The sequence below is a fragment of the Puma concolor genome, chromosome A2 (genome assembly GCF_028749965.1).
Source record: "Puma concolor isolate L17-30 chromosome A2, mPumCon1.1.hap2, whole genome shotgun sequence".
Lineage (NCBI taxonomy): Eukaryota > Metazoa > Chordata > Mammalia > Carnivora > Felidae > Puma > Puma concolor.
Genome location: NC_141668.1, coordinates 89774605 through 90012843, shown reverse-complemented (window position 1 = coordinate 90012843; position 238239 = coordinate 89774605). Strand labels below are relative to the sequence as shown.

The 238239-nt window shown below is 38.3% G+C and overlaps 1 protein-coding gene across 4 annotated transcripts; it reads left to right on the top strand.

Moving 5' to 3' along the window:
* The first annotated feature begins 41416 nt into the window (after positions 1 to 41416).
* Positions 41417 to 188805, top strand: ORC5 (origin recognition complex subunit 5). 4 transcript variants are annotated; one of them, XM_086696881.1, is made up of 14 exons: positions 41418 to 41603; positions 45260 to 45352; positions 46469 to 46669; positions 56378 to 56452; positions 60311 to 60422; positions 66109 to 66239; positions 74602 to 74650; positions 74982 to 75072; positions 78978 to 79030; positions 80387 to 80499; positions 81623 to 81670; positions 88667 to 88777; positions 113190 to 113302; positions 188693 to 188805. In XM_086696881.1, exons 1-14 carry the CDS (start codon positions 41532 to 41534, stop codon positions 188703 to 188705), a joined length of 1275 nt encoding a protein of 424 aa, XP_086553007.1. In that variant the 5' UTR covers positions 41418 to 41531; the 3' UTR covers positions 188706 to 188805. The 4 variants fall into 4 exon arrangements, with proteins under 4 accessions (XP_086553008.1, XP_086553009.1, XP_086553007.1 ...); XM_025929583.2 differs by lacking the exon at positions 188693 to 188805 and adding an exon at positions 122652 to 123446; XM_086696882.1 differs by lacking the exons at positions 113190 to 113302; positions 188693 to 188805 and adding an exon at positions 122652 to 123446 and having other exon boundaries at positions 41417 to 41603.
* Positions 188806 to 238239: the final 49434 nt, after the last annotated feature.

Here is a 238239-nt window from a genome sequence, read left to right as displayed (position 1 = left end):
TAGCACAGAACATCACCTGGTATCAAAATTTACATCATTTCCCAGCCAGACTAAGATGCTGCTATTCTATTGTATTGAGATACTTCCAATAAAACAATTATACACTGTGATAATTGTCTTCCAGTTACATTTTCACTACCTGAAGAGAAAAATTTAGACCCTTTCCTCTTATCTTCCATACCACAGGCCAGGAAAGTTTTTGAAGCTCAAGACATACTTGTTGGATAAGTGAATGAATGAATGAATGAATGAATGAATGAATAAAGAAAATTGGTTAAGCATTCCAAATGATACACAGTAAATACAGTAAGTATGTTCCTTTTGCCAATTCTCCTGCATCAGCAAGACAACAGGATTATTGTTCCACGTGGTCTTCCTTCTAGCTTTTGGTCCTTCCACTTGAAGTCGTTTTTCCTGTGGACATTTCCCCTTTTGCACACTGCATTTTACCCAATGTAGAGTGACTACTTCTTTGTCCCTTGTAAAGCCATGGCAGGACCCTCTCTTTTATCTCAAGTCTGATGCACAGGCCAGTATTTCAGAAGGGTGAATTTGAAGGCTATTTTCACAGGGTAGAAATTTAATGGCTCTTTGTGATTGGGCACAGCTTACCAGGTGACACGGGTCCGTGAGAAATATGGCTCAGGTTTGGCCATATGAAGATGAACAACTTCATGCTCCCAGTCTTCTCGGCTCTCTGAGCACAGACTTTTGAAATTTGGTTGGATGGTGGGGACTGAGAGGAGAGGTAGCATGTCCCAGAGGCCTGAATTCTAACTGAAGACTCTTCAGTTAGTTTAAATTCTCAGGTAGAACATTTTTGTGACCTTTGTCAGAGGCAGAATTCTGGACATGTTTATGATCGAGAGTCCAAGAAAACACCTAATTTCAGTTCACTGTTATATAGTTTCTTTTACCTTCCAGTATAAAAGAAGCTTAAATGTCGAAAGTGAGATAGGGAGGTTATATTTTTTATCTGAAAGGGAAAGTGACAATCCAGAGTTTTGAAGTGCAGTCAGTACGCTTTGCTACAGACCCTTATAGTAACCTAGAACTTCATATTTTGTGTTATCTGCCTAACACTGCAGACATTTGAGATCTCTGCAAATAAAAATTTATTTTCAGAATGCTTTGTATTTTAAACTCTACCAGGGGTTCCCTGATTTTTAAGCACCCATTTAAAAATGATCCATCCAATTGGGAAAAGAAAGAATTATTTAATAAATGGTGTTGAGACTGTTGGTTAAGAATTTAAACCACAATTTAGACTCTTAATTTTTAGCTATCCATCAAAATAATTTGAAAGTAGATGTAGAGTTACATACACAAAGTTCAAACCACTAAAAAAGTCTTAAAGAACTTGGAATGGGATATTCCTGGAAAGAGGAGGAGGAATAATAAATTAAAAAATGGATGACAATAAATCGATTATTTGATTACATGAAAAAAGATTATTGTGACCAGGAAAAAATCTACTCCACTAGACTTAAAAGGCAAGTAAGAAGTAGGGGCAAAATATTAACCAAACCAAAAAGAGGTTTAATTCTTATAATGTAAATATGGTAAACAAAACTATGACTGAGTATAACTATTAGCCAATGCAGTTTTGCATCTAATGAGTTGCACATCTAATGAGTTGTGATTATATTGTTATTTTCTTTGGTTAATTTTTCAAAATGATGAATCCCCCCAAAAATGGAAATTCATGTAGAAGCTGATAAGGAAAACATTTTACAAAAGAGCAATTTACAAAAGAATAACTATAGGTGATCAACAAATACATAGGAAAAAAATTCTCTCTTACCAATAATATTAAGTGGCAGTTATAAATTAAAATAATCACAAGATATCATTTCTTCCTATCAAATTAACAGAAATCTCTTCCTTCTTTCCTTCCATCCGTCCTCCCTCCCTCCCTTCCTTTCTGAGAGGGAGAGAGAGAGCAGGATCTGTCAGCACAGAGCCTGACATGGGGCTAGATCTCATGACTGGGAGATCACGACTTGAGCTGAAATCAAGATTTGGACGCTTAACTGACTGAGGCACTCTCAGAAATCACTTTTAATGGCAGTATTCCCTGCTGATGAGATACTGTGAAGTAGGACCTTTTACACATTGTAGGCAGTGGCAAATTGGTATAACAGTTTTAAAAACTAACTTGGTGATACATATAAAATTATTAAAATATGAATATACTTTGACATAAAAATATGTTGTAAAATACTTTAAAAAGTGGAGTTCTTTGACCAGTACTTTTCACTTCTGGGATAACACATTAAAAATATACACCTAAATACCAAACTATATATAGCTGTTCCCCCAGCCCCCCAAAAAAGGACAAAAGGGTGTTTCCAAACCTACTTGCCCACTATGGGGAAATATGTAAGTGTCTTCACTCAATGGGGTACTACACTGCTATTAAAGTTATATTTATGAAGAGTTATAATAACCTATTATAATGATCCTAATAACCACAATAATAATACCTATATGTCAGGCATTTACAGGTATATCTCTAACCCCCACAACCCCACAATAGCTGGAATGTAGTTACCATTATTCCAATTTTATAGACCAAGAAACTGAGGCATAAGAATAAAAGAATAGCTAACATTTATTGAGTGCCAACCATATGCCAGAAACTATATTGAATCTGAAAACAATCACCATACAATGTAGGTACTGTGTAAGGTGACAGATGTGGTAATTAGCTTGATTGTGGTAATCACTTCATGAGGCACACGTATACAAAATAATGTTGTACACCTTATATATACACAATTTTCATTTGTCAATTATACCTCAATAAACCTGGAAAAAATACACTTTAATTCTGATTAGGATATCAAATCTCCATTACTCCATGTTTTACTAATCTGCTGTTTTTATGAGTTCAATAAATAAAGGTTTTATGAGTTCTGGAAAGAAATTAAATAAAAGTTAAAAAATAATTCAAGGGCGCCTGGGTGGCTCAGTCGGTTAAGTGTCCACCTTCAGTTCAGGTCATTATGTCACGGCTCGTGAGTTCGAGCCCTACATCAGGCTCTGTGCTGACAGCTCAAAGCTTGGACCCTGCTTTGGATTCTGCAGTTTCCCTCTCTCTCTGCCCCTTTACTCCCTCTTGTGCTTTGTCTCTCTCTCTTTCTCTCTCTCTCTCTCTTAAAAATAAATAAAAACATTTTTAAAAATTAAAAAAAATAATTCAAAAAGTGAAGAGACTAAGGAACAACAATCATGCAGCCACTAACTTGGCATCATGCTTAGAACATAAGTCCCTCTTTCTATTTTTCTTTAATTTCTAAATTGCCTTCAGTGAGAATTCACTTTAATAAGGAAAAATTATGTTTTAAAAAATTCCTATGGAGAAAACAGCCAGTGCTATTCATACCCTGTCTGCCTTCCCCATCCTCTCAGCTACTAGAGTACTCAGGTGCCTGTAGAAACACAATCAGAACTTAAGTGTTCAGAGTACCTATGGGTAGCTCTAGTTTTTAGGAGTTCAGATCAAGGGCGCCTGCGTGGCTCAATTGGTTAAGTGTCTAACTTCGGCTAAGGTCATGCTCTCACAGTTTGTGAGTTTGAGCCACGCGCATCGGGCTCTGCTATCAGCACAGCGAAGAATGCTTCGGAATCTTTGTCACCCTCTTTCTCTGCCCCTTCCCCTCTCATGCTTTTTCTATCAAAAATAAATAAACGTTAAGAAAAAAAAGGCATGGAAGAGAAAGAAGCTGTGAAATCAGGTACAGCTTAGAGCAGAGATTCTTAACCACTCTGGAGTCTTGGGGTACCAATTGTAGAATCTGATGAAAGCTGAAGGCCTTCTCCCCAGAAAAATGCACCTGTTAACTCATGTACAACTTCAGGGCATTTCCAGGCCTCTTCATCCACAGAAACCCAGTCTTAGAAATACCAACTCCAGCAAGGGCCTCCCAGACAGGACCACCTCACTCCAAGGGTGAAGAGAGGAGAGATCTTTTCAAGAGGGGAAATGGGATGGCACTTCCTCTGCCTGCATTTCAGTTGGAGTGCTAGCAATGCATTTGGGTGATTTTGTAGTTCTTTTTGAAAATATCAACAATGTTTAGTGAGCCATTAACACTGTAGTGTAAGCTAATTCAATCACACTGCCTGGGCATTAGAAAACACCTGGGCAAAATCAGCTGAATGAGACGAACAAGATTTTTAGTTATTCTGAGGCTCAGAATATTCTCGGAAATGAGATGGATCTGGAAAAAGATGTAGATCACCGATTTCCACAGAGCGAAGGTGCCAGAGGTTCAGAAAGGAAGGAGAGGCTTCAAGTATAAGCTTCACCACTTCCTAGGAAAGGGGAAGCTACATTTTAAGAATATCTAATATGTGCCACGAATTATGAAAGTCAACTCATGTATCTGATCACACTTAAATCTCCCAACAAATCTTGTGTTACTGCCCATCACTTCGCAGATTAAAAACAAAATAAAACCTCAAAACAAAAACAAACCCCAGATACTCGGCAAGGAAGAATAATTTGCCCAAGTCAGCTGATTAATGACATAGCCAGGATTGAATGAACCCAAATTTGTTTTCCTCTAAACAGAGCTCTCCTTGCCACAGTGGTGTTTTTGGACTAGAACCTAGCCATTCCCTGTAAGATTGTTTCTGTGCGGAAATGCATGTCAAAGTCTTGGCTTATAAACGAAATTCTGAAATGCAACCTGTGTTTTAGCATATGTGCTGCCAAAGCGAGCATGCAACCTGTGTTTTAAATGGAGGCTGCCTATGTTCATTTTGAGCGTAATGCTATTATTTGCTTTGGGGTGGAAAGGGGTTCTTCATAATATGCAGAATTGGCCTAATGGGCTCCGTATAACAGTACTTGTTTTTTAGATTTCCCTGAAAACATGTTGGCATTTTCCAAACAAACATATGCCAAACATTAATTAACCGTGGAGTTATGAACATTGTGAAATTTAAGTTTACATATGTTTTCAAACAACATTTTTTTGAGAGAGACAGAGAGAGAGTGCATGTGCATACATGCAAGTGGGGGAGGGGAAGAGGGAGAGGGAGGGAGAGAATCTTAAACAGGCTCCATGCTTGCCCAGAGCTCTATTCAGGGCTTGATCCCACCACCCTGGGATCATGACCTGAGCCAAAATCAAGAGTTGGACCCTCAACCAACTAAGCCACCCAGGCTCCCTTCAAACACCATATTTTAAATAAAATAATTTGCAACCAGATGAGGAGGCTCATTAATTTATTATTCATTCAACTAATATCTATAGAGCATCTCCTCTGTGCCAAGCACTGAAGTAGTAGGAAGCCACAGCAGTGAACCAGAGGATCTCTTTCCTCAAAGAGGCTGTGTCTTCTGGAAACCTCTTCAACAAAGTTTGAGATGTTTTTATTATGGTGCCCCCGTGGAGTAAAACTTTAAAAATTCAATGTATTGAGAAGAAAAGGCATGGAAATAGCCTTGCTACCACATAAAATATAAATCACTTCTAAATTTTCCTGCTCATCTGGTCCACTTAAAAATGTTCCTTGGATGAATGCCTGTCATTCAATCAGAAATTCTACTTTTCCATTGTATGGAGTATATGACAAGTCACAACAAGGGGAATATGGCATGTGCTTAAGCAGACTGCAGTCTAAAGGAGGAGACCAGACAGGCTAAAATAAGAAAAGTTTAGGTCAGGTGTTGGCAAACATTCTGTAGACGGCTAGATACTGAATTTCAATTTTCGGTTTTGTGGGCCATATGGTCTCTATCGCAGCTACTCAACTCAGCCATTGGAGCATGAAAGCAAGCATAAACAATATGTAAATGCAGGAGTGTGGCTGTGCTCAGTAAAGCCTCATTTACAAAAACAGGTGGCAGGCTGGATTTGACCAGCAGGCCCTACTTTGCTGACCCCCTGCTTCAGGTGAAGGCAATTCTGCTGTATCTGCCCTCCTATGGATGGTCAATACCTCCTATGGTGGTATACATGGGAATCCTCTTATTTCACATACACCATAGGGTGCGTGCCCTTCCCAAAGTGACAAGGCCATCTACCCAGAGAGATTTAAGCCATGTTTAGGACCGTGACTTTCTGAGTCGACGCATTCCTATGCTAGCACAACCAAAAAACACACATATGCCCATATTTCAAAATTAAAGTTACAAATGGCTGGTGAAGAAATGAGGGGAGACCACTGTAAATGGGGACTAGACTAGGCCCAGACTTGGGAGAGGGAGACCATGAGGGCAAGAGGAATGACCTGCTGGGGCAAAGGGCGTGCCTTGGCCTGAATGAACACAGCAAGAGGTTTCCGTGGGAAGATAAGGATGAGTCCTTGGAGCTGGAATTTTACTTTGATTTGGAAAATAAGTGGGGGCCATGTAAGGCAGAGAGACAAACCCAATGTAATAAGAGTGGAGGCAGAAAGAAGTTGGAATCTGGAAGCCAAAAGATGTCTAGACCAATAGTCCAGGCTGTGGTGTGGAATGCTTGAGGTTTACTCTCTGGTCCAGGCTGTGGCTTACTACTGAGGGAGAGCAAAGGCTTTGGGGGATCTGCAGGTGTGAAATTAGAGAAAGGAGAAAGATAGAAGGCTAATAAACCATGACCTGGCCATCTGTACATACAGGACTGGGTGATGTACTCTTGATTCGGGCACTTTGCATACAGAAGACGTGAGCTGAGCACCATAATCTTTAGACAGGCATCTTATTTAAGCACCAGAGGCAGCTGATGTCATAATCCTAAATCAGGCATCTGCACATATGCAGCAGACCACCTCCAGCCAGCCCCAGCCGTGTCTGTCCAACAAGCCCAGATATTGCCTGCCAATCCGCAGCATTCAGAAGTGTTGCTTTCCTAATATAGGACAGACACGGTTCTCACTGTTTTGCCTTTCAGAGACCTACCATTTCTCCTTCCCCGAGCCTCATCCCCTGGAGTCAAAACTGTCCTGAATGCGTCCCCATGTCCACCTGGTGCTCAATATTTGTTGTTTTAGTATTTTTCTTTTCTCTACAGATATTTCCACATTTTTCATACTTCTGTAATTTCTTTTTTGCATTTCCACATCTTGCTTCACCTTAACATCTACCCTATTATAATGACCCACTTTCCTCACCATCTGGTTCAGTTAGGCCCCAAAAGTATTTTTTTAATTGTTATGTATTTTTGAGAGAGAATGCCTGCAGGAGAGGGGCAGAAAGAGAGAGAGGGTGAGAGAGGATCCAAAGCGGGCTGTGCTGACAGCAGCTAGCCTGATGAAGGGCTTGATCTCACGATCCATGAGATTGTGACCTGAGCCGAAGTCAGACGCTTAACCTACTGAGCCACCAAGTGTCCCTTCAAAAAGTATTTATTGAGCATTTGTAAAGCCCCGACACCATCTTAGACTTTGGAGATATAATAATGAATAAGATATTGTATTTCTCCTCAGTGAGTTCACAGTCAAATGGGATGCATTTATAGTTGATATAGAAAGAGATTTATTGGGGCACCTGGGTGGCTCAGTAGGTTAAGCATCTGGCTCTTGATTTCAGCTCAGGTCATCTCACGGTTTGTGAGATGGAGCCCTACATTGGGCTCTGTGCTGACAGCTCAGAGCCTGCTTGGGAGTCTCTGTCTCCCTCTTTCTGTACCACCCCCCTCCCCAGCTCACATTCTCTCTCTCTCTCTTTCTCACTCTCTCTCTCTCCCCCAAAATACATAACCATTAAAAAAGAGAAAGAGATTTATCTGTAATTTATTAGACATTGTCAAGGATGCACACACCATTATAATAGTAATCGTTTCTTTTAAATCATTGATAATAATAAGATCTTAGATTTGCATGAGCAGAATTACAAGCTCAAAAGGCTTCAGGGCCAGGCAGTTTATAATAAATTATAGAAACAAAGCCTACCAGGTATTAAATCTGTTGGGGACTGTCATTCATTTGAAGGCATCCAAATTTACAAGCATTAAAATATTGTTCTGTCACAACCAAATATATCTATGGGCTATGTGATTGAGATCATTGGTTTAGTGCTTCAGTTTTTATGAAATGAACTCATGTTTTCATTTGACTAGCACAATAAACTGTGAGGCAGAATGGAGAGGCATTATTGTGCTTATTTTACAAACAAGGAAACTGATGTTATAGCTCCCTCTTACCTGCCTGGGTGAAGTTATACCTATTATTCTAATAAAATAAGATGTTTATCAGGATAGCAACTAGCCTCCCTGTGGAGCCTTTCAGAATAGTATGTGTGCAACAGTGTGCAATGCTGAATGTGACTTTGCTTGTCTAAAGCCGGGATTCTGAGCCCTGACCTCTTTAATTGCTGTGCTTAAATATAGGTCAATGGAAATAGACTCTTAGGGCCACTCAGCTATAAGAATTACTTGGCATACAGGATAGGATTCAGTGATTGGTACTTGTCTATGAACACCCTGGATGAAATAATCGTTCTCATCTACCATGCAATGAAGATAAGGCAGGAGGCCATCAACTGTGGTGTTTAGTCTGTTAATGGACTCAGGCTTGAAACACTTCTGTGAAAGAAACTGCTGGATGTCTGATCCTGTGGTTAGGGAGGACAGAAAGGCATGCAAGCTGGGATGAGTTCAGTCACTGTTTCTGAATGTTGCTTTTGAAGCTCACAGCAATAGCTGCACTCCAAAGGAAAGGAAGCATGTAGTGTGTAAAAACCCAAAATGTTCTGCTGCTCCTGGGTTAGTCTTCAAAGGAGAAAAGTGCTAGTCCAGCACATTTTTGTAAGCTCTTTGGGAAAAGACTTAATTCATGTCTGTAAACTCCCAGATGGTAGTTTGGTACTTCTGCTGCAGTAGCTGTTCAATAAACACTAGTTAAATTGGATTTCCTTTTCTGGGTGATCTTCTGAATGAGATGTAGCCCCTAGTCAAAATAGTAGGGTATCCCAAGGCTCCACATCCTAATAGCAGTCATGCCAGAGAAAATGTGGATGACTGAAATTGGCTGAGAGAAGATGCCAGGCCAGGTGGGCTTCCACCCAGAAGAGGACCCCATGAGCAAAAGACACTATCAGCTGAAACCAAGGACTTTCAATTCTTTTTTTTTTTTTAATTTTTTTTTATTTTTGAGACAGAGAGAGACAGGGCATGAGCAGGGGAGGGGAAGAGAGAGAGGGAGACACAGAATCCGAAGCAGGCTCCAGGCTCTGAGCTGTCAGCACAGAGCCCAACGCGGGGCTCGAACTCACAGACCATGAGATCATGACCTGAGCCGAAGTCGGATGCTCAACCGACTGAGCCACCCAGGCGCCCCAAGGACTTTCAATTCTGAGGAGGAATGAATCCAGGTCTGAAGAAATTATGAACAGTGGTGTGAAGAGAAGCCTCATCCAGGACTAATGATGTGATTAGTCAGTAGGGAAGTGTCACAGATTGGGTTCCCTGGGGAGCAGAATCTAAATTCAGAATCCCAGCAGAAGCATGCAGATGTTTGCCAAACAGAGTCCTTGAGATCAATACCTATAGAAGGTAGAGGAAGGTAGAAGAATGGGAAGGAGGGAGAAGTAAGCAGCAACGTAGCCCAGTGAAAGCCTTGGCTGACTGCAAGAACTCAAGCTGGAATGGACCTTCAAAGTTAGCCCAAGTTGTGCCAGGATAGCCAGGCTTTTATATTTCCACGCTAATCAATGATCATATGTGGGCTGCCCTAGGAAGGGGCATGACCTTGAGCAAAGCCACTCTCTGCAGCTGAGGCAATCCCTGAAAGGGCTGACAGCTGAAGGCTGTCTGCAGCTAGCACTCCCAGCAACTAGGGCAACCAATTCTTCATTGAAGAGGGATCTGGGCAGTGCATCACAGCCTCTACCACAGTGCCACTCAGATCCATCACTTTATGTATGTTCTGGAAGCAGCTCTTCCTGGAGGAACTTTGCAGAGAAGGGTAGTGGCATGAGTTATGCCCCTGCCATTCCAGCAGGGCTCAAATCTACAATTGATACTCATCCCCCCAACAAGTGTCCATTCTAGATTCTCTTCACCCTGAGCTAGTACCTCTGCTGGTCTCAATGTCACATCACAAGGTCAGACCCTGGTCACCATGATTTTCTCAGGATGACATTGCTGCACTTTCCCATCCACCATAAAAAGTGGGCATGGAAATACCAAGTGATGCCCCAGTGGGTCATCTAAGTGTCACACATATTCCTCCCTGTTCTTATTATGTAGCACTGCCTCTTCTTGATGCGTAGGGTCAATTGCCATTGCCAGGATGGCAACTCTCCTTCTTATCTGATGGTCCCTTGGCTCAAGGATCTATGGCAGTCATAGTTTATGATTCAATGGGATTTTTACTTTATTCCCTGTTGGAACTATTTCCCCATTAGAAATTAGAACTTCTAAACCTGCAGAGGTCAGAGTTGCATAAGCAGGAAACATCAATGCTTCACATGGAAAGCAATGGAAGTTACTTGGGAGTAATGGCAAGCAGAGCTACTCTTGCTCTCACCTCTTTGTTCCTGGACCCATCTAGTCTTCCTACTGTAGACACAACACTTCATGAAGTTCTTTGATTCAGAGAGTATATTGCATCCTTCCATTCTTGTAAAGTATTATCTCCCAGATTCCATGTCAGCTATGCCTTTAACAGGATGTTCCAATGCTCTGTCAGGCCCTTAGCTTCTGGGTGATGTAGGATGGTAGGAACAGTGGATCCCATATTTTTCTATATTCCACTCCTCCTCATCTATAAAGTGAGTCCCCTCATCTGAAATGATATTATGTGGGATCCTACATCTATGGATCAAACATTCTTTAAGTCCTTGAGTAGCAGTGCCAGCTGAGACCTCGCAGGAAGGAAAAGCAAACCCATGCCTGAATATGTGTCCATTCCTGTCAACATGAATTGCTGGCTTTTCCTGAGTGGAGGAGGTCCAGTGTAGTCAGTTTGCCACCAAGTGGCAGGTGGACTCTTCAAGAGATAATAACATAATGGGAGCTTAGCATTGGTTTCTATTGATAGCAGGCTGGATATTTGGCAGTGGCAATAACTAGAATAGTCTTAGAAACTGAAAACCCATGCTGCTGTACCCATTCATATCGTCCATCTCTGCCACCATGGCCATTTCACTCATGGCCCTCCTCCCCAAAACATCTCCTTATTTAACTTCTAAGATACAAGGATCCCCTGGTTTTTCTTCCACCTCCCTTTAAGTTTCTTCTTCTCAGTAACTTTCTCTGATTCATTTTCCTCTGCTTAACTCTTAAATATTGTTCTGTCCTCTATTATCTTTTCTTCTCTAATCACATGTAATCCCTGAGTGAACTCATCCATTGTCAAGGCTTCATTAATTGATCCTGCGCTAATGGGTCTCAGCTTCAGAGTGACCATGATTCTTAACTCCAGACTTGTATTTACATTTTAGAAAGAGAACTGTTGGGGCATTATGGAAGATGGGTTCAGTCAACCATACATTCATTTACTTGATGAATATTCATTGAGTTCCTATTATCCAATTACAAAGGGGAGAGATTGGAAGCAGAGAGAACAGCATTTAGGCAGGTGGTGGTTGAAGCCATGAGAATGAATGGGATCGTGCAGAATGTGTGCAAGGGTAAGGCAAGTTAAGCAAAAATCAAATCGTAGGATTCATTAACATTTAACGGACAAGCAGAACATACTCTACGGAACGTGGATGAATTGAAGAACGCTCAAAATCAGCAGGTCCGACCCCACCCAGACCCCCATATGTCTTTGTTTCTTCCTCTTTTTTTTTAAGATTTTATTTTTAAGTAATTTCTACACCCAACTCACAAACCCAAGATCGAGAGTCACATACTCCACTGACTGAGCCAGCCAGGCACCCCTCAACTTCCCCTTATATCCTCTTGTTAAGCATCCTATTCTCTGAGCTGGAAACATGAAAGGCATCCATGTCACACCCTCATTCTCATCCTCTGCATCCATCCAACTTGTGGTGAGCGCCCCCCCCCCTTTTTTAAGTAGGCTCTATATCCAATGTGGGGCTTGAACTCACAACCTTGAGATCAAGAGTCACATGCTCTGCTGACTCAGCCAGTCAGTTGCCCCTGGTGGCGAAGGCCCTTTAATCCTTCTTGTGACAATCTGTATTCCTCAAACCCCTATCTCTGTTTAGTCTTGTGTCACCTCTCACCTAGAGGTGACATTGGCCTCCTTACTGTCTGGGGCCAGCTCATGGAACTAGAGAAAATCTGGTTTGAACAGCCTCTGAGAAACACACATTGATGTGGGAGGTCTTGAGGCTGTGCCTTTATAAATTTCCTTATAAAAGGGGATTTATAATCAATTACTACTCTGTGAGATGTCCTACAAAATGAGAGATCTTAACCAGAGTCCACTCAAAGGGCATGAGCCAAGAAGAAAGTCAATTCGTATGGCAGTTGAGAGAAGCTAGGCTGAAAACCAGAGATACACACATACCACTTGCATCCTGATGTTCTGCTTAAGTGTGTTTTAATTACCTCTGGGAGTCGGAGCCAGATTTTATAGAAACCGAGCTGAGAGAGATGTTAATGGATCTCTTTGCCTCCAGTCTGTCCTTCAAACCTGGCACATGAGAGGTGATCAAGTAACACTCTGCACACTGCTGCAAGAGTAGTTTTTCTTTTTTCTATTTTATTTATTTTTAGAGAGGGGGGGGGAGAGAGAGAGAACACGGGAGGGGCAGAGAGAGAGAGGGAGAGAGAGAGAATCCCAAGAAGGCTCCATGCTGTCGGCATAGAGCTTGACGCAGGGATTGATCTCATGAACCATGAGATCATGATCTGAGCCAAAACTGAGTTGGACGTTTACCTGACTGAGCCCCGAGGCACCCTAGTAAGAGTAGTGTTTCTAAACCAAGAATTTTATTGTATTATCCTCTGGCTTAAAATATTTGAGTGTTCCCCACTACCTTCAGTAGGGGTTCTTAACCTGAAGACTTTGGTAGAGGATGGGAAATGGGGAAAGAAAATCAATGAATCAAGCTGGAACTTTTTTTCAGGTTGGCTATGTGTCCACTTCCTCAGGGTAAGAATCACTGACCATTTGGATAAAATGCAAACTCCATATGACCTCTATCTATCTTTCTTGTCTCCCCATCTTCAGTTACCTTCAAGTTTTCAATCTCTGTTCCAGCCAAACTAAACAAATTGCTCCTCTCCAACATTTATATATCACTCCATACTTTTGCACAGGTGCTTCTGGAACTCTCTTGTTGGCCTGTGAGGCTTCTAATTATTCCTCATGATTCAACTAAAACATCAAATACTCTCTGAAACTTTCTCTTGACTTTCCCTGGCAGAGTTAGACTCTCCTAAGCATTTAGACTTGTTTCCATGTCTGAACCTAACACATACGTATTTGTAAATGTCTTTCTTCTTGGCTAAACTTAGGGCTTCTTGATGGTAGAAATCAAGTCTCTTTGTTTTTCTTTTTCCTTTCCTTTCCTTTCCTTTCCTTTCCTTTCCTTTCCTTTCCTTTCCTTTCCTTTCCTTTCCTTTCCTTTCTTTCCTTTCCTTTCTTTCCTTTCCTTTCTTTTCTGTTTGAAATCATGTCTCTTTCATCTTCATTTTCTCAGAATCTCTACCCTGATGTCTTAATGAATATTTGAAAAATCAAAGAGTAATTCCAACATGTTTGTGGGTGGAGGAATCTTGCAATTATATTGAGCTATCGATAAAGATAATACCCAGGGACATAAACTCAGAAGAGCATGTGACTCTTGATCTTGGGGTCTATACAACGGGTATAGAGATTACTAAAAATAAATAAATAAGCTTAAAAAAAGATAATGCTCAGCTTCTGGATGTCAATTCAACAGAAATGGAACTACTCAGGGGTACTTTTTCCATAAGCCTCTCAGACATAAGATTGGAATTACAAAATTCCAATTTCCATATTTCATTCATGTTCTTTAGGAGTAATTAATATTTGTATTTGAGCCAGAAATGTTAATTTTTTTTTTAATTTTTTTTTTCAACGTTTATTTATTTTTTGGGACAGAGAGAGACAGAGCATGAACGGGGGAGGGGCAGAGAGAGAGGGAGACACAGAATCGGAAGCAGGCTCCAGGCTCCGAGCCATCAGCCCAGAGCCTGACGCGGGGCTCGAACTCACGGACCGCGAGATCGTGACCTGGCTGAAGTCGGACGCTTAACCGACTGCGCCACCCAGGCGCCCCTAGAAATGTTAATTTTTTAATCGACTTGTTAGTCCATAACAGTTCAAACTCTAGCTGCTTTTTTTAAATTTATTTTTATTTTTTTAAGTTAATTTATTTTTTTTTAGTAATCTCTACACCCAGAGTGGGGCTTGAACTCATGACCCTGAGATCAAGAGTCACATGTTCTTCTCACTGAGCCAGGCAGGCACCCCAAAAGCTTCTTCTTAAAAACCATAACCCTAACTATCGTTTTACCATCAATAATGTTCAATTCCTTCCTCCGAACGTACTGACAGGTAACACTATTCCTGTGTAGAATTGAGTACTGGTTATGATGTGACTGGATCAAGTGCGGGATGAAAACTGGACTCTGTTAAACAGAATGTGAAATGAGAAGGAAAAAAGTTCCATATGTGGGCAAATACCTTCACTCTAGTATAATCATTTCAAATCTTCATACTTTGCATTTCCTTTTTAAACTCGACTTTTACAATTATTCTTCCATCTAGACTAAGATATGGTGTTAGTATTTAAAGATCACATCTATTTGTGGCTGATGAATAAAGTGTTCTGAAACAAAATAAATAAAGCTTTCCATTTTAGCCTAATTTTCACATAGTTCTCACATTTTGCTTAGAGAGATTTCATATCCTAAATATAAATTGCAAAGGAAAGGAGACAGGAGAAAATAAGGGGAGAAGGAGGAAGGAATACTCTATCACCTGGCCTTATAGGAAACAAACGTCCTTGAACACTCTGAAAATCATTTTAGGCACGTGATTACATGAAAAGCTAACGATACATTTTTTTCTTAAGCTCCTTTTACTGGTGTGGTAAGAATAAGAGAGACATTCTGAATTTAAAAAACCAAACAAAAACCACACATAAGAAGATTATGTGTACAATCAGTTATTCTAACCATGTGCCTTTATTAGAATTCAGGATGTCTATTTGGGCACCCATAAATCTGGAGCAGATGCCCAAAGGTGGCTGCACCTAGCAGCTTCTCTTGTTTATGAAACACATGGCGAAAATGATTTCTCCTCAACCTTAATTCATACATATTTTCTTCTTACATGTTTTCATGGTAAAAGTGCCTTGTTTTTTTCCCCCAAATTGTAAGACAATTAACATTTCGACTTAGTGTTTATTAAAACACTGATTGCTTAGGCAGTGAGCTACCTCTCTTAAACCACTTCATTAGATTTGCACATGAGCAGAAATGTATTGAAATGGTATCATGAGTCTAAGAAAAGAATCTTGCTCCTCCTCCCAAGGTTTTTTTTTTTTTTATTATTCCATTAATTTAAGAAAGGAAATAGAATTAAAAAAAAATCTAACTGGTTGGAGCGCTTGGGTGGCGCAGTCAATTAAGTGTCTGACTTGGTTTTGGCTCAGGTCAGTCATGATCTCATGGTTCATGAGTTCGAGCTCTGCACTGGCAGTGTGAAACCTGCTTGGGATTCTCTCTCCCCCCTCCCCCCCCGACCCTCCTGGGCTTGCTCTCACTCTCTCTCTCTCTCAAAATAAATAAAATAAACTTAATAAAAAAGAGAAAAAAATCTGACAGGTTGATGCACAGACATTTAGTAGGATTTGCCTCTGTGCCCTTCCTTCAATTTTACTGCAGATTCCAGGAGCCATCTCTTCTTCCAGACTGCTCTGTCCAGATTTGCTATAAAGCAAAGTCCGTGCTTTAAGATGACGGAACGTCCACCCCTGTCATGGACATTGCTGTAGTCTTCAGCTTTTGGCACCATCGTCTGACCGTTCTGACTTTATTAACCTTTTCTAACTGATGGCTGTCCCCATGGCTCTATTTGAGGTACCTCTAAATGAGACATATTTTGTGTTTCTCTAATTACAGAACTATCTTGACAATGACAGTCACTGCCTATAATTACTCACCCCGGTTTCCTCTGAATCTTAAAAAAAAATTGTCAAGGCTGACAGGCTACTCTAACATTTCAAAAATAGTTATTTCCTTAGGTGCAAAATTGTCTCCTATCTTGCCTCCTCCATCTGCCTGTTTGGTGTCTCCATGCCTCCTCCTCTTCCCTCTGGAAGGTCTCATCAAGAAGAGAGTGCACATATTTCTCCCCTCTGTGGCCACTAGCCCAGAGCCCCCAGAACGCTGAACTGAACCTGTGTATTTGAGTGCCTTGAGCACATCTCTGCAGCCATCCCATAACTCACTACCTTTTCCACCAAAGACTGGGAGTGAGAGGAACATAATGAAAATTTACCAAGACATCAGTCTCCCAGACAAAGAATTTCAAGTCTGCTCATCTTGTTAGTGTTCCTGTGAAAAACAATGAACAGACTAATGAATTATCTTGAAGCATACTAAAGAGAAAAACAGACACAAATATGTAAGGGTAATGAGACTTATCTCTGTAAGTTTTTTTTTAATTAATGAGAGAAATATGTATTTTCTATACAGAATGAAGTTTTTAGGCAAGAAACAACTCAGGAAAGATCACTGATAATAATCACATGTATTATTACATGGCTAACAACTGTAATTTACATGTGTGCTCTGACACAGGAAAGAACTGAAATGTGACACTTCTGGTCCTAGAAATATTTGTAATGACACAAAGCAAATTTAATATCTGACTTGCACTTACTATGATTATACTTTTTATTTCCACACTCCTCCCCTTAAGCCTCTACTTCTCAGGGGGAAAATGAGAGAGAGAGAGAGAGCTTATTATGATAGCAGACCGTGGGTGTCTGTGCTAAGAAAATGTGATTGATGGATTGGTGGGTGTTACTTCTCTGTAAGGCTAATTAGGAATAGCGATAGCACATCTCTATTAGTCATTATTACCATTCACATGACATCATTTATTTCAGGCTAGTCAACAAAAATAGCATGAATCCAGAGTCTGCATTCGTCACTACGTCAACTGCAGAAAATTTGATCAGACTGTGTCATCTCTGAAGAATCACAGGGCACTGAGTATTAGGGTAGAAAATACCTTAGAGATGATGTGACTTACCCATGATGGCTGCTCATCAGAATCATGGGAAGTCATTTTAAAGTGACAAATGCCTGCCTCTGCCACACTCCTATGGATTTTGATTCTGAAAGCCTAAACCTGGCATGGAGCTCAGGCATCTGTATTTTTTTAAGCCTCCACAGGGAAAGCTGTGATGACCAGTAAGGATTGTGAGTTACCACCTGAATTCACTTCTATTTTTTCAGAGGAAGAGAGAACTGAGACCTATCTTTTGAGACTCTCCAAGAGTCATACATCTAGTGTGTGATACTATTAGGCCTAAATCCAGCTTTCCCCACTCCTCCATCCCTGCTCTTTCATACTAGCTGAGGTCAATGTATTATCATGTGGCTAAAATTAGCTGGGATTCTTCTGGCTGCAAAAGGCAAAAATCCAATTTAAGCTAAGGAAATGCACCGGCTCATGTTATGGGAAAGTCCAGGAGTAACACTAAGACCAGGGGCAGTGTTTCCCTCTCCAAGTCTCTCCACTACATCCATGGGTGGCCTTAAAATCATAGTGTACCAATTTAAAAACCCCAGGGGAAAGAGTTTCTGATAGGTCTAGGGAAACAAAAAACCTCAAAGAGAACTCTGATTAGACTAGCTTGTGCCACTTGCTTCTTCCTCAGCCAGTCACTATGACGAGGGGATGGAGTTCTCTAATGACAAGGCTGGATGGGTGGGGTAAACACTGACCTGGAAGCAAGGCCTGGAAGTGGTTCTGTTGCCAGAAACATGGCCAGACATGTTAGAGCAACATAAATAGCAAATATCTGGTTCATCTAACCCACTCTGCATTTTTTAACTATGACCTACAGTGATGAAAAAATAATTTAATCCTAAAATATCTAACCTTTGTGAAACACAAGTGTTACAAAACAATACTCTGTTTAGTTATGTACTTTGATATTTTTCATGCTATCACGTTCTACTTCATTAAGAAAAAAAACAAAAACAAAAAACCTACTCCTGACTCACCAAAGTGTTTTCGTGCCCACAATTGATTGTGAGTAGTTTGAAAACTAGTTTGATTGATGTTCAATTCAACAAATATTCAATGAGTGTCCAGTAATATAGATAGGTGTTATGCCAAATTTAGAGGACATATAAGGCCATCTCCAGTCTCTGAATGAGTAAATAATCAAGGAGAAGCTTGTTAAGAGTGTGACATAGAAGAAGGAGGCTAATCAGAGGGAAAAGTAATGCAGCATCTTTCAGGAAGAGCCTGAGTGAATGGAGTATACTGAATCTAGCCAGAGATAATGCTGGATGAGAGTCAGGCAAGTAAGCAACACGAATGACAGTCTAAAGCCAGGAAGCAAAACACAAACCAAGGGTGAACAAAAGGTAATCTCAGGAGGTAGCTCCCCAAAAGTGAGAAACAGAAGCTGAAAGATAATTAGCAAGAATGCTGGAGGTAGTGTCAGATGAGGACCAGCACCTCCTGAAAATAGGTCAATGGCCCTTTCTGTGGCTTATGCTAGTGGACCCCAGTGACACAGAGGGGTAGACCACCCTGCCACATCACAACCTAGGCAAGAGAATTGGACCTTTGCTTAAATCTTACTTGACCTCCTGAGGAAATCAGACTATGAGTATTACACCCCCTTCTCAGCCTCTTCATGAGAATGTTCTTTATGGAGCAAACATTAGAATGTGTGGTTAACAAGGATGCCTACAGGAAAGCCCGATTGCCAAGTCTCAGATGCCAATGAAAGATTTTTTTTTGAGGAGTCTTCGTGCCCAGTGTGGAGCCCAATGTGGGGCTTAAACTCATGACCCTGAGATCAAGACCTGATCAAGACCTGAGATCAAGAGTCAGATGCTTAACCAACTGAGCTACCCAGGTGCCCCTAAGCCAGTCAAATCCTGTGGTGAGTTTATTTTCTTTTTTGTTTATTTTTTTTTAACTTTATTTATTTAAGAGGAGAGAATGCATGTGTGGGGGAGGGGCCGAGAGAGGGAGAGAGAGAATCCCAAGCAGGCTCTGCACTGTCAGTGGAGAGCCTGATGTAGGGCTCGAACTCACAAGCCATGAGATCATGATCTGATCTGAAATCAAGAGTTGGATGCTTAACCAACTGAGCCACCCAGGCTCCTCCTTTGGTGAGTTTCTTAAAGCTCACAGTAATGGTGTGATATAAGAAACACAGTGAATATCTCTAAGATAAGCATGTTTCATATATGTTGTGCTAGATGACTTTAAATGATACTTGTTTATTTATTTACACCTCTTTCATTCATCAAAGCATTTGAACCCACCCATATTTATTACGGTTTCTTACACCATGAAGTCTTCACATTATGAATGCTTCCTCAAACTGTGAAAATAATCCCCAGTCTTTTCACACTGTGAAATAGCTGCTAGGTGATTCATGTGTTAGTACCTTTCCTTTTGATTTTTTTGGGGCTCTTGTCTGCATCTTTACCTCTAAAAGACTTTCCTCTTTGTGTATTAGCTCTCGTCTTCTCATGTAAAGAAACAAACCATTTCCTATTGAAGTGCCTGCCATTTCATTTACTTTACTGCTTTCTTCTGCCCACTTACATCTTTTCATAGAAAGCTGAGATCTAATAAGCTTGTGGTCTACCCAGCAAAACCTCTTGGTAAGGTTGCAGGACCTGGATTTATGTTCCCCAATAGATCTCTTTCTGCTAATAAGCTTCATGATTGTAATAGTGACTACCCATTCCCCTCTCCTCCTACCCTTCACCTCCATCTCAAAGCCATAAAACATAGCCCCAGCCTCCTCTTTCATTCCTAATGTTTGAATAAAGTCCAGCCAGCAGGGAGGGAGTTACTACTATCCTGGGTGTATTGCTTCTTTGGCCAGTGGACTTACCACAAAGAGAGCCAGGGAGCCCTGGCCATGTGCTACCTCTCCTCATTCATTGTTCTCTGTCTGCCCTCAGGAGAGACCAGACCTTCAAGTTCATCAACCCTGAAAGTGATTACCCTGCACATCTGTTCTGGCGTTGTATTTCCCCGTGGTTGGAAATGAGTGATTTGAAGAGTCTATCTTGGAATGTTGTGGGCATGAGTCAGTAAGATCAAAGTATACAAGTTCCATAATCATTTTTTCTGCAACACTTATGGTTTAATCTTTTGGAATTCAGATCTTTTTTCCAATTTTATGAAGAAACTATGGTGCATGGACCATATATTACTTAATATCCCCAACAAATTTGAAACCGCATCCTTTTATCAAACACAGTAATATCTCTTTAGCAAAATACGTGACTACGCACATGAAACAAGGAAACTAAAGGCTATAAACTGTTTCAAGACAGACCAGGCCAGGTGTTGCCTCCAACTGGTTACCAAAAGGCTTTTATTTTCCTGAGCTTTCTAGATTTCAGACATGTTTTATAGACACTAGCTAATAATGGATTGGGTGCCAATTGCAGTGTGTGGTTATTTATCCAGAATTGGCCAATCACCTGCTGAGGCTGTTGCACTGTGAGCTAACACTGTGAATCTGAGATCTTCAATCAGACATGTCACTCATAACTGCTCTATTCTTGAGTCTCAGAAGTGCAAGCACTTATTCTTGTGTAACATATTTACTGCCTAATCAAGGTGCTGAGCCTGGCTGAGATTATACAAGATTTCTTTGACTTTACTTTTTTTGGGCAGGGGGCAGAAGGAGGGAATCTTTTTTTTTTTAATTTTTGTAAATGTTTATTTATTTTTGAGAGACAGAAACAGGGCACAAGTGGGGGAGGAACAGAGAGAGAGGGAGACACAGAATCCAAAGCAGGCTGCTGGCTCTGAGCTGTCAGCACAGAGCCTGACGTGGGGCTTGAACTCATGAGCTGTGAGATCATGACCTGAGCTGAAGTCAGATGCTCGGCCGACTGAACCGCCCAGGCGCCCCAGGGAGGGAGAGAATCTTAAGCAGGCTCCATGCTCAGGACAGAGTTCAATGCAGGGCTCGATTTCACAACCATGAGATCATGACTTGAACTGAAATGAAGAGTTGGATGCATAACCAACTGAGCCACGAAAGTGTACCAAGATTTCTTCAACTTTAATGGGAAAGGATAATTTGTTGAGATATTAATTTTGGGTCTTTTTTTTCTCAGCTTTTCCCACAATCCCCCATTTCTAAAAGGTAGCCAGGTCCTCTATGTTCCTTTGCCTTTGGGTAGGCAACCTCCCTCTCTATCATTTGCTTCTCAAAAAACTGAAATCTTTGAGGGAATTACATTAGGAAGAAATAGAAGTCAATGATTTTGAGGAGTGACAGAAGAGAAAGTGGATTTTTCTAGAACTAGGATGGGGTTGGCGGTCAACAGCTTCCACAGGAGTGAGGACTTGAGGCTGCATTGGAAACAGTGGCAGGACTTCACTGGGAGATTGGCTGCATGGTCACTGTTATGGACTGAACATTTGTGTCCCCACTTCAAATCTGTATGTTGAAACCTAACCCCCAATGTGATGGTATTTGGAAGTAGAGACTTTGGGATAAAATTAGGTTTAGATGAGGTCATGAGGGTAAAGCCCCATTATGAGATTAGTGTGCTTAGAAGAAGAGAAACCAGAGTTCTCTCTTTCTCTTCCCTCCTTCCTCCTTCTCTCTCTCTCTCTCTCTGCAGTCTCTCTGAGGACTCTGCAAGCAAGGAGGAGGGTACTTATCAGGAATCAAATTTTCCAAGCCTGATCTTGGTCTTTCCAGCCTCCAGAACTGTGAGGAAAAAGAAATTTATTCTTAAAGCCACCTGGCCTATGCTATTTTGTTATAGTAGCCTGAGCTTAGACAGTAACTAGCACTGACAAAATTTCACATGCCCAAAGAATTAAAAGAGCCCCACAAAGGTCTAGCAAGGAATAATGGGAATGTTAGTGGTAATCAGGGGGGACTGAGGATAGGAGGTGCAGCCCACAATATTTTGTAAATTCCCTAGAGCAATTCATAGGATTGGGTGAGAGCAGAAGTTTCCAACATGTTTGAGATTAAACTTTCTGTCAGTCTGGTCATGGAAACTGGGACCAAGGTCCTATTAAATCAGATTTAAAAAAATAATGTGAGGTAATGATTTTGCACACCCTGAGTGTGTAGATTCATATTTGCCACCATTAATTTTCCAATATCTTTCTCTCTCTCTCTCACCTTTCTTATCTCTTGGCTGCTTTTTTAGATATATTGCCATCCCACTCCTGATATCTACGGTTTGATTTATATTTTTTATTCTTTATATGTTACGCTTTTTCACATCTTCACATTTCTTTCTTAGCCTTCTATTTTACTTTCTTTTCTTAATGAGGAAGAATCTCTTCTCAGAACATTTTGGGATGACCTGGTAGGACAAGAATAGAGGTAGGGCATTCAAGAGCCTGAGTGTGACTTCGTATAAAACAAAACAAACAAATAGTTAAATTATATTTGTTTATACCTGAGGCTCTTGATCTATCTGTGACCTCTGGCTTGGGCTAAGATGTGGGGGCAGGGACTAAGTGTGGGAATGGGAAGGCTTTGAGAACTGAGTAGATCTGTGCTCCTTGCTGCTGGGCTGACTGCAAACAGCAGCAGAGGCATGTGTCAAGTGCCCTGAACAATCTTCCTTAAGTGCAGCAATACTCCACAACTGACACCACTCAGGTAGAGTTATATCTTTGAGAACAACAACAAAAAAATGTGAAGGATTAACCTCAGTAATTGTGCTCACCTCTATACCACCAATGCACACTAACCTCAGTAATTGTGTATCAGTATCTAGGAAGGGCTTCCTAGGCACTAGAAAGGGTTTCCCAAGACGTCTTAGTATGTTCCTTAGAAGCCACCAGTAGACTCCAGATATCATTCCACATCTTGCATGGGCCATAGGTATCTGGTTGGGAAGTACTGTGGAAGAGGAGCAATATATATAGAGGGCTTCCTGACTGGACGAACATCCAGCTTCATATTAGGCCTTCTCAGCATCTTGCCTTTCCACAGGGTCTTCCTGAAAGTTTTCCCATGTTGCCCTGGCGTGAGTGCAGGTGGGACCAGATAGCTTAAAGTTGTCATACAGGTATATATTTTTAGAGTGAAAAGCTCATGGTTTCTTAAGAGTCTTGATTTTTTTTTTCTAGATTTACTGCTAAAAGCTTATTTTATTCCTATTGTTGTCTTGGCAGATAATTTTAAATTACATTTTTGTACTGTTTATTACTGGTGTGCAAAATGTTTTTGACTTTCATTCTTTGTGCTTTCAATGTTGTGAAATAAACATACAGATAGATATAGATATATATAGAGAGAGACAAGCACAGGCAGGGGAGGGGCAGAGGGAGAAGGAGGGGTGTGAGAGAGAGAGAATGAGAGAGAGAGAGAGAGAGAGAGAGAGAGAGAGAGAGAGAGAGAGAGAGAGAATCTCAAGCAGGCTTCATGCCCAGTGCTGGGTGGTGGGTGACTGCTTGAGATCATGACCTGAGGAGAAATCAAGAGTCAGATGCTCAACCAACTGAACCACCCAGGCACCCCATTGTTGTGAAATATTTCTGAGTGTTCCTTTAAGGTAAAGATTTTTGTTGGTGTCACTTCCTTTTCATTCTTTTCATTATAACTACTATTCTTGTTTATGTCAATAAGTTCACCTTCACAAAGTTGCTCTGGCTGTATGTCTAGGGTTTCTTGAATGGTGGTACTAACAACATACCCACAGTCAGCTATAACTTCTATAATTCCATTCAGGAGTGATTCAAATTTCTCTTCCAGTGCTATCACTTTCCATTTCTTTGCTGCACTTTTATCTTTGGTGGCCAATTCCCTATTTTGAGCATTCATTTTTGTAAAATGTCATATGAGTTTATCACCAGGAGGCAAGGAGGCAGCAAAAGTACCTGCTTTGCATTCTGTGTTTGAAATTAACAACAAATCCATGGTAACCAGTCACGGACAGACTTTGAAACAAGTGATGTGATTGGTCACTGATCGTGATGCTCATCTGTTCTTTCAGCACTGATTTGTGGACTGGGTTCTTTATGCAATTACTCATAGCCAATATACCCTGGTAACTGAGATTTGAATCATGTCGTTGGGGGACTGGTGTTATATAACCAAATCATGGTAACTACAATTTGTGCATATCAGAACTGTGCAAAGTGAGGACTATATTGAATTGACAGAAAATACTTAAACCTATAAGATCCAGAGAAACAACCAGAATATATGTTTTAATCTGATTAGAAATTGGTAAGAGAAATATGAGGAAAAATATTATTCACAATAACTAATCTCAAATAGTAATTCTTATGAGTAAGGTCAGAAGGAATGAACAAGCTTATATTTAAAAACTATAAAGCTCTTATAAAGCCTTATAAAGCTCTTATAAAGCTCTTATAAAGGCTCTTATAAAGGCTTACTAAAAGACATAAGGGAAGATATGGGGAAATAGAGAAATAGATGTTCCCGGATCATAAGGTATCAATTAAAGTTATCAATTCTCTCCCAAGTTGATCTATAAATTTAATGTAGTTCCAAAAAAGAAGTACTAGGAGATTCTTAAGTGTTTTTATAATTGTGGAATTGGGGAGGCCTTTTAATTGTGAATTCAAACCTAAGAATCAGATTATAAAGCAAAACAATCTACAAAAAAATATGGACAGAACTCTAAGAACTTCTTTTTATTATATGTAACAAAGGACTCATGTTTAGAATACACAAAGAGCTCTTATGAGCACCACCATGAGTGAATCTCAGAATAACTATGCTAAATGAAAAAAGCCAGACAAAAAATAGACAGTACATACTGCCTGATCCCACTTGGATAAAATTCTACAGACTGCAAACTAATCGATAGTGATAGAAAGCAGATCTATGATTGCCTGGGGCTGGTGTGGGGTGCAAGTGCAGGAGGATGGAATTATAAAGAAATATGAAGAAACTTTTTGGGGTGATGGAAATATTCATTGCTTGGTTGTGTTGATGTTTTCACAAGTACATACTATGTCAAAATTTCTCAAATTATACATTTAAATCACTTTAAATATGTAGTTTATGCTATATTTATTATACCCCCCCATAAAAACTTAAAAAATCAACTTGAATAAGGCTAAAAGCCAATAAAAACAAGGAAATGCATAGCCAATTCACAAAAGTAAACAGCCAATAAAAGAAGATACCTTAATTATTTATTTTCTTAAGTAGGCTCCATGCCCAGCGTGGAGCCCAACATGGAGCTTAAACTCAGGACGCTGAGATGAAGACCTAAGCTGAGATCAAGAGTTGGATGCTTGACTGACTGAGCCATTCATGCACCCCAAGAAGATACCTTTATTAACAATCGAGGTAATGCAATTTATTTATTTTTAAAATATAATTTATTGTCAAATTGGCTAACATACAGTGTGACAGTGTGCTCTTGGCTTTGGGGGTAGATTCCTGTGATTCATCACTTAAGGTAATACAATTTAAAACAATAAATTAAAACAAGTTTTTTTAATGTTTATTTTTGAGAGAGAGAGAGAGAGAGACCCAGTAAAATTGGGGGAGGGGCAGAGAGAGAGGGAGACACAGAATCCAAAGCAGGCTCCAGTCTCTGAGCTGTCAGCACAGAGCCTGATGCAGGGCTCGAACTCAAGAACCATTAGAACATTACCTGAGCAGAAATCAGATGCTTAGACAACAGCCACCCAGGTGCCCCTAAAACAATACATTTTAAAACTCATTTTTGTTTACCAAAAATTTATAATTTCCGGTGTTGAGGAAGATGCAGGGAAACAGACATTCTCATACATTGTTGGGCTGTGGATTGGAGAGTAATTTGATTTTGTTTGTCACAATTAAAGTTACATGTAGCCTTTGATCTGTTTCTAGGAATCTACCCTATAGAAATAATCACATAAATTGTCAGAAATATGTGTAAGAATATCTATTGAGACACTGAAATAATAGTGGTAACAACAAAGTCACCAAACTATAAGTCAACGGAATTTGAAAAATTATAGTACCTACAGGTGGGTGGCTATGTGACCTACAGCCGGGGTGGTTCAGTCAGCTAAGCATCTGACTTCGGTTCAGGTCATGATTTCACAGTTCGTGAGTTTGAGCCCCCGCATTGGGCTCTGTGCTGACGGCTCAGAGCCTGGAGCCTGCTCTGGATTCTGTGTCTCCCTCTCTCTCTGCCCCTCCCCAGCTCACACTTGGTCTCTCAAAAATCAGTAAATGTTAAAAAAAAATGTTTAAAAATCGTAGTACTTACAAATAATAAAATATTATGCGTCAATTAAACAGAATGAGGTATATGTGTATGTGATAACACTGAATTGCAACGCTATCCATGCTTATTTCTAAGTGAAGAAGCAAGTTGAAGAGTAAACTTTTTGTTTAAAACATTGATTATACTTGTGTACATGCGTGTGCATGTGAGTGTGCAAAAAGTCCATCTGGGGAGTATAAATGACAGAATTAAGGGAAGATTTTTACTTTATACACTCCAAAGTTTTCGGATGTACATTTTGTTTTTCCCTTTTGAAAGAAGTTAAGACATGATTTATACAATTTATCTATGTAAAGGAAAATGTATGTCAAAGTCTAAAGATAGTGTCTTAAAGACCTCTGAAAAAGGTCTTTGGAATATTTAGACTCCAATCAACTCCCTACCACCTTGCATGCCATTCTTACCCCATGTTTTTAGTTCTGTCCTTTTTCAATACCTCAAATTAGACATTATCACTTTCATCATCATCATTATTTATTTGCAATGTTTTAGATTCATCTACATTTACCACTTTCTTTTCTTAATATTGACTCTTGCATCTTCTGACCTTCCTTTTGATATAATTTTCTGTCTTTTTGAAGTACAACTTTTACATGTAACTTAACTATGGACAAACTAAGTTTCTATTTATCACAATAGATTAATTTATTTGGCTGCCATTCTTGATAGGAGGTTATCTGGGCACCCAATTTGAGATAGATATTTTCTCTCAGCTCTTTATATATGTTCTTCCTCTTCTGGTCTTTGTTACTGAGTAGGAATCTACAATCAGTAGATTCCAATAGGTGGTTTCTTGCTACGTATCTGACTTTCCTCTTGGGCTGTTTTTATGCTGTTTGTTTTCACTTTTCTGCAGTGTGGTGAGGTAGATAAAGGTGAAATCTGCAATATCACATAGCATGGTAAGGAATATGCCTTATTGGGGGACACTCACAAGCCAAGGGCACCAAGCAAGGACCTGAGTGTCCTAATTCTTCCTCCACCCCATAGAAATCTATGCCACTGTGGGCCACACAACCAAATTGCAGCAAAGAGACATCTGCCTCCTGCCTACACCCTTTTTAATAGGCAAGCATGAGAATTAATCTCCCAATGGGGCAACTGCAGATTCCTTGGTTTCCAGGAAATGCTGATTCAGATGTCGGCTGTTTACAAGGAGCTTTCTGAGAACCCAGCTGCCCAGCACCTGGGACATCTTTGGGCCAAGAAGACAATACAGATGTTGGGAGGGGGTGAAGTAGCTACCAGCCCAAACTAGTTCATTGCCCAGGCAACAGAGAGTAGGTGTCTTTTTCAGGTAATTCAATTGTTGTGCCATAATTCAAGCCCCTAATCTCCCTGTCTCCCCACATATCTGACATAGGAAAAGAGAAAGCAATGATTTGCCCCTACTTCCACCTCCACAATCCTTCAGTTTTGGGGTCGGATGTGTCTAAGTTCTACCAACTAGGGTTTGTCATCCAGCCTGAGGCACTAGGTAGATTCGGAGTTCTTTTCTCTGAGCGGTGTGCTCTCAGGGAGCCACGATCTGTCATTTTGACTCTAAGGGCGACATCTAGAGGTAGAGAAGAGTAGCTGCAGAGGAGCGGGAACCCATCTGTAACTGAATCGTCCTTCAGCGGTGTGCTGAGTCCTCTTTCCCCTGTGACAAGGGCTTCTACCAGAGTAGAGTGGCCGAAGACCTAGACTGCTCCCTTAATGTCTGACCCCCTCTCGCTTATTTTGGACCGCATTCCAGTTAGACTTGGTCTATTCTAAAAGCTATCAGCAGGGAGATGAGCTTTCATGGTTTAGCCAAAAGACCCAAAACTAAGCCTGGTAAATGGGATTCTCCCTTCTGTGAACATCAACAACTCAGGGGTCCACGTGGGAGGGTATGGATGTCCAAGCTCTGCACTGTCCTCCTCCAGTTCCAACAGACCCAACCAGAGCAGCAATCCTCTGGTTCCCCAAAGGCCACGTTTTCAGGACTACACCAGACCTGGATGGGTGGGGAGAAGCGTGGGTGGGTCACCCTCACCTTCAGGGACTTTGAGGCCGTGGGTTTGGAAAGCAAGGGCAAAGACCCTGATCTCTAAAGGGAGTCGAATTTTCCCATCCCCAGGGCCTCCTCGCCCATTATCTCCCTCATGGCTTTCTTCCCTCCTCCTTGACCTTCCAAGAAGTTTTCTTTCTCTAAAAACTGCTGTAGCTTTTCTCTTTCCCATTTACCCAGCCCCTGGGGAAGTTTTGTGGATCTGGCCAGGGTTTTTCTATCAGTCCTCTGGCTTCTCTTTCTCTACCCTACAGCTGCAACTGCCTACAAAACCCAGAGAATTCGGCCCAGAGCCAGAAACACATCACTCTGCTTGACAATCCTTCTCAATTGAGGGATTTTCCTAATTTGGCATGCTCTCTCCAGATGGTGCAGCCTCAGGCTCAGAGAATGCTCCTCTGTTTCTGCCCATACTGTAAAGAATGTAGAGGGTATGACTGCCTCCTTCTCTTTGGTCAGCCCAGCAACTTATCCTGCAATAGCAGTAGGATTGGTAGATCTCATTCTATGGAGACCCTGCTAATAGATGCTTTTCTCTTAGAAAGCATCTATTTCCTTTTGCCCAGAATCAAAAGGAAAGTCCATTTCCTTTCACCCAGAATCAGGTGGCATTACTGGCTTTTGACCACCTCTGCTTTCTTTCCATCCCCCTGGTTTAATACAGAAGTCAAGATTTAGCTAAATGGAGCAAAGTAGTAGAAGGAAGTTTGGTAAATTATATCAAAAATTTTCAAAATCTAGACATTTTGACCCAGTAATTCCAATTTTAGGATATCAACCTAAGGAAATATTTGAACCCATGTCATAGACTATATACAAAGATATTCATAGGAATTTTTATAAAAGCAAAAATTAGAAATAATTTTGAGGTTATTTCTTAAATAAATGTAATGCACCCATATAATTGAATTGTATGTAGCAACTACATTGTAGCTATTTAAAATTATAATGCAGATCTTTAGTTACTGATGTGAAAAAATATTTGCAATATCCTATGAGGAAAAAGACAATCTATAGAACAGCATATTTGATATGATCCCAATATATATTTCATTTGTCCTCTGCAGTATTTGACACTGCTGATCATTTCCTTTCTTGAAACTTTCTTAAGTTTCATGACACCTCTTTCCTCACTCCTAATTTTCTTGCACTCTCTCTGGCTGTCTTCTCAATCTGTTAATCTACGTATTTTGTCATTTCTGAAAGTTGGCTTTTTTCAGATTTCCATATTCCTCTTCTTTTACCTTTTCATTCTGTCCACTCTCCTTGAGAGATTTCACTTTTTATATGAATTTAACAACCATTTAAATGTTAGGAAATTTCAGATCTGAATGTTTAGCTTCAATGGTTTCCCCAAAGTCTAGAACCATTTAGCCAATTGGGCATCACTATTTGATTGTCTTCCAGGATCCTCAAAGTCTGCCTGCCCAAAACAGAACTCATCTTCCCTCCTCCTAAAATTGCTCTGCCCAGTATTCTTAATCTTAGTCATGGCCACCACCTCCATTCAACATCCTAGCAGGCATCCTTGTTTTCTCTCTCTCTTTAACCAAACAAGTCTGTCAATTCTACCATCTGAATAGCTCTCAAACCTGTTTATTTATCTTCACTCCTCTTCCTGATGTTGGATTATCTAATGGCTTCATTGCATGATTAGGGCACTAGCAAAATATGGGGTCCCAGGAAACCCTCAGAAACTCCCACCTTGCTGGCCACAACTGTTGGCTATTTGTCATGTAAGAATTCTACACTCATCTGAGAAAAAGATGAACTTGATAAATGGGCACTGGAAGACTAAGATCTGCCCTGTCCTGTTCCCAAAAAATAATTGATATGTTATAAAAGAGGAAGACACGAAAGCATTAGATGTTCTTCAGAATCTTATTTTGCTTGGTCACGAAAATTTTTACATACATGTGACTTTGTAATATTTTTAATAGACAATAGAGGAAGCCCACCTCTGAGTGTAAGAAAGAAAAAATTGTACTTACACATTTTAACTGTCAATCATCTCAGATATAAAAAAAAGAGAGGCACTTAATTTGCATTCCACCCTCCCCCCCCAGGGGAGGCAGTGATAAGATCATGTCCACCATGTTTAACTGTAAATAGACATCTTTGTATCAGCTATCCCTGTGATAGGTGAGGCATTCATTATTAGAATGGGACAGTTCCAAGAAAGAAATGTCACCAACAGACAACTGAGAAACTAGTATCTAGATAATATCTGATTATGTAATAAAAATGTCAAAGAGAAATGAAAAAACACTTAAAAAAAACCCTTTGACTGATTTTTGCTATTTAATGTTCTGAGTCTTTCAAACCATGTAATTAATTCATACCATAACAAGCAGGAGGCAGTCTCCCCTGATATTTGTTAAATGATTTCTGTAAAACCCCGGGAATCAAAAACAAACAAAAAACCAAGACAAAAACTGGAAGGAATTTAATGTTTGATGTATCAAAAAAAAAGATTATATTCAACTTGATTCAGAACTGAATTTCCTTACAAATATTTTTATGGTTTAATACCATTTTTATTTGAAATATGCGTGGGGGAGGCTTGAAAATGTCATAATCTTTGCAAGATTTGAGTCCTTAATTTGACCCTGTTTTTGACATTTCTTGTTTGAATTCCTTAAAAACTCTAAGCCAGTTTACTATATCAGAGATTTAAAAGGTGTCCATGTTTTATGGTTCATGAGTTCGAGCCCTGCATCTGGCTCTGTGCTGACGGCTCAGAACCTGGAGCCTGCTTCAGATTCTGTCTCCATTTCTCTCTGCCCCTCCCCTGCTCACACTCTCTCTCTCTATCTCTCTCAAAAATAAATAAACATTAAACAAATTTTAAAAAATGGGGATCTCTGTTTTCTCATTCCTGCCTGTTTCAATGTTCTCAATACTGCTGCCACTGTCATCTTTCTAAGGTGCAAATGTCCATGCTTAAAATCCTTCAGTGGCTCCCCATAATTTTCAAGATCATGTCTAAGTCTCGTGTTATGGCATACATGACCTTTAGTGCCCAGGATGCTCTAACTTCTCTAAAGTTTTTTTTACTTTCTCCTCTAGTCTTCTTCCATTTCCTTCCCTCCACCTTGTACCCAACACTCTGGCTCTGGCTGAAGCATCTGCAACTTTTCTAATGTTTTCATCTCTTTTGAACATTGAACTTTTAAAAAAAAAATTGTTAATGTTTATTTATTTTTGAGAGAGAGCAAGACAAAGAGAGAGACAGAGTGTGAGCAGGGGAGGGGCAGAGAGAGAAGGAAACACAGAATCCTAAGCAGGCTCTAGGCTCTGAGCTGTGAGCACAGAGCCTGACACAGGACTCAAACTCACAGACCACAAGATCATGACCTGAGCTGAAATCGGACACTTAACTGACCGAGCTACCCAGGTGCCCCTAATTTGCACATTGAACTTTTACATTGTTCTTATTCATTGTTCTCATTCATTGTTCTTATTCACCTGGCTAACTCCGACTTATATTTCAGTATTCACATCAGATATCATTTTCTCTTGAAAGACTTCTATGACATGCACTTTTTATTTATTTATTTATTTTTTTTTTAATTTTTTTTTTTTTTAACGTTTATTTATTTTTTTGGGACAGAGAGAGACAGAGCATGAACGGGGGAGGGGCAGAGAGAGAGGGAGACACAGAATCAGAAACAGGCTCCAGGCTCTGAGCCATCAGCCCAGAGCCCGACGCGGGGCTCGAACTCACGGACGGCGAGATCGTGACCTGGCTGAAGTCGGACGCTTAACCGACTGCGCCACCCAGGCGCCCCTATGACATGCACTTTTAATTCTATGCCCCAGTATCAGCATTTTTGTGTGAATTGCTCAAGCTCCAATTCCCAAAAGGCAACACAGCAAAGACCAGACAACTATGCATGCAGTGGGTTTTGTTACATAGGAGGGAACCCTGAGCTTGGGGAACCTGAGTCTTTTATAATGGGCAGTAAACATGCCTGCTCTTTGCTCCTGAGGGAGATATTATCTTTATTATACTGGGCAGAAAGCTTGCCTGTCCTTTTGCTCCAGAGAAAGACACAATCTTTCTTTTCCAAAGCTGTTTGTTAGACATACTTCTTAGAAGAGATAGTCTTTAGAAAAGAACAGGCAGTGTCTTGCTCACAAGATAAGCAGAAATGTGAAAGACCCATGGAGTTTCACAACAATATTTTGAAGACAGAGCCAAGATTTATGATGGATTTATGAGGTATTAAGAAAAAGGGAAATAAATATGATTTTCAAATGGTTGGCCTAGGCAACTGGAAAAATGTAGTGCCAACATACTGAGTTAGAATGACTATGGGAGCAGCAGGGCAAGAATTAGAAGTTTGGAGGTGGGGGAAGGTAGCAATCCTATGTCCATCCTCAAAAAAAAAAAAAAAAAGAAGTTTGGTTTTGATCAGGCTAATTAATCAATGAAAAAATTATAATCACAATAATATTTATTGGGTAGTTGTCAAGTTCTGGGCACTGTAATAAACACATCATATATATTTACTTGACCCATATGTTTTTTAAATGTTTTTAATGTTTATTTTTGAGAGAGAGAAACACAGAGTGTGAGCAGGGGAGGGGCAGAGAGAGAAGGAGACTCAGAATCTGAAGGAGGCTCCAGCCTACGAGCTGTCAGCACAGAGACTGATGTGGGGCTCCAACTCACAAACTGTGAGATCATGACCTGAGCCGAAGTCAGGCACTTAACTGAGACACTCCAGTGACCCCTTTTACTTGACCCATTTTAACAGAGCACCCTAAAGGTGCTAGTCACTGTCCCAGGATCTGTAGATACAGTATTGAACAAAACCAGAAAAATTCTTGCCTTCCATTGTGGTGCCTGCATTCTAATGTAGGGCAGTCAGGCTGCTGAGGAGGTTCAACGTGGATGGGAATCATCTCTTTCTGGAGATAGAGATGTCAATCTTGTGAGACAGGATTTTTTATTTGTCCCCACTTTACGGAGGAGGAAACAAGGATAAGAAAACTAATATGCCTAAGGTCACATTTAGTAAGTGTTGGAACAAAGATTCTAACTCATCTGTTTAAAACTAGAGCCTATTTATCTTTTGAATAAGAATGTATCATGAATATTCACTAGTTAAAGTGAATATAATGTCATTTAAGAAGTGTTAAATTAGCCTGTCCAATAAACTGTCCTTAGAATTGCAACATTGAAAATTTAAAAAGAAGTAATGTAAAAATAATGGATCTGGCTATTGCAGTGGAAAAGTTAACTGAATTGCTTTTTCTACTTAATATTGATTTAATTTCACTCTGATATTGGATTTTCTTATATGTCACTACATAAATTACTTTAAATATAATTTCATTATATATTTTTATTACTTTCTTTTGTGGTATAACTTTAAACATTATCCCTTTGAAATAAATTTGAGTTGAGGTGAATTAATAAAAATTAATAAAATATTTAAAAAATTAATAAAAATATTTGTCCAATTCAATGGAATATTAAAAAAGACTTCTAATATATATTAGTAGCTCTTACAGAGTAAGAAGCACTTAAAACTGTGGTCTTGTAATGAGTAATCAACACTTAGGAAGAGCTACTTTTTAATCACTTTTTAATCACAAGAAGTTTCGTGAAAAATATTTCCTGGGGCTATATTCAATGAAATTCTCAAATAATGTGATTGGGACCATAAGAAGCTTTACATTTTAGGCTAAATGTAATATAAAAAAGAGATGGGGCACCTGGGTGGCTTACTTGGTTAAGTGTTCAATTCTTGATCCCAGCCCAGGTCTTTGATCTCAGAGTTTTCACTTCAAGTCCTGTGTCGGGCTCTGTGCTGAGTGTGATGCCTACTTAAAAGAAAAAAAAATTAAAGTTGTTTGTTTTTTTTTTTAAAGAAGAAAGAGAAAAACTGTGCAGATTATTAGTCACACATTTATTCAAACACTCACTCATTCTATAAGGATTATATTATTTACTGAGACTTGGCATTTGTAGGATGTAAGCTTCTAATTACATCTTCATCATCTTTCCCACTAGATTGTAAATTTCACAAGTGTGACAATGTCTCTCTTGGTCACACTGCATCCCTAGCACTCCAGCATGGCACTCCACTCAAATGCTAGATTAATGAAGGAAGGAATAAATGAATTGGTATTTCAATCCATTTGGTGCCCCCAAAACCATAAGAACAAACATCCATAATACAAGTTGAAAGTTTCAGAGGCTATACAAGTATAAAGTAATAAATCCTATGAGACTTGAGAGGTTGGAAAGTTTTTGTTGAGAAAATTGGGCAAGTTTCATAGCACTGGAGCTTGGACTTAAAATAGGCAGATGTCTTAGGTTTGGTTTCCTAGAAAATACAGCCTGAGCCAATGATGAAAATGTTTTCAGATGGAAGGTTCAAATCAAAGGCAGAAAAAGTAAAAAGGGAAATGAGAACATATAGGAACTTGGATTTAAAAAATAACTAGTTGAATTCCACTATAATCTCGATTGTAAAAATCTGGAAAGAGTATTACTCCAGAAAAGCTGGATAAACTAAATAATAATTTTTCTTTAATCCATTTGAGTCACAGGGAAGTCAAGTAGCCTGAAATCTAAGGAAACATGGGCTCCTCCAACGAGAGATGGATGTAAGCATTGACTCACCTGTAGCAAAATAGGGGGTAGGGGAGAAGGTAGGTGCCATACAAGCAGGTAAAAATATTCAGCTAAAAGTTTTAATGATTTGGTGAAGGTCAACTGTGGCTAAGATAGAGCCACAGACACACAGACAGCTTAACACTCACAGGCTCATCTCCATGGCCCTCCACTGGATGCTCACAAAAAAAGATGGATGACAGAGCTGGAGAAAGCTTCCCTTGGAGGTACAAGCATAGAGGAAAAGGAGTGGTCACTTGTCCTCTGGGAAATGAACTCTGAGAAATTTTGGAAATTGGGAAATGAACAAAGCCCTGCTTGGACTCGTTCTGTAGAAAACAGAAGCCTTAAGCCTAACAGGCAACTAACCCTGTTAACTACAGAGTACATGTGAAAAGGTAAAACCACAGGTGGGAGAAGAGTAAATGGAAAACACCCTGTGCTCCTAGAAGTGGAGCAGCAAATGCCCTCCCAAATAAGATCCCCCAGAGACACACTGCAGAGTTTAGCCGCAGAGAGAAGGACAGGTTTGCTGAGGAAAAACCCACTCCTAAGTTCCAGGGCCAGCCTAAGACTGAAACAGGACAGGACAACAGAGAATACTCCTACTCTCTGATCAGACAGGCAAGCAGCAAGTAACAAAAAAGCTGCATTCTGTATCTGGAGGAGAGGCTAGAATGTGGAGGGAGACCACCTCTGAATTGTAAGTCCACAGGAAAGACCAAGATTTGAGGGTGGAATAAAAATATTGAAAAAAACAAAAACCAAAACAGCAGTCTTAGTCAATTCAGACTGCTATAATCAGATATCACTGACTGGGGGACATATTAACCACAGAGATTTATTTTTAAAGGCTGGGAAATCCAAGAGCAAAGTGCCAGCCAGCATGGTCATATCAGGTGAGAGCTCTCTTCCTGGTTCGACCTTTTTGTACTATATCCTCACAGGGTGGAAGAGGTTAGGATTTCTTTGGGATCTCTTTTAATAAAAGCACTAATCCCATCTGGAGAGGTCCACCCTCATGACCTAATCACCCCCAGAAGGCCCCACTTTCTAGTACTGTCACATTAAGTATTAGGATTTCAGCATAAGAACTGTGTGTGTGTGTTGGGGGGTGGGGTACACAAACATTCAGACCATCGGACTAAGGTTTCAAATTTAGTAGCATCAAGTTTTCCAACAGCATTCTCCTTCGGTAGTATTTTCTATAGTTTTCTCTGTAATTTTAGCTGTATATTTATGTAGAATTTTCCACTCACACTATTATTAATTTTTGTCTTTGGGGACTATTTTGTTACTTTTTTTTCAAAACCAAACTTTTGGCTTTACTGTTTCTTCCTAACTGATATTTATTGTGTATATCATAAGTTTTCATTTTTATCTTTATCTCTCTTCCCTTCTACATTTTTGGGTTTCTTCTTTTTTTAAAAAAAACATTCTTTATTTAAAAAATTTTTTTTTACATTTATTTATTTTTGAGAGACAGAGACAGAGCACAAGTGGGAGATGGGCAGAGAAACAAGGAGACACAGAATCCAAAGCAGGCTCCAGGCTCCGAGCTGTCAACACAGAGCCCGACGTGGGTCTTGAACTCACCAACCGTGAGATCATGACCTAAGCCAAAGTCAGCCGCTTAACTGAATGAGCCACCAAAGCGCCCCAATTTTCTTTATTTTTTATTTTATTTTTTTAAATTGTATTTATTTGTTTTGAGAGAGAGAGAGAGCATGAGCAGGGGAGGAGCAGAGAGAGGGAGAGAGAGAATCCCAAGCAGGCTCCATGTTGTCAGCGCAGAGCCTGACACAGAGCCCATGAACCATGAAATCATGACCTGAGCTCCAATCAAGAGTTGGATGCTTAACCAGCTGAGCCACCAGGAACCCCTTTTGAGTTTATTCTTAAGTCTTACTACTTAAAATGGACTGCTAGCATTAATTTCCAGTTTTTAAGTTTCCATTTCCCTCTTAGTATTGCTTTCACTGCATTCCTCAAGTTTTGCTATGAATTATTTTTGTTATCACTCAGTATGCAAAAATTTTTAACTCTGGTATTTCTTTGAGTGAAAGGTATGTTTTTATATTCTCAAACTTATGGATATTTTTTATCTTTTAATTATTAACATCTATTTTTATTGAATCGCAATGAGATCTTTATAATTCCAATGCTTTAAAATTTGTTTAGATTTGCCATGCCCTGGAACATGGCGGTCAACTTAAGTAAATGTGCTGTGTGTGCTTAGAAAGGTGAATTCTTTATTTTGTTGCATAGTTTTACGTATGTCTGGTAAATCAAGGTTGTTAATTATGTTTTTCAAACCTCCTATGTCCTTATTATTTTTGTCTTCTTAATCTAACAGTAGTTTAGAGAGGTTCAGTTGGAATCTCCTGCGATAGATTTGTTAACTATTCCTTGAATTTCTACCATTTTTGCATTTGACGTTTGATGTCATTTTAAGAGTTGTTTCATAATTTTGATGCATTAAAAAAGTTATAATACTTCAGGGTATCTCATTATCCTCACTCTTAAAGTCTGTGAGTAGAGACAAGGTTCCTTTCTAACCACTTTAACACCCCTGAATTATTTCCAAACATGATTACTATGAAGACTAACCAAGATGAGTACTAATGAGTAGAGTGTTTATAAATTTTAATGCAGCAGAAGACCAGAATGAACTCTAATGTAATGTAACAGGTGGTACATTAGTTTTCTACTGCTGCTGTAACAAATTACCACCCAAATTACTTTTCTGATAGTTCTGGAAGTGAGAAGTCTGAAATGGGTCTCACTGGGCTAACATCAAGGTTTCAGCAAGGCTGCATTCCTTTCTGGAGGCTCTCAGGAAGAATTCATTTTCTTTCCCTTTGCTGTTTCTATTTTTTTTATAAGTTATTTTTAGTTTTTATTTTTGAGGGAGAGAGAGAGCAGGGGAAGGGCAGAGAGAGAGGGGGACAGAGGATCTCTGTGAGGACAGCAGAGGGCCCTATGTGGGGCTTGAACTCCCAAACCCTGAGATCATGACCTGAGCCAAAGTTGGATGCTTAACTGACTGAGCCACCCAGGCGCCCAGCCCTTTGCTGTTTCTAAAGGCTGCTGCATTCTTTGACTCATGCCCCCATCCCTCTCATTTCCAAGCCAGCAACATCAGTCCAAGTGTTTCTCACATTGCCACATCTCTCATTCTCCTTCTGTTTACCTCTTCTCCTGACTCTTGTAATTAGATTGGGCCCATCTGCATAATGCAGTCTAATTGCCCCATGTCAAGGTCAGCTGATAACCTTCATTCCTCCTGCAAACTTAATTCTCCTTTGCCATGTAATCAATGTAACATACTCACAGGTTCTGGAGTTAGGTCAAGGCTATCTTCGGGAGACCATTACTCTGCCTATCACAGCTGGTAAATGGAAGGTGCAGAAGAGGTGGACATCATGCTTAGACTGAACTAGAGAGATTTATAATAAGTTAAGGTTGGAGAAGGTACATAAAATACAGCAATCTGCCTTAGTATGACATTGCTTTAAAATCTCCTTCATATTATGTTTTCTCCTAATATAAATGTGAACATACATAATTATTAATCAGTATTTATGTTACTAAAATATATTTATTTTGGGAAAAAATTCAATATTTGGTTTACTTTCAGATAATACCCTAAGCAATGTCCTTACCCATCTGGAGGGATTTTACAAAAGTGTAATGTGGTACTGAGGATGTAATACCTAATTTCTTTCTTTTAATTATCTCTATACCCAACATGGAGCTCAAACTCACAACTCTGAGATCAAGAGTCACACACTCTTCCAACTGAGCCAGTCAAGCACTCATAATCATCCAGTCTCTAAAGACCATGCTGGTCCTTCACATTCAAACTTCCTTACCAGTAAATGGCCAAAGGACCTAACAGTAGCTTAATGTCAGAGTAAACTGCCTAGATTTTAACCCAATTTTATTTATTTATATGCTTATTTTTTGGACAACCATTTATACTTTGAGTCTTCAAAGTAGCAAAAACTATTATACTAGACTGCTGAGTAAAGATGGGATGCCATATTTTAAGGCACAGAAAGCATTTTTGGAACAAAGACATTTGGGGCTTTTTATGATGTTTTACTTTAGCAAGAATTTTTCAATAGTTAATTTCATTAAGCAAATGTGGCTAAACATCGACTCTATACTAGAACTCATGCTAGCTATTTGGAATAAGTCATTAATTAATTTAATACTTATTTATTGAGTTTCTACTCTGTACAAGGAACTTTTTTAGGTTCAGTTCCTCAGTGACCTTACATTTTAGTGAGAGATGGACAATAAACAAGTAAAATACATATTTAATGAGTACTGTGAATAAAAAAAAAAAAGGGAAAAAAAGGGGGGGGGAGTGGGCACAGCAGAGACTTAAGTGGTCAAGGAAAGCCCCTTAAGGTAACATGTGAGCAGAGACCCAAGTTGAGAAGTGAGCCACAGGAATAAGGTTGAGCAAATTGTCTAGGCACAAGAACTTGGAGCATGCCCAGAGAAAGCATGGGTGCATATGGTTGAAGGGAAGCAAGCTTCAAGAAGAAAAGCAGATAGGGGTACCTGGGTGGCTCAGTCGTTTAAGCATCTGACTTTGGCTCAGGTCATGACCTCATGGCTCAGGAGTTCAATCCCCATGTCTGGCTCTGTGCTGACAGCTCAGAGCCTGCAGCCTGCTTCAGATTCTGTGTCTCCCTCTCTGGACCTGCCCTTCCTATGCTCATCCTTTCTCTCTCTCTCTCTTTTTTTCAAAAATAAACATCAAAGGAGAGAAGCAGATGAGGTGAGCAAAGCAGTAGTAGGAAGGAGAGCAGGTTCTACGGGGGCTTGCACAGGGTGAAGATCTGGTGAAAGGGAAAATGACAAGGATCAGAAAAGGAGGATGACATTTCTCACAAAATTAGATTATCGCTCTAACAAAATATTGCGGTTTTCCATCTACATTAGGGCTTACTTCTAGTTTATCTGATGCCATGGCTAAATTCCACAACCATTATATGAGATTTTCTTTCTGCCTGATTACTTTTTAAACAATTAATATATATTTTACTAGCCTGGGATGCCAGTATATCACAATGCATATTAGACTTCAGAATGGGATTGAAAAATAACCTGAAAGCACATTTTATCAGCCAATATTTTGGGACTAAAGCATCTATATTTGTTTGGTAAACAAATCATTTAGTTAAAAACTAGAGAATAACTAAAGATCCTTTTTGCCACCACAAGATTCTGACCATGATGTCCACAATTAATTCTATATACCAGACACGAAGTATATAACCTTTAAAAAAAAAAAAAAACACTAGTATTTTTGAGAGAGAGCGCGTAGGAACAGCGGAGGGGCGGGCAGAGAATCTGAAGCGGTTTCCGCCTTGACAGCAGAGAGCCCTATGCCAGCCCCAACTCATGAACCACCCCCCTCCCCATCATGACCTAAGCCTAAACCAAGAGTCAGAGGCTTAACCAACTGAGCCACCCAGGTACCCCTAAGTATATAATCTTTTACTCCTAGCAATACCCCAGCTATTAGTATCCCCATTTTATGAAAAGAAAGTTGAAGTTCAAAATCAATGGTTCAACTTTTCCAAGGTCTCTCTCTGTTCTTAAGAAGAGTCAATGGCCCCAACCTAGGGGTTTTAGGACCCTAAGTTCTCTTCTTCCACATTTGTTTACTTCTGTCTTTCATTTCCAGAATCATCCTGTATCTGGTTTCCAGTAGGTGTTCCTGGAATAAATACAGGTGAAAGCCTTATGCTAAAGGTAGCATTACTGTTGTTCCTGGCGTCCTCACCAACACACCTTGGAACTTCCTCCCTTCAGGAGGGAAAGGCATTGCCAGGTATGGTTTCAGGCTTGCACGAAGACTAGTAATTCCAAGTTGTATGTTCAACCCCATTTCACCCTTTCTTTGCACTGGAGACCTCTAATTTTGACACCCTCATAGGGGAAAAAAGGCCATCTTTAGACTAGCGATTATCTCAGTCCGCCTTCCTCATACCCCTATAAGGAGAGGGGCCTCAGCTCCATGCCTGCCTTCTTTCCCTCGATGGCGCCTAAGGAACGAGAGCTCCTGGGACTCAAGGTTTTTGCAGGCAAAAAAATCAAAGCTACGGGGTCGCGGGTCCTTAGGAACCCGCAGTGCCCGTAGCTCCTTCCAGGAGTTTTTCGGTTCATCCATCCCCATGTGCTCTCCTGGCCTTTGGATGGCGAACACCTGCATACGAGATGCCCAAACACCAACAGTGCGCAAGCAAAACCTCACAACGAAGAGGAAAAAGAAAGCCCCGCCGCTCGGACCTTGGAAGATGAGGGCGGGGTGACGTTTCGCGTGCGCGCTGCCGCCATGTCGACGCACGGGCACGCCGGCCCCGCCCACAACCTCGCAAGTCTGGTTTCCGGCGGGAGCCGGGGCTGTGGGCGGAGGTGAGGCTGCGGCTTGGGTGCTGGAGCTGGACCTGGAGCTGGCTGGGTGCTGCGCTGCACTGTGGTACTCGCCGGAATGCCTCATTTGGAAAACACGGTGCTTTGTCGCGAGTCCCAAGTGTCCACCTTGCAGTCCCTGTTTGGAGAGGTATTGTGTGAAACTATCTTTTCTCTTCCAAATCCCGGAGGCAAACGTTTCCGTGGCCTTGCGACATGTTCTAATTGTTTTTTAGTTTCGTGTTTGGATTGTGGGGCAATACTCCATATTTTTGCATTGAGAACAGGGGTTGTTGTAGGTCTACCCCACTCCTACACCCAAAGTAACTTATTAGTACCTTTACAAGAAAACGGCACAGGCAGCACCACAGGACGTTGGCCCAGGACGTGTTCGTTTACACACGCCACGCTTTTGAGATGGTTACCTCAAAGTAGCTACTGGAAGTTGCTTAGTATCTTACCCCAGCTGAACAAGACTTTATACAACAGGTGTGTTTGCAGTGTTTTTTTGTTTTGTTTTGTTTTTTTTCCAAATGTAAGTTGGCCCGTTTCATTGAGGTAAATGAAGCCTGGATATAGGTGGTGGTTTGCAAGACTCGTGAGGGCCAAGGCAGTCTTCAGGTTTAAGACTTTAGTAACTTTTCCAGAATTGCAAAGCCTTGAGATCTCTGTCTAGAATTTTTGACCAGCAGTTCAGGTGATGCTTGTGAGAGGAGGGTAAGTAAGTGCCATCTTTAGGAGGTAATGTTCACCAGTTCACAATTTCATCTATTTGTTTTCTGGTGGCTTTTGGTGAGCCTTTTGCTTCAGCTTCATTAATTAGGCATGGAGTTAAGTTAATCAGACTTGGGTCTTATCTGCGAGGGGAGGAAATGAGAGTTTAGGCTTAGACTCATCCCTCCCTCTCAGCCATCTTCTGGTTTGCTTTCTTAAGTCCTTGTATCCAACTAAGAATGTTGGGTGACAGTCTGAGTCTGTGAAGTATGGAAAAGTTCTTCTAAAGGTGCACAGTAGTTAGGGAAGTAAGAGGTCAATGACTGCATCCTCAGTTAGTATTCTGGTTATCATGCTTTCAGTTAGAGTTATCCATATCGTCACTGAAATACTTTCTTGGTTATGCTTTATGCATTCTTTCCTTGGAAGTGGTAAGCCCAGATCACCACAACTAGAAGCAGTCCTCTACAAAGAGAATATTGGCCAACAGAGATGACTGGTATGGGTTTGGTGTTGGTCACAGAAAGGGTTTTGACCTTTGCGCTTACTACAAATCATATTTAACAATATTAATAATGGCTTTTTTTCAAGGTGCCGTGCATGTGCGAGATGCAAAAAACTGGAAAAAAACAAAACTAAACTAAAAAACCCTGGTTCATATTTCTAAGCAGATTTTTTTTTATTTGCTCAGCAAATAAGTATTTACTGAGCCTCTTCTCTATATGAGGCACTGTGCAAGATCCTGGCCTATTACAGTTGGTTAAGAAGATTTAAGCATGACCATGAAAGGTTAAGTAACAGTGCAAGAGTTCAGTATAATTCTAGGTAACAATTGAAAGATGTTTAAAGGTGGAATATTACTAAGCCTCAAATAGTGGCTGCAGACCAATGTGGTAGGATTCTAGAAAAGGAGTGTTTTAGTGTAGTTTGGAAAAATTTTCCTGAACGATGTCTTGACGTTCTCTTTATAGGTATTTGGATAGTAGAGATGTTCAGCAAGCATGCATTTAATTCTTGGGATAGCATTTTTGAGCCAGTTAATTCACAAGATTGTTAGGTATAAACTTAAAGGGTTTGTATACTAAAACATCCATCTTAATTCTATTTTGGGGCTGCTTTTACCATGGAGATATGCAGTTAGAAAGTTTTTTCTGGGAAGGGTGCCTGGGTGGCTCAGTCGGTTAAGCTTCTGACTTGAGTTCGGCTCAGGTCATGATCTCACAGTTCGTGAGATCAAGCCCTGCGTCCGGCTCTGTGCTGACAGTGTGGAGCCTGCTTGGGGGGGTTCTCTCTCTCTCTCTCTTTCTCTCTCTGTCCCTTCCCTGCTTGTTCTCTCTTTCTCTCTCAAAATAAATACTAAAACTTTTTTAAAAAGTTTAAAAAAAAAAGGGGTGCCTGGGTAACTCAGTCCCTTAAGCTTCTGACTTCGGCTCAGGTCATGATCTCACGGTCTGTAAGTTCATGCCCCGCATTGGGCTCTGTGTTAACAGCTCAGAGCCTGGAGCCTGCTTCGGATATTGTGCCTCTCTCTCCCTCTCTGCCCTCCCCTGCTCACGTTCTGCCTCTCTCTCTCTCAAAAATAAATAAACATTAAAATAAAAAATAAAAAGAATAAAAACAAAAAAAAAAGTTTTTTCCTGTGTAAATCTGAGTCCCTGATTTGTCTTGCAAAAGGAAATGTGTAACTTAGTGGCTAGTATGTAATAAATGTGACTGTTAATGCAGTGATGATGATGATCATAGAGACTCTACTTTCTTGTGGAAATTGCATCATCCAATTTTTTTGTGATTATTTTTTAAAATGATTGTGTCCCACTGGACTATGAACTCTTCCAAAGCAGATTGTCTTTTAACAGGTATTTGTACTCTTCAATGCATTATTATACTTTTCAGCATTTGGTAGGTGTCTAATAAATGAATGAAACATATTTGTAGTATTAATGAGACCAATAGAAGGACGTTTGACAATCTTTACTTTTCACTAGGCACCTGACTCGTAACAAATTGCAGGAAGATCTTGGGACTATGTATTTTGAAATAATATGCTATGTAGATTTCATCATTGTTTTATTTGATTAAATGTAGTATGTATAATTTAAAAGTATCCTGTAAATTTTCCTAGGAACAGGAGACTCTTGAAATTGCTTCCAACTTTATGGGGCGCCTGGGTGGCGCAGTCGGTTAAGCGTCCGACTTCAGCCCGGTCACGATCTCGCGGTCCGTGAGTTCGAGCCCCGCGTCGGGCTCTGGGCTGATGGCTCGGAGCCTGGAGCCTGTTTCCGGTTCTGTGTCTCTCTCTCTCTCTCTGCCCCTCCCCCGTTCATGCTCTGTCTCTCTCTGTCCCCAAAATAAATAAACGTTTGAAAAAAAAAAATTGAAAAAAAAAATTAAAAAAAAAAATTCCTTCCAACTTTGTGATCATATATACTTATCTTCGAAGCTATAAAATGTGCAGTGAAGTTGCAGACTGCAGGAGTATATTCTTTAAAGAGTTAAGATAAAAATGGAGTATGGTAAAGTTATCCTGGAAATATCTCTGAAATCTCCTGTAAATTTGAAAATATAAGAGTTCTTATATATGAACCTGCACAGTAATAAAAAGTATAAATACATATATACTGCATGTATAGCATATAGATATGTAGTATATACTAAATATGCCAAGTATAGTTTTTCAGAAATTTTAATTTTTTTTTTTTTTTTTTTTTTTCCCTGAGAGAGCACATGAGCAGGGGAGGAACAGAGGGGGAGAGAGATTCCCAAGCAGGCTCCATGCCCAGCATGGAGCTTGATGCAGGGCTTGATCTCATGACCATGATATCATGAACACAGCTGAAATCAAGAGTCAGACACTTAACCGACTGAGGCACCCCAGAAATTTTAATCTTAATAGATAAAGTGCTTAATAGAGAATGTGCTTAGGATTGAACTCAAGTTAGTTCACAGTGTGAACATAGATCCAGTGTATGGTCATTGTTGAAATAATTTGGATCGAATATTTTACTTTACCATGAAAACCTTTCTCATGAGTAGATAATTGTTTATTTTCTGTTTTTTTAATGTATGGACTGATACTTGTCTTTTCTCTCTTAGAGACATCATTTCAGCTTTCCATCAATTTTTATTTATGGGCATACTGCCAGTGGAAAGACCTATGTAACACAAACTTTGTTGAAAACTTTAGAGGTAAGAATAACCCTGGGATCATGACCTGAGCCAAAATCAAGAGTTGGGTGCTCAACTGACTGAGCCACCCGAGCATTTCAGACTAAATTTTGTTTGGGATATTTTGGACTCTGGTTTGCAAGGGAATAGGGTAAAAGAGGCCTTATAAGAAGTATAAAGTAGCCTTAGTTACATTGTTACCCTGAAAGAGAAAGAAAGGCTTCCTTCTTGGTTGAAATTTGTGGAATGTCACTAAAAATAGTTATAGGTCCCATTATTTGTGCCAGATGCCAAAAGTTATCTTCCTCAGAATGATCAGTACTGCTTTTGTGATTTCATTTTGAGAACAGACTATATTTGTAAGCAAGTCTTTGTTTCCTTGTTACTTCTCGAATTACCTCCATTTTGATCTTTAAATGAAGAGCTAGCTTAATCCTTATGGGGGATTACTGTGGTTTCAAACTCTTAAAATTCTTTTTGATCCAGGTTTGTTCATCATTAGAATATTACCTTAAAATTAGTGTGAAATTCCTACTAAGAGTTTTAACACGTACTTCGGGTTTTTTTGGTAAGAATTCTTTAGAGGGAAGTACAAGTTTGCTCTGAATCCTCGTAGGAAACAAATGGCAAACTCAAATAATTGAAGTGAGTTTAATGAAGATACTATTGTACAAAGGCTGAAGAAATGTTAAGGGAATCAATAAGGGGTGGTAAAGCACGGAGAGCTTTAGCCTTCCCTGGACCTGAACGGACCATAGGAGGGTGCTGTTACCAGCTCACAGTAAGAGCTGTAGCTTTAGATGAGGGGCTGCCAGGCTGAAGCTGTGGCCTTTGGTAGAAGAATGTAGCCATGGTGGAACTGTGGGCCACTGAGAGACAGGGTGTGAGGTAAGGGAATATTCATTTTCTATTACCGCTTCCTTCAGGCCCCTGGTTCTTCTCGTTGGCTGAATCCAACTGGAGCCAGAAAATATGAGAGTGTGAATGATATCGTCTGTAGTGGCTAGCCTCCTGGGACACAGAGCAGGTTGGGGAATGGTGGCGGGCGGGGAGATGTAGATCAGAAGGACAAGTGGAGAACATTGTTACTGGATATGTGTGTTTTCTGTTCTGTTTACATTTTGTTGTTGTTTTCAGCTCCCACATGTCTTTGTGAATTGTGTTGAATGCTTTACCTTGAGGCTGCTCTTAGAACAAATTTTAAACAAATTGAATCATCTTAGTTCTTCAGAGAATCGATGTTCTACCCACATAACCTGTGAAACATTTAATGATTTTGTTCGCTTATTTAAACAAGTAACCAAAGCTGAAAGTCTCAAGGATCAGACTGTATATATCGTAAGTAATTTAATTTCATTATATCATCTATTTGAAAACTGGTTTGTTTATTGGGTCAATTTCTGTATATTTGTTTTGAGTCTCATTATGTATAGCACACTGTGCAAGGGGCTTTTGGGATACAGAAATGTTTTAGATGTATTTTTTATCCAAAGGGAACTTCAGTGTAATGGAGGAGTTGTGACATATACTACATCTGATCATGTGTGAGTGTGGTAAGTGATAACCATGAGACACAGAGTACTGATGAAGGCATATGTGGTCCAGCCTCATGAGGTGATAGCATTTGAGATAGACCTGAAAGGATAATTAGAGGATTATAGGAAGAAACTAAAGAAGGAATTGCAGATGTTAGGAATTATGTAAGGAAAGGCATGCAAATGCAGTGGAAGCCAGGGAATGCAAGTAGTCTGGTTTTGGTGGGTGATAATGTATGAAGGGAGAAAAAAGCTAGGAAGGTAAGGGAGGCAGAAAATAGAGTGTCTTGAAAACTACTAAAGTGCTCTATTTCATGTACTAGTCAGTGAGGAGGTAGTGGAGATTTTAGAGCAGCAAATATGTTTAAAATGCAAGTCATATTAAATAGATGGGAGGCGGTGAGCGATGACAGACTCAAGTCCAAAGGAATGATTTTTAGGCTTTTATAGCTGTTTAAATTAGAGGAAATTTGGGCCCGGACTAGACTTGGGGCAGAAGATGCAGAAAGGAATAAATGGAAGACACAGCAACGGTCAAATTCTTCCACTGTGTACGGAGTAGGTTTGTGGGGAAAGATGAATCAATTGATTTTTGGTTGGCTAAGTTTGAATCGTAGTTGTTATATCAATGTGAAAATGATTAGCAGACAACTGAAAATGTGTACTGTTTCAGTGGATTTTTATTTTTTATTTATTTTTTTATTTATTTTTTTTTTTTTTAAAGAATTTTTTTTTCAACGTTTATTTATTTTTGGGACAGAGAGAGACAGAGCATGAACGGGGGAGGGGCAGAGAGAGAGGGAGACACAGAATCGGAAACAGGTTCCAGGCTCTGAGCCATCAGCCCAGAGCCCGACGCGGGGCTCGAACTCACGGACCGCGAGATCGTGACCTGGCTGAAGTCGGACGCTTAACCGACTGCGCCACCCAGGCGCCCCTCAGTGGATTTTTATAATACTTTAATCCTTTTTAAAAAAATGATTACCTCTGGAATTGGAATTAACTTTTAATATAATGCCTTATCAAAACCGCCAAGTTGTAAACTCCCTGAAGGGACCAAATCTTACAGATTCTTGCATCTCGCATCTCCCGAAATGTATAAAATAGTTCCTTCCACATTTTCATTTCGCTCATTTATTTATTCAGCAAATAATTACTGAGCACTTCCTATGTGCCAGGCACTGTTTTAGATACTGGAGATAGAACACAGAACAAATTAGAGTCCCTTGCCTTCCTGCAGTTTATAGTATAGTTGAGGAAGATACATGAAAAGCAGGTTAATAGTAGTGTGTCAGATATAAAAAGTTAATAGAGTAAAGGAGAATCAATTGGGTGAGGGAGAGTAGTTATTTTTCTAAACAGAGAAGACAGAGAAGATCTCACTGAGATGATGGTAACTGAGCTGAAACCTGAAGGAAGTGAGGAGTAAGCCATGAAGATACGTGAAAAAAGAGTATTCTAGGCAAAGAGATGAACGTATGAGTACAAAGCCTGGAACATGCTTTGTGTATTCAGAGACTATCGAGGAGGCCATTGTGGTTAGGCTAGTTTAAGTAAGGGGGAGAGTGGTAATGTTGAGATCAAATGAAGAGTACAAGGATAGAAGCATGCAGACCAGCATTATGGGTTGAATTCTTTCCCCCCAAAATTCATATGGTGAAGTTCTCACCCCTGGTGCCTCAGAATACGACCTTTTGGAAATAGGGTCATTGCAGTTCTAATTAAGATGAAGTTAAGTAGTTTGGGCCCCTAATTTAGTATGACTGGTGTCTTTATAAAACGAGGAAATTTGGAGATAAGACATGCACATAGGGAGGATGCCGCATAAAGATAGGAGCTATGCTGCCTGCCGCAAGCCAAGGGACTACCAGAAACCAGGAGAGAGATCAGGAACAGTTCCTCCAGTACTACCTTTGGAGGAAGCATGGTCATGCTAACACCTTGATCTTGGACTTCTAGCTTCTGTAACCATGAGATAATAAATTTCTGTTGTTAAAGTCACCCTGCTGGTGGTGCTTTCTTATGGCAGCCGTAGGAAACTAATAACAGCTGGTTCTGAGGCATTTATGATAATCTAGGCCAAACATCATGTTGGGTTAGACCAGACTGGTAGCAGTAGATGTGGTAAGAAGTGGTCTGGAATATTTTGACAGAATTTTCTGATAGATTGAATACAGAGGAGGAGAGAAAGAACAAAGTTAATGATGACTCAGAAGTTTTTGTGTACTTGAAAGGATGGAGTTGTCATTATCTTAGTGGGATCTTGTTGGGCAGGGAAGGAGTGATCAGGAGTTTGGTTTTGGGCATGTTAAATCAAGTACAGATGTTCAGTTGGCACTTGGACACTGGAGTCTTGGGTCAAGAGAGGTCCATTTTGGAACTACAATTTTGGAGTTATGAGAATAGAGGTAGTAGTCCTTTTTTTTTTTTTTAATAAAAAATTTTTTTTTAATTTTTTTGAGAGAAAGAGAGAGCAGGGGAGGGTCAGAGAGAGAGACGGAAAATCCCAAGCAGGCTCTGCAGTTTCAGCATATAGCCCAATGTGGGGCTGAAACCCATGAACCATGAGAACATGACCTGAGCCAAATTAAGAGTTGGATGCTAGGGGCGCCTGGGTGGCGCAGTCGGTTAAGCGTCCGACTTCAGCCAGGTCACGATCTCGCGGTCCGTGAGTTCGAGCCCCGCGTCGGGCTCTGGGCTGATGGCTCAGAGCCTGGAGCCTGTTTCCGATTCTGTGTCTCCCTCTCTCTCTGCCCCTCCCCCGTTCATGCTCTGTCTCTCTCTGTCCCAAAAATAAAATAAACGTTAAAAAAAAAAAAAAATTTAAAAAAAAAAAAAGAGTTGGATGCTTAACTGACTGAGATCACTGAGACGCCCTTAGAGGTAGTAGTGTTTAAAGCTGAGGGGCTATTAGCTCACCAAGAGGGTGAGTGAGTAGAAAAGAGGCGAGTCAAGTGCCTGAGTCTTGGGGCAACCCATTGGTTATGTGATGAGGAGATAAGGAAAAACAAATGAGGACAGAGAAGAAATCAGTGATGTATAAAGAAAACTTGAGGAAGTTGCAGTGTTCTGGAAGTCTTGCTAGCCTCTGTCTTTCCTGGTCCTTTGACTAGGGAAACCAGGGTTTTGGTGGGGCTTTTTTGGCATATTTTCATTAGCCTTTCTGTGTTGCTGGCTTCTTCAGCTCTACATATGGGCTATGTGTGGCAAAAAGACAGCTCAGGCAATATACTCTCTAAGATGAGTTGTCATTCCTCCATCCTAGCTGGCCTGCCTTCTCTCTGCCTTTCATAACACTGTTCGTTTTATGTACAGTATTCAAGATTCTTAGTTTTACTTAGCAGGAGAAATAGGGAAAAGTATATACTTCATCTTCTCAGAGGCGGAAATATAATTTCTTTTAAAATGCAAGTGAATAAGTGAAGAATACAGCTACTGCTAGTATAGTTTCACACCATTAAGTTGATTGATGCTAAAGCAACTCTAGTTTAACCCACCATTACTTGCACCATCAGTGCAAATATCAACATGGTGAAAAAGGCAAATAATATTTCAGTACTATTATGAAAATAGTTTTGACGTTGCCAACCTTTTGAAAGGGTATCAGGGACCACCCTTCCCACACCCAGGGGGCCACAGGTCATACATACCTCAGAAACCAATGTTCTAAGAAATAAGTTCGTCTTTCAGTAAGATAAGGTAGGAGACAAGATCACTGGTGGAGAGGAATTTAAGGAATTAAGAGTCCATATCAGAAGGGGGTCATTAATGTGGGTTTTGAAATATCCAAAAAGTATAGGAGTTATATTAGAGAAGTGTTAGTAAGAAACTGTAATATTTAAAGAATGAAAGGGAATGACCTCAGTATATGTGGATGACAACAAAGAGAGTTGCAAAGCTGAATGTCTTTAGGTAGGAGGTTAGGATAGGAGGAAAAACATCAATACTGTAGAAACAGGGGCAGTTGGCTGGCTCAGTTGGAAGAGCATGCACACTGTTAATCTCAGGATTGTGAGTTTGAGTCCCATGTTGGGTGTAGGGATTACTTAAATAAAACAACAACAACAAAAAATTCTAGGAACAGCCTTGATGAATAAGTAGGGCCCCACTCATTTTTTCAGATGCAGTGGATAAAAGTAGGTATTCAGTAAGTACTTGTTAATTGACTAAACATGAAGTGTGAAAAAGTTTCCAGGTGTTTAGCGTGGAACTTTTTTTTTTAATGTTTATTTATTTTTGAGAGAGACAGAGACAGAATGTGAGTGGGTTAGGGGCAGAGAGAGAGGGAGACACAGAATCCGAAGCAGGCTCCAGGCTCTGAGCTGTCAGCACAGAACCCGACACGGGGCTTGAACTCACAAGCTGTGAGACCATGACTTGAGCCAAAGTCGGATGCTCAACCCACTGAGCCACCCAGGCGTCCCTAGTGTGGAAAATTTTTAGGAGTACATCTGTAGACTGTTCAACCTTCTAATATATGAATTGGTACGTTTCAATACTTAGAATAAAGAAAGGTGGGAGAGTATTTTCTAGTCAGTAAACCAACTTGCAAATCAAGCGTCTTTTAGAATGCTTTTGTGTAAATTATTAAGATAAATGTTTGGATCTGAATTAAAATTTTTTATCTCTCTGAATATTAGTTATCTGTTAACTGCTTTTGAAGAAGGATCGTTTATTAGAATATCATAAAATCATTATAGTGGGTTAACTAAATTAAATTAGAAGAATGAACTATTAATTTACTTCTTCAGCTTTGTGTTTTGCATTAAAATGGGCATAAAAACAGACCAGTTATTTGTATTAATCTGTGTCCTGGATTAGAGAGTTATTTAAATGGAGATTGATGGGGAAATTACATAATTGCATAGTAGAGAAACTAATTTATAGCTTTTTAGCAGTAAATAATTTTAGCTTTATTTTGTCTAATTAGAAATGAAATATCTTAAGTTGATTACTCACATAGATTGTTTCAAGGTGTCTGTTAATTAATAAAACAGTTACAAAACAATTTGGACTACTTAGGAAAATAATATTATATTCTTTGCATTTTAATTTTATTCCTATTTTAAATTATCATAATTTCTAGTAGGATTTGTTAATAAAGTGTAAATGTTTTTTAAAAAAAGACGCCAGCTTTCTTTACTTCAGTTCTGAGAAGAAAACGCATGAGATAAACCTACAACATTTTGCCATAATAGAAAGCTAGGTAACTGTCATTATAACTAGGGTCATTTCAAAAAGACACAGAAGGTCACATATTGAAAGAGTTAATATTGTTAAAATGTTCATAGTACCCAAAGCCATCTATAGATTCAGTGCAATCCTTGTCAAAATTCAAATGACATTTTTCTCAGAGATAGAAAAAACAATCTTAATATTCGTGTGGAATCACAAAAGATGGAATAGCCAAAGCTGTGCGGAGAAAGAAGAAAAAACTTGAGGCATTATACTTCTTAATTTCAAACTATACCATAAAGCTATAGTAAAACAGTATGGTACTAGCATAAAAACAGACCAACAGAACAGAATTGAGAGCACAGAAATAAGCCTTCCCATATACATACGGTCAACTAATATTTGGCAAGAGAGCCAAGAATGCTCAGTGAGGAAAGGCTAGTGTCTTCAATAAATGGCAATGGGAAAACTGGGTAGCCACATGCAGAAGAGTGAAGTTAGACCCCTGTCTTACACCATTCACAAAAGTTAACTTGAAATGAATTAGAGACTTAAGTGTAAAAACTGAAACCATAAAACTCCTAGGGGAAAAAAAACACAACAAACCTAGAGGAAATGTTCATTGGCAGTGGTCTTGGCAACAGCTTTTAAAATATGATACCAAGAGAGCAAGCAACAAAGTGAGAATAAGTAGGACTACACTGAACTAAAAAAGCTTATGCATAGCAAAAGAAATAATCACTAAAATGAAAAGGCATTCTACAGAATAGGAGAAAATGCTTGCAGTCATCTACTAAACAAGGGATTAATATCCAAAATATATAAAGAACTCGTACACTCCATAGCAAAAACAAACAAAACAAATCTGGTTAGAAAATGGGCAGAGGACCTGAATAGACATTTTTCCAGAGAAGACATACAGATGGTCAACAAGTACATGAAAAGGTGCTCAACATCACTAATCATCAGGGAAGTGCAAATCAAAACCATGAGATATCACCTCACACCTATTGGATGCCTATTATCCAAAAGACAAGAGATAAGTATTGGTGAGGATGTGGAGAAAAGGGAATCCTTGTGCACTGTTCTTAGGGGAAGGTTAATTGGTACAGCCACTATGGAAAAAACAGTGTGGAGGTTCCTTAAAACATTAAGAATAGAACTGCCATATGATTCCACAACCTAACTTCTGAGTGTATATATGAAGGAGATGAAATCAGGGTGTCAAAGAGATATCTGCACTCCCATGTTGATTGCAGTTTTATTCACAATAGCCAAATCATAGAAACAACCTAAGTGTCCATCAGTGGATGAATGAATAAAGAAGATTGTGTGTGTGTGTGTGTGTGTGTGTGTGTGTGTGTATACATGCATATATATATGTATATGCATACATACACATACATATATATACACACACACACATATACATATACATACATACAATGGAATATTGTTCAGCCATGAGAAAGAAGGAAATCCTGCCTTTTGTGACAACATGGATGGACCTTGAGGGCATTATGCTAAGTGAACTAAGTCTGGCAGAGACAATTCTATGTGGAATCTAAAAAGCCAAACTCAGGAACAAAGTAAAATGGTTGGTTACTAGGGACTGTGGGATAAGGGAAATGGAGAGATGTTGGTCAAAGAGTACATGCTTCTAGTTATAAGGTGAGTAAGTTCTAGGGAATCTAATGTATAACATGGTGATTATAGTTAATGCTATACTGTGTTATATATACTTGAATGTTGCTAAGAGAGTGGACCTTAAATGTTCTTGCCATGAAAAAGAAATGATAATTATGTGAGGTGATGGAGGTGTCAGCCAAAGTTATGGTGGGAATCATTTTGCAGTATTAAGTGTATCATATCAACACGTTGTGTACCTTAAACTTATGCAGTGTTATATGTCAGTTATATTTCAAAGCTGGGGAGACAAAAAGGATCTAGAAACTAGTTTGAAGAGGCTTCCACTGGCCAAACATGGTATGGTTTGGCCATCAAAAAGAACAGTCAGTTCAGTAGATGGAAGCACAATAGATGTTTTAAAATCCATGAATTCATAATGATACTAAACAAGTATATAAAAATCACAAAACCTCAGCTCATTGGTTACCATGAGAATTTCATTTACTAGGGCACTGCAGTAGGCTAAATAATGGCCCCTGAGGATATCAGGTCCTAGTCCCGGGAACCTGTAAATGGCCCCTTGGAAAAAAGGCCTTTGGAAATGTGATTAACTTAAGGATCTAGAGATGGGGAGATTTACCAGGTTTATCTGGGCGAGCCCAAAATGCAATCACAAATGTTTGTGTAGGAGAGAGGCAAAGAGAGGTTTGACTAAACCACACATAAAAGAGGCGGCCAGGTAATGGAAGCAGAGGCAAACAGAATAAGTGAGAAACTGGAAGGTGCTGGCCTTGGATTATGTAGTGATGCAGCCACAAGCCAAAGAATACTGGCAGCCACCAGAAGCTGAGGGGGCAAAGAATGTATTCTACCTTAGAGCTGTTGGAGGGAGTGTAGCCCTGCAGACACCTTGATTTTGGCCCCACGAAACTGATTTCAGACATGGCTTCCAGAACTGTGAGAGAATAAATATTTAGTCTGTTTCAAGCCACCACATTTGTGTGATGATGTGTTACAGCAACCACAGAGGCACAAACTTATTTTGAAAGTTGGTAGATTAAAGGAAAGAAGCATTTATCCCTTATGTCCTGTGTGAACTTTATTTCTGAGTAACTAACAGATGAGAAGTTCTTTCTAGAAAAATGTCCTCCAATAAATGAAGAAAGAATCCTAGAAAATTAGAGTGTTGCAGTCCCTAACAAAGTTCTAGATATAGGCAGTGATCATCAGTTGAAATCATTTGGTGAAAGGCTGCTAGGGAACTTTATAATGGATGGATCAGGCTGACAATACCTGAAACTGTCAATCAATCTTAACATCACAAGAGAGATAGTCACGTGTTGTGTACCTGCTGATGTGATTCAATAAGAAATATAGAGCACTATTTGTGAAGTATTCTTGCCCGAAAGTTGAACCTGAATCTTATCAGACCCCTAGATTTATTGACTATTGTACAGGAAATATAGGAGATATAGGAACATGTTAAATGACACTACAGAGATGCAGTCAGCCAATTCAGAATATGGAAAATTCTACCCAACAGATGACCTGTTTACTTCAATGAATATATAACAGCAAAAAAAGGAAGGGTCAGGGGAAATGTTATAATTTAAAATTGACCAGAAGACAAACCAAATATGAGAATATTCAATATATGAACCTTTTTGGATCCTGAATCAAATACGTGAACTCTAAGGAGGCATTTGTGGGACAAATCGGGAAATTTGAATACTGGTTATTACATGATGTTACAGAATATTGTTAATTTTTTAGGCATGATAATGATACTGAGGTTATGTTTTTTTTAAAAAAGTCTTCACCTCTTAGATCTACATATGATATATTTACGGATGGAATAGTATGTCTGAGGTTTGCTTTAACATAATCCAGCAAGATGGTAGAAGAGAAGAGTGGAGGTGGATAGAAAAAACAAAAAGTAAAACATAACAAAAAGTAAAAACAAAGGTTGGATTAAATAGGTTAAATATTTTAGACAATGCTTTGAAGACCTTGATTTTTTTTTTATGGACTAATGGATGACTTCTTGAAGTAAGTTTTTTTTTTTAACATGTTTTATCAAAATTTCAAACATATATAGAGAATAGTGTAATATATTCTAGTGAACCCATCACCCAGCTTCAGTTATTATTAACATGTGGTCACACTTGTGTCTTTATCCCATCATTGTTTCCTGCATCATATTATGTTATCCATAAATGAATATAAACATTCTATCTCTATATATCATATATCACCCATGAATATGTGCTAGAGCTACATATAATATGTATACTGTGTGTCTCTGGAAGATAAGTACCTTTTAAAATCATATAATCCCAATAGTATTATCATAACTGAACAAAAATTTAACTTTTATCAAATGGAATAAAAAATGCTTCCAGTTCTATGTCTTGTACACCTAGTGAGATATCCTTAGAGCATTGGTAATATACCTATAAAAGAAACTTTTAATGTGGCTGTGATTCATTTTCTATTTAGAAACTTGGGTTAAAATACGATGTAAGTAGTCTTTTTTAATTTGCTAATTTGAAATGTCTTCTACAAATGTAAATACCAGTTGAAAATTAATTCATAGGTTATAATTTTTCTTTTTAACATAGAAAATTGTGAATTGTGCAGTATATTATATAAATGTTTTATAGAGGGCTTTGTAAATCGATTTTGACACTGCATTTTTTTTTATAAGGTTCTAGACAAAGCAGAATATCTAAGAGATATGGAAGCAAATCTTTTGCCTGGGTTTCTTAGGTTACAAGAATTGGTAAGTAATGCATGGGTCTTTTCACCCTATGACCTAATCAGTTGATTGTCTTGTCAAATATTTTCCTTTTGCCAATCTGACAGGTGAGAAATGAATCTTAACATAATTTTAACTTGTGTTTCTTTACTGTGAGTGTTGTTGAACATTTTTCCAAAGTAAAAGCACTTTTTGACTTGGTAACATTTATTCTTTATTTTAGCTTTTCATTTCTAATTGTGAAGTGACTAATCCTAGTCTTTTATAAGGTTTTAGGTGTTTGCTGGAGTAGATGGTGGGAGCCTATACTTTAAACTTTCTGTAAGAATTTAAAAATTTTCAGTAATCTAGAGAATCAGTAATCTGGAGGTAGGTCTGTTTTGGGTCATCTGGAGTTCTCTCTCTTGGCCAGTGTCAGAACCAGCTTTGTGTTTGAATTTATAATTGTGTTGGTACTGAATAGTATTAATACTACTCTAATTGTTATGAGCTGACAAAAAAAGAATAGGGATGGGCTTAATATGCATATGTGTCAGGTCAAAACATAATAATAATATGGTAAAACCAGGATTTTACAGTAGTTTGAATAAAGAAAATTGGAGAGAGAATTCATTGTTCACCAGCATCAGTTGGTATAGGAATACTAAACTCAACTGTGGCTGTTTCCCATTTGTACCAGAATTATGAGAGTAAGATTTAGTTTGATCAAAATACTATTATTAATCATATTCAATCACTGTTAATTTAAATTTTATTGATTTTGTAGTTTTGTATTTAACTTACAAATTTATTTTTGTTTTATAATCCTGTAAGTGCTTTGAGCATAAATAGTTTATACCTACCAGTTTTATGTCTGTATTTAAGTATTAAGTAACATTATAATGAAAGTTAATATTTGGAGAGACCATGTTTACACCATTTCCAACTTTGAAAAGTTGAACATTTACTGAACACATTACTGAAATTTGAGAAACTGTCAGAAGTTCAGAGAGGCTTTCCAAGTGCCATTGAAATCATTGTGTGCCTAAGGTCGATTCCTAAAATTCACTTTTATTTTTATTTATTTTTTTGTAGTGTTTATATTTGAGAGAGAGAGAGAGTGTAAGCAGGGGAGAGGCAGAATAGGGAGGCAGAGGATCCCAAGCGGGCTCTGTGCTGACAACAGAGAGCCTGATGTGGGGCTTGAATTCACAAACCATGAGATCATGACCTGAGCTGAAGTTGGTTGCTTAACCGACTGAGCCACCCAGGCACCCCTAAAATTCACTTTTAGTAATAGTAATAGCAGGGGTGAGATGTTAGAGGACAGGAGGAGAGTTAAGTGTAGCTCTTGGTAACCTATCCTGGAAATTTCTTGCCACAGTCTAGCTTTTGCTAGTTTGATTAATTCTTGGCATTTTACTACTGAGATCAGTAACTCATCTTCTTTGAGTAGATGCCTCCTCCTTCACTTCTTTTTATTGTTTTGTTGTGTTGCTTGTGGATTATTTGTATGACCTTACCCACTGTCCCTGTTGTCCTGGGGTTCCCTGTCTGGCTTCCAACTATATTCTTGCTGTCCTCTTGCTCTTAAACCGTAGCTTATCTCAGTTTCCCCCTCATGCCCAGTCATGGTCATGGTGCGTCCCTTCATCGGAGTTAGGCCTTCCCCCCACCCCCCCTGCCTTTTTTTAGTTGTAATTATGGAAACTGAAGAAAATTAAAAGATTCAAGTAATCTCAATTCTACCATAAAACAGAAGTATTATTTTGACATTTCTGGAAACATGGTTGATTTGAAAAAATGTATTTCATTTAGGAGAAATATAGTAAAGGCATTTCATGTTTTCTATTAATATATATGAGTACAATTAAGTTATGATATGAAGGTACTTTAACATTTGAGAACATTACCAGCTTAAAATCCTTTCAGATGGATAAATATCTTCTATTTTTTAGGCCTTTCTATTATTGAACTGATTTTATCAAGTGGTTTTATTTTTACTTATTTATTTAAAAAATTTTTTTTTTTAGCATTTATTTATTTTTGAGACAGGGAGAGACAGCATGAACGGGGTAGGGTCAGAAAGAGAGGGAGACACAGAATCTGAAACAGGCTCCAGGCTCTGAGCTGTCAGCACAGAGCCTGACGTGGGGCTCGAACTCACGGACCGCGAGATCATGACCTGAGCCGAAGTCAGATGCTTAACTGACTGAGCCACCCAGGCGCCCCTAAAAAAATTTTTTTAATGTTTATTTATTTTTGAGAGAGAGAGACAGAGCACGAGCAGGGGAGGGGCAGAGAGAGAGGGAGACACAGCATCTGAAGCAGGCTCCAGGCTCTGAGCTGTCAGCACAGAGCCCGACGTGGGGCTCAAACCCACAAGCTGTGAGATCATGACCTGAGCTAAAGTCGGATGCCCAACCGACTGAGCCACCCAGGCGCCCCTCAGATGCTTTTAGATAATCATTTTTTATTATTTGATTTGATTTGATAATCATTTTTGAAAGCACAACAACTTAATGCCTTGTATTCAAGATTGTATTTATTTATTTATTTTTTTAATTTTTTTTTTTTCAACGTTTTTTATTTATTTTTGGGACAGAGAGAGACAGAGCATGAACGGGGGAGGGGCAGAGAGAGAGGGAGACACAGAATCGGAAACAGGCTCCAGGCTCCGAGCCATCAGCCCAGAGCCTGACGCGGGGCTCGAACTCACGGACCGCGAGATCGTGACCTGGCTGAAGTCGGACGCTTAACCGACTGCGCCACCCAGGCGCCCCTCAAGATTGTATTTAGAACATCCCTTTTTATCCTTATAGAAATAAATTCAAGGATTCTTAAAAATTAAAGAGTTTATAAGACAACATTTGAAAGTAGAAACCTTTTTCTCTTTTTCATAAAGGTGCTAGATTTTTGTAGAATTATGAATTTATTGAACTCAGCTTTCTTTGTTAGCCAAAAGAATGTTTTTCTAAGTAATGGAAATTGGAATGTAAGATTACATGTAAGTTAGGAATCAATAAATAGTAAATCACCATCAGAGTATAGTATAATTTATGTGATTGGATCCTAAGAATAGTTACAGAACAAAACAGTTATCATGCCTGCTCTGTCACCTTGGAAAATGTCAAAAAGAATAAGGAAAAAAATTAAAATTGTGCTGAAATGCAGAAGTCTGTCTGCAGATTAATTCTAACTAGCATCCATAGGGCATTTGTGGCCACTCTGGAGGACAGCATACATGTTGCGCTTGTATTCTTAGTGCTTGTTTTTGTATACTGGTAATACATTCTAAATACACTTCAAAAGATTACTGTTTACCTAACATCAGTGTTTATGTGTGTACTTAATGTTCTTAATGTCTATTCATGTTTTGCTCAATAATTTTTTATGAAAATAACCTTTAAAAATACTTAAAAATTTCCTAATATTATGGTTATATGGGATTGCATATCTGTTTTTCTTCAACTCTTATTTTCTCTCTGGGTTGCTGTAGCTATTTTAATGATGAGAGATATTAAGTTGTACATTTTTTTTTGTTTATTGATTGAAACTAATGATTTCTTTGAAAATTCACATAAAAAGATCTTAATTATTAAGGAAATGTGTTTCTTCATTTCTATGAAATAAACCCTTGTGTGACTGTCCCTAGCGTTCATGAGTAACCGAAATGTCCATTAACCTAAAAGTTTTATGGAAATTCTAAGTGATTATGTTTGAAAATTTGCAAGCGGATGAACTCCTTGATTAGGTTTTTGAAATAACACCTATTAATATGCAAATAATTTGTCATATATTGTAACTTTGCTGGATTTATTTGAAAGAAAAATTCAAATGGAATTGCTGCTCTGATTAAGATTTTTAAATGCAAAGTTACTTTTATTTTTCTTTCTTTTACAGACTGACAGAAATGTGACTGTTCTCTTTCTCAGTGAAATTGTTTGGGAAAAGTTTCGTCCAAATACTGGGTGCTTTGAGCCATTTGTCTTGTATTTCCCTGATTATAGCATAGGTAAATTTTAAAACTTTGTTTTGACAAATGATATTCACTAAAATACTTTTTGTTGTTTGAAAGATTAAGCTAGCATATTCAAATGGGAATACTTTGATGTCTTAATCTGTTCGGATTTGCTGCCAATCTCAAAAATGTAACTGTACTTACAGAGGTTTTAGTTTGAAACTGTGAAGGGTTATTCTTGTATAGTTGTTGAAATGTTTTGAATGAGTATTTCTCACATATTTGTGTTAATGGTGTATTTTCACATTTTTAGTCAGTATAGTAAGATGTATATATTGAGATTGTAACTTCCATGCAAGTAAGTATCAGACTAGGTTGGCAAAGCACGTTTAAATTGTATGAAATCTTTATTTACCATGTACTTGGGTTAAGTATTATGTGGAGTGTATCTTTTGCCTTGGTAAATCTCATTTTTCATTACTGTTTCTCTTACAGTACCAACTACTAGGCCTTGTGTTTATTTCTTTGTGGCTTGTATTTAATCTTAAATTTCATAGATCTTGATTATTTTTGTCTTTGGAAGAACACGGTGGCTTTTTGTATTGCTGAGTAGTTCTGTAGATTAGTATTGTGTTGTCACTATACAAACAGGATACTTCTGACTCAAAGTTTACAAATGTGAAGCATAAAGTGATTAGCAGGCTATGAAAAAATAGCATTTCTTGACCTTGGCCTCATTAACACTAGCCTCTGAGCTAATCAGCTGTAAACATTCATTGTTAAGATAAACACATTTTTGCCTGTTTTCACAAGAACAGCAATCAAATAACACCTTGCCTTAGCTAATTAACTGAGAGAGAAAAAAGGAACCCAAAATAAATGGAGCCCTTATTTTCAGTAGTTTCTCTTCCATGAAAATTGCAAAATAGGGAGAAGAGAAAAGGGTAGGAAGAAAAGGAATAAATCAAAGGATTTCAATAAAAAAATTCTTTGTACCTGTGTCATCACTGTTCAAAGTTAAATTTTTTCATGACCCATGTTAGGTTTAAGTACTGAAAAATTACTTACAGATTCAAAAAAAATTTTTTTAACATTTATTCATTTTTTGAGAGAGACAGTGAGTGGGGTAGGGGCAGAGAGGGAGACACAGAATCTGAAGTAGGCTCCAGGCTGAGCTGTCAGCACAGAGCCCGATGTGGGGCTCAAACTCACAGGACTGCAAGATCATGACCTGAGCTGAAGTCGGATGCTTAACCGATTGAGCCACCCAGGCACCCGGTACTGAAAAATTATTTAGAATTTAAGAAAAGTAATTTTTTTTTTCAACGTTTATTTATTTTTGGGACTGAGAGAGATAGAGCATGAACGGGGGAGGGGCAGAGAGAGAGGGAGACACAGAATCGGAAACAGGCTCCAGGCTCTGAGCCATCAGCCCAGAGCCTGACGCGGGGCTCGAACTCACAGACCGCGAGATCGTGACCTGGCTGAAGTCGGACGCTTAACCGACTGCGCCACCCAGGCGCCCCAAGAAAAGTAATTTTTAAAAAAGCTGGTTTTCTACATCTTAGTGAAGTGTTAAAGTATGGTATAATGAATTGTAGAATTTTATTTAAAATTTTAGACAGTAAAGATATGAAGCCTCATTGATGAAGAGAATTTGAGGACATACTTAATTAAAGTGATTGTGCCAATTTCAGAGAGCATAGGCTAATAGGTTTTTGAAAAGTAGGGGCGCCTGGGTGGCGCAGTCGGTTAAGCATCCGACTTCAGCCAGGTCACGATCTCGCGGTCTGTGAGTTCGAGCCCCGCGTCAGGCTCTGGGCTGATGGCTCGGAGCCTGGAGCCTGTTTCCGATTCTGTGTCTCCCTCCCTCTCTGCCCCTCCCCCGTTCATGCTCTGTCTCTCTCTGTCCCAAAAATAAATAAACGTTGAAAAAAAAAAATTAAAAAAAAAAAAAAAAGAAAAGTATATAATAATGGGGCCATGTATAATCTGATTATTTAATTGAGAGCCTTCTACATACCAAGATTTTTTTAAAAAGCAAAACCCCATAATCACACAAAAAGTCATTCAAAAAGGAAACATTAATTGATAAGCCAAATTATAGTTTGAGTAAGCATGGAGCAGGAACAAAGGAATAATCTTAGTGGCTAATGTCATCCAATCATAACTTGATACACATGCCATCTGTAAGAATGGTGTTTGAAGTTCAAGATGCCCTCTCCTCTCAGCAGTGATGATTAGGGGCCCAGTTTGGAATTCTTGTTTTCTGATCTCTACCACATACAGACTACTCATCTTTTGGTAGAGCATTTTTTCCCCCTTCTGGTGGATTATAATTCACTTTCATCAGATGTTTGGTTTGGTTACTGTATCATTCATTCAGGATAAGTTATGCTCCAATAAGCAATCTGACAATCTCAGTGATTTATAGTTTCCCATTCTTAACAACCTTTGTGCAGTTGTTGTCTTATGTTTTACTTATACATTTATTATAAACCTCATATTAAATTATTATTTGGACTTGAAAGAAATAAAAAATCTTTTATTGTTTATCCTGCTTGAGATGTGTTGAGCTTCTTGGATATATGAGTGTATAGTTTCATCACCTTTGGAAAAATTTCAGCCCTTATTTCTTCAAATAGTTTATCTTTGTTCCCCCCACCCACTTTCCTTGCCTTTTCCTGAGACCGCATTACATGTGTATTAGACCCCTTGATATTGTCTCACTGAGTCCTTTTACTTATTTACATTTTAAATCTATTTTCTTTGTGTTCTATCTGGGATTTTTTTTCTCTGTGTCTTTAAATTCACTAACTTTTTTTCTACAAGTGTCTAATCTGCGGTTAATCCCATCCAGTGGAATTTTTCATTACAGATCTCATGCTTTTGTTTTCCTTTGTATTTTTGAGATGATGACCATGTTTATAATAGTTGTGTTTATATCCTTGTTTATATCCTTGTTCACTGATTCCATAACCTCTTTTATTTTAGGTTTCTATTGACTAATTTTTACCTATTCTAGGTATTAATTGTATATGTAGTAATTTTTAATTGAATAATAGATATTGTGTTTTTTGTTGTTGTATGTTGGGTACTTTTCTAGGAAGCACTTAAGTTTCTTGAAGATATATCTGACTCTTTTAAGGTTATTTTTAAGCTTTTTTGAAGGGATGCTCTAGAGTAACCTTTATTCCAATGGTAATTTTAGCTCTACTTCTGTGACATAGCCCTACTGGGATTTTTACTGAAAACCACGTGTTTAGCATAGTTTCTTCATTCTGACTGGTGGCAGTATGAATGATTTATAGTTCTCTGTGAGCTCTGATAATTGACTGACACCTCTCCACTAACTGTTTTACCCCAGAAGTTGTTTTTGCTTGGCCTATGGGGTTTTACTCTGTACATGTACAGATTGGTATTCAGACAGGAGTGAAAGGGAGCCACTGTGGAGATTTCTGGAGCTCTTTCTCTCCATAACTCTTTCTCGTACTCTACTTGGCAAATTCTAGCTACCTTAGGTCCCTCTACTCTGATCTTTGATTTCTCAATTCATTGGGATTAATGGCTCCTTTTGGAACTTTTCTGTATCATAGTTCTACAGTTACCTCTTGTTGGAAAGCCTGGCCTGGTGATGGCTCATTTGTTTCCTTTTTCTCAGGTAGCACAGCCTTTTTTGCGTATTGTTTGATGTGTGAAAATAGTGTTTTTCTATATTTTGTCCAGTTTTTAGTTCTTTATTACAGGAGAGTATTTCTGGACTCTTTTTCATGACTAGAAGCTGAAGTCCCTCTTCAAGTTAGGCATGGTTGTTCTTTGTGTGTTAAATTATACTTTGATAGTGAAATTTTAAGACAACAGAAGACCAATCAAGTGGTTTCTGCTTCCCTTTATTTACTACCTGTTTGTGCCCTGTTTTCAGCTTTCCATTAGAGATGGGATTTTTCCATAAGTTTGAATACTCCCAGGCAATTAGAGCTTCCATAACATAGACTTGTACTCTGCAATTTTGCCTGTAGTCTAACTAAGCAACTGGTCTGCTTTTATAGCAACACAGTGAGATCTCTCATTCTTATTAAGACTTTTGTCAGGATTGGGCCAGTGGTAACATCTAATCAACTTTCATGTGAGGTACTCAGGGTCACCGATAAGGAGGATCTGGATAGAGATGGTCCGGAGGAGCTTAGGAATGCAGTCTGAGCTGGAGACCTGTTTTCCAGATTTCCTCATCTATGCATCTGTAGACCATCATTTTGCCTGTGTATATTCATCTGTCTTACCATCCATCCCTTTTCTTTTTCCCTCTCTTCTCCTTTTTTCTATCTATCCAGTTATTTGGCATCTTATATATATATAGATAATTTTATCTCTGAGTCTTAAGGCACCTTTTAGAGATTTTCCTTGTATCATCAAATATTTTCCCATGCATAGTTTTAAAAAGCTTAGTAACATTAAATTTAAAAAGTCCCATTAGAATGTAAAAATACATAGACTCCAAAGTCAAGCTTTGGACTTTGTGTATTCTTCAGTGGTTGTGATATAAAAATGCATGTGGTAACACTCTCCTGTACAGAATCCTTTCAGGGTAATATTCCAAGTATGTAACTGGGCTTTCGAATGTGCTGCTGTGTTTTTTTCTTGTTTTTATTTTTGTTTTTGTTTTTTTGTCAGCCTTATCTAAGAAGGACCCCCTTAATATAGCTATATCTATGTTTCCCTTTACTTGTAAGTATTGCAAAAATCCTGAACCTGTGGAACTAGGTTTAAAGTACTAGTCACAAAGATCTCCTAACTGAGGAGTCTAAAGAGACCATTGCACCAGGGAGTCAGAGAGAATTGCAATAGGAATGAATGACTAATTGATTCCCAGGTACTTATACCTGGGAAATTTTGAATAGTGTGTGGTTGTTTCTCTTTAATTAAAAAAAATTTTTTTAATGTTTATTTATTTTTGAGAGATAGAGACAGAGCGTGAGCAGGGAAGGGGCAGAGAGAGGGAGACACAGAATCTGAAGCAGGATCCAGGCTCCGAGCTGTCAGCACAGAGCCCGACGCCACGCTCGAACTCATGAACCACGAGATCATGACCTGAGCCAAAGTCAGATGCTCAACCGACTGAGCCACCCAAGCGCCCCTGTTTCTCTTTAATTTTAATTGTGCTTCTACAATATGGTATTTCCAGCAGGATAAAATAAAGTTTAGGACTCTAAACATGTGATATTGTATAAAGCGTTTAAGATATAAGAGAAGAAAAATAGAGATACCAAAGTTTTAGGAAGAAAACATGATTTATAAAAGGAGGAATGACAAGATAATTTTCATAAAAATACAGGAATTCTTTTTATTTTTAAAAAAATGAAGAGCATTTTCCAGTTTGGTGGTCATTTATGCAGTACCCCTTTTTTTTCTAGTTGATTTACTTAATAGGCAGAAAAATAGAATATATTATTTTTCACCTTTGATACTGATTTTGCTTGCAAAGGTTCTTGAGATTTTCTTGGATGTCATTGTTTAATATTTGTTTTAAGCAACATTTTGTAATTTTTAAAGAATAGTAGATTCTTAATTCTTTTACTTCAGTTTGAAAAGTTGTGTTACTTTCCTAATCTCAAAAGTTTTCTTACTCCTTAATAATTGCCTGGCCTGTATATTTATTGTTTTATACCTTTGTAATAAAATTCTAGAAGATATAACTGGAGTTCTGGGTTAATCCTTAAGTTCATTTGTGTCTTTTGAACAGGGAACCTTCAAAAGATCTTGTCGCATGATCATCCTCCAGAGTATTCAGCTGATTTCTATGCTGCCTATATTAATATTCTTCTTGGAGTTTTCTATACCGTCTGCCGAGATTTGAAGGAGCTCAGACATCTGGTGAGTGAACATTTTACTTAAAAAAAAAAGAAAAGACTATCTTTTAATAATTTTTCCATGTAGAAATGGTGTGAGGTAGGCTAGAAGCTGAAAATTTATTCTGGAAATTTGGATTTGGCCTTTTGAGGCTCCCATAAGTAGGTGGAAGCCTGTGCCTTAGTACAAACTGCAATATAATCAGAAAACCTTCATTCATCTTTAGTTATGTCTTCTTATTCCTTAGGAGTATTTTTTGTTTCCTTCCTTCTCTTTTTCTAATTACAGAAAATGTAGAACTTCACTAAAATCAAAATGAGAAATAGAAAGGAGGTATAAAAGCTGAATAAGAAATTTAATATCTTTTACTTTTTTTTGTAACACATTTCTTTTAGGTTTTGTGTATGTAGCGATAGTGGTCTGGCATCTAGATCAGCTTGAGAATAGAAGCCTTAATTATAGGTCTTTCATGAGGCACTGACCTTGAGTTAGTAATATTTATATAAAAGGTTACTTTTAATATTTACATAAAAGAGTACTTAAGACACTTAAAAGAGTAGAAAAACTGTTTATATTTTACAGGCAGTTTGGAAAGTGATCATATGTACTTTAATTTTTCTTTGATCTTTCGACTTTTTAATTGTCTGGATGTGTCTGGAAGGGGAAGAGGCAAGAAAATCCGGTTTCTCTTTTAGAAACCTTCCGTTAATACTAAGATTTTGTCTACATTTAGAGAAAGTAGTAATATATCTAAGGCTGAAACACAGTTACTTTGAAAGGAACAGATTCTGTAAGTTTTAGCATATTTTCTTTTTCTCTTTTCTCTGAAAAGAATCACTTAGAGGGATTAAGTATATGTTTGAATGTGTATTCAAGACAATGTAGAAGAAGGTGACTGTGTAAAATTGTGTTCACATATAATATGTTTTTCTGAGTTTTAGATTTTAGGCTTCTGATTTAGATGTAGATTTCAAGCATCTTCTGAGTAGGGAAAAAACAAAAGGCAAACTTTTCTAGGTTCAAGCTCATCACTGACATCTCTCCAGCAATTGAATGTCTTGCATCCCTGGCGCCCAAAAGGAAATGACAACAGAGGGGCTTACAGAAAGAAGGAAGGGTCAGTACACGGTCCTTGCATGACATGTAGTTAGGAAGAAATACTCCTCTGCCTGCCATCTTGCCTGGTAACCTGTGGTTACCACAACCTAGATGTCCTTGAATCCTGTGCGATTCTGTGCCAGCAGCCATTTAAAGTAAATCATGAAGTGTAAGAAGAAGGATTAGTTAAGGAACTATTTCCGCAAAAATGAAATGTAAGAAAATATATATATTTGAATATGGTATTTTATATTGTCCTTAGGTTTTACTAAGAAATATTTAGGGGTGAGATTACAAAGTTGTTTTTGTTGTTGTTGTTGTTACTCTTCTATCATGTTCGTAAGCTTGAAGTATGGTTTAAGCTTTTACTACTACTAGTAATACTAGTGAATATAAGAAATAATCTGCAAGCACTGGAGAAAAAAATAGGAGTGTTCTTATTTTCCTCCTTATGTAGAACATAGCATAATAAAGATACATTTTCCTTCAAGTGGATACTCTTATTTGTTTCAAACTTTGTAAATGGCATATTTATTGAAAGTTTAATAAATCACCTGCAAAAATTCTTTTCAGGCATCTTTTCTATGTATATGCTTTTGAATTTGCCTTAGAAATTATTTCTTTAAGTATTATTTTTCTGGAGGCTAGGTCTGGAGGTAGCACAAGAATATTCATTTAGGTTTGTCTTCTCTGACAATCCTTAATGATATTCCTAAAAATAGTAATTAAAATTTTTTAAAGGATCAATTGAGGAAGTTATTTTTATACTTATATATAAATGCCAAACACAGAATGGTTTATTTTCTAAAATTTTCTTGCATGATCTTTTTAAAGCAAATCTGTCACACATCAAGTTTATTGTATTTTAAACTTTTTTCTCCCTAAATATCAGTATTCTTAGAGATGACTCAGAAAAATTAATTGCTTAGGTAGAGCTTAGTAATCTTTTAGAGTGCAATTCCAAGTTTCTGATGCTGTTTTTGTTGTTGTTTTGTGTTGTTTGGCCCTGTGGCTTGTGGTGTTGACTAGTGACAGTGGCTAAGAAGAGATGCCAGATAACTGAAGTATATTTGATGGAATGAGCAGAGGAGTTATATTGAAATACCTTAGCTCTGCTGCTTACCAGTATGTTATGTATGTAATTTTATGTATTTCAGTTTCCTCATTTCTAAAGTTGGTGGGGGTGGGGGTGGGGGCGGGGGGGCGGGAACAGACCAAGAATACACGCCTCAGATGAGTTTTGTGAGTATGAAATGAAATACTTCCTATCAAAGTGCTTATAAAAATGTTAAATGATATTATTGGTAACACTAAGCCATTTGAACAAATATTCTTCTTTTAAAATACAAATAGGGGGGCTCCCAGGTGGCTCTTTTGGTTGACCGTCTGACTCTTCATTTCAGCTCAGGTCATAATCTCAAGGTTTGTGGGTTCGAGCCCTGTGTTGGGCTCTATGCTGGCAGTGCAGGGCCTGCTTGAGATTTTATCTCCCTCTCTCTCTCTGTCCCTCCCCAACTCATTCTCTCTCTCAAAATAAATAAACTATAAAAATAAAATACAAATAATTTCTGAGAGGATCATTTACCTTTTGTGAATTATTTTAGTGAAATTTTAACACAGCTGGTTTTCATGTAGCCAGGGCCCAGCAATTCCTAGGGAATAGATGGTTTGATCTTAGTTTTGAGCAGGGGTCCCATGGATATTTGGAGAGTGGGAAGGGGTGGGTACTGGGCAGCAGGCCAGTGGAGGGAGCTGGTGTGGAGACCCTGCTCCGAGTACAGGCAGTCTTCTGCCTTGCGCATAACTCCACTGTCTCACATGCAGCTGACCAGCCTAACGTAACTTCTGCTTCAGTCACGACTCTCTCGAATCTCAAATTCTTTCATGTATTTTTCAAACACTTTTTTTTTTAATGAGGAAGACATTGTCACAATTCTGAAATGGTTGCAGATTTGTCCCCTTGCCCTCAGTTGACTCATACACAGTACACACGAATGTGTTTTTCCTATATATTAGTTATTTTCGCTTATTTACGATATGATTGTATGGTAGGGAAAAATGATCCCTGAGATCTAAAATGAATTAGATTATAAAATTTTGCAAATAAGAATCATGGGGTCTGGCTCCAGAGTATATGCTCATAATCACTATATTACAACTACCTCTTCGATAATAGCCAATTTTATTGAGTAGTTATTGTGTGGTGGGTACTGTTCTAAGCCTTTTTCCAACGTTGACTCAATTCTCAACATCAACCCTGTGAAGTAAGGCATTATCATGAATCCTCATTTTACAGATGAAGAGACACAAGTTTGTCATTACCAGCTGTATGTTCTTGGGCAAGTTACTTAACCTTTTTGACCTTGAGTTTTTTCTTCTGTTCAGTAGGTACAATACCTGCCTCAAAGGAATTTTGTGAGGTAAAAAAAAAGGGTGGGAAGCACATGTACAATGCCTGATAGTTGAAGGGGGAGTAGTTAAATTTAGTTCTCTTCCTTCCTCTGATGAGCAAAGACTCATGGACTTAAAAATATGCTGTGATCTTAACTATGTCCAAGAACATATATCATAGCTTGGGAATGGAGACCGCTAAAACTGCTGTAGGTTTGTGTCGTATGTTAAAGTCATATATTGAAGAAACAGGAAGTTTGAGGGATGATCTGGCAGAACAGCTATCATTCCACTGATTGCAAGATTTGGTTTGACAAATGGCAGGGGTAGTGGTTGCCCTTCACCATTTTTTTATATTTTTATACTGATTGATTTATGAATGAGGATGTCTTCGACATAGAGAAGAGCTATTCTTTGGTTAAAAATACCGAAGGGGGAGGCAGAGTCTTTAATTAGGAGAAATAACCTAGTTAGGTTTGTTTTTCTTTTGTATTTTCTCAACTTTTTGATGAAAGTGTAACATAGGTATAGAAAAGCACAGAAACCATACCTATGTATCTCAGTGAATTATCACAAAATGAAAACACATGTGTAAATAAAACCAAGTCAAAAAGTAGAAAACTACCAACATCCAAGGAGCCCACTTCATGCTTCCTCCCAGTCTCACCTCTTCTTCCTTCCCCAGAGATAATCACTATCTTTGCTTCTAACATTAAAGGTTAGTTTTGCCTGTTGTGGAACTTCATCTAAATGGAAACATACAGTATGCATTCTTTTTTAATCTGTCTACATTTGCTCAACATTTTGAGATATTCATCCATGTTAAATGAAACTGGAATATTTTGAGTAGTCCCGTAATCGTCTCTAGACTGCAAGAAGTGATATTTAGCTGGTTTTCCCAGTTGGACCTTTATAGGGTATCTTTATATTTGGCCTAATTGAGAATTATTTTTATATCAGAACCATATTCAGTGGCACTGGCATGTTAATAGCTTGCTCTCATTATTTTATTAGACTATTTACAAAATGATGAAAATATTGGATAGTTTCAAAATTTAAGAGCGATTTCTAATTTACAGAAAAATTACAAGTACAGTAAAAAGAACTTTTCCTCCTTTTTCCCAATCATCTGAGATTAAGTTTGTGACCTGATGCCCATCACCTCAAATACTTTAGTGTGCATATCCTAGAAAGACATTCTTCCACGTAAGTACAGTACAACTATCAAAATGAGAAAATGGACTCCTTGCTACAACCCAATCCTTAGACACTAGTCAGGATTTGACAGTTGTCACAATAATGTGCTTCAGAGCAAAAGAATCCAGTTCAGAATCATATATTGCATTTAATTGTTAAATTTCTTGAACATTCATTTGGAACAGTTCTTTAGTCTTTGACTTTCATGGCCTTGAGACCTTTGAAGATTATAGAACAGTTTTGTAGAATCACCTTCAGTTTGGATTTGTCTAATGTTTGCTTATGATCAGATTCAGGTTATGCATCTGACAGGAATATCACAGAAATGATGTTTTGTTCACATTACATCCTATGAGGTATTACAGGATTTCATGTTATTTCATCACTGATAATGTTCACTTTGATGATTTGATTAAGAGGTTTTTTTTTTTTTTCTTTGTGATATGTGTTTTGTGGGGAGGTACTATAAAACCTTGTAAATATCTTGTTTCTCGTAAGAATTTCAACCTAATCATTTTTTCATATCTGTCTGGCTTCAGATTATCATATGTTAAGATAGTGTGATTACCAAGGTAGGTATCACCTAATCACATGAGCCCTTTAAAGCAGAGAGTTTTCCATGGTTGATCAAAGAAGGGGAAATCAGAGATTGGAAGCATACTTTAACTTCTCTGTAAGATGGGGATGATAAAAATAATGTCTACCTCATAGGATCATTCAGAGGATTAAGTGAATGATCGTATAGAGAATGTAGAGCACTTAAAATAGTAAAACCTGACACACCGTAACACCTCGTTGCCTGATTGAATTAATGTTAATACAAATTTTCTCAGTTCTGATTTTCATTCCTTTTAATGTTTCAGAGATAAAATGTGGGTATTTATAAAAAAGGCAGAAGAGTTCAGACATTATTTCTACTTGCCCTTGGAATATTAGAATATTTTTTACATTTATACTTCAACATGTGTATTAGTGTTCTATTGCTGCGTAACAAATTATTGTAAATTTAGTGGGTTAAAGCAGTAGACATTTATTAGCTCATAGTTCTCTAGGTCAGGAATCCGGGCATTATTGCTGGCTTCTCTGATCAGGATATCACAGATGAAATTAAAGTTTTGGCTAACTGTATCCTTAGCTTGAGGTTTTGGGGAAAATAGCTTCCAAGCTCATTCAGACTTGACAGAATTCACTTCTTTTGGCTCGAAGAATGAGGTCCAGAACTGTCTTGCTATCTGTCAGCCAAGTCTCAGACTTCCTAGAGAGCACCTGTATTCTTTACCACATGCCTTTCCATCCACCAGCTTGCAAGGGTGTGTTGACTCTTAGACACCCAATCTCTGACTTCTGTGACTGGCTACAGAACACTTTCTGTTTTTGAAGAGCTTGTGTGATTAGGTCAGACTCATCTGATTATCTCTTTATTTTAACTCTCCCATAAATAGTACAGTCTTTGGGACTTTAATTGCATCTACAAAAATCTTTCACAACAGTACCTAAGATAGCATTTGATTGAATAACTGAAAGAAGGTGTGTGTGTATATGAGGGGCTGGCAGTCTTGAGGGGCTGTCTTAGAATTTTTTTTTACTACAATATACATGTATCAGATCATTTTCTAACAAGTAATTTCAAATGCAGTAATGGAATTTTGCTGAAAATCTCACTGAGGGAGAGTTTGAAGTTTTCTAAATTGCCTATCTCTGTCTTATGGCAACCTAGTCATTAGGCATAATAGATTATTTTGCCTCTTAAAGTAATGCAAGTTTTTTTCTGCAATATAAGGGAAATAGTCTCTCGGTTTCACCTGAATCAGGCTTTGATAACATTGTGCCTTTATTGGTTTAGAAGTAAGTTCCCAGAACATCTCACAAATCCATGATCATAAATTCAGGCAGTGGAGTCTGTGTGTGCCTGTAGGCAGATTATATTTTGCTTTCTGGGTTGACAAGTGGGTATTATAAATGTGCAGTTGTCAGGAGTAAGTGAGATAACAGGTGGCCGTAACTAACTCTTGATAATTTTGTTTCTCCTGTCACAATTATGAGCATAAATATTTGCTGAGCACACTGTCATTTCTTAATAAAGTTATCCCCCACCCTTTTTATTAATGCAACCAGTTAAGAGTAAAATATACGCTTAAAAGTTAAGGAATAATGGGGAGATAAAAATGGGAATGTTCGGTGGGAGTAAAAATTTATTATGTCAAAAAATCATCTAAAAATTATTTCTGTTTGGGCTTTGGAATAATTTCTGTGATTTTATTAGCAGCCTTTTTATTTCCGTTCTCTAGGTGGTTGGGAGGGCAGTTTAAAATACCAGTGGACCTGAAGGTAGATATTGATCTAAATAATACTGAGACCTGTAATTACTTATATTTGAGGATTAATATAGGAGAAATGGGTATAACATTGGAGAGCACATTTGAATGTTAATAGTGAAAGTTGTAAAAAGTATTTTGTATTTGAACAGATGATTTTGTTTGTGAAACTCCATGTTAGTGTGGACTAGGATTTGTAGACTTGCTTAAATATAGAGATTGTATTTGGACAGTTAAATTGTACCATTATAATCATATAGTTTTATATATTCAATAAGTTCTTATGGAATGACATGGGGAAAGTACTGACTTACTAATGTAAAACTGGAAAATAGTCTCCTAAAATTATCTTTATTACCTTATTACCACCATTTGTAAATGATTAAGTCCATATTTTAATGTTTTGGCCAAGAAAAAAAAGCAGCCAAATTGTTTACCAGTTACTACTAACATTATGACCTATCAGTGTTATTAAGCAGTGTTTAGATCTGAAAACCTGGAACTAAGTTAAGTGAGTTGGCCTCTCTATTGGCTTCATATTAACAGAATTTGGAAGATTTTTCTGCACTAAACATTTGCACTTTGTGGAGTAAAATAGGAAAAACTGTTTCAAGGATCAGTTCTTAGCTCTCTATTATCTTCTGAATTTGAGGTTGTATAGTTAATGCATTTATGTATATCTTTCTCCAGGCTTCATTACTGAATCATTTTAATATGAAATATTTGTGATCAAATTAATATTAATAAATGGCAACAGCATGTTTTTTTTATCAGTTTGCTTGAACTACATCTCAGTAGAATTCCAGTGTTGATTCATGGAAAACTGTTAAGTAATAATGATTAATTAGTGCTTTCCAAACTTCGGAATACATAGCATTCCTGGAGTGATTGTTAAAACATGGATTCTGGATGTCATTCTTAGCGATTGTGATCTAGTATGCCTGGCAGGTGCCAAGAATTTGAATTTATGATAGTCTCAGGTAGTGTTGCCAATCACATAATTTTGAATTGTACTGAATGAGATGATGTTTGATGTGTGAGAATGTTCAAACCTTGGAAAATAACAGGTTAATTCTTTGGGCTCATGGTATTTTATTAGGTCCTTTGTGGCATAATTAATGTGCTAAAATTACAAATTATGCTTTGCTATATTACTTTATATCTTGAGGTTAATACATTAGGCAGTATTTAGCCAATTAAGGAGTATTTTACATGTTGTTTTACTATCATTTTTGATATTTGCTGTTTTATAATCTATAAAACATTTTACTTGAGTGCTTATATTGAAGTAAAATTGCCTAAATTCTAATAAAAATTATACTTGGAAAATAATTCCTATTTGTGGTGGATAAGTACCTTTTTTCTTTTTTCCCCTTTATTTACAGGCAGTACTTAATTTTCCTAAATATTGTGAGCCTGTGGTTAAAGGAGAAGGTAACTATGTAATTTTACTTATTAATACTTGTTTTGAAAGAATTTGTGTAAGATCTGAATTTTTGTGGGGCGCCTGGGTGGCGCAGTCGGTTAAGCGTCCGACTTCAGCCAGGTCACGATCTCGCGGTCCGTGAGTTCGAGCCCCGCGTCAGGCTCTGGGCTGATGGCTCAGAACCTGGAGCCTGTTTCCGATTCTGTGTCTCCCTCTCTCTGCCCCTCCCCCGTTCATGCTCTGTCTCTCTCTGTCCCAAAAATAAATAAACGTTGAAAAAAAAAAATTAAAAAAAAAAAAAAGATCTGAATTTTTGTAATTTTCTCCCATTTGGGGTAGCAAATGAACGTGATACTCGCAAACTCTGGAGAAATATTGAACCTCATTTGAAGAAAGCCATGCAGACTGTTTATCTCCGGGAAATATCAAGGTAATTTTCTATTTAATGTGTATATAATATTTCTATATCTTTAGTTTGGATATTTTGTCTACTACAGTGTTTTCCTTTACCTGCTTCACAATTAGGAAAAAATTCATGAGTTTTGAATCATTTCTTCTTATTTTGGGGAAAAAAATTTTTAACCAGTATGTTACACAATTTGAAATAAGGCATATGTCTCACAATTAGTAATTTTTTTAAGTCTGGAAAGCTACAAGAAAATCAACTTCAGCTTTGTTTTTTATTTGTGTTAGATATTTGAATAGTATAATGAAAATTTGATTATTAAAGCAATGTGTGAATTAAATCACATGTCTATATTTGTTGTTAGACTTTCATAGTAATGAAACAGGAGATGTGGTGACATTTAGTGCAGGTAGAGGAACAGGGTTTTGATTTCCATCTCAGCCATTTTCTGCCTTGTGTGGCCTTAGTCTCCTAAAAACCCTCTAGGCCTCAGTTTCCTCCTCTAACAATCCTTACAAGATTTAAATTATTTGTGAATAATAAATAGGTGATAGGTTAAGCCTCAGTTGGAAAGCAATATAGTAGTATAAAAACATCAACAGCACTGTGTGCTCTCCTCACTTTCTGGTCAGTAGTGTTATCATTTTTCTCTCATAAATATCTTGGTCTGTAACTCCTTTTCTTTACTAACTTTGCTCATTTAATTAGCTGATTAAACTGTAATTCAGGTAGAAATGTAATCGTTTCTGAATAAATAGAAAAATTACAAACATACTGTTATTCCTCTTTTCAGTAAAAAGTCATTTGAGGGGCACCTGGTGGCTCAGTTAAGCATCTGACTTTGGAGTTTGAGCCCTGTATTGGGCTCTCCACTGACAGCTTGGGACCTGGAGCCTTCTTCAGATTCTGTGTCTCCCTCTCTCTCTGCCCCTCCCCTGCTAATGCTCTGTCTCTCAAATAAAACATTAAAAAAATGACATTTGATGAGGATTTTCACAAGTCCCAGAATAGAAAAGCTTGTGATGTGCTCTTTTAAAGATAGAAAAATTTGGATGCTTGTTGGAATGATTTTTATGTAATGCTGGAAGGACTTAGAGTTTCCCATAGGACAGTGATGGCCACATAAATCCGGTTTTCTTCACAAGATCAATAAGGAGAGCAAATAAAGTTTTTGCTGGTGGAGGGAGGGTCTTGAGGTTGATGGCTGCTGATTGGTGGTTGCTGTGGGATGGGTGTGGCAGTTTCTTAAGACAGCTGTGAAATTTGCTGCATTTTGTTGACTGTTGTTTGGTATCATTTTACCCACAGTAGAACTTTCAGAATTGGAGCCAGTCCTCTTAAACCCTGTTGTTGCCTTATCAACTAAGTTTATGTAAAATTCTAAATGCTTTGTTGTCATTTCAAAAATCTTCCTAGCGTCTTCACCAGAAGTAGATTCCATCTCAAGAAACCACTTTCTCTGCTCATGTATCAGAGGCAACTCCTCATCTGTTAAAGTTACATCATGAGATTGCAGCCATGCAGCCCCGCCTTCAGGCTCCACTTAACATCCTAGTTCTCATGCCATTTCCACCGCGTCTGCAGTTATTTCTTCCATTGAAGTATTGAACCCCTCAAAGTCGCCCATGAGGGTTGGAATCAACTTCTTCCAAACTCCTGTTCATGTTGATATTTTGTCAATGAGCAGTGAGTCACATGTTGAAAGCAATCTTTTCTGAGCAGATCTCAACAGTAGGCTTAAAATGCTCAGTAAACCATGCTGTAAATAAATGTGCTGTTATCCAGGCTTTGTTATTCCATTGACAGAGCACAGGCAGAGTTGATGAGCATAATTTTTAAGGGCCTTAGGATTTTTGGAATAGTCAGTGAGCATTGCCAGCTACATTAGCCCCTAACCAGAGAGTCAGCTCTCTCGCTATGAAAGTCCCAGATGGCATCTTCTTCCAGGAGAAGGCTGCTTCACCTGCACTGAAAATCTGTTGTTTAGCCACCTTCATTAATGATCTCAGCTAGATCTTCTGGAGAGTTACTCCAGCTTCTACATCAGCACCTTTTGCTTCACCCTGCACTTTTATGTTATGGAGACAGCTTCTTTCCTTAAGCCTCTTGAACCACTTCAAGAGCTTCAAACTTTTCTTCTGTAGCTTCCTTGCCTCTCTCAGCCTTCATAGAATTGAAGAGAGTTGGGCCTTGCTCTGGATTAGGCTTTGGCTGAAGGGAGTGTTGTGGCTGATTTGATCTTCTGCCCAGACCGCTAACACGTTCTCTGTAACAGCAATAAGGCTATTTTCCTTTCTTATCATTCATGTGTTCACTGGAGTAGCAGTTTCAGTTTCCTTTAAGAACTTTTCCTTTGTGTTCAAAACATGGCTGTTTTGTGCAAGAGGCCTGGCTTTTTTCAGCCTACCTTGGCTTTTGACAAGACTTCCTCACTGAGGTTAATCATTTCTGGCTTTTGATTTAAAGTGAGAGATGTGACTTTTCCTTTCACTTGACCACTCAGAGGCCATTGTAGGGTTATTAATTGGCCTAATTTCAGTATTATTGTGTCTTAGGGAATAGGAAGGCCCAAGGAGAGGGAGAGATGAGGGAATGGCCCGTCAGTGGAGCGTTTAAGTTTCCCATCTTATATGGGCACAGTTTGTGAACCCCCGAAACAGTTACAGCAGTAGCATCAAAGATCATAGTGACGAACAAATTTGAAGTAGTATGAGGACTATCAAAATATGACACAGAGACATGGAGTGAGCGGTTGCTGTTAGAAAATTGGTGCTGATAGACTTGCTTGATGCAGAGTTGCCACAAGCTTTCAACTTGTAAAAAATGCACTATCTGCAAAACACAGTAAAGTGAAGCATGATAAAATGAAGTATGCCTGTATCTCCGTAATTTTCAGCTCTGCTTGCAGATTTGGGATATTCAGTTCTGATCTGGCATTTATTTTTATATTAGCATTTTAAAAGCTGAGTTAGAGAGTTTGAGAGGGTCCTTACAGATCATTGCATCTAACTGCCTTATATTTTGGTGAGAAGTATAATAATTTATTCAAGGTCATACAGCTAAAACTTCTGTCTCCCAGGGCAGTCTTTTTACTGCACCATAGTGTGTTTCCTAATGAATTTGATTTGTCATATTCTCACTTCATACTCTTAACAATATTTGAGACTGTTTAATAGTTTTAATTGCAAGTAAGGTCAGAAGGGACAGTGGAGATGGCATGAACTTTGCACGCGTTCTACAAGGAATCAGGTCTTAGCTCCATTACTGAGTGGCTGGGTATACTTGGGCAACTTAACCTGTGGGCCTCAATTTTCTGCTGTAATTGTACTTATTTTAAGAGATTGTTATGGAGTTAGAAATAGTGTATAACAGTTGCATCTAATATTCTAACTGAAACGTGGGGAGTTTTACTGAAGGATAGGTGATGTTATTTATTTTTTGGTGCTTTCTGATAGCTTTAAAATTATGATCAGGAAAAGAGATTAAAAATTAACATCTGAGTATTGGGGCACCTGGGTGGCTCAGTTGGTTAAGCATCTGACTCTTGATTTTGGCTTGGGTCATGATCTCACAGTTTGTGAGTTCGAGCCCTGCGTTCGGTTCTATGCTGACAGCGTGGAGCCTGCTTGGGATTCTCTCTCCCTCTCTCTGCTCCTGCCCCCCCGCCCCCCCCCCCCCGCAAATAAATAAATTTTAAAAAATAAAAAAAAAAATTAAAACTAACATCTGGGTGTTGTTATGTAAGGTTATATTCTAATATACAGTCAATGATTTTGTTGAGACAGGTATATATTGCATATGTATGTTATTTGTAAGGAAATTGATTATTTTCTTAAATCAAATTTTTAGTTTTTTCTAGGACTGTCTTAAGTCCAGTATATTGATTTCATATATTTTCAAACCATTATTGCTCTTCTGTCTTCTTTCAGTTCACAGTGGGAAAAGCTACAGAAAGATGACACAGATCCAGCACAACTGAAAGGTATCCAAGGAAGTGTTGAGACAGTTACCAGAGACATTTCTTTAATTGATTACTAGTAACTAAGATACTGATGTTAATACTAAATTTAGCATCAGTCAGTAAACAGTGTGACAGAAAAGACTTTACAAACTACAGTGATATTTTAATGAATGATTTTTTCTTAACTGAAGCTCCAATTAATGAGAGGAAATAATTCAAATACCAGTTTCTTTTTTCTCAATGTTGGGTTACATCCTGTAAAAATCAAGCAGTTTAGTTTCTTTAAATGCTTTTGTTCAGTTGTATGACACAGTTTTATCTCAGTATATATGTACTTCATGAATTTTATGTTGACCCAGTTTGGAGGATGCAGTTCTGTTTAAAAGCTTTCTGCTTTTCTTTTCTTTAAAGAAACTATCAATTTGGATTTATCTCCATAGAACAACTTTTACTTAAAAAAAATTAAGCGAGTATCAAAAATAATTCTTATTAAAAAAAAATAGATCACTGGCCAAAGGTTGGAGAAGCGGTGTAAAATTAAGTGGTGTTGCAATTCTGTTTTATCTGTTTTGGTTTCTAAATGCTCTAGATGCCATACAAGTGATTTCCAGTTGTGTGTTCCGATGGAAAGAAATAGATGCTGGCATTAGAAAACCTGTAGTGATTGGTCTGCACTATTCCCTGACTCTACATTCTTGAGTCCACCTCAGTGTCCTCATCCAAAGAATGTCGAGCTTTAAGTAACTGCAAAGATTCAGAGACCCCTAAGTAAGGCACCTAGCACAGTGTCTGACACATACTAGATATTCAGTAAATAGCAGATTCCTTCCTTTTCTGTACAAATCAATGCCATTTGACTGGCTCCTTTGTTTTATTTATCAGTTCATTTAGTTTTTTTTCCTTTGTGCAGGATACTTTAAGGATACCACAAAAACAGATATAGTTCCTTCAGCAAAGAGTATAGCTTGGTAAGAGATATAATTTATGTATAATTAATTATTAATACAGGTATGAAGTTACATGGGCCATGAGTTAAATACTCAAAGTAGGAATTCATAGTAGGGACAGATTTTCTACTTTTGGTGTGATAAGAGAGCTTCAGGAAAGACTTAATGGAAAATGTGGCTTTGAAGGGCTGCATGGATAGGATTTAGAGTTCAGAATAGGAGGAGCTAAGCAAAAATAATGAAATGAGCAAGCATATGACTAATAGTGATATTCACTACCACTGCTGCCATCATCATTATATTGACACAGGGAGTAGGTCATTTTTATAAGAGAATACCATATATGGAAGTCAAAAGGTAAGTGAGAAAAGATAAGAGAAACTTAATGGTAGCCTCTTCAATGCCTTCATCAAAGTTTTTCGTTGTGTAGGTCTCTCAGCATATACTCATGTGGAACTTCCATATTACTCCAAGTTTATTCTCATTGCTGCATACCTCGCTTCATACAATCCAGCAAGAACTGACAAGAGGTTCTTCCTTAAGGTAATAATTATTTCTTTGTTTCTGAAGATTTTAGGAATGTTTTGAAATTTCTCAACACCTGTAAATTTCTCAGGGGTAGAGATTAGAATAAGAGATTGCTAAATATGTGGGGCGCCTTGGTGGCATAGTCAGTTGAGCATCCACGTCTTGATTCTGGCTTAGGTCATGATCCCAGGGTCATGGGATCGAGCCCCACATTGGACACTGGGCTAAGTGTGGAGCCTGCTTGAGATTCTCTCTCTCCCTCCTCTCCCTTTGCCTCTCTCCCCCACTCGTGCTCTCTTTCTCTCTCTCTCTCTCTCTCTCTCAAAGAAAGAGAGAAAAAAAAGAGATTGCTAAATATATATTTAGGACATATTCTTTAAAGGCTCTAAATTAAGGTCATAATCTGAATGGGAAAAATAGGTAGTTTCACAGAAGAGTTCACATATACCTTAGGTAATAACTCTAGGTTTAAAAAAATATATATAAATAAGGTTTTGTTTAAAGTATGAGAGATGGGAATAGTTTTAAGGGTGCCATCTACTCTGTACATTGATATACAGAACATTCAGAAGCCCCTTCTGCATGTACATTAGTTGGAGAAATTCCACTTTGGAATTGTTTTCTTTTTGAAAACATGTATGCAATTTGATTTATTATTAAATGTATTTGTAGTAAGTTTTTATTTGTTGTTTTGTTTATCTCCCTACTAGTTTTTAGTTTCATGAAAGCAAAGAACACATCTTTTTTTCCCACTGCTAAATCCCAAGTGCTTAACTAAATGTTCTCAATCAGTGTTTCTTATGCGAATTAGTAGCCTGCCTTAAGGGATGAATAAAAACCCCTTTATCTTTGGAAGTTTTTTTTTTATAGAAACAAATAATGCTGTACTAAGTCAAAATATTAAGTAGTTTTAGGAAGTATCACTATTTTATTTTAACACCTTATTTCTTTACATGCATAAGTAATCTCATATACAATCTAAACCTAAGTCAGAGCAGCCTAAAATATGTTATTTTAGGTGGTAATAAATAAGAAAGTCTAAGATAACGAAATTAGTACCATGTTTTCCATTATGTTTTCTGTTTTTATGGAATATTACCTTTTTTTCTATCTTAACAGTTATTTTCCTTAATTGCAGCATCATGGGAAAATCAAGAAAACCAACTTCCTAAAGAAACATGAAAAGGTATTTACATTTTAACGTCTCTGTTAGAAAGAACTCATGAATTCAGGATATGATAGGACGTAAATGTGTGCATTTAGTAGTCATTTGGATGTAAGAAGTTATTTATTGATAAGGTTCCATATTTTGTTATATTGAATATAGTGACAAAGGCATATTCCAGTGAGCTGATAGTAGAGATAAAAGTGTGAATAAAAGTGTGATAAAAGATGAGAAGATTATCCTGGAATTTTTAACTAAACACAGTTGGTTTTCCTCTTTTCCCCTTTGACACACCCACAAGAACAACATTAAAGAAATACAGAAGGTAAATGAATAGATAAAGAGTAAATGTGAGACCTGCACAGTTTGGAACTGTGTTACAGGTACACGCACAGGTGACTAAGCCTCCAGACAAGGCTGCCACCTAAGCCCAAAGCAAGCAGATTTGACCAAGGAGTCTGGAACAGTTTAGGAATTAGAGGCTCTGAGCACCTTGAAGGGAGGGGTGTGGGACTAGATCAAAGTTGACGGAAGGAGCACTGGGCCTGCTCAGATCACTTGTGCCACTCTCTGTGCATTTAAACCACTGCTGCTTTTCTTGGCAAAAGATGAAGTTCGACCTGTAAACTTTGTACCACAGAAGCTGTGAGTTTTGTTTCTCACTCCCATTCTCACAAGCAGTGTTCCTCAGCCTCCTAAATTGATAGTGTTTTCTCAGGACTTTGAGGACATCATTTTGCTGTCTTCTGGCCTTATTGTTGCTGCTGAAAAATACACTGTTAGTCTGTTATTCCTTTGTTGATATCTGTGTTTTTCTCTAGCTGCTTATAAGTCTCTTCTTTAACTGTAGTGTTTTTTGGTTTTTTGCTTTTGTTTTTTTTTCTGTTTCACTGTGGTCAATCTGGGATTCAAGTTTTTACTTGGGATTTGTTTTCTTTCCTGAATTTGAATAATGATACCTTTATTCAGTTCTGATGAATTAACTCTTCAAATAGTGCCTTGTTCTCTTTCTCTCTAACATGTCTTCCTGAGGCACTGATTAGATGTAGGTTAGACCTTCCCACTGTGTCCTCTTTGTTTCTTCAGTCGTTCTCATTCTTCATTACCTTTGGTCTCTGTGTGCTGTGTTCTGGATGATCTCTTCAGTTCTGTGTTGTGACTCTCTCTTTGGCTTTGTCTATTTTGTTTACATCATCTTTGTGACTCCAGTAATTTTATTTATAATTCTTAGATGTTTCATTGGTTTATTTCAAGTCTGATGACTTTTATATTTTTCCTAGTCATATTTTTCTTTAACATAAATATATTTTATGTTCTCCTTATATTCCAGTATTAGAAGACCTTATTGGTCTACTAATTTTCCATTTTCTATTTTTGCTGACAAAATGCCTTGTTCCTGAATATTTTATTATTTTTAATTGTTGACCAAACTTGGTCATTTGGAATTTTTGAAGCCTGAAGTGTGCTCTTTAGAAAGGTGTTACATTTACTTCTGTGCAGGCATTTAAGAGCACCAGTAACCTGTGATCATTTGAAATTCAGTTCTTAGCCTTGTGGGTGGGATTTCAGACTGCAGAGATACTGTGAATTATACTCCCACTCCCCCCATCAGCATTAAGCCCTACTTTCTAGTTGAAATCTCAGAGAAGACTTTTTTCCTCTCTTCACACAGAGTCAGAGTTTGACAGGGAAATTTCCTTACCGAATACATTTGCTTGGCACGGAAAAATTCTTCTGGTATTGCCTCTTCACTGAGACATCTCTGATTGGGTTTTCCACTATAGGCATATTGTTGATTTTGTACCATCTTTCTTATGTGTGTGGTTACTTTGGGTCATAAAGGATTGATAGGAGAGAGTACTTACAGCTGGGGTGGTCAGGGAAGGATTTGTGGTAGGCCTTACATATGAATGGGTGCTCAAGAATGGTGAGGATTGGATGTGCAAAGATGGGAGAGGAGGCCATGCCACTTGAGGAAATGATTGGAGCAAAGAAGCAGAGATAAAAAATGTAGGGTATAAAAGAAATAATGAAATGTAATTGGCTGAAGTGTCCGGTGAATTTCAGACAAGTCATTTGAGGCCAGATTATGGAGGAATTTTGTCAGTCACCAGTTCCTTAAGCTTAAGGGAAGGAATCTTATCTCTTCATTTCTGTATCTCAGGACTTGGTGGTTATTTGCTGGGTGTTTACAAATGAAGAAAATTGAAGAATGAATACAAGACTGAGAGTTTTAAGCCTATTCTTTAGACTTAGAAAACCATTTAAAAATTTTGAGGTGGAAGATGTATGCGTGCTGGTCATCAGTGAGGACTGTGAAGAGCTAGCGCTCAGACCGCCCCTGTGGAATGAGTGGATTTGTGCAAGTCCGTGAGAAGGACGGTCTTGACGGAGGGAACTGTATGAGCAGAGACCTCCTGAAAATGTCTCTAGTTGTAAAGGAACTCTAGTTCAAGCAGTAGTAGTAGTTGTTGTTGTTGTTGTTTTCCTCTTCCTCTTCCACCTCCTCCTCCTCCTCCATTTATTTCTTCTGAGAGAGAGTGAGCAAGTGAGCATGAGTGGGGGAGGGGCAGGGGGGGGGAGAGAGAATCCCAAGCAGGCTCCATACCATCAGCACAGAGCCCAACACAGGGCCTGAACCCACGAACCATGAGATCATGACCTGAGCCGAAATCAAGAATCAGATGCTCAACTGACTGAGTCCCTTAGGCACCCCTGAACTCTAGTTCTTCTTACTGACTTGAATTTTATAATAGCCTCTTTTGTCTTTGGTTCATGTCGTTTTAAAATCTGACCTTAACTGAAACTGTACAGTTTTTAGTTTATATTTTTGTTCCCTCTCCTCCTGAAATCTTGATTGAATGCTTATTTTATGCCGAGCACTCTGCTGGATGCTATGGATATTGCGGAGAGCCGAACAGCCATTGTCTGTGCCCTCCTGAAGCTCTCAATCTAATCAGGGCATCAAACCTTAAAAAGCAAACCACATGAATAATTATTGTAACAGTTGTTTTGAAAATATTACAGATCTTCAGTTGTGTAATTCTTTCTCTCTGTGTATACTCAGTTGACACTGGTTTTTTAAGATTTTAGTTTTTAATTCAACTAATGCATATGCGTGATATCAGATTACTTGCCAGTTGGTTTACATAGAAAAGCAATGGTTTTTCCGCTCTCCTCATCCATAGTCCCATTCCTCTTCTTTGAATTGTTTCTAGTTTTAATTTTTCTGGTATAGATAGATATCCATAACCCTAAGTTTCTGTCTCTACTTTTCTTTATGTAACTTGACACCAAATTTGCTGCCATTTAACTCCTCAAAAATTGATTTGATTTCCTTTTTTGATTTTTCTGTTCTTACAGGCCTTCCTTCTTGAGCTCTATAGTGAATTTATAGGCATTTCTCAGACTTCCTCTTCCCCTCTAGATAGGAAGCCACCTTGCATTTATAGCACACAAAACCAGTTCAGTGAGGAAGATAAATTATATGGCTTGCATGCCACTAGAACACTTTAATTTTATTTATTTTTTATTTTTATTTGTATTTTTTCAACGTTTATTTATTTTTTGGGACAGAGAGAGACAGAGCATGAATGGGGGAGGGGCAGAGAGAGAGAGGGAGACACAGAATCAGAAACAGGCTCCAGGCTCTGAGCCATCAGCCCAGAGCCTGACGCGGGGCTCCAACTCACGGACCGTGAGATCGTGACCTGGCTGAAGTCGGACGCTTAACCGACTGCGCCACCCAGGCGCCCCTAGAACACTTTAATTTTAAATTGGATATGTGTTTTCTAATCAGAAAATTTAAAAAGTGAAAATCAGAGAAGTAGGTTTTCATAATGCGATTCTTAGGCCGAATTGCCTCCCACGTGATTCTAACACTTCTGGAATTTAGGAACTAACCTCAAGTCATTTCTAAGTGTTAATGAGGACAGGGACACCAATTCCATTTAGATATCTCAGCATTTACCTTAATTTTTTTCTTTCTTGAACATCATTTATTTATTCATTGTCCATTTATCTGTTCATTTATTTAATGATCCCAAGTGCTAGGGATAAAAAGGTGAATAAAACATTTCCTGTTTTCAGGGCAGTTATCTAGAAAAGAAAAAGAACACAGAAACAAGTATATCTATATCATGATGATTATATTAAAAGCTGTGGAGCATTTATAAGCCAAATACTGTGAAGCTCTGTGTTTGATCTTATTTTAGTTCTCAGAGTGACCTGTTGCATGTGTTTACTGTGATTGTCTTCATTTTCTAGGTGAGGAAACTGAGTAACTATTAAAGAAAAATTAATTCAATAACTGGCACAAAGTTATGTAGTTAAGTGGTAGAACTAGCATGCGCTTCCAGGACTTTCTGACTCCAAAGCCTACCATGTTAACCACTGTCATACAACTGACAAATGATTAGTATCTAGATTTTTTTAAAGACTTACTATACAAACCCGTAAGAAAAAGGCAAAAATCCAATTGATAAGTGGGTAAATGATACAAAAAGGAACTTGAATGTCTAACAAACCTGACATGATTATCAGTCTCATTCACTAGTGAGAGAGATGAGACTTTAAACCACAGCTGATGTTTCATGTTCTCGGATTGGCAAAACTAAAAAAAAAAAAAAAAAAAAAAAGTGATGCTTTCAGATGTTGCTGGTAATGTAGAAGAATATGAGCCTGCATATTCTGTAGGTTGGCGATAATTAAAGTTAATACGTGAATGTACTTTATATTTGTCAGGATAGACCAGGGTATGCTGTTGTACAAAAACAAATCCCCAAACCCTCAGTTGACTTCACATAACAAAGGTTTATATGTTGTTCATGACACAACTGAGTATGAGTTGGGTGGCCCTCTTTTATAGTGATGCCAAGTGAAACATGGTGATTTCCAAAGTTGCCACTGAAGGGTAAGAAGATTAAAGGATTAAAAGAAGATTAAAGGTTTGAAAGGCCAGATTTGGAAGTAGGTTACATCACAGTCACATGTATTCATCCAACTGCAGGAGATACTGAGAAATGTAGTCTTCCCATGTGCCCAAGAACAAAGTGTGGGTGAGCACACAGCATTGTCTGTGCCCTTTCCTTTAACTTAGCAATCCCATTTAGAGAAACTCACACATGAACACAAGGGGAAATGTACAGGATTGTCCATCACAGTATCATTTGTGATGAATGATAGTGATGAATTTTTAGAAGTAGATAGTGATGGCATTCTGTAGGGCAGTTTGTAAATGGGATTGAAGTAGGGCGGCTGGGTGGCTCAGCTGGTTGAGCGTCTGACTTTGGCTCAGGTCATGATCTCTCAGTTCGTGAGTTCGAGCCCTGCATTGGGCTCTGCTAATAGCTCAGAGCCTAGAGCCTGCTTCATATTCTGTGTTTCCCTCTCTCTTGGCCCCTTGACTGCTCGTGCTCTCTCTCTCTTTCTCAAAAATAAATAAACATTAAAGCAATTTTTTTATGGGATTAGAGATGCATGTATCAATATGGATAAATCTCAAAAACATGTTGAAGGAAAAAAGCAACTTGGCAGAGTGATAGTCCAAAATAGTATCATTTATATGAGATTAGATGTTGCAGATAATGCTATATATTATTATTTATGAATACATATGTAGTACTGATATAAAACCTGTAATGAAAGTGGTAAAAACAAATTCTGGATAGTGGCTCCTTCTAGGGAGAAAATGAGATGTGAGAGGGGTCTAAGGGAGCTTCATTTTATCTATAATGTGATCTGATGTTTTATTTCTTTGCACATACTGCATAATGTCAGGGTTTGATAAAATTGGGTACTGGGTACATTGTTATTTGTTATATCAGCCTCTGTATTTTTTCTAAGGGTTTGAAGTGTTTGATGAGAAAGGATATAGAGTTTAAGACCTGGAAAATGATTTCTGAACTATTTTTTAGATATAAATAGCTGAGGTAAACGTTTTGTAATTCTGTGTAGGCATTTTTCTTTAGACATTCTTATTTATTCTTCTTTAAAGAAATAGTTATTCTCTTGCATGTAAGTGAAGATTTCCATTTATTTGCTATTGCGTAATATAGAGTACTTAAATTCTAACAGTGCTACTAAAATTATCTTACCGAGTGGACCTTGAGTACTTCGGTTTTCTTTTTTTTTCATGTTTATTTGAGAGAGAGAGAGAGAGAGAGGGAGGAAGGGAGGGAAAGAGAGAGAGAGAGAGAGAGAGAGAGAGAGAGAGAGAGAGAGAGAGAATATGAGCGGGGGAGGGGCAGAGAGAGAGAGGGAGACACAGAATCCAAAGTAGGCTCCAGGCTCTGAGCTTTTAGCACAGAACCCTATGTGGAGCTTGAACTTGTGAACCAGGACATCATGACCTTGAGCCAAAGTCAGACTCTCAACCAACTGAGCTACCCGCGTGCCCTGAGCACTTCAGTTTTCTAATAACAAGTAATTGTATCATGTGACTTTGTACACAAGTATGAACATTTTATAATTTTTCAGTTTTTAAATTTTGTGTTTCAGGCTGACAGCATATTCACAAATTACAAAATATTTTATAAGTTTTCTAAGCTAGTATTTACTATAACTGATCTTTTTAGAATTACTGATGTGGAACAAATGTATTTTCCTGGTGATGGAACACAGAGGAGTGAATAGTGAGCAGTAAGGAGTTAAGTTCTATCTAGGAGTTAGGACCTAGACCCTGGTTTTGGATATGCACTGTTTTGACAAATGACTTGGCTAACTTACTGAACATCTAATTACAGCAGCAAAGTAGGTGTGATATTCAGGATGTTCAGGACTGAGATGGATGAGTTGTCAGTTGTTTTCTTTAATATCTGTTTATGCTAAGTCAGAAAAACTTGAAGGAAATGTTGAAAGAGAATTCATGATCGTATCAGCTAAGGTTTTAAGGTAGAGACTGGAAGTTAGAATTGTTAGGGTCTTTGGGGAACAATATACATGTTTTGTTACAAGGAATTTGTAGTACAGAAAGTGTACTGCTGTAAAAATAAAATCCGTGTTCTTTTGTTGTTACAGACAAGCAATCATCTTCTCGGTCCAAAACCATTTCCACTTGACAGGTTATTAGCAATATTGTATAGTATCGTGGATAGCAGGGTTGCTCCAACAGCAAACATCTTTTCCCAGGTAAGCTTACTGATAGGTTATTATCTGTCATCTTTATTTTTATGGAATTCTTCTGGTAGTATAGTTGGTATAGTTCCAAGCATTCAGATTTTTAGTCAGGGTATGTTACCGTTTTAACTGTGGAATGAACTTTGTTCTTGGTAAGTACTTGAAGATTCCAAATACAGCATCTTTGAGGGTATCCCTGAATTTGCTTCTATTTATAGGTATAACTTGATGACAAAAACAACTTGATATTTTTGGATGTTTTCTTTTTTCAATAAAGGAATTATTTTAGTGTTTATTTTTTAGTAAATAGCGAGCGGGGTAGGGGCAGAGAGATTGGGAAAAAAGAATCTCAAGCAGGCTCTGTGCTAACAGCCCTGATGTGGGGCTCGAACTCACGAACCGGGAGACCATAACCTGAGCCGAAATCAAGAATTGGATGCTTAACTGACTGAGCCACCCAGACTCCCCTCAGTAAAGGAATTTTTAAATTAAATGATTATAATTATCTTGCTGATTAAATAAATAAGCGGCTTCATGATTAAATTGAAGAATTATAATGTAGAAATATAATCTAATGAAGACAAAATGTTTAAAAACTTATTTGTAAGAAAGTAATCTATGATATCCTTATTCCTCATATATGTATCTTATAAATTGACAGAATGATTTAAAAAAAATGTTTATTTTGAGAGAGAACGAGTGCGAGCATGAGCAGGGGTGGGCAGAGAGAGGAGAGAGAGAATCCCAGGAGGCTCAGTGTTTCAGCACAGATCATGGTGTGGGGGCTCGATCTCATGAACCATGAGATTGTGACCTGAGCTGAGCCACCCAGGTGCTCCCACAGTATGATTTAAAAAAAAATAACTTCGGGGCTCCTGGGTGGCTCAGTCGGTTGAGCGGCCGACTTCAGCTCAGGTCATGATCTCACGGTCTGTGAGTTCGAGTCCCACGTCGGGCTCTGTGCTGGCAGCTCAGAGCCTGGAGCCTGTTTCAGATTCTGTGTCTCCCTCTCTCTGACCCTCCCCCATTCATGCTCTGTCTCTCTCTGTCTCAAAAATAAATAAACGTTAAAAAAAAAAAAAAAATAACTTCCCAGAATGGTTAAGTTCTCAGAATTTTCACTAGATGGCAGCAGTAGCATAAAAATATGAAATACGACTTTTTTTTTTTTTTAAACAAAACATCATTAAGGTTTTTCAGTTGACATTTTAAGAAAAACCTATTAAAAATATGGTCACAATAGATTTCTTAATTGGCACATAAAAACAATTCTTACCACATGGTATGAATGACTAGAAGATAAATGAATGATGTGACTAATATTAATGAAAAGCATTCACCTCAGATTTTGCAATGAGCATTTTGTTTTATGTATATTTAGGTTGAAAAATATGTAACATAATAACATTTATGTTACGGATGGTGGTAACTTTTAAGTTTTCATTTAAAGAAGACTTTGAGAACCAAAAACAGATATGTTCTCGACATTCTCCACCCTGAAGTTAGATAATTTTTGTATGTCAGAATTTATAGAAAATTCTTATCTACATTCATTGTGTCCTTGAAGAAAGGTATTCTAGTTCATTATTAGGCTATGTAAATAATAGCTTAGCTAGATTGGTAGCCTTAGTGCTGTTAATTTTAAAAATCTAATTCAGTTTTAATCTGTATTACAGGGTTTTTTTTTTTTCTTATATATTTTTTAAAAACTTTGCCTGAAATTACTTTTTAAAATTTTTTTTAATGTTTATTTATTCTTGAGAGAGACCACAAGCAGTGGAGAGGGAGACAGAGGGAGACACAGAATTTGAAGCAGGCCCAAGGCTCTGAGCTGTCAGCGCAGAGCCTGATGTGGGGCTCAAACTCATGAAACACAAGATCATGACCTGAGCCGAAGTCGGACACCTAACCGACTGAGCCACCCAGGCACCCCTGAAATTACTTTTTAATCAGACTTTGCATTTTGTCAATAGCTTTCTACATACACTACATGACGTTTTTGTTTTGTTTCTGCTCTTTCAATAACTGTGAAACAGAAAACAGGTATTATGAACTTTATTATAAGGAATTGAGCCTTAGGTTAAATGATATTCTCAATATGACACAATGAGTAGATCTTTGAGAACCAAAGCCTAGAGAAGTGAGGCAGACAGTTCTAAACAGAAAAGGAAGGCATTTGCATCACATGTGATTGTACTTCACAGATGCCCCAAAATTACCTTGTTGGGGAATGGAAAGAAAGATAATAAGTGGGGTTTTTTTTTCCCCTTCAGAGAGCTTGTAATTTATTCTAGGAGGGAAGAAGCATGTACATAACAATAATGCTATAAAGCTGTTATATGGATGCTAGATGGTGCTGCTGAGAATTTTAGAGCAGAGAGATCACTTTTGGATAGGGCAGGATGAGAGAAAGATCGCTTCACAGAAAAGGCACAAAATGGAGCTGGCCTGTGCGCAACGAATAGGGTTGTTTTTTCTGTAAGGATTTCTAGTTTACATAAGTGATACATGTTTATTGTACAAAAATGAGAAAATGGATAAATAAAAAGTAAGAGAGAAAGCGGACATCTTACTTCCAGTGAGTAGCATTCAGTTAGACTGGAGATTTAAGGCGGGGGGATGATAGGAGCAAAGGTGTGGGACTAAGAAAAAGCTAGACACGTTCGTGAACTGTGGCATCGGTTTCACTGAAAGTGGATGGTGCTGCATAGTAGCAGTGGTAGTAGTCACTGGATTTGGGAGCCAGTAGTCTAGTTCTGCCACCACCGCACATCGTGCCTTGCTGTTGCTGCCTTATGTATCGTACCTTACGTTGGTAGAGCAGTCTTGCGCATGCTAAATTAATTGTTATAAAGGAGAAGGAACTGAAGCTCAGAATGCCTAAAAGATCTGCCCAAGATCACACAGCAAGTCACTGGCAGCATCCAGATTTAGATGCAGCTTGTCCCCAGAAGTATGTCTAGGTTTATAGGGATAGACCGTCCAAAGCACCAGGAGGTTGCTGATGTAGAGATTTACTACTCTGAGGCTTTGATCGTAGATGATCGGTGTCACCAGTTTTTATGCTTTCAACAGTGTCTAATGTAATTAAGGCCTAAATGTATCTTTCTGTTTTTAAGGAAGTTAATTTATCTTCAACCTTAAACACCTAAACAAATTCTTGTTCTTTATTTTTTCTCACTAGCAGTAATCAAACTGGTAATTTTGTATGTTTAAAACATGTTTTTTTTTTAATTTATTTTTTTTTAAATGTTTATTTATTTTTGAGACACAGAGAGACAGAGCATGAACGGGGGAGGGTCAGAGGGAGAGGGAGACACAGAATCTGAAACAGGCTCCAGGCTCTGAGCCATCAGCCCAGAGCCCGACGCGGGGCTCGAACTCATGGACCGTGAGATCATGACCTGAGCCGAAGTCAGATGCTTAACCGACTGAGCCACCCAGGCGCCCCTAAAACATGGTTTTAAATGAATTTGTGTTCATTTGCTGACAGCTCACTTAGGACTTGATCTCAGTGATTCCCATTTGGGATACAAAGGGTGAGGGAACACAGATGGATAGATGTAACTAACCCTATTTGCTTGGTCAGTGAAGTAGCCAAGAAAGTCAAGTAACATACAAACCCTGTTTAAGAACAAAATGTGGCTGAAATCACATTCAGAAAAAGGGTATTTCTCCCACATGCTTATTTTTTTCCTTCCCATGGATTCCCAGATCCTTTTGTATTTTCTCCTTTTCATTCATCAACTATGCTCTTGCCCATAGGAATCACAGTTTACCTATGCACGTTTAATTTTCTAAATGAAAAAAATAGGACATTTGTATTGGCATTGCTTACTTGATATGGACACTAGATGGCAATATTGCTGCATTCTAGCTTTAAGATGCACTAGGAAAACCGCTTTGACTCCTTTATATAGTCTTTCATGTTTAGAGAAAGCTGTTAATTTCAAAAACTGGTTTATTTGAACAAAAATACAATTGCCTGAAGATGGATAATGAAATATGTGTGTGTGCACATATGTGTACACGTTCATGAAAATGTAAAGATTGGTAAAGAATTGTGTTGCATAAGTATTTTCCACTTAGAAGAAAGTTATTTTCTTTTGGCTGTGATGTGTCTATATGAGATGATAATGTATTATTTTTCTACTCCCTTATTCTGTATCCTTTAAGGATTTATTTTATAGTAATGTGGTGTTACATGTTACATAATTATTTAATAACTTTTTACATATGATAAATTGATCAAGGGGCACCTGGGTGGCTCAGTTGGTCTAAGTTTGGCTCAGGTCATGATCTCACAGTTGGTGAGTTTGAGCCCCACATCAGGCTCTGTGCTGTCAGCACAGATCCTGCCTTGGATTCTTTGTTTCCCTCTCTCTGCCCCTCCCATGCTTGTTCTCTCTCTCTGTCAAAAAAATAAATACAAATTAATTTAAAAAAAGGAGAGGCTTGATTCTACTCCTGTTAAAAAAAATTGATCAAATGTGGCATATATGTTCATGATTTCTTGACGTGAAATTTTATTTCCATTGCAAGATTTCAAGTCCAGTTAAATCTAATCTGTAAAAAAGCTATAAGAATAGTAGGTTAAGGAATCTTTAAAGTTGTTAAAATTCCAGTTAAGAATGATAATCAAATTCATAATGGGATTAGTAATAGTAGTATTGTAATTGTTATTCTTCTGAATATGTTCTTTATCAAATTTTAGACAAAATTCTATTCATTAATCTTTTAGTCTCATAACTAGGTAAAAGAATATTACCACATTCAACATTTTACAATAGATTAATGCTCAGATTGATCAAATCAAAACATGGTTTTTAAATTTTCTGAGACTTTCAAATATGTTTAGGCTTATGCAATTTAATATAATCTTGTAGTCAGGGACGTGCATCATTTTAAAAATTTTCACTTACCTAAAACAAATATATCTCTTATATATGTATCTGAGCTTTGTGAATGGCAAAGCATTAATTCTGATGTTTTCATTCTTTGTCAGTGTGGCTAGAATGGATAAACTATGCCATTTATATACAGGAAGTGGTCAAGGTTATAGGTATTACTTTCAAATTTTAATTTGATTAGATATGTTATTTAAGACCACTTATCTTTAGAATAGATACTACTGAATTGTCTTTTTTTCAGAAGCATATGAAAACCAGTTATGCTTCTTCATCTTCTTTTTCTTTGATGAAGAATGGTAATTTGGAAATTTTTTGCACCGTCTTGTTCAAACTTTTGATATTTCTGTGTCTTCTCTTACTCATCCTTGCCCACCTCCTCCATAGTCTTGTAGTTAGGTGAAGATAGTGGGAATACAGTTCTTTAAGATTGTGGCCATGTGTATCACTTATTTTAAAATATTAAGCCATATTGCCTTCTCTTTTCCCAGAGGATAAATTTGCTGAAGAGTGTATTTCTGAAATTATTGGTATAGGTTTTTAAAGTGACTTTTAAAAAGGAAACTTGTATTTAAAAACTTAAGGACATTCAATTATACATATATTACATATTATCATTGATCTTATTTGATCAGTTAGCATTTTGAAAAATTATTTTTAAAGATAGTTCACTGTAATTCCACAATTCAGGAGTTTTAAAATAATGTAATTATTATATTGCTATAAGAAACAGTGCACTCTAAATTAATGTCAAGAAATAGCCGAAAGATATGAAAAGGAACATACATTGTTCCTTTAAAAAATAGTTCTAGGGGCACCTGGGTGGCTCAGTCGGTTAAGTGTCTGACTTCTACTCAGGTCATGATCTTCTGGTTCGTGGGTTCGAGCCCTGCATTAGGCTTTGTGCTGACAGCTCAGAGCCTGGAGCCTGCTCCCGATTCTATGTCTCCCTTTCTCTTTGCCCTTCCCCTACTCATGCTCTGTGTCTCAAAAATGAATAAATGTTAAAAAAAATTAAAAATTAAAAAATTAAAAAATAATAGTTCTATGTGTCATACCATAGTTCTATGGTAATTAATATGTAATTTCTGAATGGCTTCCTATTTAGGTGTGCATAATTTGATAAGGAAAAAATTAAATTAAAATGTCCTTATAAATTGGGGCACCTGGGTGGCTCAGTCGGTTGGGCGCCTGACTTCGGCTCAGGTCAGGATCTCACAGCCTGTGAGTTCGAGCCCCGCGTCAGGCTCTGTGCTGACAGCTCAGAGCCTGGAGCCTGCTTCAGATTCTATGTCTCCCTCTCTCTCTGCCCCTCCCCTGCTCATGCTCTGTCTCTCTCTGTCTCAAAAATAAATTAAAAAAATTTTTTTTAATGTCCTTATAAATTTATTATCATTTTTAAGAGTATAAAAAAGAAAAATTTTGAGCAAAGTATAACATACAGGTATATTTTTTAAAAAATACACATTTCCATTTCTACTTTCTCTGCTTTTTGAACTCATGTCATGATGCCTTATACATATTGGAATATATTTGGGCTATATTTCTACATCAGTTTAATTTTTTGGTCATGAATCAACTTGATCTTTCCCCACAAAGGTTGCATTAATTGCAGTAGCATTTAGATAACTTCATGCTTTCTACTCATTTAGTTGTTGGTTTATAAGCTCTACGGGATATATTTAAACTAATAATTTTGATAATTTCCAGATAATTATCAGTCAGAATGCAGAATGATAATTTAGTTATTTTACCTGTGCGAGTTTCTGAAGCAGAAGCTTCACCTCTAATTTATCATAGCTGGAAGATGTTTTTGCTGTACTTGTTAGGACTGCTAACCTTTGTTCAACCAAAACCAGATTTTTGGCATTTTTCTTCAAATATAGGTAGATGTACAGTAAATTTGTATAATTTCCTGCTTTTTTAAAGTTTAGAAGGGATTTTGTTAATATTATTTATTTCAAAAACATTTAAAAATAAAAATTTTAGGGGCGTCTGGGTGGCTCAGTTGGTTCAGCGTCTGACTTTGGCTCAGGTCATGATCTCACTGCTTGTGAGTTCAAGCCCAGCTTCCGGCTCTGTGCTGACAGTTGAGCCTGGAGCCTGCTTTAGATTCTCTGTCTCCCTTTCTTTCTACTCCTCCCCTGCTTGTTCATTCCCTCTCTCTCTCTCTCTCTCTTTCAAAACTAAACATTAAAAAAAAAAATTTAACAAACGTGTTTGTTGAATCTTTCTTTTGACATGCCTTGAACTTAGTGTTGTGGAACATGATTGTTTTATACCTGGTCATAATTAAATTTTGCTAATGTCAAATTAAATTTAGTTGTAAGTAAATTAGACTCAATTAGTTGTGTTTATTGGTATCAAACAATCCCAATTAAGACTTGAAACTTGTTATGGACAAATAAGCAGTGTATTATATTCGGCTTATTATAAACTAGGTGGCTCTTAAAAAGTCAAATGGGTATATATCAAATGCTTGGTGATTATAGATTATACTATTACATCTGTCTTTTATATACAATATTTCAAACTATTTTTGTAAACTTTTAACGAAAACTACTTTAACCAAATAAACTGATTTTATAGATTTTACTTATAATTATAAAACTTCTTTACCTTAAAAAATTAGTTTGCATACTTTATAATATTATAGTTGTTTGATATATATTTTTACAGGAAAAGTAATAGCATTTATTAAATGCTAGCTAGTCTCCTAGCATCAGAAATCATAGTTGATGAAATACTATCCCATAGATACACTGATTAGATAAGAATTTGAACCTCATAAAGAGTAATGTCCTAAAATCTAGCTGTAATATATTATGAAGCGAGTTTAAGTGTGATTATTTTCTATTTCTATATATTAAAGGTAGCGAAGAAAACAGACAGTTTTCCTGAAAATAGATTCTCTGCATAGTAGAGTATTAGAAAGTATGAAAAGCTATTTTTTGGTGATTTGTCTGTGCTTCATTTGGCTTGTAATCACAGTCCAGTGTCTCTGTCGTATCCAGCTTAAATACTTGATGCTATTAAGGTAAATTATATAAATCGCAGAAAATATCTTGAATGCTAACATTTTCTAATAATCTTACTATGTTTTTTTAAACCACAACTGAGATTGTGGGACATTTCGTTGCAAACACGGTTAGGAGGCTTACTTAATGTCTGCTTCACTGATGAATATAGGTCAGCAGGGGTGCTGTTTGACTGAGGCAGGCCCTTCTCTAGCCTTGAAGAGCCTGACTGCCATGATGCTTAGTCTCCACTGGTGCAGTAAATTAGATTCTTGAATCCACTACCACCCCTAATGTGGATGCATTACTATTCTGCCATCAGGCCTCTCTGTAGTAGGTGCTTATTTCTGCAGATTTTTAAAAAACTATTTAGGGATGTTTCATATTTCAAAAGAGTCCAGATACTTTTGTGGTAAAGAATACTAATATAATCATTACCAAAGATTAAAAAAAAAAAGGGCGCAGTATATTTTACTCTATTGCCCAGGTTGAATTTCTTGTCATCTGTAAAAGAACAGTGTTTACCCCTACACTACTCTTCTCATGTCTTCCCTAACTCTGGTATTAAATTTCTTCAGTGTAGCTCCTTTGCCTTTGTGAATATATCAGCCCAGCAGTAGGCATTTTTATTGAACTCTAGAAAAATGGAACCATTGCTTAAGGGTGACATGTAAAATACTGCCTAAGGGATAAAAAAATGCATAAATTATGCTTTCACCTTTTGAGTAAAATAATATATTGGTACCTTATTTTTGTAGGCAATATTTTATAACTACCTTTCTCAAAGCTTAGTAGTGCCTCTAATAAGTATACCAAATGTATACCCTTTGTTCACATTTTGGGGGCAAATGCATTCAACACCAATAAATTTTATTTGGCTTGGCAGAATTTTTTGCTGAAAACACAAAGGAATGTATGGAAATGTGCCTTCGCATGCCTATTTAAGAGAACCTGTATTGTTAATATAGTGACTATTATAGGCAAATGCATACCTTAATTAGAGCTTTATGACTAGTTTGTCTTAATGAGGAAAGGAGTTTCAATAAGAATAGGTTAGGAGTTAAATGATTTGGAAAAATCTACATCATGGAAATGTGTGCTACATATTAAAATACTTTTACAAAAAGATGATTAGAAGAAGCGTTGATGCTTAAGGGGTTTTCCAATGAGAAATTGTCTTGATTCCTTGTCAGCTCACAACTAATTAGAGTCTTTGGGAGGACGTTGGCCTCACCTGCCCATACAAAGACATATTTCAGTAGCTGATGCTGCAGAAAAGTCCTTATCCTTTCCCCTAGGTGAGAAATTGGGGTTCTCAGTGCTAAGTCATCCATAGAACCTAATTGTTCCCTCAACTTGGACTCTCTGAATGTGATAGAGTTGAATTCTTAGAATTGAGAGTAGTCATGCCCTATTGATAGTTAGGAATCAGAAAGGGAAATAAACTTACCCTGAACTGTCTTGTCTCCTCCCTTAACTTCAAATGCTGTGTGTCTGCTGACATCTTTTCAGTTCTGTATTTCTAGCCCTTATCCTAGCTCTGGACCCTAATTGCCAACTGAACAGTCATACCTCAATGTGCTGTGGTCATCACACACTGAATGTATCCAAAACAAAAATTATTCCCTAAACCTCTTTCTGTTTTTTCAGTGTTACCTAGATTTCAGAACTAATCATTTATTTATTCAGCCTTTAACAAAGCACATACTTTGTGGTATGCACAATGTTAGGTGCTAGAAACACAAAGATAATATAGGTATTTTTTAGTTCAATGGAGAAATCATCTCTGAATGCTTTTGTCTCCATTTACTTGGTCACCAAGTCCAATCTATTTTTCCTCCTACATACAGATGGTTCTTGGATATATTCCTTTCTTTCCCCATTGCCATGACCTTAAATCTATATTTTCTTTGTCTCCTAGACTATTGCACCATTGTCCTAACTGGTCTCCCTGTCACCAAGTACTTTTGAATTTATCTTCCATACAGTCTTCAGCATAAATCTTAAGTAAATTTGATCTTGTTTTTCTGCTTACATTAAAAAAAATTTTTTTTTAATGTTTTTATTTATTTATTTTGGGAGAGACAGAGCACAAGTGGGAGAGGGCAGAGAGAGAGAGAGAGAGAGAGAGAGAGAGAGAGAAAGAGAGAGGGAGAGGGAGACACAGAATCCAAAGCAGGCTCCAGGCTCCAGGCTCCGAGCTGTCAGCACAGAGCCCAATGCTGGGCTCAGACTCATGAGCCGTGAGATCATGACCTGAGCTGAAGTCACACGCTTAACTGACTGAGCCACCCAGGCGCCCCTCTGCTTGTACTGTTTTAAATGAGTTACATTATCTGTAAAATCATTTCTCTATTCCATAGCATTTCCTGTAAGTTTCTTCACAAACTGGCCCCATTTTCTGCCACTTCCTTTATGGCCCTCTACACCATTCACAGTAAGCTGTTTCCTCTCTGAAAGCACAGCCAGTTTTTCCTTTATATTGTTGTATGTGCTATTCCCCTACCACTGTTGAGCTCTCTTTTATGCTTTGTGATCCACACCCCCAAATGCCATTTCTCAATCCACATTTTGCCTCCCTCCCTATTATTCATTCTCTTCTCTATAATCAGATAGTTGTGTTTGTACTTAACCACTCACCCCCCTCTCATAATTGTGTTATTACCATTTTATTATGTGTTTATCTTCTCTGATATCTTGAACTCTTTGAGGTTGCAAAGAGCTTGTCTTTTCATTTTTGTGTCTCTCACATAGTGCCTTGAATGTGAGATTCACTCATTGAATGAATGGTTTCCCATTCTCTTAAGCTTGCAGTTGTGGTCTTCTTAGAGACTAAAGATTTGCAGTCATTTGTGTGCTGATTAAGTTCTAGGGATTATAGGCATTATCTTTAGTTCCTCTATGTAAAAACATACATGCCAGTTTTTGTTTATCTGAGCATAATTGGAGACTAATAGTCCACTCCCCACCTTTTTTTTTTAACTAAAAATTCCAAAGATGAATTTCCAGAGATGATGATTTTAAGTTGAACAGCTTTGACAGCATTTACCTATCGCTTCTATTGCCGCACTCATCATCTCCACCTCATGTGTGGAGAACTGTCAGTTGAACTCTCTTGATGTATGCCACATGCTCATGAACTATCACGTCACCTGAAATCAGATCAAATGTGCTTGTTGGGTTGTGTGAACCTCATGCATTAACATATCATATGTTAAGTTCTTTTATTTAAATAATTTAATATGTTTCAAGTTATAAAGCTCCTCCAGGACAAACAGGACAGGGTATTTCACAAATCAATTGACATAGATATCAACCTATGAAAGTATAAAAATAATGAGCATGTTAAAAATTAATTACAGTTGTAAATTGATTTCCTTTCGTTGGCAGAAAGAACATAGTTTATTAGCCCAGGAGCAGGTTCACACTGTTTTAACATCAAGCACTTCCAGCTGAAGCTTGTTAGTGACTGCCTCTCAGATTAAGGAAAAAAAAAACCTCACTGTGGTACATGAACTCCTCTTGTTAAGACATAAATAATCAGCTCATCCCCTACATGGATGAGAACAAAGAACATAATAGTATACAGAGCAAAGATTAATTAAGTAAATATTGCACGACCCCATTTAAGATGTTAATTAAAAAATATCCAAGTGTAAGGAGGTGTTCACTTTTAATTTTTCTTTGTGAATGCCTCTGTCATGACATAGGTGCTATTCACAGGAGAAAAATATATACTTTGGCACTTGAATTAGGCAGATTGATTATTTTAAGCTAAAGTGAAATAAAATTCTTTGTGGTTAGTATGTTGCTAATGCATGAAAGCTAGGGAAATAACATTCTTTTTTGATAGTAAGATGCTTCAGAATTTTAGGTGTTTTGTTCATTAAAAAAATTTTTTTTAAGTGTTTATTTTGAGAGAGAGAGAGAGAGACAGAGCATGAGCAGGGGAAGAGCAAAGAGAGAGAGAGAGACAGAATCTGAAGGAGGCTCCAGGCTCTGAGCTGTCAGCACAGAGCCCGATGCGGGGCTTGAACTCACAAACTGCGAGATCGTGACCTGAGCCGAAGTCGTATGCTTAACTGACTGAGCCACCTAGATGCCCTTTGTTCATTTTTAAACCAAGGGCTAAAAACCAGAAGTTTTATTTTGAGGAAAAACATCGGTGGCAACATATGACTAAAACTTAACACTAATATTAACTAGTTCCCAAAGCTCTTTTTTCCCCTTTTCTCAAGTTATGTCTGTATCTTCATCTAGATCCTGACTTATAGTCCCCTCCACCTTTTTTTTTTTTTTTTTTTTAACTTTATTCTGTATTCCTGGCACAAAATCCAAATCCTGACTTGGAAAAACCAACTCCCTAGGCTACTTTCATGTTCATTTGAATTTCATTCATCTAGATTTGAGCTTGACACAATAGACAAGCAGCTGTGGAAGACAGTACATAGTCTCCTAAAATCTGGAAATTATTGGCAAAAGAATATGCTTTAATAGGTAATAGAAACCAAAAAGTGGGGGTAAATGATTTCCATACAAAAATTTAAACTTACTTAAATAATTAAAATGACACTTCTTGAGAATGATTTCAGTATTTCAGGAAAGACCTTTCCATTACCTTTGCTTTTTAAAAATTTAATGTTTATCCTAACTTAATTTTTTCAACTGTTACATGTTTTGTATGATTTAGTGTCATAAATTTTTCTGTATGTGATCTTTAATCCACAAATGTATAAGAAATTTTGCATTGGGATACCGTTTTTAACATTACCTAATTTTAGATTTTAAGAAATCATGCAATTTCCCCACCTTAAATTATCTTTTAAAAATTAAACCTTAAGGGGCTCCTGGGTGGCTTAGTTCGTTGAGCGTCCGACTTTGGCCCAGGCCCTGATCCCGCGCTTCATGGGTTCCAGCCCCGCGTTGGGCTCTGTGCCGATGGCTCAAAGCCTGGAGCCTGTTTCAGATTCTGTGTCTCCCTTTCTCTCTCTCTGCCCCTCCCCCACTCTGTCTCCCAAAACAAATTAAAAAATAAATAAAAATTAAAATTAAACCTTAAAAGCAATGATTTTATATCTAATGTAATGTGCAGTCTGATTTATGGAAAGTTAACATTTCATTAGGTTAATAAAGTCCACTTAATATTTTACTTTGGTGAATCACACCCCTGACATCTGATCATTTGTTCACATGATTGTTGAATAGTAATTCTCAAGGCTGTTACCTGTATCCCTAGGGCAGGACATTTGCTTTATCCTTTCTGGACATATTTCTTTATCCTTTCTGCTACAGTTTCATTAAGGTCTTTGTTTTGTCTGTAGTGGTTTTCCCGCTGGGTTTCTAACTTCTGGCATATTCACAGGACCTCCTTCCAGGGTGTAATGCTTCCAGAGTTATCATTTTACTCCCCTCTTCCATAAAGCTTTCTTGAGTCTATCCCCACAAAGTGACCTCTTCCCTGTGTACTGTAGCTCCCTTTTGGGGGTAGTGTAAGAAATATGGGCTTTAGATTCAGATGGTATTCAAATTCAGTGGTGCTCTTATAACTGTTAGCTCAGTGACCTTGAACATTTACCTCTTTGAAGTTGTTTCCTTATCTGGAAAAAGAGGTTTATGTATAGTACCTAACTCATGGTGGGATTGTTGTGAGGACTGAAGAAATTAAAGTGCCTACCACAGTGTCTGTATTTATAATCTATCAATGCTGTATCTGATCTATAGAGCTGGGACTCAGTAGTAGGTTCCAGTCCCCATATCACTAATTACCCATGGTATCTAATATTAACCAGTCCCATGGCTCTCCCCCACCCACCCTCAAGTTTTGTCCATATTCCCTGCTAGATCCTGAAGGAAGAAAGGAATGCCAGGTTACATATGTGTCATTCTCAGGAATTTAGAAGGACTCTAGAAGAAAAGATAAAAGTATTGACTGGGGTCTTTAGTACAGTAGTTAATACCCTTTGCAGACCACCTTGTAATATTCATCAGCACCCAAAGTGAGACATTATTTTGGCTAAACATTTTTAATATGTTAAAGATTCTTAAGACTTAATATGTTAAAATTCTTAATACGTTAAAGATGCTTAATTTAAAATTTATTTTTGGAACTCTGAAATGTTTTTTTGTAAATCTCCAGCATGGTATAGGTGTTGTATTCTTTTTCACTGGGACTTTTAGAGTAAATAATTTCGAAACATATGCTGAAGTGCTTCAACATACTTGTTTGGGGTGACTGACCAGGGACTGATAATGTCATTCATCCTTTTATGATGTCTGTTTTCTCATCCATAAAATGAGGCATTGATCTCCAAAGTTTTCAGTACTGATGGATTAGCTCAGAATTTTATTTTATAGTCATTTTTATATTGAAACATTTTAGTTTTTAATAAGTTTGAAACATTTGGTTTTTATAGCCCCCACATAACTGAAAAACCTTCACAGTTTTAAGATACAGAAATAAAAAGTAAAATTTGGGAAAATGTAAATCCCAACCTGGGATTTGCATAATAATAGTTTTGCTGTTACAATTTTATGTTCTAGAGAAATAAGTTGTACAAGCCACAGGTTTATAGCAACTTTGTGAGGACTTTATGGGCCCAGAGCATGAAACCAGCAGCTTTAAATCCTTTGTTGCTGAACCACAAGTCGTAACTAATCATCTGGCTTTCAATAAGAAAATCTGTAATCTATATGCTTTTTAAAATCAACACAGGTTCACCACAGCACCATATCAATGTTGAAATAATTAACATCTCTTATTTGCCCATTTTAAGCAATATTTTATCAAATTGGTTTAAATCCCTGTAAATATGAGTCAAAAACTGTTTTTATTTCTCTAAGTAGATACCTAGCTTCGTAGGTACTTAAACATTTTGAGAACAGATTTATTCAGGCAATTTATAAAGTCTTTCTCAAAGCTCTCTATATATTGTGTATTTTATCAGTGTATTTATGTATGTATATGTGTTTTTATTGAGGTATAATTGACTACAACATTATCTTAGTCTCAGGTGTGGAACACAATGAATTGAGATTTGCATATATTGTGAAATCACTACAGTAAGTCTAGTTAACACTTTTCACCATACATAGGCATAATTTTTTTCTTGTGTATTTGTTTTATTCAATCTTCTATATGTATTTTTTTGGAGGTAATTGGGTTATTGTAGATTCGCATGTAATTGTGAGAAATAAAATGGAATCTCTTCTCCTGTGTGCCCTTTATTCAGTTTCCCCCCAAGGTAACATCTTATAGAATTATAGTACCACAACCAGGAGGTTGACATTGATACAATCCACTGATCTTATTCAAATGTCCCACTTTTACAAATATTTATTTTTGTGTATATCTGTGCATACTTGCTTACGTGAAATTTTATCCCATGTGTAGGTTTGTATATCCACCACCACAGTCAAGATACAGACCAGTGACATCACTCCAAAGACCCCTATTTTATAACCACACCTACCTCCTTCCTACCCCCTCTACCAATCCCTGGCAACCACTAATCTCCATCTCTAAAGTTCTATGAATTCAAGAATTTTTAGAAACAGAATCATATAGTATACTGTTTTGAGATTGGCTTTTTTCACTCAGCATAATTAACTCTTTTGAGATTCATCCAAGTTTTTGCATGTATCATAGTTCATTTTTTTTCTTCGTGCTGAGAGGTAGTCCATGATAGGGATGTACCACACTTTAACCATTCACTCATTGAGGGACATGTGGCCTCTTTTCCATTCTTTGTTTTGTTTTGTATAGTTTTGGTTTTGGCTATTACAAATAAAGCTACTGTGAACATTCATGTACAGGTTTTTGTATGAACATGCAATTCTCTGGGATAAATGCCCAGTGGTGCAATTGCTGATAATCTAATAATTGCATGTTTAGTTTTATAAGTGATATCAGTGTTTTACCACTTCCAGTGAAGCATGGTAACCTTACTTCCAGTTAGACCCCTTTTCTTTCTCCCTTTTAAAATATTACTGTCTTGAGTATCAGGTTGGTGGAATAATTTTTAATCAGAGATGATATAGAACACTCACAAGGAGATGGTCTATTTGATTTATCGTGTTTCTGCTCTTTCCATTGTTTTGTCTTATTTCTTGATGCCCAGGGTTCCTTCCTTTATCGTTTCCTTTTATTGTTTAAAGAACTTACTTTAACCATGATTTAAAGGCAGGTCTGCTAGTGACAGATTCTTTAGTTTTCCCTCATATGAGAAGCTCTTTATTTCCACTTTATTCATGAAGGATAGTTTTTTGAGACCTAGAACTCATAATTGCCAGTTTTGTGGTGGTAGGATTCCTGTTCCAGTCAGGGAAGAATAGACCTGCCTGGGTAGCTTTCTGTTCTGGATTGGGAATTACGGGATGCTAGGCCTGGGTTACTTTGTGCTTTTGGGTGGGGAGTCATAGGACTCCCTGCTTTTATATTGTTCCTCTAGTCCTGGGCCCATGAGCAGTCTGCGTTCCCCTTTGCACCTTTCAGAATCCTCCTTTGCTTGCTTCTTATTGTTTCCAGGGTGGATAGTTGTCCAGGGAAAGATAGTAAATATGAATCGATGCCATCTTGTCTGGACTAGAAGTTCTCCTGTATTTTTATTTTTTTATCTTTTCTTTCCAGCCCTACTTTCTAGGCTCTTTGTTAGTATTTGTTTATAAAGTATATTCAATGGTAGGGGCACCTGTATGGCTCAGTCAGTTAAGCATCTGACTTGTTTCGACTCAGGTCATGATCTCTTGGTTCATGGGTTCAAACCCCTTGTTAGTCTCTGCACTGACAGCATGGGACCTGCTTGGGATTCTCCCCTTCTCTGCCCCTCCCCTGCTTGTGCTAACTCACTCTCTCAAAATAAATAAACTTTAAAATATATATATATATTCAAAGGTAATTGCAAAGTTGAGTTGCATGAGAAGCCTACTGTAAATTAGTGCTAAGTTTTTTTTCAGTATCTTCAAATATATTTTACCATTATTATTTAGAAAGTTTATCTCCAATAAAGATTAAATTTTTCTAAGACATTAATTTTATTGACCGCAGTATATTTCAGTTTATTCTTCTTTGCTAGAAACAGAGCCTTACCCAGAATCACTTCCTGCATTTGGGGCGTTAACAATGGGAATGATTCTGACAACAGGATTGGTTGCTGCAGCAGATAGGAAAGACTCTGGTCCCATCTCTACTTTATGCATGCACGTGCATACACACAAAACTGAGACACTGTAATGCATCTGGTCCTGAGTGCCTTCACTGTCTAGAGACTTCTGCCATATTCCCACCAGCCATATCAAACCACAGGTATTAATGACAACCTGGAGGTACGATTTCACTATGTTGTCACGAGCATTTAAACTTGTGCAAGGAAGTAAATCAGTTTTTCTGTGGTCCTGTTTATCTTTGAGTGCACAGTACCTAGAGCAAGTCCTCAAGAGTTTTGTGAATATACAATTAGAAACAAATATTAGATAATTTTTAAGAATTGGCTAGTGGAGAGGAAGGTGGATATTCTTGAACTTTATGTATAGAAATAATTTTCCAAAGTTTCATGTGTTTTTTCCTACAAGTTTTCATTTAGGTATAAGTTCATATGTTTGAGATTCAAAATGTTCACCCCACAAGTTAATCTTTGTACATGATTTTTGTCAGTTTTACTCTAGTAATATTTTAATAAACTGGCAGAGTACTTTTAAATTGTTGGTACATTTGTACACTGCTTTATGTAATGTTCTCTTAAACTCTGTGTGTCTGTTCTTTTTGTTCATATGATAAGGTTACAGAATAAAAAATCTCTGAAATTAGTAATTTTTAATTTAAAAAATCACATCCTAATTTAATTGCTTCATTTTGGTTTTGGATTTTTTTGTGTATTAGTTTTTCCTGAATCCTACCTTCCCCTCCTCCCAAAGTTGAGCAGCCATCTTATTAATAGTTTGGAAATACCTTTTGACTGCTACATCTTAAAGTGATACTGTTTCCTTTGCACAATTTACATGATTATCCATGGAATTCTGGTAATGATTTTCAGGGGCTCTCTGGTTCAATTTACTGCCTTTGGAAATTTGTTGTAACTAATGTGATAAAAGTAATAACAGCATAGGCTATCCAAAAATATTCTTGAAATTCTAACTTAAATAGATTAAAGACAGATTTGTGTGTTTCTTTTGAAAAATGCATAAGAGTAATTTAGCATACAATTTGAGTTCAAGGATTAAGTATATGAGGGTATTTGAATCATAAGAAAGTAGAAGTTATAAGAAATATAAGGAGATGCCACTGGAAGAAAAAGGTAATTAATGTTTTTTTCTATTTTAAAAATACTAAAAAAACCTGTGTTTAATAATAAGGAAGATTAATGTGTGAGTTTCAATTGGCTATTACTAACCTACTTTAGCAAATGAATCCCTTACAGAAAAATAGAAAAGATTGAAGTTAATGAATGTATTTTGCCACAAGAAACTATGTTAACTCTTCTATATATCCATAAAATTTCAGGCCTACTTTCTCATCATGATTCCTACCTGCTTCCAAAATAGGAAGGATAACAAGTTTGTCTTGATGTTCAGTAATACTTACCCCATCCCTTCATAGTAAAGATCTCAAGTAACTCATCTCATAAGAGATACGAGCACGCAGGGCCTGCATGTTCTCATTATTAAGTGAACCTTTCTTTAAAAATTTTTTTTTTCAACGTTTATTTATTTTTGGGACAGAGAGAGACAGAGCATGAACGGGGGAGGGGCAGAGAGAGAGGGAGACACAGAATCGGAAACAGGCTCCAGGTTCTGAGCCATCAGCCCAGAGCCTGACGCGGGGCTCGAACTCATGGACCGCGAGATCGTGACCTGGCTGAAGTCGGACGCTTAACCTACTGCGCCACCCAGGCGCCCCAAGTGAACCTTTCTTTAAACTGCCTTTAAAATCAGGTTTTATTTGTGTTGCTATACCTTCATGTTTCTTTTTAGTGTTTGATGTATCTCATTCTGTCCTTTGACTTTTCACTTTTCCATATTCTTCTGTTTTAGAGGTATCTCTCCCAAACAGTAGATAGTTGGATTTATTTTTTTCAATCAGTCAGTCTTTGTTTTTTATTTGCAGCAGTTAGCTTACTTATGATTACTAATGTAATTTTGTTTATATCTATGATTTTATACTTTCTATTTCACCTACCTATTTTTGTTTCTTATTTTCTTTTGGATTATTTTTATAATTCAGTTTTTCCTCTTTACTGATGTAGAAGCACATACTCTTGTTTTTATTCTCTTAGTTGTTATTCTAAAAATTATAACATACTTATTGAAGTCAAAATTTAGTAAGTACTTTTACTTTTCTCAGATACCATGGGACCCTTAGAACATTTTAACTTCATTTTTGATACTCCCAATTTACATATTACTGGTATTGTGCACTTTACTCTTATTTTTGTTAATTAATTAATTACTTCTCATGTTTATATATTTTGAGAGAGAGCATGAGCAGGGAAGGGAGCAGAGAGAGAGGGAGAGAGAGAATCCCACACGGGTTCTGCACTGTCAGCACAGAGCCCAGCTCAGGTCCTGATCACATGAACTGCAAGTTCGTGACCTGAGCCAAAATCAAGAAGTGGACACTCAACTGACTGAGCCACCCAGAAGCCCTGATCTTATTTTTCTCCCCACAATGCATTATTATCATTTCTGCAGGCAAATTCATTTAGATTTACCATCATATTTTCTGTTCTCTTTATTCTTCATTCCCTCTTGCATTTCAGACCTTTTGATGGGATCACTTCCCTTCACCTGGAGGTATGTTTTAGGAATTTCGTTAAGTAGGGATCTTTTGGTAGTAAACATTTGGTTCTGTTTGGAACTGTGTTTAATTCATCTTCAATATTAAAACATTTTTTTTTCTGGGTGTACAGTTCTGAGTTATTTTCCACCATGTATTGAAGATACCTTTTCACTGTTGTATGGTTTTCATCGTTCTTAAGAAATCTGTAGGTCCAACTGCCACTTGTTGGAAGATACTGTGTTTTCTTCTCTAGCTATTTTTTTTAAGTTTATTTCTTTTGAGAGAGAGAAAGAAGGCAAGAGAGAGAGAGAGAGAGAGAGAGAGAGAGAGAGAGAGAGAGAGAGAGAGAGAATCCCAAGCGTGAGGGGCTCAGTCTCATAAACTGTGAGATCATGACCTGAGCCAAAATCAAGAGTCAGATGCTCAACTTACTGAGCCACCCAGGCGCCCCTTCTTTTCTAGTGAACTCCTCTTATCTTCTGTGTGCTACACTTTCACGATGATGCATCTAGGTGTGGATTTGTTTTGATTTCTCCTTCTTTGGATTTATTTAACTCTTTAATTCTGTGCTTTAGTGTTTTATCATCTCCTCAAATGAATTTCCATCCATTATCTCTTCAGATACTATTTGTGCCCCTTTTTGTCCAACTCTGTTTTCCTTCTAGATCTTTGATTAGGGGTATGGCCTTTGTCTTCTCTATTTTTTAACCTCTTTCATATTTTCCCTCTTTGTATCTCTTTAGTCTGCATTTTGGGTAGTTTCTTCAGAACTGTTCTCACATTCCTTAATTTTCTCTACATCTGGCCATATAATTTTTAATTGGTTATGTTTTTAATCTGCAGGTAATTTTAAATTTTATGTTTTCTAAACAAGTTAAGCATGGTATATTTCTCAGTAAGCTATGGGAAATTCAGTGTTTTTAAGTAATAGTGTGTTTTAACTAAATGAATGGGCTGTTAGAAAATAAACTCATTTAATTTGAAGTTGAAAAATAATGCTGATAGGTAGTAACAATATAAATAATACCTCATATTACTGAATACTGTGTCCCAGGCCCTGTGCTAAGTGCTTTACACATGGCCTCATTTGATCGGCACATCACTATTTCACACATTTTTAACAACCAATTTAATTTTAATCATTTTTGTTTCAATGAACTTAATTCCTAAACTAGGTAAGTGGACACTCTTATCTTTTGTAAAAATGTTGAATGACATGATTTGTTTTTTTACCTTTCATTAACCTTATTCATATGCATATAAAATATTACTAAGAAAATCATAACTGAACTGTGATCACAGCTAAGAGAGCTAATGTCTAATGAGTTGCATTAGACTGTTACCTCATCCAGTGAGGATATAAGGAAAAGTAAAACTGATTCAAGGCAGAAAGCACTACATGCTTTTCAGAGGTTTTGGAGTTGTAGTTAGGAAACCTAAATCCTAGCCATTTGAGTTTCTGGTACCATCCAGTCATTATCACTTTGGGCAAGTAAGTGAGCATCTCGACTTCCACATTGGTTAAATCAGTCATCTGAACCTAACAGTTTTCTGATGCAGGGGTTGGCAGACGTTTTCAGTAAAGAGCCACATTGTAAATATTTTAGGTTTTGCAGGCAAGGAGGCAAAATGGAGGCTATATCATGTAGGTACTTATGCATGAGAGAAGACTTTTATCTCATTCCATCTTGTTTGCTTGGCGTGAGGTCAGTACATTTTGTGGGTATGTTTTGTGTTCACTTGCCATCGACTGGAGACATTTTGAGGACAAAGAGAGAAGAGGCCTGGCAGCCTGGACAGGCAGGGTGACAACTGTGGTCAGTTCCATTCTTTGTCACAGTGACATTCAGGTCCCTGTGCACTCTTCTTTCCTCCTGGAGAACCCATTTGTCTCAACAAATGTCAAGGGATTGCTTAATATACAGACCGTATCCTGTGATTTCCAGAAACCACCCCCCCCCCGAAAAAAAAACCCCAAATTTAAAAATACTGGAAAAACTTCATGAGTTGGAAATTAAAGAAGAATTCTGGGGTGCCTGTGTGGCTCATTTGGTTAAGCGTATGACTCTTGGTTTTGGCTCAGGTCATGATCTCACAAATGCTGACAGTGCCGAGCCTGCTTGGGATTCTTCTCTCCAACTCCCCCTCTCTGTCTTTCTCTCAATAAAATAAAATAAGCATTAAAAAAAAAAAGAATTCTAAAATAGCTTTGGAGCTAAAGAAGAAATCAAAACAAATTAGAATTGGAGTATATAACTACTTTCAAGATAGTAGAACAAACAATAGAACAGAAGAGTATTATAATTTAGTGCAATAAAAGACAAGAAAGACACAGAAGAACAAATAGAAGGGTAGACATAGGCTGCCTGGATGGCTCTTTCGGTTAAGCGTGACTTCGGCTCAGGTCATGATCTCACGGTTTGTGAATTCAAGCCCCGCATTGCGCTTGCTGCTCTCAGCACAGATCCTGCTTTGGATCTTCTGTCCCCATCTCTCCCTCCCCCGCTTGTGCTCGCTCTCTTAAAAATAAATAAAACATTTAAAAAGTTAAAAAAATTTTTGAAAAGAAAAAAGAAAAGACATACAGTGGTAGAAAAATTTTAGAACATCATTACAATAAAGGCAAATGGAGCAAAGTAAAGATTGTCAGACTGGCTATAAAAAAAATTGCACTACATGTTGTTTACATGAGAACTATCTAAAACTAAGAAAATTAAAAAATTGCAGGGCGCCTGGGTGGCTCAGTTGGTTAAGTATACAGTTTTTGATTTCAGCTTAGGTCATGATCTCATGGTTTGTGAGTTTGAGCCCTGCATCCGGCTCCGCACTGTCAGAAGGATTCTCCTTCTCTCCCTTTCTCTCTGCCCCTCCTCTGCTCACGTTCTGTCTCTCAAAATAAATAAACTTTAAAGAAAAAGAAAATAACAAATTTGAAAGGAAGATGGTGTAAAAGGAAAACATTATCACCTAAAAGAATGTTGATATAGGTTATATTAATATTAGATATTAATATTATTAGATATTGATATAGGTTATATTAATATTAGAAAAAAATACATTGTAGGTCAAAGGCGTTACTGAAGAAAGCGAGCATTAGATAATAATGAAAAGGTTTAATTTGCCAACAAAACAGTGATTTTTAAGTGTATGCATTTAGTAACAGGTTCAAAAACATAGGGCAAAAATTAACAACTACAAAAAGGACAAACTCCTCAAAATGGGAGAATTTTAATTCCTTTTGTAAATTTTGGTAGATGAAATAGATAAAAAATGGAGTATGTAAGATTTCAGCCATGTAAATAAGCTTGATCTAATAGACTTGTAAAGCAGTGTATAACAGCTGCAGAATGCAGAACTCTTTCAACACAGAGAACATTGATAAAAAAGATTTCAAGACTTAACCTAATTTGTGATACTGAATTAGAAATTAAAGTCTTAACTTTTTGAGTGCAGAGCTTCATATTTGGATATATTAACACAAAGTGTTTTTCTAATTAGCAAAAATTTTTCGTATTTGCTAAATATAGAATTTTCTGTATGTAAAATACTGTGGTATCTACCATCTGTTCATTTTTTAATTTGCTAATAAAGCAATGACAGCTGACTGAACACTGCCTAACACTTTTCTCCTAAAAATTGTAATGGGAGGAGACTCCAGTCTGTATGGTATAGTAGGATGAGCAGGGACTCTAGATTTGAATTCTTGCTAAGCTGCCCACCAGCTCTAGGATCTGGGGCAAGTTACTTACCACCTCTAAGGCTCATCACTAAGTGAGTGTAACAGTGTCCACCTTCTAAGGTTATGAGGAATAAATGAGATACTGTGTATAGAATACTTGGTACCAAGCAAATCATTACTGCTATTACTGTTTTTAATCACTCATGGAATGTTTACCAAGCATCTGTAAAGTTTTAGTCTCAAATTAAGTATTTTTAATTCCTAAGACTTGTCACTAGGTATTACAGGTTTTAAAAAACTCTTATCCCTTCAATTGCCATGAAGCAAGTCTCCAAATCTTTTCTTGTTGCCATTGCTGATCTCTTCTCCTATTGTCCAGGAGATGAGGAGAAGAAATAGGGAGAAGAGAATGGGCTGCTCAAAGAATTTCACCTCTTGAATCAGCTTTCTTTCTTGGATTTTATCATACTTAATACTTTTGTTGGCCTTCCAAATGTGACATTGTCTTATATTTTGATTTGACCTGTCAGAACGCATTTTTGTTTCCACCAGCACTAATCCTTCTGGTATTTTTCTGACTACCCAATTGGTGATCAGTTTTAAAGTAAGACTAAGCCTAGGCCTGAAGGATGTATTTATCTCTCATTTAACCAGCTACCGCACTCTAAAAAAGGCCCACATCCATATTGTAACTGCTCAATTCTCAAGGCAGTACAGATTTGATATTCTGAGATATTAAGATAGAAACCCCATAAAATTCTGAGTAGAGAAAGAATGTGCTTTATTAGTATATTTTAAAGGTTAGCAATTGTGTGAGTCATTAATGAAACAAAGCTGTCTCTAATGGAATCCTTAAAGCTTCTTGTTAGTTTAACCAGGACTTTAAGTATATGTACAAATATCTGTATACAAATTCAAAGTTATATTCTTTGCAGATTTTCTTATGAATTCAGTTATATATCTTTACCACAGGAGCTGTAAAATGTTTTAGAAATGAGGTCATCATGTAATCCCATTAAAACATCTCATAAAAATGTTTTCTTATTTTTAGATTACCTCTCTAGTGACCCTTCAGCTATTAACCCTGGTTGGTCACGACGATCAGCTTGATGGACCAAAATACAAATGCACTGTATCTCTAGATTTCATCAGAGCTATTGCTAGGTAAGCATAGAATCATCATTAATGTAAAATGTCTTGAATTATGTAAATGATACACTAAATATAAAAATTAATGTTCTTCCTAATGTAATGTCATTAGTCATTTAAGCAAGAGAAGATCATTTAAGTGCCAAGAATGAAAAAGTTTCACTGTACGATGAACCCTCTTATCAAATTTACAAATGACACGAAATTGGGAAAATTAGCTAATATATTAGATGGCAAAAAGGAAGATTCTGAGAGACCTTACCAGACTGGAATAATGGTCTCATAGCAGCAATGTAGGATTTAATGGACAATTGACTCCAAAAAAACCTCAAATGTACTAAAACAGGGTGGGAGAGACCTGGCTTAAGTCCTGAGCATTTTAGCTGGTGTCTCATTCAAGGGAGGTAATAGGTCTCCTGTGCATTGCCATAAGCAGAACAAATCTGTTGTGCTGTCCTGTGCTTGGCGTTTTAAGAGGGGCTTTGACAAGTGGGAGGTGCCGGTGTTTCGGGGAGAGGGCAGGAGGAGAGTGGTGGAGTGAGACACCATGTCTCATCCCTAAGGGATGAGAGAAAAGCCTTAGGAAAGATTTGGTAACCGTCTCAAGTATTTCGCGGCCTTTCATGTACAAATGGATGAAACTAATTATGAGTACTTCTAGAATTTTAGAAGTTCTAGGGAAGAAAGTATGTCTGTCAAAACGAGAGCTTCTCAGTGGCATCTAACGCTGTGGACCACTCTCTTTTTTAAAACTCTGTTTTCTTAGAGCCCATGATTCCAGTCTTCTGGTTTTCCTCTTTATTCTTTGGTTGTGTTTTCTAAGGCTTTTTTGCCAGTTTTTCCTTTCCACCTGACCTTTAAATCTAGCTGGTCCTTGAGGCTAGGCTCTTTTCTCTTTTCATATTGTACTTCTTCCTTAAGCAATTTTAGCTATACCCATGACTTAACCATCTCTATATTAATAACTCCCCAGTTTTTAAAGGCCAGACCTTTTTTCTGATATTCTTGACCTTTATTGGATGTTTCTCAGCTCTATCAATATATTTCCAAAACTGAACTCAGGAATTCTAACCTCTGTTTCTGCCTACCAACAAAAAGGAATGTTCCAGCTTTCCTCCAGGATTCCCTATTTCAGTGGTTAGCACTGTAGTCTGCTACATGGTGCTGGCCTGAGACCTGGGAGTCATTCTTGACTTTTCTCTCTCCCACACTCCCAGCATCCAAGCATTAGTCCTATTGATTACCAAGTCCCTCCTATATATCTCAGATTCATTCACATATACTATTTGTTACCTCTCTAGACCAAGCCACCATCATCTTTTCTCTAGTAGCCTCCTAATTGGTCTTCTGTCTACTCTTATCCCCTTAGAATTTGTTGTCCACACTATAGCCAGAATGATCTTATAAAAATATAATGTCATCCTCCTACTTAAAAGTCTTCAACGTATCTTTTTGAATTAGTGTTTTTGTTTTCTTTGGATAAATACTGCATAGTGCAATTAGTGGATCATATAGTATTTCTATTTTTAATTTTTTGAGGAACCCCTGTATTGTTTTCCATAGTGGCCGCACCAATTTACCTTCCTACCAACAATGTTTGAGGATTCCCTTTTCTCCAAATCCTTGTCAACACTTGTTACTTGTATTTTTGATACTAGCCGTTCTGACCAGTGTGAGGTGATACCTCATTGTGGTTTTGATTTGCGTTTCTCTGATGATTAGTTGAGCATCTTTTCACGTGTCTGTTGGCCATCTACGTGTCTTCTTTGGAAAAGTGTTCAGATCCTCTGCTCATTTTTAAATCTCTTTTAATCTTTCTAGAAAAATCCATCTTTTAATTCTCTGCCTACTTTTTAATTGGATTGGATATTTTTTTGGTGTTGAATGATGTAAGTTCTTTATATATTTTGGATATTAATTCCTTATGAAAAAATCTAATTAGAAAAGATATATGCACCACTATGCTTATTGCAGCATTATTTTCAATAGCCAGGGTATGGAGGCAGCCCAAGTGTCCATCAATAGATGAATGGATAAAGATGTGGTACATATATGCAATGTGATATTACTCAGTCATAAAAAAAGACGAGTTCTTGCCATTTGCAATAAGATGGATGGATCTAGAGAGTATAATGCTAAGTGAAATAAGTTAGGCAGAGAAAGACAAATACCATATAATTTTACTTATGTGTGGAATCTAAAAAAGAAACACTTTAAACAAATTTTTTTAATGTTTATTTTTGAGAGAGAGAGAGACAGATTGCAAATGGGGGAAGGGCAGAGAGAGAGGGAGATACAGAATCCAAAGCAGGCTCCAGGCTCCAAGCTATCAGTACAGAACCCGATGTGGGGCTTGAACCTACAAACTGCGAGATCAAGACCCGAGCCCAAGTCAGATGCTTAACCAACTGAGCCACCCAGGCATCCCTAAAAAACAAACTCTTAAATACAGACAACAAATAGGTGGTGGCCAGAGGGGAAGTGGGAAGGGGATGAAGAAGTAAAAGCTTCTAGTTACAAAGTAAATAATTCATGGAGATGAAAAATAACAGGAAATATAGTCAATAAGATGGCAGTAATGTTTGGTGACGGATGGTGACCTCACTTGTGTGAGCACTGAGTTACGTATAGAATTGTTGAATCAATATGTCTCGTACTCCTGAAACTAATATAACATTGTACATCAATTATACTTAAAAAAAAAAGTCTTCAATAATTTCCCATGACTCTTAGGATAAAAAAAAAAAAAAAACAGGAATTTTTAAAGTAGCCTACAAGACCCCAAGTGATCTGGCCCCTGCCACATCACTTTGTTGCCCAGGCCACATCTAGTACAAACACTACTCTTGGTATTTGCACTTTAACCCAGCTGGCTTTTTTTTTAATTCTTCATATTCACCATTCTGCTTCCCATCTTTGCAAATGCAGCACTTTCCAACTCCTCCACTCCTTTATCTAGCTAACTGCAGCTTAACCTTTAATGTCATTTTAAATGAAAGTGTTCTTAAACCACCATCATCCCACCCCCCCCCCCATCACACTATACAGGTAAACTGGTCTCATTCTTTTCTTCTGTTACTTATCATAGTTTTAATTAAGTAATTAATTCAATAATTAGATTTTATTTCTTTCTACCATGTAAGTCCACAAAGCTCAAAGCAGAGACTGTATGTCAATCGCTGCCTTACCTCAAACTTAAACACGATGCTTTAAAGTTAGTATGTGTGAAATATATAAATAGTACATATTTTCCTATAATGATTAGCAGTAAAACTTCTGATGAAAAGGAACCATTGTGGGCTTGTGTTTGGGGGAAGCAACAAGAAGGGGGCTAAAGAGACCGTTTCATTCCAAACTGAGGTATGGTGGAGATAAGAGATCGCAAGGATAGTTACCAAAGAAGAGGTAGGTGTGTCTGTTGCTGACACCTGTGGTAGAGAATGAATTATTAGATCAGAGGACACAACCTAAATGTTCAAAACAAGAGAATGGATCGCTAATTTATTGTATGTTCTTATTTTTGAAAAGTACTGTGCAGGTATTAAAAATCATACTTTTGAAGTTTGGTAAAAACATAAAAGTACTCTTGATACAGGCTTAAGTATCCATTATATATGGAGTGTATAACTCCATTATGTATGGAGTTATACACAAGAAAAGTAGGAAAACCTAAAGGAAGAGAGTAATGGTCAAAACTGGCAATTGCTGCCAGGAAATCAAACATCTGTTTTAATGATAAAACAGTCATTTGTAACTTTATTGGGAACACTTACAGGACTACAGTGGGTTAGAAGTCAGAGATTATAGTATTTAGAAGAAAATTGATGCAGCAAATAGAATGCTTTTAATTCATTTGTTCATTTAACATTTATTATGTTGCCCATTATAATCACTGTGCTAGGCTTTGGGGGATATAGCAACAAGTATAACAGATACAACCTATCCTCATTAGCCTGTATTCCAGTTTATTTTTGTTTGTTTTTTGTTTTTTTGTTAGAGAGGATTTTTATCTACTGAAGGGGTTGTGAAGTTGTGAGAGGGGTGTTATTATTTAAATATTTGAATATATTTAAATGCTTATGGGAAAGGGGTGATAGAGGAGAATCAATGATACGAGAGACAGAGATTAAAGCCTCAAGTCCTTGAAATGGTTTATCAACATGGCATTTAGAAACGAGTTGAAAGAAATAGCTCTGGATGAGCTGGATGAGGGAACTCTTCTTGCATTATAACATGAAGAAAAAGTGGATTCAGATGGAGCTGAGTTTGGAATTTGGTGGCAAGAAGTTGAGGGTATTCTTGTGTTGTCTTTTTTGCCTGTAAAGAAGGAGGCAAATTTGAGACCAAGGACAAAGTAATAGCAGTCTGAGAGGAACATGGGTATTTGAAATAACTGCTGTGGGGAATGGAAGAAAGTGCTACCAGGAAAAGCAACTTGCTGGGAGTATTGAGGGCCTATTTAAGGTTCCTGACCTTGAATTTACAGTGGTACCAGTCTGTGAAACTTGTGATCCTCTCCAGTAGTATTCCATATGTCCCTGGTACTGGGACAGCAAAGGGACATTATTGAAATCACAGAGGATTGGGGTTTTGCCAGGTGAATTTGGTGGATGCTAGCAAGTGAGTACTTAAAGTAAAATAACCATGGAGTCTGAGCTAGGAAGGGAAGGAAGGAAGTGAAGCCAGTAGAGGGCCAGTAGTTCAGTGCCTAGAATGTAAGACTCATGAAGTATTTGTAGATCAGGAGAAAGTGAAGGGGCTTGTGACCTGTTTCAAGGTGTTCCAGATAGCTTAAAGAAAGAGCTTGGGGATCAGAGGATAGAATGCCTGAATTTATGTTTTTAGAGGTGGAATATTTCTGAGTGTGGTCATAAGAGTAGAAAAGAATGTCATTGGGGTGCCTGGGTGGCTCAGTCGGTTCAGTGTCCAACTTCGGCTCAGGTCATGATCTCACAGTTCCTGAGTTCGAACCCTGCATTGGACTCTGTGCTGACCACTCAGAGCCTGGACCTTGCTTTGGATTCTGTGTCTCCCTCTCTCTCTGCCCCTCCCCAGATCGCGTTCTGTCTCTCTCAAAAATAAACAGGTATTGGGGCACCTGGGTGGCGCAGTCGGTTAAGCGTCCGACTTCAACCAGGTCACGGTCTCACGGTCTGTGAGTTCGAGCCCCGCGTCGGGCTCTGGGCTGATGGCTCCGAGCCTGGAGCCTGTTTCCGATTCTGTGTCTCCCTCTCTCTCTGCCCCTCCCCCGTTCATGCTCTGTCTCTCTCTGTCCCAAAAATAAATAAACGTTGAAAAAAAAAAAATTAAAAAAAAAAAAACAGGTATTAAAAAATGTTTTGTTTTTTTTTAAAAAGAAAATGCCATTGAAGGTAAGTAAGACAGGTGTGCAGTGAAGTCACTAAGGCTGATACAGATCTTGGGATGGAGAGGAGGACTGAACTGGGTGCTATAGTTTTCAGTGACTAAGATAGTGGAAGGGCGATACAAGGTGGTGAGTGGAATGATCTGAGTCTCAGAGGAGCAGAGCTTTTGGTACCAGGACACCAACCCTACCGAACAGGACATTGGAAAGAACTGAAGAAGAGGCAAGGTCCTTCAGGGGGAGCCAGATTTAAACCCAGAAGAGAAAAAACATACATGGGAGAGACAGAAGACATAGAGAACTTTATTGACCAAGGAACAGTGAGAAAGTTTGGACAGAGAAGCAGTTGGAGGCTTTAAAGAAGTACAAAATATGGAGGTAGTATATGGGCAAAGACAGCTGATGAGAAGCTTATTAATTATTGTCCTTAGGATGTTCTTAATGTGAATGGTAGTTTTAAGTTTCTTTCTTACATAGTCCTTGGGAAGACAATACAAGATAACAAGATTGAAACTTAAAGTTGTCTGGTTGCAAGTTATCAGAAGAACCAAACTAAGAAATCAAACTGCCCACAAAAGTAAAAGGAAATAAAATAGCATCCCATGAGAAAAAAACATATTTCAGGGTAGTAAAAGAATCAACAAAGTGAAATAAAAGGATAAAGGGAAAATTAAATCTTTAGACATATGCCATGTAACTAACGTGTATTAGAATATTCTGAGTTCTGATTTAAGAATTAATACTCCTAGAAAAAAAAGAGGACAACTAAGAAACAGGCTCTTAACCATAGAAAACAAACTGATGGGTACCAAAGGGGAGAAGGCGGAAGAGATGGGAGAAATAGCGATGGGGATTAAGGAGGGCACTTGTGTTGAGCACTGAGTGTTGTGTGTAAGTGTTGAATCACCGAAAACTAATATTATACTCTATGTTAACTAACTGGAATTTAAATAAAAACTTGGAAAAAAAGGAATTGATTACCCCTAGGCAAATTGTCACTAACATATTGTCATAAACATATTATTTATGTTTATCCTGTTTTTTTCTGTATGCTTACTTTAGAAAATAATTCATTTCTGGGGTGCCTGGGTGGCTCAGTTGGTTGAGCGTCTGACTTCAGTTCAGGTCATGATCTCACAGTTGGTGAGTTTGAGCCCCGCGTCGGGCTCACTACTGTCAGCCTGTCATCCTCTCTTTGCCCCTCCCCTGTTTACTCTCTCTCTCTCTCTCTCTTTCTCTCTCAAAAAATAAATAAAAAACACTTAAAAAATAAAAAAGAGCAAGTATCTCTTGTACCTGTACAAAAACTATCCAAAATCTTAAAATCATATTTATATGAATTTGATTTATGTAAATTTCATGGCATCTGAAGCCATGAAAAGCCAGAGAAAGTATGTATAAAGTACATAACACTCTTTGTAAGTTAAAGCATTCTTTACAGCAAATTGTGTCTCCAAGTCCTGTAATCTTTGGAACGTGTGACCTAAGTTTTGATGTCCTTGTAGTTATTCTTTCAAATTCTGCCACTAGAATAAGGTATGTGGGGTCAGTAACCAAGTCACCTGTTTACATTGGAGGATGGAGAGATGATGGAGAAAGACATTTATACATCTTGGGCGTTAAGTGTTTCTTTTTCCTTCTAAGACTAAACATTTTTTTAAATGTTTATTTTGAGAGAGCGTGAGCAAGGGAGGGGCAGGGAGAGAGGAGACAGAGAATCCCAAGCAGGCTCGCACTGTCAGTGCAGAGCCCGATGTGGGACACAATCTCATCAACTGTGAGATCATGACCTGAGTCAAAATCAAGAGTCAAATCGAAATCAAGTGAATTAACTGACTGAGCCACCAGGCTCAATAAATGTGTCTTAAAGGTGATCTTATATATTCAATTCCTGAGTAATTTACTGCCTTGAAAAAGTCCAAAAATCTTAAGGGTGTCATTCAGTTTGCTTGAGTACTTCCCAGTGACAAAGCAAAGAAATGGGCTATAGTGAAGCTTTTATAAATGGATACAGTCAGGTAGTGTAGTGTTTTTAAGTCAGTCCATTCGTTCTAGCAAAGAAAACGTTTCCACAAATGATGCTAAAGTTATACAACTAGATTGAGTAAAATAAAGGAGTCCTGCCACTAACGAATCACTGTATTTCATTTGTTTGCGTTTTCTTCTGGTCCTAGTCCATTATACAGATGCTTGTCCTGAGCGGTCAGTGCTGAGTTGCAATTCTGTCCTCCTTTTCCCTCTTAGTGTTTGTAGGTATGTCTTCATATTGGTTGTTTTGTATGACAGTCCCACATTTTATCACATAATACCCTCTAATCCTGTAGTTTTAAATTTTAAATGTTTTAATCTTGGCTTCTTCTAAATTTCGTTTCCCACTCAATGTCAAAAAACCCAAAAGCCCAAAACAATAAAACTTAACATTAAATCCACTTTACCTTGTCACTTTAGGTTTGTAACATTAAGACTCAAAGTTACTGTGGGGATAGATGCCTGGAGAAATGAACAATTCCCCTTCCCTTTTTGCCTATGGTTTGAAATAGCCTTTTATATCTGTTTCCTTCTAAGATCCTCTAAAAAGGATCTGATTTTTGACCAGCATGATTTATATATATTTTTTGACAGTTTTGTCCAACTGGAAGTTTGTACTTTTTGTCATTTGGGGGGGAAAAAAAGGTTAGCGTTACGCTGTTGCCAGTAAATTTGGGAAGTCCTGGAATTGAGCAGAAGAAAAACATAAAAATAATATAGAGTATGATATAATATCCATACAATTTGTGTTTTTATGCCTGAGATTTTTTTAAAAATTTTAGTAACTACTTTTAGTTGTTTAATTACTGCTAATGATAACAGGATTGTCCTGGCATTGTTTTTATACCATTTGGAAAGGTTTAGTATTCTTCAGAGGAACTATTGTCATGAAACAATTAAGGTATTCTTTGGTCCTACATTAGGTGCCACAATAGCCATAGCGTCTCATTTGAGCTATTTTTAAATGTGTTTTCATAAGCAGCATTCGCAGTTCCCCATTCAAAATTTCCAACAACATTTGATATGTCAGTCATTTGCTTAGAAACTTTTTTAGAAAGTGTATTACAAAATGATAGACAAAAACATTAATTGATGATGGTTTAATAAATAAGAGCATATAATTACTGAATCTTTAAAAGGCTGTTCTCACATGGATGATTATTTTTGCAGAATTGAATACTTTAAAGCTTTAATTTTATACTTATTGCTAGATCATTATATCTAATTATTTTGACCATTTATTCAAATAATAAACCTCCAAGTCTGAATATTTATGGTGAAGAATGAGTTTGGAGAAAGGAAAATAATTATATGTCTCTGTCCCTCTGCTATTTTATTCTGCCTGCCATCAGAGTACAAAAATATACATTCACATCGTCTGTTTGTTGTACCATATTCTTGGATCATACAGATTTAGTTACAATACGCACGCAGGTCACCCAGTGTTGAAAGACTGAAAAGAATGAAAACTACAAATGAGGACAGATCAGCTATGCATTATGTAATGATAAAACAGGTGTTTTGGAAGATAAACAGTGTTCAGAAGCAGAGAAGATTTAAATACTTTTGCATCTCTAATTACTTTATTCTGGTTTTTAGACAAAGAAGATAGCTTTCAAATGAAATCTAAACTTTCTGTAGGATAATTGAAATAAAGAATGTTGGATAGTTCTAACTTTGTTCCCTTTTTTTTTTTTTTTTTCCCCAGAAAAGCAAACTTTATGCATGGGTCGGGGTGGTGGGGGGGAGGGTTGTTGGGGTGCAGAAAGGACAGTTTTTAAAGAAACCTTGTTCCTTGTGACGTTTTATAAAATGAATACCATTCCTATCGTGGTGCTTTTCATAGCACTATAGGATTGGTTAGCGTTAGTTGTGAATAATTTTGCATGTGCTTCCCAGAATCGTACATAACAAAGCTGAGCAGTCTAGGGGGTGAGGATACTAACATATATTATCTATTTTTGTTTATAGGACGGTGAACTTTGACATAATAAAATACTTGTATGATTTCTTGTGAAAACAAGCTTCAAAGCCATATGGACACTGTGACAATGACTAAGCCAAGCTGTGTTCATCCAACTACTTAGCTGGCCAGGGAGAGGAGTTCTTTGGCTCTATTGGATTTGTCCAGACAGGTGCTGGCCCAGCATGGAATCTGATGAAAATACTCTGATTGGTCTGGGTGGATGTGAGCAGAAGACTATTTACCAGGGACCCTGGAGTATTTGGAAGCAACGTGTTAATTATAAACAGCAGGGTTTGAGCACAATCTGTTCTACTCTTAATGATGTTATCTTAACACTGAAATTGCCTGAAACCCATTTACTTAGGACTACATTTTGCTCTGTGAACTATCCCCTGCGCTTTGAACGTGCCAGCAGCCCTTGTATATAAGCCCAGTCTTTTCACTTCCTCTCCACAGGAGCCTCTGCAGTTGCTTGCCAAAGCAGATTTTCCTAAGGCCACCGTTTTAAAAGATCATAGTTGCAAAATATAATAAATAGAAGGTTTTTTTTTTTTTTTTTTAATCCAAGCTTGTATATGCTTAGCCGTCACCCTGATTTTCTTAAAAGGCCCAAGGTAGTTTGATCAGATATAGGCCAACTTTCCATCCCCAAGCCTGCTTGATAACTGCAGTCTGCTTGTGTGGGGTTTTTCTGGTCACTCTTGCAATTAACCACCCAACCTAGCTTTTTAATCTGTGTTTTCTTTCTTAAATCACTGGACTTTAAGAGTTCCACAATAAAAGTTTTTCCTGTTATATCAGTTATGAACCTTGGGTCTGATTTTTTTTTGTCGGTTCATATTTTGAAGAAGCTTTCTGTTAGCAGTTGAATACTTGAAAATTGTTCTGAGCAGATATAAAGTGCTTGATTACAGAGCCCAGTTTACATTTCAAGGGCATTTTATTCTTTCCTTCCTTTTTTGAAGAAAAATTCTCAAAATAGTCACTGCCAGATAGGAAACCTCTTCATGTGGTTACTGCCTGCCACTTTCTGGATCAAAGAAAGCAAGCAGTTCTGTTCTTGCATTTGTTTGGAGGTAATAAGAGGGAGAGAAGGAATGGACTTCCTGTTTGCCTCCCAAAGGATAACATCCACCTTACCTGAGATTTCCCACAGAAGGTGGTGAAATTTTGTGTTGCGGAAGATGTTTGGAGAAACCAGGACCAGGGGAGAGCCATGTGCATTGCAACTTCAGGCTTAGGTTTCCTGCACAAAGAAATCCATGTATCATTGAAGTAGAAATCAGCTTGGGTAGCTGATTCAAGGAGGAGCAGTGGTGGGAGTTTTCAGCCCCTCATAGTTTACTGTAAAGTGGCAGGCCTGCAATACAGTCTTCTTGGATAGGCTGGGCCCAATCTGCATTTCGAGGGAAGAATTCTGGAATGTCAGAGGGAGAAGAAATTATCAAATAGGGAACTGCCGTGAAGGACGGAAAGGAGGCAGAATACACTTAGAGGAATGTAAGTGACTCTGCCTCCTCCTCACTGCTGGCCACCTGTCCCGCAGCACCTTGCCTCTCCGGTACCTGCCCCACACAGTGCTACCAGCCCCACAGGAGGCTTCCCTGAAGAAGACCTTGTAACCAGAGTTTCCCTGCTCCTGACTGGACCATAAGACCTTCTCTGTTTATAATTCAGTTTCTAATGGCTTGCTAAATGACTCACTAACTAATTTGATTAATTTATTTAAATGAAGGCTAACAGAGCTTAATATGGATATTAGCATTTTAACAAGGGTCATCCGCAAATGAATTGTGTAATTGGTTGATAGGAATCTCCAATTACAGGAAGGAGTCTAATGATGAGAATTAGGCTGGCTGGTGGGCCAGATATTTCCATGAAGAAAGGAGGTGCTCTGAGAATGGGAATCGGTGCAGCCACTGTGGAAAACAATGTGGAGTTTCCTCAACAAATTAAAAATAGAACCAGCATATGATCCAGCAATTCTACTTCTGAGTATTAATCTGAAGAAAATGAAAAATAATTTGAAAAGATCTATGCACCCCAATGTTCACTGCAGCGTTGTTTAAAATAGCCAGGATATGGAACAACCTAAGTGTCTATCGACGGATGAATGGATAAAGAAGACGTGGTACATACATGTGATGGAGTACTACTTTGTCATAAAAAGGATGAAATCTTGTTATTGCAGCTATGCAGATGGACCTTGAGGGTGTTATGCTAAGTGAAAAAAGTTACAGCAAGACAAATACTCTATGATTTTTTTATATGTGAAATGAAAACTAAAATGAAACTGAACTCCTAGATACAGAGAGCAGACTGGCGGCCAGATGGGAAGGGCATTGGTGGGGGCGGGGGGTTGTGAAATGGGTGAAGGGAGTCAAGAAGTACAAACTTCCAGTTGTTAAATAAATAAGTCATGGAGATAAAATGTACAGTATGGCAACTGCAGTCAATAACCTTGTGTTGCATATTTGAAACTTGCTAAGAGAGTAAATCGTAAAAGTTCTCATCACAAAAAATACAACTTTTTTCAACCCTAATTTTAATATACACTATAAACATCTTAATTTCTAACGCCAAATATAAAACATACAAAATATACTGTTGAAATTTATCAGGAAATCACTTTGTTATGTAACTAAAATAATGTTCTGTTGCATTATTTGTAGAAAGAGGAGGTATTTAAATTATGCTCAGCATTTATTCTGCCAAGATCTAAAAATGATTAGGTGGTAGAAGGAGAAAGTTACCACGCTGTAGGTTTTTAGAGTTTTAATACATGGATGACCATACATTTGAAAAGTGTTTTCTTTGAATGGCTGTGACCCAGGTATACCTTGTTAGGTGGAGATCTTAGGCCCTCTTCCCTCTTGCTTTCAAGTTAGTTTTCAGTCCATGAACCAGTCTTCATTGCAGAAGCAAATTGCTTTTCAATAGCTCTGGAAGGGATTCTGATCCAACAAGCTTATTCTCATTAAGCCCTAAGGTTAGAAGGGGGTTGGCTCTAGGATAGCAGTTAAGAGTTGGGGCTCTGGAGTCTGACCACTTTGGATCAAATACCAGCTGTGTTTCTACAAGCTGTGTGACCTTAGGCAAGTTGTTGAATTTGCCTGTGCCTCTGTTTTCTTACGTGTACAGTGGAGGGCAGAATTTACCTCCTGGGAGAGTTTGGAGGATTAAATAAGTTGATACAGCTGAGCCAGTAATTCTCAACTGAGAACAGTTTTTCCCCACCATGGAATATTTAGTAATTTCTGGAAATATTTTTAGTTGTTATACTCTGGAATGCATGGAGGGAAGAGGGATGGAGTGCTGCTAAACATCTTACATGCATGTCCCGCACAGAATTACCTGGCTCATGATGTCCGTAGTGCTGAGGTTGGGAAACTCTGATCTAAGTAAGGTACCTGGCATAGTAAGTGCTCAGTAAATGTTGGCTATTGCTATCATAAAATATTTGTGGCCTAGAAAAGAAGTAAATGAAGGAATATAGAAACAGTCCAACTAAAAAGGAAAGAGGTACTCTTCCCTAACCATACCTAAGGAAAATAACTCTTGTTGGAAATTTTGGAATTACTCAAATGGACACAATATCTTGGATTTTTATTTTTTTAATTGGAGGATTTATAAGCTGGGCTCTAGTTCACACACAGATTTCATTACTTATTTTTCAGGATTTTATTGAATGGTGGAAAGCATGAGCTCAGTGATCGAATCAGAGAGCAAGTGACATACACTTTTCCTTCAAGGTGTGATGGTTGAGCAATTAGTGGTGTACCTCCAATGGATTTAGTTAACTGACAACCGTTTAGTGTAATTAAGGTCTGGAGCTTGGAAAGCTCCAGTGTAAGAAGCAACCTCTTTAGTCTCTCCAAGGCGTGCACTCCTGCGTATACTGTGCAAAGAAAAGTAATGCATCAAGTCCAGGAATAGTGCATCCCTTATCTCATCAAGTACTAAGTCTCTAAAATAGTTGAAATGCAGCAGCTGCCCCCAGGTGTGCAGTTAGGGCTGTCATGGTGTCCTCTAGTGTTAGATGAACACTCACACTGTTGTGTATCATAATTGGTTGCATTTTATGCCTTCAGCCATGAACAGAGACTTGGAAGTAATTAGCCCAGAGGTTGATGTTATTCGGCTTCCTCCCCTACATTTTGAAAGCTTCATCTGCTACAAAGTGGGACTGTCTATCATATGTAAATTGTTTTGATAATTTTGTATGTAATTTCAGTCTGCTGACACATTTTGCTTTCAAAAATGCTTAGTAGAGCTCAAAGAAATCTTTCCTATCAAGATACCAACATTTCACTCAAATTTGCTATTAAATGGCCTGAATACACAGTTAGTGTTCATTTTCCAGCAGTGACACATTCATGAAGCACAGTATGAGAAGTAGAAATTTGGTAGAGCAGAGAAAATTATAATCAATTCATTCATTTAACTGCATGTTGATGCACAATAATGATGGGAATTTTAGAAGGCATTCAACTGTTTGAGTAAATAGTGGTAGCTTTGGCATGAGCAGAGTCTGGATTTTAGAGATAGTGAAGGTTTGCCTGGGTTTTGGATGAACCACAAACTATTTCACTGGTCTTTGAAGAGGCTGAGAGTCTAATGACATTTCCCATACGAATATTCAATATTCATCCAAAAAATATCAAGTACCGGCTGTGTGCCAGGCACTGTGTTGGGTGTACAAGGTACCAAAGTGGTCGAAGGAGTCAGATGTCTGGCCTGGACAACAAGTGCTCTCAGCATCGGTAGGGCCATTCCATGAGAGAGGAAATCTTGGGAGAAGGACTATATCTGTGGGATGAGGAAGATCATGAGTTCAATTTTGAACATGTTGCCACTGGAGTGCTTAGGTGGAAGTGTGACGTAGGTGGTTGTATCAAAGTTAGGGATCTGAGTACAGCCAAGTATAAATGTAGACTTTGTCAGAATAGGGCTATACAGTGAGTTAGAGGTCTTAGTTCTTAAAGTCGTGTCCCTGACATGGCGAGGAAGAAACCATCTGGAAATGAGTTAAAAGAAAATATGTAGAAGGTGGCCATAACTATTGCTCTTCAATTTGCCACAGAGCTGCAGTTAATTTTATTTTATTTTTCAAATGAGAATTCTTCACTGTTAATATACACCACATTCCTTCCAGTATATGAAGCAGCAGCGAGAGAAATGGGCTAAGTTCCATTTAGTATCTGGTCCCAAAAGGAAAAATCAGACACCCTTAGAGTCTTATTTCTGTGGAGAACGTTAGTTCAAAACACATGATTTCATCACTTTTGGCCGACTTTCATAGTAATAGGGGCACTGCTGTGGCTCACCCTGGAATTTCAGAGCCCTTTTAGGTTCACTTCCTCTGGGTTGGAGCGTCCAGCCATCCTAGCTCCTGGGACTCATCCAGCTGGAAATGAAGAGTGCCTCGGAGGAACTGAGATGTACCAACCCCATAGACATCTAGGAGGAAGGAAGCTGAAAGAGAAACCCCTGCTACTTTCTACCTCAGTCTTTTGTTAGTTGAACAACATTGACTAACTGAAGCCTGTCATCGAGTGGATGAAAAGACATGAGAAAGAGCCACGTGTCTCAAGAGATAAAACAGGCAGCTGCTACAAATACCTCTGAATGTAAAAACAATAAGCCGAAGTGACCTACAGAGAAAGGAATAAGTAGATATGAGTAATTGCGTTGGTTTTTATTGTGATATTTTAACGGAAAGTTATATGGGAGAAGTGAAACGTATCAATAAAAAAGAAATTGTATGATACCACTAGAATAGGAGGGACATGAAAGGAGCCCCCAGCTTAGTTACAAATAAAACTTTGGAACCGTTGAATGGAAGTCAGTACTGTCCACAGCTCCATGCTCCATGCAGCATGGGCTGGTTGCCATAATTCCTTTCATTATCAAAGGTATGGGTTAAACAAGAAAGAAATTAAGAAGGAGAGGATGTGAAAAGACCTCCACCCCAAAGAGAAAATGCTCTAGAACATGTTTTTCATAATGCTACTTTATATTATTAAAGTATCAGTCTTTATTATAAAAGTAACACAAGTTTACTGCACAAATTGGAGACAGTCATGAAGAAGTAAAAATTGCCAGTTAGCAACGTTCAGAGATGGTCTCTGTAAGTAAATGTGTGGCATTTTTACTTCTGGTTGCTATATTCTTATAATTTAAAGAAAACCCCTCAATGTGTCTTTTATCCTAGGAAAGAAAGGACAGGTTAGGTGGAGACCAGTGGTGCATACAACAGCCTGTGAAATATGGTTGGTAGGAGTTAAGATTGGAGCTTCTCCAAAAATGTTTAGAATGACAACATTATATATATTTAATACACACAGAGTAGTTGAAATTGAAACCGCATCAACATCATGAAAAGTGGTTGCATCAAAAACCAGTTCTTAAATGTGTGTGGCCAGTATGTCTCTTTTGATAGACCTCCTTATTTAAAAAAGCTTATCATGATAATAAAATGGGAGAAAGAACAAAAGAAACTCTAAAGAGAAGGAAGACAAAAGGAATTGAAGGATGGGAGGAGGAGGGCAGCGAAATAGATACGAACTTGTAGAAATATGAACCATAAATGGCACAGAAATGGGATGTTCCAGTTAACCTACGGCTGGATAACAAACCACCCCAGACTTCATGGCCTAAAAACATCAGTCATTTGTTTTGCTCATGGATCTGCGGTTTGGGCAGGGCTCGGCTCCACACTGTGTCTCCTGGGGCAACTTGAGCGGAGTCGCAATCACCTGAAGGCTGGCTCACTGATGTCTGGAGATGATGCTGGCTGGTGGCTTTCACCTGGAACGTCCACACGTGGTCCCTCTGTGCACTCTCTCCACTTCCTGACGGCATCGCTTTTGCAGCATTGTGATTAAGGCCTGCTTATATTTATTTATTATTATTTTTTCAATATATGAAATTTATTGTCAAAATGGTTTCCATACAACACCCAGTGCTCATCCCAAAAGGTGCCCTCTTCAATACCCATCACCCACCCTCCCCTCCCTCCCACCCCCCATCAACCCTCAGTTTGTTCTCAGTTTTTAAGAGGCTCTTATGCTTTAGCTCTCTCCCACTCTAACCTCTTTTTTGTTTTCCTTCCCCTCCCCCATGGGTTTCTGTCAAGTTTCTCAGGATCCACATAAGAGTGAAAACATATGGTATCAGTCTTTCTCTGTATGGCTTATTTCACTTAGCATCACACTCTCCAGTTCCATCCACGTTGCTACAAAAGGCCATATTTCGTTCTTTCTCATTGCCCTGTAGTACTCCATTGTGTATATAAACCACAATTTCTTTATCCATTCATCAGTTGATGGACATTTAGGCTCTTTTCATAATTTGGCTATTGTTGAGAGTGCTGCTATAAACATTGGGGTACAAGTGCCCCTATGCATCAGTACTCCTGTATCCCTTGGGTAAATTCCTAGCAGTGCTATTGCTGGGTCATAGGGTAGGTCTATTTTTAATTTTCTGAGGGACCTCCACACTGTTTTCCAGAGTGGCTGCACCAATTTAGGCCTGCTTATATTTAAAGGGAAGGGAACTAAAAATAGAACTACCCTATGGCCCAGCAATTGCACTACTAGGCATTTATCCACGGGATACAGATGTGCTGTTTCGAAGGGACACATGCACCCCCATGTTTATAGCAGCACTATCAACAATAGCCAAAGTATGGAAAGAGCCCAAATGTCCCTCGATGGATGAATGGATAAAGAAGATGTGGTATATATATACAGCGGAGTATTACTCGGCAATCAAAAAGAATGAAATCTTGCCATTTGCAACTACGTGGATGGAAGTGGAGGGTATTATGCTAAGTGAAATGAGTCAGAGAAAGACAAATATCCTATGACTTCACTCATGTGAAGACTTTAAGAGACAAAACAGATGAACATGAAGGAAGGGAAACAAAAATAATATAAAAACAGGGAGGGGGACAAAACAGAAGAGACTCATAAATATGGAGAACAAACTGAGGGTTACTGGAGGGGTTGTGGCGGGGGGTGGATGGGCTAAATGGGTAATGGGCACTAAGGAATCTACTCCTGAAATCATTGTTGCACTATATGCTAACTAATTTGGATGTAAATTTAAAAAAAGAAATAAAAATAAAAAAATAAATAAAATGGAAAAAAATTTTTTAAAAATAAGGGGAAGGGAATTAGGCCCACCTCTCTTGATAGAAAGGGTAGCAAAGAATATGCAAACATGCTTTAAATTCCTACACAGAACATAATAGGCTGAAAGTAATAATATTATGGAGTGCAGCTGGAATATATCTTATGTCATCTCAAAATCTGAATTGGTGTAGCAGACTGTTGGTGTTCTCTTGCTCCTACTAAGTATCTCCTCCCCCCCCCCCCCCACACACCTTCTTCCAAAGCACAGGAGCCTCGGCTGCAAAGGAGGCCAAAGTCCTTAGAGCACAGGGAGCAAAGGTAACTGTGGTGGGAGGTAGGATCAGAGAGGAGATGGCCACATCATGTGTGGCCTTGCAGGGCACTGAAGGACCTGGTTCTTACTCTGTGTGAGGTGGAAGAGTTTTGAGCAGGGAGTCCCATGATCTGGCTTAGATTTTGAAAAGGATCACTGGATAATACATTGTTAATAGACCATAGAGGAGAGGAGGATGGAAGCAGAAAGAACAGTTAGAAGGCTGTCAAATGATCCAAGTGAGAGATAATGGTGGCTCACATAAGAATATTAATAGTGGAGGTGGTGAGAAGTTATCAGATTCAGGATATATACAGGACTTGCTAATTAATTAGGTATCGATTATAAAAGAGTCAAAGATAACTCCAGGGTTTTTGACATGAACGTCTGGAAGAGTGGAAGGGAGAAAAGATCAAGGGTTCAGGTGTGGTAAATTGGAAATTTCTTTTAGGTATCTTAAGAGGAGAGGTCATGGAGGCAGTTAGGTAGACAAGTGTGGAGTTCAGGCCAGAGACAGAAACCATAGGGGTTGTCAGTATCCAAATGAAAGCATATAAGGGAAATGTGCATATAAAAGAAGTATTGTTGCCTCTTCTGGGTTAGAAAACTTCCTATTCACTCACCTGAGCTCCTGTGCAGGAGCATTCAGACCCCTCAAGAAAGTAACTCCACTCCTTGGGGAGTTGCTAGTAAACTGTAAGGAAATTTTGGTCAATCTTTTCTATAGGAAGATAGGATTCATGATTCAATTACAATTTATTTTATGTAAATACTGAAATTTTGTAAAATTTCAAATAGTCATTGCAAAATTAAAAAGAAAACTGACTGGCAAGGCATGAGTGGGTCATAGATTTAATTATAACAATGTATGCCATGCCAGCCTGGGCAAAATGGCCTCTAAAATACTGAGTTCACAGATTAAATATGCTAATTAAATTCCAAAAGCCCACTGTTGTAAAGCTGTTCCTATTACTACACATTTGCTTTCTCTCCATTATAGAAATAAGATTGTATGCAGAATTTCTCCATTATATATAAAGTTCCTTTTAAATGGATCTAAGTGTGGAATACTTGGTTATTAGTACCTATTTTTTTTTCTGGAAATATCCATCCATCTTTTGTTATATACTTTTTTATTGTAATCTTGATAAATCTATCACTGAATCCCACTCAGAAGAGGACATGCTTGGTGGTGTGGCTCAGGCTGTTGGATTGGTTTGCCTTGGCTTCCTCTTACTTGCAATTATGACCAATGGCGCTCATTAGCAAGACAGTCATAAGGCTATAAATATGGTTCCATCATCATCACACAATAACTAAGAGCTACCTGAATAAAGAAGATGAAGACAAAAGTTACAGGGATTACTAGACACATAGTGCCCTTTGAGATAGAAATTGATTTTTCTTTTCCTCTTTTACTTTTCACTGTTAAAACTTTGTGGTAATAACTACCAACTGAACATTTATGTGCCTGACACTGTAATAGATAATTCACATACACCATCTCTAATGCTTATGTATTTGGGTGAAAAAAATATGTATTCACTGAAAAGCTGACACTGGAATGCCCCTTAGGGAAGAAAATATGTTGGTGAGCAACTCGGAGCAGAAGATGGGAAAGAAGAAGCAGAAAGGGTAGAGGATGAGACCCTGATAGTTCCTTGGAGGAAGTAAGGCAGCAGGAACATGACTCAACTCTTCTGCATAAAAAAATAATTTATTTTTGCTCTTGAGGATCAGGGCAAGAACATACACAAGAAGAATCTTTTTTTTTTTGAGAGAGAGAAAGTATGCGTGCACGCATGCATGTGAGCAGGGGGGTGGGGCAGAAGTGGGGAGAGAGACAAAATCTTAAGCAGGTGCTATGCTCACATGGAGCCCATGCAGGGCTCAATCCCATGACCCTGGGATCATGACCTGAGATGAAATCAAGAATCGGATGCTCAACCAACTGAGCCACCCAGGCGCCCCACAAAAGGAGTCTTTAAGCTGGGCCACTGTGCGAGTGATATAGCCAAAGAGAAATTTTAAGTTATTGCTTTACAATTCAAGATGTGACCATTTTTTGGAACTCATAAATTTCCTGTAATACTCTGCTACATGCAGCAGCCATTTTTTGGAGAAGATCATCAAAAAGAGGCAGTTTCCTACTAATGGATTGACATTAGAGTAAATTTCTTTTAAAGGATACCAAGTGGAAACTACAAAGTTAGCTGAAGTTAGAAGTTGTTTAGAAGTGAAGATTCAAACCCTTCCCTCCAGACAAGGAATTCACACGCATCTTGGGTGTGACAATCCCAAGCAAAGAGCATCAGACGCTTGCCCTTCCCTCCTTCCTTCCTTCCTTCCTTCCTTCCTTCCTTCCTTCCTTCCTTCCTTCCTTCCTTAAATCCTGCCTTCCTGCCTTCCTGCATTTTTCCCTCCTTTCTTCCCTCCCTTTCACTCTTTTTCTCTCTTTCCCTCCCTCCCTATCTACTTAACTTTTGAGACTTCACTTCTGTTGGTGGTAGAAACTAACTGGCAAGTTCAGGATTAACTTAGCGCCTTCTAGTTTAAACTCAACTTCCTAGGATTCCTTTCCTTTCCCTCTACCCATATTTGTTAGGCCCTTGCATAGCCTGAATCTCTGATATTCCTGAACCCATTGTGCAGCACTGGAATAGCTAAGTACAAAAGCTGGCTGGTGTCTTCTGACACCATTCTTTCCACATGGTGATTTAGTGCATCCCCTGTATCTGGATGCAGAAGATCCTCACAGTCTGTGCCCACTCTCGTATGTCCTCTACCTGCTTTTTCCATGGACTTCCTTGTTCCTGATTCTTCAGTCTTGTTCCTTGTGGGTTTCTGACCCACCAGCCAAGCCATTCACCATTGCCCCTGAGTCTGACTGTAACCTTACCTGGGGCTACTTCTCTCTCCCCATGAAGTGTGCTACCACTCAAAACTGTCCACTGGGAGGATTTCAACTCACTAGTGTCTTTCAGCTCCACTGAGTGGGGTTCTAGTGCAACAACAGTCCATTTCCAACTTGGCACTTCCATACAGAGTTCACCCATCCATGAAGCAAAGCCAGCCTTTTTCCTTCTCCATCAGTTGATTGTGGGGGAAACACCCCATGAAGCCATAGGTATGAGCTGAGGAAGAGGCATTGGTGCCACAGTGGATCTGGACCACCTGTTCCTGCAGATGTTCTCTGGACCTATTTGAGATTGATCCCCAATGTGTCACTTCAATTTTAAAATGGATAGCTGCAGGTGAATTGGTAGGTCTGAGAATACACACTTCATCATAATGGGTAATTTTGGTCATGCGGCACATGATGTCCCATGGTGAAATGCTCAGCTTCTACCAGGGCACTGTAGCATGCCAAGAGTTGTTTGCCTGAGCTCTGAAGGGCACTCTGCTATTGGAGCTTGCCAGAGGCTCCACCCAGCACCCTTCTCTTTCATCCAGAGGCTCCACACAGCATCCACACAGATCTGTGTAATCATGGGATGCTGGGTTGTATGGCCCAGTAGGCAGGGTTGCTTGTACTGCTTGCCTAGATCCTCTAAAATCCTCTTTCTTGCTCTGCTCCCCATTCAAAAATAGCAAACCTCCATATAGTGTATGTTACCACCAGAACCTGAAGAAGCCTGTAAAGTATTGTGTTTCTTTTGTTCGCAATAGGAGATGCAAGTGTGATAGCTTTACCTTTAGTCTGGAAAGGATGGTCCATCATATTTCAGACCACCAGACCCCTGATGCTTCACTGATGTGGAAGCCTTCTGAGTCTTCATGAGGCTTTCCCAGCTACCACACGGAGGACATGTGTTGTCATACTAAGGCATCCAGATTCCTTGCAGGTTCTTGCTCAGTTGGCTCAATTAATACTATATCATCAATACATCAACATTTATTGTGATACCTAGATGGTTCAGAGCCCTTTGGCTGTATTGCAACAGAAAGCAGGAGAATTGGCATAATTCTGGAGTAAGACTATGAATATATATAGTTGTCCCTTATATGTGAATGAGAAGTGCATGTGATGCTTCTCCCTGATGAGTATTAAAAAAATCTGTTAGACCAAAAGCTGTGTATTGGGACTTTTAGCTTCTGTTTAGAATGTAGAAAGTCAGAAAGCTTTCCCAACCTTGCAACAGGAAAACGTGACTTCTCTTGAAAATCATGACTTCTCTTGAGCCCATCAAATAGTTGAGATAGCAGAGCAACCAACTAGCTTGAAATTTAAAGAAAGATAGGTGACTTGAAATCAAAGAAAAACAGGACACAAGCATGTACTTACCTGGGCCAGATGCTGGGTGTCATATAGAATTCAGCTAAAACTTCTAACAAATTACTAAAGACTGAATGTGGGCTGGTATGAAAATATAGAATTCCTGGGAGATGCAGACACAAGGACAATTTACATGCATTCACAGTCCCTTCTCAAGTGTTCATGAGAAAGATTGGGAGATGAGAGACTGAAGAAATCCTTCATTGTGCAAGCCTGGGGTGGGGAGAAGCAGCTGCTGTGGAAAGGCATGAAGCCTCCATCATATGTCGCTCTCCTTTCTCTGTATGAAAAAAAAGGCATAAACCACTGGCAGAAAGCATCAAATCCGGTAATCTTTAGGGGCACTCTGTGGCTGGGGGAAAGAAACAGAAAGAATCTGTCTACCACTGGGGGGGAGGGGGAGATCAGCATAATTGATAAACCTCTAGTCAAGCTAACCAAGAAAAAAGAGAAGACACAAATTACTGTAAGAGAAGAGATAACCACTGATTCCACAAACATTAAAAGGATAAAAGAGAATATTATAAACAATTCTTTGCCCATAAATTTGATTATTTAAATGAAATGGACCAATTCCTTATAAAACATAGACAACCACAACTTAAGAAGAAATAGATAACCTGAATAGCCAGGTCCTTCACTAATAACTGTAATGATTATTTAAGGGAGAAATAGCACACAATTTCTGTTCTGTGCAAATTCTTTCAGAAAATAGAAGACATAATAAGAATACTTTTCAACTCATTTTAGAAGGCCAGCATAACTGATACTAAAGCCAAAGACATAACAAGAATTTACCGGACTAATATCCCTTATTGAGAAACACAAAAATTCTTAGCAAAATATTCATGAATCAAAACCAGTAAATATATAAAAATAATTATACATCATGACCAAGTGGAGTTTTCCAAGGAATACAAAACTGATATAACCCTCAAAAATCAATCAATATAATTCATCATGTTAGTAGATTCAAGAAAAATCACATGATTATTTTCATAGCTGCACAAAATTATTTGACAAAATCCAACTTCCATTAATGATTAAAAAAACTCTCCATGTAAATGAGAAATTAAAGACAAATTTCTCTACTTGTAAAGGGGACTTGTGAAAAACCTACAGCTAATATCATACTTAATGTTTAAAGATCTAATGCTTTCTCCGTAACATCACAAATAAGGCAAAGATGTCTACCTTCACTACTGCTATAAAATATACTATCATCATTTCTATTAAATATAAGCCTGATAAATAAATACACTGTATTTATTAAATATAAGCCTGATAAATAAATAAATACACTGTATGTTCTAGCCCATGCAATAACAGTGGGAAAGGAAATAAAAATCATGCAGATTAAAAAAGAAGAAATAAAACTGTCAGTATTTGCAGAGATCGTTTATGCAGGAAATCCCAAAGCATCTACAAAAAATCTTCTAGAACTCATAAGTGAATTTAATAGTCAAAAGTTCATGTATAACTTTTGACTCCTAAAAACTTAACTACTAAATAGCTTACTGTTGACTCAAAGCCTTACCAATAACATAAACAGTTGAATAACATAATAATTTGTATATTAAAAAATTATATGCTATATTCTTACAATAAATAAGCTAGGGAAAATGTTATTAAGAAAATCATAAGGAAGAGACAATACATTTACAGAACTGTGCTGTATTTACTGAAAAAAAAATCAACATATAAGTGCAAACACTTCAAACCTATGCTGTTCAAGGGCCAACTGTATACTGTGTTCATAAACTGAAAGACTCAACTTTGGTAAGATGTCACTTCTCCCCAAATTAATATATAAAGTCAATCCAATAACATTCAAAATCCCGGCAGGAATTTTTTGTTGTTGTAAAAATTGACAAAGCTGATTATAAAATTTATGGAAATACAAAGGAAGAATTATTTTAAAAAATTATTTTAATGTTTATTTTTGGAGAGAGAGGGAGACAGAGTGCAAGTGGCGGAGGGGTAGAAAGACAGGGAGACATAGAATCTGAAGATGGCTCCAGGCTCTGAGTTGTCAGCACAGATCCCGGGGCTCAGACCCACAAATTGTGAGATCATGACCTGAGCCAAAGTCGGATGCTCAACCAACTGAGCTACCCAGGTATGCCAACAATTTTTCAAAAAGGAGAAAAAAATGGAGACCTTACATGAACAGATATCAAAACTAAATATAAAGCTACAGTGTTTTATTTTTATTTTTATTTATTTTTTTCAAGGTCATTTATTTATTTTTAGAGAGAGAGAGAGTGAGCAAGCAGAGGAACGGCAGAGAAAGGGAGACAGAGATTCCTAAATAGGCTCTGCACTGTCAGCACAGAGCCTGATGTGAAGCTTTGAACTCATGAACCATGACATCATGACCTGAGCTGAAATCAAGAGTAGGACATTCAACCAACTGAGCCACCCAGGCGCCCCTAAAGCTATAGCGATTTAAAAGATAGTGGGGTATGGTTGGGGCACCTGGCTGGCTCAGTTGGTGGAGTGTACAACTCTTGATCTTGGGGTTGTGAGTACCAGGCCCATGTTGAGTGGAGAGATTACTTAAAAATAAAACCTTTAAAATGTATGAATGAATGAATGATAGTGGAATATTACTGAAAGTATGTATACATAGGTCAATGAAACATAATTGAAACTCCACAAATACACATTGTGTATACTATAAGTATATTATAGATTGACTTTAGGTAGGTAATAGGTAGTAAATAGATATTAACTGAGGTTTGACAGAGGAGCCAAGATAATTCAGTGAAGAAAGGATAGTCTTTTCAATTAACGATATGGGCACAATTGCACATCGATACACACACACAAAAGAACCTTGACACATAGCTTGAATAGTATGTAAAAATTAACTTAAAATGTATTGTAAATCTAAATTTAAAACCTAAACTTTTCCCCCAAGGAAACATATGAATAAGTCTTTGCAGTCTTGGGTTAGGCAAAGATTTATTAGGATACAAAAATCACAAAACATACAAGGTAAAATAATAAGCCATTCTTCATCAAAATTAAAATGTTGCTTCTTCAAAGAAGAAACGTGTTCTTTGAATGTCTTATGTCTTCTATTTTCTGTTAAGAAATTAAAAAGACAAGCAGCAGACTAGCAGATCGTATTGGCAAAACACACAAGGCTGGTTATCCAGAATATGTAAAGAACTCACACAACTCAAGAAAATAAACAACCCATTAAAAATTTGACAAAAGATTTCAATAGACATCTTGTCAAAAAAATATATAAAGAGGGTAGAAAACACATGAAAGATACGTAACATTATTAAGCAGTAGAAAAATACATGTTAAAACAATGGTGAGTCTGGGTGGCTCAGTCAGTTGAGCGTCCAACTGTGGCTAAGGTCATGATCTCATGGTTTGTGAGTTTGAGCCCTGCGTCGGGCTCAAACATGTTTGTGGCGAGGACCCGGTCCGTTCCTCATTAGAAGCTTTGCCGTTGAGTAGTTCAGAGTGGAAATACAATCCAGAAGTTCTTACATGGAGAAAAGGTGGGGGTTGCTGACTGGCTCAAGCCACACATGTCTTCTTCCCACTGGAAATGCTCTTGGGTCATGATGAGGGGCTGCTGCTGGAGTGTCTCCCCCTGCAATCGATCTCAGCTGGGTTTTCAGTCTTCTTGCAAGTCATGAGCAGTCAGTGGCGCTCAGTTGTCATGGGAATCTGTTTTAAATGCTGACAGGGAGAGGAAGAAAATGAATTGAGCATGATGTGCTACTTTAAAAATCTATGATTTGTGACGCTGAGACAACATGATGGACTTATTAAGAACACAGCAAGGGTTTGAAAATTATGTCCTGAACATTCTAGCCTGGTATCTGTAAATTTACAAACTTATTGAACGAGAAGAATCATTGTATGTCTTTATCAAAATAGTCATCTGAAAAAAAGCCTTGCGCAAACTGGTTTTTATAAACTGATACATCTAAAAGTGCACTGATTAAAATATTAAGCTCGTAAAAGGACAATTCAATAGCAGCATCCTGACAAGTGAGGATTGCTCACTGGAGGCTGGGGCTTAGGTTAGGGCTCCTGTTTGTAAATGTGCTCTATGGGGTAAATGGAGCATTTGTGGCATTTGATAATTACTCTGGTTGCAAATCAGTGTCAGCAGCAGTGAAATTAAATTATCAATGGGCAGGAGAGAAAAATATATATAGGTGGAAAATAATTGATATTAGCAGGTAATAGCCCAAATGAGCATTAAAAAAAAAAAAAAAAAGAAGACAGGTGGGTTAAGAGGGTTTCTTAATCTGACACAGTCACTTACTTTAGGGATCATCCAGCCATGTTCTTGATAAATTCAGGATGTTGCTTATAGATAATATCTTTATAATCAAGTCTACTGAATATTTACTGCTGAGTGCAAGAAGTCCAAAGAAACTAAAATGCCAAAATGCATGCTGGATGATGAGGAACGATAATTATCCTTACCATCTTACAGTGGCACAGTACTGGTCCAAAATGTTATGCTTGGGGCAGAGGTAGGTCTTGGTATGGAGGACATGTGATTAGTCCAGGTGATTTTATTCCTTTAGAATTTTCCTCTACCTGTTCTCATAGCAGGTGAAGAGGAGACTACATTTCTGGCTCATTGTTTGATGAAGGATTTATTTTTATTTATTTTTTATTTATTTTATTTTTAATTTATTTATTTTAATTTACATCCAAGTTAGTTAGCATATAGTGCAACAATGAATTCAGGAGTAGATTCCTTAATGCCCCTTACCTGTTTAGCCCATCCCCCTCCCACAACCCCTCCAGCAACCCTCTGTTCTCTATATTTGTCTCTTATGTTTTGTCTCCCTCTCTGTTTTTATATTATTTTTGCTTCCCTTCCATTTTGTTCATCTGTTTCGTATCTTATAGTCCTCATATGAGTGAAGTCACATATTTTTCTTTCTCTGACTAATTTCTCTTAGCATAATACCCTCCAGTTCCATTCACGTAGTTGCAAATGGCAAGATTTCATTCTTTTTGATTGCCAAGCAATACTCCCTTACATATATATACCACATGATGAAGGATTTTTTTAAGTTTATTTATTTATTTTAAGAAAGTGGGGGGAGGGTGGGGCAGAGAGAGAGAGAATCCCCCTGCGCTGATAATCCCCCTGCCCAACATGAGATCATGACCTGAGCCAAAACCAAGAGTCAGATGCTTAACTGACTGAGCCACCCAGGTGCCTCTGATGAAGGAATTTTGAAGTGAGGATGGTTGCTTACATTTGGTGTTCATATCCACAGAAGCCTAAATGAGATACAGAATTAAAGCAACCAGTATCAAGTGAGAACTGGTTTGACAATCAAGGTGATATGTGACTCTTTGTTGGGTGACAAGGCCAGAAAACCATTTGAGTCTAACAAATGATTTAGGGCCTTGTCATCTATTTTTAATTTTTATTTTTGTTAATGTTTTTATGTATTTATGAGACACAGAGAGACAGAGCATGAGCGGGGAAGGAGCAGAGAGAGAGGGAGACACAGAATCCGAAGCAGGCTCCAGGCTCTGAGTTGTCAGCACAGAGCCCAAGGCGGGGCTTGAACTCACAGATCATGAAATCATGACCTGAGCCGAAGTGGGACCCCTAACCGACTGAGCCACCCAGGCGCCCCAGGGCCTTGTCATCTATTACTTTGTATTGTTCAAGATTATTCTGTCTATTGTTAGGCTTGTCCCTACAACAGTCAGGCTTCTTTAAGATTCTGAGTGTCTCTGGAGAAATTCTGAGCTAGAATAGATTTGGGGTAGATTTTTCATCAGTTTATGGAGGGCAGCTGACCATGGATGAAATCCTGCAGAGAGGAACGGTGAAAAGAAAGGAAGACCAAGGTAGACACCAGAGAAATTTGGGTCATGGATGCCAGTGAGAATGTCACCCAGAAGAAGTATAAACTCTGTTAAATGATAAAGATTGAAAAGCGGTGAAGGGCAGATGACGGTGACTTGCAGGGTACATCCCAGACAAAGGACCCCATTGATGTGCCTTCCTGAGACACCCATGAATGCTGCTTCTGATGGCTCTTTCCTCCTAGGCAACACGCCTGGTGGTGGCTTCCCTCACTCCACACAGGGGTACAGAGCATGTGGGTCAGGCACCGTGCTGGGTCTGGAGAAGCAGCAGCAAATAAGACAGACTCAGACTCAGACGAGGCTCGCACAGCAGCAGGAAGGAGGGCTGCTGGATGGGCAATACTGGTGAACTGACCGGGGATGGCCTGGGACTTGTTGACCGCACATGAAGTCTGTGAGAGCCTGCAGGCAGTGCCGGGGGCGGGGGGGGGTGGTCCCAGCCCCACTTTGGGAAGCAGCCTGCTCCCTAGCACCACTGCCTCTGCCCAGGCAATAGGGAAATAATTCTGGGTTTGTCACTGTATTAAATACAAACTTTCCTCCTCAAGTGTAGACTTTCCTTAAACAATGTCTTCCTCCCTTTGGGCCAACCCTGACCTCAGTGGTGGTAGGGTGGGACGTGGCCTCCGACGCTGTGGAGACATTTGAAAGGACCTGGAAGATTATGTTAGCAGACACCTTGTTGCTGAAAGGGCATTAAGGGATTTCAAAGGAGTATTCCTTTTTTTTTTTTTTAAATATATGAAATTTATTGTCAAATTGGTTTCCATACAACGCCCAGTGGTCATCCCAAAAGATGCCCTCTTCTATACCCATCACCCACCCTCCCCTCCCTCCCCCATCAACCCTCAGTTTGTTCTCAGTTTTTAAGAGTCTCTTATGCTTTGGCTCTCTTCCACTCTTAACCTCTTTTTTTTCCCTCCCCTCCCCCATGGGTTCCTGTTAAGTTTCTCAGGATCCACATAAGAGTGAAAACATATGGTATCTGCCTTTCTCTGTATGGTTATTTCACTTAGCGTCACACTCTCCAGTTCCATCCACATTGCTACAAAGGGCCTATTTCATTCTTTCTCATTGCCACATAGTACTCCATTGTGTATATAAACCACAATTTCTTTCTCCATTCATCAGTTGATGGACATTTAGGCTCTTTCCATAATTTGGCAATTGTTGAGAGTGCTGCTATAAACATTGGGGTACAAGTGCCCCTATGCATCAGTACTCCTGTATCCCTTGGGTAAATTCCTAGCAGTGCTCTTGCTGGGTCATAGGGTAGGTCTATTTTTAATTTTTTGAGGAACCTCCACACTGTTTTCCAGAGTGGCTGCACCAGTTTGCATTCCCACCAACAGTGCAAGAGGGTTCCTGTTTCTCCACATCCTCTCCAGCGTCTATAGTCTCCTGATTTGTTCATTTTGGCCACTCTGACTGGTGTGAGGTGATATCTGAGTGTGGTTTTGATTTGTATTTCCCTGATGAGGAGCGACGTTGAGCATCTTTTCATGTGCCTGTTGGCCATCCGGGTGTCTTCTTTAGAGAAGTGTCTATTCATGTTTTCTGCCCATTTCTTCACTGGATTATTTGTTTTTCGGGTGTGGAGTTTGGTGAGCTCTTTTTAGATTTTGGATACTAGTCAAAGGAGTATTCCTTAAGGCTGCCCAGGTGCTCACCTGCCCTGGAGGGAGAGGCCCCTGACAGCTGAAGAGCAGACAGGATGTATGAGTTTCCCATTGCGGCTCTAACAAATCACCACAAATGTAGGAGCTTAAAACAGCACAGATCTACAGTTCTGGAGGTAAGAAGTCCAAAATGGGTCTCACTGGGCTCCAGTTTATGTGTTGGCCAGCATGAGATCCTCCTGGAAAGTCTTGGAGAGAATCTGTTTCCTTGCCTTTTACAGGTTCTAGAAGCCACCTGCATTCATTCCTTACTCTGCCGCCTTCCTTTGTCTTCAGAGCTGGTGGCGTGGCATCTTCAAATCCCTCCCTGACTCTGACCTCCTCTTTGGTCATCTCCTTCTCCTTCTCCTGCCTGCCCGATCCCTCAGGAGAACCTTTGTGATCATGTTGGGCTCACCCAGATAATCCAGGACAGTTTCCCCATCTCAAGTTTCGTAACGATATCTGCAAAGGCGCATCGGCCATGTAAAGCAGCATATACACAGGTTTTGGTAAACAGGATGTGGACATCTTTGGAGGGTTATTATGCCTCTCACACAAGGACTCTCACCTTCGTTAAGGGAGAAAAGGAGCTAGATTCCTATACACAGATGTTCATCACATACCCACCTGGGCTTGGTGCTGAGCAGGGGATACACAAGGAGGGAGACCCCAGCCTGCCTGCTCAGAGGTCCATGTAGCAAGGGGGACAGGACCAGGATGCACACACCATGTCATGTCCTGACTGACGAAAGTGCTGAGGGGTTTGGGAGAAGGGAGGGTTCAACATTGACTCAGATGCTCAGGGGAGGCCTCCTTGCACCTGGCTGGGGTAAGTGCGGGGATAGAGGTGCACAGGGAAGAAGAGTGGGGAGGCGATTCATCCAGCTGGACAAACTAGAGACCGTTCGGTGTGTAGGGACAGCACACGGGGGAGGGAGCAGCATGTGGCCTGGGCACTGAAGAATGGGTAAGATTTTAAGGGGAGAACGTGGAAGCCAAGCCTGGAAGCAAGGAATGCTTTCTTCTTCAAAAAGACTGGGGGAGAGGTCTGGTTGACAGGGGAGCCTCACCTAACAGGGATGACACTATTCTTGGTTAATAAACAACTGTCGTGAGATGCTTTTGACCGCTGCTTTGAAGATATGGTACCATATCTTTTTTTAAATGTTATATTCATTTTTTTTTGAGAGAGAGAGAGAGAGAAGAGCACAAGAGGGGGTGGGCAGAGGGGGACACAGAATTTGAAGCAGACTTCAGGCTCTGAGCTGTCAGCACAGAGGCTGACATGGGGCTCGAACTCACAAACTGTGAGATCATGACCTGAGCTGAAGTTCAATGCTTAACCAAGTGAGCCATCCAGGTGCCCCTACGATATCATTTCTTTTATTTTTTATTTTTTGCTTTTATTTTGATTTCATTTATTTTTAAAAAATTTACATCCATATTAGTTAGCATATACTGCAACAATGATTTCAGGAGTAGATTTCTTAGTGCCCCTTACCCATTTAGCCCATCCCCCCTCTCACAACCCTTCCAGTAACCTTCATTTGTTCTCCATATTTATGAATCTCTTCTGTTTTGTCCCCCTCCCTGTTTTTATATCATTTTTGTTTCCCTTCCCTCATGTTCATCTGTTTTGTCTCTTAAAGTCCTCATATGAGTGAGGTCATATGATATTTGTCTTTCTCTGACTGTTTTCACTTAGCATAATACCCTCCAGTTCCATCCACGTAGTTGCAAATGGCAAGATTTCATTCTTTTTGATTGCCAAGTAATACCTTATTGTATATATATATATACCACATCTTTATCCATCAATAGACGTTTGGGCTCTTTCCATACTTTGGCTATTGTTGATAGTGCAGCTATAAACATTGGGGTGCATGTGTCCCTTCGAAACAGCACACCTGTATCCCTTGGATAAATACCTAGTGGTGCAATTGCTGGGTCATAGGGTACTTCTATTTTTAGTTTTTTTGAGGAACCTCCATACTGTTTTCCAGAGTGGCTGCACCAGTTTGCATTCCCACCAGCGGTGCAAAAGAGTTCCCCTTTTTTCACATCCTTGCCAACATCTGTTGTTGCCTGTGTTGTTAATTTTAGTCATTCTGACTGGTGTGAGGTGGTATCTCATTGTGTTTGTTTTTTTTTTTTTTTAATTTTTTTTTTTTTGTTTTTCAACGTTTATTTATTTTTGGGACAGAGAGAGACAGAGCATGAACGGGGGAGGGGCAGAGAGAGAGGGAGACACAGAATCGGAAACAGGCTCCAGGCTCCGAGCCATCAGCCCAGAGCCCGACGGGGGGCTCGAACTCACGGACCGTGAGATCGTGACCTGGCTGAAGTCGGACGCTTAACCGACTGCGCCACCCACGCGCCCCTCATTGTGGTTTTGATTTGTATTTCCCTGATTATCAGTAATGTTGAACATTTTTTCATGTGCGTGTTAGCCATGTGGATGTCTTCTTTGGAGAAGTGTCCATTAATGTCTTTTGCCCATTTCTTAACTGGATTATTTGTTCTTTGATAAGTTCTTTGATAAGTTTGATAACTTCTTTGTAGATTTTGGATACTAATCCTTTATCTGATATGTCGTTTGCAAATATATTCTCCCTTTCTGTCGGTTGCCTTTTAGTTTTGCTGATTGTTTCCTTCGCTGCGCAGAAGCTTTTTATTTTGATGAGGTCCCAGTAGTTTATTTTTGCCTTTTGTTTCCCTTGTGTCCGGAGACGTGTTGAGTAAGAAGTTGCTGCAGCCAAGATCAAAGAGGTTTTTGCCTGCTTTCTCCCCTGAGGATTTTGATGGCTTCCTGTCTTACATTGAGGTCTTTCATCTATTTTGGGTTTATTTTTGTGTATGGTATAAGAAAGTGGTCCAGATTCATTCTTCTGCATGTCGCTGTCCAGTTTTCCCAGCACCACTTGCTGAAGAGACTATCTTCATTCCATTGGATATTCTTTCCTGCTTGTCAAAGATTAGTTGGCCATACGTTTGTGGGTCCATTTCTGGGTTCTCTGTTCTGTTCCATTGATCTGAGTGTCTGTTCTTGTGCCAGTACCATACTGTCTTGATGATTACAACTTTGTAGTATAGCTTGAAGTCCGGGATTGTGATGCTCCTGCTTTGGTTTTCTTTTGCAAAATTGCTTTGGCTATTTGGGGTCTTTTCTGGTTCCATACAAATTTTAGGATTATGTGTTCTAGCTCTGTGAAGAATGCTGGTATTATTTTGATAGGGATTGCATTGAATATGTAGATTTCTTTGGGTAGTATTGACATTTTAACAATATTTGTTCTTCGTATCCAGGAGCATGGAATCTTTTTCCATTTTTTTGTGTCTTCTTCAATTTCTTTCATAAGCTTTCTATAGTTTTCAGTGTATAGATTTTTCACCTCTTTGGTTAGATTTATTCCTAGGTATTTTATATTTTTTTGTGCAACTGTCAATGGGACCGATTCCTTGATTTCTCTTTCTGTCGCTTCATTGTTGGTGTATAGGAATGCAACTGATTTCTGTGCATTGATTTTTTATATCCTGCAACTTTGCTGAATTCATGAATCAGTTCTAGCAGTTTTTGGTGGAATCTTTTGGGTTTTCCATATAGAGTATCATGTCATCTATGAAGAGTGAAAGTTTGATCTCCTCCTGGCTGATTTGGATGCCTTTTGTCTTTGCGTTGTCTGATTGCAGAGGCTAAGACTTCCAATACTATGTTGAATAACAGTGGCGAGAGTGGACATCCCTGTCATGTTCCTGATCTTAGGGGGAAAGCTCTCAGTTTCCCCATTGAGGGTGATATTGGCGTTGTGTTGTTCAAATATGGCTTTTATGATCTCGAGGTATGATCCTTCTATCCCTACTTTCTTGAGGGTTTTTATCAAGAAAGGATGCTGTATTTTGTCAAATGCTTTCTCTGCATCTATTGAGAGGATCATATGGTTCTTGTCCTTTCTTTTTTTCATGTGATGAATCACATTAATTGTTTTGTGGATATTGAACCAACCCTGCATCCCAGGTATAAATCCCACTTGGTCGTGGTGAATAATTCTTTTAATGTATTGTTGGATCCGGTTGGCTAATATCTTGTTGGGGATTTTTGCATCCATGTTCATCAGGGAAATTGGTCTGTAGTTCTCCTTTTTAGTGGGGTCTCTGGTTTTGGAATCAAGGTAATGCTGGCTTCTTAGAAAAAGTTTGGAAGTTTTCTTTCCATTTCCATTTTTTGGAACAGCTTCAAGAGAAGAGGTGTTCACTCTTCCTTAAATGTTTGGTAGAATTCCCCTGGGAAGCCATCTGGCCCTGGACTGTTGTTTTTTGGGATACTAGTTCAATTTCCTTACTGGTTATGGGTCTGTTCAAATTTTCTATTTATTCCTGTTTCAGTTTTGGTAGTGTATATGTTTCTAGAAATTTGTCCATTTCTTCCAGATTGCCCATTTTATTGGCATATAATTGCTCATAATAGTCTCTTATTATTGTTTTTATTTCAATAAAACAATTGAAATAAAATTGTTGGTTGTGGTGTTGGTTGTGATCTCTCCTCTTTCATTCTTGATTTTATTTATTTGGGTCCTTTCCTTTTTCTTTTTGATCAAACAGGCTAGTGGTTTATCAATTTTGTTAATTCTTTCAAAGAACAAGCTTCTGGTTTCATTGATCTGTTCTACTGTTTTGGTTTTTTTTTTTTTTTTTTTTTCATTTTGATAGCATTAATTTCTGCTCTAATCTTCTGCTGGTTTTGGGTTTTATTTGCTGTTCTTTTTCCAGCTCTTTAAGGCGTAAGGTTAGGTTGTGTACCTGAGATCTTTCTTTTTAAGGATTGCCTGGATTGCTATATACTTTCCCCTTATGACCACCTTTGCTGCGTCCCAGAAGTTTTGGGTTGTGGTGTTATCATTTTCATTGGCTTCCATATACTTTTTAATTTCCTCTGTAACTTCTTGGTTAGCCCATTCATTCTTTAGTAGGATGTTCTTCAGTCTCCAAGTATTTGTTACCTTTCTAAATTTTTTCTTGTGGTTGTTTGAGTTCCATAGCATTGTGGTCTGAAAATATGCATGGTATGATCTTGATCTTTTTGTACTTGCTGAGGGATGATTTTTGTCTCAGTATTTGGTCTATTCTGGAGAACGTTCCATGTGTACTGGAGAAGAATGTATATTCTGCTGCTTTAGGATGAAATGTTGTGAATATATCTATCTGTTAAGTCCATCTGGTCCAGTGTGTCATTCATAGCCATTGTTTCCTTGTTGATTTTTTGATTAGATGATCTGTCCATTGCTGTGAGTGGGGTGTTGAAGTCTCCTACTATTATGGTATTACTATCAATGAGTTTCTTTATCTTTGTGATTAATTGATTTATATATTTGGGTGCTTCCACATTTGGCACATAAATGTTTAGGTCTTCTCGGTGGATAGACCCCTTGATCATGATATAATGCCCTTCTTCATCTCTTGATACAGTATTTTAAAGTCTAGATTGTCTCATATAAGTGTGGCTACTCCGACATTCTTTTGTTGACAATTAGAATGATAGATGGTTCTCCATCCCCTTACTTTCAATCTGAAGGTGTCTTTACGTCTAAAGTGGGTCTCTTGTAATCAGCATATAGATGGATCTTGTTTTCTTATCCATTCTGTTATCCAGTGTCTTTTGATTGGAGCATTGAGTCCATTGACATTTAGAGTGAGTACTGAAAGATATGAGTTTATTGCCATTATGATGCTTGTAGACTTGGAGTTTCTGGTGGTGTTCTGTGGTCCTTTCTAATCTTTGTTGCTTTTGGTATTAATTAATTAATTAATTAATTTATCTTTTCGTCTTTTCTCCCCTCAGAGAGTCCCCCTTAAAATTTCTTGCAAGGCTGGTTTAGTGGTCACAAACTCCTTTAATTTTTGTTTGTCTGGGAAACTTTTTATCTCTCCTTCTATTTTGAATGACAGCTTTCTGGATAAAGAATTCTTGGCTGCATATTTTTCTGATTCAGCACATTGAATATATACTGCCACTCTTTTCTGGCCTGCCAAGTTTCTGTGGATAGGTCCGCTGCAAATCTGATCTGACTTCCCTTGTAGGTTAGGGACTACTTTCCCTTGCTGCTTTCATGATTCTTTCCTTGCCTGAGTATTTTGTGAATTTGACTATGATATGCCTTCTTGGTTGGTTTTTGTTGAATCGAATGGGGGTCCACTGTGCTTCCTGGATTTTGATATCTGTGTCTTTCCCCAGGTTAGGAAAGTTTTCTGCTATGATTTGCTCACATAACCCTTCTACCCCTATTTCTCTCTCTTCCTCTTCTGGGACCCCTATGAGTCTGATGTTGTTCCTTTTTAATGAGTCACTGATTTCTCTAATTCTTAAATCATGCTCTTTTGCCTTAATCTCCCTCTTTTTTTCTGCTTCATTATTCTCCATAAGTTTGTCCTTTATATCACTGATTTTCTGTTCTGCCTCATCCATCCTTGCTGCCGCGGCATCCATCCATGATTGCAGTTCAGTTATAACATTTTTTATTTCATCCTGACTAGTTTTTACTTCTTTTATCTCCACAGAAAGGGATTCTAATGTATTTTCGAGTCCAGCAGGTATTCTTACTATCATGATTCTAAATTCTGGTTCAGACATCTTGCTTGTATCTGTGTTGGTTAAATCCCTGGCTGGTCATTTCTTCCTGCTCTTTCTTTTGTGGTGAATTCCTTTGTTTTGTCATTTTGAAGGGAGAAAAGAAATTACTGAAGTAGAAAAATTAAAATTAAAAAAGTATTAAAATTAAAAAATTAAAAACACACAGACAAAATTGAAAAAATGATGCTAGATCCTAGGTGTGTTTTGGTCTGGGTGTTGAAATTTGCTTGATAGATTAGAGAAATAAAGGGGGAAAGAAAAAAGAAAAAGAAACAAAGGGAATAGTTTAAAAATGTGAAAAAATGAATACACTGAAGTAGACTAAAGTGAAATGATGGAAATAAAACAGAATTTGAAAAAATTAACACCAAAGTAAAGAATATACTAGAAAATAATTGAAGAAAAATATTTTTAATAAAAATTAAAAATATAAATGAATTTTTTCTCTTCCTGTACTCAAGAAAAAGAAAAGAAATGAAAAAGAGAAAAAATAGACAGAAAAAGAAAAAAAAGGAAATCATTTGAAAATTTGAAAAAGTTAATACACTGTAGTAGACTAAATTAAAATGATGGAAGTAAAATAGAATTTGAAAAAATTTACACAAAAGTAAAAAATATAGTACAAAATTTAAAGAAAAATATTTTTAATAAAAATTTAAAATAAAAATGAATTTTTTCTCTTTTTTGCCTTCAAGAAAAAGAAACGAAAAAGAGAAAAAAGAAAAAGAAAAAAAGGAAATCATTTGAAAATTTGAAAAAGTGAATACACTGAAGTAGAATAAAATAAAATGATGGAAGTAAAATAGAATTTGAAAAAATTTACACAAAAGTAAAAAAAGTAGTAAAAAATTTAAAGAAAAATATTTTTAATAAAAATTGAAAATAAAAATGAATTTTTTTCTCTTTCTGTATTCAAGAAAAAGAAAGAAGTGAAAAAGAGAAAAAAAAGAAAGAAAATTGAATAGATTTTAACATTGAAATACAACTGAAATTACTTTGTTTTCCCCTAGAAGTCAAACTATGAAGCTTAAACTATAGTCCTTAAACTAACCAGGTGGTGAGACTTCTGTTCTTGAAGAGCGAGGTTGGCCCATTTGGGCGGGGCTTAGTGTAAGGTCTCCGTTCTCCACTAGGTGGTGCTGGTAGCCTACTGGGGTGGATTGTTGTGGCACTCGTAGGTGTATGCGCATGTGTGGGAGTGGTGAAAGTGGTGTCACCCAGCTACCCAGTCTCTAGTATTGGAACTCTGTTCTCCCCAATCAGCAATTGCACACCTGTCTTCATCTTTCATCACTCCCTGCTGTCCGTGACCAAGCACCAGGTAGTAGTACCTTTCTCCTGAGTTTTGTCTCACATGTGGCTTTTTTCCCCGGCCCCTTACTTCTGGGGGACTGTGGCTTTGACCTGTTCCGCCCCTCTGCAGAGGGTCTCACCAAGCAATGGCTGGGTGCCAGCTGCACCCAGGAATGCTTGCTGGACCCTGCTGCTACTGTGCCCCGAGACTGCAGCCAGGTGCCAGCCTGCACCAGAAAAGGTTTTCAAAATAGTGTAGCAGCAGCGTTTCAGGGATTATGGAAAATCACAACACACATCTGGCACCAGGTTTCACCCTTAACAGCCTTGTTCCAGCACCAGCCAATGTGGCAGTTCTCTGGGGTCTGCTGGGACCAAATGGCCTCAACATTCTCTACCAAATGTCCTTCCAGCAGTGGAACCGCTTCTCCCTTTGTGGCCCAAGGACCTCCCAGACCCCACTCTGCTTCTGGGGATCTGCCCTTCCCACCAGAGCACCTCCAGGTATCAAGCTGTGGAGTTTCAGACTCTGTATTCCCCTTGTTTACAGTCTTAATGGAGTTTAAACCCTCTCCTTTCTCCTTTCTCCCTTTTTAGTTTAGTCCTTGTGGCTATTTCCAATTTTCCACTTTCTCTCCAGCTGCTTTTGGGGAGGGGTGCTTTTCCCGTATTCTCTCCCTGTCTCCGTCTTCTCTCTGCCCGCAAAAGCGGCTCCCTGCCTGCCCCTGGCTTCTCTCTCCCCAAGTTTACCTCTCTGCTCTGAGTACCTGCTGAATTCTGTGGTTCAGTTTGTGCAGATTGTTGTGTTAATCCTCCAATCAGTTTTCTAGGTGTGCGGGATGGTTTAGTGTTGGCCTGGCTATATTTCATGGACTCGAGACACACAAAACTTCCATGCTGTTATGCCATTTTGGTTCCCCCCACCACACACACGGTACCATTTCTTAAGGGTGTGGCCCACTCCTCCCCTTGGCCTGCTTTGGATTTTGTGTCTCCCTCTCTCTCTGCCCCCTCCCCTGCTCATGCTCTGTCTCTCTGTCTGTCCCTCAAAAACAAAAACAAAACAAAAACATTTGTATGTACAAGGGACTTTGGTTTGATAGAATGGAGAATCCTCAGGGATGGGCCCCCTGCCAACACTCACTCACTCACCTCAACCCACTTTCTCCCTCTTCCCTCTGCTCCCACCACCCTCCTCTTATACTCTCTCCAGGCCAGCAAAGAGGCTCTTGCTTCAGATCTTTGCCCTCTCTCTCCACCTGGCCTGGAACATTCTTTCCATGGGTCTCCATCACTCCCTTCACTTAGGTGTCAGCTCAGACGTCAGAGCAACCTTCCCTGACACCCCCATCTGTAGTGACACCCCGCTTCACCCTCACCCACCCATCCTGTGTCTCATGGTTTGCTTACTGTCTGTCCCCACTGTCTCCTGATTTCATCTCATTCACCACTGAACCCGACACCATGTTGAGGCTCCATGAATCACCCCTGAAGGAAGGAAAGAAACTTAAATTCCTCAAAGAACTCAGGGCACCAAGAACTTATCTAGCTTGGATAGGTATGAGGATTATTTTCTCAAAGATGGGAAAACAATTTTCTAGAAATCTGAAATGCATTAAAAATTAGGACTTTTATCATTATCAACTTCTCTTCTTTGTTAGACTAAACTACCCAATTTTTGGAGTTGCTTACTCTCCTTGGGATTTATCTCCAGTGATGCTGCAAAGAAAGCTTCAGGTTTTGATATGTTGAACCCCAGGAGTAGTTTGACAGTTTCCTTACTGCTTACAACCCACAGTTCCCTACAGAGGCTCCCTCTTCACCACAGCTTGTGCCAGCTGGTTGTCACAACATTCTTTAAACTGCAAGAATAAAGGCATTGCATGCCATTTTCTATATTGGATGCCTTCATGCTATGGACACATCTCCATGGAGAAATCCTGTACATAAAGTGAAAACCAATGCCTGATAACTTTACAAAAGCTCAATCGGGGTATTATTAAGAGGAGAAATTGCAGCACACTGAATGTGAACTCTGTTGCTTGCGTCATATTTTATAAATGCCTAGAGAAGTATGAGTGTATTACCGTCTTTATTTTTCTAAATTATATTTCTACTTCCTGGACCCCCAAAACATAGTTGGTGATTAAAAAATGGTCACATCAGGGATGCCTGGGTGGCTCAATCCATTAGGCATCTGACTTTGGCTCAGGTCATGAATGAGTTCAAGCCCTGCCTTGGGCTCTGTGCTGACAGCTCAGAGCCTGGAACCTGCTAGGGATTCTGTGTCTCCCTCTCTCTGCCCCTCCCCTGTTTGCTCTTTCTCTCTCTCTCTTTCTCAAAAATGAATAAACACTTAAAAAAATGGCCACATCCTTTTATGGATACCATCCTGATTATTACCGTATCCAGGCAATAGACTCTTAATTACTGCAAAATAAGAGAAATATGTTGGCCACTATATCCATACATATGGATAAAACTTTAGATGTATTTTAGATGTTCCCAGATATCAGGCATACAAACTATATTAGGCAAGCTTCATTTTAAGAAATATGTTTTTAGTAACAGCAAGTATAACAGAATATAAAATAAAATTAAAAACCAGTGGTCTTGCTGTTCCCCAGCAGAAGAACAAAAGACTTTGGAAAGATAAGTCTTTATCCCCACATTCCAAAGGTCAACTCACTGGGCTTCTGTTAAACTAGAATTGGCAAGAATTCCACAGAAAGCCTCTGGAAGCTTTTTCCAGAAAGAAATTGTGGACAAAGTTAGCAGAACACATAGGCCACCCCTCATTAACCTAAAGGCACAAGGGCAGACTGAGAGCCTATAGGGCGAGAGAGGAGTGAACCCTGAAGTGGAGTCTAGACTGGCGCTCCTCAAAGCGTGTCTCTCCCAACTGTCATTGCACATCCACCATGACGTAAGTGTAGGAATTAAGTGTTCAGAATTTGTATAGCAGTTTGACAAAGTAATTATATTTCCATTGAACCCAATAATAGTATATTTTATTATTTACTCAATTCTTTTTTTAAAAAAAATTTAATGTTTATTTATATTTGAGAGGGATACGGAGCGTGAGTGGGGAAGGGGCAGACAGAGAGGGAGACACAGAATTTGAAGCAGGCATTTGAAGCAGAATTTGAGCTGTCAGCTCAGAGCCTGACATGAGCCACAAGATCATAACCTGAGCTGAAGTCGGATGCTCAACTGACTGAGCCACCCAGGCGCCCCTCAATTATTATTCTTATGTGACTATTTTTTTAAAGTTTTTTTTAACTTTTATTTTTTATTTTTTAAGATTTACATCCAAATTAGTTAGCATATAGTGAAACAATGATTTCAGGAGTAGATTCCTTAATGCCCCTTACCCATTTAGCCCATCCCCCCTCCCACAACCCCTCCAGTAACCCTCTTTTTGCTCTCTGTATTTATGAGTCTCTTCTGTTTTGTCCTCCTCCCTGTTTTTATATTGTTTTTGTTTCCCTTCCCTTATGTGACTATTTTAAAATTTTATTTTTCTAGTAATTAATTTTTATTATAATGTTTAAAAGTATTGGTCCACTGCAGATTGTAGTTAAAAAAAAAAAGAAACTTCACTGTAGGTAATTTTAGAAGCACTGGTCAAAATCAAATTGAACTATGTAACTAAATACATCGCCAGAGAGTCAACTCTTAGCAGAACTGAAGTTAGAGCATAGATGTACAGGTTGTTCTCAGTTTGTGTATTAAATGCTTCCTGGAGAGTTTGAGGTAGCACGTGGGAGGTCAGGTTCTTGATAAGGTGTCTAACTACCTTCATTATGTGAGTATTTCATTTGACAAATATGTATTGGTAAATGTTCCAGATGCTTAGAATACACTAGTGAATAAAATAGCAAAAAAATGGAGTTTACATTCTAGTGGAAGGAGATGAAGAGTGAACAATGAACATAAGAAGCAAGTGAATTACCCAAATGTAGAGCGGTAAATCAATGAAAGAAAGGCAAAAGTGGGGTGTACCAGAGCACCAGAGTAGGGGTGTGTGTGTCTCTCTGTGTGTAATGATGATGATTTAAAATACTGTGGTAAGGGTAAGCCTCAATGAGAAGGTGGCATTTGAATAGAAGTTTGAATATCATGAGGGATTAGTCCTGTGGCTTTAGGAGGAAGAATGGTCCAGGCTGAGGGAAGGGCTAGTGCAAAAAGCCAGGGTTAGGGTAGCTGGGAAGATGGGTCAGGGAAGAGGAAGAAGCCCAGTGTGGTAGACGAGAGAGGTCAAGGGAAGGGGATAAGAGATGATGTCAGAGAGGTAATGGGAACGCAGACTTCTTAGGGCCACTGGGAGTACTTTGGCTTTTGCTGAGTGAAATAGAAAGCCATGGCATAGAGGGCCTTGAGTGCAGGGACGATCACTCAAGCTGCTGTGTTTGGAATGGAATAGGATGGAAGACCAGTTTGGAGGCTAGTCCAAGTGAGAGATGATGATGGTTCGGTCTATGGTGGTAGTGGGAGAGGTGATGAGAGTTAGGTAGATTCTAGTTACATTTTTGTGGTAGAGCTAACAGGATTTCCTGACCTATGAGGAAGTGGCATCCAAGTAAAAAAAGAAACCAATTGTTTTGATCTCACTTGTTTTTTTTTTTCCTTCCATTATAACTTTAGAGCCATATTAGTTACGATTTCTGATTTTAATTGGAGTTCTCAGTTTGAAGAAACAAAAGGATGTTCTTTTTTAGAAGCACCCCTCTGTCAGTTAGAGTCTGGATCTTGGTGATGGCTCAATGAGCACAGAAGGTTCTCACACACATACTGTCTATTGTAGAGGTGATGGGGCAAGTAGGCCTTTGGCTTTCCAAAAGATCTGTTCATCAGACATGCAGCCAGAAGCTACATTTTTTCAGTTTCAACCATACCCCTTCTGAAATGTAAACTCCAATTGGACTTGAAATCTGACCCCTTCAAAAATTTGCCTTTTATCGAGAGGGCCCTGACATCAGCAAGCTTCTGTTTTTAGCACCAGAGCATCCTGAGGTTTTAAAACAATACTATACAATGAGGAAAGTACAGTCTCCTCGATAAATGGTGCTAGGAAAATTGGACAGCCACATACAAAAGAATGAAACCGGACCACTGTCTTACACCATATACAAGAAAGTAACTCAAGATGGAATAAGTCTTGAATGTAAGCACTGAAACCATAGAAATCCTAGAAGAAAACATAGGTGGTAAGTTCCCTGACATTGGTTTTGGTGATGATTTTTTGGATTTGACACCAAAGGCAAAAATAAAAAAAGTGGGACTACATCAAACTAAAAAGCTTCTGGACAGCAAAGGAAACGATCAACAAGATGAAAAGGCAACCTACTGAATGGGAGAAAATATTTGCAAATTATATATCTGATAAGGAATTAATATCCAAAAAATATATAGAACTTATACAACTCAATAGCAAAAAAAACAGTCTGAATAAAATAGGCAGAGGACCTGAATAGACATTTTTCCAAAGAAGACATACAGATGGCCAACAGGTTCATGAAAAGAGTCTCAATATCACTAATTATCAGGGAAATGCAAATTAAAACCATAATTAAATATCACCTCACACCTGTTAGAATGGCTGTTCTCAAAAAGACAAGGGATTAAAAATGTTGGCGAGGATGTGGAGAAAAGAGAACCCTTGTGTACTGGTGGTGGGAATGTAAACTGATGAAGCCATTATGAAGAACAGTATGGAGGTTCCTCCAAAAATTAAAGCTACCATAGGATCTAACAATCCCACTTCTGGGTATTTATCCGAAAACAACAAAAACACTAACTCCAAAAGATATATTCACCTCTGTGTTCATTGTAGCATTATTTACAAGAGCCAAGATATGGAAACAACTTAAGTGGCTATTAATGGAGGAATGGATAAAGAAAATGTGATATATATGTATATATTTATATATAATACACACACACATACACAATGGAGTATTATTTGGCCATGAAAAAGAATGGAATCTTGCTATTTCCAACAACACAGATGGACCTTGAGGACATTATGCTAAGTGAAATAAGTCCAACAGAGAAAGACAAATACCATATGATCTCACTTACATGTGGAATCTAAAAAATCCAAAATCTCATTGATACAGAGAACAGATGGTGGTATGTATAGCCTAGCAACTATAGTTAATCCTACTGTATTGCATGTTTGAAAGTTACTAAGAGTAGATCTTAAAAGTTCTCCTCACAAGAAAAAAAGTTCTGTAACTGTGTGGTGATGCATGTTAACTAGAAGTATGGTGATCATTTTGCAACATACACATGTATCAAATCATTATGTTGTACACCTGAAACTAATATAATGTAAGTCAATTATAACTTGATTTTTAAAAATAAAAAATGTAAAAAATTAAAAACAGAATCCCATTCAGAAGAGATATAGACATAACTTCCCTGAGGAGCTATCCCAGGCCTGTCCCAGGCTTGTCTCCAGACTACAAGGCCTGCGTTACCATCCCAAGTGACACACTGGAGAACAGGCTTTGGTGTAAGCAACTTGCCTACAGTCACCCAACTCATTGATGCAGCCAGGATTTAAACTCAGATGGTTTCACCCGAAGTCCTTTGATGTTCACCATCTCAGTACTCTGCCTCTTAACATAACCTAACACTTGCCAAATGACAGTCACATTCTGTCCTCTGGAACAGCAACTTTCCCCTGTGGAAAACGCCATGTAAGACAGACCAGGACTATGTCTTCCAATTTCTATAGTTTTCCAACCCAGGGCATTCATCTTGCCTGGATTGAACTTCAGCCAGTTCATTTTCAGCCAAGTCTCCAATTTAAGCAGCCAGTGGGTAAAATACAAAACCCAACCCTGTTGGAATCAGATGAAAAAGAAAATACAGGCTGGGAATTCTTGGCATAATGATGAAGCAGGAGGTCCAGGTCCCTTGCTGGTGTTTTAAATGGTCTCCTATTGACACCGAACAGGGAGCATCACTCTGGCAGGAGACACAGGGGCAACATCCTCTCAGTGGACGAGCAATCACCACAAACCACCTTTTGGGTTTTTGGAGAGAAGAATATATTTGCTGGAGCCAAAACCAAACAGAGCTCTATCCACTCCACCTCAATACCCGAAATTGAATAGTGCTTGGCGGTGGTACAAGGAGCACAATAAATATTAAGTCAGCCAAACTCAATTCGATTGACCATAGTGCTTGAGTGGGAAACCATAAAGAATTGATTGAAATGGTTCTGCTCATCCCTTGTGTCTATCCTGCACCCACATCGAACTTTCTCTTTATCGATCCTTTCCACCTGTTCAGTCACAGCCACCAGGAGTGCTGCAAGCCCACTAAGCTTAAGGAAGCCCACACAGGACGGTGTGTGGACAGAACATGGGGACAGAGAGCACAGACTCTAGTCCTTTGTCTCCTCTCACCCTGGAAGCAAGGGTCAGTCAGGAGGGAAGGATCCAGAACAGGTGTCCCCTGGGGGACGATGGAGGGGGAGAGCCTGCAGATTCTGAAGGGGGATGACCAAGGAAGAGGGGAGAGTTTAGAGAAAGGGAGAATAGAGGGAGGTAGGGGTAGAAAACCTAAAAAGAAGCGAGGATGGAATAAGCCGAATGGGAAGGACCCCAGCAGAAACCCAGGAAGCCCCTCCAGCATTTGTCCAAACAACGCTATTCTGCCTTCCTACTCTTTCTTCAAGACCTTAGAGAATGTATAACAGGTATGAAGACAGATGCCTGGAGAGTCTTTTTAACCTATCTACTGAACCCCGGTGGGACTGAACCCTATTTACTTGAAGCCCCACTGCCTTCCTTCACGGAACGGCTAACAGGCACCTGCCACCACTTGCTCAGGTGTGTGCCCCTCCCCCCCCCCGCCCCCCACAATCTGAAAGACTGTCAAGGTCAGGGATTGTTTCTAATAGGTCTTTAAGCCCTTGCCCTTAATAGGATTCCTGCCTCATGGCTGTTACTTAATAAATAATAAATGGAAAACCAAAATCCCATAAAAGCCAGATCATTGGGCAGACACAGAATACACCCTGTGTTATTGCATGTATAGAAAGTTCCAAAATGGACAAAACTAATTGGAGGACAGTAGAATGTGGTATGAGGGGCTTCTAAAGAATGATGATGTTCTATAGCTTGATCTGGGTGGTACCTGTCTTGTGTTTCCTTTGAGAAAATTATTGTACACTTGTGATTTGCGCACTTTTCTGTATGTCTGTCGTGTGCTTCAATACAAAGTTTACTAAAAGAAAAAAGAAAAATCAAATAATTAGCTACTCCAGAGAGACCCTATCAAAAGAAATTGATGTGGATGAGAGATTCAAATCATACAACGAGCTTTCTTTTGTTGAGTATGAATTGAAATAGCTTGCAAATTAGGACATGCCTCACCAGCACCTCCTAAACACAATTACTCAGTAGCCTATCTTATTGCACTGCTGATCGATCATTGATCCTTAACAGGTCAACAAAAAGAAATGCATCCATACGTACGTACAAATTACAATCTAATTAAGGACCTCTACAGTACCACGTTTTATATTATTGATTCCCCAAAATGTTGTTACACTGGAGGCGAACAAAAAGACTTCTCTGCATCAGTAGGCTTCCAGGATGTCAGACACTGAAAAGTGAATTGTGCCTCTGATTAATTGATTTTAATAATAATAATTTTATTTATATGGAGACCTTGCCAAGGTATTCAGGGAGCTGTAAAGCAACCCATAATCCATGATTAAAGCATTATACAAGCAATATATAACAAGACTTCCTCCTAAAGTAAAACAAAGGGAAGAGATGGATGGGACTGAGATATGAAGTTGCAGGAGAGGGAACAGGCCGTAGATTCAGTGTGGAAAGGGTGATAAATGCTTCATTAGGGAAAGAGGGGAGTTTCCTGGGTTCGGCGAAGGGGTGTAATTTAACAGAGTTGGATTGAAATAGTGGCCTGTGGGGAGTGAGTCCTAGCCCTGCAGAGATGTGTGCGTTTCCTCCTCCGTGAGCCTGATGGAGGGAGTGCAGATACTAATCACATCTTTCCTGCCAACTGCATCCTACCTATGAGTGGGATTTTTCATAATGACCCAAATAACAGAAGTTAAGGAAATATGAATAAATTATTCCTCACTTCTTGACATCGGCAAAAGCTCTAGGTAATGTTCTTTTTATCAGAAAGTCCTAAACTAAGTCCTGGAAAATACAAACGTATGTGAAAGGGACTGTGACGGTGCCTGAGTGTCAAAGTTCTGAGAGAACCACAGCAGGAGCTGGGAATTAGGAATGACTATTGGGACTTCATTCCTCCACAGCCCCTTCCCCATCCCCACCCTTAGTTCTTTCCCTGCCCCCAGGCCAGCACAGCTCTGCCCATGGCCACCCCCACCCCACACCTGACCTCTCCCCACCCTTGTTTGTTTCTGGCTTTCTTTTACTGTGACTTCAACCATGGATGGACATTTAAAAAGTAGTGGAGGGGCGCCTGGGTGGCTCAGTCGGTTAAGCGTCCGACTTCGGCTCAGGTCATGATCTCACAGTCTGTGAGTTCGAGCCCCGTGTCGGGCTCTGTGCTGACAGCTCAGAGCCTGGAGCCTGCTTCAGATTCTCTGTCTCCCTCTCTCTGACCCTACCCCGTTCATGCTCTGTCTCTCTCTCTGTCTCAAAAATAAACAAAAACATTTAAAAAAAATTTTAAAGTAGTAGAAAGCAGAGAAAGATATTAAGAAGTAGAAAAAATTTTTCTCTAGTCCAACCACCCAAAAGCAGCAGCTGTTTTTGAGGTTTTCTGACTGTGTTCAAGTGTGTGTGTGGGTGTGGGTGTGTGTGACATGTACATGAGAAAAATGGCTCTGTGGATATGTAAATTGTCATTATTTCTAGGTTGTGGAATGGCAGTTGATTTTCTCTTTTATTTCTATGTGTTTTTAATTTTTTTTGTTTATGTATTTATTTTTTGAGAGAGAGAGAGAGAGAAAGCCGGGGAGGGGCAGAAAGAGAGAGAGAGGGAGACAGAAATCTGAAGCAGGCTCTGCACTGTCAGCACAGAGCTTGATGTGGGGCTGGAACTCATGAACGGTGAGATGATGACCTGAGCTGAAACCAAGAGTGGGACGCACAACCAACTGAGCCACCCAGGCGTCCCTTATTTCTATATTTTTATATCATATTAGGAGAAATTATATGCAGCCATCTTTTAATTAAAATCAGGGAAAAAATAATGAAGTGAAACAGGTGAAGTGGGTGACTTCTCTGTTGAGTTTTGCCACCTGATATGAAATGTTACACAGTCCATCTTTTTTAGATGTATTGACATAATAAAATATGACATCCAGAAAGATGATATGGCTGATACTGAGACAACATTTTTGAACACAAGCTGATGGTCTAGTTCTGCTCCATTCTGGGTTATGAGTCTACTTCACGGTTAGTTTGGCCATGTGAGTAACATAAAGGAAAGAGTCATTGTAGGAAAAGGAAAAGTAATTAATGAAAACCTCAAGTGATGAGGTGAAGACTGGGAGTGAGGTAGCCTCACCAGCAAGGTAGGGTGTGCAGTTAAACAGAAAGACTGAGATCACCAAAGGGAATTTTCCCACAGCCAGAGCCGGGGCAGAAAATTCCCTGTGGCTCGATTAATTTCACCTAATCCCTGAGCAACTAAAATAAAGCCTTTATCTTATACTGGGTAGATACAGTGACTAATATGTACCCAATAGACTATGATGTTGTCTGTAATGAAATAAAAAAAAATTAAATCCGTCTTTTGTTTCATGTTATTCTTATCTTGGTTGGCTATGTAATCATGTGCCTTTGTTGGATGAAAGCTAGAAAGATGTTCTGGCCAGGGAGGAAGGGGAGCCAGAGTTTACTGGGAATCCTTGGGCAATGAGTGATTGATTAGCGGGTGAGGAGTCAAGTGAGAGCTAGTGCCCTGGATTGAATAAAAGAGCTTCCATTATTCAGTGAGCGCTAGGGAAGGATGGGGAGAGACTGCATGGAAGGCTGCCATGAGTCTAAGAGAAAAGCAACTTTCTGGGAAAAAAGCAGACATTAGGGCAAAGAAGGCAACCGTATTCTACCCACGGAGCAAAAATTTGACATTACAGAGGACAGAGGGTAAGAAATGAGTCTAGAGAGAGACAGATTGGAGAATGTTAACACCATACCTATTTTGCTCTTGTGGGTCTATGTCTCCTTCAGTATTTGCCCTTCTCTTGATTGCTGATTACATAATCACCAATTTTATAGATTGTTATGTTGGAGATGAGGGATTTTTTTGAAAGCCTGGGTCTGACGCTACAAGATTGCTCAGTGTTATCTCTTTGCATGTTTGTATTTACCTGCAGTACATGGCATGTGAGACTGTTACGGAAGAAAGACAACAGGAAAGAATGTAAGCCTTCTCTGTCACTCACAGTGGGGTAGCAGCCGAGTCAAAGCTGGGGTTATCAGGCCACAAACTGAAGTCCGATTCTTGGATTACTCTGGTGTGATAGGACTGTCTTTCTCTGAACAGTGTTTATCAAACTGCAAGTTGGGAACCATCATTCAGTTGTGAAATCAGTTGGGTGGATTACTCAGCATTTTTACAAAATTAAAGAAATAGAATAGAAAGTCTCAGAATGCATAGCATGTAGTAAGGGTCAGTGCCTTTTCATTAAAAACTGTCATTTCACACACACATACACACTTGCAATATAAAATATGTATTTTATGTGGGTCAGAGTAAAAAATAAAGCTTCAAATCTACTATCATAGAGTTTAAAAGTTTGGAAGCATGAAAATCCCAATTCTTTAGGAAGTGTACTTTATTATAATAATTTTCCACCAGGATTTTATAGCGAGGAAAGCCCAGGCTTGAGTTGTTTCAAGCTAGACTAAACCAGGATGTTCTCAGAAACTGTACCTAACTGGCCAGTTAAACCTTTCAGTAAAGCGAGTAAGGGTGAATGTATCTGTGTGTGATTGGTTATTTGACTTAACATACGTTCCCTTTTGAAGTCCAAACACGTTAAATCCACATATGTTCAACTTGGGGTGATTTAGGATAATACATGGGAGGCTGGTGGATCAGAGAATTTAAAATACTAGATAAGAAAAATATCACTTGTATTTGTTTTGGAATATGCCACTTGAGTTTTCTTACTAGATTTACTTCACTATGGCCATTTCCTATGTAGTCGTAATAAAATGAGTTTCCTCCTCTGAACATAGACTCTGACAGTGGAGGTAAGTAGGTGACTCAGAAACAAACCCGAGTAATTGAAAGTTGCTACACTGAGGTTAAACTTTGTCTCATATAATCCATGAAGTAGCTATTTTATAAGAGATTTTGCAGTTGGCACAATTCACATTGATGAAATATGTATATACATATATATACATATATACATATATATACATATATATACATATATACGTACATATGTGTATATATATACTTGAATATTATTTCTTCTATTGCATAGTATTTGCTGTAGAGAAACACTTACTTTGTCTAAGCAAGCTTGAGTCCTGTTGAAGATGAGTTTGTCTTAGAAATACCAAACAATTTTTTATTATTAGGAAATTGTACCCCTAAGTGTGTCTTGTTGTACAGTGAGTAGAGGGTGGAGAGCATCGTATCTCAGTATTCATGCACATATGCACCCAAATTGATCTGTACACGCCCCCAACTCTTGCCACTTTCTCAGGACATAACCCAGGGATTTTGATGTAGAATGAGTTCATAGTGACTTCAGTGTAAGAAAATCAATTACTTAAGTAATCATGTATTTTATGTTTATTTTAAGATACTTTAAAAAATCTGTACTTGAAATTCCCTGAAGAAAAAAAAGTAAAAGGAAGCAGTCAGTGAGTATGAGATGGGAGTAAGTGATGAAGAGGCATTGAGGAGGAGAAAGGGGCGGGTGGATTCAGTTGCAAGGATTTGGCACCAAACTCATAAGGAAGCATTTTTAAATCTTTTTCTTTGACGGTATTGCTAACTGAAATCCCAGGCAATCAGGCTCCTATAAAGTCGCATTTTAAGAGCTTACACCAACAGATTGAAGTGAGGTTGTTGCACTTTGAATTTTCATTCGCTGAAAACTCATCTTTCAGTCTATTTCTCACTTAGCTGTTGGAGCTATGTAGTACTCTCTTTAATAATTGGCAATCAGATTTCTTCAAAAGGAAAAAGAAATCCCATGCAAAATTATCTTTTTTTTTTTAAATAAAAAAGTTGCTGATTAAAGAGCACTAGTTGTTGGTAAGAGTGCTGTAGATCACTTGGCTGCACACATCTTTATTCATGAACACCCTTTGAAATTCAATTTTGCATATATTTAATGTATTTTTCTTCAAAATGAATGAAATTATTTAAAAAATGAGAACAAATACCCCACATTTAGTCTCTGAAACAATTAAAATAGTTAAAAGTGATTGTCCTTGAAAAACCTCTTTGCTTAGGAAAAGCTTATTGGCTATCACCTAAAAGTCACTCTTTGTAAGTTCTAAACATAGGAAACACAGTCTCTATCAACAACCCTAGCAATTGACAAGCTGATATTAAAATTCATTTGGAAATGCAGGGGATCCAGAAGAGCCAAAACAATCTTAAAAAAGAAAAGCAAAGTTGGAGGACACAGGACACAATCTTAACAATTTTAGAACTTACTGCAAAGCTACAATAATGAAGACTAGCATAAAATTAGCATATGTTTAGACACAGAGATCAATGAATAGAAGTGAGAGTCGAGAAACAAACTCACACATTAATGGTCAACTGCTTTTTGACAAGGGTGCCAAGAGAATTCACTGGGGGAAAGAACAGTCTTTTCAACAATAATGCTGGGACAACTGGATATCCACGTGCAAAAAAATGAAGTCTGACCTGTACTCCACACTGTATACAAAAATTGTTCCAAAATTTATCCTAGACCTAAACACATGAGCAAAAACTATGAAGCCCTTAAAAGAAAGCATAGAGGCAAATGTTTGTGACCTTGAATTAGGCAGTCATTTCTTAAGGACATATAACAAAAGAAAAATTAGTTTATTGAACGTCATCAAAATTGAAAATTTTGTGCTTCAGAGGATAGAATAAAGAAAGTGAAACTGCAGCTCACAAAATAGGAGAAAATATTTGCAGATCACGAATCTGATAAGGGTTTGAAGTCCAGAATATATAAAGACTGCTCACAACTCAACAATAAAAGAAAATAGCCTAATTTTAGAACAAGCAAAGAATTTGAAGAGACAGTTCTCCAAAGAAGATATATAAATGGTCAATATGCACAGGAAAAGATTTTCAGCATCATCGTCATTAGGTAAATGCACGTCAGAACCACAGTGAGTTACCACCTTACATGTGTTAGGATGGCTATGATCAAAAGGATGGACAATCATAAATATTGGTGAAGATGTGGAGGAACTGGAACGCTCACATATCTCTGGTAGGAATGTAAAATGGTTCGGCTGCTTTAGAAAACAGTTTGGAAGTTCCTCAGAATATAAACAAGAGTTACCATATGTCCCAGTAATTATACTCCTAGGTCTAGACTCAAGGGAGGTGAAAATATATATCCACAGAAAAATTTGTAAATTTGTGTTCATAGCAACATTATTCATGAAAGGCAGAAACCAGAATCAACCCAAATGTCCATTCCATGGCTAAACAAACAGTATATCTATACAATGGCATATCATTCAGCTATGAAAAGAAATGGAGTGCTGATACATTCTACCACATGAATCAACCTTGAAAGAAGCCAGATATAAAGGCCACCTGTTGTATGATTCTATTTACATGGAATGTCCAGAATAGGCACATCCACAGAGACAGAAGGTAGATTAGTACGTGGCAGGTGTTGGGGGTAGGAGAGAATGGAGAGTGACTGCTAATGAATAAGGGGTTTCCTTGAGGGGGCAAAAATATTCTGGAATTAGATCCTCATCACGATATATACTAATATCACTAAAATGTTTGCTATGAACAATGATGAATTTTATGGAATGTGAATTATAATCAGTAAAAAACAAAAGCAAAAAAAGACCTTTAAGGGGACAATTGTGGAAATTTAGACACAGTCTAAATATTAGACAATGTTGGGGAATGATTTCTAATTTTCTCAGGGTGAGAATGATATTATGGCTGTAAAAGAAAAATGTCATTATTTTTAACCAATGAATTCGGAAATATTTAGGGATAAAGTTTGTGATGTTTGCAACTTATTTTCATATATATATACACACATTTTAATGTTTACTTATTTTTGAGAGACAGAGAGAGAGAGAGAGAGAAGAGAGAGACAGAGTGGGAGCGAGGGAGGGACAGAGAGAGAGGGAGACACAGAATCCGAAGCAGGCTCCCAGCTCTGAGGTGTCAGCATAGAGCCCCTACAGGGGGCTCATACCCACAAACCATGAGATCATAGCCTGAGCCAAAGTCAGATGCTTAACCGACTGAGCCACCCAGGCGCCTCTACAACTTATTTTCAAATGGCTCAGCAAAAGAGAAATATTTTTATGCATGTAGAAATAAAGCAAAGTTAGCAAAACATTAACAATGGTACAATCTAGGTGGTTTGCCCTGTACTCTTCTTTCGACTTTATTCAAAAACTTTTATAAAATAAAGTTGAAGAAAAAGAGAAAAAACATAAGCTCCCCCAAATTTCATCAACTGTCAGTCACATCGTCAGTACGAGTCCTGTCTCCTTTATGGCTTGGTTGTGAGATTATCAAGAGCTAGTCTGTAAAATGCTACACAGATTTTAATGGTTTCTGTTTTAAAAGTCTGCATTTTGAGAGATTGGAGTGTCCATCACCAATGAATTGTAACAAATGCAAAAAACCATTATTTTCTGATAAGTCAATTTTCTACCCTCATTCTTGTATTTTATAAACTTAAGACATGCTTTACTTTTCTATTCAAATTTTTCTTAGAAATATTTCAGGGCCACTTAGGGTTAGATGATGAATAGTTGGCACTAATTACTTTGATGGCTAACTTTATTTTTCAAGCTGCTGGGAAAAAAATTCATCAGGGCAGTCTTCAGAGAGTGAAAACAGAAACATTAGATTCAGCTGGAAACTCATATGAAATTCTTGAGAGGAACAGCACATAAGTCAATATTAGACATCTTGTAAGTAGGATCGACCAGCCAATTGAGTCAGGAACTAGGGAGGATAGAACTTACTGTGCCTTTGTGTTAGTAACTTGTGTGAACAGACATGTTGCTTTGAATTGGTGTTGCTTGGGGGCGCCTGGGTGGCTCAGTTGGTTAAGCGTCTGACTTTGGCTCAGGTCATGATCTCATGATTTGTGATTTTGAGCCCCACATGGGGCTCTGTGCTGACAGCTCGGAGCCTGGAGCCTGCTTTGGATTCTGTCTGAGGGATTCTATGTCTCCCTCTCTCTGCCCCTCCCCTGCTCACACTCTGTCTGTCTGTCTCTCTGTCTGTCTGTCTGTCTCTCTGTCTCTCAAAAATAAATAAACATTAAAAAAATGAATTGCTGTTACTTGCTTTGTGTGCCTATACAATTGTTCTCACTGGATTTTCAAAGGACAGGGGCAACTCATTCTTCCATTTCTACTGCATTTCATTCTTCCTTCACCACCTTGAAGTTGGAACTTTGCCGAAAGCAGGTAGTCCACTATGGTTGATCAAATGTGAGGGCTTATGACAATACAGTGTCACTGTGGCCTCCCTCCCCGCTCTCTTGACTAGAGGCCTGCTGTGATTTCCTCTTTCTGAAAGAATTCTGTCCAATTCCTCCTGTGGGGTGGCCAGGCCTCTCAGATTTCCTCTTGGTTCAGTGATTAAGTGACCCCGTGAGACACTGAGCAGTCAGAGTTGACTCTGCAAGGCAGGACTTGGGCAACATTGGGTTCTTTCTAAGCTCCTGTCCCTCATCTCTCCTTCTTGGGGTGTGTTCTTATTCTTTCTTTCCACTCGACAGGATCTGAAACTCATGCAAATAGGATACAAACAACTGATGAGATTTAAAATGTCTCCTTTCCTTACATTAATTGCAACTCAACCTAGCAAAGTCTTAAAGTAAGGAGTGAAACTCAAACCATGGAATTTCTGATATTATCCTGCAAGAGGAGAAAGCATTTTCTGGCCAGCTTAGTTTCTTCACTGATCTCAGCACACTTCTTAACTTACATCTAAAGCCAGCATGCTCCCAGGAGGCCACCAGTTCATATCTGAAGTTGGCATTTATTGTTGCCTGCTTGGTGACAACTTGATGTTTATCTGAAATGAAGTGGTAATTTCATTTCCTGTTCCTTGTACAAAGCTGCCCAATGCGCAAACTTCATCTAACAGGTTTCTCCCAATAATTAGCACTCTGTAGGATATCAGACACAGGGGACTGAATAGCCTGGAGGAAAGAGCCTCTCTCCCTTGAGTGCTTCCTTTAACAAAAAGTTGACACCTTCTTCGGCAGGGAAGGCTGAAGGGAAGGAGAGAAAAAGCTTAACATGCAACTTTCCAACCTGGGCTGGGGATAAGTTGGGTAAGCATTGGAATTCACCAGAATCTGAGTTTCTAATCACCTCGAGAAAGCAGCTTATAATTTTAACATGAATTTAGAGATGCTCTTGCAAGGAGAACCTGGCTGCACAAGTGTTGTCTTTTTGATTTACGGCTGCAATAGCAGACCCTGCATGTATTTTAGATGATGTGATCATATCCTATCCAACTCTCCACCTCTTGCGTGAACTCTGTGTAGATCATTTATAGACTCTCCTGATAATAAAAACATCAGCATATGGACATTTCTTTTTTGGGGGGAGCATAACAGAGACAGACGCTGTATCCAGCTGTAAAGCTGAAATACTGCTGTCAATCATTCAAAATAGCTTGGACCACTATAGAAATTAATCTGGATCCAGGTAATAGAAGTATTTAAAGCCAGAGAATTGAAGTCATCAGTTGGAAGTACCAAATATCACAAATGGTTCCTGAAAGTTTCTGTGTCTGAAAGATACTGCTTTTTAAAAGAAAACCACATCTCTGAATGGTTATTAAATCACAATAATATGGAAACTTCCCAGGCTAATTTCTTCCAAATAATAGTAATGCTTTACATACATACAGTGTTTTACTCTGTGTAAGGCAACATAGTGCAGTGATTAAGAATACTGACATTGGTAATTACTACCTATGTGACCTTGGATAAATTTCTTAGCCTTTCTGCACCTTGGTTTTTTCATCTCTAAAATGGGAATATGAGTAAGATCTACCTCCTAAGATTGTTGTGTTTGATAAGTGTGTTCAACAGTTAAGTGCTTATAATGGTGTCTGACACAGAGTAAGCTTTTCATAACTGTTAGCTTTTAATACTATTTTCTTTTTCATACCTTACATTCACTTGTCATTCACAACAAGCTTTGCAGCATTAAAGTATATTGGTGTGGTAGCCAGTGATAGAACTAGTTTAGTAAGAGAGACAATTTATTGATTTATGGAACCCAAGGAGATTGGACACCCTGAACTGTGGGTAGATCCCAGATGTATGTCATGTTCAGGACCTCTGGAATCAGGCCCTGAATGCCCCTGGACATGTTCTTATTTTTTATTTCTGCCCCTCTCTGGGATAAACTTAATATACTTCTCATTGCAGACTGGCTTTCTTCCCGTGGGATGTAACAGCTTCCAATTTCAAGTTAGGCTTACCTCTAACAGCCTCCAACACTGATGAAGAGTTGACTGCTTTTTTACCTCTTCCCAAGTTTCAAATCATGGAGAAGGATCCTGATTCCTGGAGGTTTATAGGGACCAGTAGATGGAAGCCAGGAAATAGTATTTCATAAAATATGATGATTTTATTAGATAGTTCCATTTTGATGGGGTCAGGGGATGGGAGGTGGAGAGAGGCAACTTTAAGCCCACCAGAGTCAAGGAGGGTGAGAAGTTGATATGCACTATACCAAGAAAGATTTTTCAAATTTTGTTTTCATTATAATTCATATATCATCATTTCACCCTCTTAAGGTGTACAATTTGGTGGTTTTTAGTATATTCACAGAGTTGTGTAGCCATCACTGCTGTCCAATTCCAGAACATTCTTCTCACCTCCCAAAAAAATCCCCTCACCCATGAGCAGTTGCTCCTCGTTCTCCTCTCTCCCTAGCCCCTACCAATCACTAATCCATTTTCTGTCTCTCTGAATGTGCTATTCTGGACATTCATATAAATTCTTAGAAATTACCATACAATGTATAGCCTTTTGTTTCAGGCTTCTTTCACTCAGCATAATGTTTTTAAGGTTCATCCATGTTGTAGCATGGATCAGTACTTTATTCCTTTTAGTAGTCTATCCATTGAATGGATATACCACATTTTTTATCCATTTGTCAGCTGATGGACATTAGGGTTGATTCCACTTTTAGGCTATTATAAATAATGTTGTTATGAACATTCATGTACAAATTTTTGTGTGGACATACGTTTTCAACCCTCTTCATTCTATACCTAGGAACTTAATACTGGGACATATGAGAATTCTATGTTTAATATTTTGAAGAACTGCCAAACCATTTCCCAAAGCACTGAATCATTTTTTACATTCTCACCAGCAATATATGGGGTTCCAGTTTCTCCACATCTTCAACACTTTTGATTGTCCATCTTTTTTTATTATAGCCATTCTAACATGTGTAAAGTAGTATCTCATGGTAATGATGTTGACCATCTTTTCATGTGCTTACTGGCCATTTGTGTATACTCTTTGGAGAACTATCTATTTAAATCTTGGTCTCATTTTTAAAATTGGGTTGTCTTTTTATTGTTGAGTTATTTTTTTATATACTCTGAATACTAGGCCTTTATTAAATATATGATTTGCATATATTTTCTCCCATTCTGTGGGCTGTTTTTTCCCTTCCATGATAGTGCCGTTTGAAGTATAAGTTTTTAATTTTGAGGACATTCCTTTTTGTTTGTTTGTTTGTTTGTTTGTTTTTTTAGTGCTGTATCTAAGAAACAATTGTGTAGTCCGAGGTCACACAGATTTACCCCTCTGTTTTTTTTTTTTAAGAGTTTTGTAGTTTCAAGTTTTACATTTAGGTAAAATTTTGAGTTCATTTTTGTATATGGTATGAGGTAGGGGGTCGAACTTCATTCTTTATATGTGAATACCCAGTTATCTCAGCACTGTTTGTTAAATACCCAGTTGTCTCAGCACTGTTTGTTAAAAAAACTATTCTTTCCTACATTGAACTGCCTTGGCACCCTTGTCAAAACCTGTAAATGTATGGATTTATTTCTAGATTATCAATTCTATTCCATTGACCTATATGTCTATACTGACGCCAGTACCACAGTCTTCATTACTATAGTTTTGTAGTAATGTTTAAAATGGGAAGTATGCATCTTCTAACTTTGCTCTTCTTTTTCCAAATTGTTTTGGAAGACAGCTAAGACTTTAATAAGGATTGCATTGAATCTGTAGGAGAATTGCCATCTTAATAATATTAAATGTTACATTGCATGGACATGGGATGCCTTTCTCTTTACTTAGATCTTCTTCAATTTATGTCAACAATATTTTGTAGCTTTTAGTGTACATGTCTTGCCCCTTCTTGGTTAAATTTATTCCTAAGTATTTTATTCTAATTCTATCACAGTGGACATATTTTCTTAATGTACTTTTTCAGATTGTTGATTTTTGGTGTACAGTAATACAACTGATTTTTGTATATTGATCTTGTATCCTTCAACCTTTCTGAGCTCATTTACTAGCTCTAACAGTTTATTTAATGTGTATGGATTCCTTAGGATTTTCTATATACAAGATCGTGTCATATGTATAATCCAAGAGAGAGAGATAGTTTTACTCTTTCCTTTCCAATTTGGATGCTTTTTATATCTTTTTCTTAACTGTTTTCCATGGTAGGATAGATTTTAAACCATATTTTATATATGGGAAAACTGAGATTCAAGGGAGTTACATAGCTTCTTAAGGTTTCTGTGTACTTAGATAGCTTGGGTTTTTTTTTTTTTTTTTTTTTTTTTAAATTTTTTTTTTTTTTTCTTCAACGTTTTTATTTATTTTTGGGACAGAGAGAGACAGAGCATGAACGGGGGAGGGGCAGAGAGAGAGGGAGACACAGCATCGGAAACAGGCTCCAGGCTCCGAGCCATCAGCCCAGAGCCTGACGCGGGGCTCGAACTCACGGACCGCGAGATCGTGACCTGGCTGAAGTCGGACGCTTAACCGACTGCGCCACCCAGGCGCCCCGATAGCTTGGGTTTTAATCCTGATTCTGATAATAACTTGCTGTATGTCCTGGACCTCAGTTTACCATCTATAAACTTTGGGTATTGAAAAAAACCAAGTCAATAAACATACAAGTACAAATAGAAGTGATAAGTGTGCTATGAAGGATATGAAGAGGGTGCTATGATAGGAGAATACCAGTGTGTATACAGGGACAGGGGCCATTTTTGAAAGAGTTGTTAGACCAAGCCTCTAGCATTTCAGCTACAACCTAAAGTTTCAGAAGGATACTTTCATTTGAAGTTTCTTGTAGGCCAAAGAAACAGTATTTGTGAAGGCTCAAAGACAGAAAGGAGTCTTACTATCTCTGCTTCTAGACTGAAACTTGGGGAAGGGAAGAGACCAATCTGTTTTGATTCATCAGTTAGTCACCAGAACCTGACACTGTAACCGGAACATTGTATAGGTTCAGGAAATACTTGTTGAGTGAATAAATGGTTGAACGGATTTATAAAGCAGCTAATATGGAATGTTCTTTTGAGCTCAGATATTCTACCTTTTTTAGTGATTAGACCTAAGTTTAAGACTTCAAATTTGCTGTGGCTAGACATTTCATTCCAGTTCATTTTTTCCCCACACAACAGGGTGTTGATTTAGCCTCTCTGTGTTATTTCTGAGTTCTGGTTACTGCCAGCCTGTATTGTCATTCGAAGACCTCCCCTTGCAGGTTTTTGGGATACCCAATACTTGGGATAGAGTTGGTGAGGACTGAGAGAGTGGGTGGCATGGTGTTTTGGGATAGGAGGACTGAACAAAGCATGGGGAAGATGCCTACAATCCTGGTGTCCAGGTCAAATTGCTCTGGTCAAGCTGCTTTTTTTTCCCCTTCCTTGTCTCTCATCAGCCAGAGTCCTTAACCTTAAAATACAGTCCTTAGCAGTCTTGGAGACTGACCCCTGGCTCACTGACATTTACCAATGTCCCTCCATGTTTGTGAATGAAGAAATCAGTGCTCCCAGAGTCTCCTTCCAGTGATTACCTTGTCCCTAACCCAGGAGCATCTCCTCTCTACCACCTATAGAGGACTCCTTCTGGCCGAGGCTGTAGCTCTGGTTACCTGTATTATAAATGAAGTTGATTGACAACCTGACATGCCACCTCCTTTGTGCCTCATTGTAACTCACTCGAACTGAGTTGATTATACTCTTTAATCCTTGCACTCCAGCATCATCAGTCTGTGCAAGGCCATCTTTGTTTTCTTTTATTTGATCGTTTTTCTACTTCATTCCTTTCTCTTCCCTTTAAACATCCTTACTGTGTGTGTGTGTGCACGTGAGTGTGTGTGTGTGTGTGTGTGTGTGTGTGTGTGTGTTTAGCTTTGCTGCATGTGTTTTTAAAGGCAATGTGTTCTGTAATTGGTCTGCTAGGACTGCCATAATAAAACACCATGGTCTGGGTGGCTTAAACAACACAAATGTATTTTGTCACAGTGTGGAGGCTAGAAGTAAAAGATCAAGGTATTGGGGCGCCTGGGTGGCTCAGTCGGTTGAGCGTCCGACTTCAGCTCAGGTCATGATCTCGCAGTCTGTGAGTTCGAGCCCCACAATGGGCTCTGTGCTGACTGTTCAGAGCCTGGAGACTGCTTCAGATTCTGTGTCTCCCTCTCTCTCTGCCCCTCCCCCACTCATTCTCTCTCTCTCTCTCTCTCTCTCTCTCTCTGTCAAAAATAAATAAAACATTAAAACAAACTAAAAAAAAAAAAAGATCAAGGTATCAACAGGTTTGTTTTTTCCTGAGGCCTCTTTCCTTGGCTTGCAGATGGCTGCCTTCTTGCTGTAGTCTTCACATGGCCTTTCCTCTGTGCAGGTATATGCCTGTGTCTCTTTGAATATCCTAATCTCCTCTTAAAAGGACCCCAGTTGAACTGGATTAGTGTCCCATCCTAATGGCCTTGTTTTAACTTAATCACCTCTTAAAGACCTTAGTTATCTCCAAATACAGTTATATTCTGAGGAACTAGAAATTGGGACTTCAGCATATGAATTCAAGCAGGACAGAATTCAGTCCATAACATACTGTGTATCTCATTATTTCTTCTTTCTCTCTCAACATGCTGTTTCTGAGATCTCTCTGTTATTATATGCAATCTAGTTTGTGATTTATGACAGATAGTTCCATTATATGGAATATGCCATATTTTACTTATCCATTCCCAAAAGATGGGCCCCCTAATTTCCCCAAACCTTTTGCTATCACAAACAATGATGCAAAGAACATGCTTGTATATAGCTCCTTGTGGGCCTATGAAAGAAATTATTTGGATTATATAGCAGAGTGCACACATGTTAAGTATCCATAGCTACCTCCAGATTGCTTTCCAGAATCATTGGACCAGCTGTGGATGAGGATTCCTCTTTCCCAACATCAGCAGCAGCACTTAATGCCACTTTTAATATTTCCCATTTTAATGTGCAAAAAATTATGTCATTGTTATTTTTAGCATATTTTGACCACTACTAAATTTGAGGATCTTCCCATGTATTCAATAGCCATTCAGGTTTCCCCACCCGTGAATGTCTATATACATACTTTGCGTATTGTCTTATTTTTTCTTGATAATTTGAAAAGTTCTTTGTATATTCTAGCCATTAATCCTTGTTAGTTTCTTGCAAAGATCTTCTTTCAGTCTGTCACCTCCTCCATGGGAAACTTGACTGATAGTGCCCTCATTAAGGAGGTATCTTTACTTTTGCTGTAGTATAATCCACCCATTTTCCTCTTGTGGTTTGTTTTTTTGATGTTTAGTTTCTGAAATTCACCTTCTTCCCACTGCCCCAGTATCACAAAGATATCCTTCTCTATTTTATCATCTTATTATATGATTTAATTGACTATATCGCTCATATTTATATCTTTAACCAACTTGGAGCTTACTTTTTTTGCAGTCAATATTGAATAGTTATTTCTCAATACTCATTCTCCTCTTGTTCTTTAGGCATATAGCCTCAGATTTTAGATGGGCATATTGCTACCCATAATAAAAACTACATTTTCCAGACTTCTTTACATTTAAGTGAGGCCATATGACTTAGTTCTCAGCAATTAGAATTAACCAAGAGTATGTGAGATAGTCCTGGGAAGACTCTTTAAGATGGAGGAGACAAGTTCCTTTTTTTCTTCCCTTGAATCTTTCTGTCACCAGCCTAGACTCCTGAAATGATGCTGGAGTATCAGCAACCGTATTGAGCCATGAAGGGATCTTGAGGATGGATACCATATGCTGAGGATGGCAGAGCAGAAAGCTAGAAAGACTTTGATGGTATCACAGAATTCCTATATCAGCCCTGCCTCCTCCCTCCGGACTTCTCTTACAGGAGAGAGAAATAAGCTTATACCTTATTTAACCACTGTTATTTTTGTGGGGAGGAGTTGTATATATATTACAACTAGGTTTGGTGCTCACTAGTGCTCACTAGTATCGTATAGAGGGTCAATCTTATTTTTTTCTCCATATAGTGAAGCTGTTTTTCCAACCCCATCTACCAAATGATTTATTTTTTTCCCACTAGTTGTGATATTACCTCTATCGTGTATTAAGTTCTTATATATTCATGAATCTATCTGTTGCTAGGATCTCAATTTATTAAATCTTGTTTATGCTTGTTTTTTCTCCATCAGTATTTAAAAAAAAATTTTTTTTGATGTGTATTTATTTATTTTGAGAGAGAGACAGAGCATGAGCAGGGAAGGGCAGAGCGAGAGGGAGAAACAGAATCCAAAGCAGGGTCCAGGCTCAGAGCTGTCAGCACAGAGCCCAATGTGGGGCTCAAACTCAATGACTGTGACATCATGACCTGAGCCAAAGTCGGACACTTAACTAACTGAACCACCCAGGCACCCCCTACATCATCTAAAGATTGTCAGAAATGATTGGTTCCTCCTTCTCCCCTCCCCCAACACACACACAACCTCCTTCCCGATCCTATGGGTATCAGCTAAAATTTTAGTTCTGGATTATTATGGATATACTTTTTGTTGTTTGTTTTGGCTAAGGCTTAACTAAACAAAAGTAAATCTTATTTTATTCTTTATTCATCCTTTCTTTCTTATCTTGTTGCTTCCTCCTATATTAATTTCTCTTCTTGCTGGAGTACAGATTCCAAGACGTCTTTCAGAGTGTTGGTGTAGTAAACTTTCTGAGACATATATGTATACCTAAGAGTATGATTATTCCATTATTACATTGATTTTTATTTTTTAAAGCTTTTAAAAAAATGTTTATTTATTTATGGGAGAGAGAGAGGGGGCGGGGAGAGCATGAGCAGGAAAGAGGCAGAGAGAGGAGACAGAGAATCTGAAGCAGGCTCTGCGCCATCAGCACAAAGCCCAGCTCAGACTCAAATCCACGAACTGAGAAATCATGACTTCAGCCAAAGTCAGCCATTTAACCAAGTGAATCACCCAGGAGCACCCCATTATTACATTTAAATGATAGATTAATTGATTATAAAATTCAAGACTAAAAGTTGTTTTCTTTTTGTACTTTAAAGAGATTGTTTATCTATCTTCCATACAGTTTGGCTGTTGAGAAATCTGGTTTTGTTGTTTCTTTTTCTCCCATGTTTTAAAATTTCACTGAACTGTGTTTAGAATAGGCTTTTTTTCTTCTGAGCCTTAATTCAGCATTAAAAATCCTGTCATTCTGGAGTCTTCGATGTTTTTTTAATTCTGTGAGACTCTTGAACATTATTTCTTGGTTTTCATTTAGCCCCTATCTGCATCTGGGACTCGCACCAGATGGAAACTGTCCTGTCTCTCATGTCTTTTAACCTCTCTTTCATCTCCTCATCTTTTAAAAACAATTTTTTTTAATGTTTCCTCATTTTTGAGAGAGAGAGAGAGAGACAAAGTGTGAGCAGGGATGCGGCAGAGAGAGAGGGAGACACAGAATCCGAAGCAGGCTCCAGGCTCTGAGCTGTCAGCACAGAGCCTGACATGGGGCTCAATCTCACAAACTGCGAGATCATGACCTGAGCCAAAGTCTGACACTTAATTGACTGAGCCACCCAGACGCCCCTATCTCCTCATCTATTTATCCCATCCTAATACCTTCTGGATGAGTTCCTTGACCTGATCTTCCATGTCACTAATTTCCTCTCTGACTATAATCATTCTGCTATTAAACCCATGTGTTGTATTATTCTCCATCAGAATATATTCTGTTGCCTATTTTTCGTAATTGCCTTTCTCTACTTCCTGTTTCCAATATTCTTCCTTATATCACTGAATATTATTTACTGACTTATTTAAAAATTTTTTGATACATTGATTCTATTTTTTTGAGTGCAAGTTTTTCATTATGTCCTTCCATTTTATAGTGTTTGTGTTTACAAGATATCTCATTATTTGTCCCTTGAAGTTATCAGCTAACTTGGTATTTTACAGGTCTTCTGTTTGCCCTTCTAGACCCCTTTCTGCCTTCCCCACTCTGCTCAGTGTCCCAGAGGCTGACGTGTGAAAACGACATCAACAAGCTCCCATGTCCTCAGGTTTCCCATTGAGTTCAGCCACTGGGGAGGCCCAGCAGGAGAATGTTGGGAGGGAAGAATGTGCCACCCATAATATGTATTCTCTCACTTCTCTCCCTATGGTGTTGTCTGTGTCCTTGACTGATGATCAGAATTCCTGTCAGGACAGACCTTGCCAAATGACTTTTTTCCTATGAATCCCATACCTCCTACCTCCTGTCCCCTTCCCAGGCCTGTTCCTAGCACTTGAGTACTCTGATATTCTGCCTGCAAAACTCTAAATAGTCTGATTACTCAAATGATCAGTGTGAGCATGCCACCATTTCCTGTTGGGACCCTGACTAGCATATTCACCTAGGGTTATTTACCTGGAGAGAGGAGCAAAGGCTTATCCGGCCCTGGTTAGTGTTTCTCCAAATGAATTAGATAGTGAGCATTATACCAAGCGACTTTGGGGGAGCACCCCATGGTAGAGAGGCCCTTGTGTTGAAATTCAGGATTAAGCCACCTCTGCATTATTCATTCTACCCCGGGAGTTCAGCCACTCTTCCCAGGCACTGCCTTTATCTAGGGATATTGCAATTGCTCAAATGGTGTGGTGGTTTGAAGAGGAACAGGTTAGGTTGCTCAGGTGGTAGCCAACTCATCTGCACTTATGCTGTCTACAGCTTAAGCTATCCCTCTACAGCTTCAGAGCTTCCAAGATATTCTCTTACTGGCCCTGTGCTTTAGTAGAAAAGGCAGTGATCTGCTCAGGACAATGCTGGGAGAGAAAAGATTTAAACTAAGAAATTCTCTGCCAGCCTATCCCCACTTGGATCTTTAGAGCAGGCATCATCATCTGCCCACCTCAGACCCCACCACCTTCTACTTCTCAAAGAGTTTCTCATTGTTTTTGTTTTGTTTTGTTTTGAAGTTTTGGAGCCAGCTGAGCTCTTCAGCTTCTCTTGGGTTCGGTTTGGAGACAGGAATCCTTAGTGGAATTCCTTGGATCTGTAATTAAATGTGGTTGCTCAAACAGATACCTATGTTTTCTTAGCATTGGCGTTCTGATTCACAAAGGCAACAATTGTTTGCCCAGGGAAGCCTCTCAACTGCCATTGACTCACAGGCTGGTAATAGACAAGGCCAGCCTTCAGAGGTCATCCAATCTATCCCCCTAGGAATATCTGCACGAAACTGCATCACAAAGAGGCAGCTAGGAAATCTCTGCCCGAGTGTGGGGAGGTCTGGTTCTATCTTCTGTAGATATTACACCTACTACTGTCTTGACTATTAAAGTGGATGTTCCGATGTATCATGTTTCTCCAGATGAGTTAGATAGCGAGCATTATACCAAGTGACTTTGGGGGAGCACCAAGGTAGAGAAGCCCTTGTGGTGAAATTCAGGATTAAGCCACCTGTGCATTATGGAATGCAGGGCTTATTACCCCAGCTGTTGGGAGTGCTGCCAGCAAATTGTCTTTAGCTGTCAGCCCTTTTGGGGGCTTGCCTTAGTTGAAGTCATATGATGATAATGATGATGAGGAGGAGGAGGAGGAGGAGGAGGAGGAGAATGATGCTAAGTGTAAGGGAGGAATCAAAGAACTATTAAACAAAGTCCCTACCTTTGATAGCTCACAGTCTTGTTAGGAAGATGATTCATAAATAAAAAGAAGTATGATTGAGAATAAAAGACAATATGTGATAAACCATAGGAGTAAGCCAGGCAACAGTTACAGTAACTTGGGAATTTGAAGGAATAGGCATAGTGCCCCTTTGGTCAAGGCTAGTCAGGGTAGATTCTGTATGTAGGAGGGATTTGTAAAAGATCTTAAGGCTTGATGAAATTAGCTAGGATATATTGCAAATGTGATTGATTTAGAGATTTCTGAACTCTATCAGAAATCTGTCTTATTTCAAATAAGATGGATACGTACTTGGGAGAGTTTATCCCTGTGGGGACCATGGGAGCAGTCAAATAAAGCTGAATTTTTAAAAAAAATTTTTTTTTCAACGTTTATTTATTTTTGGGACAGAGAGAGACAGAGCATGAACGGGGGAGGGGCAGAGAGAGAGGGAGACACAGAATCAGAAACAGGCTCCAGGCTCTGAGCCATCAGCCCAGAGCCTGACGCGGAGCTCGAACTCACGGACCGCAAGATCGTGACCTGGCTGAAGTCGGACGCCTAACCGACTGCACCACCCAGGCGCCCCATAAAGCTGAATGTTATAAAATAAAAAAAAAAAATGCCTACTCACCCTCACAAAACCCTGTGAGATAGGTACTATTATTATTCTCACCTTCCAGATAAGGAAGTGAGGCACATGACGGTTGAGTGACTTGCCCAGATCACACAGTTAGCAGGTGGTTGTCTTGGGATCCAAATCCAGGCAGTCTGAGCCAGAGGTGTATGTTTTCCTAACCTATTTCCAAGGCAGGTAACTGCTTTCCTCGGAGACACCCAAAGATGAGAATTGGATCGACTGTTTAGGAAGTGATAGTTACGGATAAGCTACTATGCCTCTGGGAAGAGGAGCTTGTTTATCATTTCTCAGCTTTTCTGCAAAAGCAATTTTTGCAGCAGCTCAAGTTATGTCCCAAGCAAATGAAACAGGTGCTCATTAGGCCTCCGGGCTGGTGTAACTCTCACTTTGCAATTGCTGTAAGAGGTGGAGAAGATGAACAACCTTAAATGTTCACTATGGAAACCTGGACGTCATTTCTATTCATGTGGAGTTCATTAACCTGAGTTTCTTTAAACTGAGATTTATAAAACAAGCAAGTGTTTCTGGGTGTGGAAGGGCAAAGGAGAGGAAGGTAGTATATTTAAAAAACAAAAACAAAAACAGAAGCAATGGAAAAACATCCCCTTCTTTTTCCTTTTATGGTAGTCTCTGAAGCACACATACACAAACTGCCTTAATGTTTTTACTGAAAATTAGTAAGACATTTATTTTGGAGATGTGACAATTCCTAACCTGATGGCCGAACTATCTTGAGTTCAGCCTTTGTGATGTTAGTGAGCAGAGAATGTATGATATTGTGAGATGTCTGAACAGAACTCATCCAGTCTGCACAGAGACAGATGGACTTTTACAAACATGGAGAAAACTACGGATTGATCCAAGCGATTCCTGAAGTCACTGATTTGTTTTAATGACTCTTATTTGGTAAAATGTCTGCTGCCATTCCCCTGATGGTAAACATGGGATCAAAGTTCTGATTCCTCCAAGATTAATCATTTTCTTCTTTATCTGCATCAAAGTCCTTTGATATGGCAAAACTTCCTTTTTCAGTTGATCTTACTGTATGTTTAGATTGCAATCAATAATAGTAAATATTGACTTGAGGGGTCACTGCTTACTAGAGGGAAAGGGGTTATCATTAGAAATTTACCATTTGCAATTTTTTTTTACCCTACTTCTTTCCATAAAAGAGGTTTATTTTAAAATCTTATTAGTCTGAGAAAAGAGAGTTTGGCCAAAATTCTTTGGCTGTTTCATCTTCTTATTTCAAAACACTTGAGGGAATTTTTCTGATTCTACATGGATCTGGCAGCATAATTATAAGCACAAGTATGGAGTCACAAACACCTTCTCATTGCCTAACATTGGACCAGATAACAGTCTCTATAAAAGGAGATAATGACAAGACCTACATTTTATAGTGGTTTTGAGTTCCAAAAGATATAATAATTATAAAGAATTTAGTTCAGTACCTGGCACTTAAGTGCTCAGTAAATATTAGCTATTAATGCTATTATATTATTTGAAAATTAACATGTATACAAATTATAGTATGTGCATTTGCATAGTCTAAAAAACTACTATAGATTACAGAATCTGGATGTGAGTGGGCTCAGCAATTTCCTTTAAATTTTTTTTTTAACGTTTATTTATTTTTGAGACAGAGAGAGACAGCGCATGAACGGGGTGGGTCAGAGAGAGAGGGAGACACAGAATCCGAAACAGGCTCCAGGCTCTGAGCTGTCAGCCCAGAGCCCAACGCGGGGCTCAAACTCACTGGCTGCGAGATCGTGACCTGAGCTGAAGTGGGACGCCCAGCCGACTGAGCCACCCAGGCGCCCCAGCAATTTCCTTTTAAGATGAATAAATATTAAAAATCCTTGAACAGAGGTGTCATTTGCATAGGACTATCCAACATGATTTTTTCAAGTTTATTCATTTATTCTGACACAGAGAGTGCGCGCGCACAAGTGAAGGAAAGGCAGAAAGAGAGGGAGAGAGAGAGAATCCCACACAGGCTCCACAAGACCGATGTGGGGCTCAAACCCAGGTACTGTGTAATCATGACCTGAGCCAAAGTCAGGCTCAACCGACTAAGCCACCCGCACGCCCCCAACATGGTTTTTAAAAATGAGGCATCCAGGGGCGCCTGGGTGGCTCAGGTGATGATCTCGTGGTTTGTGGGTTCCAGCCCCGCGTCTGGCGCTGTGCTGACAGCCTGGAACCTGCTTCGGATTTTGTGTCTCCCTCTCTCTCTGCCCCTTCCCTGATCATGCTCTCTCTCAAAAATATATAAACAATAAATAAATAAATAAATAAATAAAAATTAGGCATGCACATTAAGCCAGCTTGACTTTGTACTTTAAAATGATGAGTATATTTTCAGTTTACAATTCAAATTTGTAGATTCACAATGTCCAGTATAGTTAAAATAACTTGCATATAAATACATACTAACTGAAGTGATTATATGCTAACTGCATATGCACACTGTATGTGTATGTGTGTGTGTTTCAATGTAAATGTGACCATCAGTATTTCAAATAGGGAACCATAGGCCTGTCAATTAATGACAGTGGCCTCCTTTTTATTATAGACAACTGGGGAACTGATATATAGAATCACTTTCACATATTTTTCAAAAGGCAGATCCCTGGGTCTCACTCTGGACTTAGTGAATCAGAATATTCAGGAGTAGGATACAAATAACTTGCATTTTTAATATGTTAGTACTGCCTAGTTAGAAAACTGGGAAAGAGTATGAAAGTATGGTTTTTAGACATTGGATAACAGACTGTGCAAGGCTGTGATTCATGGAAGAAAGCAAACAAATGAGGTGAGCCCTTCAACTGCTCCAGGATCTTGCCTGGAGGCTCTTTCCAGACCTGAACTCAGCAAGAGGGAACCCAAACAGAGTCTGAGGGTCTTGCTGTGGGGTTATGGGAGGCTAAGGTGGCTAGAATTTGTGGAACAGAGTATCAAAGAGGAGGAGGAAGTTGCAGAGAGAAGACTCTAGAGATTAGCAAAGGGTTTCCCACGTCTCTGAGCCTGGGGAGGGACCCACCGTCCAATCTCTCCTAACTCAGTCCTCCCCAGATATAACCACTCAAGATGATTTCTGCCTTTTTTTTGAACTTTATGTCGATGGAATCACATACTACATATATTGCCAGGGCTGGGGGAGTTGACCTATTACGCTTGACATTTTGTTTGTGAGGTTGATCCATGCTGTGTGGCAGTAGCATCTGCCTTGTTGTTGCTATATGCTTTTTTTTTTTTTTTTTTTTTTTTTTTTTTTTTTTTTTTACAGAGAAGGGGGTGGAGGGAGAGAGAGAGACAAGCTCAAGTAGGCCCCATGCTCAGCACAGAGCCCAAGGTGGAGCTCCATTCCATAATTCTGGGGTCATGGCCTGGAGGAAACCAAGAGTTGGATGCTCAACTGACTGAGCACCTTATGCTCTTTTATTACATGATTGTTTATCATTTGACAGTTAGTGGAACTTTGGTTTTTATCATTTTTTATTTTTAGCTATTACAAATAATGGTGCTATGTGTTTTGGCTCATATACATAGGTATTTGTCTTCAATATAAATCTAAGAGAGGACTAGCTGGGTCATGAGATAGACGTAACATACATGTAACATACATTTTTCCAGAATGGTCGCACCAATTTCACTCCCACCACCAGTGTATCAAAGTTCTAGTTGTTACATATTCCCGCCAATACTTGATATTGCCAATATTTTACATTTTGGCCATTTTGGTTAGGAAGTAGTAGTATCACATTGTGGTTTTAGTTTGCATATTTCCCTGATTCATAATAATATTGAGCATGTTTTCAGATGTTGATTGGCCATTTGAATATCTTTCTATAGGATTTATATATTTTTCTCATGGATTTGCAGAAATTATTTTTACATGGTCTGGTGACAAGCCTTTTGTTATATGTTTTCAAAATTTCAAGTATCTAAAAACTCTGTGGTTTGCCTTTCACTCTCTTATTGGTGTCTTTTCCTTTAGGAACTGGAGTTCCTACACTTAATTTATTCCAATATATTCATCTTTTCCTTAATGGTTAGTGCTTTATGTGTTCCATTTAAGAAATCTTTACCAACCTCACTTTATAAAGATTTTCTCCTGTTTTTTTTTTCTTCTAGAATTTTCTCCTCCCATGACCATGGGAATAGTCTAATAGCAGCTGAATCTTTTTAGTTTTTTCTTTTGTGGATCTCCAGTGGACCCAGCATCATTTGTGGCCAGACTCTCTTCTCCCCTCTTCTCTGCTGTACCACCTTTCACATAAACCAGGTGGGTCTTTTGCTGGATTCTGTTCCATTCCATGTCTCTGTTAGTCTATCCCTGCGCCAATCCTATAGTTTCAGTTGTAGTAGCTTTATAGCAAACCTTGATGTTCACTCATCTGGCTCCTCCAACTCTGTTCTTTTTCTTCGAGATTATCTCAGCTATTATTCTATTTCCATATAAAATTTAGAACCCATGGATCAATTTCTACCTTTTGGTGTCGGTGGTAGTAAGTGTGTTCTGGGAATTTTTCCATTTTACCTAAACTTTCTATTGTCTCATCATAATCCTAATATCCTCATATTATCTTTTTCATTATCAGAAAGGCCAGTGGTGATATTTCTTTTTCATCTGTATTATTGGCTGTTCATGCCTTCCCTCTTTTTCTCATTGATCAGTCATGTCAAGTATCAGTTTTCACAGTCTTTCCAAAGAATACTTTTCTGTGGCTTTGTTAATCTTCTTTCTTTTATGTTTTTCTTTTTAAATAATTTCTGCTCTTCTAGTTATAATTTTCCTGCTTGTACTTACTTTGGTTTCATTTGTTTTTATTTTTACAACTTCTTGAGATGGATACTTAAATCATTGATTTGAAGCCCTTTTGCCTTACTTTTCTTTTCTTTTTTTCTTTTTCTTATTTTTTGAGAGAGAGAAAGAGAATGTGAGTGGGGGGAAAAGGGAAAGAGAGAGAGAGAGTGAGAGAGAGAGAGAGAGAGAATCTCCCCAATGTGGGGCTCGACCCCACAACCCTGAGATCATGACCTAAGCTAAAATCAAGAGTCAGATACTCAACCAAATGAGTCATCCAGGCACCCCAGTTTTCTAATATATATAATGACATCTACTTACTTACCTCCAAGCACTCTTTTGGTTTTATTACATAAACTTTTTATGTCCAATTTTCATTATTATTATTCAGTTCAAGTATTTTCTGATTTCCATTACAACTTCTGGGTCACATGAATTATTAAGAAGTATTTTAAGTTCCAAACATATGGAAATTTTCTAGTCTTTTGTGTGGTAGTGTTATTGATATCTGACTTATTTTCACTATGGTCAAGGAATATACTCTCTAATTTTAATCTTATAAAATTTATTAGAGAAGCTGATGAACTAGCATGTGTTTAGTTTTGATAAATGATTCTACACCTGTTGGGTGTGCTGTTCTACATATGACAGTTAGGTCAAGTGTGTTAATCACTGAGTTCTTAGTATCAGTTATTACTAATACTAGGATTTACCAGCAAGAGTCCCTATGTCATACTTCTTTATTATTTCTCTGCTGAAATTCTCTATTTTGTTTTTTCAGTTCCTTGAACCTATGATTTTAAAGTTCATGGCTGGTAACTCCATCAGACAAAATAATAAACATCTCTCATATGTTTTATTATCTGGGCTTTCAATTAAGTCCCATCTTCTAAACTACTAAAACGTTTTTGATTTGGTACCAGACACTATATATTTTTAAAAATGGAGAGGAAATTGAAGCTCTGCATAATGTTATTTTCCTTCAAAGAGAATTATCTTCTACTTCTGGAAGTGGACCTTGAGCTAGGGCCTCCAGATCACCTTACAATCAGAAATTACAATGATTTGAAGTTGGATGTCGGTATCTGGGAGGGCTGATCGATTTCTGGTTTACTCTTAGTCCTTGTATATAACCCTCTGGGGTCTTTTAGAAATAGATTCCTTTTCTTTGACAAGCCTTGAACTTCAGTTTTTGCCCCATAGACCTGTGTCTGTTAAAAGTTCTGCTCAGCTTCTCATTTACTGCTTGTAACAATGCCATCTCCCTTGAAAGGACACTGGCACCGAATGCCAGACTCACCACTTTGGGTTTCCTTCCTCTACCTAAGATATTTTCCCTACACCACATTTTTTTTTAAATTAAAAAAAAATTTTTTTTTTTTTTTGAGAGAGAAAGAGACAGAGCATGAGCAGGGGAGGGGCAGAGAGAGGGAGACACAGAATCAGAAGCAGACTCCAGGCTCCAAGCTGTCTGCACAGAGCCCAATACAGGGCTCGAACTCACAGATCGTGAGATCATGACCTGAGCCGAAGTCAGATGCTTAACTGACTGAGCCACCCCAGGGTCCCTTCCCTACACCACATCTTAACTGTCTTGGGGCGTGTGTGTGTGTGTGTGTGTTGCCGCTTTTTTAGTTCTCAGTACGGAGTCTCTCCAAACAACTAATTTTCAATGGCAAAATAAGTAGAAGTCCTAGACCAGAAAATTTTAAGCTAACGGAGCAACATCATCTCATTTTATGTGTCAATTGGGTCAGTAAACACAGACTATGTCTGGAATTCTCCTGGTGGGTTCACGAGCTAAAAAATGATCGTTGCTTTAAGTCACTAAGTTTTAGAGTAAGTTGCCATATCACTGTGGATAGCTGATGTGGATTTTGGTATTTGTGACTTATTTGGGTACTGCTGCCACAAGAAAAACTCAAGACATGTCATTGGCTTTGGCACCACATGGTTGGTGGAAGCTGGAAGGGTCACAAGGAGAATGTTAGTGAAAACCTAAAGGACCTCGAGAAGAGTGTTAGGAGAAGTCTAAAAGGCCTCAAGGAATTTGTCAGTAAGGGCCTAAAGGAAAGACAGGAAAATATTACTGGAAGCTAGAAAAACAGTGCCCTTGGTACATAGTAGCAGAATGTGAAAAATAGCAAATATAATATAGTAATAAACTTGAGGATCTAGCCAAAGAGGTTTCCATGAAGAGCACTGATGGTTCTGCTTAGGGTTTTTTAGCTGCCTATAATAAAACAGGAGAAGAAAAATAAATCAAAAAAGGATCTGTGGCCCCCAGAATTCTCAGATGACCCCTACGGTCTCTACCCCTGGTGCTGCACCCATGGTTAGGATGGGAGAGTAGAAGGAATGATATGGCAGAAGGAATGTCACAGATGTAATAAAAGTCCCCAAGTAGGTGGGCTTGACCTAATCAAAGGAGCCCTTAAAAGGGACTGGTCCTTTCTGTGAAGAGACTTGAAATGTGAGAGGCCATGGAAGGGCCACATGGCAAGGACCTGAGGGTGTCCTCTAAGAGAAGCAAGAAATGGGGCTTCAGTTACACGACCCGAGGAAATCAATTCTGCCATCAATGGAGGGAGCTTGGAAGCAGGCCTTTCTCCAGTTGAGGCTCCAGATGAGAATAGCTGGCTGACACCTTGACTTCAGCCTTGTGAGACCAGGAGCAGGGCATTCAGTTAAAATATGCTGGGGCGCCTGGGTGGCTCAGGTGGTTGGGCTTCCGACTCTTGGTTTTGGCTCAGGTCATGATCTCACAGTTCGTGAGTTTGAGCCCCATGTTGGGCTCTATGCTGACAGCTCAGAGCCTGGAGCCTGCTTCGGATTCTATGTGTTTCTCTCTCTCTGCCCCTTCCCTGCTCACATTCTGTCTCTCCCTCTCTCAAAAATAAATAAAAACATTTTTAAAAAATGCTGAATTCTGATCCACCGAAAGTGAGATAATAAATTTGTGTTGCTTTAATCTACTAAGTTTGTGATAATTTGTTACACAGAAATAAAAAATGGATATAGCAACTATTCAGTTTCAAGCCAAATTTGAAGAAATGTAAAGGAGCCAGGACTCTTTAGATTTGAAAATAAAATTATGTTTTTTTCTCAGTCTCTTAAGATGGCAAACTATTCTCAAATTAAGAAATGACTTCTAGGCAAAGATCGAGTCTAGCATGGACTTGTAAGATCCTTTTTTGAAACTTCAGAATAATCTAAGATGCCACCTCATAGATTCTTTCTTTTTTTTTTAAGTTTATTTATTTATTTTGAAAGAGAGAGAGAACAAGCTGGGGAGGGGCAGAGAGAGGGGGACAGAGGATCTGAAGCCAGCTCTGTGCTGACAGCAGAGAGCCCGATGTGGGACTCGAACTCATGAACCATGAGATCATGATCTGAGCCGAAGTCGGATGCTTAACTGCCTGAGCCACCCAGGCGTCCCTCATAGACTCTTTCAAATAGACAACAGTTCTTCTAAAGATCTTAAGATGTGCTTCACAGACTCTGTTAAACAGTGGGGCTTCCTAATCTTAAGGGATTGTCACACAGCAACCTCATAAGGACTGCAGGTAGAAGAGAGCTTATCTTTTTTTTAACTTGTTTTTTTAATGTTTGTTTTTGAGAGAGAGAGAGAGAGAGAGAGAGAGAGAGAGAGAACAAGCAGGAGAAGGGCAAAGAGAGAGGGAGACACAGAATCTGAAGCAGGCTGTCAGCCCAGAGCCCGATGCGGAGCTTGAACTCACCAGCTGAGAGATCATTACCTGAGCCGAAGGCAGATGTTTAACTGACTGAGCCACCCACGCACCTACCTAGAAGAGAGCTTATCTTAAAGAGATTTGAGTTGTGACCGTCTTGGAACGACTGAAACTAAATATGATGCATGGAGACCCTCCAAAAAACAGGAGAATTTTGGTGGTGGAAGCACTGTCACCTTGAACTAAGAATTATGAACCAAGGGGCAGTACTGGGCTTCCATCAAAAAATGAACAACATGCCTGACTGTTTCCAGAATTACCACTGACCAGTGATGGCTGCCCTGCTGTGCTTCCCTCCCTTTTTAGCTTCAACCTTTGAAACAACTTCCTGACTTCCAGTCCTGTCTTTCCTGCATGATGGCCAGTGACAGAACTAAGTCAAAGCAGCTTATGTCGTGCATTGAAGCCCATGGTCCCTGAGGAGTGTATTCTGCTGTGAAGGTAAGAAACTTTTGACACAAACTTTTGTACTTTAGATCAGTGTTCCACCTCAGGTACGCTTGGGCTGCCACAGACCTCTCCAAATGAAAGGAGAGCAAGGTTGCCAGGGAAGGAACCCGCCTGGCTGGCTCCTCCTTTTTTGGCTTCACTATTCCCCATCCTTCCCATTATTAAGTATATACGCATGAAATATATGTGCAAACACATGTGCATGCCTGTGTATATGTTTATGGGGGAGTGTTTTTCCAAGAGGACCTTCAAGCAACTCTCCCCTAACCTCTCCTCCCCAAACTGATATATACCCTTCTCTCCAATAAAACCACTTCCTTTGCCCCTTTGTCACCAAACAAATGTGGCCACTGAACTCCCGGGATGTCCTCATTAACAAAGGCCCAGCCTCCCTACAGATGTAGAGAAAAAGCTGCTCAGACACATTCCTCTCAGAGACACTTGATAGGAGAGAATGTGGACAGATCAAATCGCATAATTCCCTTCCGACCACCACACCAGCAAGTGCATTCTTTCTTAAAACGAAAGAGCCGAAGAAGAGAGTTGTCTACCGTGTGCCGCACGTGTTTTTTCCTTTCCTGAGGGAAAACCTGTCCGACTTTGGCTTTCACCGCTCATAAATTATCAAGTTATTTCTCACTTATGGCGCAGATATCAGTCTGGTTGGTATATGCACCCACACATCAGCTGAGACTCAAGAGAGCTAAATTTACAAAACATTAAATCAATAAGCATGTGTGAATGGGCAAAACAGCGTGACATCCTTAACTTAATAAGGCCACAGCATTGCTGTTAATCATCTGTTTTGCAACTTCTGAAGTTTCTTTCCTTCTAATTTTATAGTGTTGCTAGAAGCCTAGATGAGTGAAGGCCCTTCTGTCAGGAAAAGAGAACAATGTACCTCAAACTAGGAAATGAGAGCTTTTCCCAGGGAGATGGAGCCATGATAATATCCAGAGAGCTGCAAACAGTGCATGATGCTGTATTTTTTTTAAGTTTTTTAATGGTTATTTTTATTTCTGAGAGAGAGAGAAAGAGAGAGAGAGAGAGTGCAAGGAGGGGAGGGACAGAGGGGGAGACACAGAATCCGAAGCAGGCTCCAGGCTCTGAGCTGTCAGCACAGAGCCTGATGTAAGGCTACAACTCATGGACCATGAGGTCATGACCTGAGCTGAAGTGGGACACTTAACTGACTGAGCCCCCCAGGCACCCCTCAGGATGCTGTACTTACAGGGAAGAAATAATAACAACAGTGCCTTTTCTGTGTTGTTTAAACTACTAAGGAACCCAAGAACAGACAGGACTGCCAGATGTCTCTCAGGAAAATACCAGTCTTCCAGATGGGGCATGGGGGGAAATATAGGAAAAATGAATAAAAATAGCTTTCCTCTCTTGCCTCTGTTCTGGGGCTCCCCCCGCCCCAAATGTGTCTCCAAATCCACAAGAACAGACTGACAATCTCTTCACATTAAAAAATACCTTCTGTAGAGAAACACCCACCCCCCACTGTGGGCTATCCTTTTACGTTACTAAACACATTTCGTAACAGGCGAGTCTGGAGTGCTTACGCTGCGTTATGTCCTAGTGCCCAGAACTTTTTCCAAGCACCATGTACTGGAGGGAACCGCCAGCAGGTGGGAGATTTCATCTGGTGATGATACTAATGACCATTACAAGTTGGTGGAAGCTGTGTGTAAATGCAAAGAAAGACAATCCTATGGAGAGAGCTGAACGGCCAACCAAAACCCAGAGAGACTCTGGGCTAGGAGTTGGCAGGGGTGGAATGTGGAAGGGAGGAGGAAGATGGAAAACAGACATTAATTAGAACTCTGTGTTCTAGAGAGTTAGAAACACATAGAAAGAACTGCCTGACAGAAGACTGCTGGGCAGATTCTGGCCCCTCTGTTCATTCATCTGACCACCAGCACATAGACCAGCTCTCAACTACTTATTTTATTTTATTTTTTAAAATTTATTTATTTTGTTTTTTAAATGTTTGTTTATTTATTTTGAGAGAAAGAGAGTACGAGTGGAGGAGGAGCAGAGAGGGAGGAGAGAGAGAGAATCCCAAGCAGGGATTCCTGACATGGGCTCAATCCCCATAAACCGGGATATCATGACCTGAGCCAAAATCAAGAGCCAGACGCTTAACTGAGCCACCCAGGCTACCTCTCAACCACTTATTTTAAAATGAGCCCTTTGTATTGGCTCCTGCCACCCTCTCTCTATCACCATTGCCACACATAAACATAGCTCCCAGGAAGCTTTTCACCTCAGGGTGAGAATGATCAAGACAATATACTAACATTTGCAAGAGGAGAAAATCCATATTTGCTGCACAGAAAGAGTAATCTGATCCATGTTTATATGTGACTGGACAACAAGTCATGTGAAGAAAACTGTAATCATGAAATCGGGGTCTAAGATAAAGAGAATATCTGATCCCCCATAAATATGAGATAATTTAGGAAAGAGAAGAGAATAAAAAAAGAAAAGCAAAACTGAACTTACATTTTCAGAGAGATTCAATAATGTATTTTGTAGTGTATGTATATTTTTAAAGTTCATGAAATATCTCTGAGGGATTCCTAAGAAATTAATAACTAGGTCATCTCTAGGGCTGGGAGCCAGATGAGAGAGAGCTTAGTTGTCACTGTACACTTTTTTAAACTATGGAGTTTTGTCCCAGGAGCATGTATTACTTTTTAAATTAATAAATTAATAAAATATAGCATACCCATAAATTAAGAACATAGTACTTATGTGGAAAAGGAACAGAGAACAAGAAGGAGCTCTGGGAAAGTGAAAATATTGTTGATGAGATAACAGAAGAGTTCACATAGCAGAGCAAATCTGCAAAGAGACAGCAAATCTCACTACTATGGACTTCATGAAAAGAAAATAAGGGAAACAAGAAGATATTGTTAAGAAGTAATAGAAGAAAATTTGTCAGAGCTAAAGAGACATGAACTTTTGGGTTGAAATTGCATTTTTTAAAAAGTTTATTTATTTTGCAAAGGGGGAGGGAACAAGTGGAGGAGGGGCAGAGAGAGAGAGAGAGGGAGAGAGAGAGAATCCTAAGCAGGATTCCGAGCTTTCAGCACAGAGCCTGATGCAGGGCTCGAACCCATGAACCATGAGATCATGACCTGAGTCAAAATCAAGAGTCAGATGCTGAACTGATTAAGTCATCCAGACACCCCAGAAATTGCCTGTCTTATAATTCTTCTCTCCTACTGTTTTAAAAGATAACTGCATAAAACTATAATTAATAATAATGTTAGTTTATAATTAATGAAACTATACTGATGGGCTTATAACACCTAAAGGACCACACATCTCACTGGTGCCCTCAGCACAGACTACCAGTGCTATAATACCTAAATTGCAGTCTCTATCTCCCATCCACCTGCTTTACACTATCTTCCTTAAACCTCATACAGCTGTTTTCCATTCCTAACAGTTTATTTGATAAGCTACATTATTGATTTATTGATACAATAGACACAATATTCTGTGTGATTTTTCTCCTCATGGTTACAATTGATTGGATCATTGTGGACACCGTCTCTCTGTCTCTCTTTCTCTTCTCTCTCTCTCTCTCTCTCTCTCTCTCTCTCTCTCTCTCTCTCTCACACACACACACACACACACACACACACACACACACACCCCTGTGTGGTCTAGAGAAGCAGAGAAAGAAGAATGGAACAAGTACACAGGGATGTCAAGACAAGAGGTGGAAAGATCCCATTTGGGCTCTCATTTCCTGGTTCCAGTTCCTGCCTGAGGTCCAACAGCTTTTTTTGCCCTGAATTCAATGAAACGGTACTGTATCTTCATGTGAAACTCTATCCCTCCCCCCTTCCCCTCCCCAGCTTGAGTTGGGTTCAGTTGACTAATACCAAGAATCAAAATTGTTTAGGGCCTGTTTGGGACTTTTCAAACTGCCTTCTGCACATATTCCTCCAGTTTGGGATGTGGATTTCTGGCCTGGGGTGGCACACCTCTTCCCCCATACAAGTTCTGAACCAGAGGATAAAGGAGTCAGGCAAAAGAAGATACAAGTATAGGTTTATTGCTGATTAATGTTGCATTGAAGGATATAACTTAGGTGTGTGACAAGAGAGAATTTCCTAATGCCGAATCTCAGAATTTGAGCAATTTATCTACCTGTCACAGGTAGCACAAGAAAACCGTAACCTCCTCCTGCAGGGACAGAAACTTTACCACTAAGTTTACCTTTTGGCACATCTTCTCTACAACCAGACAAATCCCAAAGAGAAAAAAGGGGAAGGAGGGACTAAGTTACAGAGTCATAGTTTCTGCTCCTAAAGTTACTCAGCATATAAGAAATTCATCCTTTACTGGGGGAAGAAGAAGAAGTGAGAGAGTCCAGGAGTATTATGCAATGGATATCTACAAGGACAGAAACCTAGTTCCATGTAGTTCCCCTTGAGCTTGGTAAAATTGCTGATTCCCCATTCATTGTTGTATCCTCCATACCGAGGCAGGATCCCTTTTTGTATACCTTAATGCATCAGTAAAGCTGCCATTATGGAAAAAAGAAGACACACAAAAACTCAGTGGATAATGGGAAAACATTTTGAGACATCTTTGAAAGTGGAGATTTCTCCATCTAGAGTAGATATAGGAAGTTGACATATATTCCTGATCAAAACTCCTTAGTTACATCCCAGGGAAGATGATTTCCTGTGATGAGTTATAGGCAGTATTTTTACATATATCATAGTCTTTTACAACCCTGACAATACCGTAATCATTTCTGGGTCACCAAACATAGCTTATGGCCAAGGCCTTCTTGCAAACAATTGCTTCATTGTGTTTCACCTATTGTGGCTAAGATAATGTAACAGATGCCTTCTGAAATAACAATGAGATTTCTCCATAAAGTTTATTCTTTATGGGGAGATAGCTCCTGGTGGCAGCTTGTTAAAAGCTTAGGTTCCTCTGCCCTTCTCTCCTGGCCACCTGGTCCTTATTGCATTTGAGTCCAGGCAATTAATATGATATGCCCAGCCACAAAAGATGGATCAAGGAAGTATTTGACATTAAAGCTCTTGCAAAGTAGGTAGCTTACCATGGTTTGGAGGTAGCTCAGGGTACTTGAATTAGATATTATTCTTCCAACCTAATAAGACTGAAATAACAATAACTGGACAGAGATCTATTTTGCATATCTCTCAACATATTTAAGGTAAAAACTGATCTTTAGAAACAAAGTACCCAAAGACCCTTGTGATCAGCGTAGTTTTAAAAGGCAATACATAGAATAGCTATAAAACTTTAACTTCTTCGATAAGACAAAAACTTCTTTCCTGATTTATTCCGTTTGGTAGTGAAAACAAGATTTCTTCTTAGTGGTGAAAAATCTCAATGCCACCTGATATTTGTGGCTGTATTATTCAGAGCAATTAATTGAAACAAATAACTTTGAATCTCAGGGGGTTAACACAATAAAAGTTTATTTCTCGCTCTCATCACAGCCCAGTGTTGGCCAGGCTGGCCTCCATATTCTATGACATCTGTGTATGCTCTCCAAGGGTGACTCCTCTGGGAAAGGGAGTGATGAAGGCATACCAGCTCCTACATGCCTCAGTCTGGAAGGGATACAGTCAGAGTCCATTGGTCAACTTAATCATATGGTCCTAACCTGACTACAAGAGGAATGGGAAAATACATAATTAAGATGTCGGCCAATCTTTAGAAAAACATACCCTAAGAATGTTATGCCAAATAATTTTTAAAGTTGCCACCATAGAAAGAGCACATGAGTATTTGGTAAGCATGGTCTCTGTCACTGTAGCTAAGCACGGCTCTCATGCCATCTTTTAAATCAGTAATGGTTTATTTTAGCAAGGCAGACTTACTGCATCAAAATTTACATGTTATATCCTTAAATCTATAACCAGAGTAGATATTGGCATGTCTAATTTAGTCTTCAGATGTCTAATTTAGTCTTCAGATACTGTGGAGTGCACTTTCTTTTTCCCTTTGCTAAACCTGTTAGGAAAAGCTTATTTTTATGGATAGGATATTTATTTGTAGTTAAGTCCTTTAATTTCTGAGATTCATTGGTCAGCACACCCATATCAATTTTGCTTTAGTCAAAAGGGGTTGGAGGGCCATTGACAATGCCTCTTAAAAGATGATCCTGCAACATTATCTAAGAAATCTTTAAGATTCCTGGGTGGAGACAGATGGTGCAGCTCAGCAGTAAAATAATCAGTGTGCACCAGACTGTTGATCTTATATGTGGATCATAAATCTCCAGACAATGACTGATGGTGCTTGCAAACATTCTCCCACAAGCTCATCAGATGTATTTGTCATAGTGCAGCCAGAGAACCGAGTGCCCTTATTATGTTAATTGTGAATTACACAGGCAGTGTGAGCACAATACACTTGACCAAAACATAGTGTTTGTTTTGCTTTAAGATAGAAGTGAGCCTCTCAGTGTAAGAATACCAAGAAGTGGCCTGACAACAGATTATTCCACTTGATTCAGTCCTCATGTTTGAGGTTGTATTTATTTGTTTACTAGTAGTATGTGAAGGTGAATTTGTACTGAGTATTGCTTTCTAATATTTTAAGGAAAGAATGTCTTCTGTGTTGTTATAAGACTTTGAGTTTGTTATAAGTAATGACCAACAATAGATGAACAAGCCTTCAGCAAGACCATTCTTAATTGTTCTAGAAACAGTCTAGCCACCCCCATCTTTGTTTCTTAAGAAACTCAGAGGGACCAGAAACATGGTGAACCACTTAAAATAGGTATATGTAATTCAGAAGTACATAGATTGAGTGACTTTTACTCCATTTTACACAGGTTGTAGATAATTAAATACAGTATTTTGAATCTTTTAATTATATGTTTTAGTGGAGAAAAGCTGATGATGTCATACTGTGGTAGTAGTTGAGGAGAGTTGGGGTGCCATTACATTCACATGGATTATCTGTGGGAATAGGAATTGCTGATGTGTTTCAGCTTTGACCATTACCTTCAGGGTTATTCTGGATCCACCAATGGCTCTAGCATAATGTGTCTTCTCAGGAGGTCTATGAAAATGCTGCTTCTGAGGATGGGCACAAAAATAAAGATGTTTAGACAGAAGTGGCTTAGAAAGAAGATAGCTGTTTTGACTTATTTTGACTTTCCCTTCCTCATGAGTTGTCTTAATTGACCAATTCATAGCTTGGTGGACACAAACTGAATTTTTAAAATAAGTTACATTTGCAAGTTTCTTAATTAGTGTAACTTGAGGAAGTGAGGTTAGCCACATTTAACTGCCAAAGTAAGGGCTTTTTACATATATAATCTATATTTTCCTGCCTCCCTAATAAGTAACAGATTATATATGTAAAAAGCCCTTACATATCGTCTTGAGATAAAATTTTCTGGGTTCCAATTCCACCTCAGCCACCTATTAGCTCTGTGACTATGTCTCAGAGCTTTAGTGTCTTCATCTGTAAATACAGGAAAATGACTTTATCTACCTTAAAGTGTTATTGTGGATAATGAGATTGTGTTAATAAATAATTTAGTAATTAAAAGTTAATATTTTTTCTTGTGCTAACATGAGAACTTAGCCAGGTGCTGTCCAAGGTGCTGAGGTGAGCCCTGACTCATAGACCATTATGACATAATGCAAATGGCTTGCCCAGAGCTGCACAGTATGTACAGTCTATCAAGTTGACAGCCTTCTGTTCAGTCAGGCTATATCCATTTCATTTTGACTGAACTGAAGTGGGACCACTGATAAACTACTTCATATAAACCGTATAATGGGATTAAGTGCCACCACAACAGCTAGCCATTTAAGATAGCTGTTTTGACTTGACTAGTCCCTCATCTCAAGGAATTGTCTTAATTGACCAGTTAGTATCTTTGTGGGCATGCTTTAATTTAAAAAGTAAAATACATATGCAAATTTATTCATTGTATGAGTTTGATGTATGAAAGGAAATACATTATGAGAATGTGTTTAACCTGATAGACATCCTACCATCATGTTATACTCATTTATTAACTTAATACAATTGGAATATAATATCTAACAGGTATAGATAGCTATAATATATTGAAATGTACTCAATAATCAAAAATCTTTTTGGCATTATGTATTATATAACTTATTTTTTTACTTTTTGTCCACTTCTCTGATGAGGGAATGTGTGCTCCATAAGGGCAAAGAATTGTGTCTTGCTCACCCCTTATCCCTAGAACCTGAAACTGTGCATGACATATAGAAGACATGCCAACAAATTGGATAACATAAATGAAATGGACAAATTCCTAGAAAGACAGGAACTATTGAAATTGATTCAAGAAGGAACAGAGAATCTGAAGAAACATATAACAAGTAAAAGATTGAATTGGTAATTTTAAAGTTTCCTACCTGGAAAATCCCAGGCCAGATGGCTTCAGTGGTCAGTCTTACTAAATGTTTAAAGAAGAGTTAACACCAGTCCTTCACAAAATTCAAATAATTAAAGATGGGGCATACTCCATAACTTGTTCTTTGAGGCCACTAGTATCTTGATGGCCAAACCAGACAAGAGTCACAAGAAAACTATACACCAATATCTTTTATGAATATATATGTAAAAAATCCTTAACAAAATACTACCAAACTGAATCCACATAAAAAAAATATAAACATGACCAAGTGGTATTTATCGTGGGAATGCAAACTGGTTCAATATACAAAAATCAATTAACATAATTAATATAATATGCCATATTATAAAACGAAGGACCAAAAAACCCCCATGATCATCTTAACAGATGCAGAAAAAAACATTTGACAAATTCCAATACACTTTCATGATGGACACATATAGACACACATGCACACATGCAGGCATGTACACACAAACTAAGAACAGAAGGGAATTTTCTCTCCGGATAAAGGGCATCCACAAAAACCACACATCTAATGTCATACTTAATGGTGAAAAACTGGAAGCTTTCCACAAACTACAGAATGGGAAAAAGTGTTTGCAAATCATGTGTCTGAAAAGGGACTTGTATCCAGAATATATAAAGACAAATAACCCATTTAATTATGGGCAAAGGATATTAATAGACATTTATCTTAAGAAAATACACAAATGACCAACAACCACGTGAAATGATGCTCACTATTAGTAGACATTAGGGAAATGCACATCAAAACGCCCCTGCAAAATGATTAGGATGTCTATAGTATAAGTGATGTACGATAACAAGTTTTAGCAAAGATGTGGTAAAATTGGTACTCTCACATATTGGTGATGATAATGTAAAATAGTGCAGCAGTTTGGAAGTTTCTCAAAATGTTAAACATAGAGTTAAAATATGACCTAGCATTTATACTCCTAGGTATATACCAAAGAGAATTGAAACCATATGTCCTGTACATGAATGTTCACACCAGCAGTATTTTTTTTTTTAATTTTTTTTTCAACGTTTTTTATTTATTTTTGGGACAGAGAGAGACAGAGCATGAACGGGGGAGGGGCAGAGAGAGAGGGAGACACAGAATCGGAAACAGGCTCCAGGCTCTGAGCCATCAGCCCAGAGCCCGACGCGGGGCTCGAACTCCCGGACCGCGAGATCATGACCTGGCTGAAGTCGGACGCTTAACCGACTGCGCCACCCAGGCGCCCCAACACCAGCAGTATTTGTAATAGCCCCAGAGTAGAAGCAAATGCCCATTAATGGATCATAAACAAAGTGTGGTATATCCACACAATGAAATATGATTTAGTCGTATAAAGGAATGGAGTACTGATCTATGCTACAACACAGACGATCCTTGAAATTCTTATGCTCAGGGAGATTATTATGTTACTAGATTATCACAAAAAGCCAAATATTATAATATTCCATTACATAATATGACTGAATAGACAAATACATAGAAATAAATAGTATATTATGGTTGCAAGGGCTGGGGAAGGGGGTAATGGGGAGTTACTGTGAGTATGGTGTTTCCTTTCGGGTAATGAAAATATTCTGAAATTAAATAATGGTGATGTTGCAGAACTCTGTCAATATCCTAAGAACCATTGAATTGTATGATTTAAAATGGCAAAATGCATGACTCATGACTGACATTTCAGCAAAGCTGTTTTTTAAAAATATGAATGAAGGCACACTTAATAGCCAAAAATAGTTGGTATGGAATTCTATTCCTTATGATTGCCTCTTACAAAGAAAACTGAAAGGAATTCACATATATAGTTCTCTATCCAAGGCCCTATCTCTTTATCTGCACTGCCACCTTTTTCTTTGAACTTTGCAAAAAAATGTTCTGAGTTTCTCTTACTATTTCACTTCTAAGTCCTTCATTGTGTAAATAAACTTAGCCTTTGTTTTTTTTTAAGTTTCTTTATTTATTTTGAGAGAGCGAGAGAGAGAGAGAGAGAGAGAGAGAGAGAGGCTCCTAAGCAGGCTCCACGCTGTCAGTGAGGAGCCCAATGAGGGGCTCTAACCCACGAAATGTGAGATCATGTCCTGAGCCAAAATGAAGAGTCAGATGCTTAACTGACTGAACCACCCAGGTGCCCCTAAACTTAGCATTTCTTATAGTGAGAAAGAACTCATCCACTTCACAAGGCTGAAGAAGACAGGGTATCACCTGGAAGTTTCAGGATAGTTTTAGTAGGTGGGGGCAAGAAGGAAATCTGTGTGTACTGCCACACAAACACTTCTATTCTGTCCCATTTGTTTTTGTATATGTAGAAATATGATATAACATATATTTAATGCTGTAATAAAGCAACTTATTTTGTAGTCAGTGATGCATGTGAAGGTAGGGATTCCCAAGGTGATATAATATTCTGGGAAGGATTATCTCTTCCCAATCTCCATCCCCCCATCTGTCAACTCATGGAACCAGGTCCTTTTCAATGCTTGGAGAGGGAATAGGAGGGAATAGAAAGGAGCTGTTTCTAACATAACTGAGGGACAGGAGACAGACACTGATGTGTCACACTGGATGTTCTAAGGCAATAAACCTTTGCATTATGAAGTGTCTGAATGATTGCTAGATGTTTCCACTCTTAGACCTGGTCTCTTTGACAGCCTCTTCTTTCTATCCATTCATGGGATTTGAAGCTCCCCCTTCTCCTGCAATGTGTTAGAGGAACTGGATGGTACCTATTGACTACAACCATCAGCAGAAGCAGGACACAAGACAAGGTCTGCCTGTTGGTGGTGGGTTATGGCAGGTGAAAAATGGTTATGGAGCCTGACATACTTCTGAAGGAGACAAGAGAAGATACAGGGAGAGGGCTCAAGGGAGATACTCTCTCATAAGTGAGGTCATGGAGGCTACCTGAGAGTTTAGGAGTAAGGCCTTATATCTAAAAGTGGAAATCAGAGACAACCCAAATTAATGAAGGAAGTTAGTTGAAAATCTTTGCCTCCCTGAGGGCCCTAAGTGGATTGGAATACTATTATTACTTAACTTTGGTATAACAATAGATAACATTTGATGGGATTTTGTACCTGTTTTTGATTAGCTATGGGAGTGGGTAGGTCACCCTTACCATCCCTCCCAGCAAGCTCTTTGGTTCTTTTGGTCTGGGAGTGGGGAAGGTGAAGAGAGCCATAAGTGGGACCAACCAACATTCTCTCCCCTGATAAAGGGCCTAGCTTCTTGGTTTCAATAATATAAATTAATAAAGTTAAAATTTCCCCTTTTGCTTTTATATTATCCAGATCATTGTTACCTACAATTTTCACATGTTGGAGGATCAGGTTGCTTTATGAGGTGATCTTTGATTACATTAGTAGAGAAATACATTTAGGAGGACAAAAGTGATTTCAGATTAGGGGGAAAGAAAGCAATTGAATTCACAATTAATATCTTTTTTTATTAAAATTTTTTTGAGAGAGAGAGAGAGAGAGACAGAGCATGAGCAGGGGAGGGGCAGAGGGAGAGGGAAACACAGAATCCGAAGCAGGCTCCAGGCTCTGAGCTGTCGGCACAGAGCCTGATGCGGGGCTTGAACTCATGAACTGCGAGATCATGACCTGAGCCAAAGTCAGACATTGAACCAACTGAGCCACTCAGCCACCCCCCATAATACCTTAACTGATTAAAAAAAAAAAAAGGAAAAATATTCAATAATTTTATGAAAATGACTAAATGCTAACTCTACTTGGTAAACATCTCAGGAAAACCTACAAAAGCTAGGGGCCCATGAATTTGGCATGGTCCTCTCTTCCTTTTTTATTTTTTTACAGTCCACTCTTCCTAATAGAATAAATCTCTAGAGATTTATTGCAGCCACCTAGTGGGAAATGTATGCTAATAAGACCCACAATTAAAAAGGTCTAAATTACTGTCCAAGCAAACCAAGAAAACCAGTGTCCTCACACCTGAGAATTTGCAACATTTTTCATTTTTGAACTATTCAGACACTCCAAAGATTCAAATGTGTCTAAGAACCAAACACACCTATCTTTATGAGGTGAGGCAAAATGGCTCTTGTGCTAAAATAATTCAGCATTGGCAGGAGCCGGGGTTCTTTCAGTGTTATTGTTTTAATGCCCAGCAAAATGCTTTGTTTGAAGCATATTGCAGGACAAATACATCTTTCGAGTGTCAGATTTCATATGCCTGCATCTTTTCTTAGTCCCTTACCTGTCATTATATGAAACTTTTATGACTACTTGCAGACAAAGGCCAGAGACACAAAGGGAAGGAAAAAAAGAATAGTTTAGTAAATAACAGATCAGCAATTTAAACTCGGCTGAGGAGTTCAGCTCCTTGGCCTCAGACTGCTGAAGCGGCTGGATTCAGGTGTACTTAATTCCAGGGAGTCAGAGCGAGAAGCATTAAGAGCTCTCATGTCCTACTGTTAGTGGTGCTAACCCTGCTTCAACTAACCAAATCACAGAATCTCACAGCAATTGCTTAATCTGTTTGCCTGTTTTTTCACCTGCAATCTACTAACATTGTACTCTCCTTTGATACACACTATTGCTACCAAGTATTGCTAAAGGAAAATAATTAGAAAAGCAGGTGATGGCTATAAATCAAATAAATATAAATTGAATAAGTTAAATAAAGATGGCACACTGCAGGCACAAAACAGAGAACTTTGGTTTCTCTGTAACAGTAACAGCCTACATTTATGGAGGGTTTTACTATGTGCCAGGAATTATTCCAAACACTTTACTTATCTAACCACTTACTTAATCCTTTCGGAAGCCCCATGAGTTCAGTATTTCATCTATACCATGCAGAGAATAATAATTCTACATCACAAAATCGTTGGAACACTTCCAGGTGTAGAGGAAGCACTCTAAATATTAACTGTTATTATGCAGTTCACCATCTACTCTTTTTTGCTCCTTGAAAATTCAGGCACTTGCTTTTCCTCAGTTTTCTGGTGCTTTTTACCTTTATGACATTGTGAAAGTCATATACACAGCTTTTTTCCATGTTTTAGGATACAATTTTTAGAGCTTAAAAGGTTGGATGCATTTAAAGCAACAAAAAACATGCTTTCTTGGTATCTCCTCTCCTATCTTCCCATTCCCCTTTTGCTGAAGTTTATGCCATGCTTATCTTGATAATTGTCCTGGTATTTTAACAGTACATTCAAATTTACAAAGTAATTTTAAGTGCATTCTCCATATAGCAGAGTGGTCTATAGGCTTATGTCTTGGCTCAGCATTTCCTGGGTGTGTAATTTGAAGTGATTCACCGACCTCAGCCTAAGTTTTCTCACATGTAACATGAAAGTAATAAAATTACGTATCTTCTGGATTTATTTTCCAATGATATAATACCTGTAGAGGGTTTACATAGTTTCTAGCACAATAGAAGTATCCATAGTAAATGCTTGTGAAGGTTGTATCACTAGTGATACTAGTGATTATCTTTCCAATATCTATTCCACCCCAAGGGTTAGTTTCAGCTAGTCACTATTGTACACTTACCCTTACTGTGCCTGATTGTATCTTTACCAGTAGAAAAAGGAAAAAAATATTCAATAATTTTATTAAAGTGCCTAAATGTCAACTCCACTTGGTAAACATCCCGAGGAAACATAGAAAGCTAGGGGTCCCCGAATCTGGCATGGTCCACTCCTCTTAATTGAATAAATCCCTAGAGATTTGCTGAAGCCATCTAGTGGGAACCATGTCAGTGAAAGACTGGCATGTCACCCAATTCTAGACAATAAGACAAGAGCGGAGGTCTGCTGGGGGGTTTCTGGGAAAGATTTTCTTGGTGCTAAAAAAGAGCTACAAGAAAGAACTGGTCCCTCTTCTTCCTTTGGACATTGTCATGCTTGGCTGTGATAATGGGAACAGCTGGAGCCATCTTGCTGCCAGCCTGTGGATGAAGCCAATACAGAAAGGAGGGCAGGGGGAGCTGGAAACCTGAGGTGCTGGGCTTGGAGCTGCCCCTGCCCTACCTCCGAGCTCCTACTTACATTCCTCACTGCATATGTTGTTCTGGGTGGGGTTTTCTCTCACTTGCAGCCAAAAGCATTGTCTGACATGAAATGTTGATAATAATAATCAGCCACAGCAACATACAAGAAAGATGATGAGGTTTTACATTTCTCTCTAACAAACTTTCAAAGAGGTTCTGTAAGTAAATGATTTAAACCCAAGTACTCACAAAGGAGACAATGCAGTTCTGACAACCCATTTAAGGGTGTCCTATCCTAGATGTATGTGTGGCAAATTGGTTTCAGAATTTCTTGGGCTTTATATTTGAGTTTGATGTGCTGGAGGATGAGGTGAGGAAATATGATCCATGAGGTGTGACTTATGTCTACTCTCCCATCTTCTTATGATAAATCTGGGGTTGTCTAGTTCTAGAACTCTACAGAGCAATGATCAACTCATGGTTTCCAATCACCTCCTTGGTCTTTTTTAATTATTATCACTTCCTAATGTTTATATAAACATTGGCTTTGATGATAGATGATCAAATAACCAATATATTTTCAGGAAAGTAATGTCTGTTCTGAGAATATTTTATCAACATGATTCTGTGTTTATCTCATATTTAAATTGATTTTTTTCTGATAACCTGATAGCCAACATTCCTTAGATCAGACAACCCTTCTTTTACTCTTTGCAACCAGTACCGAGTCTCTGCCTATCTGTTATGGTCATTCTTTTTCAAATTCAGTGTTTCTCCTCAAACTTTAGGGTGGTACAGAATCTCCTGGGGGGCTTATTAAAACAGATTGCTGGCAAACTTTAAGTCTGGAGTGGGGGCTAAGACCTTATATTTCTTTTTCCAGGTGATACTCAATTTCCTTGTCCAGGGACCACTGTTATAACATAACCTTCAAAACACTCTAGTTTAGGGGCACTTGGGTGGCTCAGTCAGCTGAACATCCAACTCTTGATTTCAGCTCAGGTCATGATCCCAGGCTTGGGGATAGAGCCCTGTGTCAGGCTCCATGCTAAGTGTGGAGCCTGCTTGAAATTCTCTCTCTTTCCCTCTACCCCTCTCCCTCTGTCATGCGTTTTCTCTATATAATAAAAATTTTTAAAAACTTCTAGTTTAATTTTTAATGCACTGAATATTTAGAAGTGAGTAAAGCCCACCATAGGTCAGAAATACCCCAGATTTTAGGTCTCAGGTCTCAGTATGGAACTTATACTAACTGTGTAGTGATTCATTGATTGTTTTTAGTCTACATCTAAGAAAACAATGCTTGGGCTTTTTTTTTTTTAATTTAAGATTTTATTTGTAAGGAATCTTTGCACACAACATGGGACTCAAACTTACAGCCTCAAGATCAGGAGTCGCAAGCTCCACCGACTGAGCCAGCCAGGCACCCCACTGTTTGGGCTTTTAAATGTGGTTCTTCTTTGGCCCTTTTCTCCTCTTACCTGGTAATGTCTCCAGTGTTCACTGTTTCAAATATGGCTCCTGCATAGCTGTCTCTGATCTTCCTCTCTGTGTCCCTCACCTCCCTCCCAACCTTCAGGGACCTTTTTCCATAAGCAAGCACTACAGGAAGCTTCAAACTTAGGATGTCAAAATACAACTTGCATATACCTATTGTTGTTGCCTGCTTTTTATTCCAAATTCCTCTCTACCTTCATACTTCCTGGCCTTCATTCAATATACTCTCTCTGCCCTGCGAGCCCCTAGTGAGAGACTGCTTACTTTGGAGGCTCAAACCAAATCCCTCCTCCAGGAAACCTTCCCAGTTCTCCCTGAAGGAAGGCATTTTCGTCCTTTCCATTTCTCTCTCTTTTCATGGGCTCACGGGTAAGATAAAGCCCACACAAAATAATATCACTTTTCATTCATTTAAAGTCAACTGATTAGGACCTTCAATTACATCTGCAAACCCCTTCACTTTTGCCTTGTAACATAGCTTAATTATGGGAGCAAAATCCCATCACATACTTAGTCTCACCCAACTGAAAGGTTGGTTGATGATTTTGCAGGGTGTGCACATAGGGAGTGGGAATCTTCTGGAACTCCAACCCAGATCTCCTGAATCTGAAACTCTGGAAGTAGGGAATAGTGACCTGTGGTTTAACAGTCCTCCAGGTGACCCTAACGCAGGTGAACATTTGAGAACTACTGTTTTAGACTATTAAATGATATAGGAGTGCAAACACCAGAGACCTAATCTTCATACTGTGCAGTCATGAGAAATTCAATAACCTCTCTGGGCCTCAGTGTACTAATCTGTAAGTTGTGGACTTGGGATTCATCCTTTTGTTTTTATGGCTTGGCTATAACTGTGGCTGTTTGCTTATTGATTGTTTTGGCATCCATCCTGGCTCCTAGTTCCCATTAACATTGGGAGCCAGGGAGCTTACGGGCTTGTGCCAGAGTCTGCTCTTACTGGCTTGGAAGAACTGAATGCTAAATATTCAGGACTTTTGAAAGTTGGTTGTAAATCTTTGTAGCTTGAAATTGGCCATGATGGGAGTATTTACTCCACAAAATTGGCAAATGTTACAAATCTGGGCTCTCCTCGCCCCTTCTCAGTATATCACTGCCCTGGCTCATTGAGTAGTGCCTACCCTCTCCCTCAGCCATGCTAAGAAAATATCTGTACAGATAAAGAAAATGTTTGTCCTTCCTATGTTCTTCCAAAATTTTAAGGGTGCCCCACACAAACTTTTTAGTTGTGAGCTAAAGGAGAATAAGAATGTCTTAGAAAATGCTTTTGGGACTGTGAGGCATGGAGAACTCAGCTCTGGTCTTGGAGCAGAATATTGGGAATAAACATTCTCGCCGTATGGTGAATGAACAATGGCCAAAGTTATGATCACTTGGTTGCTCTCCCTCTCTCACTCTGAACCATGTGTCGGCTGCCACCTTCTTTCAGTGTTTGCTTCCTTTCCTGCTTTGAGACCTCTAGATTGGGGGACTGAAATGCATAGGCTATAGGTTCAGTTACTTCCCTGCTAAGTTTAGGGAGGACACTGGCACAGTGGGTGAGAGCATAGCCTTTGGTGCTAATAGTCTATGTGCAAGTGCTGGTTTTGCCTCTTTTTAACTGTTTAATCTTCCATAATTTGTCTTTCTGCTCTTTTCACTACTCATCCATAAGCTGGAGATACAGTCAATTCTGCTGTCATGCCTGTCAAGAAAACATGAATTTGGGCACCTGGGTGGCTCAGTTGGTTAAGCATCCAATTTCGGCTCAGGTCATGATCTCAGCACAGAACCTTCTTCAGATCTCTCCCTCTCTCTCTGCCCCTCCCCGACTCGTGCATGCTTGTGTGAGTGTGCTGTGTGTGTGTGTGTCTCAAAAATAAATAAACATTAAAAAAAAAAAAACAAGAAAACATGAATTTATTCAAAGAAGTTGAGCACAGTGCCCTGCCTGGTAGCAGGAAATGCTGGATGTGTGCAGGAAAATGCATCCAGCTGAGCGGAGCCCCAGCAGAACACACAAACGCTCACAGCTGGCCAGAACAGGGAGCTGCATTGGTGCAGCTGCTGCTTGGATTGCTGATACCCCTTCCTCACACTCCACAGATGCGCAGGCCCCACTGTTGTCCATCCAGTCGGACACCTTCCCTCTCGTTCATTTTCCCTCTTCCTTCTCAGCCTATTTTGTATTTTTCCTCTCTATTCTCTGTCATGTTTCTCTCTTTATCTTTTCTCTGATGCTCTTTTTGTATTTCTTTTGTTATCTGCAGGCAGGATGGCGAGCTGGGAGCAGGTGGGCGGTGGCTGGAGTGCAGGCACCCACCCCCACAAGCAAGCTTCACGTCTTTTTCAAGGTAAAGTGCCATATTTATTGTAGTGATTATGTAGCTCTTAACTATCTCACATCTATAAAACTGTGATACCACTTTTAATATTTATTTTCTTTTTGAGAGAGAGAGAGACAGAGCAGGAGCAGGGGAGGGGCAGAGAGAGAGGGGACACAGAATCTGAAGCAGGCTCCAAGCTCTGAGCTGGCAGCACAGAGCCTGATGTGGGGCTCGAACCCACGAACTGTGAGATCATGACCTGAGCCGAAGTTGGACGCTTAACCGATTGAGGTGAGGACGCTTAACTGACTGAGGCACTGAGGTGCCCCTGTGATACCACTTTCATTGGGTTTTTATCTTTTTAAAAATGTGACACTGAAAAGTTTTTTTGCCTATTGTACCCTAACCCCACTTTGCCATAAGACCCGTGTTTTATTGCATGATTTTGCCTAGAGTGGTGATTTTTAGGAACACATATATCACATTGTAGCATAACTGACTGTAATATCAATAACCATCTCTTTCATGAGTTAATATGTACATAACACTTAGGTATCAGTTGGCTGTAGTAAGTGGTGAATTAGCAATGGCTATGTTTGCTCTTACAAAAAGGGGATTGAAGTAGATAATATTGTCCAAAGACTTAACAACTCCAGGATTTTGTGCATTCAAGAGTCTATTCCCCCTAATTATATCTATGAGATGGAAGACTTGGGGCCCAGCCTGTTCAAGGACATACAACAAGTTAATGAGAAAGTGAGAAAACACCGGCATCCAGGGCTCTTACCTTTTCTCCTAACCGGTGACCCATGGACTGAAGGCAATATCTGAAAACTCATTGCAAAGTCATTAAACATCTCTTAATTTCTAAAATACATATTAAAGTTTCCCAGTTATGGGGCGCCCGGCTGGCTCAGTCAGTAGAACATGCAACTCTTGATCTCAGAGTTGTAAGTTTGAGCCCCATGTTGAGTGTAGAGATTACTTAAAATCTTAAAAAAAATAAGTTTCCCATTTATGAGAAGTTGTGTCAGATGGAAGGGACTCAATGACTCTCAGGAGTTGGGGCTGTCTTGAACAGCTAGAAGGCAAATGTCTAGCCTATTCAAATTTTACTCTGAGTTTGAAGTACCTTTCTGTCCTTGTGCCTTAAGGGAGAAAGCCATACAAGGTAACATCCAGTCACTGGCAGATGAAGGCCTAAGGGGCAAAGAGAAATTGATTTTTATCTCCCCCTTCACATTATTATCTTTTCAATAGCAGTTCTCTCAACCCCCAAAATTCAGAATACTTATGCCCATGGGTGAAGGCTTTGCTCTGTATTACTTATGGTACACACTGATGCCTAGCCAAGGAATATATTTTCCTTTGTGAGGGAATAGCCTCAAGAGCTACAGTGACCTAAACTCGCCCCCCCCACCCAAACTCTTTTTAATCCCTCACTTAGTATTTTTAAATCTTTTTTTCAATGTTGATTTATTTTTGAGAGAGAGAGAGAGAGAGAGAGAGAGAGAGACATGGCATGAGTGGGGAAGGGCAGAGAGTGAGGAAGACACAGAATCCAAAGCAGGCTCCAGGCTCTGAGCTGTCAGCACAGATCCTGGCCCGGGGCTCGAACTCACAAACCTTGAGATCATGACCTGAGCTGAAGTCTGAAGCTTTACCAACTGAGCCACCCAGGCGCCCCATCCCTCCCTTAGTATTGAGCCAAGAGTAAAACAGTAGTATGTGGACCCTCCATACATTGTAACAGTCATTTGACACTTGGGTTATCATCCATTCTATAAATGGTGATGCATTTTTCTCCCATAATTCCCAACTTGCCAGCCCTACAAGAACACATGGTGGTTTTAGTTAACTTAATGGGAACCATGGGGTAATTAATTGTATTCATGTGTTACCTCTTTGGGGGAAGATGAGCCTGTAAAAATGAGTACAACCTGCTGAATTTGTGTTATTTCCCAGGCTGGATTACATTAGAATAATGGCAAAGCAGTTTTTTTTAGAGCAGTGTTTCTCAAAGTGTGGTCCATAGGCCTTTGGAGTCCTGGAGACTTTTTCACAAGGTCTGCAAGGTCAAAACTAGTTTCATAAAAACACTAAGACATTATTGCCTTTTGGGGGGGGGGCAGTGTTGACATTTGCCTTGAGAGTGCAAAAACAAGCTGCTGACACCTTAACCCAAATCAAGGCAATGGTACCAAATTGTACTAGTCGTCATTCTTCACTGTTTTGCTCTTACAGTTAAACAAGCTGTAGTTTCAATTAAGAATGTCCGTGATAAAACAATCAAAATTATTAATTTTGTGGGGTGCCTGGGTGGCTTAGTCAGTTGAACTTCTGACTTTTGATTTCAGATCAGGTCATGATCTGAGAGGCATGGGACTGAGCCCTGTGTTGGGCTCTGTGCTAAGTGTGGAGCCTGCTTACGATTCTCCCTCTCTCCCTCTGTCCTGCTCCCCTGTTCATGTGTGCTCTCTCTCTGAAAAAAAAAAAATGAATAAGTAAAAATAAATTATTCATTTTATGAAATCATGTTTTTTAAATCTCTGTGACAAAATGGGAAGTGCTCATAGAAGACCAAAATCTAAAGTAAAGCAATAGTGCAGTTGTTTGACTTCTGAGCTGAACTGGTCACTTTTTTTTTTTTTTTTTTTTTTTATGGATCACTATTTTAATTTGAGGAACAACTGACATATAAAATATGGCTTTTTAGCCTTTGCAAAAATGAACCAAGCAAGCCTTGGTTCTAACTTTTTTTGAATGGTTATTTATTTATTTTTGAGAGAGAGAAAGAGAGAGAGAATCCCAAGCAGGCTCCACGCTATCAGCATAGAGCCTGACATGGGGCTCAGTCTCACAAACCATGAGATCATGACCTGAGCCCAAAACAAGAGTCAGATGCTTAACTGAGTCACCCAGACATCCCTGTTCTGAGTTTAGATATTTGTCTCCAGTGGTAAATTTGAGCTTTCAGGTGAAAATTAGGACTTCCGAATGATCATATCTGCCACCGTGAGCTTAAAATGTCTCAAAAATTAATGATTTTTCTAGCAATATTTGTGGTGATATTAACAATTATGACTTTTTAAAAATATCGCATAGTGAAATATGTCATAATTTGGAAGATCTGTGTAACTCAGTGAAACAATATTTTCTAAATGACTAACACATGATGTTAAATCAGGAATGGGTAAAAAGAATAGTCAAAATACAAGCGAGACCAATAGATTTTAATGTGACAGAATATAAAACATTCATTAATATGGTTTCAGATTCCACACTGTGGTGTAGTGTTTGCTGTAGTATCAAAGAATATTCCTAAGTATATAAAAAGGTTATTAAAATAGTCTCTCTTTTTCCAACTAAGTATCTGTATCGGGCCCAATTTTATTCATATACTTCAACTCAAAGCAACATTTGCAACAGTGAATGCAGAAGCAGATATAAGAATCCAGCTGTCTTCTATGAAGCCCATCATTAAAGACATTTGCAAAAACATAAAACTATGCCACTCTTCCCACCAAATTCATTTTGTTTAGAAAATATTGTTATTTTTCAAAACCAGTATGTTAACAGGTAATAGATTTATTATTTTTAAATGAATTTATAAATAAATATTTTAAAAACATCTTCATTCACACTTCTAATACAATACGTACAAAAACAAAAGTTTTGGGGGATTTTAAATATTTTAAACATTTTCAAAAATGCTTGAGACTCACTGTCTCAGAGCTCTGAACTGGATTTAAAGTATAGTTTTCAAGGGGCGCCTGGGTGGCTCAGTCGGTTAAGCATCCAACTTTGGCACAGGTCATGATGTCGTGGTTTGTGAGTTTCAGCCCTGCATTGGGCTCTGTGCTGACAGCTCAGAGCCTGGAGCCTGCTTCGGATACAGTGTCTCCCTCTCTCTCTCAAAAATAAATAAACATTAAAAAAATTTTTTAATAAAAAAATGTATGGTTTTTGAAGTATTGTCCATGGACCACCAGCCTCAGGATTATTAAAAATAGTATTAATAGTATTATTAAAAATAAGTATAAAAGTGAATATTCCTGGGCTCTTTCCCATATTCCTGAAGTGGATTCTTGCAGTGTGGGAAGGGAAAAACTCCATGTCTGAAGAGCTTTTCAGTCATTCTGATGCACATAAAGGAACCTGCATTGGTCAAGGATCCTGGACTCCATGTTTGGATTGGCTACAATTTATTAAGTGATCTTGGTTAATTCTGTTACTTTCTTGGAACCTCCATCTTCAACATGGTAAGTTGGACCTGTGGGCTCACTACAATAAAAACTTATTCAGAGAGGCTCTGATAAAAGGCTTTTAAAACATCCCACATGTTGCCATTTCTTAAATTACATGTGTTAAAATAAATTACTAAAGTACATGTTGCAAAGCTGTATCCTTGACTTTTAAAAATAATTGTTAAAGTAGTCTTTTAAAAGACTTTAAATAAAAAAGTAGTAGTGTGCTGATTTATTACCCATCAATTTCAAAAACTCACAGTGGACATTCTTGTCATTAGTGCATATTAGCTGGGTTCTAACCTGAAGTGCATTCCCCCAAAAAAACAATACCCCAAAAGAGAGCACAAAAGGAAAGCATAGAAAAGATAAATGTAGGCTACCAAAATAAATAAATAAATAAATAAATAACAGCTATAAAATTCAGATATAAAATGAATCTGAGGTACCAAGGGGCCATGAAAAATGAAAGCTTTTTAAAATGAGAGATGATCCTCTCAGCCTGGGGGCTGCATAAGGAAAGAGATGTACAATCTCTTTAATGTTCTACTAAACCCCAAAGTCCAACGCTCCATTCCCTCAAACCCCTGAAGGCAAGGGCTGGCCCTGAGTTCGTAAAGCTCACTTGCAAGCAGTCCTTCAAGAGATTTAAAAGTTGGAAGTGAAACTTTAAAACAATCTATTGCTTACACAAATATCCATGCAAGGAAGTGCAGTTCTGGGCAGACTGCGTCCTCGCTGCCCTTCTTGGGACATGATGGGGCTGTCCCTTCCCATGTTCCCTTCCAATAACAGACCTACACCATCCAGTAACTCCTGGTGGGGGCTCACCATATGTCTTTGTGCCCCACATGCCGGTGCACCTTTCAAGGTGAGCCTATTTTCCTAAGCTATCAGTCCCTCGATTTACTACTCTGCATTTATTGGAATCTACGTGTCAGCTACCAAGCTCAGCGACACTCCTGATAATTCTCTAAGTCAGGTACTGTTGTTCTGTCTACGTACACACGAGGAAACTGAAGCATGGAGAAGTGGGGTCACTTCCTGAAACCACCCAGCTAGTAAGCAGTTGCATCAGATTCAATCCTACAATAGTGTGACTACAGATCGTGAGATCTGAAAAACGACACTGTTATTTTCCTTACCCAGATAACTGGGAGGCAGAGTAAATACCCTTGAGGTGGGGATGGAGAAGGGAGGGATCCCCTTTAGTAAAGCCTTTAATGTCCAATAATAAGTCTTCAGAGAACCATTCTAATAGTCAATAAAGTCTCTAGATTTTTATTAAAACTATTTATTAAAAATATCACCTGCATTAAATTTGCTTGTTTTAATGACTTGTCACCCGTTTCATTTGTAAATGGTGGAAAAGCTGTCAATTTCAGGCATGACTATGACAGCCAAAGCTTTTAAGTTCTTCCTCCTCCCTTTTTTCTTTTTTGCTGTGTCAATCGGTAAGGATTCAGGGTAAGGTTACAGGTAGTGATTTTGTGGTATGGCCTAGACCTATATGCAAACAACGTTGACCTTTGAGTTAATTCTATATCTAGTCTTTGTTCCTGTGCACCATAGTAGCTCTCATAGACAATGTCTAAAAAATACATCTTTTTAGCACCACACCTGAAAGGAATGGAGGTTTGAAGAAGCATCTGTGTCTGAGGGGAGCACATTTTTAGAATTCATTACAGGGACTGTTGCTGGATGCTCTAGAGTTATGGCCTTTCTGATTTTTCCTGTTCCTTCCTACTCTCCTATCCTCCAAGCAGAGACTAAAACCATAGTTTTTAGCTATCCCCATCATTCTCTTTCTTTGTGTCCTCCAGTCTTCCCCCAGTGGAGTCCTTTTTTATTTCTCATACTCTTAGCACTGACATTTGTTTTTAGTCCAAAACTTACTCAAGTCATTTGGGAGTTATGTGATCATTGACTTGAAATGTACAGAGTAGACATATTGCAAAAATCTAAAGAAATAGTCAGCTTCTTTGCTCAAGGGAATGTCAACAGATAAGGAAAAGTGGGAAAAAAACAACTCTGATATTCTAGAAGCATGTATTAGTTTCTCGGGTCTTTTTTTTTCATTTTTTATTATTATTAAACTTCATTTCAGTAGAAACAAGGAATCTTTTGAGGGTTGCCAGTCTGAATTTATAAGACAGTTGGAGTATGGAATACATTAGGGGAGAAGGTCTCTTACTTGCTATCAAATCCTCAGAGTAAATTATTAAGGTTTGCCTTGTTGACATGGCTAAGGTGCTCAACAGCATGCTGTCTAAAATATTTGCACAGTTGTAACTTAATTTATTTAATAAAATAAATTATATGGTTTTTTTTTTTTTGCTTACATTACCGTGTTTGCACAGAATGCTATTCAGTAGGCATCACTGATAACGTTCCGAATGTTAAAGAGCTTGTTTGAAGTCACACAGCAAAGAAGCCGAGAAACTAGCTCTTTCCTTTCCAACAGTACTGATATAAAATGTTCAATTTGCATTTAACAAACATGCTATCAGTCAACAAGCATTTACCATGTACCTCTTAAACTAAATCACTAAAGAAGTTTTCTTAAAAGGTGATCTCTGCCCTGACATTTCCTATTGAGGAAAACAGGTCTGTGAACCAACCTCACTTGTAACATATGCAATCAAAAGAAGATAGGACTTTAGACTATGAGCTGAATATGTATTTAAAATTGACAGGGAGAACTTGCTATTTCATGGAGTACTACCATGAATTATATTCTAATGTGAATATTCACTCTTTACCTTGTTTTCTTTGTCAATTAACCTTAAGCAATACTCAGTTTGTTTAGACCTAAATTTTAGACTAAGATAATTTACATTTTAAAATACCTTTTTTAAATCATTAATCTATAAAATAAAAAGGGAAATTTAACTCAATCCTTTTCCAAATTAAAACAAATTCTGGGGCACCTGGGTGGCTCAGTCAGTTAAGTGTCTGACTTCAGCTCAGGTCATGATCTCACAGTTTGTGAGCTCGAGCCCACATTGGGCTCTGTGCTCACAGCTCAGAGCCTGGAGCCTGCTTCAGATTCTGTGTCTCCCTCTCTCTCTGCCCCTCCCCTGCTTGTACTCTGTCTCTCTCTCTCAAAAATAAATAAATATTAAAACAAATTCTGAGTGGATTGGGTACTAAGTACACTTTAAGAAAATTTGAAAATTAGTTCTGTTCCAAGTGAGAGGAATCTCTGTGGAATATTACCCAGGAGGCTACATATAAAAATATCTTCCAAATGTTACTTGGCTCAGTCACTATTCTTTTTTTTTTAATTTTTTTTTTAATGTTTACTTATTTTTGAGAGAGAGAGTGCAAGCCGGGGAGGGGCAGAGAGAGAGGGAGACACAGAATCTGAAGCAGGCTCCAGGCTCTGAGCTGTCAGCACAGAGCCCCATACGGGACTTGAACCCACAAGCTGTGAGATCATGACCTGAGCCAAAGTCAGATCATGACTTAACTGACTGAGCCACCAAGCACCCCAGCCCAGTCACTATTCTTGATGGCAGTGACAATCAACTCCTGGCATTTTGTCTTTTATATTTTGGTTGGAGCAGAATCATTTGACCAATGAGCCAAGAATAGTGCCTGGAGTTACCCTAGAATCCTTTGCTTCACATATTTAACTGGTGGGAGTAACCTGTACATTATCTCTTCTAGATCTCCATAATCAAACATTTCATGCAGGCTCTGTCCACTAGCCACCACCCCCTTTCTTTTAGATTATTGGAATACCCTCTCTCAGGTCTTCTTCCAACAGCCTGCAATCAATTCTGAATGCTAAGATTCTTGTTATATCATTCTCTCCTCCAACAGGAGATATTAGACCATGGGGAAAAGCTCAGGCTTTGGTGTAAACATTTTTGGTTTAAAATTCTGCCAATCAGTAGCCGTGATCTTGGGCAATTTACTGAATTTGTTTGATTCTCAGTTTTCTCATCCATAGAAATAGGATGATAATGATAAAACTCACTTTGCTAGGTTCTTGAGAAGATTGAATAAAATAAATATATTAAGCATCTAACACATTTGAGACAACCAGCAAATGGTAGTTTCCTTCCTATCTCCTTGGAAACGTTTCTCATAACCCAGTAATTCAGAATCCAACCTGAGTTAACAGTGAACTAGTCCCATGGTCCTTTCTTCTGTCCTCCTATTCACTACTGTCTTTCCCGATTGTTACCACCTACTTAAGACTTCTTTCTTTGTCCACTGGAGCCTGTTTATCTGAAATATCTTCCCTCTCTATCTTCCTTTTCAGTTACCTCCAGCTCAGAGTCTAACTCATCTAAGAGGTCTTCCTGATTAAATCAGAACTTGACATGTTTATTAGCTTGTTTCACGAACCTTTGTAACATTTGAGTTTATTGTTAACCATGCTGCTTTGTATAGAATAAATACATAGAAGTATCTTTTGCTTGTTCACCCATTCTATAGCACATAGTAGGTAAACGGTTGGTAGGGGAAATATGTTAATCAAATGCATAAGCCATTCTTGCTAACTCAAATCATGCTGCATGTTTAGTCAAAAGTATAGAAAGGCCCTATAATGAGATACTGATAAAACGAACCAGTCAATATGTCAATGCCTTCGACTCTAAGCAGCTGTGATTTTCATTCATGAAAATATCAGTTATTTCTAGTATGATTTAGTAACAGCAAATGATATTTGATCCTTAAAGAAAAATATCTCTGCAGAGTAGTGTCCTTCACTACATGGCAGAAATTCACTGAGTACTGAGCCACTACTGCCCCCTATAGCCCATCCAAGGTACACCAAGGCATAATACAAAATGTTTTTTTTTTCCCTGGACATTTTCAGGAGAAGGTTTTGTTGCTAGAGGATCTGTTAATTGCCTATCCAGCATCCCATCCCCACTTACCTCTTCACAGTAGAACCTTGGTTTTATACAGGCATCCACAAAATGCAGCCCATTTGACTTAGGGAAAGGTGACCCCACCACCAACTTCTGGATAGGCTTTAACCAGTTGAAGGCTGATTGCTTTCACCATGATTTGGTGATCTCATGTCTCTTACCTAGGTTGGTTATGAAACCTGACTTAAGCAATCAGCTCATGCATTCTCTTGGTAATGGGACCTACATTGGGCTGTAAGGTCAGGAATCTGTAAGGAAGGAATCTTATTGCGTAATTGGGGGAAAACCCCTTATTTGCTCTCTGGTGATATAAATGAATTCTATACCCTTATTACTACTGACAACCATGCTTTGATAACTGGAAAAACCTGTTGTAGGAAGCAGTGCACACTGTGGAAGGCAAAGCAGTGAGATGGAGTGAAATGACTAAATATGGGGACTGGACTTCTTTGAGCTGCTAAATCAGCTAACTCTGAAGCCCTGCCTCCACTAGACTTTTATTATATGACATAGCATATTTTATTGTTTAAGTCAGTTTGAAAGCAAACTAACTGTTCAGAGTACGGAAATGGAAACAAGTGAAATAATAATGCATCCTTAAAGTTTTGCTGGGTTTCTAAGATTAAGGACATTTTCTAAATATACATTCTTGGATGGTATACTTCTAAAGAATGTTCTCAGTCCATCTGTGAACAGAAATGGAATGTGTCCTTTCAGGTTCAGTTTCTTACTGGGCTCTTTTGCTTTCTGTACAAGAGCTTCTTGATGTAAAAGAAGTCCATGGATCCATATTCAACCAACAACACATGATTGCCACATCCAGGTATTTGACATCTCTAAGCTCATTGCCACAAATGTCTTCCCCTAAAGCTTGACCTCCCTCTACTTAAAAATATGCCCCCAAATCAAACCAGATCATCACAGTTATTCTTACTGAGTTGCCCGCTGGTGTGACGTCATCACTATGTTTTCAAGATCCTTGTCTTTTTTGGTAGCAGTGCCCAAACCATTATTGATTTAATTCCACACTGTGCTTTTTATATTGCTCCCCCTCCCATGAGAAATAAGTGCCTTCTAGGATGAAGATTAGTAATACTTGAAGCAATTAATTTTTTAAATTAAGAATATTATCAAGTATGTTTCTCCAAAACAAGTGTTTCCCAAGAGAAAGGACTTGAGAATTATTCTCAAGAATGCTTAAATTTTGTGTTTTCATTTAAACAACATTTTAGAAAAATAAATGAATATAAGCATATTTTGGATCCTTTTTTCTCTTATAATTGAACACTGCTCCACAGTTTCACTGCCCGAGTTCCTGTTTGTGCCTCCAAAAGAGTTGATGCCAAGTGGTATTTGTTGAATTGCTGTCAGCTCATGAGAAAAAACAACAACAGTGGTGTGCTTGATAGGTTGAGAATGTCTTCTCACCAAAGGAAGGCCAAACGGTGTCACAACAGGCCCTATGAACGAAGTTTCTCAGGAGTCTAATTAGAGAAAAATGGAGGGAAAATTGAGTCCTCAGGTTGTAGCAGTCCACACTTAAATGAACTTTCATCATTACACTCAATTCCATGGTAATGTTGCAAGCAGAATTTAGTTCCAAACAGGAGACTTTATTGTATAAAACTGACGTTATCTGGCTTATTTTCGTAGCTTTGTTTATATTTAGTCAAAGTTGTGTCCTATAGGTGAGTATATAAAAGCCATTAGCACAGAAAGTTGATACCTTGTTTATCTAAGTACACATTTAGTGGCGTCTCACTTTATCCCTTCCTAGGCGCAGGATCCCAGCCAAGATACATAACCTCTTTGTTCCTTGGTTTCCGGATCTATAAAAAAGGAGTAATAGTATTATCTACTTCGTTAGATTTGGGGAGGATTAAATGATTTGATAGATGTAATGTATTCAGAGGATTACCTGAAATTATAGTAAGCATTCTATGAGTTAGATCTACCCTTGCTATATTTTTACTGTTACTGTATACAGATAAACTAAGCCAATGCTGCAGCTGCATTAGGATTTTTTTTTCCCCTTTGTGAGGATAGACTCCAGTTTGATGTCTTCCTCTTCTCAGCCACTGCTGGAGAGCTTCGCACCAAATCTGTGGCCAGAGTGAGCTTATTGTAATATGTCTTCTTTGGCCTTATTTTTGGCTCCATTATGCTCACAGCCATGTTTTCCTTTTTTCTTTTCTTGTACTTTTTTTTTTTTAATGTCTATTTCTGAGAGAGACGGAGTGTGAGTGGGGAGGGGCAGAGAGAGAGGGAGACACAGAATCTCAAACAGGCTCCAGGCTCTCAGCTGTCAGCACAGAGCCCGATGCGAGGCTTAAACTCAGAATGGCGAGATCATGACCTAGGCTGAAGTCGGATGCTTAACCAACTGAACCACCCAGGCGCCCCATCTTTGCTCATACTTTTAACTTATGAGGTCTTGTTGCACTTTATATGTCCTTTTAAGCTATTTTAAAAGTCTGTTTTGGAACAGAAGGTGTGGTACATGAAAATCAATAAAAATGTATATCTACTCTTGGACTGTGTGAGAGTAGGACATTTAATAGACAATAAGGCTCACTGGGACATATTACCACATTCAGGAAGGATCTCAGAACTCATTTCCTGGACTGTGAGATCTTTTCTCAGGAGTAGGAGTATAATATAACTGACCACAATTATCTTCTGTCCGTTTTGTGAATGTTGCAAGTGTTTACTCCATTTCAGTAAAAAAAAAAACCCTTATGGGGTATATTTTTTCCATTTCTTTTAACTCTCACAATGAGTTCATTCAGGAGACTTAGGGTTTGTCTATATTTTATTTAGATTTCTAAATTTTTAATTATTTCTTTATTTTTTGCCTGAGAAGGAAATATAGGCATTGATGATGAAAATGGTATGGTTCAGGTCCAGCAGAATAGAGTATCACTTATGATGACAGTTATATAATTTCCTTTTCCTCATCTTTCTGCTCCATTTTCTGGGCCGGATTTCAACCTCAAACATTTTGTACTGAGATAAATGAATACCCTGTAAGAGACTTTTAGCTGCCTATTAGAATTTGTTAAGTGAGATGAGAAATAACATGATTCATCAGGTGTTGAAATTTGCTACTTACAGTCCTTGGGAAAAAAGTACCTATCAGTGTATCTAGAACTATGTTGCTTTTAAAGCAATTATCACTTTGTGTTAGGAGCTGAGATGGAAGAAAGGAAGTGATAAATTTACTTTAAAAAGTGTCATCTTTATCGATCTATATCCATTATTCTACAATTAAAATTTCCTACTCAACCTGACATTCATCATCAGTTCATTTATTTTTTCCCCTTCAACAGTATTTATTTGATGTGTGATTTATTAAGACAATAAAAAGAGAAAAATTGAACTTGAGGACTTCCAAATAATGACTTTTAAGTGTTTTTTGTGCTTCCCCATATCCAACCAATTCAGATATTACATCATCTTTTCTGTAAGTAATTGACTTCTTTTTTATTGATTATTGTAATCTCCGCCCACTGGATTTACCCAGGAATAATAGCAGAATACTTACTTTCTCAGTATCACCATCTGTTCTTTGTGTGATCAATGTTTACCTTCTACTGATAGCATAAAGTTAGATAGCTACAAATGGCTTTTCCCAGTGTCCTTGTGAAATAAAATCACCAACCTCAGGTTTCCTTGAGACATATAAACAAAAAATAATTTTGACACGCAGAGGTTTCCAGTTCTTTCTTACGTGTGAATCAGCCTGATACCAAAATGACATGTGGTGGGGTGGTATTAATAGTGTTAATAGATGTGTATGCTGTATTTACCAACCTCTTCCCTCCACATTTCATACATTATTATTACCCCAAGGCTAACTATGCCCCTCCAAGCTTCCTTGAAATCCTGACAGTTCAAAGCTTTTAAATTCAAGAACTGAAGTTCTACATGTGAGACAGGAAAGATTCTTAAAGGATTGTGAGTAGGTAGACCATGTCAAAGGGTCCATATGGCATGATGTGGGGAGTCTCTCTCTTATTGGCCCTGATACTCTATTTGAAATAGACTTCTTCTTCCCAGATAAAAAGTTCTGAATTGCCTATTAAAATTTAAATATCCCTTGGAGAGTAACATTAAGCTACTTCCAATCATTGGAATTAGTTTATCAGATTTTTAAAAATAATTACATGTTCCTTGCTCAAAAACAGATTCAAACTGTACAAAAGGGCATAAAGAGAAAAAGTTTCTTCTGTTACCATATTCAAATTCCACTCCACTCTTCGGTATCTTCCAGAATTTTTCTCTGCATTTTCAGGTACAGTATTTAGTTTTTTTGTTTTTTATTTTCTGTTTTTGTTTTAAAGTGATTTCTACTACCAATGTGGGGCTATAACTCATGACACCAAGATCGAGAGTCATAGACTGCGCCATCTGAGCCAGCCAGGCACCCCTGCTGTATTAAATTTCAGCTTAAAAATTTTTTTTAAATGGGACAATTCACTTATTTAAAAGACAATAGTCTATACCCTTATAGCTGCCTCCTTTATTTTACTCCCAGGGGAAATTGATATTAACAGCCTATCTCCATGCAGATATCTTATAATGTCTGATTTTTAAGAATAAGAGGATACTCTATACAGTATTTGGCAATTGTTTTCTCACCTAACAATATGTGGACATCCCTAGAGACTAACAGTTAGAAAATCTTACTTTTTTCTTTCTAACAACTACATATATTGCTTAGAGCGGATATATCATAATTAATTGCAACTACAGCAATGTTGTCCTAAATATCCTTATGCAGTAGTCTTATATTCTCATGTTTTTATTTTGATAAGATAGATTCCCCAAAGTGAAACTTGCGGATAGAAGTATATGTGTATATTACATTTTCAGTGATATGGCCAGATTTCAAAATTATGGCAATTCATCTTCAAAGTCCCACCAGGAACATCTGAGTGTGACTGTTTTCCAACATCCTTGACCGCACTTGATTTTTATCTTTCTTTGTAATTTGCCTTCGGCTTTTACCTGTATTTGGTAGGTTGAGCTTTTTTTATGATTATTGTCCAGTTAAATTTATTGTTTTGTGAATTAACTATTCATATCCTTTGTCAATATTTCTATTGAGTTGCTTATCTATTATTATTATTAATTTTTAGAATTCATTATATATTGGTTGTATAATTGTTGATGATGTATGTTGAAAATATATTTTCCTAGTCAGTAATGCAAGAAGCAATTTAGTATAGTGCCCCGTTTCTGGAGCTAGATACTCTGAGTTCAGATTGTAGGTTTATTATTTATTGGTTGTGTGATCTGGGGCTACAGATTCATCATATTAAATATGGGGAAGATAATAATAGTACTTAATTCATAGGATGGGATAAGGATTAAATGAGTTAATAAATATAAGACATGTTGAAGGGCAGCTGGTGTACAGTATGCTAGTTTTTTATACTATTAATTTATAAGCTAGTTTTTTTTAGTTTCTATCATCACATCCTATAGAAAAAGAATAATTTTGTCTTTTATTTTCCAATATTCATATGAAATTTTTTCTTGTTCAGTGTATTAGCTCTGAAACGATGTCGAATGTTGATGTGGGTATTCTGCATTGTTCCTGATTTTAATAGAAATGGTTCTAGTTTTACTGCTTAATTTGATGTTGGCTCTTGGGTTGTGGCAAACAGTCTCTATCATATTTTTCTTTCACTTCTATTTTATTTGGAGGATTTTAAAATTAGGAATGTATGGTAAATTTTGATAAATCTTATTTTAGTATACTATCGTTACAATTATAGCAATCTTCATTTTCATACTCAATTTGTTGGTATAATGAATGATCTTGAAAGGTGGTTTATACTGAAGTATCCTTGCATATCTAGAATAAATTCAAATGGTTTCTCTTTTTATTTACTGCTGCATTAGGTTGATAATATTTTACTTAGAATTTTGCATCTATGTTCATAAACAAAATTGATTTATAAATTTCTTACCTGTACTATCTACTGGGTTTTGTTAATAAGGTGTTGGCTAGCTGGATAAAATGGAGATTTATACATTTTTCTATGAGCTAGAGTATGTTAAATGACGTGAATTGTCAGTTTTTTAAGACTAAGTGGGTGATGGGCATTGAGGAGGGCACCTGTTGGGATGAGCACTGGGTGTTGTATGGAAACCAGTTTGACAATAAATTTCATATTAGAAAAAAAGACTAACTATACCTGTAAAGCCACCTGTGTCTGTAGATTTTTAAAGGTACATCTTTAGTTATCTTTTATGATTATTGGTCTATATATTTTTTCATTCTTTTCTTAGGCTAATTTTGGTAATTTATTTATTGCTGAAAAATTACTCCATCAGTAAAATTAGATTTTCAATTTTATTGCCTTGAGTTGCAGAGATTTTTTCCCCACAGGTTCCATAGTCTCTTCCATATCTGTGGTTAAATCTCTTTTTTTAATGTTTATTTATTTTTGAGGGAGACAGAGACAGAGTGCCAGGCAGGGAAAGGCAGAGAGAGAGGGAGACAGAATCTGAAGCAGGATCCAGGCTCTGAGTTGTTAGCAAAGAGCCCAACACATGGTTTGAACCCATGAACTGTGAGATCATGACCTGAGCCAAAGTCGGAAACTCAACTGACTGAACCACCCGGGAGCCCCTAAATCTCTTTTTTAAAAAAATCCATATATAATTTGCTTTCCTTTTTTTGTTTTTCTCTTTTTCTTAATCGGGCTTTTTTTTTTTTTTTTTCTCTTTTCCTTAACTCACTTTTTTAAAGATTGCTTTTCAAATAAGAGTTAGTTGAAGTAGAAAAAAGTGAGACACAGGCAGAAGAGAGAAAGTCCAGAGAAAGGCCCTGAGGTGGGAAGAGGACATCTGGCTCACAGCTCCACCTCACCATAGTATTTCATTAGTATAATTAGTATTTCAGAGGCTGGACAAAGCCATCATGTTCTAGCCATCAGATTGTCAGAGGTAGCTTGCCACAATGCTGGGACGGCAAAGAGATTTCAACTGACGTGGCAGCTCAAATAGACTGGAACCTGCCCTCCTTCTCCCTGTTGAGGAAAATACTGCAACCATGTTTCTGACAACAGGTGTACTTAGTAGATTTTGGCCCAAGTTTCTTTACTAGCTGTGCCTGGAACACTGTAGGCACTCAACCAATAATTGTTGAATTGTATGAATCTCCACTGAATAGTCTTAAACTCACCGAGCCTCGCCCTCTGCATGTATAAAATAGAAGGATGATACCGACCTCATGGATTTATTCTGAGGATACAATACGATTCCTTGTGCATGCAAGTGTTTTCTCAATTATATAACATTATGAAAATGTGAAATCTGTGGCTTGAAACATACCAAATTTAGACTACTAGACTGCTGAGTCATCTACCGAACACTGTGTTTATTTCTCTGACCCCTCTTTAAGAGTTTATCATTCAGTAAGAAGCAATTTACAAAATAAATAAATTTCAGCAGCAATGGACAGCTCATTGCAATTTGGGGCAGCAGGTAGGGTCTGCCTGGCATATGGGAAGATGTGACCTCAGTTCCTAGACTTCATCTTGTATACATTTTTTAAATTTACTAATTAGGTCAAACAATATATTTGACCAAAATATTTGACCATAAAACCACACATTGACCTAATTTGACATATTCTGCTCTCATGTGAGGTTGTAAAATTTCATCTGGCAGGATAATTAGGAAAATTATTCTGATTATTGAATCTTTGAAATGTGATTTTCTTCTTCCTTAAGTTCAGATTTCCTTGTTTATATCTAATTTGGCCAAGGGGAATAAAAATCTCCATGTCATTTTGGCTTCAAGCTCTTAAAGAACACTGGCAATTGGTTGCCTAAAATGACTGTTGTAAAATAAATACCTGCAAGACAACACAATCATATCCAGTTTCATCAATGGTACGTATTGGGTGATGCAGTCACCAAACCAGGACTTTCAAAATCTTTGTATATTTACATATGATTTTCTCCCTCGGAGAACCAGTCACACATGTTCACTTTAAAGCTCAGTGAACCAGTTGCTTTATATAGAGATCAGGACAATAGATGTCCCAATCAAGGTTAGCCATTTACACTAAATATTAGCAAAGCTCAAAATATGGTGGATAAAAGAAGCTGTACCCTACTTTTAGATGCTATAGCTTAGTCTAGGCTCGGTTATCCATAAGCAGGGAACACTGTTGTACCGAAGGTCATTTTGAGGTCAACATTATTTTTCAACACTAACACTTGTCACAGGCCTCTCTTAAGTTGGCAGTTGTCATTTTCCCCTTTTTAACTTTTCCTTTGACCTGGAAATCCTAGGGCAGGCTATTGATGGTGGACCTTTATCAGGCTGCCCTAGAGTTAAAGCCATGACTCATTCTGAAATTCAGAAAAAGAGAGCTCAATGATTAACAGAGGCAGCAAGAAGGACTGTGGTAGAAACCCTTTCTTGAGGGCCCAGAAAGTGCTGCTTGTTGACATACAAAGTTAGGCTTTAGTATCAGCAAGCAAAGCTGCTTGCTCTCAATAACTCATTGGCCTCTGTCCCCTTGTGTGTGGATCAGCTTTTCCACTGAGGTCAGAGAGCACGAGTCCCTTACACAGAGGAGTGTGTTGTCCTCCCTGTGGGGTGCCTGGTCCCTGGGCCTTCTGCCTGGAAAGCATTTCTGACCTACCTCATGTGGAGCCTCTGAACTGCCCATTTTTGGAGAAAACCTTCTCTTGAGTACTTTATATGACTCTTAGAAGAACCGTGGCTTACCCACTGGAGAGGCTTCTCCAAAATGAAGCAGAATGCTAGACTTTATTTTCATGAAAGTAGAGTTGGAAAATCCTTATACTCAGGGTGCCTGGGTGGCTCAGTCAGTTGAGCGTCCAACTTTGGCTCAGGTCATGATCTCATGGTTCATGAATTCAAGCCCTGTGTCGGGCTCTGTGTGGACAACTCAGAGCCTGGAGCCTGCTTCAGATTCTGTGTCTCCCTTTCTCTCTCTTCCCCTCCCCCACTCATACTCTGTCTCTGTCTCTGTCTCTCTCTCTCTCTCAAAAAACATGAAAAAAATGTAAGAAAATCCTTATACTCAATCCTCATACTATGTATGACGCATTTGATGGCCAGCCTCAAATGTATGGATATTTTAACTCTGAAAGTATTTCAGTGCAATATCTGAGAGCTATGCATTATAAAATCATAAAAATGTAGTCTTTTTTTTTTTGCCAGCTTTCTCAACCTATGATGCCCTAAAAATTAATCCTGCTGAACAGAGAAAACATAAATTGCTTAATACCTTTCACGTGAATTCTACCTTTACTGAAAAGGGAAGCCGCTAGTGGTTTATGTTGGGGGTACCTTAAATTAAGTAGAAACAGGTATAAAATGGAAGATTTGGGGGATCATCAATATTTCAAACACTTCAGAATAATTGTAAGAATTTTAAAAGGTGCAAGCCCATCTTGCAGGCAGTAGTTTGGAGAGCTAAAGTAGGAGTTTTACCATCAAGGAGGAACAATGTCATAAATAATTTTGTGAGTCTTATTAAAAAGAACTTATTAAGAGGAAAGTGATTAACAAAATCTGATAACTGGGAAATCTAACTTTAAGAGTTATGAAACTTATCACTATGAAGATGTCGTTGCCCACATTGGCTTCTCATGTGTAGCATGCTAGGGAAAAATAATCATGATGATGGATGATTTTAAAGGCTTCAGTTTGGACAAACTCTCACATATATAATTCATAAAGTAATAAAATAATATTTTAAAAATAATCATGATTTCTTAAAAATGACCATATTATCTTATAGTTAGTAGACTTATTAAATTGAGTCAGAACCATATTATTGGATTCTTAGGTTTATGGGTTCTTATAAGACAAAAGTCACAAACCTTCTGGAGTAATCAGGACCATATAGGGCTAGCAAAAGGATTGGGGGTTTGGTTAGTTACTTACAATCTGAAACTTTAATTCTATAGTCACCATTTGTAACACTCGATTACTTGACATAACCAGTTGGACCTGAGCACTAAAAGTCACTGGTCCAAAATTCATTTACATATATTCATATTACATAAATTTATTACATAAATTTATTATGTATTTATTACATAATTTATTACATATTATGTATTTATTACATAATTTATTACATATTATGCATTTATTACATTTATTACATAAATTCATATTACAATATTGAAGCTATAGCATTGGTCTTGTTATAAATATCTGCCTCACATTTTAATGTAAAATGTGTGATATTTAGCACTTCCTGTATGGATTATATAAATGATAGAGAATTTGGCTAAGTTAAAGCTTTAAAATGATTACTACTTTTTGCATTAACACCTGCAGCTTCAGTAACAACTTTGTGAAACCAGGTCTTGAGAGTGATCAATTTTAGAAAGAAAGAGAGGGAGGCAAACCAAGAAACAGACTCTTAACTATAGAGAACAAACTGATGGTTGCCAGAGGTGACATGACAGGGGGGTATGGGTTAAATAGGTGATGGGGGTTAAGGACTGCACTTGCCATGATGAGCACGTGGTGATGTATGGAAATGGTGAATCACTATACTGTATGCCTGAACCAATATTACACTGCATGTTAACTAAATGGTATTTAAATAAAAACTTAAAAAAACCCAGTGACCAGTTTCCTAACTCTTAAAATGTTAAATTTTCAATTACAAGGCAAATTTTGTCAACGGCCTTTCTTTGACTAAATCTTCTAATACCAATGAACAGTGAAATGTCCATTAGACTATTAGGAAATAAGATATATTATACTGGATTGTGTAATGCTGAGAAGTTTCTGTCTTCAACGAAATTGTTAGACCTGTCCCTGACTTCCAGGATTATCCACATTATAGTCATTAACTGAAAACTAAAGACAGAAATATGCCATTGTGCCCACTATGTGCAAAATAAAATCTCGTAATATCATAGGCATGGAAGTGGCTTATCATTTCACATTTAGTGCTTTGTTTGAAGCTGACCCATGACCCATTTGAGATCAAAGTTCATGCAATTGGCAAGTAATGATGGCATTATTGTGTGTCTGTGACATGTGAAGTACACAAAAAAGGAATTCATAGACATAAATTGTTTGGCATGAACCAAGTCCCCTCTGAGCCTTAAGGATTTTCTCAAATGCAAAAGAGGATAAAGAATGAGAGAAATAAATTATTAAAGGTAGCCAGTTTCATTCTTTTTCTCCCTAAGCTTGGGATTCCTAGTTCTTAAATATTTTTATGCCTTTCAGAGTGAGTTTCATGGTCCACGACCCACACTTTTACTAAACATGACAGAACTTTCAGTAGTGGAATAGTGCTATATTTCATCTATGTAGCATGTTAAATAGGCTTTATGTTTAGGCTTAAACTCTAACTCTGATTTATTATATTTGGGGGAGGCTGTGAGGGGAGGGAAATCAATTCAGAATCAGAATGCAGTGTTCCCTGTAACTTGCACAGAGTCAAAATCACTTCCATGTGCACTTAAGTGCCATGCACAGGCCAGGCTGATAAAAAGGAAAAGAGGTCTGAAAACTTGAAAGGGAGGCTTGCTCTGGGACGCAAGAAGCCACCTATTTGCACAGGATTTGTGGTTCCTGCCTCCCCGGGGCAGGGGATGAATCAGGGAGAGATGAGCAGGGTTTCCCTTCTTTCTTCAGCACCATTTTCCAAATACACCAAGGTCTTACACAGCCTCTGGCAGGTGGCAGTTTAAGAGAAAAATGAGAGGGAAGGGCTTTCTGTCCAGGCAAATATTAGTTAAGGTTTTTGTTGGGGTTAGCATGGCTAGGAAGGGTCACTGTTTGGGGGATCCAAAGCCTTTGGCTTAATTCACAGCTCTTTTACTTAGTTGGAACCTTGAAGAAGTGCCTGTTTGTGTGAATCAAGTTCTGCTGGGACACAGCTGCATCCATTTGCTCATGTGTTGCCTATGGCTGCTTTCTTGATACAACTGTGAAGAGTAGTTGCAGCAGAAACTGTCTGGTTCGAAAAAGTGAAAAAAATATGTACCATCTGGTACTTTACAAAAAAAAATTGTTGATCCCTGATCTAGACCAAATGTGGGAGCAGGAAACTTTTTTAAATAATTGACGCTAAAATGTGGATGACTACTTCTCCCCAAACCACCCCCTAGAATGGTAACCTACTAAAATGCTTTGAGGACAAAATTAATTACAATTACATGAATAAAATCTCAGTGGGTACTCAGCAGATATTTTAGTAGGTACTCTTCTCAAGGCTTACCAGGAAGTGCCTACCTCCTCACTTACATACCTCCTTCACTGTTGCCTATTTTTGGTTAGCCAAGCCCACTATATTTGCTCATTTCTTGACTCTGCTTGAGTTGCCCTTTCCATTTCCCACTCCACCCTTTTCGTACAGGGATGGTTCTTATTTGTCCTTAATACTTAACCTAAGCCTCCTCCAAGACATTTATTCCCCATTAAAGCCTTCCCAGCACCTCTGCCATCCCATTTAATTCTTTTTCTTGCTCACCTTCCTTCTACATATCACAATGCATATTATTCATTTCATCAAAGTATTGATCATTCATTATTATAATTACTTGTCTGTATATTTCCTCCATTAAACTATAAACTCCTCTCTTCACTCTTACATCCTCAGGGCTTAGCATGAATGTTTGGCATACAGTGGGTAAATAATATTTAATGAATCACTATTTATTAATCTCCCTCAGTTTGGTCCATTATGAGCAAAATTCTGGCTACCTATTTCAATAGGAAGGATGTTCATAAACAGAGAATCCTTCAGGAAATTAACTTGAATACTGTGTGAAGAAAGTGGATAAATACTATCTGCAATTGTATCCTTGTCTGTTACAGAAAACTTTTTGAGAATTGTTAGTAGCTCTTGAATTCCAAGATAAATTTTTTTTTTGTGGTAAAAAGTTGCCAACAAGCTCATGCGCTCAGGAAGTATGGATTATGGTTTTTTATAAGCCCAGGTATGTTGAGGCATTGATAACATGGGCAGTATTTTCTCAAGAATGAAATGTTCCTGAATAATTTTCCCATTACATCAGTACACAGCATTGAATCCAACAGTATTAAACAAATCCTTCTTTTTTATTTAACCTTACTGGAAAGATTTACAGAATTATATGGTATTCATATAGGACTTTGTCACAGAAGTAGCAAACTGAAGATCCAAATAGGAAACACTATTAATACTTTTAAATTTTATGGAACATGGGAGTCCTTGCCTCTATTTTATAATGGTCCAGACTTTCCTTGATCAAGTTAAAATTTCTCTTACCATGAATGCTAATTCTGAAAACCAGCCCTGATCAGCACTCTTCATTAAGCAGAAGAATCCATTCAGGCTTGTCAGATATCCTGCAGTTACTAGAAAACTACATGACACCAGAATGAAGCCCCAATGTTGGACAATGGGAGGACATTTCAATCCTCAGATGATGTTGTGGACATTTGTTGTTTGTTCCATGTAGCTTGTACTTTCCCTTCTTTTGGTACATTTTCTTTCAGGAACTTACTCCTTGCTCCCTCATAGTCCGTGTGGTTTGGGTGGGCCTACACTCAGTCACTCTAGGTTCTAAAAAACATGCCCTTGACTGAGCCAATCAGCATTTCCATCACAGTGACTGTTCAGGGATTGGCACACAACTCTAAGCCAATGCGACGGGACTCAGTCCTGTAATGATAAAGTATGCCCAGACTTGCCAAGGGCTACCATGTTGAGAGGCCTGCCTGAGAGTGATACCACTGCAGGAAAAAACAGAACTGGGAGATGGAGAGAGAGTGCGTGGAGTTCCGGCAGTGTTATTTAAGCTGTGCATGAAGCTAGAACTTCCTTAAACATTTGGGTTATCTCAACCAATAAATAGGTTTTTTGGATTAAACTAATTTGACTTGGGGTCTCCATTGCCTACAACCAAAAGGTGCTATCACCCCCAATCTACAAATAAGAGTGAAATGAAATTCAAAAGTTATTTGGAAAAGATGTCTGGGGAAAGTCCAGAAAGTTCAAACAATTGAAAAGTAGAAGAAAATATGAAGAGAATGAATATTAAACATCTCTAAAATTTCCAAGCTAGTTTCAAAAATTGGATGAATTCTCAACTGGTAATGGTAGGTGAGAAAAGACATTATATTTTCACTTCCCCTTACTTTCACAATTTTGAGTATAAGCATTTTAAGTATTTTAGTCATATTTTGGGCATTAATATTTTAATATTATAGCTGTTATTTAAGTAGAAGCAATACTGTTTCTTTAATTATGTGTTTTCAAAACAGTCTATTCATTTCAAAAGGGTTAAAAATGTATTATGAAATATTTCATACATAATGGAAATACATTAGAAACATAAAATATAAATATATAATATAACGTATAGAATGATATAACCAATACCTGTGTACCTGTTAGTCTAAGAAATGTATTACTACAAATAAAGTTGAATTTCCTTTACCCTCTTCTTGGGCAAATTCCTCTTCCCACGTCCTAGAGGTAATTACCATTCCAAATTTGTTGTCTATCATTCTCATGCATTGCTTCATACTTTACCATATATGTATGAATGCCTAAACAACAAATGGCATGATTTAGGAGGTAAGTAAGCTTTCTATTAGTGCTATAATAGTGTATGTTTTCTCCTACAACTTGTTTTTTATGTTAAACCTTATGTTTGTGAAATTCATTCACATTGAAATGAGTAGCTTTCCTTCATTCATTTTCACTATGTTATAATATTATATTTCAAGTTCTTAATAGATTGAGAACACAGCCAGGGGGTGGGGGAAATCTATGAAACAGAACTTATACAAACTTTAACTGAAATTAAGCATTTCCTTTAATTATAAAGGATGCAACTGAATATAGTAATATGTGACTTAACACCAGTAGAAATCATAGATATTTCCATATCACATTATGGTTAATCTAGAGACAGATCTTAAAGTACAGACTAAGCTCATTAGTTATTTTGACATTATTAGCAGCTTATCTTGCTACCTTATCTATTTAATGAGTTAATGAAAATACATACATTATAACATTTATAGTATGTTGATAATAACTATATTTCAATACATTTTTTCTTTGTAATCCTATATATTTTATTTAAAGACATTAAACAAATTTTTAAACATTATCCTTGAGAAGAGTCGCAGAGGTCTCATCAGACTGCTAAAGAAGTCCTTGGCACAAACAAGGTGAGAACCTTTGCTCTCAAGCATTTCCACACCTAGGCATCTACCTAAAAGAAATGAAAATGCACATCCATACAGACTTATATGAGAATGTTCACAGCAGCATTATTAATAATAGCCACGAAAGTGAATGGGTCTATCCATACATTACAATAATACTTTAGCAATTAAAAAGAACTCACTATTGATACATGCTACAACATGGGTGAATTTCAAAACCCTTATACTAAATGGAAGAGTCCAGATACATAAGACTAAATTTTAAAATTTTGTTTATTTAAAAGACAAGTATAAATATAGATGCATAGTAAATTAGTGGTAGCTTGGGGCTGGGGCTAATGGGATTAACTGCAATGGGCATGAGGGATCTTTCTTAGGGTAATGGAAATGTTCTAAAATTGATGGTGATGATGTTACACAACTCTATGGATTTACTAAAAATCATTAATAAATAATAAAATGATAAAACGGGTGACATTTATGGTATTGAAATTAAACCTCAATGAAGCTGTTTAAACAGTGAGAAACTTTGCTCCATTGTATGACCAGATCATTTATTTATTTTTCTGTTAAAGGTGGTTTTCATTTTTGTATTTGCTGTTAATAGCAATATCGCTATGAGCATTCTCGTCCATATCTCCTTCTGTACCCACTGGGCATGTCTCTATGGTGTATAGCTAGAGGCAAAATTGCTATATTGCCTCAACCTTGCTAGATATTGAAATATTGTTTTCCAGATGGTTGCAACAATTTATATTCCAGCAGCAATATGTAAGAGTTCTTGTAATTTATAGCCTCACCAAGACTTGCTATTGTCAGACTTTTAACTTCAACAATCTAGTAAGTATGAAATGGTATCTTGTTTTAATTTTCATTGTGACATTTTCATCTGGTTTGAAACACTGGTGTTTCCCCTTCTGTGGCCCAAGGCAAGATAGTGTACTGGTTCTATGCTAAGGGACTTTCTATCTAGGTTTGAATTATGGTTCTACAACTTCCTAGAGATTGTAACTTGGGAAAATTATTTTATAATTTTATCCATATATAACTTCACATTTCACTTTAACTTTTCCTACAGAACTTATTTTGTTCATGTGTTGTTGTGTTTCTCTGAGTAATATCATTGCATATTTTTCCCTGGTTTCCATGGAGGTTGTCAAATCATTTGTGGAATATACAAACTATTAGAATGAATAGGTAAATTACAAAAGTCAGATTTTTGTGCAGAAGAAGTATCATAGTTAAATTCAAGAACACCAAAGATAAAGCAAAAGTCTTAAAAGAGAAAGAATAAAAAATAGATTACTTTTAAATAAGTAGCAGTTAAGGTCACAGTAGTTATCTCAGTGGTAACAATGAAAGCCAAGGGACAATGTAATATCTTCAATATGCTGAAAGAAATTAACTGCCAACCAAGAATTCAGTTTGATCATTTCCAATCCTTATATATTCATTTCCTTTTTTCCTGGTCTTTTTTCACTGACTAAGACCTTTAATACTGTGTTAAAAATGGTAGTGGAAGGCATCTGTCTCATTCTTGATCTTAAATGGAGTGCTTTTAATGTTTCACCAAAATGATAATGTTTTGTAGAATTTTTGGCAACTGCCCTTCATCAGATTAACATAGTTCCTTTTAATTTTCATTTTGTTCATCATAAATAGATGTTGAAATGCCTAGAGCTTTTGAAAAGATTCTTTAATTTTTCTTCTTTAACTGTTCGTATAGCGACGAACTTTTCTAATGTCAAATTATTCTTTCAGTCATGGAATGAACCCAACTTTATCATCCTGTATTATCTTTTGTATATTTTGCTTAATTTTTATTTACTAGTAGTTTGGTTGGAATGTATGGGTCTTTGTGATTTGAGCGTGAGTGATTAAGACTGGTCCATGATGTTCCATTCTCCTATTGTCTTGTGTGGGTGTGGCAAGTGTTGCACAGGCTGATTTCATTTTCCACCTCTGCCGTCACTCTTCTGCACCGTGAGCCCCACACACCCGCATGTTTTGAACATGATGTGGTTAGTATGTTCCTCCTGAACACTCTACAGTCTCAAATTATACATATGAATTTCATAACTTAACTTTAAAATTTCTGATATGTTCATTTATTCATTATTATTATTGTTCATTTGTATTACCATTCTGCTCACAATTTAAAAAAAAACCACCTTATTAATGTATGAATGACATACAAAAACCTGTACATATTTAACGTACACAGCTTGAGGAGTTTGGAGATGAGTATATACCCATGAAATCATCACCACAATCAATGCCATAAACATGTTTAGTATCTCTACAAGTTTCCTCATGCTCTCACTATTTTTTTGATATGCTCTATTTATTATTATTTTCTTGTGATAAGAACACATACTATAAGATCCACCTTTAAAAAGTTTATTTATTTATTTTGAGAGAGAGAGAGAGAGAGAGAGAGAGGGAGAAAGCACACACACAAGCAGGGGAGGGGCAGAGAGAGAGGCGGAGAGAGAGAATCCCAAGCAGGCTCCACACTGTCAGAGCAGAGCCCTACTAGGGGCCTGGTCCCATAAACCCTGAGATCATGACCTGAACCAAAATCAAGATTCGGACACTTAGCCAGTTGGACCCCTTAAGATCTACCTTTTTAGCAAAATTCAAAGTATGTGATAAAGTATTGTTTCTTATATTTCAGACTTTCCTTCAATGTACATCAAATTTTACATTACAGACACAAAAAGAAAATCCAATGGGCATGACATTGGCAGTTTAAACACACAAGTGGAAAGAGATAATCAATGTGTTGGAAGACACATCTGGAAGATGCATTTGAAATTCTCTCAGGGGCGCCTGGGTGGCTCAGTGGATTAAGAGTCCAACTTCGGCTCAGGTCATGATCTCGGGGTTCGTGAGTTTGAGCCCAGCTGCATGCTCTGTGCTGACAGCTCAGAGCCTGGAGCGGGCTTCAGATTCTGTGTCTTCCTCTCTCTCTGCCCCTCCCCCACTCATACTCTGTCTCTGAAAAATAAATAAACATTAAAAAAAACTTTTAAAAAATTCTCTCAAAAGCAGCACAGAGAGACAAATGAACAGAAAATATAACAGAGAGGTACTGAAAAGTGAGTGAGAAAATATAGTTAATATCTGAACTGAGTTCTAGAAGGCAAGACCAGAGAGAATGTAGAGAGGCAAATTTCAAAGAATAATGCCTCACTAACCTCACCTTAATTCCAGCCTTGTAAAGACTCTTACCTCATTTTCTCTTGCCTTTGATCTGCTTCCCAGTCTCTCTGTTAGCCAAACTTACCCAGAAATAGAGGTCACAGGCACCTTGTGGACACCATCTGCGTAGGTCAGCATCTTGAGCTAGTTCACAGTGGACAAAAGTGGGCAATAGATCTGGCGAGGGCAAATGAAACAAATCCAGCATGGTATTTTCTTCCAAAGCGTTTGAAGTTTGACTTTCCACATTTAAAACTTCATTTTAGTAATTAATTTGTCTGTAGTGTGTAATAGGGCTTAATTTTCAAAATATGTAAAAACTTCAACAAAATGAAAAGGCCAACCTACCAAATGGGAGAAATTGTCGCAAATCATTTATCTGATAAAGAGTGAATATCCTTGGGGCGCCTGGGTGGCGCAGTCGGTTAAGCGTCCGACTTCAGCCAGGTCACGATCTCGCGGTCCGTGAGTTCGAGCCCCGCGTCAGGCTCTGGGCTGATGGCTCGGAGCCTGGAGCCTGTTTCCGATTCTGTGTCTCCCTCTCTCTCTGCCCCTCCCCCGTTCATGCTCTGTCTCTCTCTGTCCCAAAAATAAATAAACGTTGAAAAAAAAAAATTTAAAAAAAAAAAAAAAGAGTGAATATCCAAAATATATCCTACAACTCAATAGCAAAAAATAAAAAAAAAAACACCAATCTATTTAAAAATGGACCGAGGATCTGAACAGACATTTTCCCAAACAAGACAAACAGGAGGTCAACAGGTACATGAAAAGAGGCTCAACTATCACTGATCATCAGGGGGATGCAAATCAAAACCACAATGAGATAGCTCTTCACACCTGTCAGAATGGCTGTTATCAAAAAGACAAGAAATATCAAGTGTTGGCGAGGATGTGGACAAAAAGGAACACTTACACACTATTGACGAGAGTGTAAGCTGGCACAGCAACTATGGAAAACAGTGTAGAGTGTCCTAAAAAAATTAAAAATAGAACTACCGAATTTATCAAATTGAAGCTGCCTCAGACCTTCACGTATTCATACAAATTGTATTTTTGTAATTAATATATTCATCTTCCTTCTCATCTTCATTTCCTGTTCAGGCAGGTACAGATTCTCCTAGTTTTCCTCATCTCTTTTGTTGTCATTTTTATCACCTGTATTTTCTTGGCAATCTCAATTCTTTTGTTTTCATGACACTGATGTCAGAATTTGGAGTTCCCATTGCTATGTTGGGTTCCATAGTTTTTGACATTTCAAAACTTAACCCATTTTCTTTATTTAGTTTTATGTTTTTGACATTCCTTAAAATACTTTCTCCTCATCATAATTGAATTTTGGTATAGTCAACAATTATGAATACATAAAACATAAAATTAATCTGAATTTAAGGCACACCAAAAGCAATCAAGTGTATCACCGCATTCACTCATACTAATACTACATACCTAGTTCTACTGAAGAATATGTTTAAGAGATTTGTCACTGGAACACTTGTTCCGTCAGGTCACTTCGCTGTACCAGTGACAATTGTGTGTGCTTTTTGTTTGGAACCACCAGACTGCCAGAACAAGCTACAACAGACACACTAAATATGTGATTTGATAGATGGGGAATCATGAAACACAAGACTTCACTATAGATGTACTTGTTTATTGTAGTGGTACCACAGATTTGTGCCCTTCAAATATAGGTATTCTGGTTAAGTTAAATTACATTTCAAGTGTTCCTATCAAAGAAATAGTTCTAATTGTAAATACTGCATTAACTCATGCATTTCTGACATTTTGAAACATCTTGTGATTCGAAAGAATTTTCCAGATACTAACTTACACATTTCACACCATGTTACCCTTCCACTATTCACATATTTCTTGTGCCAGGGGCCGTAGGATAGTCTATAATATAACTTCTAAACTGTACCTACATGTCATGACTCCAATTAGGTCCACATGGTAGATAGTAAAAAGTATTTCTAGAAGTCATTCTTTGCTGGGACAGCAGCTAGCAATAACTTAAGTGAACACAGAGTGACTGCAGATTACATAAAAATACCCAACTAAACTTAACTGCATTGCGTCTCCAAATTGACTTCCCTTTAGCCAAATCCCCCAAAATGCTCACAGCCACTGCAATGACAATCTACACGAGAAATATGGAGAGGTAGTCAGAATAAAAAGGAATGGAGATCGTAACCATCTGGTCACAGTATCTTTTCAAACTTTACAAAAACATGTGACCAGGTGAACCCATTTCTAGTTCCCCCACAGGGCCTTGGAAGAGGCTTATACAAGTGAAAAGGTCCTATACTTGTGGCTGTGGCCCTAGGTGAGGAATGGAGTTTCAATGTTATTATTTTCACACAGATAACCAATGGTCTCAGCACATTTATTGAAAAGTCCATTTTTTTCCCTCTTTTGATCTGTGGTGCCAACTGCTGTATATTGAGTTTCATATAATCAGGAACCCATATTCATTTGTGCTCACTGCATATGGTTCCTGTTTCCCCTCAGGGTTAGTTCCTTTTTTTAAATTTCATGGTCTCTTAGTGATTTCTTTTATTTCCTATAAGTCCAATAACACAAGAAAATTATGTTTTATGCTGGATCTGGCTGTTTTACAGGAAAAGGGCCTCCCAGAATGTCTAATATTCCATATAGTCAGAAGCATATGTGTCTGTCCTTGGGGTTTTAAATTTAGGTATCAGGTTTTTCACTTTGACAATGCCTGGTCAATCTTGATGATCCCTTATCCTTAGCTATATTTTTGAAACATTTTATTTTTCTACATTTATTAAATATGTACATCTTGTATTCTATAGCTGATAATTCCAATATCTGAAATCTCTATGAGTCTGATTCTGGTTATCTACTGTTTCTGTTGACTCACTGGGTTCTGCTTTCTCACAATATTAGTGACTTATGATTATAAACATATGTTAAATGTGCCTTTATCTGTTGTAATTCTTTGAAGCCTGACTTAAAGGAGGTTTATTTTTTCCTTCAGGAGAACATTTATTTGAATTTGTTTCTTCTAGGTGCCTGGGAGCACTTTTAATGCAGGACCACTTGTTGGCTTGAAGTTTTTCAAATCAAACGGAAGTATGAATTTGGACCACATATTCTTGAGAGCCAGACTATGGTTCCAAATTTTGGTGAGAGAATTCCCCTGCCATCATTACTCTAGGCTAAGATTGAAACAAATGAGAAAATAATTTTTTTCTAGTTCACCTTTCTGTTGAGGGTCTAGCTATTTGAGGATCAGTCACAGCTTTATGCATGAGTTTCCTTTCACAGTGCTTTAGAAACTATCTGTGATACATCACAGACAGATATTTTTTATAAAATACGATCAAAATTAGTTACTAGAAAAACGGAATGCTGCTTAGATGTTACTGCACTGTAAATTTACTATAAAAGTTTCTAAATACTCTTAATTTCTGTACATATCTCAACATGGATTGGCAACAGGTAATTTGTGGACCCATCTGCAAACTCCACTTCAAGTAGTACTATCCTATCATCTTTCCCACCTCGGGCAGAGCCTAAGCTTTATCTCCTATTTCAACATCCCACAGAGCCATCAAAATGGAAGTTTAAGGTCTGTTGAAATGGGAGATGTCAGAGTCCTGGGTGGGTTGG

Bases quoted from the DNA above. Each gene is read 5' to 3' on its own strand.
- ORC5 (XM_025929583.2), top strand. From the start codon at position 41,532: ATGCCTCATTTGGAAAACACGGTGCTTTGTCGCGAGTCCCAAGTGTCC. The intron at 66,240-74,601 runs GTGAGTGAACAT...CTTTATTTACAG, and splicing joins TGAAGGAGCTCAGACATCTG to GCAGTACTTAATTTTCCTAA. The intron at 113,303-122,651 runs GTAAGCATAGAA...TTTTGTTTATAG, and splicing joins TTCATCAGAGCTATTGCTAG to GACGGTGAACTTTGACATAA.